Raw genomic sequence first — 288,358 nt, 5'->3', positions numbered from 1 at the left:
TTTCTCAATTGATAAGAACAAGGCGACTCAGTAATGTGCGATCGCACATAAGGTTCCGACCCCGCTCATCCACAATTTTGGCTTGATTGTTTACCAAATGAGGAACATAGAAAAATAGAAAAACCCAAAAACTCAAGTATTTAAAAAAAATTGGTGTATGAACGAAAAGAAAGTCTCCAAAGCAAATAACTGTGGTGGAGTAAAAATGGCGCATTAGATTGATGAGATGTGCAAATATTGAGAAAGCGAGTCAAGATGAACAGCAAAATCAAACAACAGCAACAACAAAAATTAATTACATCAAAAACTTCATGTCCATTTTAAAAATCAAAATTTCATAACAAAGTCAAAATACCCTCAGCTAAAACTGATATTAAACAAAATGAATTGTAATTCAACAGAAAAGATAAGGGAGTACTCAATAAAAAGGCTTATTAACAATTAGGCAATAAAGAACAAAAACAGTAAAGTTGAAAAATTCGCTTATTTTTTTTATAACAATTAATTTTTAAATAATGAAAACCATTAGAAAACAAATAAAATATCCCATAGGTGTACGATTACCAGTGCTTCCATAGAAGGAATTAAGAGCTGCCGGTATTCAATTTTTTACGAGGTTACAAAAAAAACATATAGACAACAAACAAAAAATCAAATAAAACTTGGCAGAAAACTCTTTCGAAACCGTAAAGCCATACTATGGCCATCAAAATGTGTTCAATTGCACTTTCTCTAACCACCGATAGAGTATTATGTGACCTCTCATCAATAAAGCAAGGTAACAAGTAGACAAAAAAGGAAAACAAAATGCAAAAATAGTTAACACTATTTCCAAAGACATGAACGCCATTAATTACAGAACAAAAAAATTAATAAGGTTCGTATATTCTTCCAAAAGAAGCCCATGAGAACTGCAATAATCCAGAATTTGTCTTATGTCTACAAAAAGAACGTCAAACATGAGAAAAATCAAAAATTAATTTACATTTTTTTCGTGTCGAAGCCAGTAAGGTAAATGAATTCTTCCAAAACATTAGATTGTGTGACACTAATCCCCTTTTGAAACCTTCCTTTGACAACAATAATGTCATAATTGGCCTGTAATTAACGAGACTAGATAACAACCAGAAAATAAAAGGAACAAAATTGCGAAGTTAAAAAGAGTTTTTTTTTTAATTTGGAAAACAATTTTCAGAGTCATGAAAGCTATCAGCAACCTACTAAAATCAGAATATCGTCTTATCTATTCTTCCATGAAAAGGCAAATAAACCGGATCATTGCACAGTAAAATTTCATGCGACTTAAAAGAGAAAGTGGAAACGGCAGTTAAAGACAATTTAAAAAAAATCAATTAAATTCTTCGAGAAAGTAGTGTCGAAGCCGATTAAATCAAAATCTATATCTTCAAGCATTTTGATAATATCAATTGTGTCTTATTTTCAAAGCCAATAGTGTGATATATGAACAGTCAATAACGTGATAATGTGACAAAACTAGAAAACGTGAAAAATGGGCAAATACCTAAGAATTAAGATAATTTGAAATCTAGTTGGATCAAAGTCAGTAGCCATAACTTACGGCGTAAAACCGCAATAAAGATTGAATTTGATTTCAATAGAAAGAAGAACAATTCTTTCATTGGGGACAATAAGCTACAAGTTGACCAAAGAAAGAGAAAAATAGAGGCAAAAGTTCAATAAGTCATTATTTATTTGAAAATCAAATACTTTTTAAAGTCAAAACGACCATAAGCTTTCAAGTAATCAACTAGATACAATAATGTGGAGCTAATTAGGAACCCAATTGAAACTATCATTAGTGAGCTTTTTGAAATTTTCTGTAATCTAGTTATTGTAGAAGAGATCGAATTTTTTTTATAAAAAAGATCGACTGTTTACAATCCGAATTATTTGTGGATTATACCAGTCCAAGATTGGTCCAAAAAGAGCCCTGCTAATCCTGTTTGTTCTTTAAGAACACTTAATTATTCGAATGTTATAGATATTGATTTTTTGTTAGTTTAAAAAATTAAAAATAGATGCTGCGTTTTTGATAATCAACGAATAAATTTAGAAAAAAACGGCGAAGTTTTAATTACAGAGCACTCTCAACGAAATTTGTTGTAAAAAAGCCCCCTTTTGAGTCTACAAAAATTTAATGGACTAAAGAAACTTATTTCGTGCTGCTTTTGAAGAAACAGTCTTAATTTTGAAATATTTAGCCAGAATTTTTGACAAAAAATAATAAAAATAGCCTACAATGTTCTTTTGATATTTTTTTGTTTTTACAGATAAAAATCAACAACACTTTCAAAAAAATTAACAAATTTTAGCAAAATTGCAAAATTGGCGAAGTTTTATTCAAAAATTCCTGAAAAAGTGAATAAAATCTCGCCGGAATCCACACTATTTTCTCAAAATTTAAACCTCGATAACTCCCTGTAAAAAAAACGAAAATTAAAAAAGTCTTTTTAATTCCATATTCTACGCTGGACAAGCTTTCTAATGATACCAGTCTCAACTCTCTACGATGAATATATCGATCGGCCAAAATTGACTGAACAAAAAAAAAACCCGTTTGAGTATATAGTTCCTTCCCCCTCAAGAGGGGTCGGAACAATTAAGCTAAGACCGAATAATTGCGTCAAAATACATATTTTGCCAAAAAAGTAACTGTGTAACATTTATTTATTGATGTGCAAGTGTTCAATCTAATGATTAGTTGAGACTATTTTGTCTAGGACCGATTAGAGTAAAATGTTGCCACAAATAGCAAAGAGTGAAGAGAATGTGATAGTTTAAAAAATTCTCTACTGTTATAAAGCACATTTTAATTTGAAAATTTAATCTTCTGAAACTATTATGAACACAGTGAAAATTAGATACCGTGGTTGCTTCTCAGAATTTATTAGTAGTAGATGAGAAGTAGAAACGAAAATCCTATAAGGACAACATAAAAATTTCCTCGTTAAAAATTAAACGAGAAATTAGTTGTTAAATTTATTGAGAAACTTCCATGCTGAGATCATTAGCTTCTTAAGTTTTTGCCTCTAGGTGTTTAAGTACGTTTGATATATTTGAACTTTCTGTAACTTTTTATTTAGTGACAGGTTGTAAATGTGGCTTGCCAATAAATGTTGCAATATTTGAGTGTACGTGCCTGTGTTTTTCTGTTGTTCTCGGGGTGCGGAACACTGATTGGAAATTCTCAACAAGTTCATAGAGCTTGCACGCACAATTTTTCGAAAGAACGAGTTATATTTGAAACAAGGCTGGTCGCACGAGTCTGTGCGTAGCACAGAATGTTCCAATATACCTCTCAGGTTTGCAAAAACAACTTTTAAATTCGGCCGGAGAAACCGTTGGGACGATCCGAAAGCAACTTATATTGTTTGAACCAAACAAACATGCTCACTCTTTTTCAAAAGAACAGACTCTAGAAAGATAAGTGAAGTACACTATGAGAGACACAGAAAAATCATACAAAGACACTCACACACACACACACATCACACATTAACAAACACCAACGCACAAATACAAAGACCACCACCAAAAGAGAAACATTTTTTGTAATTTTGTTTTTGTCAACTGGCCAGTACTCAAGGTTCTTCACTGTTCATTTATGTCTTCTTTGTTTTTTTAGCTAGATGTGGACTTTTTGAGGCAAATGTATCGGTAACTGTAATTTTGACACTAAACGTTGAAAGGTATCTTATAATTGTTGAAACGTATTATTTTGATAATTCATGAGCACAACGAGACATTTAAATTCTCAAAATCTTCCAGCAGATTAAATAGCGAGATTTAAACACAGAGTTTTAGTATTGGAGACATTTGAAGCTGCAATTTGTAGCAAATATTAAGTAGTTTTTATAACTTTTCTTTCTTTCTGACAGATTTTGCACTCTATTTGTGTCTAATATTTGAATGCACCATCTCCCTCCCACTAACTCACCCGTTCTACCTCTCTCATACACACGTACCACACAAACAAAAAATGCGCAACCATAAACACGCCCAAACACAAACAAATACAAACCCACCACCAAAAAAAATCTTTTTTTAATTTACTTTTCGACGTCTAAACATTATTCAAAACTCGTCACCGTTTATATATGGCTTGACCATTTTTTTCTGGAAAACTAGGTTTGAACTTCTTCAGGCAAATGTATCAGTAATAGTAAAGTTGACAGTAAAATCCGAAATGCATTTTTTTAAGGTTTTCGAATTTTTTTGTCAATTTTTGTTTCACGAGCATAAGGTGACAATCAATTTTTCAAACTCTCGAAGACAAGTTATCAGCGAGATTTAAACACACGCATACATGACATTAGAAAATATTGAATTCGCTTTTGTAGCAAATTTTAAGTAATTTTTAAGTAACAAACAAACAAACAAACACACACACATACACACACAAACAAATAAAAACATTGCCACCCAAATAAAAAAGCAAATTTAAAATTTTCTCTTTTTTTGGGCATCCGATACTTAAATAACTTTCGTTCCGTTCATTTGTGTCTTGATTATTGTAATTGTTTCTGAAAAAATAGGTTTGGCCTTCTTGTGGCATTCAAATCGGTAATAGCTTAAACTTACCTTAAATTCGCAAATTAACTTTTTTAATCATTTCGAAATAATTTCTCAATTTTGATGCTTCATGAGCATAAAAAATTACGCAGACGTGATAATAACTAGGTATAATAAACACATTTTTGGTTCAGGTTATTTTTAAAACCACAAGGCTAAGCAAAACTTTTTAACACTGATAGTTTTTTTCTCGGCCGCCAGTGGTTTTTAACATGTAAAGGAACGTTGAAAGGAATGTTCGTAAAGCCTCTTACTTAGTAGCTTCGAGCAACATTGATTATCAGTTGAACTGATATTTTGGCTTTTCCTTCTTCTTAGTAAGGATGTTTTTGAGGAAATAGGAAAACTTAAAAATTTTTATGAGAGCTGAAAAAGAAAACTTTCTTCTTTTTCTTTCGAAAAAATATTTGTTCATCATATGATGAGTTTCACAATCAATGGACAATTCAGTTTTTCAACTCAAAGAAACGCCCAAAGACCGGAAAAGATCAGTTCGAAGAGCAATTTCGAAATACAGAGAAGTGAAAAATAATTCTGATTTCCAAAAAAAAATTGTGAACATGTATTAAATATTTCAACATTACAATACATAAACATTTTTACTTTCAGATTCATCTGTATTTCGTAATACTAGAGACGATTAGAACGATTTATCGGCTGTGACGTTATAAAGAATACAAATAAATGAAGATATGAAAAGATTTCCTTCTTTTCGATAATGACCTTGGTTAATTTGATGTTCGTTTCATGATACTGATTTTTTTCACGTTTCAAAGGTTTCGAAAAAAACCCAGATAGTAAGTTCTTATTAAACGCGAATAATTTATTGCAAAACAACTCTAAAACTCAGAAAACAGTACAATTTTCTGCTTTTAGTTTTACATTTAAAAAATTGATTTTTTCTATTTTGAGAGCTCTATATTGCCTGAAGTCTTCGATTTCCCAATAATCTTTTCGATACAGAGAAAAAAATGCTTTGCACAATAGTTTTTAACCAGCAGAAAACAGAAAGACGGATAAAAATGTTTTTTTTTAATGAAATTTCGAGAAAAAAAATGAAATTATTCATCTTTTTTGGAAATTTTCGGTCGTATAGTTTAGTTTGTTAATTTTTAAGCGTGAAACTGTAAATCAATATTAAAAAGTCTCCATTTAATCTAACTAAATTTACCACCATATTTTGAGTGTGTCTCTTACATTTCAATACGATCTATCATCCTCCCCTTTCTTTTTTCTCTACGATGTGTAAACAAAAAGTGAAAATTTGACTGAAGAAAAAAAGCCAGCCTCGAATATATATTCCCACATTTTTGAAAAATGCTGGAACAATTACAAAATTAAAAAAAATAGGAAACACTTCTTAATTCCGATTCCTCTGATAGAGTAAGCAGCGTCGTAGAGGACAACATAAAATCGCTTAAACGCTCTTCAAGTGTTGCTCATGTTATGATATTGACATCTGTATGTCTAGACATCACCTTGAACAACTTGTGCATAATGTCTAAAGCTTATGCTTAGACGAGAAGTTATTCAATGCGTACGAAATAGGGTCGTTCTTGTTAACATGGTGTATTCATGGAGATACCTAGTCTACGGCGATAACAACCGACGGCGCCAAGACGTTAAGGTTTTATAGACACTGAAGTATTTTGAGAATACAGCGAGTTGTGTGAAGTCAAAACACAGTCGCATATTATGAATTCGACTGCGTATTGCCTGAATTTAAACACCGTACGTCCTATTAGTAAAAGCACAAGTATTTTCACATTTTTTTGCTCTGCATCTTTAAGGGACAAAACTTAGAATTGTGAAACGATCATTCAGAAATTAGAAAGCATCACTTACAATTGTGTCGGCAACAGCAAAAAATTACAAAAAGATGTCGCTTAAAATTAATATTTTCCAAAATTAGCAAAAATAGAACGACAGTGAAACTAGTACTAACTCAGATATTCAACTGGTATATGATGTACACGATAACAGCAAATCGAATAACAAATTACGAGTTACAAAATATTTTCCAATTCAGGAATAGCAAATCTGATAGCGGATTACGGCTGAACACGAAATAATCGTCAAATTATAGCCACAGACCACATCAACAGATAACAACTGTAGCTTATATGGATCGATTGATAAAAGGTAGAGAGTGCGGGTTTTTCAAAAGTTGAAATTAAAAAGCGGGGGAAAATTCAGGAAAAATAAGGAAAAAGAAGCTGAACTGAATTGCACTTAACCGCATCCAACCATGCATGCATATAATCAATGCACGCGTGAACAAATTTGAAGAAAAAAGCGTCCATTAATTCGAAAATTATAGAGCATAACAACACGTTTATTGATAGTTATTGGTTCATTAAAACCAAAAAGGAAATGTTTCGCTTTCCTACCTGTTCATGGATTATAACAGATAGCTACAAGGTAAATTTAAAATTCGTTTTGGCGTTTTTACAATTTATTTTCTCCACGCGCGTGAATAAACAATTTATGCATATTTAACTCGGAGCTGATTCTCAGCTTTGAGTCGAAATAATAAACACAGACAGCAAAATAGCTTTATTTAGATACTATCTCGCGTGGGACGACGCATAACAGCATCATACAGTGTTGTTTTCCCAAATTTAAGAGCGGCTAGAAAATACACATAAAAAGGTGAAATAGTCTGAAAAACATGCAATATAAAAAGCACATGAGTGTAGCTATCCATAGATAGTATGTACATAGATACAGAAGGCAAAATTAAGCCTTTTCCAGACATAAAAGGAGGCGCTTAAAGCTAATGCGGCGGCTTTCCAGATCATGGAAAGGCAATTACGAGCCAGATCACATCACGATCCGTCTAATTCAAATACCTGAAAAGTAGCTCTGGAATTCAATTTTTGACAAACACACGCAACTGCTGAACAAGATATTGTAAACCTAGAAAGCAGCGCATGGGAAAAGTCGGAAGTTTCGACGTTAGCAGAAAAATTGACCACAAATACTGATAAAGGCTTAAAATATATAGAAGACATAAGGAAAAACCCTGACAATGGAAAGGTTGAAAGGGCAATTGGTCTGTTTTAAACGTACAGCCAAAATTACCGTCAGTAATCGACTTTCGAGAGTCAATTTTAACCCTAAAAATATTTCTGAGTCACATTTAAATTACAAACTCAGATCGGTTATCGTACTTTCAGTGCCGGTAAAACAAAAATAACACCTCAACTCTGAACAGCGACTACCATTAATGTTTTCGACCATCTCCCTCTGGATCCAGCTAATTAAAAAAGTTGATCAAAGGTCATACAGATAAAAACTGTTTACACCGACAGTCTCCCACCAGAAATAAATTAAATACTATTTGTTGCCATCCCGTGCCAGTAATTGTCCCCATCAGTCGTTGCAGACACATCCACTAAAACTTGAAGTTTAAACGCAGTCCAAAATTCTTCTATACAAGAACTCAGTAGTAAAAATTTAGCTAGTCTTTCAAAATCTAACGCTCCGAAGACACAGTGAGATGCCCAGCCGAGAGGGTTGTGCATGTTGGTTTGGACATTTTAAGGCTTGGAGACTTTTGATCCGGCGGTTCTGGTTTTCGCGTTTCTCGAGGGAGTTTGATAGATGAATAACAACTATGTCTCTTAGCAATAAGATTCAACTTTAGAAGCTTTTGAATTGAGTTCTGAGATCGGAAGATCAGATTATTTTAGAGAAAAGAGCTACAGATTGACAAAAATCAACCACCATCTCCGAAGAGTTTCAGGCATCAATTGTTCCAGCATTTTCTCAAAATTGGGCAATATATGTACGAAGCAGGCTTTCTATCTTCAGTACAATTTTCACCTTTCATAACCATCCTAGGGGAAAAAAGTGAAAAAAAGATAAAATCATCCGAACAAAAAGATTGAAAAGTGAAAAATCATCAGTCGGGGGGGGGGGGGGGACAAATTTCAAAAAATCATTTCAATTATTTTACCTGCTTTCTCTTCTCTGTTTTCTGCTGATTAAAAACTAAGTAGCTTACAAACCAATCTTTTCGGTATCAATTATTTTTTATTGGGAGACAGAAGAAGGTTTCAGGGAATTAAGAGCTCTCAAAACCACGAATATCGAATTTAAAAATGTAAAGCTGAAAAAAAAATTCGTTTCTAAATTCTAGACTAGTTTTCGAGTTTTCATAGTTCATAAGATGAAAACATTTTAGTAATTTGAAAAACCCGCGGGGACGTAAAAATGAATTTCATGAAATGAACAACACACAAAAATATTGAAAAACAAAAACTTTTATTTTCTATTCCTTATATTGTGAGAGAAGAGAAAAAAATTCGAGTTAATAAGTTTACTGGTCACCAGGTGCGAATACAAATTCGTAATTATTTGAAAATTAGAAAAAAATTTTTTTACTTCTATGTATTTTGATATTGCTCTTCGAATTGATCTTTTCTAGTATTTGAGCGTTTCTGTCACCAAATTTTTTGAAAGAAAATTAGAAAACTCACAATGCAAAGTGAAAAAGAGCCAACACAACAATTTTTATGAAAACCACCGTTGCTCGTCAAAGTCAATAAAGGCCTTTCAGGCCAACAGAATCGTTGACAAATAGCAGCGGACTGCAAAAACTGCCAGAAATCTTTAATATAAATAACAAAATTTGCAACAAAATGCGGCTTTAAATATGTTCAAAACAAAAGTTGTGTTCACTAAATCTACTGATATCCCATCCGCAAAATTTTAAAAACTAATTGGCCCAATATGCTAGTGAAACATAGAAAAATATTCAAAAAACTCCAAAAACTTCATCTCAAAGTCTAATGTCAAAAATAACAATTGCCAGCTCCATTGCTTCAAATATTCCACGCCTCGTTTTCGAAGAAGACAAGGAAGGTATCAATTAACTGCGACGAAACAAAAATTGCAAAAGTTTTTTGGTGTTGGCGTTTGCATTGGTGTGCGTGCGTCTGCATGTAAGAGAGAGAGAGAGAGAGAGAGAGAGAGAGAGAGAGAGAGTTTAATGTTTTGCTAAGAGGATGAAAAGTGTCAGAGCTTTTTCAGTAAACTAATAACACAGACACTCCCTGTCAATTATCCAAACGGTAATTTTCTAAAAACAAATTTAAACAAAATCTTATTCCGGGTAATTTGACTCCCATAACAGTGTGTTCATTGAAAATATGAGAATGGGAACGGTCATCGTATTTGAACTTTCTGAGCTACACCCAGATTTGCTGGAGTCGTCTTGCAGAATTCAATTTATACTTTTCACTGTGGAAGTGTGCATTTCAAATTATAACGTAACATCCAGCCGGTATTTAAGACTAACGAATTACAATCGATATAGAAGTAAATCCAAGCCAATCGAAATTGAGGCAAGTCGTGCTCCCAAAATATTTTTCAATCGGCAATAAAACCTCGGTTTTGAAAACTCAAAATTGAAACAGGCCGATTTCACGAATAAATTTAATCACGCTCTAACCATGAAATATTCTCGGTCAAAAACTAATCAATAATTCAAGCATTAATGGAAGCATGATTTTTAATCTATCTTTACTTATTTACTTTTTGAACAATTTTATCTGCAATCAATGCATAAAGAGACTGGGCAATTTTTTATACAGAAACATATCCGAAGATCAAATGCCGGGACCTAAAGTTTTTTTCCAGAAAAACAATACAAATTGAAGAAATTAGCGATAATACTCATTGCGTAAGTTTATGTTGACTCTTCAAATCTCTGGCTTTTAAGGAACTACTTAGCTTTATGAAGATCATCTTTGACGTTTATTTGAATTTGTTTAACTTTTTGGTCACAAGGATGAAAATAGTCAGAGCTTTAAGAGTAAACTCATAACACTCACACTCCCGGTCGATTATCAAACTAGTACTTTTCTTTAAAAAATGTTGAACAAAATATTATTCTAAGTACTTGGCCTCCCACGATAGAAGTCGTCTTGCCAAATAGTCTTGCTGAATTCAATTTAGACTTTTCATTGCAGAAAGAGTGCATTTCAAATTATAACGTAACATCCAACTGGCATTTAAGACTAACGAATTGCAATTGATATAGAGGTAAATCCCAGCCAGTCGAAGTTGAGGCAAGTCGTGCTTCCACAAAATTTCTCAATCGGCAATAAAAACTCGGTTTCGAAAACTCAAAATTAAAACAAAGGTCGATTTCATGAAGAAATTTAATCACGCTCTAACCGTGAAATATTCTCGGTCAAAAATAATCAATAGTTGAAGCATTAATGGAAGCATGAACTTTAATCTCTCTTTACTTATTTACTTCTTGGAAGACTTTATCTGCAATCAATGCATAAAGAACTTGGACAAATTTTTATACAGAAACAATATCCGAAGATCAAATGCCGGGACTTCTAGTTTCTTTTCCAGAAAAACAATACAAATTGGAGAAATTAGCGTTAATATTCATTGCGTAAGTTTAAGTTGACTCTTCAAATCTCTGGCTTTTAAGGAACTACTTAGCTTTATGAAGATCACCTTTGACGTTTATTTAAATTTGTTTAACTTTTTGGCTACGAGGATGAAAAGAGTCAGAGCTTTAAGAGTAAACTCATAACACCCGCACTCCTTGTCGATTATCTAGTACCTTTCTTTAAAAAACGTTGAACAAAATCTTATTCTAAGTACTTGGCCTCCCACGATAGGAGTCATCTTGCCAAATAGTCTTGCTGAATTCAATTTAGACTTTTCATTGCAGAAAGAGTGCATTTCAAATTATAACGTAACATCCAACTGGCATTTAAGACTAACGAATTGCAATTGATATAGAGGTAAATCCCAGCCAGTCGAAGTTGAGGCAAGTCGTGCTTCCACAAAATTTCTCAATCGGCAATAAAAACTCGGTTTCGAAAACTCAAAATTAAAACAAAGGTCGATTTCATGAAGAAATTTAATCACGCTCTAACCGTGAAATATTCTCGGTCAAAAATAATCAATAGTTGAAGCATTAATGGAAGCATGAACTTTAATCTCTCTTTACTTATTTACTTCTTGGAAGACTTTATCTGCAATCAATGCATAAAGAACTTGGACAAATTTTTATACAGAAACAATATCCGAAGATCAAATGCCGGGACTTCTAGTTTCTTTTCCAGAAAAACAATACAAATTGGAGAAATTAGCGTTAATATTCATTGCGTAAGTTTAAGTTGACTCTTCAAATCTCTGGCTTTTAAGGAACTACTTAGCTTTATGAAGATCACCTTTGACGTTTATTTAAATTTGTTTAACTTTTTGGCTACGAGGATGAAAAGAGTCAGAGCTTTAAGAGTAAACTCATAACACCCGCACTCCTTGTCGATTATCTAGTACCTTTCTTTAAAAAACGTTGAACAAAATCTTATTCTAAGTACTTGGCCTCCCACGATAGGAGTCATCTTGCCAAATAGTCTTGCTGAATTCAATTTATACATTTCACTGTGGAAAGTGGGTATTTCAAATAATAACGTAACATCCAGCTACTTAGTTCTTTTGATTTTTCTACTTAGTTCTTTTGATTTTTTCATAAAACAAGAAAATATTTCTGGTAGATAATTAGGCTTCGGATTTGACTGGAAGAAACAAACAAATTTGACCAAACACGGTTTGACCAGAATCAAATTTTTGAACAAAAACTAAGAGAAAAGGAGGAAAGCGTGAAATATTATTCAAAGGTGTCAGTTGCTCATGTCTCTCTAATCTTTATAAACTACATAGAGAAGTATTCTGGCCATTTAAAAACTCGATTCCTCTCACATTGCGAAAATTGAGAAGCTATTGAGTACTTGTATTAAACAGTCAAAAAATTTTTTCATATATGAAGGAGAAAAGATTGAAATTGCATGCAACTTCATTTTTTTTACTTCTGTAACCGACAGATTGTAATATATAAGCAAAACCGTTTATTGTTTGAAGAAGACAAACACTTTTGACATAATTTCAGATGCATTGTCTGTTGAATTGTTAATAATAACTTTGAAATTATTTTGAAATTGAGAGATTTTATTTTTTTGAGATTAAAACTCCGATCCCATTGAAGCCACAAAACAGTTGATTTGATTTATTAAATACATAAAAAATGAGATTCTTGTTTCTCTGCTGTTTACAGCCATTTCAAATCTTGCGACTACTCTTTTGTATCTTCGAATGATGAGTTTTTCAGAATTTCTTTAAAAAATTGATTAAAATAGATTTGCAATGTTCCGTGACAGTTTCCGTAACAAATGCCAAATTATCAACTTTGTACGGTAAAATATGTTTTGAGAACATTTCCTAAGCACCTAACAGATCTTTTTCAGAAAGGTTTTACTCAGTATAGGCTCAAACTGAGACCATATCTAAATTGATATTGGCGTTCTCTATATGTTGCTATCAGAGCACTACGAAATAATGACAGGACAAATTCTCTTGATGACAAATGATGACAGGACAAATTCTCTTAAGCACAATAAACAGCAATACATATGTTTTACATTTAATATAAATTATTACCAATTTGGTGTCTTTGAAATTGTCATCTGAGTTTAATGTGTTAAAAACGAACTCAAACCTGATCTGGAAAAATAGTTTGAACTTTGTTCAACTTGCATCGATGATCAAAATCACATATCGAAATTATTCTCATGGAAAAAATTAAAGTTTACGACAAACTTAAGACGTGTGTTGGAAATTTCTGTGCCACCAACAGACTCGGGCAAGCCGACTTGTTACTTTATCTTCTAAAAGTAGCTGAAAATAGTTTCAATTTACCATAAGGGCCCCAAATCGGAGCACGCTTGCTAGCTGCGCCATAGAGCAGTAGATCCAATAATTTATCAAACTGCTTTACTAAGAGCAAATTACAAAAAAAACATGAATTCCGTAAACCCAACGCAAAGTCACGTTAACGTCTCTCAACAATGCCAATATAAAGGGCATTAAATCAGGGTTTTCCTGGAAACAGGCAGCTGGGCGATGAAAAGGAATCCGTAATTACTCAGTTGATAGAAAAAAGACGAGCAACCTGATCACCATTTCCTCCAAAAGGAAACAGACAAGATAAGTAATTAGTCTACAACCCGCTGCAAGTAGCCATCTTCCATGTAACGGCTCTGGGTTAACGAACACAAAATATCACATCTAAGAGAACATATATGTGGTAACATAGACAGCTGACTTTTTACATGAGCCTAGAATGGTATGAATGGGGGGAAGGGGTACGGATATTGTGGCAACTATTTTCAGATTAGTTAAGCGGCCTTGCTCAACCTCATTAACGTTCTAATCAGCATGCAATCTATACTACAATTAAGATTTTGATGAGGTTATCAGCATAATCTGTGAATGAATTTATAGAGAAACAGACAAAATTTATACAGACTACTGATCAACAAAGAATATCCGCCGTAGTCTTTTCGACTCGCCAGAATTCGCATCACAGTAAATCGGTTTGTTACAACATCTTGGCCAACAAAACACCCAACACAGGTGAAAACCAAAAATGTAGCCTACACTGCAATCGGCTGCAAACAAATTACATAACCTTCAGTAAAACGTTGTGAAATCAACTTCAAACATGCGCCCGCTAATGTCGGATCAATTTTGCTCTCAAAAGACAGGCGCCGGGCAATTAAACTTAAACAGGTTGAATCCTACGCGCATGAGTGTTGTAAACAACTTTGATTTGAATGTTTTGAAAATCTACTCTCACCAAAAAAACGTTGACTGCCAAAATAAAACTTGAGGCTTTTTTGTGGTCCCAAATTCATTCAGGACACATACGCCCATCAGCACAAAAATAAGTTAGACAGTGAAAAGCGCCATTATCTGTTGTCTGCGGTGTTGAAAACAAAATCTGTTGTCTTAGAGACTTCAAGCCTTGAAAACTTTGGACAAAATGAACAAAAAGGAGCTCACCCTGGGACAGAAAAACAATCAGTAGAAAATACATTTTTGACAGATTGACAGAAAAAAAGAGCAAAAGCTTCAAATGAAAAGAATGAAACATAAAAAACATTTAAGTAAGTTTTCATACAAATTGTGGAGATTCCTGCAATAGACTTTATACTCTGCCCTCAAAAATCTTCACGTAGATTAAGACGGTCGCAATTGACCTCAACTGCATTAATTAGGTTCGCAAATATCAATTCCAAAGAGAAGTCGAGTCATTTTCAGAGTGAGTACGCCAAGTGTGACTAAAAATTATTCAAGTGAAGAACGAAGAACTCGCAACAACCTGGTCGTAACAAAAAACTCTACGAGAAAGTCGGAAGAATTTCGGAAGCAACTCGAAGCGTTGGAACTTCAAAAAATTCATTATTTAAGCAAGCAAAAAAGTTACAAAATCATTTAGAAAACATTTAAGAAAACCAACAGAACTAATAGATCGTGAGACACAATTTTATTCACCTCAGTTCACAAAAAAATCTAACAGCAAAATCTTCTACCCGACGAAATTTTTATTTTAAAAGACACGCCAGATCATCTAGAAAAACAGCCCAATTTTTTCAGATGATGATGATGATGGATGATGGCGAGGGCTTATCCACTCTTTCCAAACCCATGAGTGGTTGTTGATCGTCAGAAGGCTTGACAGAAAAGTTGAGTCTTCAGCAACTTTTTGAATTCTTCCAGAGTTTCTGCCATTCGAATGTACGCAGGCAATTCATTCCATTCCTTGGCTCCTTGGAACCTGAAACATCTGCGAGCAGATTCTGAAGTACAATTCGGTAGCCTAAAAAGCCTCTGTCTGGAAGGGCATGCCAAATTTACATTTCTTTCGAAAAGTTCCTGCAAGTAAATAGGAGCGATGGCTCGGTCAACTTTGAACATAATGCATTATAACTTGAGAGTAATCCGTTGTTTAATGGGAAGCCAGTGTAACTTTTTCAGAGCTGAATTCGAAGACGAGAACTTTGATAAACCGAAAACTAACTTTGCAGCTGAATTTTGGACTTTTTGAAGTTTTTGAATGAACTGCTTATCCAGTCTACTATAGATAATATTGCAATAATCCAAGCATGGTAAACTGAAGCACGATACCAGTTCTTTGCGTTGTTTAATATCAATGAACCTTTTAACAGCATACAATTTACGCAATTGAATATAACACTGTTGGCAGACTTTGTTGATCTGTTTTTCTAAGGTCAGGTTTCTGTCCAAGTGTACTCCCAAAATTTTCACAGAACTTTTTATCAGTAGTTCAGTTCCAAATAGGACAAGCTTTTCAGGAGGTTTGAAACTGGACTTGCGGTTACTGAGAAAAATGATATCAGTTTTATTCTGGTTGTTGACAAGTTTCAACTTTTTCATCATTCCAATGGTACATTGAAGAACATTGTCGATCTCATCTCTTCCTTGTTCATAGTCGAATATCAACTGACAATCATCTGCATAAAAAAGTTATGAAACACTCATTTCATCCAGCAAAGTATACAGCGGTGTCAGATAAAATGAAAACAACAAGGGGCCCAATATAGACCCTTGCGGGACACCAGAAGTGCTGATTAAACTTTCCGATAAACAATTGTCGATGAAGACTTGTGAGTTTCTATGTTTCAAATAACTTTCGAAAAAATTCAGAACTATTCCATCGAAGCCAAACTTGTTTTTGAGGATCATCAATAAAATGTCCAGATTCACTGTATCAAACGCAGAGGTCAAATCAAGCGATATGACAACAGCAGGTTTCTTTTTGTTTGATATTTCAGACACTTTTTCTAGGCAATATAAAATACTTGATTCAGTTGAATGATTCTGGCGATAGGCTGACTGGAAACGTGGCCATAACCCATTCTTATTGAAGTATGATTTCATCTGAGAGAGTACATGACTTTCAATTACTTTAGAAAGTAGTAGTGTGTTAGTAACCGGTCGGTAGTTTCCAAGATCGTTCTCATCATCTTTCTTGTGTAAGATACTATAACTCCCTGCTTCAAGGAAATCGGGAAAACCCCGTGGGATAGTACACAGTTAAAAAGCTCCGTGAAGGTATCAGAGAAACGATTTATTAAAAACTTCAAAAGAACTGCTGGTACAACATCATGTGGCGCTGTAGAATTCGATACACGATTAAGGCTTCTTTCAACTTCCAATTGACTCAGTAACAAAAATTCAGACCAAAGGTGCTGACATGTAGGTTCAAAAAATGGGATGGAGTTGTCAAAACGCTGAATAAGACGCGTAACCTTCTGCTGGAAAAATTCATTGAAGTCCCGGGATAAAACTATGGGATTCTGGTAATTGGAGAGTTTGTTGATTTTTCTTTTGAACAATTCATCAAAAGTGAGGTATCTCAATTTGTTGGACTCATTTTGGAGACGTAGTGAAAGAAACCCATCTAGTTTTTCCTTTAGAAGATCTCTGTAAAAATACAAGTGAGACTCAAGACGAACTTCATTCTCAGTTGATGGATATTTTTTCAAGGTTCTCTCCAACTTTCTTTTTCGGCGCTTGGCTTTGACACATTCAGAATCAAAATAGCGAGGGCGATCGGAGTGCACTGGAAAACGTTTAAAAAGAACAATTTGATCCCTAACGGTGGCGAGCGTAGTATGAACAACATCAAATACTCGATCGATAATTTCTGCAGAAGTATTACCATTAATTCCAGAGAGGGCACTATGAAACACATCATTAAAAATCTCAGCGTATTTATAATCGTTGACAGATTTCCAATGATAACCCATCCTGTACTTTGTCTCTTTTACAGGTCGTTCAATGTCAAAGTCGAATAATAGAGCAAAGTGATCCGAGGGCAGGCTTTTGTCAAGAACTATGTCAACTGAAATTTCTCTGTTCGTTAGAACTAGATCCAGTATGTTGCCATTTACTGACGTTGCTTCACTAGGACCGCAGAATAAACCAAATTCTTCAAGGAGAGAGTTGAATTTCAGCTGAATTGAACCGTTCTTGTTCAACGGGATATTGAAGTCACCTAAGATAAAACAATTAAAATATTGAGGTAGATACTTGGAAACTTGGTCGGAAAACTGCTCGAAAAAAAAGTTATTGATCCAGGAGGAGGTCGATAAACAATGATAAGAAGAAACGTTTTGCGATAGAACGTTATTCCAAGAGATAGAAATTCCAAATGCGGAGAAACCGACGAATTAATAGCTTTCGCTTTGAAATTGTTTTTCAGGAAAAGAGTAATTCCACCACCACGTGAGTTTGTACGGAAGACGTGAAACGAAGAACATTTACGGCCGGCTATCAAATCAATACAGTGCTTTGTTGATTCTGATATCCAGGTTTCAGTGATAGCCAAGAACGCAAAGTTATTCAGCATCAAATATTGGTGTAAAAGCTCAAACTTGTTGCATATGGACCTGGCATTCCAAAGACAGCCCTTGAGCGAGTATTTATTTAGTCAATTTGTAGTTACTTGCTGCCCAGAATTCACAGTCTTCAACCAGGCTCGTGCCTCATCGTTCAAGAAATACCTGCGCAAGATTATATTCTCTGGCCAAGTGTCACTACTCTCCACAAGCTCCGTTTTATCATCAGGGAAAATAATGTGAAAAGACTTCACTTGTTGGTTCCGACTCTGCAGTTCTCTGCAAGCTAATGGATTCAAGTTTTGGTCATTACAGTACTTGAGAAGAGAGTCGGTATCAACTGTTACCGGAACCCGGCTAACGAAGTAATGTTTGCGTGGTGGCAACTTCAGCTTAGGTTGAACTCCTTGGAATGTCGCATTTGTTTTGTTGCCTTGAAATACAGCAACCTCATTCACAGACCTGTTCCGTTTTTTGGATCTGTCACTGGTGACAGAGAAGGCGCTATCTCTTCTGTTTTTGCGAATACCAAGGATGTTTCTTGCGGCAGTAAATAAATGATCAACTGAAAACACTTACATGGCTAATATCCATCACGAAATAGCCAGCATCAAAAACTTAGAACTCCACCAAAACCATTAAACCTGCCACCAAAAAGACACGTTGCGAAAACACAAGGCAGGCAACGACCTTCAAATACAATTTCTAACAGTTTTTTAAAAAAATAAAGATGGAAAAACAAAAAATTTTCAATATTGACGTCCCAGCAATGTAAAAACACTTGACAATTATCATCTCTTCTGGGAGATTTCAAAAAACAACGCCATCTACAGCAATTTAAAATTATTTAAGAAAAAAGACAAAGGAAACATTAAACCTGATACGCAGAAAATTATTAAATAACGAAGTCTAGCCACAGAGCCGCCTTATATTGAATGGAAACAACGGCGAAAATAAGCTAAAATAATGAATATTTCGCGAGGACACTTAGGGCAGAGGTTATGGCAACAACCCATTTACAAGCAATTGCCAGAAGCGAAAAAGTGCCAAAATTTATAATGCGGAAGTTGCGGACGCTGTCATCAACATTGATGCCCAGTGGATTATTTGCCATATGTGCACTATTTACCATCTGTGCCCGATACTGATTCGACATGGTTAAGAAAAGTCATGCAAGTATTCAGCCATAACAACATCAGAAATCGTGAAGAACAGTCAATTTAACAAAAACTAGAAACTGGAAACTGTTTGGTAAGGTTCGGTAAGTATTGGTAAGGTTCGGTAAGGCTTGGTAAAGTTCGGTAGATATTGGTAAGGTTCGGTAAGGCTTGGTAAGGTTCGGTAAGGCTTCGTAAGGTTCGGTAAGGCTTGGTAAGGTTCGGTAAGGCTTGGTAAGGTTTGATCAGACTCGGTAAGGATTGGTAAGGTTCGGTAAGGCTTGGTAAGGTTCGGTAAGGCTTGGTAAGGTTCGGTAAGGCTTGGTAAGGTTCGGTAAGGCTTGGTAAGGTTGATCAGGTTCGGTAAGGTTTGGTAAGATTCGGTAAGTATTGGTAAGGTTCGGTAAGGCTTGGTAAAGTTCGGTAGATATTGGTAAGGTTCGTTAAGGCTTGGTAAGGTTCGGTAAGGCTTGGTAAGGTTTGATCAGACTCGGTAAGGATTGGTAAGGTTCGGTAAGGCTTGGTAAGGTTCGGTAAGGCCTGGTAAGGTTCGGTAAGGCTTGGTAAGGTTCGGTAAGGCTTGGTAAGGTTTGATCAGGTTCGGTAAGGTTCAGTAGTTTTGGTAAAGTACCGTATCAACGTTTTGGCAGGGTTTAGTACACTTTGGTAGGTAATTGTTAACCGGTAGTTAAATAAACAGGTTTTGGCCTTGAGATTTGGTTAACAATGCTACTAAAAGTGGCTAAATTAAATTCAAAGCTCTAGACCCACTCAACAAAACAGAGTTAATGGTTCTTACTCGAACCGGAAAATCAACAAGAGTTAAACATCAGGTAAATTCTACGAGTTCACAAACACCAGCAATGGGTGAAAACGAAGAATCCTCTGTTGATCCTCATTTGAAACACATTAACAACCAAAAACTAATGTTTGAAAGCGAAATTGAATCCTGCATCGAATTTGTTGTTTCAGGAATCGATTCCGGGGAGGACACGGAAACTCTAGCAGAAACATTGAGCGAAATTAAAGAGCTGCAAGAGAAACTCGACAACTCCGTTCAAGAGCTTTTGGACATCTCACCATCAGAAGACGCAGATACGCTCTGTTTTCAAATTAGCAAACTAAAATTCAAGATTCGAAAAACAACCGCTGCCCTCCGCAAACACAAAAAAGAAACTCAAAGCGCAGAAGTAAGCAATGTTTCATCAGGCAACTTAAGGGTAACATTTGATAGTAGCAGCAGTAACCCAACCATTCTTAACACTAACAGGACCTCTACAAATTTCTCAGCATCCGCTGGGAACGAAGTGTCAGGTCAACTTTTTTCGTCGGACTCTGCAGCGCCCGCTAGCTCAGTTCAATCCAATTCAATTTCGCCGCCGGCTAATATGGAATCCAATATTGGTTTCTCAACGGCTACTTCATCTGGAAATCCTGTTCACAGTGCCTTGTCTTCGGAACCGTTTCTTGCTAATTCAAACAGTAGTTCAGTCAACCAGGACACATCATTTCATTTTTCGAACAGCAATCCATCATGGAGATTCCTTTCCAATCAACAATTCTCAGATCCGTCGGCGTCCGCTACACTTGGCTCTGCTTCATATCAGAACCCCATCTCCATGTCCACTTGTTTCCAGAAATCTGTACCCAAGTTGCAGGCAACAAAATTTGATGGCAACCCACTCGACTGGATGAAGTGGTTCAGCATTTTTCAAGCCACAATAGATCGATCGCCTATGTCATTATCAGAAAAGATGATACATCTTCAATCTCTATTAACTGGAGAGGCAAAGCATTTAATAGATGGATACGGCTGCAACGGAAGTCTGTATGTCCCAGCGTTGAATCGTCTCGAGGAACACTTCGGAAACCCAAACCGGATAGTAAATGCCTTTCTTGATAAACTCTCGCAGTTCAAACCACCTAATCTGACTGTCCCTGAAAGTTATACCCAATTTTCAGCCTTTCTCTTGACCCTAGTGGATACATTTCAACAACTTGGATTCAATCACGACATCCATTCTACTACAAATCTCAATCAGGCATTAAATAAACTTCCGACACCAGTCCGCCTGGACTGGAACAAGTATGCCCTCGAAAAGTTTTCACTCCAGCCGTCTCTTAAAGACCTTTCTGATTGGTTATCAATCTACGCAAAGGCTTGCAGAGATTTGCCAGCGCCAATTTCCATAACACGACCCAGCCATGGAAGATCAAACTTTGCCCATAAACCATGGATTCAGAAAACTCAAAGTCCCTTGCCCTCATCTACGAGAACGACAAGCAATGGTCAACAAGGTGGCTCCTTTTAAGACAGTAACAAACAAGGCCCCTCCAGAACTGTTGTTTGCCCCCAGTAATGAGACCTGTCAATATCTCTACAAATGTTCTCATTTCCAAACCCTCTCTCCTTTCGATCGGAGAGAACATGTCAAAAACTTAAAACTTTGCTTCAACTGCTTTGGCAGTCATCATGGTCAACATTGCAATTCAAAAAATGTTTGTCGAACTGGCAATTGTGGCCGAAAGCATCATACTCTGCTCCATGAGAGCTTTGGAGACAATAATCAGAGAGTGAAACCGCCATCGGCCGTTAAATCCGTTCAATTACATGGAACAGGCCAAGTAGCCCTTGTTCCGGTTGAACTTTCCAATGGTGTAAAAACTCTTGATACTTATGCGTATCTAGACAACGGAAGTTGTCAAAGCTTGCTGCTTACATCTGCAGCATCAGAATTGGAGATTGACATGAACACAGTCGCTAAAATGCCTATCAGTGGCTACCATACAACTAGAGAAAGAGACTGTTCTCAAGTTTCTGTCCAATTCAAGCCATACAGATCTCAGAATAGCTCAGTAGTTTCAATCGATGTGCTAGCAGTACCAGATCTCAATATGACACCAGTTAAAACCAGTGAGCAGAACAAACTTTGTAGAAAGTTTGATCACCTTAAACACATCACGTTTCCAAATGTCAAACAAAATCAAGTGTGTATAATCATTGGAATTGATAACCTTGAACTAATACCCTACAATGAGATAGTTAAAGGCCCGAAAAACACACCTTGGGCTGTCAAGACACCATTAGGTTGGACTTGTGCCGGAAAGACCAACATAATTGCAGATGAGCAAAATCCAGTTCTCAAAACCCAAATTTGTTCCCATGGCCAATTGGACAACGAACTTTTCACTAAAGTTCAGGATTGGATGAAGATCGAAAATTATGGCATTGCATCCAAGAAAAAAGCACTGTCCAAGAACGATGAACAGGCTTTGGAAATTTTACAATCCACAACCAGATTCAAGGATGGTCATTACGAAGTTGGTCTCTTGTGGAAAGAGAACGCAAAATTGCCGAATAACAGATGGCTCGCTGAGAAACAGTTGAAGCAGCTAAAAGCAAAGCTTTCCACAAAGCCAGTATTAAGAGAAAAATATGAAGAGACTTTGCAAAAGGACTTGCAAAACGGATATGTTGTAAAAATTGATCTTTGTACCGACAACACAAAGTCAGTTTCTTATCTACGTCATCACCTTGCATTGCATCGTACGCTCTACGTCGCTCTGCAATAGATAATCAGAAACATTTTCCTGAGGTTTCCCATATTGTTGAACGCAATATCTACATGGACGATTTGTATATTTCCACTGACGACGTTGAAAAAGCTGTAAACATAATGAGCAGCACTTAAGCTTGCCTGTCTCTTGGGGGTTTTAACCTCACCAAGTGGAATTCTAATTCGGCTGCGTTTTTGCAACAAGTCAGTAGGGATCAACTTTTAAACACAAACGAAGCTTCACCTCAAATTCAAAAGGTCCTCGGATTACCGTGGAATGCAAAAACAGACACTTATGTAATCGAGAAGAAACTTTTCAAGAAGTTTCCCTTGGATAACACTATGGTAACCCAAAGAAAACTTCTGCGGTTTGTCGCATCCATTTTTGACCCCCTAGGTTTTATTGCACCGCTCACCATCCGAGTTCGTAAAAGTCTACAGGCCGCCTGGAATCATGGACGAAAATGGGACAAACCATTGGACCTCAATGAATTTGCAGATCTAACTCAGCTGCAAAACGAACTACGGGAATTCCGCGAATTTTCAATACCTCGCTGTTTATTCATTAACAAAGCAATAAAAGAAACAGCTCTCCATACATTCTCAGACGCGTCGGAGTATGCACTCTCAGCAGTTTCAAATCTTAGGATTGAATACGTTGATGACACCGTTCAAGTGAAATTCATCATGGGAAAAGCCCGCGTAGCTCCAATCAAAAGAATGACAATTCCAAATCTCGAGTTGCAAGCCGCCGTCTACGCAGCTCTGCTCGCACAATTCGTGACAGAAGAGCACGACATTCACATTAATGAAAAAGTTTTCTGGTCCGATAGTACCACAGTTCTTGGCTCAGAACCCCAGAGATACGTCATCGCATATTTGTTGCTAACAGGTTGGCGAAGATACTTGATGTATCAACAGCACATGACTGGAATTACATCACCTCAGCTGACAATCCAGCCGATGATGGCTCAAGAGGCTATGAAATTAAACAGATGAACTGCAGTTCTCGATGGCTCAACGGTCCTTCCTTTCTACAGTTACCAAAAAGTGACTGGCCAAGTCAGGACATCTTGAAAGCACGAAATTCAAACGTTCTCATCGTTCATGCGTTGCAAACCGATCTGCACTCAGCAATTCAATGTCCCATCGACATTGCACGCTTCAGCAATTGGAATCGTCTGGTTAGAGTTGCAGCATACTGCTTCTTCTTCCTCGATCGCTTGAAAAAACAGAGCAGTAGCTTATCGCTCGCACATCACACACTGGCTTACAAGTACCTCATCGGCGTTGCTCAAAGTCAGAACTTTGGAAGTGAGATTTTGTCTTTACAAAAAGGCAAGGAGATACTTTCGTCGAGCCCTCTAAAGACACTCTGTCCTTTTGTTAACGGAAAAAATGAACTCCGCGCCAAAGGTCGGCTGTCTAAGGCAATGGTCTTAGAAACTGCTCGCCATCCGTTAATTTTAGACGGGGTTAACCCAATCGTTAAGCTCCTCATCAAAAACACTCACGTGGTGAATAGTCACTCTGGTGTTGAACAAACACGTTCCTTTCTAATGGAATACTATTGCATTCTGAAATGCCGAGCTGTCGTTAGACAAACAATACGTCAGTGCATTCCCTGCCGAAGAATGGCTCAAGAAATTAGTCCACCTCAGATGTCAGATCTGCCCAGTGAACGTTTACCGCTACAAAATCACGTTGCGTTTGCCACAACAGGCCTGGACTACATAGGTCCTTTTCCTATAAAACAGTGTGGTAAATTTGCTACCCGTTATATCCTTCTATTTTCATGCTTAGTTGTAAGAGCCGTTCATTTGGAAGTTTCTGAAAGTCTTTCTACAGATTCTACAATGAGTTGCATCCGCAGATTCATTAGCCGCCGCGGAAAACCAAAAATATTTTATTCTGACAACGGAAAATCTTTTGTCGGCTCTTGTTCCGAATTGAGAAAAGGAATAGCTCTCAGATCCTCGCGAGAATTTGCATCTAAGCTCCACATCTTAGACGTAGATATCAATTGGAAATTTAACCCCCCTCTGGCTCCGCATTTTGGCGGCAGCTGGGAAAGATTAGTTCAAGTTTTCAAACTCTCCCTCTACAAAGTCATTGGCTCAAGAACGCTAACAGACGAAACGTTGTCGACATTCACTTGTGAAATTGAGTCCAACACGAATTCGCGACCATTGACGAATGTTTCTAGCGATATAAACGATCCACTCCCTTTAACGCCAAATCATTTCCTTTTGGGTAGACCTTCAATCAATCTCCCTTCAGGAGTCTTCTCTCAAAGCAAAGTAGCAGTTACTAAATCTTGGAAAACATCACAAATTCTAGCCCAACATTTTTGGAACCGATTTATTAGAGAGTATCTCCCTAACCAGCAGAAACGCTCTGAATGGCATAAAGTAAATCAGAATTTAAAAGTTCACGACTTAGTCTGGATTTTGGAAGATTTCACACCTCGTGGTCTCTGGCCTCTAGCAAAGGTAATTGAAGTGTATCCAGGCTCGGATAAAGTAGTTCGGTCAGTCAAAATAAAGACTGCATACGGTGAAAAGATCCGCCCCGTTCTCAAGCTAAGTAAAATTTCTGAAGAGTAAATTACATTCACATTCAACGGACAAATTCACATCATTTTAGCACTCAGCTTCCATAAATTCCTCCTGCAGAAATCTACACTATCGTTAATGTGCAGTCACATCACTTACTTGTCGATCAACATACGATTTAAAAAGTCCAGTACGTTAAAAGGTCCGTCACTCTTGAGTGGTTATAGTTAAGTACAGGTAGGTACAAGCCGCAACAGGTAGAAATCTCGTTTTTTTGCGCTGTGTAGAAAGTTGCTACACCGCAGCAACCTCCGCTTTAGCCTTTTCCCCTTGTGTCGCAATTTTTGGGTATTACAATTTTTTGCCTTTACCCGCTCCGTCAGTTGGAAACGCCGATTTTGAAAATCATTTGCTTTGTTATCTCTTGTAACCATCTTTTTCTTCCCTCAGTTATTTTATCGGAATTATTTATTGGCTACAAAGTTTTTACCTAACAAAGAATCGTCTTTACGGAAGCCGACTATTCTTTGCAACCCTGCAAATGGGGCCGGCGATGTCATCAACATTGATGCCCAGTGGATTATTTGCCATATGTGCGCTATTTACCATCTGTGCCCGATACTGATTCGACATGGTCAAGAAAAGTCATGCAAGTATTCAGCCATAACAACATCAGAAATCGTGAAGAACAGTCAATTTAACAAAAACTAGGAACTGGAAACTGATTAATTTATACTAAACCAAGGTAATCCTTTATTAATTCAAAAATCAAAAAAATCTCACAAAGTTCCTAAGGCGGCCAACGTAACAGACGCATTGCAGAAAGCTATTATAAAAAGACATCTTCATACTTCTGAAAAAGAAAAACCAAAGAATTAAAGTAGAAAAAAATAACTTGCATTATTTAGCCTTGCATCATTAGTTTATTTAATTGCGTGGGCCATCTTTTAATCAAAATGAAACATATCAAACTGATCTCAATAGCTGAACACATGGATTAATTTGGCAAAAAAGTCAAAATATTGTTAGAACTGATGAAAAAAAATTTCCCTGAATTTCAAACAATTAACGCCAAAAAATAATTTAGAATCAATAACAAAAATAAATTGGAGAAAATCACAGAAAAGGTGCTTCGTGTAAACCAAACCAACAACAAAAGCAACAATTTACACCAAATAGGACACAAAAACGCCAAAATTGGTTTGTTATTACAAATTGACAAGGCATTACGTCAACATATGAGGAAAACAATTCATGATTTAATAAGAAGGCGTTAACATATAGACTAATTTAAAAAAGACTCTTCCAAGAACCATAATTTATGAAAAAGTAAAAAAAAAAGTTTTAAAAAATGGACATATGAGCCAATTTTGCGCTTAGAACACATCACGAGACTCTCAAAAATGCATTGAAAACAATTTCAGGCCTCAAAGCAGCTTCGATCTTAAAATATGCTTAAAAGAAGCGTAATGACAAAACGAACTCGGCCAAAAATATACGAAAAAACAAACGGCTAAAAACGGTTCTCAAGATGCAATATTCTCTCAAAAAAATTGTTTCAACATCAAAAGTCATTCACTCAACTCATTGTATGAACAAAAAAATATCAATCGCTTAGCACAAATTAGTTCACATGGCAATTTTACACGGTTTCGCTTTTATTACTCTTTCACTAAAATTGGTGATTTGATAATAATTTCAATGAGTTAAATTTAGACCAGAAAACAATGTTAGCGGAACCTTACAATAATTCCAACCAAAAACCTTTTAATGTGCTTCTATGTAACTCCTCTTGTATTAGCTTTTTAAATCTAAAATCCGTTTCTCTAATTTTCTACATTAACTTATGATCAACGTACAAGAGACAAAAGGTTGTCTGAAGAAAATCGACACCATTAAAAAGACTTGCCATTAATTGCGTGACGAATTTGGAACACAAAATTACAATGTCTTGATAACACCAAATAGTATTAATGAGTATTATCATTGAGCACATTTAGACAAATTCAAAGCAGCAATTGAGTGATCAGAATATAAATTTGCTTAATTCAGAACCACTTTTTAGTTTTTTTTTTTTGAAACATGTAAATTACTCAGACTATAACCCTAAGGTTAGATATCTACATGCTCTAAAATGTTAAATAAATTAATCAGCATTGTCCTTAATATAGTAATTTTCAAATTGTGGCTGTTCGTTTTTATAGGTAAAAATAGGATTTGAAGGCTCCTTGAAATAGGATTTGAAGGCTCTTTGTAAAAATGCTAAAAGGTGTCAAAATGGTGAGAATGAAAAAAAATTCGACAAAAAACTTATCTACAGCCTTGAGTGCTGGAAAAATACTAAAATTTTCATAACAACATTTGCGTCACAGTGAAGTTGAAGAAAACGCTATATCAAATCTCGACAAAATCCCGGCTCGCGATCGCAAGCTGGACAACTACTTTCCCCGCTCAATACCTTTGTGAAGCAAATTTGTGGCGTGATAGCGGACTGATAAGGTGTGATTCACACGCCAATGCTTGAGTGTTGAATTCCCCGCCTCTGTGAAGCTGTCTGCTTTACGATGAGCTCTAACTTTACCATATCTTAGTATGCCACTACACCATTAAGAATTTATCGTGGGAATGATTAGAAATTCGTCTTGACAATGTTTTCAGATATATTGGAAATCAGATGTCAGGGCATATATCATATAATGTTAGTATGGGAAGCGCCAAGCACTGTATCGTCGAACTTTCTAGAAAATTTAGAAAAATGCCCAGCCAGATTTTACTCCCAGGCTTTCAAAAAAGATAACCTTGGCTTTCAAAAAGGCAACCTCGGAATAACGCAATCAACAATAAAGAGAACTTACACCTTTCCCAATAATATCACTTCCACTTGAAGACAAAAGATAATCGTTTCAATTGGACACTTCAAATTCAAACGTAACAACTTACCTTTGCAGCCGTCAAAACAAAGCGGTAAGCTGTAGCCACAATATCGTGTATTCAATCTCTAATCGCGGATGAAAATCAACGAGAATAGAGTGAAAGCCTCAAATTAACCAAACAATAAAAGATAGATGCCTAATACAGACACGTGAACAAAGCAGGAGCTGTAACTCAGGGTGGGTAGAACTAGCAACTCATTAGTGCGAGACAGAATAAAGCTTGCTGATCAACAATTCTGGAAGACTAGGTTTTTGTGAAAGGATAATATGGCTTAAAAAGCTGAGCCCTATCTCCCTAGCAGTGGTGTTAGGGGACTTGATAAAAGCCTTCCTTTGTTGACGCCGTCTCGCGTTGAGTAGGGAAAGGGGAAAAGTGAGTGAAATGAAGGAAACAAAAAGGTATTTGTTCAAAACAAACGCACCGTGAACAAATTTCAAACAACGCACTGCAAGGAGAATCATTTGAGAGCACGTTCACTTCACCGAAAAATGTATTTTGAAAACAATACATTTAGATTACGCGAAGATATAGATAAAAAAGTCAATACGTTGAAATCTTCAAGGATAAGACTTCATGGATAGCAATGGAAGATTTTATTGGGCACATTGCAATTCAATAAACTCAAAAATAGGAACCAACTTTCAAATCTTCTGAAATTTTTGAATTAAAATTATAACGATGAAAATACTATTGGTTCAGATGTTTCGTTAAATTATAAAAATTGGCATCGTAAACAGAGAGTCAATGAAACAGCGAGAAATTTCAATGGAACTCTTGGCGATGGAATGAAAAGGAGGAGAGGCGGGAGGGAATCTGGAGGAGGTTAGAGTTTTTGTCGTGTCGCCGGTGGGGGGGGGACTCTGGGCCTGAAAGTGAACGTGTAAAAAATGGCACGTTCACATACTTTTGGTCAAGATAACGGGAGACTATTGATTTCTCCTGCCATTATTTTTGTTTTCTTCGTCTTTTCGTTCTGTTTTGAGACATTGGCTAGTAATACGTGTGATAAAAATGAGCAAAAAAAGGAAGAGCGTTACTTAACCGTAAACAATACCACTTGGCATAATTACGCACAATTTGCCTACTTAGCAGAGGCGATGCAAGAAAACAAAAGGAAATTCATTCAATGAGGAAAAAGTGTGCATTAAAATTAAATTATCAACTGCAGGAACATGCAAGACCTCACGGTCACCATTACTTGCATCGACAAACTGCAGGTAGCAAATTATATGGTCAAAAAAGACCTCTTAACTTAACTGAATTTATATATTCACCTTTCAGATCTCTTACCATTTGGTCAGCTGTCCAGATCATTTCTCCTCTTCGCCCTTCTCTACTGTGCATTATAATAGTTACTTCTCTAATAGATACTCCTCTACTTATAATTAATTCTCTACTGATCGCATTATGATAACAGTTGGTCTTAAAATTGTGATCTATAGTATTTGAGGAATCTATTACCGGGCTCTTATGTGAAACCTTTCAAAATCTGTGCCACAGTGAGCTACAATCGTTCCCGGGTTAGGGTGACAAAGTGAACCGACAAGAAGATAAAAATCAATTTTGGTTATCAACTCCTTCGCTCTGATTCAAATTTATAATCATGCGGTATTGCGTTCAATAATACAAAAACTAATGGAGAACTTTGAAATAATAATTAATTAAACAAGGCAGTCAAAGCATGATTTCAAAGCTCAAACGGGTATTTTGCAAATCAATTTTTTCTTAACAGATTGGCAGCTTACACGACTTTTGATTTAAAAAGAAAAGATCTGATTTACTGAACAAAAAAATAAGAACTGAGTTACCAACTGCAATTAACTTCTGGAGAAAACAAACTCAATTGTCAAGAAAAAGGTTAGGAGAAAACACATCCATACATAACATATCAGTTTCTGCAATCTATCCACCAATCTGACAAAAAATCTTCAGAAAAAAATGGAGAAGCAATTGTCGAGGGGCCCGGTCATACAAATTGTTGGCTATCTTTTATCCTTGCAAAGAGAAGAGCTAAATATCGGTTACATAAGTACTGGAATAAGTACCATTAAAAGATAAAGGACTGACTTAAGAGAGTATATACAGCATTTATGTATATACTGCTTGCTAAGATGTATAACTAGTTACTTAAAAAAAACCGACTTCATAGTTAAATTATGTACGTCGGAAACAAAATATCAAAACCATGCAGTATCAATTTGAAACACTTCGTGCCCCGCCGTCAACTGATTGTATATTATGTTACTAATGTCGTTCCTATCATCCAATATGGTGCCTTAATTTACTGAGGTCTCAGCTACTCTTCTCTGAAATTCTTATACCTTTCCCAGAAAGCGGAATGACAGAAAGACTGATAGTTGCCAAGACATTTTTAACATCGGTTTACGAAATACATATATCTGAACAGCTTAAATTTGTTTTAAAGGCTATCAAAAAACAGCACATACAAACGTTTTGTAATAACTTATTTGATTTGAAAAATTGTTGGGTGCGTAATATTGTATCTAATCTGCAATTGCTTGTCTCAAAACACAAATACAAAGACGCTGAATCACACTACGTTGTGCTAAATTGTACAATAAACTGGAACAAGGCGGCTCGGTAATGTGCAATGGCACATAAGGTTCCGACCCCGCCCATCCACAATTTTGGCATAATTGTCTACCAAATGAGGAACAGATAGAAAAACCCAAAAATTCTTTTTTGCGAATCCCAAAAAAGCCCAAGTCTTTTTCAAAAAATTCTGTATGAACGATAAGATAACCTCCAAAACAAATAACTCAGTTGAGTAAAAATTAATGCATTAGATTGCTGTAATATGTCAATATTAAGAAAGCGAGTCAAAACGAACAGCAAAATCAAACAACAACAAACATTAATTACATCAAAAAATTTATGTTCCTCTTAAAAACTAAATTTAATAACAAAGTCAACATACCGTCAGATAAACTTGAAACTAAACAAATCCATTAAAAGGTTTGGTAACAATTATACAAAAAAGAACAAAAACAGAAAAGTAAAAAAAATTAACTTATTTTTTTGAAACAATTAACTTCAAAGTAATAAATACCATTAGGAATAAATTAATATTACCACAAATTTGCGATTACCACTGCTTCTATAGAAGGGCATTAGGACCTGACCTTATTCATTTGTTAGAGCGGCTAAAAAGAACAACAAAGAACAAACAAAATTTCAATTGAAACTTGCCAGAAAACGCTGTCAAAACCGTCAAGCCAAATTTTGGCACTCAAAATATATTTGATTGCGCCTTCTTCAAACAGCTATAATATAGTACGTGGCCATTCATTAGTAAGACTAGGTAACAAGTAGACAAAAAAGCGAAGTGGTAAAGTATGTAATACTTTTAATTTTTTTTTCGAAACAAAATTACATTCAATGTCATGAAAGGCATTAATTACAAAAAGAGCTATTTAAATATCGCCGTTTTTCCATGAAAAGGAAACCCTCGAGACCTGTAATTATCCAGAATATTTCTTGCATCTACAAAAAGAACGTCAAATATGACAAAAATCAAATTAATTTAATTTTTTTTTGTGAAAAAGCGGTGTCGAAGCCAGTAAGGTCATAACAAAATCTTTAAAAAAAAAGATTTTGGGACACCAATCCCTTTTATTCCCTTGACACCCATAATGTCATATTTGACCTGTAATCAACTAACGAGATTAGGTAACAAAAAGAAACATAAAAAGAACAAAATTGCGAAAATAAAAAAGTTTTTTTTTTAATTTTGGAAAACGATGGGTTTGAAAGTCATAAAAGCCATCAGCTATCTGCTAATATCAGAATATCGGTTTTTCTATTCTTCCATGAAAAGCCAATGAAAGCTATCACTATACAGGAAATTTCATACGACCGAAACGACAAAGTATAAATGACAGTTAAGACAAAATTAAAAAACTCAATTGATTTCTTCAAGAAAGAGGCGTCGAGCCCATTAAAACGATGATTTATATCTTTCAGGATTTTAATATGTTCAATTGTGCTTTAATTTGAATGCTAATAAGGTGACATGAGAACTGTCAATAATGTGATAATGTGACAAAATTAGAAAACGTGAAAAACTGGCAAATATCAAAACAAACAAAAATCTAAAATCTTGTAGTGTCAAAGCCAGAAAACAATAAATTCAGGCTTAAAACTGCAACCGAGAATAAATTTTAACTCAGTAGAAAGAAGAAGCAGTCTTTTTCTGCTGACACTAAGCTGGAAGTTGACAAATTAAGAAAAAAAATAGAGGAAAATTAATTAAGCCATTATTTATTGAAAAGTCATGTATTTTTAAAAAAGAAACGACCATAAACTTTCAATTAAAAAACTAAATACATTAGCCTGGAGCTGTTTAGCAAGCGAATTGGTTGGACCTATCACTCCTGAGCTTTGATTTGATATGTTCTGTTCTTTATTATTAAAAATAAGTCTTTTTTTTTAAAAAAAAAGACCGACTGATTACAACCCGATTTTTTTTGGATTGTAACAGTCCAAGAATGGCCCAAAACTACCCCTGTTAATACTTATTGTCCGTTAAGAACAACTGATTTTTCGAATGTTGTAGATATAGATAATTTCTGAGTTGAAACTGAGTTAAATTTTGCATTTTTGATAATCAACGAGTAAAGTTAGCAAAAAACGGCAAAGTTTTAACTACAAGGCACTCTCTGCGGACTATGAAGTAGAAATAGACCCCTCTGAGTCTACAAAGATTGTATGAGTGTTGTTTGGGGGTGTACTGTAGGCAAATTTAATCAAAGTGGACTAAAGTAGCTTATTTCGTGCTGTTGTTGATGAAAAAGGCTAAATTTTGAAATGTTTATCCAGATTTTTTGACCAAAAAATTAAATCAAAACGATCAAAAATGCTTGTTCGTCTTCGAAAATAAAATCAACGACACTATTCTTAAAAATTATAACAAATTTTAACAAAATTGACGAAAATTTAGGCAAAAATTCCGGAAAATGTGAATAAAAACAACGTGAATTCACTCTTCTTTTCTCAGAAGTTTAAGCCTCGATAACTCCCTGTAGAAAACGAAAATTAAAAAAATCTTTTGAATTCCATATTCTACGCTGGACGAGCTTTCTAATGATACCAGTCTCAACTCTCTACGATGAATATATCGAGCGGCGAAAATTCACGGAACAAAAAAAAACCCAGTTGAGTATATAGTTCCTCCCCCCTCAAGAGGGTCGGAACAAATAATAAGAACTATTCATTCAGGGCTTGAAAAGGCATCAAAAAATGAAATAAATTCATTCTGCCAATGAGTCAAATCTTATTTGGTAGGTAACGAGCAGCTTCCAAAGTTAATTTCCCATTATCAATTCAAATTGATACTTTCGTTGACACATGTTTTTGCAATAGCACGTTTTTGTTTAAGAGATAGCGAAATAAACTCTTTCTAGAGCCTTTTTTAAAAAGAACGCCACCATTCTCCGAATAACTGGCAGTTTAGTAGCGAAACAGCGACGAATTTAACTCCAGAACCTGTAGCAGGCCTTATACCCAGTTGTGTTCCCACCGTTTTCGGATCTTAGGTACCCAAGGATTTTTCTAACGTTTCAAAATTGAAGTTATCAAATTGTCAACAGCAGATCACATTTTAGCACCCACACACTTCTAACAACAGTTCACGTTTTGAGAGCAATTCCTGAAAATATTTGAAACTTACTTTAGGGTTGAATTCCACAGCGGTCAAACCAGATATGCACAAAAAAATTAAAAACCAAACGTTAAAAAGGAAAATTCCCTTTGTCAAAAATAACATACAGATAAAATTTTCATGACAAAATGCGAATTGTTTTCATTTCTTTTACTCCATGGAATTGGTACGCATCTGCACCTAGGCGCACCTGTACAGACGCAACTGTAAAGCCAAATTTAACGGACTGCAACGAATAACTATTTTTCCTTCTAACATTCAATAAAACTGGTCATTTTAATTTTTAATGCAGATTAAAAATTTTATGAGAAAAGTTCAAATTTTTGATAGAATGAGATGAATTGTACTTCCTGGCCACAAACACATTGCGCCAGCAAGTTATAATATATTTCGACAACCTTTCGAATTTGAGCTGATTTTCCAATAATAACTCTTGAATACTCCTTAAAATACTCTTCTAAGAAGACTTCGACAGCTGACGCCTCCCTCGCTTTTCAAAACATGATTAAATGGAGACATTGACAACAAAAATATGAAAATCCTGTCCGCTGAGTTATTAGAGAAATTTGATTTCAAAGCAGATTATGAGCTCCTCAATGGCAATGTATGCACTGCCAACAACTAAACAAACAGCAACTCGGTATATAGGTAAAAATACAAAACGGAAAACTACACTTTCCAATATCCAAGTATGTTTGATCGAAAGAGCATTGGCTTCTAAAGTTTTTTCATAGACTGCTGTTTATTTATAATAGCTGTAATGTTCACATTTATTGCAAATCTGTATAAAAGATCCACGTTTCATTAGATAAAGATATTTTGTAAATGAACAATTTTAGCGTCTTAATGCATCTCTCCTCGGCTTAACTCATAAAATTAACTTGAACTAAAATTATGATTCCAAGAACTATTTCAACAATTAGATTTTACGCAGACATCTCAAACGATATTCGTGGAGTCATGCAATCCTCATAATTTCTTAAATTGAATCTACAGAACATTTTTCTCAGCAGTCTTTGTCCTCTGTTAATAACGACTGACTACATGCAGAAATCAACATTTTGGGAAAACAAGAATACATCTATTGAGTTCCATAATTTAAAATAATTTTAGAGTGAATTTTTGAAATATAGTCAATTAGTACAATGTGACGTCATCATTCGGGAACATGATTTATTTTCTCTAAGGTGGCCGATACATTTACTATCGACGACAGCTCAGTATCTCCTAAAATCTTCGCTGCCGTCATCAATTTCGCCGCTTCAATTACTGCGCTTTGTGATCAATGCTTCGAAAAGAGTTTATAGTTTTTCATGGATAAAGATTTATTCTAAATTTAATTCCATTTCGAACAAATTCTTGATCAAAGTCAAGAACAGAATCTTGATTTCGAGGAAACCATCTTGTATTCGACTATAACAAGTTGAGTTCAAAGGCCAATTCGGTGTTTCAATTTGCAATTCGGTGTTTCAATTAACTTTGTACTGATAAACATCAAAGTCTTACTTAAATAATTCAATGCACTACTCAACAATGTAAATTGAATTGAAATAGAAAGAGGTCGTCGCAAACATTCCCCACGACCTATTTACATTTCCTTCCTCCCTTTCCGGTTGTTCAACCTGTCCTCAGCCTCGCTATGCACCACTAAGCACCCCTCTCCAATCTTCCCGAATAACCGCACCTATTTCCTGCCGTTTAGAACCGACATCACATATTCCTACTACTATTATTCTTCCTGACCATGGGCCAATTTATAAAACTAACTAAAAAAAGACCAAATTCAAATAAATCAAAGAAGAATAAAATTTCACGTGAAGAGAAATAATTCAACTGTAAATACACAATAAAAGTAAGGCTTAAACTACAAGGAACGTGAACGATTGGCATATTTATTGTGAAAATATCTGAATATCTTAATAATGGTCATGGATTGTTCAGGCGTTCAGAAACTGACACAAAGACTGAAATTCATCAAAAATGTCATTTTTTGGGGGGAAAATTCTCTAGACACGAAACATGCCTATTGAGCTACAGTTTAAAATTATCATTACTGACATCATTATGCGATTTCTGCTAAATGAGATCGGTGTGGTAGTCTCGCATACTAAAATGTTCCCTTTGATTCAAAAGGAGGAAAGACCAGAAATGGTCCAGGAAGATCAGGTGTGACCAAGCTAGCAAGGGTCTAATTTCCTCCATTCTCCCTCCTCCTCAGGCGGTAACCATCGTGTGTGGGAGGCATCAACTGTGTTCATGACCGGGTCAATTTGATTAGGACAGACAGGATAATCACAGTGAGGGACTTAATTGAATAGTGCCACGGGCACATTACCCATCAGCAGGGAGCAACCAGCAAATGGTCCATTCAATTGTCCATTATATTTAGGTTAATGCTTCGTGCCTTAATCTTGTGCAAAGGGAAATTTGACAATAAAACATTGCGGCAAACACTGCGCTAACTTTAACTGACAAAAATTCATACTTTCGACGAAACGAATTTTGCATTTGGATTTTGCTCGAGTTTGAATTTTTGCATACGAAATGCCGACCACCCATAATTCGGAGCCAAAATGATCTAATACGAGGACATACAAATCTTGGGACAAAATTTGCCTTAGACGTCGAATTCGAAAGTGCCGAATTCGAAAGTGCTGAAGGCTTTCAAGGAAATTTTCATGTTCACAAGCAGCTAAGCATTTAAGCGATTCAGTTGTCAGCTAAGCCTCCCTTGCTGGCTGTACGAACTACGCTTGAATGGACTCAATACTTCAACGCCAAAAACTCAGTAAACCACAAGGAACTCAAATTGCAATGCGCTCAACAATGAAAAAGTCTGAAACAATCAATACTCTGAATGTCAAAGGTTTTATTATCTATACTAAATTGACGATAAGATAACAATAACGATAATTAATAACGATAATAGGTTTTTTTTTATCTATATAAATGGACGATAAGATAGCATGATCCTTGAAAAACAATAAACTGTAAACTTGCAAAGAGTCCCTGAGAGCGGAAGGGAAACGAGATAAATTATTCAGAAAACAATTTGAGACGGAAAAAGAAATTCATACTTGTAGCTCAGGAAAATTTGTTTTTCAGTGATGCAAGCGAAACATGATAACGTAAAGAGTGATCCTACCCGATTGAGTGATCCCAAAAAAAACTTCATAGTCCAGTAAGAGAGCAAATAGATATTTAATGTTCAACAAGTTGGTTTGCAACTTACGTACATCAATTTTGCTATAAAAAAGTTTGTAAATTGAGAGATCAACACCAGTGAAAGAAATAACAGCAACAAATGGCCCAACGATGATTTTATTAGATAAACTACTGGGCTCAGTGCTGGTCCTTGCCGAATCCACGCTTTAAGTAAAACTTGAACAATTAGCCCAATTGTTGTAATAACTTAATAAATAGTTTCAGCGATGAGCCAGCGAGGTCATGCTGTCCATTGTTGGAGCTAGGAGCCTTAATGCTGCATTGAAATCGCCATCCGATAATATCAAAAGGAAATCATTTTTTACTACACGTGGATTGAGTCTGAACAGATATGCAAGCAACAAGATGAAAAATCTTAACTAGCTATTCGAAAACGGATATCTGCAAAGGCGGAACGTGGTGTTGCTGCACAACAGTACTGGCAACTCTATATCAGCGCACAAAAGTAGTAATAATTCGCCAATGACATGCCAACAACTTCTGCAGAGAATCTGCAAAAGAACAAGCAGCAGGAAGATAACATCAAAACTGTATTGTCCCAAATTTATAAATAAAGTTTAACATATTTGATAAAATCTGCGCTAAGAGTATACTGATTATTATTGTCAAAATATCATCAAACAGGAAACGCAATTGGTTCACCGAGGAAATCTTAAAAATGCACTCCGCAACCATCTTGCAATAAAATATTCTGTGAAAAATTTAACCCCCGAAAAGAGGGAAATCTAGAAAATGACCATCAAAAAAAGGAAAAAAAAGCAAGGGCAACAAAAAAGTAAAAACAAGATGATTCACACATTGTTTGTTTTGCCGTTTTGTGTGCAGTAATAATGTGTGCTTAATAGCTTTTGAGGCTTTTGTGCCATGGAGCGGTCGATAAATTGTCTGGTGATTGTTGTGCTCAGAAGAAAGAGTAACAGGGGCAAATTACGATTAAGATAAGAGATTGAGTGAACTGATTCAGTTCCAAAAGAAAAACCCCTGCGTTTTGATATCTGGTCGGTAGCTATTTTTGGCTTAAGTTCCTTGGAAGGGCCAATGTTTTTTCTGCCTTGTCGCGATTGCTGCTATAAAAATTGTTTCTCACCTCCCTTCAGTCTTTTAATCGTTGAGGTTTTGCTTATTCTACATTTGTAATCTTTTGTATTAGCAGGCATAAGATGCCAGAAAACGAAAACTTTGTTTCGAGACAACGATTGAGGAGACTGCATATATTGAGCGGAAGGCAGCGATGCCCAACTTACGCTATCATGGGCTCACACTTATAATCCAGCAAAAAACGGATTTTATTGTACTGAGCCGGGTTGAGGAGTCGTTGAATAAATCTGATAAGATCAATTCGAATGAAGATCAAACATTAGAAGATCAATTCAGAGTGCAAACGACCATTGCAAATTAATTAAGGACAATGGATTTGAATAGGCGACCATAGGTCCAACGCGTTTAGGAACATCAAGTTGTTCCTGACATTTACCAACACTTAAAACAATTCTTGTGACAATAATTTAGAACGTCAAAGCTTTACCGACCATTTTCTTGTTCTGTTTAAATGGAAGGTCAGTGTGACTGATAGCCCGAAACCAGAACACTTTATTAGAGACTGTTCGCCTATCAAGGATGCTGCCAAAGAGTTGAGATACTTTGACAAGAACTAATAGTGAAATATTCGAAGACATTTTAAATTATTGCAACGTCAACGAAGAGTTATATCTATTCAACAGAGTTAGACAACGGATAGATTTGCACATGTCACATCATAATTAAACGACCTACAAAATTAAGACGCCTTAATTGTTCACAAGTTTTTAAAAAAAATTGCAAACAAAACCTAACAGCGATCATGGGCTGTGGAAAAATTAAACTGCACTTCTGAAGGTGACTAAAGAAATTCTATAAGTATCAACTTATAGCGTGTATATGGGACTTCCGATGTACTTACAAGATGCTAAACAACTATTGTGGAAAATCTTTGACCGACAATATTCCGACAATTTACTGCCTTGAATTCAAAAAAACTCACCAGGCTCCGAGTTTGCACAGAGGTTAAATCAGTTTTTCACCTCAAAAGGCACTATACTCTTAAACAATACGTCAGAAATTTTCCAAACATGTTTTATGGAGGCCATTCGTTCTTCACTACTGCAAAGTACTCCTATTAGGGAAGTCTGATCAATTACAGACAAATTTGAGAATAAGGTTTCTACAGGTGACAACTACGTAAGTAATATTCTTCCAAAAAAAGTTTCAGAAGTTGCTCCAATCTTGATTAACAGATCCCTTAAAAAGCGAATGTTTCTGAGTGAGCGGAAGAAAGACAAAGTAGTCCCAATACAATATCAAGGATAAAAAAATGAAGAAACTATTTACATGCCAATATCTTTGTTAATAGTTTGGAGTAAGATGATTGAAAGCCATGTTCAATCGACTCTACAATTATTTTAAAAAATTCAAATATTCTCTCCTCTAAACAATACGATATTAGGAGCCAACAGTACAGTAGACGCTTTAGATTATTTCACTGAGAAAAAACAAAAAACAATCCGTATGGTCTTCGATCTGAAAAAAGCATTCGACAACACTGAAAAAAAGCATTGGACAATTGGAAATAATTCGTGCTCAGTTATGCTTCTTCGGTTAATTAATTTATGGGCAAATTTCTAGTAGGTGACTTTTATTAGTCCCCGTTTATTAGTCCTCTCCATGATATTTGTTATGAAATTATAAATATCTATTCTGATTTTGCTTGAAAGATAAACTAATTCTTTCTTTTCTTTTTTGCTTCTTTCGTTACAACGTCGTAATTTCCATAGACCGAGCAAGCCATTTGTATCAAAAAATTTTGAAGCATGAAAGTTAATCAATAATCAAAATTTTCGTATTTAAGTACTGAATACAATTCACATCACTCCTGCCCAAAAACTTCTTCACAACATTTAGTGAACATGATTCGCAAATTAGCAAAAAAAACAACGCAACCCAAAATAAACATTAATTTGCGAAGAAATTCAAAAACACAAGCACAACCCACTGTTAAAAGTCGAAAGGAATTATTTAAATTACAAAGATTACACACGATAACGCGCCTCAGGATTTATCCTATAAACAGGTATATAGTTAGTAGTTAGCCTGCAAAATAAACAAGGGAAATACCTTGAGTTACCTGATCAATATTTATCAATATCACCTCTTTCATCTATTATCATTTTCGACCAAAATGGAGCTTATCCAATAAACGCCCAAGTCCTGCAGCTGCAACCTAACACACACAGATTTCATAACCGCATTTACAGCGATCATTAGCAATTCAATAATTTCTTGTTAACACTTTTCAACAATATTTTCTAGGCGAAGCACTTGTTTCTACGAACTTTTAGTTAGAATTATGCGGGTAAACAGTTTGTGTTTCCGACCAACTGAACCCCCCCTTCCCCACCCGCGAACATTTGGTTTTCTCCCATGCTTTCTGCGAAAAAATAGTTGCTATCAGAACCAGTTATTGATACTATCTAACATATAAGTTACAACTAGCAATCTGACAGCGAAATAACTTAACATTAAAGGTCTTCTGGCGATACAAGGAACTGCCCACGCCCAAATTGAATTGAAACTACGGACAAGAGATTGAATTGAAAATATCAGTAAGGTGTCAACTGCCGCCACTCTGCTTCAAACTTGTTTCCAACTTCATTATCATAGTTCTGATGTAGAAGTTTCTGATATCGTCCGGGAGAGGTTTGAGCTTCCCAATAGCTGAATCCAGACTTTGCATGGATCTTTGACCAGGCATAAGAGCGTGGTTTCCATAGACATCTTTTGGATCATACAGCTGAGGCGGTAGAGATTTCCAGAAGACGTTGACTGATATGCTAAAACAGTTACAAGGTCGGTCTTTGACAAAAATTTCCCTTTTTACTAAGGACTAAATGGGACAAACATATGTGACTCGGGATGAAGTATAAGAGATAAGGTGACTCTGAGGCCACCACGCGAGACATACGTGACCTCATTTTAAAATGCCAAAAGTCTACAGTACCAGAAGTTGCAAAGCCAGAAGTTCCTACTTATTCCCAAATTAACTTCCTCTGACTTTCGTCATTATAAGACGTGCACATTTCGCGTTGTAAGCTTGATTACGGGACTCTGCAGAAGTCACTTCAAAATTGTGAATTAATATCTCGAACCACTTCGCCGTTCTCGATAAACGCCAGAATTTCTGTGACTTCAAGCAGAGTCACGCAACCATTACTTAGAAAATTCCTAAGTTCTGCCGAATGGGCACAAATATCTTTCTGTTATGACAGAAATACTGAAAAGCGCATACTCACTATCAGAAAGCGTGCTACTGGTTTTAATTAACAGAGCTCCAAAAAAGTGTTAACACTGATGAGTATCGAACGAAAGCACAGAAGACAATATTTAAAAATGGGCAATTATTGTTAATTTATCTTAGCGTGATTAAACTAAGTGTTTAGCAAGTACCCACCCTCAGTACCTTTCTTAAAGGTTCTTGACATTAAAACCAGGTTCGGTAGCACCATCAAGGTCGTATAGTACCTCATAATAGATTGAATTCAAGATTTGGTTTGTTGATCGGTCACTAAATTAGTGGCGACAAATGTCTGGCATCACCTTTGATTTTGTTTGCTTTACTTGAATGTTCCTCAAAATAAACAGCTGAACAGGTTCAGTTCCATAAAAGAAAGGGACTCAAGCACGCAGCAAATAAGTAGCTCTTCCGGAGCTTTTCTTGAGTTACATTATTATAGCTTCCAGTTCATTCAAAGCAAAGACCAACGTTACGTTTAAAAAAGATCAATTATAGCTGATCAAATTCTCAGTTTGAAATTCTTTTTGATGTTGAGGACTATCGATGATCATTATCGAGTAATCAGAGTGATAAAAAAACGCTCTTGGCTTTCACTCGAGGCCCGAACATTGTTACGTGTTACGTAAGTAGCAATACGTTACGCACACTGTTACGTAAGGAAGAGTTATATAAAAGATCAGTGTGAATTAAATTCAATTTTATGGCTCATACAATCCAGAAGGATTTCATTTTAATGGGTCTTTTTTAATAATCTACTCACTTTTTTTTGACTTTTTGATGTCAATGAGAAGTCAAAGTCGCGATTTGTACAACACGGAAGTTAGTAAAGGCAGCGAAAAAAAAACAAAAAATGAGTAATTTTAAAGCGCGAAATTTTATAATTTGCTTCTAAATAGGAGTGAGATTTTCGCATTTGAACAAACTTTACGCGATTTTTTTCATGGACTGGAATTTCACTTCTGTGCTTAATCTTTTTTTCTCATCGGTTTACATGAGAGCTTCTAAAAGTGATACATGCGTTCTATCTGTTCTAAAAATGAATAGATGCAATGGTTTGAATCATTTAATTCCATTTTTATGACCATGGCAGTGTTGTTAAAATAAAAGAAAATGTTTGTATCTTGTTCTTTCATTTTATCCCTCAGTCGCATTAGTGACAAGTCACATTAATTGTCTTTCTAATGGGGCATTAAAAAAGCCATTCAATGTTTTCAATTGATAGTTTTTAGTTCGCACAGGCCCACTGATTTTCTGTGGAGACAAAAGGCAACGACTTTCCATGGCAACGACTTTCCATGGAGGCAAAAAAATTATTAACGTTCTCAGCTAACAGATAACGGGTTTCAAAATTATCAGTGGATTTTTTAAAGTTTGCTTAATTGTTCTGACTTGTCACTTAGTCTCGTTAATGACAGGCCCCAGAGACTTTATAATGAAACAAGAATTAATCTGGCAATTGGCTATCCTTTTTCTCAACGGTTTTTAAAACTTAAACTTGGATACTACTTGGTTAAAAAAAGTACGTGCAAATGAATTTCACTCGTCCTGGTAGCTTTTTTTTGTTGTTTCTTAATTTTTCTTAATCTAAAAAATCACGAGCCTCATAGTTTATATGTAAATTAAAGCTTAAAAATTGTTTTTTCAGCATCTCTGAACGCCAAAATGAATAAATATGATAATCCAAAAAACTTCCATCTTTTTATTCACACACTGATTGTTTTGCTGGGTGGACATCATCCCGCCTTTCTAAAATTTTGAGAACATAATTCTCCACGGCAACGATAAGAACGGAAAACACCGCTAACAGTCCCGAGAAAATAGCCAAATTTTGAAAAACGAAATTTTATAAGATCTTCATATTCTAATTTTAGAAAGGCGGGATGATGTCCACCCTAAACAAGACCCTAAACACTATGACGCTAAGAATAGCAGAAGCCCAAATTCAAGGGAAAAGCACTCAAATTCAATATCGGTGAACATTTGGTAAGGCGACATGAGTAAATTTGGGTGTGCAAATAAACTCCAGGCTCTGAATATTTTAAGGAAAATAAATTATTTATAGAGAATTAAACTGATCCAGTGACAAACGACTGATTCAATATAATGTAGTAAAAAACTCACAAGAAGCAATGAGAACTGAAAACACTCAACCATTCATGAGTGCTAGTAGTAGATGCGTTAAAAAAATTTTAATAAAATCCATGGAAACATTCCATGTCAGGTGTATTCTCATCCTACCAAGATAAGTTTCAATCTAATGCGAGCAATATAGATGGAGGGGGTATATGGATTCAAATATCAGCAATGGCATCAACAACTTTTCGAGCTCCTCAGTTTTCCTACATTTCTCCATGCGTTTGAAAAACACATGGAATGAGTACCGCAAGTTTTTGGTAAGCAAAGACCCTTCTCGACCACTTTGTTACTGATTAGTATTCTTTCGATTGCGCATCTCTGAAACAGCAGAGATGCGCAAACAGTCTGAATCTGCATTTAATCTCAGATTGATTTTATAGTTGCTTACCTGAAGTCGAGCGCCTTCACGTTGTGAAACCAAAATGCAGGTATGAACAGAACATCGCCAGGATTCAATATACACTTCCAGATTGTACATTTGTTCAAATTTGGATACGACTCTAACGACACATTATCAAGGTCAAACACTCTTGGTTTATCATCCACCACATATAAATGACTCACATCTTTCGGTGGCATCAGGTATACTCTTTTGTGACCATAAATATGCATCAAGTAGTTGTCCATTGTGTCAAAATGTGTCCAAAGTTCCATGTTAGCAGAAGATACTCGAAACACACTTGAAAAGAATTGCTCTTCATCGAATAATGGCGGAAATTCAACATCGTCTTTGATTTCTGAGAAGTCATTCCTGAAGTCGGCAACTTCATCTCTGGCTGATTTTGCAAGACTTCGGAGGTAGAAAAATTGTCCGGAATTCTCGTCCAGTGCATATTTTAGGAATTCATCGAAACCGTACGTCTCGTATGAAAAATTACGAGGTTGAAACTGCAAAACTGAGCAGTTACTTTTATGCACTGTAACGCTCTTCGAACCCAACTTGTCTATCAAATAGTCCGGAGTCCAATTCATGCAGTTTCCAATGTTACACCCTTCAACAATTGTTGGAGTTTTACATGTTGCAGTATCAAAAAGTTGGACGTTGAGACGAGGAACTTCCAAATAAGGTAAGGTATCCATTATGACGGCATAGTCAAAGCAGCCTGAATCTGAAATCTGTTCAAGCTGAAGCCTGCGTACTTACGGTTGAGTCACACTATTGCTAATTGCATTTGCAGATGTCAGAGACAATAACACAGCACAGACATTTCACTGTTTGCTCGGTGAGGCAATCGACCGTAACTGGACTCTAGAAGTACGGGCCATCAATAAACAAACAGCTTTTTCATAGTTGTTTTTGTGACAATACATAACCCACCTGCCGAGCAGTTAGTTAGTTCAAATCTGACTGTTTAAACATCAATTGAATTTGAGATGCAAGAACTTCTCAGATGCAAGAAATGGCTGGCAATCTTGTCACGAAAATCTAAACAAATCTGAAAACTGTCTACAGAAATTAAATACCTTTTCGTGATACCAGCGATTGAAGAGAGCAAAAAACATTTCTTTAAAAGTCGGTTATTGAAAATCTTTTAATTGATCGGAAACCGAAAACTCGAATTTTGTAAAAATTAGCAATTAACGATGGAAAATGAAAAAAAAATGAAAATCAGAAAACACTTCCTGGCTGACTGAATTCAGTACTATGAAATAAACTGATTCGACCCATTGTTCTACTGGTTCACTTTACATCAATTCGATAGATACAGGCCAATAATATATTAATTAAAATTTAGAAAAAAAAACAGCTGCACATGTTCCACAATATCAGCTTTGCCTTCTAAATTGCAAAAACAACCACCAATTGTCTGATCAAGTTCTCTTAATCATTAATAACTATTATTTAGCTTCCACGAGATAATACTTTCTAACTCAGCCAAAAAAGCGCAAAGTTATATAACTGGGTGGCCAACCGTGGAAACGTTAGATCGCCAGAATCCAAACTGGCTGCAGAGGACAAGTCTCTGAAGGCCATAAACATCGATGCAGTTGCTCTCATCGATGCATCACAAAAATTCCAAAACCAAATCAAAATTAGTCTTTGCTGATACTAACAAAGGAAAGTCGATGACACTAATCAGAGATGCAGTTTGAATTCAAAAACCATTCCACTACTCAAATTTGGCCCGCTTAAAATCTGAGTAAAATCACTCCAAAATGCGATCATTAGACTATTTGCAGCTTATATAACAGTTCACTAAATTACACAAGCGACCCGAATCTGTGACCGTTGTCCAAATTTAGTCAAAAAATGAATATATTTTTTGCATCCATAAAAAAGATACTTCCGTACTCTACTAAACAAGCAGATTCTATATCACTTGCTGGACGAGTGAAACAAGCGCCGATGTTCCCAGCCGAGTCTTGTAGTTCAACATCAAAAACCAATCGACCCGTCGAAATGTGCCTAACTTGAATCTGTTCAAGTTAGGCACATTTCTGTTCAACTGGGTGTTTTTGTTCAGCCAATTTTGACCACTCCATATATTTACCGCTGAGAGTTGTGAGTGGATCTCAATTCAGGAATTGGGTTGGGTCACGCTAGGAAAGAAAGAGAAACAGAAGATTGAGTAGCTTCGAAGCGTCAAAACTGCTTATAAAATAGACAGAAAACTTTTTGGTTGAACAAAAACGAGGACTTTAGAACTCCTTTTTTTTCACTTGGGCAAATTCAAATTCGACTGCTGCTTTTTTCTCTCTGTTTTCTGCAAAAGCAGAAGCAGGTATTATATTGGCGCATAGATGCTAATGTTTCGATCGATATAAGGACAGCGGTTGATTTTTACTGCTTTCACCCGGATTTTTCCGGTTTTCGTACCGTATTTGTGATTTTTTATATTTAATCGTAATTCTTGTAATTTTTATCGACACTTAATATAATTCACTAATTGACTATTGACAGTTTAGAAAGGCATGATTTACCAATATAATGTTTCCTTCGAACAACTTGTTTCCAAAATTTTTGATAATAGGCTCGCGTAATACTTTATTGAACGTTTGTGTTCTGGCTGCATCTGTTAGTTCCTTTTGAGCTCTAATCACCAAAGTTTACAAATGGGAAGGCAATTGGGTTCTTTAAGCAAGCAGAAGTTTAAGTTCTTAGCGTTTTATTGCCAATAGTTATCGGTTTTCAAAGCTTTCCCTGTTGTTTCGTGAACTTCGCCAAATTGTTTAGTTTTGTTCTGTTTTTTATTGTCCTTAAATCTTATTAATTAAAAGAACCATCGAGCTCTAGAAGGAAAATTTAATGACATTACATCAAATTATCAGTCAATAACTTATAGCTTGAGGGCATCGATATCAAAGAGAGGAGCATTACGCGTTCTGCGAAGCCATCAAAGGAATTCCTTCTCTTGTCTTTTGTATCTAAAAAAGCGTCTAATCAGATTTCTAAAGCACTTTTTGTCGTTTAGGGATTTCATTTAGTGGTGGAATTTACTGACAATGACACTATCAATTTCATTACTTCTTAATTACCTAAATATTTTCATTCTTCAATATTTCCGTGTTTCAGTGAGCGATAACATATCTATTATTTGTGCCATTGTGTTTTCAAGAATAAGATTTGAATTTGAATATAAATTTTTTAAGGAGCAATTTTTTTCATGTGCCATCATTTGACTTATGTTTTTGCAGTTTTATCGTTAAGTTCCAGCAAAGTATAGTAATAAAAGATTCTACTGTTTTTATACAGCTTAGGTACGGACCCGAATTGATCTGCGGGCAACAATTACCTTTTCAGACCTCGAGACTGTATTTTCATCAATAGATTGAAATTTTGTGATTTCTTTTACTTTTTTGGTTTATAATTTAATGCGTCCAAAAACTGATAGGTTCTCAATGAAAATCTTATGAGGTTCACATGAACGTTTATAATGTTTTGAAGCCTTTTTTGTTTAGTTTCGACAATTGAAGTTTTTTGCCTGTAGTTTCATCACAGCATCAGTCTTACCAGGGAAAACATCACTACTGTCCTTGATTTTTTGAGTGGATAGCATTTTTTATTACTGTGGCACTTATTTCGAAATAAGAAATTAAAACCGCTATAATTGTTTTAAAAAAAATGAAGAAAATTATATTTCTGACCGCTGTAGCAGTCATTTCTTTTCCTCTGGGCCTTTAACCTAAATATTAGGTCTTCAGAGCTAAAAAAGCAACACGTATAAATACATTTTGAACTCCGGTACAGCGCTAATAGTATTAGTGTAATTAACGGCTTTTGATTTTGTATAACTTAAAATTTTTGAGTTATTATTCTATGTTTTTATAATGAGTTATTAGCTAGGCTTGCCGACAAGTCCTGGACGAGAAATGGTTTTGATAACATCGAGTTAATCACATTTGTCTAGACAATCTTTTGCCAAGTTAAAATTTGGCTAAGAAATTCTCCTTTTGAAGAAAGGCTAACTGCTTCCTTCTGAATTAAGTATGAAAAAAAATTGTTTATGTATCTATTTTGGTAATTTGTTTTCCGTTCAAATGAATGGTGAATTTTTCCTGATCTGCCAGTAACTGTCAGTCGATTTCTCGCTTCGTTTTTTTCAAAACTGACTCCAAAAATTTTCCAAATGATTTTCATTTTGGTCAAACATCCAAATAATTCTCGTTTCAAATCTCAATTGTCCCGTTTTCTAGCAACAATTTTAACTTTTGTAGGACTGTAGTTTGTTTTTACAAGTTTTGGTGCCACAACATTTTGCAGAAATTGGAGTCATTTTTTCAGCTGTTTTTTTAGCATATGTAAGTTGACATGGTTCGAATATCAATTTGTTAGACCAATCATTTGACCAGTTGTAGGGAACCATGATTTTCCTCTTATGACTTACCTCGTGATTATCTCGCTTGGCTGACCTATATTTACATTTGCTGCTTTTTTAATCTCAAATTAGATTTATAATAATGCAGAGATCATTCTATTGATTTAAGACATTATAAATATAAAATGATAATATATAATCTAATAGAAATAAATTAGAGTCCAAGAAAGCTAGATAAAGTAGTTATTTGAAAGAAACTACTCTCTAGGATATAAATTGAAAACTGGATAGTTTGATGTCTCAACCTCAATTATTTTTGGGTGAAAATTGTGTGTTTACTCTAGCAAAGCTTTCCTCTCTTTGGAATAATTGCATCAGTTGATTTCAATTCTGTGTTTCATTTCATCTAAGGTTCATTCCATTGAATTAAAGAATTTTGGAGCTCACTGATAATTAACCTTTTATAAAGCACAACTCTTTCCATTCATGAAATTCTATCAAAATTTAAAACATAGCTGGCAGATTGCCACAAAATAGCCGCGATAGCTTTGTAGATCTGCAGTCTCAAAAAACAGTAAAAAAGACAGACTAAAAAAATCGTCTTTTCATTGAAGGCTGATACGTTATATTTCGATTTAAAATCTGTAAAATTTTGCCGCCTCAATTAGATGCTCTCTAATAACCTTCATTTAGAGTGACACACACCCATTTGACCTTATCTCTTTGAATTAAAATAAATAAAAGTCAATTTCAAAGCGAGGAAGTCATTTTTGTGAGTGATGTGAGTCAAGTGTGACCAAATATTTAATCAAGTAAATGAACAAAAAACTCGCTCAACTAAGTGCGAAAAATAACGTCACGCACGCAATTCAGTTGAAATTGCATGAACGAATGGACAAAAAGCAGGTTTGAAGTAGTTGTGACGTCATTTGGTCGTAACGAAAATTGCGACGACGAAATAAAAAAGCATAGCAGGACAAGTCCTGACGTGCAATTCAAAGAATTTGCATTGATTAAACAAAAAACTAGACCTAGAACGGACAAGCAGTGAATTCGAAATACCACTTCTAAAAAATCAGATAAAAAAAAACAAAAACAGAATATCAATTTCAAAATGCCGCATGTGAACACAAAACCACTAGCGAGAAATCTGAATTTTTGTTCAAACACCGTTTTCTCACTCTACTTTAAATTTAGAGCAAAAAAATCCACGCCGGAAAACCACTCGCTTTTTCGCTCCACTTCCTGTTTCGGCGTGACCAAAATCACTATTCCTATCTGACTTCAAAAAGTGTGGACAGATCTTAAAAAAAGACAGCGCCCCAATACAATTCAAATTCTTTGAATTGTAACAAATTCTTTGAATTGTAAAAAACCAAGAGAAGGCCAATAATAGCCCCAGCCATCGCTGTGCGGCTATTAATAACAAAATTTTAACTTTTTTTATTATGAAAGATGGTTCATGTCTGCTTCAATTGAAAGACATTTTAGCCAAGAATGTGGCTGACCGGCATTTGAACATTATGTGCCAATGCACATTCGCAAGCCTCCTCATAGAATATTCATGCTGCCTAAATTTACACTATTGGTGTAGAATTTAGAATTGTAAGGTATATGTGAAATATCACCTTAATTTCTAAATTTGATAATAATGAATTCAGAAATAGTAAATTAACTCAAATTAGCACAGCATATTAGTCACCTAAATAATAATTTGGTGGCCATTCAGGCACAGCTTTCCACATAATCCAACATTTTTTTTTCTTGCCTATCGGAAAAATGACAGTAAGAAAAACTGAGCAATAAATTCTCCAAAAACTTAAAAGGTTCAATACGATTCTACTTTTAGAACAAGAACATTCAAGAAAAAAGAAATAGACCAAAACAATGACATTCAGAAACTTAATTTATCACCAAAAAAAACGTTTCCAAGACATTTAAAGTCAATTAGACCCCCCACAAACTACAGTACGGACTCCGCGCGAGTTGTGGTTTTCTGCTAACTCCTAGGTAATTCAAAGCATCACCTATTGAATCTTAGCAAAAGTTCAGCCCACTTCGTCAAAATAGAGCACCTAGAAGGTACCCTATGCTGAAATTTTTAACGAATCGTTAAGAGATGTCTAAAAAAGAACCCAAATAAATTAACCACTTTTGAAAAGTATTGTGCTGCTTTCTAGAAGACATTGTTCATTTACTCCACGTAACTTCCTTCTTTATGCCTTACTTTGTTTTCGTGGGGCGGCCATCTACAAGCCTGCTGTCGGCTTTCGGGCCAGTCCTTTGAGAAATTTTATCGATATATACAAGGTTTCCTCAAATCTCTTCTGCAGAAATTGAAAATTGCTTATAACAAAAAATTTTCACAGAAAGATTTCAATTTTTTTGAAAACAAATTTGCAAAAAACAGATGTGTACATCAGTTCAAATCATTAATTAGATTATTTGGAATTATTTAATTTGGGGTAAATCTCTGTAGTCTAAAACCAGGAAAATCGACTCCAACATTTGTTTTCAGTTATCAGTCGATACGGAATTAATAGGAATGGGTTGCAGGTGTGGTAATAGGAATGGGTTGACGATTCTGTTCTTAGAACAAGAACATTCAAGAAAAAAGAAATAGACCAAAACAATGACATTCAGAAACTCAATTTATCACCAAAAAAAACGTTTCCAAGACATTTAAAGTCATTTAGACCCCCCACAAACTACAGTACGGACTCCGCGCGAGTTGTGGTTTTCTGCTAACTCCTAGGTAATTCAAAGCATCACCTATTGAATCTTAGCAAAAGTTCAGCCCACTTCGTCAAAATAGAGCACCTAGAAGGTACCCTATGCTCAAATTTTTAACGAAACGTTTTTCGAGGAGGTATTTTTTAAGAGATGTCTAAAAAAGAACCCAAATAAATTAACCACTTTTGAAAAGTATTGTGCTGCTTTCTAGAAGACATTGTTCATTTACTCCACGTAACTTCCTTCTTTATGCCTTACTTTGTTTTCGTGTGGCGGCCATCTACAAGCCTGCTGTCGGCTTTCGGGCCAGTCCTTTGAGAAATTTTATCGATATATACAAGGTTTCCTCAAATCTCTTCTGCAGAAATTGAAAATTGCTTATAACAAAAAATTTTCACAGAAAGATTTCAATTTTTTTGAAAACAAATTTGCAAAAAACATGTGTACATCAGTTCAAATCATTAGTTAGATTATTTGGAATTATTTAATTTGGGGTAAATCTCTGTAGTCTAAAACCAGGAAAATCGACTCCAACATTTGTTTTCAGTTATCAGTCGATTACGGAATTAATAGGAATGGGTTGCAGGTGTTTCATGAAATCCAGATTATCTCTTATTTCTATCCAATTATGAATGCGATAGCAATGCGTAAGGTCTTCTGGTCCATGCAAAATAGAATCAAAACCCGATCGTTGGTCAACAACTAAGACTTCCAAATCGGTTTGTTGATCTAAAAGTTGCCGCATTACACAAGAAAATTTTTCAAGGGTCATCAATTCCGTATCGCAAAGTCTAACACAAAGTATTTTGAGTCGAAATATGATGTTAGCAAGCTCTTCCGGAGCAAAAGGTTCGAATTCCTGTGGATGATTTGCAATTATGCACAAATTTCTCAATTGTTTCCACTTACCGAAATATGGCAGCAGACTTTTAGTTGTACTCAGTGAAACACAACTGTTATGCAAGTTTAAAAATTAAAACCGTTCAGAACATGTTCTCTCCATTCTGGGGACGGAACAAAATCGAGCGACTTAAGATTCGGGAAGCATTTAACGATAACATCAAGCGCGTTGCAAACATCAGGTTGGTCTTTTATCAGAAGAGAAGAAACAGCATTAAGCCGAACATTATAGGTGTGTTCAAAAGTGGGCAATTGGTACAGCTCTAACTTCCTCATAAATCTGAAGTGTGTGAACGGATTTAAGGACCTCACAGTATGAAGGGACAGATTGGCAATATTCGGAAAGTGTCTACTCAGCATGGTTAGATCTTCATCCCGCATATCAATGTCCGTCGACCAGTCTGAGTGTTCAATTTTCAGCCTGCTAACACAATACTTCAACGACGAAGGCACCAGTTGCCCAATGAAACCATAATCAACGTTAGCAGAGTTGGCACATACTTCGAACTCCAAAATCAATTGCAACTTTGAACTCATCATACAATTGTCCAAAAATAAGTTTAACAGCTCCAATAAGTAGGCATGACGCTCGAACTTGGACATTAGTATTACTCGAAGACTATTTCGAAACATCGCCACATTACCGAGCAAAAATTTTTCAAAATTAATTGGTAATCTCTGTTTAGCAAATCCACAAAATCTGGTCACTCTTAGGAAGTCGCAATTCCAATTAGTTTTATGCGAAATAAATTCAAACAAATTCTTGTGAATCAAACTTGAGCTCTGGTTGTTGTTGTCGAAAAACAACTCCTTCGGTCGGGCATTTAGTCCCAAAAGCAAGCCAAGTCTGAATTTCGTTGGATTCATCAAAACCATTCGGTTGAGACGCGAGCAAGTTGTTCGTAGAGAAAGCAGATCGCGGAAGCTGTAGTTGTTAACATAACCGCTACTATGCTCTACCAATAATTGGCAAATGTTCGAAAACACAAAATCAGGCAGATCTAAGAAACTAGATTGGACTTCTCTGCCCATGTCTGAACTTAACAGATGATGACTTGTGCCTTTGCATCTGAAAATTGTAAATATCCGACCACCAATTACTCAAATATTTTCAATGCTTACCGTCAAAATACTCTATTGCGCAAGGTCACGCAATTCAAAGTTTGCTGCGCTAACTAAGATAGTTTTATGTTTTGCTCTACATTGCAATAATAATACAGAAAGAATGATCAACCAAATACTTTGCTCAAACATTATCGATAAACTAGTAATTCAAAAGGGTTGTAAAGAAGCTTTTACAAGTGTAAATTAGACTACTGATTTTGGAAGCAGAGAGTTATTAATGCTGCCCGCAGAATTGAACAATTCATAACGAGTATCGAAAAGAAAATACAGGCAAAAAATTGTCTGCCCAATATTCAAAGCATTTCATGTTGAATTGTTAAACAAGGAGACTCGGTAAAATGCGGTTGTAAAAATGTTCCGAGCCCACTTAACCACATTTTATTCTTGGCTTAAATATCCATCAAATCAAGCAAAAATAACAATAACAAAGAGATCCTGCTTTTTCATTTTAAAATTGATGCATTCTCAAATGCGAACAGATATAAAAACCTATATCAGGACAACATACTGTTACGCACTGATTTTTAGTAGTGTTCCTCGTGGTGTTATTGAGGTTTATATGAGGAGTAATTAACTTGAATAATTGCCATTTTACAAGGACTTATTTTGGTGTTTCACAGTACGATTTTTAGCAGATATATTTTGAATAAAATTAGCTAGTAATAGCCTTTTATTGAGCGGTTCGGATGCGTGATATATCCACTAGTTTGCCTTGCATTTTAGTGTTTAGTTAGTCGCTATTTCTTCTGTAACTAAGTTTACCAAACTTGGAGGTTTTCAAGAGAATTTCCAGTTCAATCTTTAATTAATTTTAGCAATAATTATTCAATAACTTTAGCAAGAAGTTTCTCAAGTTTATCAAGTTTTATAAGATGATAGGCAACTGATTTTTAGGCTGGTTCTCCGGTGTTCTGGTGATAGTTGGGTCCACAGGACTGTGCCTTGAGTTGTATTGGTCCTTTGCAAATATTTACTGATTTTTAAGTAGGGCGATTTCCGGCTTTTGTACGTCTCTTGGTGTTTGTTCAGTACATATACAATTCCGTATTAGCACCTACTTTATCAGAATAATTACTTCACCAAATACATAATCTCTCATGAAGTTATTTACTGATTATGTGAATTTATCTTCAAGAAACTCAAAAAAGTAAATATTGAGGCTTTTAGGCACTTGAAGTGTTTGCTAGTAAAACTGTCAATCTGCGGTTGTTTCTCATAAACATAAACAAATTAGGGGTTACAGACCTAGATGGAAATACTGGCTATATATGGCCTTGAAACTAACTGAATATTAATTAATATAAAGCACTTAATTATGGATATTTTAAGGAATATCATCACGTAACTATAAGGAACGAAATAGGGGCGTGACACTACCCGACTTTATGAAAATTTTCCATGAAAATTTTAGTGAAAGAACTGGGGTTTTTACAATTTTTCTATAAAACGTATAATCTGCACGAGTATAAGGATATAAACATATTTTTGTTGGAGCCACCCAATTTATGTTTTCTTAGAAAATAGTTTGGAACGAAAGCATTTAAGTTAAAGACAATGAAAGAAGATAAGAGAAATAAAGTGTAAGTTAAGAGAAAGTTAAAATGAAGAAGTTTGAGACAAGGTTAAAGAGTTTAAAGAAACATTTAGGGGAGATAAAATGCGCTAATTCAGGAGAAAAGAGGGAAGACATAAGATAAAGTGACGGTTAAAAGAACAGCGGGAATTAGCACTGGAAATAATCATGGTTATTTCTTTGAATAATGGCTCTAAACTGTTAGAAGCAGGATAAGAAGGATACTGGTTGAATGAATGGTTTAAAGCACTAGTTGTTTTCATGGAAAGAGCACTGGGTTAGGTTGTGAATTGAGGTACTAGTTTGAACTTACGAAGTACTGATTAGTTAAGCTTAATGAATGAAGAGATACTTAATGTGTGAGAGGAATAATACTTGTCAAACTTATATAAGACTATCAAGAACTCAAAGCATACTCTCCTCTCGGGGTTTAGCTTGATGATCTAGTTCGTCATCTGTGTTAAATCGGTCCATGGTATTGAGTGATATGGTAGAAGTTGTAGGCATGGAATTTCGTCGTCGCTTGAGGGTTCCAAGTTCTTCTGGGGAAATGACTGTTGGTGGTTGCTTGAGTTGTTTGGCTAGAGTTGTGACTACATCTGCTTTCAGATGTTTGGGTACGGAAACTACTGGGTTTAGCGGTACATTGGTTCCGTTAAGCTTCATGAAATTTGGTACCATTCGTCGTACAAACGCTACTTTATGGTATAAGAACATGAAGAGAATATGTAACGCTAGATTTCCGATAAAAACAATAATGGTTAATGAAAGGGAAAGTTTGATCGGTACGTAAGATTCAAGTTTATCAATTAGTGCTGGCTTGAATGTCTTCATTTCAGTGGTAATTGGCTTTGCTATGGCATCTAGTGACTCTGTTGATAATTTTCCGTTCGAGTAAATAAATTCCGTTTTAACTTTCTTCAATAAATCGAGATTTGCTTCAGTGGGAGAGTCATATTTCGGAAGTTCATGTATGTTAGGCACTGAATCAATTAAATGGGCAAGTGGGTCTGGTAATTTAACATTAATTCTGGTTGCTGGAAGGTACTGACAACTTTGTAAATCAGCTCGAATCTTAATGTTGTCACTGAACATTGTATGTCCACATTTTAATGTGATTAAACAGATGTTACAACCTTTGTGAGGAACATTGATGTGTCGGCCATTTTCATCCGTACCAATCTCACTAAGGGTATAATCACTTGAAGCTGATGTTAGGAGCCAAATTCCATATCCAAGGTTCTGTGCTCGTTCTGGGTTGGGTAACACAACCTTCTCTGTATCACATACTTTCAATGCTGAGATTGTGTGGTGAAACTTGAGGGTTGCTAGACACGAGGAGAATCCAAGGTGGGTTTCCATTGTCTCATGACAGATTCTGTATCGTGGCGATCCAAGACAGTTGTCATACTGAGCTTTCGTCAGTACTGTGGTTTCCATCTGTCCTTCTGAGATTGCTAAGTACTCTCCCTCTATTACATATCGTAAGGCGTCTACAGAGTCCTTCTGAGGCATAGGGATTACTATTGCACGATAAACTTCGAACACTGTCTGGCTAGAGGCTAGGGGAATGGCTAGTGTCAGTAAAAGTCCGTCTTCAACTGTCGAAATCTCTTGTACTAATTTCGCATCGTAGTACGAAAGTATGTCAGTCATGGGTATTGCCAAAGTTAGACGATCTGGGGCGTTCTTTTGGCTATCATGGACTGAATCAAGGATCTTTATCAAAGATTTACGAGGCACTAAGGAGATTGGAAGACGTTTGTCAAGCAAAGTAGGAATGGCATTTATAACATTAATGCGAAAAGAATATAAGGCTGCTCTGTAACTTTTAATATCTGCATAAAGAGTGAGAAGTAATGAGGCTGCTGTATCAAAGTTAAAATTCAATTGTTGCTGTGATAATTGGATTTCCATGCAGGTTGCTAGTGCGTTCAGATTGTGATCTATAATTGCAAACTGTTCCTCTACTAGTTTCCAGTTTCTGTTCTGGTTTTCTTGCATTTCGTTTTGAACTTTGTAAACCTTTGCAAGTTCGTCAGCAACTAGGAAGAATTTCTCATCGGTTTGTGCGCCGATTTCCATTACATAGTCATTGAGGCTGTTGAAACTGCTGGCTAATCTGTCGATGTTCTCAGCATTTTGGGACGTTCGCTGACAAGATCCGAAAATTCCTGTAATTCCACCGCATCCTCCGCTACTCATTGCAATTCCTGGACCAAAGAGTCCAATTCCAGCGACTGCAGCTGCGATTACAAGCGGGGCGGCTCGTTTTTGTCGATTGTGAGAGTCTTCTTCGACTCTGGTAAGGAGTTTTTCAGTCTCGTTGCGTAATTTAAGGACTTCAATTTCGGCTTCTATTGTTCCATTGAGTATTTTTGCGTAAAGCCAATCAACATTGAAGGAAGCTGTTTGGTTCCGGTAAGTAGTGCTATGGGTAAGGTTGCAAAATTCCGATTGCGTGATCCATTTTTTCGAGAGTTCATTAAGTAGAGTCTCTACTTGTTGTCTGATAGTGAAATTATAGCGAGGAAACGGTACTAAAAATTCCACATTTATGAACTTTTCGGTAATGAGAATCTTTCCTTCTTTATGGAAGATGATGCCTTTGTCCAGAGCTGCTTCTGTGTTAATCGGGGTTTCAAAAGTGGGGCCGAAAAGTAAGAGATTTAACACAATTGTGAGTAACATTTTCATATTTCAATAATATCGACTATGTTTCAGGACAATCTTCTACTGATGTGGTTCTTCTGAGTGTTTCAACTGGCTCTATTTGGTCTTCCGGTGTTTATTTGCTCATTTAGTTACTTTACTCGGGCTTCTAGATCTAGTTTTCTCAATATGGCACTTGTTTATGTGATGTTTATTTATTTCAGGTGTACTTTTCTTTTAGGTGATGTGTGCTGATGTGTGTATTTATTGATATTACTACTGAATATGGTGTTTAAACATGTTGACGTGTGGTTATTTGGTTGAATGATGGGTGTGTGATGATGGGGGTAGTGGTTGGGGGGGGGTCGAATTATGCAGTCTTTACATGTTTTCTCGAGTTTTTCAGATTATTTTGCCCACAATATTGCACCATGTGCTTTAATATCACTGTTTCTTCTTTAATTATTGGATGTTGCACAAATGGGACCAGGTTTGTCGGAAGGAACGCTGTTCACTGGTCGAGGTTGATCCATCCGAAATGTAATATGACAGCAGTAGATAATGTAGTTATTGACAGTGGGAGTGGTGGTGGGACTGAGTGGTGGATTATTATTATATTAGTATTCTTTTTATTATTATCGTTAGTATCTGGATTGTTGGGAGTGTGGGCAAATCGAAGGAGCAGGAGGAGGGAAGTGGGAAGATTAGGGGAGGCTGTTGAGGAGGATTCAGTGTGACTTATTATTTATTTTTATTTGATTTAACTATATTAATAGCTGTAATATTGTGTAATATTAATATTAATATAACTGTGTAAGGACTATTAGGACTGACTTTAATATTGTAGTTTTACATGTAATATTGACTGGTGCTACTAATATACTTCGTACATGGTGCTAGTAATATGGTAGTAATTAATATATCAAGACTTGTTTTGTGGGGGGGGGGGGGGTTGAGGATATAAGTAGGGGACAAAAGGAAGAACTAGAGAGGCGTAGTAAATAAGTGAATGCTAGTGAAGGGTGTAATTGTATGTTCAGAGCGTTGTTGTGTGTTTTGCGGCATGTGTTATTTAACTAGTAGCGGTCGTTATAGCATGGTATTTAAACGTCCTTGGCATTTATTGCATAATTTGTTCTGTTTGTGTGTTTTCATTCCTGTGATTGTTCATTTTTGACTTAACACGTTAACTTTCTGCTTGCTTAATAACTAGTTTGACTCAATTTTGAAACTTTCAGATAGTTATTGTGAATCATGGATGTTGCCCAGTATGAGGATTTTCTGACTTTCTTGCGAAGCAAGTCGTTGACTCAGTCTGAATGGATGTATCCATCATTTGTTCGGTCATCTGAGGAGCGACGAGCTTATCGGGACAAAGCAGAACATATGGCACTGGGGACAAAGAACGTGGGAACATCAGAATTGGCCGTAAACCGGGAGGTGTTGATGTACAAAGTGGAAGTGAAGGTGGGCAGCCAGATGCAGGTTCAGGAGAAGGAAATTCCAACTCAGCAGATGGTGTCTCAGGAGTTGGCTTCGCTTCATGTCGGGTTTAGTGCTTCTGCAAAGCACATTACTCGTGTGAGGTCACAAGTCGATCGCCTGAAAGCTGCTGGGTTCTTCTTTACACGGTCGATGGGGGGATTGCAGGCCGCTGTTGAGAGGTAATTGCATATATTTATAATATTTATTGATATTTTTATTTGTTTTTCTTTAGTTTGTTACATGTATTATTAATTGTGGAGTGGTGTATGCTTATTGTTTAGAGCTAGTCGTGAGTGTGTGCCATGTTTTGTGAAGAAGATGCACGGCAAAGAGGTGCATTGCACTTTTTTCCGTGCGAATCTGCGTGCAAACGTGTGTGCCGAATTGGGGTACGAGTTTTACAATGACATTTATGCTGAGCATGTGGACATAGTGTCATTTAAAACTCCAAAGTTGCTTGGTGCGGCTGGTGTGAGGGCCGAAGTTGGTGGTCTGTGTGCTCTCAGTGCTCTGTACTACACTTTAACTGGTCGGAAGTCAGGTATTTGTTGTGTTTTGTCGCAATTTTCACTAAGTTTTATTACTTTAATTCACATTTGTTTGGTTTGTTGCAGACAAGAAAGTTCCCAAGCATAATGTTCGCGCTCTACGCTTGGCTATTGTGGCCAAGATGCGTTCGCCTGGGTTCTCTGAGCTTGTAAAGGACCAGTTAGGGTACTTTGTGTCGGAGTATGAGATTGCTGAGAGTGAAGATAATGGGTCGTTGGCCGAGTTCTGGGTAAAGTTTTGTCGTAATTACTGTTAATTTTGATATGTGCATGTGTAGGTAGGTACTCTTTGAGGTTTTGTTGTTTAGTTTGTCGGTAAGGCTTCTTTCCTGGGATGCAACGTCAATATTTATTGGCAGTATACTGAGGAAATAGGGGGCGGCTGGGTGTGTTACAGGCATTCTATCAATGCTAAAACCACCGCTCCTGCTGTACTGATCCAGTGCATCGGGAAGTTCATCGACAATGAGTATCGGTACCATTGTGAGCCAATTGTGGACTTTCCAAAGTGGGTATTTTACTGTTTTTGTGAATATTTATCGTGTTTTTCATATAATTTTGAGGCTTTTTGTTTATTATCATGACATTTAAACAGGTTGGACGATGCTGAGCGGTACGTGACTCGTTCTACTAGGACAAGGGGTCAGTCCGGTCAGTGTACTGGTGGTGGTGGTACCGTAGCTGAGGATAGCGCCGATGAGAATTGACTAGTGTCGGTGCAATTATATTCATCATGTAGTTTAGTTTCATCTATAGGTGAGTTTTTACTTATTATTTGTCAATTGTAGCTTTGTTAATTGGATTAGAATGTTGGAACTAGCAGCTGTGAAGTGTGTGAGCATGTGGTAACATTTTAATTGCAGTGTGTGACTTTATAATAACATATTTGTGAAAGTGAAATTTTGGTGACATAACAACTTTTTTGATTTTTGGGCATTAACTTTAATTTACTTGTCAATTATTGATCATAGACTGGTTCTAATGGTTCTAGATACTTAATCTGGTTGTTATCAGCACTTGTGTGTAATTTGAACTGGTTTGGAAGAGTATTTGGTACTAATTTTCACATGTAATTTTTTCGTAATTTTGGTGATTTTTCCGCATCAGGGCTGGTGTGGTAAATATGTGAATTTCTCAATTTTTATTGAACTTTGGGCAAATTTTTTGGCTTGGCCCACTCAGTAGACATCGGTGGGGAATAATTATGCAATAAATTCGGGTTTTTGGACACTTTTTGGTCAACTTTTTTACTGATGTCTGAAAAAACGAAAAATGCGAAAAATTGAGGGCTCCAGCGTCACTCAATTTTTAAATTGCTCCGATTGGGCTCAAATTTGGTAGATCGTTTCAGGGGCTCAAAAAACCCTGCAGCGCAAAAATTTGACGCAATTTAAGCATTTTTCGCAAAGTTATTATTGTTTTCGTGATCTGAACCTGGCTATTTTTGAATCATGAAATTTCGGTCTGAATAAGTCGTCACTGTTCATACATTATCGGTATTGAATGGTTAAAATGGTACTGCCTGTGCTTGGTACTAATGTATGTTACTGAATTATAGGGTTTGAAGCTATTTATCGGGTCAGAACATTGATTTTTGCGTCCAAAATGCTAATTTTCAAGCATGATTTTTCCACTAATTGAGCTTCTTCGAGACATGTGTCAGTCTGGTGATTCTCTAGTGGCCTAAATCAGGTGCTAACTGTTGTTACTGATATCTGTGGCTATCAGAGGTAGCATTTTGGTAGGTTTGGAGTTGATTAACTTAGGTTTTATGCCAGATTTTCTGTGAAATTTACTGAATTTTTACTTGTGATGCGTCATGTTTTGTGCATAAGTTGACATGGATTGAAGATGATTGATTTTTGGCGGTAATTGTGGGTCATACTAGTGAGTACTATGTTGGTGGCAGCTATTGGTGTGGTTTAATGCATTATTTGACTATAGTATATTGAGTTTTTCACTTTAGAATTTCGGAACAAATTTTGTGAAATATCTGCAATTTTCGATTTTTTCACTTTTTTCAACATTTATGAATTTCTATGCGATTGTATGGGTTTATTGGGCTTGGGTAACTACTAGGGAGACTGGATATTGGATATGGGCTCATAATTCGGCTATTTGATACTATTTTTATGTTCTAAATTTGGCTCTGTTTTGACAAATTTGAGAAGAGTTTGGTAGGCTTCAGTTTTTTACTATTATTTCAACATTTTACTTAATAATTTTCAATATTTTTAATATGAGCGTGTAGAGCTTGAGCATGCGGATGTTTTAAGCTAATAATATCGGCTTTTTGATCAATATTTTGGATTTTATGAACATGTGCGTGAATTTTCAAAAAGTCTCCAAAATTGAGGGGCCCAGCGTCACTCAATTTTTAAAATGCTCCGATTGAGCTCAAAATTGGTGAATCTCTTTATCGAATCAAAAAACCCTGCAGCGCAAAAAGTTTGGGCAGTTTCAACTATTTTTTCGCGAGTTATAACGTTTTTGCTGCGGTGAACCTGTGTTTTTTGAAAAGGCCCAGATAGGGGATAGGTTATTGGCTATGCGGTTATGGAAAACTTGTTCAAAATGATTGATATTGCTATGGTTGGACTGCTCATGAGTAGGGCTAACTGAATTAACAATAAAATTGGGCATATTCGGGTATTAAGATGCATTTTTGATCACTTTCTGGAAATTACACTCGATTTTTTGTGATTTTCGTTACTTTGGCAGTCTTTTCTCAGCTTGTATTGACACTAGGGGGCTGGGAGTGCATATTCTGAGAAATATAGATGTGGGAGTGCTGATGGTATGGTTAATTTTTGTCAGAAGTTAATAATTTTGACTCTAGTGGGGAATAACTGGATTTTTCCTGACAAATTTGTGGCAATTTCAGAACTTATTTGGGTTTAAGTCTTCATGGTTGATACTAGGGTGAGCTAGGACTGGTTTTTATGGTACTACAAAGCTAGTGGGGGGTCGCACTAGGGTTGTAGGGGGTATAGGTGGCTTTTATCGGGTCAGGTGGAGAATAAAATAACAAAATTTTTGAAGCGGAGGATTGAAGTAGAAGCGCAATTTTCGTTTTTTCGTCATTTTTCAACATATACTTGGAAATATTGGGTTTTAACGGTTGTTTGAGGTTGTACCATGTGGGTGGCAGCTGGGAGTAGCTGCTGGAGGCATTTGGGACAGTTTTTGGCATATTTTGGGGGTATAATTTACACTACATTTTAATCAATTTTAGCACACTTTGGTAGGGTTCGGTATTTTTGTCATAACTCAACTTTTATTGATTTTTGACGGGATTTTTGGGTACTGTGATGTCAAGCGTGAGCAGTAGGATGGTCTAGGGCTATAAAATAGGTCAATTGGGGGTTTTTTGTGGGAGTTATCATTGAATTCGAGCGGATTCGAAAAGTGTCAAAAATTGAGGGCTCCAGCGTCACTCAATTTTTAAAGTTCTCCAAATCACTTCAAAATTTGCATGTCGGTTCCTCGACTTGAAAAATGCTGCAGCGCAAAAGTTTGGGGTGATCGGGGCATTTTTCACAATTTTATGACTATTTTACTGAGTTGAACCTAGGATTTTCAGAAGGGTCAATTTTAGACTAAGTTTTTGATACTTAGAACGGGTCGAATGGGGTCAATAATAGCTGGAATCGCTTCTACTGGATAAGGGCTTTTCAGAACAATAGGTTAATCCGGGCTCGGACAAGTAGTTTTTGGAGATATAACAAAATAACTAGGATTTGAGGTCAAAATTTTTCGATTTTTTGGTGATTTTTGGACTTTAGGGCTAAGTTGCTCAGGCTTGTTGGGCTTTTGGGGCAAATGAAGGGTACTGCTAGACTGTACTGGGTCTGTACATGCTAATGGATATAGATGGTTATGGGTAGAGGGTCGAAGACTTGTCATATAAGCTCAAAAATGATGTTAAAATCTAATTTATCATAGCCACTGGCGAGTTTTGGAAGACTTAAGTGTGTAATTCCTGCATCTATTACTATTTCTCTCAGTTCATAGAGACTTGCTAATACTGATTCGTAAGTGGGTTTGTGGTAGTATCTGAATTTGGTAACTAAACTGAAGATATAACGTTCAGAAATGGGGTCGAAGTAGATTAAAACTGAGCCAATATCAGGTGGATATCTAAGTCTAATTGCACTTGGGGCTGCTGGGTACCAGCTTTTGACTTGTCGGGCTAATCCCTTTGCCATTGCAAGGTCTGCTGATATACAGTGTGCAAAAGAGTGTGGTGAATATAAGATATCTGTTGGAGAACTTAGATATGTTGCATTTATTTCTTGACTAAAATGGTTTAATTTTTGATTAGATGAGCCTGGTGAAGATTTTTTTGATTGAGATCTAGTAACTGGTTTATTTGCGGAACTGCTGGGCGTTCTCCCTGAATATTTTGCTATACTTGCTCGAACTTGATCTAGTTTTGTCTCTCTGCTTGATGTATTTGACTGTTGTGCTGCTTGTGCAGATGCTTTTATTGCTTCACGTTTTTCTTCTTGTTCCAGTCTGGCACGTGCATTTTTTGGTCTAGGACTGCCTGTTCTTCTAACATGGTTGGTTAGGTAAGGGTTTGTTCTATCTTCTTTATGCAACATTATTTCTCTATCAAATTTAAATCCGCGTACATTTTTTCGCCGTTGGTAGTCTAGTGGTTTGAATGCACTTTTCTCTGGTTTTCGTTTAGGATTATAAGGTCGCGCTCTTATTTTTCTATCAGTTAGAGCATATTGTTCTTCGTGTGTTTCTGGAGGCGATTCAATATCAAGTGGTACTATTGACGGCTGTGGCTGTTGAGCTGGTAAAAACATTTCATCGTCTGATGAGGATGATTCAAGAGGAACGCGAACTTCTGGTTCTTGAGGTCTAATTTCGTCAGCAATTAACGGATTAACTGGTATTCGGGAAATTTGTTCTGCGTCCAGGTTTAGGTCAGCTAAATTTTCATCTGAACTGCTATTTTCATCAAATAAATTTGGGATTGCTTCGTCTGAACTTGAGGAATCAAATACTGGAAGATGGACTGGGGCAGTTCGTGGTCTAACTGCTGGTGCTACTACCCTTGGTGGGGCCGGTGGGGCTGCTGGAGGTGCTGCTACTGCTGGTCCTGCTAATGGTCCACCTAGGGGAACATTTATGGTCACTCTGACTGGATCTTGTTTCACTTTCTTGGATTGTTGTATCTCTGTTTCTTGCTCATTGATTAATTCTGGGATATGTTTATCAAATAGGTCAGGTTCCATGTGTTGTCTTCTCGACGGATCAGGTTGAAAGTTTACTGGGTTGATGACTTCGAGATCTTCAGGAGTTTCGCTTGGTTTAATTGGCTTCAGTCTGATGCGATGAACACATTGGGTGTAGTTCGTATTTACTTTTCGAATGATGTAATTAGAATCAGTAAGGGCTTTTTCCACTTTATATAGCGGGAGCCATTTCTGTACTTGGGAAGCTATTACTGTTGATTGTTCTAGTAGCTTAGGATTCAAAAGTAAACAGAATGATTTCTCCGGAATTGGTTTCGCTGAAGCTTTTTGATCATAATACTTCTTGTACTTCAGGTAAGCAGTCGTTAATTTTTCTTTGTTTTCTCCATACTTTTGCATCATGGCGTCTTGCAGTTCATTAACAAAATCAGAATTTACTGCTGCTGCATCCATTACTTTTCTGGAGAACCGTATGTCAAGGGGTTTTATGGGTTCTCTGCCATGGAATAAAGTTGAAGGACAACAATTTGTTGCTGAATGATATGAAGTATTATGAATAAAGGTTGCAAGAGGAACATATTTATGCCAGTCTTTCCATTGTTCTTCTGTATTAAGTTTCAGAATTCGTTTCAGTGGTCCTTGAGATCGTTCTACTGCTCCAATAGTCTGAGGGTGCTTTAGTGAGGCATGTTTTAACTTTACTTCTAGTAAACTTGCTAATTCTGACATTAATTCAGAAGTAAAGTTGGTTCCTAAGTCACTAAGTATCGTTTGAGGAATGTAGCTGTGTTGGAAGAACACCTTTACTAGTTCTCGAGCTACTGTGTCAGCGTATCCATTTGTTAATGGAACTGCGAATAGGTACTTTGTGAAGACATCTATTGCACTCAAAACATACTTATACTGCGATGACTTTAGGGGGCCTACTAAATCAATTTGTAGCATATCTCCTGGGTATGATTGTAGTGAACTGACTGGTTGCAGTTTCGGTGTGATGTGGCTTTTCGGTACTCTGTTAAGTTGAAGACAAGTGAGGCAGTTTTTGATGAAACTTATGAAATGTTCGGTGAAGCCTGGGTAATAGAATCGCTTTCTGAATTATTGGATTGTTGCTTTAATGCCTAAGTGACCTGCTGTTTGTGAATTATGGAGCCTATATATAGTCTCTTTCCACAAATGCTTAGGTACACAGAATTGTTTATGAAGTCCTTTTCCAGTATCATCATAAAAGTTCCGGTATAAGACATTCCCTTCAAGAATTAATCTATTTAAGTGCTTGTGATACTTCTTTAAGTTTGTTGTAGCATACTTTAAGTCAGGTTGTTGATTATTTTGTTGAATGCAGCTTATTACTGTTCTAATGTCTGCATCTTTTTGCTGCTCATCTGCTAAGTTAAGGCTAATTAAGTTGTCTGTAAGATCTGGGAATTCATCTAATGGATTTGGGTACTCAATTGAATTTATTTCTGTTTTTCTTTTAAGTTTTAATAGCCCTTGTATTTCTGTGATTGGTGAATTACTTTGTTTCTTTTTATAATCTTCATACACTCCAAGTTTTTTAAGGACGTCTAGTTCAGCGTTGTTAGCTTCGTCGTCAAAATTGTCAATATCAAATAATACGTTCAGTTCAACATCAGGATTTTGTGCTTCTGTATCAATTTCTATTTCTCTGACTGGAATTCTATCTGTTAACTTTAAAGACATTGTTGCTGATTTGTCATTCTCCATTCGCGAGAGAAAATCCGCTGCGTAATTAGCGCGTCCAGGAATGTGAGCAATTACTATATTAAAGGCGAGTATTCTGTCTAAACAATTCCAAAGAGATGGCGGTATTACTTTTGACTGAAAGAATTGTGTAAGGCTTTTGTTGTCGGTGAGTATAATTACTTGTTTGGTTGATCCCCAAATGTAGTGTGAAAAGTAGTCCAGTGCATAGTACAAAGCTAGGAACTCTTTGTAATAAATTGAGAACTTTAATTGTGTGGCATTAAACAAATGCGATCCAAACGAAACGGGAGCGTATGTTTTCTTTTCTTTCTTTCCTGTTTCATTTACATAGTCTTCCACCATTAGTACAAAACCTGCACCGTGGTAACTAGCGTCGCAAAGAATTACATACTGTAGACCTGGTTTTGGCAATCGCAATGTTACATTTGTTGCTTCCATTAGATCCTTACTTCTAATGCTTTTACATGTTCTTCTGTGGTTTCTATTACCGCATCCTTCTTCAGGAGCTTGTAAAAGGACATTAGTTTCTCACCTAGATTAGGTATGTAATTACGGAAGAATTGCGTGAAGCCAATTAATCGTTTTACTTGCTTTGTTGTTTTCGGCATTTTAAATTTATCAAGAAATTTCGTGATTTTTGATTTTTCTGGTGATATTCCTTCTGCACTGATGTTATTTCCGAGGAATTTCATTGTGTCAGTTGCTATTTCACACTTTTCGGGTGACAATTTTAATCCAGATTGACGTATACACGTAAAAATTTCTTGTAAAGAGGGTACCAATTGTTCAAAATTTGTTACTGCATTTCCGATATCATCCATAAACTGGGTACAGTTTCCTGATGCTAAACATGGGTCCAAGTAATGTCTAATAAAGGAACTGAATCCTGTTACTGACTTATTCAATCCTTGTGCAAGACATTTATATGCATAGGTTCTCGAAGCAAAGTTAAATGCTAGCAGTTGCACTGATACATCGTCTGCCATTTGCACACAGTGGTATGCTTGAGAACAGTCAAGTTTCGTAAACAATTTTTTTCCGGCAAAGTAGTTTATTGCGTCACTCATGTTTGAAATCGGGAAATTCGTATTCACGTAGTCATTTTTCAACAAGTGGTTTACTTTTCTCAAGTCAATTAATAGCCTAAGTCTTCCTGAATTCTTTCGTTGTGCGAAAAGTGGACTACTATATCTTGATTGAGACAAAGTTGTTATCAGTCCGTAATAATGCATTAGTGCGAGCTCTACTTGTAGCTCATTTCTCAAGTGGACGGGTGTTGGAGGGCCTTGTTCGTAAATTGGTATGCTTCTTTCTGGAGTTAACTTTATTTTTAAATCTGTATTATATCCAACGTCAAATCTGTGTTTCGCAAAAATATCACTGAATTCAACTATTAGTTCACCTACTACTGCTTTTTGCTCATCATTGAGGGCTGATTTTTCCCACGGAAACTTGCTCAAAAATGTTATTTTATCCTGATTATTACCCTTTGGATCTAATTTCTCCATTTCTTGCAGTTTTAGCAGTTGCTCATAGATATCTCTCTGCAAGGGCGACAAGTTTGTCGGATCTGGGCACGTTTCAGGCGTTGGGAACCATAGTTTTTCATTTTCTGGTGCTGGTTTCGCTGGTTGAGCCTTTCTTTTTGGGGTGTCTGTAACTTGAATTAGTTGAGTTATTTCTGTTAAATAATTTTCGCTCATTTTTGCCACATTAATTAATTGAGGATCTACTTCTAACAACTTTTTAGCTTGATCTGATGTTAAGAATGAAAATTTGGCTATTTCTTCGCCTTTATTTATGGTAATTGGGTGATCAGTAATGTTCAGGACATAGATGTAAAGGGTATAATTTTCAGCAACTTTACTTAAAGAAGACGTTAATATTACTTCGCTGTCTTTTTCAAAGATTTCATTTGGAATTATTACCCCACAGAGGTCAGTGAATGATTCTAGTTTATCATAAAGCTTGCATTCTAATACTGCTTGTTGGTTTGGCTGTAAGACTTGCTTTTTCTGTGTATAAACTCCGAATTTTTTTTCGTTTTACAACTCTTCTGGGTTGCTTTTCTGGCTTTATTTCATTTATTTGTAATGTTTGATCAGGGAATTTAATGTAACATTGTCCTGGGCAGATGCTAACTTTATGCTTAACGAAGAATGGGTTGCCTAGGATTAAAAGTGAAATTCATACCTCTCATATTTCTATTTTGAGGGTTACTTGCACGATTAAACTGATTTGGTTGTTGAGTGTTATATCGGTTGTGTACTGGACTATCGTAAACTATACCCTGTCTAAGAAGGTTTTGGGGGGTATTTTTTGTTGGGAACCGATAAACTGGTCTATTAACATAAGCTGGATGAACAAATGGGGGACTATCTGAAGGTTCGGTCCAATAATTACGAGTTTGTGGCTGTTCGTTATAATGAAACGGTCTAGGGGCATTAAATTGTGGTCTAAACTCTCGGTAATTATTAGCACGAGGGGCATACGGTTGCTGGGGCCGATAATTTTGTTGAACTGGACGATAATTAGACTGGTATTGAGGGTAATTTGGTCGATAATTTTGGTATTGAGGGCGGAAATTTTGTCTATAACTTTGTTTATAAACTTGCTGTGGATAATGTGGTGTAAAAATATTTACTGGGCCTTGTTCTGGTGGCTCATTTTTAGGTGCTGTTCTCTGCTCAAGTTTCTGCTGAAGTTCTTTTTGATTATTTGAAATAACAGTTATTGCTTTTAACATTTTATCAGTGTTTGTTTCCGTTATTTCATTAAATCCGTCGTCAAAGTACTCTTCTCTGTTACACATCTCCCTTATTGCAATTTGTTGGCTAGCTAAGGTGCATAATTGATCAATGGTATCTGTATCTGGCCTTTCTAGAAGCTTAGGCTTAAGCCAATTTGGCATAGACTTAATAAAGAAGCGCTTTATTTGCTCATTTTTTCGATTTTCTGACATCTGTAGGGCAGAATCTCTTGCTGCTGTCTCTCTTTCGAATCTACGAGCTTCTGGGTCACCTGCTCCTGCTGGCGCTACTACTATTTCAGGTGCTGGATATGCTTTATTGGCTTCAGTTCTTAACTTTACTAAGAAATTTTTAACAGTGTCTGTTTTTGGATTAAACTTTTGATTCTCTAACTTTATAATTCTGATCTCTCTCAAGTCATCCTGCGTGAATCTATTTCTTAGAGCTGTTATACTGTCTTCGAAGACTAGTCTGGTAGCCTCTGGTAGGGTTAACAAGTATCGTAAAGCGTCTCCTTTTAAATGTAATTGCAGAAAGTTCGCTTGTTGCGCGTTTGCGATTGCTGCGACTCCGATTGCACCTGTTATTAGTTGTTCAAACTCGTTAAAATTGTCCGTTTCTGATCCGGAAAAAGGCGTGATGTTGATCTGCGCGTGTGCCATTTTGCTTTTTACCCGATTAGATTATATACTTTTCGTTCAATCAGTCTTACTTTCGTTCTAAAGTATTAAATAGCACACTTAACTTAACTTAATGGAGAGATTAAGGGGTTTTAAGAGATGAAAACAGTTAAATGAATAGCACAAGAATATCAGAAAAGAAACTACTGAAACCATTCGTTCCGAAAGTAATAAAGAAGGGCTGCTTATAAGCCTATTCCTAAAGCTCCGGTCGAATCGTCAGACTTATATCGTTGAAGCCGTATGGGCCGCCGAAGTCTCACCTCTAAAGAGTGCCCCTTAGTTTAGGGAAATTCGTGGGGACCACGACCGCACAGGCCTTGTGGAAGCTGCACTCAAATAGGCAACAGCATAATTGACCGAAGTCACTGTTTGATTCATTAACCTCCGGAGCTGGGCGGGGAAATAAAATATGATTGTTTTTTATTTTTTGTTTAAACTTTGTTTTGCCCTCTTTTTAGTTAATAATTAAGTGATGGTTGCAGTAATTTATTATTCTGATGTTATCTGATAATCAGTGATGATGTTATCAAGGTTAATATCTCTGTCAGATTGAAGTTTGTTACGAATAAGGCCAAATTTGCGAACTTTTTGATTTAGACTTTTTGCTGTCCAATAAATTGCAACACGTTTATCATCTTTATCTAGCACATAAATTACAATGGACTTATAAAATGAAGAGGAGAAAGCGGTTACTATCTGAGCTTGCGTTTTACTGTTGTTTTGGGTATAATTAATGTGGTTTCCTTCAATATGTTCAACAAAATTGGGGGAAGAGCGACAATTATTAATAGCGGGGAGAATTTGTTCTTTATAAATTGACATAAATAAAGCACCAAAATTAATTATACAAATTCATTTACTCACAATATCCTCGTTTGCAAATACCCTGTGTTGTTTTTGTCCGTTGTGGCGGCTGTGGTTGAGTTTGTTCCAGTTATTGTGCACTCAAACACTTGCATTGCCGTTGCATTTAGTCCACAGAGACACAAACACAGTTTCCACCCATTCTTTCCTTTGTTACTGCTTTTTGTGTTATCATCTTGCTCGGAAAGGAAGTGCTGGATGTGGTTCTGGATGATTGGAGGCTCTTAAGGTAATGAAGAAGAAGAGAAGAAAGAAAACAACAGAATAAAGAACGGAAATATCGAAAATATCAAGGAATTAATCGAATTATTGGTCCGTTAAACTGAAAAACAGTTAATAACTCCTGTCACCATGTCACGCACTGATTTTTAGTAGTGTTCCTCGTGGTGTTATTGAGGTTTATATGAGGAGTAATTAACTTGAATAATTGCCATTTTACAAGGACTTATTTTGGTGTTTCACAGTACAATTTTTAGCAGATATATTTTGAATAAAATTAGCTAGTAATAGCCTTTCATTGAGCGGTTCGGATGCATGATATATCCACTAGTTTGCCTTGCGTTTTAGTGTTTAGTTAGTCGCTATTTCTTCTGTAACTAAGTTTACCAAACTTGGAGGTTTTCAAGAGAATTTCCAGTTCAATCTTTAATTAATTTTAGCAATAATTATTCAATAACTTTAATAAGAAGTTTCTCAAGTTTATCAAGTTTTATAAGATGATAGGCAACTGATTTTTAGGCTGGTTCTCCGGTGTTCTGGTGATAGTTGGGTCCGCAGGACTGTGCCTTGAGTTGCATTGGTCCTTTGCAAATATTTACTGATTTTTAAGTAGGGCGATTTCCGGCTTTTGTATGTCTCTTGGTGTTTGTTCAGTACATATACAATTCCGTATTAGCACCTACTTTATCAGAATAATTACTTCACCAAGTACATAATCTCTCATGAAGTTATTTACTGATTATGTGAATTTATCATCAAGAAACTCAAAAAAGTAAATATTGAGGCTTTTAGGCACTTGAAGTGTTTGCTAGTAAAACTGTCAATCTGCGGTTGTTTCTAATAAACATAAACAAATTAGGGGTTACAGACCTAGATGGAAATACTGGCTATATATGGCCTTGAAACTAACTGAATATTAATTAATATAAAGCACTTAATTATGGATATTTTAAGGAATATCATCACGTAACTATAAGGAACGAAATAGGGGCGTGACACATACCCAATACCAAAATACATAATGCCAAAATACCCAGAGCCCTACAAATAATTCAATTGTTATAATCTTACAAAATAGGTAAAAACTCAAAATTAACGTACCAGTCCACAATTAAGTAAAAATGAAGCATTAAAAAAAGCGGGACGGAAAATCACACACACTGAGTTGTCCAAAATATGTTGAGGAGTCATTCTACTCATTAAACTTGACAAAATATGACAAATCATGAAAAAAATAGCCGTGGTACCTCACAGCAGAATTTAAATCCTTGACAGACATGGATTTTTATAAAATAGGAACAAAGATTACTGTGCATTTGAAATGCTAAAAAGGGAGCAACCATCAATGTAAAGTTACAGTCACTACCAACGGAGGGCAATTACTAGCAGAGAAAAACGAGCACAACGACGAATTGTTCCCACAAAAAGGCAAGTAAAACATTCTCAGCTAAATGAAGATCACAAGAACAGCAGAAAACAGCAAATACTCCCAGAAGCCGATTGCCAATCAGGTGCCAATTTCCAAAACATCTGTCTTTATCAAACACATCGGCAAAACACCGGACACTCAACAGCCAAAAAACCTCTGAAACCAATTCTGAAATGATGATTCTATGCCACAAGATTGGAAAATTCATAACGAGCATCAAAAATGTTACAAAAAATTGTCTGACTGAAAATTAAAGTCTTTCAAGTTGAGTAAAGAGGCTCGGTAGAATGCCGTCGCACAAAAGTTCCCAGCCCGCTCATCCATATTTCTGGCTTTAATATCCTCCAAAGTACGCGTAAATAAGAATTAGGAATATGAAAGAGCAAATGCTTTTTTCATTTTAAAAACAATGAATCCTCAAATGAGGAGAGACATAAATACACATGTCAGGACAAAATAGCTAAAACCAAAATACCTAACGCAAAAACAACCAATGCCGAAATACTCTATAAAAATATATAAAATTTATTGTTATATTCTTACAAATTAGATACAAGCTCACAACTAAAGTACCAGTCTATAATTAAGCGAAAATCAGCTAAACAGAAGCAATTTAATTCAACGGCACGCAAAATTATCACACAATTTTAATGGTTCACAAAAAATTGATGCATCGATTACTCATTAAATTTTACAAAAGAAAGACGCTAAACATTAGCAGAATCACATGTGGTAGCTCACAGAAAGTAACTACTTGACGTACGTGTAACAAACAATAGAAACAAGACTATGCATTGCAAATGCTCAAAATGAACAATCCATAAATAGAAAGAAACAGCCAAAAACCGAAGGAGGGCAACTACGATCAGAGAAAAACGCGCACAAACAAGGAATTATTCTCGGCGAAAGGCAAGAACCTCGGCCCAATGAAGGAGATCACAAGAACATGAAAATAATCCAGTTAATAATACGATAATTGACAGCACCCAATTGCCAATCAGGTCCAAAACTACATTGCAGCTGCGATCGACCACATCTGCAAAATACCGGACGCTCAACCACCAAGAAGCGTCAAAACGTACAAGAGCAACCAATTACAGAGAGACATTTTAAATTGCCCGCCAACTTCCCAGATTTCTGCCTTTATGACACGGAACAAAAGATAGAGCGAATGCATTTTTTGGCACACAAAAACATCTACATAGTCGTTGAAAACCAACAATGCTCTTTAGCTCTATGACGGAATTTTAAAATGTCCTCCATGCTATTTCACTAGCTATACACAGTTGATAATCAATTAGAGGATTTTATCTTTGTTATCTTACGTCCTACTTGACAGTGAAGAGAACTCGTAACGCAAGCTTTTTGTTAGCTTCCATAAACTCACAGCGGGAGTTTAGCTGGACAAAAGCTTCTGGAGTTTAAGAGAAAGCTGCAACCATTGTAATTGCAGAACAAAATCCAACAAGTCAGGTAAAAGGTCGTAGAGTTTTAAAAGGCAGATGAGCGAACTCGGAGTGAAAATTGATGAAAACCGCCTGGAACTAGCATTGAGGTTGCGAAAGATCAAAGCCCTCAGCTTTGGCCACGAATCAACCACCTTCGATATTGTAATTATTGAAAAACAAGATGTCTTGAAATTGTTCAAATAGATAGAATGCTTGACAGATGAAATAACTTCGTACTTTCTCGAAAGAGGTATATCATAGGTGAAAAAATACCCGGATCAGAGGAGAACAAATATATCCTTTGGCACTCATTTCCGATGCTGCAGAAGGGTCATCTAAGAATGCAATGGAAGGTTGACACTTGGGCGTTACGTCTCCAACTCAAGGCAACACCTTTGCATTCGGACTTTTCTGGAGCAGACTCCGCTCGATTCTGCCGACCAAAAGTTCAACACCACAAAAAATGATCATTTTGATTAAATTATTCGCAGGAAGTCAAAATCCTTCAGTGCATAAAATAACCGCCTGCGCCAATTGCACTACGAACGTATTTTATTCAACGTGATATGTATGAGTTATCTTGCATTTGTATGACCAAATTTGACCCCGATGTGACCTAAAACGTTTTAACCTCAAAAAGAGGTTTTACCTAAAAGCGGCAGTTCAATTGTTGAACTCCTTGTTCTCTTTTAAGCGTTTGTGTACAAGTTTTGGAACAGTTGAAGTCTTTTCGTCTTGCTTTGTTCGCACAACTAAGCAATGCCAATCAGCTTCTGACAAAAGAGCAATCCATCATAAAACCTCTGGGTTTACTGGCGTTGAGTATACCGGCGTTGGGTATACTGGCGTTGGGTATACTGGCATTGGGTATATTGGCATACTGGGTACAATGTCATTCATTATTTTGGAAATGTTTTCAATGCAAACTCGTTTGCTGTTATGTAACCATAAATAACGGGGAGATTAAAACAACGGTGAGATAATAAAAATTTACTGAAAAATACATTTGACAAACGAAAACAAAACAAATTCTCGACCAAAAAACAATTGAGACAAAATACCCTACTGTTGTCAAAAAAATGAATTCAGTTCCAAACCAATTAGCAAGCACGGAGTTCCAACATGAAACGAAAATTAAATTATTTAAAATTTCTCGACAAATTTATTAAACAAACGATTAGCCAGAACACCATGTAGCAGGCAGCAACAATGATCTCGAAAACAAATTCTCACGAGAGTTCTCATTCAACGAAGCGTGGTTCTTTCAATCCTTGGAGCGTGCACAGGTAAACATTATTCTTCCTCTTTATCAGCAAGAACTATGAACATTTTATTGTGCGCAAAGCCATGGACAAAGAATATGACAAGGACAAAAAAGCTGGCATTTCAGAAAACCGAAAATTGGTCGAGTCTAAATTAAAGTCCAAATCATTAACAACGTCACAGTATTTGGTAATTAAAAACCTCAAAAATTGTTTCTCAATTGCCGTTAGCATTAAAATGTCAAAACAGTAAACAGCACTATTATGATTCCGATCATCAAAAACGCTTCCAAGGGTGAACAATCGTTGAACTGTAAAGTGAATCCCACTGCTTTGAAAAGCCGCATTAGATTTTAAAAAATTGCAAGCGAACAGTGTGTGCATTTCCCCTTCTATCGTTATAGCTTATTTTCTGACAACAAGCATCAACAACAACCAGCACTCTCTCCGCTCTTCTTTCACCACATGCGGCATTTACTTTATACTGATAGGCTACATCCCCTGAATTAAATTGCCTCGGCTGTCGTTGAGCAATTCTTCCGACATAGTGGGTTTATGTTTTTGTTTGTTTTAGTGCTGTTCAAGAAAATTCTGTCTTTTTAAGTTCTAGAAAGCTTTTTTCTTCAATTTTCAGTGATCTTAGTTCCTCTTGTACCGAGATAAAGCGTTGGAACAAGCAATTGTGCAAAAGAATGAAAATCAAAGACATTGTAGCTGAGTGGTTAAGATGGCAGACTGCCACCCTAGGCAGTCTGCCCCGTGAGAGCGTTTTTTTGCACCTAAATTAAATTGAAGTGACCTGTCTGTCGTCCGACATCAATTCATATGACGTTAGTCGCTTTGTGTTAGTCACAAGAGGAACTAAGATCACTGAAAATTGAAGAAAAAAGCTTTCTAGAACTTAAAAAGACAGAATTTTCTTGAACAGCACTAAAACAAATAAAAACATAAACCCACTATGTCGGAAGAATTGCTCAACGACAGCCGAGGCAATTTAATTCAGGGGATGTAGCCTATATCAATTTTTCTTTAAGGGCGAAAAAACAATTTACCATGCCGGGATTCGAACCATTGACCTCCCGCACACTGACAGTAAGCACTGCCCACTCGGCTTTCGTTCGAGAGCAATTAAAAAAGATCAACTTAACTACTCATCGACCGAAAAGTCAATACCCTCCAACGTCAGCAAAAGATCCCTTTTATATTCATAACATATATTGAGGAGAGGGTACAATGCTAATCCAGCCCGAGAAAGCAACTGACAGCAGATTGTTTCCATTTGCGAGATTGCTGAGCTCTGTGAACGGTGTTTTGAATTTATTTTGCCAAATAATTTTTGGTGACTGAATAATTAAAATTGGAACCACACGCAAGTCTTGCGATTTTGGGTGAGGCAACAGCTGTGCCAACAAAAAATTTTCGGAGGCAGCCTCAACTCGAAGGATGCAAATGCATTTTCCGAGCTTTATGTGCGACCACAATATGAATCACTGGATAAATTTTCTCCAATGCAGCCAAAAAATAAAATGCTCATTTTTGGCATCTTTTCGAAAATTTTTATAGGATTTATAGGCACAAGATGAAAATTCACGATCACCGACTAGCGAACTTGAACTAGTAAAATTGACTGAATTGGTCACTAATTTCTGAAATCAAAATTGACAGAATTGGTCAGTAATTTCTGGGTTGGCTGGTCTCAATGAGAAAGAATTTCAAGTCAAAAATGTTTGAATTTCACATCGAAAGGAATCAGCATCAACGAGAATTGTGAAGTACTCATCGTGTAGCAGCAAACAGAACTGTACTCTCGCGTAGACTTATCATTAACAAAAATTATCACACAGCTGTTATAATCAATTTATCAATTCAATAGTATCCTATGAAACATGCATCATAAAATAGTAGCCGTACTAGTCGTTGACAATTTACGTACGCATGTGACTACTAAGCGCATATTCACACGTGAATCGTACGAGATTGCAATCGATTACAGTTGCCCACAGTCAGCGATGACAACTTTCTGCTTCGTCTTGCCACTCGAACTTCCGTAACTCTCGATCTTCTTCACTACTTCCATGCCACCAACCACCTAGAACACACCATTACAAGGCAATCAGAACGAAAAGAAACTTTTCAACAGTCCAATTTTTTTTAAATCGAAATCGGCTGTCCAAAACGAGGAAAAGATTCTTCTTCCCCTCCGAACTCTACGTCTCACCAGCGCCATATTACAAATTTCTGCACCGCTTACATCAACTTAATGGAAAAAAAAACAGTGGAATGAAGACTGTTTAACCTTTCCAAATACAACGTGTTTGCCATCTAGCCACTCAGTCTTGATGGTGCAGAGGAAGAATTGGGATCCATTGGTGCCTGGTCCAGCATTGGCCATGGAAAGGATTCCAGGTCCACTGTGCTTGAGATTGAAGTTCTCGTCAGCAAACTTCTCTCCGTAGATGCTCTTGCCACCAGTTCCGTCCCCTGCGAACAAAAAGACTTTCAATACAACTACATACAATGCATACCATACACGAATTCACATACTGGTACCTCTCTATTGCTCCTGAGAATTTCGAAAACTTTCGCAGAAGAAATATTCAGTCCTTAGAGCTTTTCCAATATGATCTCAGTTTATATGAAAATGCCCCGCTAAACCCTGGAGGCAGCAACTATCTTTATTTGCAGACGAGGATTTGAATACTGATAAAACGTTAATACGATCAATGCTTAGTAAACCTCATCTCTCAGCGCAAAATAAGTAAACGCCACAAGTCCAGAAAAACAAACGAAATATATTTAATTAAAACATATCCGGCAGATTACCGGAAAATAACCGCTTTTGATTCCCATAACCAGATTGGGATAAAAGAAATCGCAGTCTAAAACCACTTCTAGCAGAATGAGAGAAGAGTAAAACTAGCCATTCAAAATGTTAACAAGCTGCGAACTAAGGTAAAGCGAAAAAATTTAAGTACGACGAAGTAAAAATAAACATAGACGGCAGATTGCCTTAAAATTTGTCGCGATAGAAGCTTGTGGCCTTCCACGAAATACGATACAGATTGACTAGTCCTTTAATAGACGACTGGACTTTTTGGCTAGAATCGGACTGTCACTTATGAGACATACGCTCTTTAAGGAAAAAGCCCTAAAAGAGCGTTTTCAAAATTAATATTTGAAATCAAAACTCAAGACTAAATATTCAAGAATTAGGGCATATACGTTTGGCACTACTTAGATGCACACTATTGATGCACTAGTAAATGTTCATAAAATTTAAAAGTTCAGAAGTCATTTTTTTGAGGTAAGTCACGCAAGAGACCTAAAAGCAAAAACATAGCCGGCAGATAGCCGGAAAATAGCCGCAGTAGACGCTTGCATCCTTACATGAATTGAAAAAAAAACAAGTTTTTATTAGTCAATGAAAATTCTTTGAATTGTATGTCAGGACATGTCCTCTTATGTTTTTTTTTTACTTCGTCTAAGATTTTGTTTTTGTCTTATCCTGACTTTTTCAATGACTTCAGTGACTTTTACTGATTTGCAGTCAAAATTTGTCTGCGTGACGTCATTTCTGGTTTTAGGTCGATTGCGTGACTTACCTCACTCAAAAAATGACTGAACTCATTTATGGAACTTTTTTATGAACATTTACTAGTCACTAGTGTGCATCTAAACAGTGCCAAACTTCCCTAATTCTTGAGTATTAGTCTTGAGTTTTTGATTTCGAAAATCAAATTTGAAGAAGCTTTTTTGGGGCTTTTCCTTATGTTTATCTTAAAAATGACACGTATCTAACCCAAAAAAACCTAGTTGTCTACTAAGGAATGGGTAATCTGCCTTAAGTTTTTTTGGGTTAGATACGCGTCATTTTTAAGATAAACATAAGGAAAAGCCCCAAAAAAGCTTTTTCAAATTTGATTTTCGAAATCAAAAACTCAAGACTAATACTCAAGAATTAGGGAAGTTTGGCACTGTTTAGATGCACACTAGTGACTAGTAAATGTTCATAAAAAAAGTTCCATAAAGGAGTTCAGTCATTTTTTGAGTGAGGTAAGTCACGCAATCGACCTAAAACCAGAAATGACGTCACGCAGACAAATTTTAACTGCAAATCAGTAAAAGTCACTGAAGTCATTAAAAAAGTCAGGGTAAGACAAAAACAAAATCTTAGACGAAGTAAAAAACATAAGGACAAGTCCTGACATACAATTCAAAGAATTTTCATTGACTAATAAAAACTAGACCTAGAACGGACTATGAGTGAATTGGACCAGTTCCAAAATTAGATAAAAATAGAAAATCAATATCAAAATGCCGCTGGCGAGATCAAAATACCAATAGCGAGAAATTAAATTTGATTCCAACAAAAAAACTAGACCTAGAATGAACTATGAATGGATTGCGAAAACCATTTAGAAAAAATCCGATCCAAAAATTTAAAAAAACGAAGTGAAATTGCCGCATGTGAACAAAACTACAAGCGAGAAAGCGAACTTTTGTTCAAACACTTCTCACTTAAAAATTAGGGCGAAAAAATTGCACGCCGCAAAACCACTAGCCTTTTCGCTCCATTTCCAGTTTCGGCAAATCACTTCAAAAATCGTGAAAATGTGTGCATATCTTAAAACATAGGTGGCAGATTGCCAGAAAATAGCCGCAATAGATTCGTAGATCGGCAGTCTAAAAAAAACAGTAAAAAAGACAGACCAAAAAAAATTGTCTTTTCATTGAAAGCTGATCTGGTATATTTTGATTAAAAATCTGTATAAGTTATTGCTGCCTCTATTAGCCGATCTCAGATAACCTTCATTTAGAGTGACACACACCCACTTGACCTTTTCTCTTTGAATTAAAGTAAATAAAAGTCAATTTCAAAGTGAGGAAGTCATTTTTGAGAGTGAGGTAAGTCAAGTGTGACCAAAAATTTAATCACGCGAATGAACAAAACTCGCTCCACTAAGAGCGAAAAATGACGTCACGCATGCAATTCAGTTGAAATTGCATGAACGAATGAACAAAAAGTGGCTGTGACGTCATATGGTCGTAACAAAAATCATGACGACGAATTAAAAAAACATAGCAGGACAAGTCCTGACGTACAATTCAAAGAATTTTCATTGACTAAACAGGAAAACTAGACCTAGAATGGTTTATGAGTGAATTCAGAAAACCATTTTTAAAAAAATGAGATCAAAAAAATAAGAAAAAAAAATGAAAATCAATATCAAAATGCCGAATGTGAACAGAAAAACCCCCAGCGAGAAATGAAAATTTAATTCAAATTAAAAAACTAGGCCTAGAATGAGCTGTGAATGGATTGGGAAAACCAATTAGAAAAAAATCCAATCCAAAAAATCGAAAAAACAGTAAAAATCAGAGTGAAATTGCCGCATGTGAACAAAAAACCACTACCGAGAAACCGAATTTTTGTTCAAACACCGTTTTCTCACTCTACTTTAAAATTAGAGCGAAAAAATTCACGCCGCAAAACCGCTCGCTTTTTCGCTCCATTTCCTGTTTCGGCGTGACCAAAATCACTACTCCAATTTGACTTCAAAAATCATGAAAATGTGTGAACAGATCTTAAAAAAAAGACAGCGCCCCAATACAATTCAAATTCTTTGAATTGTAAAAAAACCAAGGCCAATAATAGCCTCAGCTATCGCTGTGCGGCTATTAAAAAGACAGCGCCCCAATAAAATTCAAATTCTTTGAATTGTAAAAATTAGGAGCGCAATAATAGCCGCCTGGAATTGCTGACGCGGCTATTAACAAATGACGTCACGCACATAAATTTTAACTGACAGTCAATGGTCGCAAGAATCATCGACGGAGACGACGAAAAACTACGATGTCCCCCAATAATAGCCGATATCGGTTTGCAGCTAATAAAAAAATTAGGAGCGCTATAATAGCCGGCTGCGCTGAGGTTGTTATTAACAAGTTTATAAATGTCCCTTGAAGTTAAATTTTTGCGGATTACTCGTACTTACCTCGTGTGAAGTCTCCACCCTGGCACATGAAATTAGGGATGACCCGATGGAATGCAGATCCTTTGTATCCGAATCCCTTCTCTCCAGTGCACAGAGCCCGGAAGTTCTCGGCAGTCTTCGGGACCACATCGTCTCTCAGCTCCATCTCAATTCGACCAACAGCCTGGCCACCAATGGTGATATCGAAGAACGTATGTACGACCATTTTTGTAGTTTACTTTGCACTTTGAAGGTTAAGCACGGAACAGAACAGAAAGTGACAGAGGAGTGTTTGTGTGTTAGTTAGCTGTTAAAAGTACAACAGAAAATCTGAAAAAGCAACACACAATTATTCTAACGAACAACTAAAGAACTGAGTAGACAAGCTGACAGGTTGAGCATTCTTGCACGTAAATCGACCGCTGAAATTTTCAGAGATAAGCTCGTGAATCTTTTAATGAACCAGAATATATATACGTACAATTGGTTTGTGAATCTTTTTCATTTGTAAATACTCAAGTTATAAAATAAGGCTAATATAAGAACTCCTCTATAGAATAGCAATCCGCTTAATGAGTATTACAGCAAAAAAGATTTGCATAGATTCGCCAAATAGCGCTAAAGCAAATATACTGGTAAAACACAAAGAACAATAAATAAATTTATCATCAGGCGTAAAACTGCTGTCCTGTAAACTATTAATTAAAGACTGCACTGAAAACAGGTTGTTCTGAGAGTAGCTAACTAAGATGGCACGAGTGGATGCAGGTCCACAATAGTTGCATGTCTGTTTACCGTGTCTCCATCCTTAAACATTACCGCTTCCACTGTACCGTCTACTGGGGCCTTGATAATGTACTAAAACACAAGAACACCTTCGGTCCCACACGCCAATTAAATTTAACAAAAGCAAAATTTAGACAGCTGAAATTAAGCTGCACAATATCTGGCTCTTTGATAGAAAAGGGATTAGGGAAATTTGACAGAACACCAGAGCATACAATTTCCAGAACAGCTTGCACTGCATAAAAGGCCACAGCTCAAAGTACAGTAGCGCACTCTTTTAAAACCAACAAAGTCAACCATTCCAACAAAGCCGACAGAATATACCCGCGAATGCTTCCAATCACTGGAAACTAAATCCAACAGAACAAAACCAACTATTTCCGGCGCATTGCGCTCGAACAATTGGTGGGGCTCGATTCCATTGTAAGGTTCGAAAAATAAAATTTTATTAAAATTTTATTAGCGGATTGACCAAAAAGCCACAGTAGGATCTGATGACACCGATTGAGATCAAAACAGGAACAGATAAAGAAACATTCTTCTACTGTCAGAAGCGCTGTTTTGATTTAATTTTGGCTGTTTTGATTTCTATCTCATGTTTCGCAATGAGTGGCTACAAGGATTAGTTTTTATACCAGTTAGCATGAGACTTGGTGACAAATACTCATTCGAACTGAATCCACCTTTGATTTCTTCGTTTTTCAATACTGGCGTTCTAAATATTAAAATGTTTTGCTGAGCAACGGCTGTTTTAAAGCAATTTCAGCAGGAAAGAAATTCACGCAAAGTTAAATCGACAAAATTGGGTAAAGCGAAGATTTTGATTGCACTAAAATTCCGAGAAATGAATGAAACATCATTCCATCAGAAGAATCGGCAAACACTGGCCAAACAGACCAAAAAATCACAAATATAGATAATTGTTTTTCGAGGATAAAAGTAAGAAGCAAAACCAACAAAACTAAAACAGCAAAAAATTTAATGACCTCAAAAAGGCGATGGCCTGGAAATCAACATTGTGTTCATCAAATCTGCGAAAAACTCCTGTACCAGGAGGCACGTGCTAAAAGTTGTAACTTTGAAACACCAGGTCATAATGTTGATTATAGAGATGTAATTCAATGGTTAGGAAATGGATGACTTTTTCACGGTAGCACAATAAGATTTCTGAAGCAAATCTCACGAAAGTTTCAACTGTTGCCAAGGAGCAACAGTGGACAAAGAGTAGCCTAGGCATATCGTGCCAAAAGAAATATAACTCAAGGGTCTTTTTTGAAACACAACCAACACTGGCGTCAGTGAAGCAAGCTGATTAGCTTGATTCTCTGACGTCCGGCCGCAGCACCACCAACACCACACATTCATAATTAACTGAAGGCGGAACACCGCAGTTTTTTCTGGTAACCCTCCCAACCAAGCTCGAACGCAAAGGCAAAGGCAAAGACAAACACCACGAATCGACCCCAAAGATCAAGACCCCCACCGGACAATAAAGACCCCCAGCACAGTCAACATTTCAAAACCAAACACAACACAGAATACAAATCTGACAGCAATGTGGAACAGAACCATGCAACCAACCGTTTTGAAAGCAAAAATCAGGATGATGGGGGAGAAAATTGCGAAGAATCTGCAAAACATGAGCGAATTGATTGACAGTGAAAACAAAAGCAGCAAAGAATATTGATAAAAAGGCAGCGGAAACATTTTCTGAGTTCAAGGAAACAAGTTATGGGTTGATTTCACAGCTTAATGAAGATGAACATAAGGAGTACATCAGCAAAATCACTGACACGTGGAACAACATCAACGACATGAAAATTAAAATTCAAGAATTGCTCAAGAAAACTGGGCACATAAGAACCAAAGAGCGTATGATAAAATTAGCAAAATTTATTTAAGTCGCTGAAATTCTCGAAGTTACTAAAACCCTTTTGGTGTTACTAGCATCTACTTACAAAATCATATGCAAGCACTGCAGAAGTCTCCTCAAGCCTTAACAAATAACAAAATAAGAAACAAGAGGAATGAAAACTTTTCAATACATGAACTTCAAAAATAGACAAAAATGTATGACAAGAGAGAAATGATCGCTACCCAAATTCAATGAAGACAAAATTTTTTTTAAAACAACAGAAAAGTGCAAAAAGCATTACTTTGCACTCCACTTTAAAGCGTCTTAGCTTGCAATTAGGCCGCTCCAGCAACTCCAGCACACTGATAATTTAAATCACTACTAGAGCTCGCTAGGGAAACATCAGAGAAAAATGAAAAAAAAACTCATTGGTGTGAAAAACTTTAAGGCCAACTAATTCGATTTCATTTTGTTGTTAGACATACTGCTGTTGTTACTCCAGAGCATACATGGGGTTAGTATCAACACCAATCAACATTCGAGATGGTAACTAAGACTTCATAACTAAGAACAAACTTCAAGTCGCGGGCATCGAAAATTGGGCTTTATCCCTTTTATATTTTTGATTCCATGTTTTCATACTGTTTACGTTTATTTTATACTGGTTTGCTGAGCAACTGCTGTTTAAAAGAACCTTAAAAAGATTGAGTGAACAATGAAACTAGCCCAGTTAAATCCAAAAGATTTAACGCAAATTGTCGAAGAGCGGCGAAATGAGGCAAAGCGAAACATATTTTTAAGTAAAACATAAACCGACTAACGTAGGAAAAATTGCTCTCTAATGACAGACGGGACGTAAATTTTTTTATGGTGCAAAAACATCAGACGAATGTAGGGTTCGAACTCTGATTCCTTCACCTCGACAAAGGCATTCACCACTCGGCTATCAGGGCTGTGTCATCGTATCTCTAACAATCGGTTTACTTTAAACAAAAATTTTATTTCGGAGTGAGAGTAATTGAAATCACTCAAAAACATGCCCAGCAGAGTGCCGGAAACAATCGGCCGTTGATTCCCATAACCAAGATTGGGATTGAAAGAAAAGAAAAATTAGTGAAAAAAAAAGATTTTTGCTTGCAAACAATTTTAACGTGGGAACAAACTATTTTTATGTTATTTTGAAGCTGAACATACTCTTGTTTCGTAGTGAGACAACACGGGGTCTAGTGTCAATACCCATAAGCATTAGAGATGGTAAATCAGAACAAAGTTTGAGTAGGGGGCATCAAAAATTGGGCTTTATGGGTTAATCCCGTTTCTATTTCTTATTTCGTTTTTTTTTCATACTGACTGTGTCCATTTTGAATAGCTTCGCTAACCAACTGTTGTCTAAAAAACCTTTTTAGCAGAATAAGAGAAGAGTAAAACTAGTCAAAAAACATTCCACGCAAAATTTTGACAAGCTGTAAACTAAGGCAAAGCAAAAAAATTAGTATGACGAAGTAAAAGAACATAGCACGTCAAGAATTTTCATTGACTAAACAAAAAACTAGACATAGAATGAACTAAGAGCGAAATGGGAAAACCATTTCTAAAAAAATGAGATAAAAAAAATAACAGAATGTCAAAATGCCGCATGTGATCAAAAAAGCAATAGCGAGAAATGCAAATTTGCTTCATCCAAACGACTGGGCCTAAATTTAACTATGAATGGATCGGGACAACCATTTTAAAAAGAAAATCCTAACTAAAAAATGGAAAAACTGAAAAATCAAAGCGAAATTGCCGCATGTGAACAAAAAAAACTCTTAGGAAGAAAGCAAAATTTTGTTCAAATACCGTTTTCTCACTCTACTTTTATATTAGAGCGAATAAATTTCACGCCGCAAAACCACCCACTCGCTTGTTTGCTTCACTCCCATTTTCGGCGTGACGAAAATCACCACTCCAATCTGACTTCAAACAATCAAAAATGTGTGAACAGATCATGAACAAGAGACAACGCCCCAATACAATTCAAATTCTTTGAATTGTAAAAAATTAGGAGCTCTATAATAGCCAGATGAGAAGCTGACGGCGGCTATTAGTAAACAAAAAAGAAAAAGTCATTTGAGAAGTCAACGATTATTCTAGAAGAAAAGTGCAAAAACGGTCCAGCGAATATTTCGGATAAAAAAGTCACACAGGGGCACAATGATTGCTTCTCATTCGAGAACAATTATTTTTTTTAAAATAGGGGCGCAACAATAGCCCGCTGAGATGATGAGGACAGCTTTTAAAAACTAAACTAAGCCTATTTAGAAAGAAATGCAAATTAATTGTAACCAAAATTTGATGTTAATTTCTCAGCGGCTATTTTTAACCAAAAGCTACACATTAACACTAATGCAAGCCCCTTTAAAATTGTCTGACCACTGAGAGACAAACTTGCACAAAACATTGAACAAAGTCTACTAAATTATGAACAACTTTGAAGTTTTAGTCTTCAAAGACAATCGATTCTATGGCGTCGAGAGAGCAGATCTGAAAACTTCTTACCCTTTCAGAACAAAGTACTGGCAAAAACAAAAAATTCCAAAAGGAAAACCCAAATATTTAGCCCAAATCTACACAAGAGCACATTAAGAAGACAAAAACCAATATAAGTCCATTAAAAGATAATTGCGCGTTCAACCTTAAAATACATGAAATATGACGAAATTGTGAAAAACAAATAGCCTATAGGAATAGTAGTCCCAGTTTTTGAAAATAAAAACCTGACGGATGGCAAAGCCCGCACTTTGAATAGAGAAAGAAGTTCGCAATTAAAAAACTAGACAAGGAGAAAATTTACAGATTTTAAAGAATTTACTGATTCGACAAGTTTTCCATGTTAGAGAGCAGCTTAAAATCACACTGACCTCCATCTTCATGGCAGTCATAACCACCAACGGGTCATTCTTCTTGATAACATCGCCGACCTTCACCATAATCTTGTCAATGATGCCAGTCATGGGAGCCAGAGCAGCCTTCTCCGAGCTCTTTGAAGCATCATCGCTCCCTGCAATCTTCTGGACAGGTTCTAATGTGAACTCGATTATCTCTGAGGATTCATTGGGAAGAATTGACACCAATCCATCAGTGGAGTGATTGAACCCAAACGATGAAATGTGATCACCTATTTTGCATCTGATTGTAAATCTGTTGTCATCAGTGGATTGTGTTTGTGGAAGTATCTCGCATGGTGTACTTACTCCATTGAAGCTGATATCGAAATTTCCATTGCTTTTGAAAGTCACTAACGGACAGACAGTTTCTGAAAAAAAAATTAAAGATGTTATTGCTACAGGATCAAAACAAAGAAAAACTATACTCTTTCTAATTAAAATCCTCTCGCTTACCATTCGGTGATTTTTCAGCAAATCGGATAGTGTAGCAGAAAAAAAAGGTCGGCCTTAAACACCTGAAAAACCTACTTAGCCAACTTAACTAAAATACAAATAACGGTTTAAAGATTGATCCTCGCGGAACAGCACTAATCATAGCAGTGACCAAAAGCGTTGAATTCTATTTTCAAGTAATTTAGTCCAAAGCTTCCTCAAAAAGCAAAAAGCAATTTTTTGATAAGAGCCAAATTTTTAAAAAATGAGCAGGACTTTGTTCAAGGAGTATGATGTGATTAGTTCCAGAGTGACACGAAAAGCAGACATACGCGTGGACAAACACGTATGCACATACATACACACACTTGCACGCACACGCACACACACACATACACACACACACACACACACACACACACACACACACACACACTCAAACGGAACAACAAGAGACGCAGAAATTGACAGAAACTGAATTTGTTCGCGCTCATTATAAAGTTTTGACGCCAAAATCGAAGAACAGTGAAAACCAATGGCCAATATCTATGAACCCCAAAGCAGGTAACAGGTGGTTTAAGAAGGAAATCGCATTGAAAAATAAAACCAACTTAAATTTATATGCTTTCAAATCACAAAATCGAAAGCTATATCTGTAAACTTACAACTGAGCTTCCAAATAAGGGGGAAGCCATCCAACTTCAAAAAAATTTAAAACTGAAATTATCTCTAAACAAAAAAGAAGTCTAGTATGATACCGTAAGTTGCACAGAATGTTCCCACATTCGTATTTACACAATGCATTTTATTCACTGCTCTTGGTACGGTTCAAAAAGCAATATGTTAAATTGTTCAAAATTTTCTGGTTCAGCAGACAGGGAACATACTAATTTTAATTCACCAGAAAGAAAATGCCATCTCTCTTTGCTTCAACTCAGCTACAAGTTGACAAAAATAAGATTAAAAAGTGGCAAAGCTCAAAAATATGTTTTCTAAACAAATATTCTTGAAAGTCAAAAACATAAGTTTCTAACCAAAAAATGAAAACAAAAAGAAACATAACCGACTAAACGTCGGAAGAATTGCTCCCTCGAACGACTAGTGGGAGCTCTAATGAATTGCAGCTTGCTTCAGTCGGGGGGGGGGGGGGAGGGAGGGAGGGAGGGAGGGAGGGAGGGAGGGAGGGAGGGAGGGAGGGAGGGAGGGAGGGAGGGAGGGAGGGAGGGAGGGAGGGAGGGAGGGAGGGAGGGAGGGAGGGAGGGAGGGAGGGAGGCGGAGCCTATATGGGACTAAGAAGTTCTATAGTGGGCTTCAAATAACCACATTAGAGTTTAACATATACCACTATTAAGATTTAAAGTGAAAAATGGCACCAGTTTCGGCGCAATTTTCAGTTGACATTTAGTATTAAATTGCTGCCAATTGAGTTCAGCTGCTTGAAATTGTGATTGAGAGAGAGAGAGAGTTTTAGATCACGCGAAACGCAAAAATTCAAGGACGTAAAAGTCACTCGAAAAATCAAAATTGTCAAGCAAAAATTTTGCATAAAAAAGACACACACGTGTACAATAATTGCTATGGACTTCGTTCCAGAGCAATTAATAACTTGTACTTCTCTACCACGCCAATTGGACTAGTCATGGCATTCTCCCCACTGAATGTATCGCTCAGCTAAAATTAACTGAACGAAAAAACCCTTTGAGCCTATATTTCTTCAGCACTAAGGTAGGTCGGAACAATTTTATCAGAAATGCCGGAAGAAAACTTTTCAAAAAGATCAAGAAGATACAAGTTATGAGAAAATTTGAAACAAAATAATTAAAAAACAGTTATTCCCACGCAAACCACTTCTTAACTGGGGAATGGATTAAATAATGCTAATTCAATACTCACAGCCTAAATTTGGAAGGGGCCAAGATTTTAAATAAAGTATTTTAGGAGTTTAAAATCTCCCTTTGAAGTTCAATGCGGATAGAAAAACCTTTTGTGCCACGCGATCAAACAGATTCTTTTTGCCAGAGGGGATACTAAGTTAACAATAGCATAACTTAGGTTTAGGGCTTAAGAAATAGATTTTTGCAACGTTTCAACTGCAAAAAAACCGGTTACGTGGCAGAATTATACGAATATCAAATCTACATATGTTACCACAACCATTGAAATTAACAGTAGTCGTCTACCAACGCAACAATAAAATGGCGCCAAACTGCTTTCTGGTAAACAATAACAATGCGCCAAACTGTTTTCGGGTATAAGGAATTTTGAGCTTCCAGTCAACTTCTAACATACCTTTCTCTCCTGAGAGACGAAGTTTCAATGTTTCTTCTGTGGCCTCTGCGTTCACCCTGAAGTTCTTCAAAACACTCCATGGTGACCCTGAAATCAGAAGAAATTTTCAGAAATGTTTGTAATAACTGCAAATTGAATTCCATTCTTAACGCTTTGCTCAACAAAACGAAATCAAGGTTCTAATTAGGCTGTAATCAAAGAATATTCCGCCGTTCTTGACATTACGGAAAAATGCCTAAATTTTTTTTAAAAAACACTGAAAAATACAAGTGCTGAAAAATAGTAAACTTACCTCTAGAGGTTAGTCCACTTTCGTCCGTCGTTATTCGTCTAGACTGGATGACAGCCAAACAAGCTTTGCATACACTCTCCTGAAGTACCTGCTGTTGCCCGGAACCGCTTTTTTCCAAAGTATGATCTTTTTGGAAAAGTGAGTCATAATGATCGGGAATGAAATCTGTGTTGACGTCTCCCCTCACAAAAGCGTCATGTGTGGCAAGGGACTTGAGAAAGGCTATGTTCGTTTTCAGGCCCAGAATCTACAATAGCAAATATTGAAAAGAATTACAACTATGCGCTGCTCAATTTGCTATTTTCATGCATAAAATATTCACCGTCTAAATACGCAAGCGCAATTAGCCTAATTTTGATATAGCAGATTTCGACTTTCTTCAAAGAATTACTTCAAAGTTCAGCCTGTGAAAACATTCTACTTAATAATTGATATCTTAGACATGAGATGTTCATTTTTCTTCTGCTTGGGAAAATATTTAAGTGTGTGTTCAATATCGGCGATCTGCATTTTAGGATTTGGGCAATTCGGCTTATAGTAAGTTAGGAAGGTGAAGTGAACTTAATTATGTTGCATGCATGTATGCATAGAAATGAAAGTTGTAAAAATAAAAGTAGGTGAAAAACAAACTCCGCAAAACGAATCTCAGTAAGCCGAAAAAAAAACGAAATTCTCATTTCTGACTGACTTTACAAACAAAAGAAAAAAGAAGTCCATTAAAATCGAAAGAAAACCAGATAATGAACACTGGTCATATTTGTATATTTGTGCAAGCAGTCATTTTCAACTAAATTTTGGGATCTTTTCAACAATTGCCCCCTTTCGCAATTGCGCTTAGACTGATATTCGGCTGATTAGTTAGCTAAACTAAAAGCAAACTGATCAACTAGGCAGATTAGTTTGCTTTTATAAATCTTAACCCAATCACTGCTGTAAAACATGTTATGTGGGTTAACATTACAAGAATATATGATTACTGCCCGCACACTAAGTACATGCCTGTTACCCCTGCAACTGTTGAAAAGATCCCATTTATGCATTGAATTTTTTAGTTTCCCAATGTAGCCCCCCCCCCCCCCCCATTATGGTATATTTATAATAATTGGTGGAGGGGGTAGGAATAGTAGGAAATACGTGAACAGCACGTGCTATATGAAACCCTGAATCCATTAAATTTTGGTAATATTTCTACCCTTTCCTCACTAAGCAACCCCGGGCCACTAATTTAGGGCCGGAAACATGAAAAGAAATTAAAACGAATTTTTGCTTAGTTGCGGCCCGGGTTGAGGGCCGAAACATTATCAAAACATTCAATAGATTCAAGGTTTTACACAGCACATCTTGTTCATGTTTTTTTTAATCAAATAACAAAGTTTTTACCAAATAACTAAGGGTTATTTGCGTTTTTACCAAATACCTAAAGGTCATTTGCGTTTTTAGCAAATAACAAAAGATTATTTGCGTTTTACACAGCACAACTTGTTCACTTGCGTTTTTACCAAATAACTAAAAAATTTACCAAATAACTAAGGGTTATTTGGTTTTATTACCAAATAAATAAAACTCACTCATTTGCGTTTTTACAAAATAACTAAAAGTTATTTGCGTTTTTACTAAATAACAAAAGATTATTTGCGTTTTTGCCCAAAAAAAACTAAACATCAATTCCGTTTTTAAATGACTAAAGGTTGTTTTCGTTTTACCAAATACCTAAAAGTTAATTGCGTTTTTCAATCCATTGACCTTCTAAAACTCAACAGAAGCAATCTACGATAAGCAAGATGACAACTACAACTCCTGCCGCAAAGAGGACCAAGCCAAGCAACGCCGTGATCGAGAGGGCCGTCTCCGCTATCCAAGGCACGAGTCCGGAAACTTTCCCTTCCACCGATCGAAAGATCAGCGCCAAGTATGCCAGGGACCATAGCTTTGTGATCGCTAGAGTAGAGCGGGACATGAACTATGAGAGCGGGATGATCAACAAAACGTACCCTGCAAAGATGAGCCTAGTGCGAATCAGAAGCCGAGCCATGCGAGCGACAACGAAGCTAGTCAGAGCCTTAACAACATTAACAACATGCGAGACCACCAAGATCTTTATCAGCCGCGACCTCATGATTGCACCCACCCATTACAGTTGTGAAGAGTCAAGACCAACCAAGCCCTCTCCTCTTGCCAGACGTGATGCGGTGATCCAATGCTATCAGTGCAAAGGCTTCGGACACAAGGCGAATAAATGTTCCTATGAAGCCCGATGCATCAGACCACAATGACGTCAGATGTTTCAGATCAGTGGGGGTAATCACAAGCTAGCTCACTGCATCGTCCCCAAGTCTGCCCACTGCAATGGAAACCATGCTGCCAGCTACAGGGGCCGCAAAAAACAATGAGTCAACAGCCCTCAACCAGTCCGTAACTGTGAACGACATTGCAGAAATCCTCTGGCAATCAGGCGAATAATTGCAGCTGCTGTCGTCAAAGCAAAGTCCACCAGATCGTCTAAGTTCGAACTCGACAAGTTACACCAAAACAGCAAAGAGAAACAACCAGCACCTTTCATCGATTTGATTCCAAACTCCTAAATCTGACCGTGATACCAACACGCAGAACACTCTAGACACCGACACACACCCACTAAATGGGTGACTATAATACTACTTACACTGATAACAAAAACTGAGACAGAACCAACCACTGTAAAAGAGCGATTTAAGAGGGGAACCTACTTCTCAAGAAGTTGCTGTTCAGACTACACGCAAGTCTGACAACAAAACCTTGATTCGACTAACGACTAAAAGTTATTAGCGTTTTTACCAAAAACTAAAAGTTGATTTAATATGAAGTTGAACCATGGAGTGATTAACTAAGTAAATTATTTCTTGTTTAAAAAACAAAATGAAAGGTTAATTTGATGTCTAGTGCCTGACCAATTTTCCCTGGGTTCTCTAAACACAGATTAAATTCAATCAAGCTGGGACAAAGAGACGAATGAGAATACATAGCTAAAAGAATTTCCAATAAGCCGGCAGGTGGTCGCATTTTGATTCGCCCCGATGAATTGCCCACGTTTTCCAGACTACATCATACAGAGCATGATAGGCATGATCATAAACACCATAGAGTTCTAATAGCTGATCAAAACTACGTGTTAATAAGTAGAGCTAACGGAACCGAGGATGGGAGATTCCTTACAAGGTAGCAAAACGGGGATTGTCAGACAGATCCAGCCAGCCTCGTATAAATATATAGGTAAAGTAGGTTCGGACAATATCAAAGCTTAGAAACTTGAATTTAAATAAACGTAGATGATAAACTCTTTATAATATACTATTCGTTGATTACAAGAGTGCATTAACCATTAATTATAAAACTATTTCAAAGTCCGCTTGACTTACCAAATTAAATGAAAAAATGACCACAGGTTTAAAAAACATACCCGGCAGATTGCCGGAAAATAGCCGCCGTTGATTCTAATAAGCATGATTGGGATTGAAAGAATAGATATTGAAAAAAAATATTTTTGTACAAAAACATTTTTTAAGTCCGATTTATTTTGATGGCATTTCGTAGTTGAACATAACGTACTTCTGTTTCCTAGAGAGAGGCTACAGGGGCTACTATCAATACCAATAAGCATTAGAGATGGTAACTAAGACTTATAGGAACGACGTTCAAATAGCGGGCATCTAAAATTGGGCTTTATGGGTTTATCCCTTTTCTATTTCTGACTTCAATTTTTTATACTGACTCTGTTCATTTTGAATGGCTTTGCTGAGCAACTGATGTTCAAAATCACTTTTAGCAGAATGAGAGAAGAGAGAAACTAGCCTAGAGAAGTCAAAAAGATATCACTCAAAATGTTGAAAAAGCGGCAAAATGAGGTAAAGCGAAACATTTTTTTATTCGACGAAGTAAAAAAACATAGCAGGACAAGTCATGACGTACAATTCAAAGAATTTTCATTGACTAAACAGCAAACTAGACCAAGAACGGACAATGAATGGATTGGGAAAACCATTTAGAAAAAAAATCCGATCCAAGAAATCGAAAAAACTGTAAAAATCAAAGTGAAATTGCCGCATGTGAACAAAAAACCACTAGCGAGAAAGCAAATTTTTGTTCAAACACCGTTTTCTCACAGCACTTTAAAATTAGAGCGAAAAAATTTCACGCCGCAAAACCACTCGCTTTTTCGCTCCACTTCCTGTTTCGGCGTGACCAAAATCACTACTCCAATTTGACTTCGAAAATCATGAAAAAGTGTGAACAGATCTTAAAAAAAAGACAGCGCCCCAATACAATTCAAATTCTTTGAATTGTAAAAAAACAGGAGCGCTATAATAGCCGGCTGAGAAGATGAGGGCGGCTATTAAAAAGGTAACTAACTTTCGTAGTTTATCATTTTAAAATTTAATTTAAAATTAAAGGCAGCTCAGCGGCAACCTCTTCATCAGACGATAATTGTATTGTTGGATGTCAATTTAACTGAAAAATTCGTTCATAGAAATGAGTTGTCATTTAATTTGGATGGACAACCTTCCTATTCTCAACATTTAGCAGCCTTTATTCAGCAACCTTTAAGTACTGAGAATTAACTCAAACATCTGACAACCTCAAAGATCAAATTAAACCTGCTGAGTCAAAAAACATATTTTAGATAAAAGCGGATAATCCGGAGCGGGAGCATTATAAACACCAAGTACCCCCTAAATACTGTTTCCTGGCAGGTTACAAAAACGTACTTTGAAGATTGTCTTGATAAACGTATTAGCATTCTTTGACAAAACTAAAGCATAAAGCCTTTGAAATATTGAAATTAGATAAATCTAATGAAGAGTTATTTAATTGAAACTAAAACTGAGCTGCATTCAACTTTAGGTCGTTTGAAATGGCTGATTAAAAAAACAACATAATCATCTTATATCCGGAGAACTGCTCTCAAGTGATCGCCGAGAGGTTGGCTTCAGAAGCTAACGACTCGCCGGACGCTTGAGAGCAGTTTGCCCGATGTTAGATGATTGTGTTATTTTTTAATCGGCCCATTCAAACGGCAGCCTAAAGTTGAAGGCAACTGTTTTAATTGCATTTATATAACTCCTCATTACAGTTATGGAATTTAATCATTTCAGTAGTAACAAGCTTGAGTGAGGAAAACGAGCATTAGGGAGCGCGTATGGAGAAGTTGGAACGTAGTTGGGTTTGCAGAGGGGTGTCCAAACCTTTAAAAAACTCCTTTGCTCCAAGATTTTACTTCTCAGCAGATTTGATCAAATATACAGAGACTAGAAGAGCTTTAAAAGATCTGATCAGGAACTTAATGTACTCCGGGCTTAACCTGTTTATCGCGTTTTCGAGAAAATTTGATCAAGCGAAAAATCTTAGAACATAGCTGGCAGATTGCCAGAAAAAAGCCGCAATAGCTTCTAGATCTGCAGTCTCAAAAAGAACAGTAAAAAAAGACAGACCAAAAAAAATCAGGCTAATATGTTATATTTTGATTAAAAATCTGTATAAGTTATTGCAGCCTCTATTGGCTGCTCTCAAATAACCTTCATTTAGAGTGACACACATTCATTTGAAATTATCTCTTAAAGTAATAAGAAGTCAATTTCAAAGTCAGGAAGTAATTTTTGAGAGTGAGGTAAGTCACGTGTGACCAAAATTGAAATCACGCGAATGAACAAAAAACTCGCTACACTAAGAGCGAAAAATGACGTCACGCCCGCACTTCAGTTGAAATTGCATGAACAAATGCACAAAAAGCAGATTGTGAGGTCATATGGTCGTAACAAAAATCTTACAAGAAATAAAAAACCAAGAGAAGGTCAATAATAGCCCCAGCTATCGCTGTGCGGCTATTAAAAAAGACCGGACTAATATATATGCTAACCCTATTTTCAGAGCAGCCAAGAACAGAATTTTCTATTAACCCAGATTCCATCAATCAAAAAGCGTTCTAATTTGATTAATGTTTATCACACTTTTCTCAGGGAACATCTAAACTGATTGCCTAAATATCTACCTAAAAGGAAAATTTTTTAAGTAATGAAAATTGAGAGGAGTTGCAGTTTATGCTATCTCAGAGTTACAATGAGGTATCGTCCAAATTATTTTTATTTGCATAAAATGTTAAAAATGCATTTATTAAGGCTGATCTCAATTAAAAATTTCCCCATAATCTAAAGGACAAAGCAAAGATTAAAAAGTTCTCCATAATCAATCAATTGTGATTTTTTCGTGATGAACAGAAAATATAATGTTTAACTTGATTTAAAAGAATACATGATGTTCATAGAATGAGAGAAAGATCTAAACCAAAAGTAATCAATCAAAGATATCTCTGCTTTCTGAGAGCTGACGTAGACAAAAACTAATACGTCTATTTGACAAATTTTGGACTTAACTTTAACTTCAGAACAAAAGCCATGAAATCAGTTCAGGGGCAAAAACTTTGTACTTGATATCTTTCCATCTCATTTCAAATCGTTTCGAGGGGAATTAAATATAAAATCTCTGTAACAAGGATGAAAAAAACTCAAGTAGCGCAAGATTACAGTATCACAATCTAAGCAAAACTTCTAGTTATAGCACATAGACTGCAGTTCAAACACGTATATCCCTTTATGCATTAAAAGCATTAACAAATTGCAGCGATTTGAAGGTAATGTAAGTCCCAATTGAATAATACGTGCTTTTTTTCATAATGCATATATCCTCAAACTATTTTCTTAAAAAACGATAAATCGATAGCATAAATCCATTCAATCTACCACTGATGCCGACAAATTGCAGTTGTCAAATCCCTCCAACTTCGCACCTAATCTAAACAATGCAATTACCGATGGACACGGCCATTGCTCTCATCCGCTGCCAGATGTAATTCAAAAATCGAGGAACGGTTATCGCTGCCATAGCGTGGTTAGATGTACTCTGACTAATTGAGTTTACATATGGTAAGTGGGAGCATTCAATTTTCACTCTTTTCTGATTGCTGAATAATTCTCTCGCTTAAATCATAAGTAGCCTTTTTTTGCAACGCGACAACTGCTAGAGATCCAGCATCTCAGTAAATAACTGAACTTACCTATGATCCCCAGACGGCTAACTTAACTCACCTGATAGGAATCGAGGCAAGATGAAAGCTTCCGGAGTGCCAGGTTTCTGTCTTGCGCCCAGACAACCAACTTGGCAATCAGAGGGTCGTAGTGCACTGTCACCTCATCACCTACAATGGCAACTTTATTTTAACAGCAAGAAAGCTGATCTTAAACCAAAGTTGACATCATTCGAAACACTAAAAACCTCCAAAAGTCGATAAACTAAAGCCCCATAGAACAACATGGTTCAAAGATTTTCCGATCAAGTTAGTTTTCTACATCGAACAAAACAAACAAAAAACACAAATTATTACAGTTTCATTGTCAAAAAACTAATAAAAAACAGCCTTACAAAAAAAACATACCCGGCAGATTGCCGGAAAATAGCCGCCGTTGATTCCAATAAGCATGATTGGGATTGAAAGAATAGCATATATCGAAAAAAAGATTTTTGTACAAAAACATTTTTTAAGTCCGATTTATTTTGATAGCATTTCGTAGTTGAACATACTTCTGTTTCTTAGAGAGAGGCTAAAGGGGCTACTATCAATACCAATAAGCATAAGGGATGGTAACTAAGACTTATAGGAACGACGTTCAAAAAGCGGGCATCTAAAATTGGGCTTTCTGGGTTCATCCCGTTTCTATTTCTGACTTCATTTTTTTTTCTGACTCTGTTCATTTTGAATTGCTTTGCTGAGCAACTGATGTTCAAATTCACTTTTAGCAGAATGAGAGGAGAGAACCTAGCCTAGAGAAGTCAAAAAGATTTCACGCAAAATGCTGAAAAAGCGGCAAAATGGTGAAGCGAAAAACAGTCGGACGAAGTAAAAAATAGGAGCGCTATAGTAGCCGGCTGAGAACATGAGGGCGGCTATTAATAACTAAAAAATAACACAAAAAGCAAAATCCCAGTAGACATAATTTAATAGTTTCGGAGCACTTACAGGTAATATTTCCTTTTCAACGAATAAACAGCTAACCAACATAGATTTGCACAAGAGAGCAATTTAAAAGGGGTAGAACAGTTGGACCACAAATGAGTCCATTTTCAAGTGTTTCGAACAAAAACCGATTAATACCAGGGAATTGCTCTCAAACAACCAGCAAGCGCTTGGCTTCGGAAGTAGCCAGCTGGGACCTCGGGATGCTAGCATTTGGAGGAAGTGGGTGCGCAGCGAGAGGGTCTCGTTGGTTGTGTGGGTGGGGGTTCAATATAGGCATTTGGAGCAAGGGTGGTGAGAGGGAAGGGGTGACTGAGGGAAGGGGTAGGCGTTAATGGTGTGAGAGAAAAAACGTCAACGAGAAAGAGAAGAAAGGAAACCCCAACCAACCGACAGAGAGAGAGAGAAAGAGAGAGCAGTTAATATTTTCCTTGATGAGATTCGACTCTGCAACTTCTAGTCTTCTGGTTTTTGTTAGTAATTTAATCAAATAGAAAAAAAAACAAAACTTAAATTTTGAAAGAAAAGTTTACAGACTTCGCAGTCAGAAATGTTCAAAACCGTTTTGTCTCTGGAGTTCTGTCATTCAACCCATCTGCAAGACTTAAATAGTTTCGTTGCCCACTAATGATGGTTAAACTCAGAAAAAGTCAAAAATATTCAATTTTAAAACAATTGCAATTTTAACAAAATCTTGCTAAAATTATCTTCAAAAACATTAATATCTTCAGAATCATTTCATTTTTTCAAAGGACTATCCCATATCCCTTTTTTGAGCCTTAAATGGTTTCATTGGCACATTAAAATCCATTAACTTGCAATATGATAAGTTTTCGAAAAATTGAGAAAAAAAATTTTGTGAAAGACTTGCTAAAACTCGAGTTACTAAAATCTCTTATAACAAATCCATTAACTCCAGAAACTATGACGCAGCTTATTATCAAACCTTCGAGGATGTCGCTGGGCCCCTGGAGCCGGAAAAAAATTCAAAATCATCCAAAAAACTTGAAAAACGTGCAATTTAACCTTTTTTTCAATTTTTCGGAATATTATTATTATCATGTTGCCAGTTAATGGATCTTTATGTGCCAGTGAAACTATTTCAGGCTTGAAGTAGGGATAATGGATAGTCTCTTGAGCAACGAAAAATTTCTGAAGATATTAATATCACGAAATTTAGCAAGCTTTCGTTAATAAGTAGCTTTTTTTGCCAGGCGACAACTGTTAGAGATCCAGCATCTCAGTAAATAACTGAACTTACCTATAATCCCCAGACGGCTAACTTAACTCACCTGATAGGAATCGAGGTAAGATGAAAGCTTCCAGAGTGCCAGGTTTCTGTCTTGCGCCCAGACAACCAACTGGGCAATCAGAGGGTCGTAGTGCACTGTCACCTCATCACCTACAATGGCAACTTTATTTTAACAGCAAGAAAGCTGATCTTAAACCAAAGTTGACACCATTCGAAACACTAAAAACCTCCAAAAGTCGATAAACTAAAGCCCCATAGAACAACATGGTTCAAGGATTTTCCGATCAAGTTAGTTTTCTACATCGAACAAACAAAAAACACAAATTATTAGAGTTTCATTGTCAAAAAACTAATAAAAAACACCCTTACAAAAAACATACCCGGCAGATTGCCAGAAAATGGCCGCCGTTGACTCTAATAAGCATGATTGGGATTGAAAGAATAGAATACATTGAAAAAAAAAGATTTTTGTACAAAAACATTTTTTAAGTCCGATATATTTTGATGGCATTTCGTAGTTGAACATACTTCTGTTTCTTAGAGAGAGGCTAAAGGGGCTACTATCAATACCAATAAGCATAAGAGATGATAACTAAGACTTATAGGAACGACATTCAAATAGCGGGCATCTGAAATTGCGCTTTATGGGTTTATCCCGTTTCTATTTCTCAAATCAATTTTTTTTCTGACTCTGTTCATTTTGAATTGCTTTGCTGATTTCAAATTCACTTTTAGCAGAATGAGAGAAAAGAGAACCTAGCCTAGAGAGGTCAAAAAGATTTCACGCAAAATGCTGAAAAAGCGGCAAAATGGTACAGCGAAAAAACGTTCGACGATGTAAAAAAAATAGGAGCGCTATAGTAGAAGGCTGAGAACATGAGGGCGGCTATTAATAACTAAATAACACAAAAAGCAAAATCCTAGTAGACATAATCTGATAGTTTCGGAGCACTTACAGGTAATATTTCCGTTTCAACGAATAAACTGCAAACCAACATAGATTTGCACAAGAGAGCAATTTAAAAGGGGTAGAACAATTGGACCACAAAAGTCTATTTTCAAGTGTTTCAAACAAAACCGATTAACATCAGGGAATTGCTCTCAAACAACCAGCAAGCGCTTGGCTTCGGAAGTAGCCAGCTGGGACCTCGGGATGCTAGCATTTGGAGGAAGTGGGTGCGCAGCGAGAGGGTCTCGTTGGTTGGGTGGGTGGGGGGTTCCATATAGCCATTTGGAGCAAGGGTGGTGAGAGGGAAGGGGTGACTGAGGGAAGGGGTAGGCGTTAATGGTGTGAGAGATAAAACGTCAACGAGAAAGAGAAGAAAGGAAACCCCAACCAACCGACAGAGAGAGAGAGAGAAAGAGAGAGCAGTTAATATTTTCCTTGATGAGATTCGACTCTGCAACTTCTAGTCTTCTGGTTTTTGTTAGTAATTTAATCAAATAGAAAAAAAAACAAATTTTAAATTTTAAAAGAAAAGTTTACAGACTTCGCAGTCAGAAATGTTCAAAACCGTTTTGTCTCTGGAGTTCTGTCATTCAACCCATCTGCAAGACTTAAATAGTTTCGTTGCCCAGTAATGATCGTTAAACTCAGAAAAGGACAAAAATATTCAATTTTAAAACAATTGCAATTTTAACACAATCTTGCTAAAATTATCTTCAAAAACATTAATATCTTCAGAATCATTTCATTTTCTCAAAGGACTATCCCATATCCCTTTTTTGAGCCTTAAATGGTTTCATTGGCACATTAAAATCCATTAACTTGCAATATGATAATTTTTCGAAAAATTGAGAAAAAAAATTTTGTGAAAAACTTGCTAAAACTCGAGTTACTAAAATCTCTTATAACAACTCCAGAAACTATGAAGCAGCTTATTATCAAACCTTCGAGGATGTCGCTGTGTCCCTGGAGCCGGAAAAAAATTCGAAATCATTCAAAAAACTTGAAAAACGTGCAATTTAACCTTTTTCAATTTTTCGGAATATTATTATCATGTTGCCAGTTAATCGATCTTTATGTGCCAGTGAAACTATTTTAGGCTTAACATAAGGATAATGGATAGTCTCTTGAGCAACGAAAAATTCCTGAAGATATTGATATCACGAAATTTAGCAAGATTTCGTTAAAATTTGTAATTATTTTAAAATTGTTGAATACTTTTTGTCCTTTTCTGAGCGTAACAATCAATACTGGCCAACAAAACTTTGGGCGCTACCGGTCTTGCAGCTGGTCGATACCTGTTTATCCCGTCTTTAAGAACAAAAAATCAAAACAGTCAGACAAAACATCGGTCAAGTGAAAAATCGCATAAAAAGACCAACTGTACTAATAAATGCTACAAACGTCGTTTGAGAGCAATTAAAAATTCGCTCTACTAACAGTGAAAAAAAATTTCACGCACGAAAAATGATATCGCATAAAAGGATGAATAAAAAACAGATTATGCCCTGACAATATCCAAAAAAACATTGGCCAAACAATAGACTAGACCTAACCTGGACAAAAAATGGATTGGGAATACCACTTTGGGAAAAACCTGATAAAAATTGCAAATTGCTGCATTAAAAAGACAAGAATTGCTGCATTAAAAAAAAACAAGAACTTTTGTTCAAACAACGTTTTCTCACTCTACTTAGAAAATGTGTTGAAAAAATTCCAAGCCGCAAAACCAGTCGCTTTCTCGCACCATTTCTTTTTTCGGCGTAACAAAATCATTTCTCCAATTTGACATCAAAAACCATGAAAATTTGCGAAGAGTTCTTAAAAAAAACATAGCCGAAAGACTCCGGAATCGACTTTCCGGTAAGACATTGTACATATTAGATTGTCAATTATATTTCAATTTCGTTCAACAAATGAAGGAAGGATAAACAACGATACATCTCGAAAAATGAGAAAAACAGATCAAAAAGACTGAGGGACAAGACCAAAATAATCTTTTAAAATTTCTTATAATACTCTCCGAAAATGCAGGGTCTCAATAGCTGTTCTCATCCAACCAATATGGTAACTATAAAACTCTCCAAAAAATGCAAAGTCTCAATAGCAGTTATCATCACACCATTAATTAAGACAAAGTTAATGCCAATTCATTGAAAACCCACACGAAATCCAAATTCATTTGAAAATATAACCGACTAAGCGTCGGAAGAACTGCTCATGAACGACTAGTGCGAGCTCTAATTGATTGCAGCTTCAGTCGGGGGCGGGAGGGAGGGAGTGTGGGGAGCCTAAATGGGACTAAGAAGTTCAATAGAGGGCTTCAAATAACCACATAAGAGGTTAACATATACCACTATTAAGAGTTAAAGTAAACAATGTAAACAGTTTCTGCGCACTTTTCATTTGACTTTTAGTATTAAATTGACGCCAATTGAGTTCAGCTGCTTGAAATTGTGATTGAGAGAGAATTTTAGATCACGCGAAACGCAAAAAGTCAAGGGCAAAAAAAGTCACTCGAAAAGTCAAAATTGTCAAGCAAAAATATTGCATAAAAACAAAGACACACACGTTAACAACAATTGCTATGAACTGCGTTCAAGAGCAATTAAACACCTGATACATCAGCAAGAAGTAAAAACTACATAAAAACCGAAGAGTTGCATAATTTTATTTCATGAAAATATGTGCTATCAAACCATTAATTAAATTCACTTAATAACAACCCAACCAAAAAACCTACAAAAACTTGACTGATAAAATTATTCCGGGAGGCAGAAAAACAAGAATTGGACTCAAACATACCAGATAACCTAAGATAACATACAAAATTGAAAAATGGTTTAAATTGGACTATTATCTATAGCTAAAACAAACTTTAATTGAGATTAATGAAAAGAGAAGGCAACATAATATTTTCCTTCAACAAAAACCTGAGACACTGAAAACAAGAAACAGAGTACAAAAATCGATAAAGGTTCTAAAACAGCAAAATCATAAAAATAGCTCAAGATTTTATAGAAATGATATACGGTTGATATGGTGAAAAATGCTCCATTTAAGAGTCTCTTGTTAATAGGGTTTAAAAACCCCTTTGCCAGACAAAGTAAAGCCACAGCTGGCAGATTGCAAGAAGAAAGCAGCAGTAGCTTCGTAGATCCATTGTCCAAAATGATTGTAAAAAACTGACCAATAACTAAATGTCTTTTCATTCAAAGCTGAAATGATATAATCTGATTAGGAATATGTATAACTTATTGATGCTTACATTAGCTGCTCTCAAAAAACCTTCAATTAGAGTGATACACAGTTAACCTTATCTCTAAGAATTAAAACAAAGAAAAGTTAAATTCAGAGTGAGGAATAACTTATCGCTTGACCAAACACTTATTCAATTAAATGAACAAAAACTCGATTCATTAAGACTAAAAAATGACGTCACGCACGAAACTCAGTTGAAATTGCATGAGCGAAAGAACAAAGAGCAGATTTGAAGTGATTGTGACGTCATATGGTCCTTAAAAAATCTTGACAACAAAATAAAAACATAGCTGGCAGATTGCCAGAAAACAGCCGCAATAACTTCATAGATCTGTAGACTCCAAAACAAAGAAAAAAACAGTCCTAAACAAAAACTTAATCTTTCATTAAAGATTGAAATGTTAAATTTTGATTAAGAATCTGTATAACTTATTGCTGTTTCCATTAGCTGCACTTAAATAACCTTCAATTAAAGTGACAAGCACTCATTTGATCTTATGTCTTTGAATTAAAGCAAAGAAAAGTTAGTTCCAGAGTGAAGAAGTCATTTTTGAGAGTGAGGTAAATCACGTGTGAACGAAAATTTAACCACGCGAATGAACAAAAAACTCGCTCCACTGGGAGTGAAAAATAACGTCACGAATGCAATTCAGTTAAAATTGCATGAACGAATGAACAAAGTGAAGTGGTTGTGACCAAAGAACACTTTAGAAAAATTCTCTGCAAACGCTATATGCAATTCCGAACCATTTATTTGGAAAAATGTTAATTAAATTCTCTCGTAATCGGTCAGCCAACCAAAATTTGCCCGAGAAGCAAAAAACAACAATTAAAATATAAGTGCAAAAACGTTAAAAATTAGGAAATTTGTTTAATTTATTAAAGTGATATGCGCCCTGTTAGCTTCCACAATTCTTCCAAACCATTATTCGGCAAACCATTTTTAAAACCTTTTCTGCCAGATCAGTCACTCATCCAAAACGAGGGAGCGGTTTGAAACTGCTAAGAACAAAAAACTAAAAAAAAAACAGTAATTCACGTTTGAGAAAACAGCCATGACTAGATTTGAAGTGTCAGTTCATAGTACCAACACCTTAAAAGTAACGCTCAACTTAGATTTAACTGCGTAAAATTAGAGCAGGAAACATAAGATCAGAATAAAGTCAAACACCATAAAAACATAATAATTGGCAAAAATTTGCTCATTATTATGTTTTTATGGTTAAAAAAAATGGTTAAAAAAAAGCATGAAGATTGAATCTCAATAAGTAATATTTGGTTCAGAGGGTCAAAAGTGCTTTCAAACAAACTAATAATAGACTTGATATTTGTGAGAGACATACCTTTGATTGAACCGTCGGAATAAAAACTAACCAAAAAAACTTTGAAAAAAATCGCATGTGATCATGAAAATATAATAAAATTGAAATTAAGAAACAAACTTCCCTGGAACTTCAAAGATTAGACGTCAAAAAACAAAACAGATATTAAAAACAGGAAATAAAGCCATTGGCTCTGCTTAAAAAAACTTTTTCTACGTAAAACCAAAAAAAAAAAAATAAAAAAATTGGACAAAAATGCAAAAAACGGATTAGAATGTGTACAATTTGATAAAACAAAAAAGTATTGACGTTCAAAAGAGTTGTTCAATGCACAATTTGCCTATCCAACGTTGCCTTACAGATTGATAATTCAGAAAAAAAGTCCGCTTAAAGATCTAAACAGGAAGAAATTATTGAAAAAATTCCAAAAAATTAACTTTAAGTTTAAGATGAGCCCAATTTACACTTGAAAAAAATTATTAGGCTCTGCACAACTTTGTGGCATCAATTTAATGAATTTATTTATTAATACCAATTCGATTAATTACAATTTCTACAAAAAAACTAAATTACAAGTAAAAAAAATTGAGCCAAATGGACGCAAAACCGGCTAAAAACGGCTATCTATATGCGCCGCTCTCAAGAAAATTTTTCAAAAAGTCAGAAAGTCAATCACTGAACGCAGCGCATGATCAGAAAACTTCTCTCGCTTAGCGAAAATCTGTTCAACATGACAGCTTTTCTCACGTTCGCTTTTAGGCCAAAATGCCGCGTGAACAGATCTACTTCCTGTTAAAAAATGACCGAGAGAAAACCAATACTACTCTTCGAGTCGTAAGAAAAACCGAGAAGGCCAATAATAGCCTCAATTATCGCTTTGAGGCTATTTAAAAAAGTAAAAAAAAATCAAACTGCTCCGAAAAAAGCCGCACGTAATCGAAAACATTTTGCTCGCTGAGCAAAAATTTTTTCACAACTACTTTTCTCGCTCTCTCTCTCAAAAACGCGTCATGAAAAAACTTAATCAATCTCTCTTCTCAGTGCTCCTCAATTCGTTCAGCCGTTTGACCTATACATTTCATTTTCACGTGCGGCATTGACATTTACATCCTGTTTTAAATACACTAAAAAACATAAGCAACTAAACGTCGGAAGAATTGCTCTCGAACGACTAGTGGGAGCTCTAATCAACTGCAGCCAGCATCAGTCGGGGGGGGGGGAGTGAGGGAGAGAGGAAGGGAGGGAGGGATGGAGGGGGAGCCTAAATGGGACTAAGTTCAGTAGTGGGCTTCAAATAACCACATTAGAGGTTAACAGATACCACTATTAAGAAAAAGTAAAAAATGGAACCAGTTTCGACGCACTTTTCATTTGACTTTAAGTATTAAATTGCCGCCAATTGAATTCAGCTGCTTGATATTGTGATTGAAAAAGAATTTTAGATCAAGCGAAACGCAAAAAGTCAAGGGCGTAAAATTCACTCGAAAAAACAAAATTGTCAAGCGAAAATTTTGCATAAAAACAAAAGACACACACGTTTACAATAATTGCTATGAACTTCGTTCGAGAGCAATTAAACACCTGATACATCAGCAAGAAGTAAAAACTACATAACAACCGAAGAGTTGCAAAATTTTGTTTCATGAAAATATGTGCCATCTGTTGATAGAACTGTTCAAATAAAAAATTAAAAAAAAACTTTGAAAAAAATCGCATGTGATCATGAAATAAAAAATTGAATTTAAGAAACAATTTTCCCTGGAATTTCAAAGATTGGACGTCAAAAAACAAAACAGATATTAAAAACAGGAAATAAAGCCACTGGCTCTGCTTAGAAAAACTTTTTCTTCCACGTAAAACCAATAAAAAACAAAAATTAAATTGGACAGCAATGCAAAAAACGGATTAGAATGTGTACAATTTGATAAAACAAAAAAAGTGGTCACGTTCGAAAGAGTTGTTCAATGCACAATTTGCCAATCGAACGTTGCCTTATAGATTGATAATTTAGAAAAAAGTCCGCTCAAAGATCTAAACAGGAAGAACTTATTGAAAAAAATTCCAAAAATTAACTTCAAGTTTGAGAAAGATGAGCCCAATTTACACTTGAAAAATATTATTAGGTTCTGCAAAACTTTGTGGCATCAACTTCAAAAATTTATATTAATACCAATTCGATCAAATACAATTTCTACAAAAAACTAAATTACAAGAATCCCAAAAACAAGCATGATCAAAAAACTTCTCTCGCTTAGCGAAAATCTGTTCAACATGACAGCTTTCCTCACCTTCGCTTTTAAGTCAAAATGCCGCGTGAACAGAACTACTTCCTGTTAAAAAATGACCGAGAGAAAACCAATACTACTCTTCGAGTCGTAAGAAAAACCGAGAAGGCCAGTAATAGCCTCAATTATCGCTTTGAGGCTATTTAAAAAAGTAAAAAAAATCAAACTGCTCCAAAAAAAGCCGCACGTAATCGAAAACGTTTTGCTCGCTGAGCAAAAATTTATTCACAACTACTTTTCTCGCTCTCTCTCTCAAAAACGCGTCATGAAAACTTAATCAATCTCTCTTCTCACTGCTCCTCACACAATTCGTTCAGCCTTTTGACCTATACATTTCATTTTCACGTGCGGCATTGACTTTTACATCCTGTTTTAAATACACTAAAAAAACATAAGCAACTAAACGTCGAAAGAATTGCTCTCGAACGACTAGTGGGAGCTCTAATCAATTGTAACCTGCTTCAGTCGGGGGGAGGGAGGGAGGGAGGGAGGGAAGGGGAGCCTAAATGGGAGTAAGAAGTTCAATAGTGGGCTTCAAATAACCACATTAGAGGTTAACAGATACCACTATTAAGACAAAGTAAAAAATGAAACCAGTTTCGACGCACTTTTCATTTGAATTTTAGTATTAAATTGCCGACAATTGAATTCAGCTGCTTGCAATTGTGATTGAAAAAAAATTTTAGGTAACGCGAAAAGCAAAAAGTCAACGGCGTAAAAGTCAATCGAAAAGTCAAAATTGTCAAGCAAAAATATAGCATAAAAACAAAAGACACACACGTTTACAATGAATGCTATGAACTTCGGTCAAGAGCAATTAAAAACCTGATACATCAGCAAGAAGTAAAAGCTACATAAAAACCGAAGAGTTGCATAATTTTATTTCATATAAATCAGTGCTATCAAATCATTAATTAAATTCACTAAGTAATAACAACCCAAACATTGATTTTTTCGGCGTAACTAAATCACTTCTCAAATTTGACATCAAAAACCATGAAAATTTGTGAAGTTCTTATAAAAACATAGCCCAAAGATTTCGGAATCGACTTTCCTGTAAAACATTGTACATATTAGATTGTCAATTATGATTCAATTTTGTTCAACAAATGATGGAAGGATAAACAACGATACATCTCGAAAAATGAGAACAGATCAAAAAAGACTGAGGGACAAGACCAAAATATTCTTTTAAATTTTCTTATAATACTCTCCGAAAATGCAGGGTCTCAATAGCTGTTCTCATCAAACCGATATGGTTACTATAAAACTCTCCAAAAAATGCAGAGTCTCAATAGCAGTTATAATCACACCATTAAATAAGACAAAGTTAATGCCAATTCACTGAAAACCCACACGACATCCTAATTCATTTTAAAGTATAAGTGCAAAAACGTTAAAAAGTTAGGAAATTTGTTTAATTTATTAAAGTGATATGCGCCCTGTTCGCTTCCACAATTCTTCCAAACCATTATTCGGCAAACCATTTTTAAAACCTTTTCTGCCAGATCAGTCACTCATCCAAAACGAGGGAGCGGTTTGAAACTGCTAAGAAAAAACTTAAAAAAAACAGTAATTCACGTTTGAGAAAACAGCCATGACTAGATTTGAAGTGTCAGTTCATAGTACCAACACCTTAAAAGTAACGCTCAACTTAGATTTAACTGCGTAAAATTAGAGCAGGAAACATAAGATCAGAATAAAGTCAAACACCATAAAAACATAAAAATTGGCAAAAATTTGCTCGAATTTCGCCAAAATTAAAAACCTTTCTATCAAAACAAACACGAACCAAAACTGCTACAACAACTAGTTTGAACGCCACAAATCTGCAAAGATAAAAAAGAACACTAAAAATTCTAGAAACGTTAAAAAAATTGCTCATTATTATGTTTTTATGGTTAAAAAAAATGGTTAAAAAAAAACATGAAGATTGAATCTCAATATGTAATATTTGGTTCAGTGGGTCAAAAGTGCTTTCAAACCAGCTAATAATAGACTTGATATTTTTGAGAGACACCTTTGATAGAACTGTTGAAATAAAAACTAAAAAAAACTTGTGAAAAAATCGGATGAGATCATAAAAATATATTAAAATTGAATTTAAGAAAGAAATTTCTCTGGAATTTCAAAGATTAGACGTCAAAAAAACAAAAACAGATATTAATAACATGAAATAAAGCCACTGGCTCTGCTTAGAAAAACTTTTTCTTCCACGTAAAACCAATAAAAAACAAACTAAATTGGACAGAAATGCAAAAAACGGATTAGTATGTGTACAATTTGATAAAAACAAAAAAGAAGTGACGTTCAAGAGAGTTGTTCAATGCACGATTTGCCAATCGAACGTTGCCTTATAGATTGATATTTCAGGAAAAAATCAGCTGAAAGATCTAAACAGGAAGAAATTATTGAAAAAATTCCAAAAATTAACTTTAGGTTTGAGAAAGATGAGCCCAATTTACACTTGAAAAATATTATAAGGCTCTGCAAAACTTGTGGTACCAATTTCATAAAGTTATGTATTAAAACCGAATCGATCAAAAACAATTTCCACAAAAAACTAAAATACAATTTAAAAAAATTGATCCAAATGGACGAAAAACCGGCTAAAAACGGTTATCTATATGCGCTCTTTCAAGGTCAGAAAGTCATTCCCTGAACGCAACGCATGATCAAAAAACTTCTCTCGCTTAGCGAAAAACTGTTCAACATGACAGCTTTCCTCATCTTCGCTTTTAAGTCAGAAAGCCACTTGAACAGAACTAATTCGTGTTAAAAAAGACCGAGAGAAAACCAATACTACTCTTCGAGTCGTAAAAAACCAAGAGAAGGCCAATAATAAACTCATCTATCGCTTCGCGGCTATTAAAAACCAAGAGAAGGCCAATAATAGCCTCAACTATCGCTTTGGGGCTATTAAAAAAAACAAAGAAAATCCAACTGCTTCGAAAAAGCCGAACGTAATCGAAAACATTTCGCTCGCTGGGCAAAAATTTTTTCACAACTACTTTTCTCACTCTCGCTCAAAAAGCGTCATGAAAACTTAATCACTCTCTCTTCTCACTGCTCCTCAATTCGTTCAGCCGTTTGACCTATAGATTTCATTTTTACCTGCGGCATTGACTTTTACATCCTGTTTTAAATACACTAAAAAAAGTAACCAACTAAACGTCGGAAGAATTGCTTTCGAACGACTAGTGGGAGCTCTAATCAATTGCAGCCTGCTTCAGTCGGGGGAGGGGGAGTCTAAATGGGACTAAGAAACTCAATAGTGGGCTTCAAATAACCACATTAGAGGGTAGCAAATAACACTATTAAGATTTAAAAAGATGGCCAGTTTCGGTGCACTTTTCATTTGACTTTCAGTATTAAATTGCCGCCAATTGAATTCAGCTGCTTGAAACTGTGATTCGCAGAGAATTTTAGATCACGCGAAACGCAAAAAGTCAAGGGCATAAAAGTCACTCGAAAAGTCAAAATTGTCAAGCGAAAATTTTGCATAAAAACAAAAGACACACACGTTTACAATAATTGCTATGAACTTCGTTCAAGAGCAATTAAACACCCGATACATCAGCAAGAAGGAAAAACTACATAAAAACTGAAGAGTTGCATAATTTTATTTCATGAAAATATGTGCTATCAAACCATTAATTAAATTCACTTAGGAATAGCAACCCAACCAAAAAACCTAGAAAAACTTTGCTGGATTGGGAATACTACTTTGTGAAAAATCTGATAAAAATTGCACATTGCTGCATTAAAAAAACTAGAATCGAGAAAGCGAAATTTTAATCAAACGACGTTTACTCACTCTACTTTGAAAATTTATTGAAAAAGTTTCAAGCCGCGTAAATAGAATTCACCAAGGATTCGTGTCTAAATGAAAACCAGCATTGCCTTTTTCTATATCTGAGTGATATTGTTTAATGTGCTATAATACTTGAAATCATTTCGTACCCTCTGTCACTCCCGTTTCAATTCTAACTTCATCGGGAACATGCTGCGGAGCAACCAGTCGTTCCAGAACTCCAGCTCCAGGCATAAAATTATTGTCTGGGTCTTCGGCGTATATTCGAGCTTCAAATGAGTGTCCATTTACTTGAATCTGGTCCTGAGTCATTGGCAATTTTGACCCTTCGGCTACCTAAAGTAAAAACTGCATTTCAATCAAAAATCAATCTCAACTCTTAAGATTACTTCAAAGAACTTTTCCCCCTAGTTCAGGGAAACGGCGCTAGGAGAGTTGTACAGGATAGTGATTTATGCAAAATGCAAACGCAAAAATACAAATGCAAAGCGTGCAATGTGAATAGAATTGCTAGTGAATAAAAGACAAGCCATGAAATTATATTCCTAATAACATTGAAATGGAGACCTTGAATTGCCATTGGACCAAGTCCTGCCCAGTGATCATCTCTGTTATTGGATGTTCCACCTGAAGCCGCGTGTTCATCTCCATGAAGTAGAAGTTAAACGCCTCGTCCATCACAAACTCCACTGTGCCTACAACATGATATCATCAATTTATTGTGGAGCAAAATATAACACAGTGCTATTCAATCTATCTGAAGAATCAATATTTTCTGCTTATGAGTAAAAAAGTTCACTTGTCGCTTTCATGTGGTAACAACCATAAATATGCGATATCAGTAAAAATGAGTACAATCTAAAACCCTAGCCTGTGACAATATTCACGCTGAGAAAATTGTACCTCGTTGAAAAGATTCTCGATACCCAAGATACCTGCTTGAACATCAAAAATCACATGGAAATTGAGACTTATATAACGAAAGCCAAATGGATCCTGTTCAACTTCAAACCTAGTAATCTTAAGCTGACAGCTACTACAGCCATTATACCTTCAAAAAACCACTCGCGCAGTTATCGTCTGATAAGACCGAAATGACAGAGGATTAGAGGAATAGTTTGATTATTCATACCACTAAAAAGCCGCCTCGAAAAAACGCAGCCAAGCACATAAAAGAAAGAATTCAAACTCAGTAACAAAACCATTTCACCAATACACTATTTCGTAGTGAACTGCCGCCACTTGAGTTCAGCTTCTTAAAGAGGGAGAAATTAAGATCACACAAAACGAAAAAGTCAAGGGCGCAAAAGTCACTCAAGAAGTCGAAAAATGTTCTAACGCAAAAGCGTCAAGCAAAAATTTTGCATAAAAAAGACTATCACGTTCACAATAATTATTTCAGACTTCGTTGGAGAGCAAAAAATCACGCAAACAAAAAAATGGAGGCAAAGCTGACTTTCTACGCATTACAAATATCCAGCAATCACAACAGAGAAACTCAAAATAATATCTACAGCTAAATCATTCTAAAGTCTAATCAGCGCGCCACTGTTGTGAAATTCCTGGGATATCCGCAAAATCAAGCTAATATTTGCCGGATAAAGCACACAATATAACTTAATAAAATCAAGGGTGCAAAAAATAATGTGAACAAGGAGGTTCGCATAGCTAGCTCCATTTCACAAAAAAAATTGAGGGCAAAAATTGCCTTCAATATTTTTCTGGTAAACAACAAAAATGCATTTTTAAAAATTCATCTTTTAATAATAGCAAAAAATACCGATAAAAACAAAGAGCAAGTATTCGCCAAACAAACCATCTTTAAATAATAGCATTAAAAGACAAAATGAACTGAGAAAAATTTTGCGGGCGGAACTGCCAAAAGATCAAAATATTACGCCGAAAATAGGGGTATCAAAGTCATCAATATTGAAAAATTTTCAGTGCACTTTTTCTGGATCTCGAACCAAGTTTCATTACATAACGCATAAAATCTAAAAACAGCATGCATAAGGCAAGACCAAATAAGCAAAAGTCAAGGGTTATTTAACTTAAAGAAAACAGTGAAGTCAAATTCAATAAACCCAATAATTGTATATTGAAATCATCAATAAAATTTGTAAAACACGCTCGCCTTTGCTAACTGCACATAACATGACAGTATGAAAAGAATCAAAAAGATAGCTGGCAGATTGCCAGAAAATAGCCGCAATAAGTTCGTAGATCTGCAGTCTCAAAAAACAGTAAAAAAAGACACCAAAAAAAATCGCCTTCATTGAAGGCGGTATGTTATATTTTGATTGATAATCTGTATAAAAACTTGCTGCCTCTATTAGCTGCTCTCTAATAACTTTCATTTAGAGTGGCACACACCCATTTGACCTTATCTCTTTGAATTAAAAAAATAAAAGTCAATTTCAAAGAGAGGAAGTCATTTTTGTGAGTGAGGTAAGTCATATGTGATCAAAAATTTAATCACGCAATTGAACAAAAAAAACTCGCTCCACTAAGATCAAAAAATGACATCAAACACGCACTTCAGATGAAACTACAAGAACGAATGAACAAAAAGCAGATTTGAAGTGGCTGTGACGTCATATGGTCGTAACAAAAATCGCGACGACGAAATAAAAAAACATAGCAGGACAAGTCCTGACGTACAATTTAAAGAAATTTCATTGACTAAACAAACAAACAACCAGACCTAGAACGGACTATGAATGGATTGGTAAAACCATTTGGAAAAAAAAATCCGATCCAAAAAATCGAAAAAACAGTAAAAACCAAAGTGATATTGCCGCATGTGAACAAAAAAACCACTAGCGAGAAAGCGAATTTTTGTTCAAACACCTTTTCTCACTACCTTAAATTTAGAGCGAAAAAATTTCACGCCGCAAAAAACCACTCGCTTTTTTGCTCCATTTACTGTTTCGGCGTGACCGAAATCACCACTCCAATTTGACTTCAAAAATCATGAAAATGCGTGAACAGATCTTTAAAAAAAGACAGCACCCCCATACAATTCAAATTCTTTGAATTGTAAAAAAAACCAAGAGAAGGCCAATACTAGCCCCAGCTATCACTGTTCGACTATATCACTGTTCGACAATACTAGCCCCAGCTATCACTGTTCAGCTATCACTACAAATGTCTATATGAAAGACATTTGCTTGAAAGGTAAATGAACCAATTTTTAATTATATAAATTTTAACGGCTATTAAACAATGCATCAAGAGAAAATACAGACATGTTTATTAATAGCATTCATTAAGAAAGTATCAGAAACGCGAACAAAGCGAAACAACTTGAATTAACTAAAGTTTTTTGAAAACAAGCGTTGTCATACCCTAAAAAAAGTTACCAGAATTTTATTTTGCTTGACAAAAGAATGAATTAAGGGCCGAACTCAAAAGATTGCAATTTTTTTGAAATTAAAAAATTGTTTCAAAGGCGATATGCATGCAGAGAAATTTGATACCTCTCAATGTTACGAATGTGGCATTATAGGGCATGTTCTTTTTCTTCAATAAAAATTATAATTTGAAAAACGAAATTAGAGACCACCAAAAAAATGACCACAAATGGCAAGTTGCACGATCTAAGAATGCCGGCCTAATTTGGAGCTTCATCTACTTGTTAGACGAGTGGAACCCAAGAAACTGCATCTCAACTCAACCCCCTCGGGTTTCAACATCTGTAATGTACCTACAAAAACATTTGACATTTATAATGATATACTATTTTAACCTCTATTAAACAGATTGATGCAACCTTGTAGTAGTAGTAGTAGTAGTAGTAGTAGTAGTAGTAGTAGTAGTAGTAGTAAAAGACTTGAATTTACCATTGAAGGATTTTTGACAGTACTAGAAAAGATCTTTACAGAAGGTAGCAGTAAAAGAAAATATATGAATTAAAGGAAATAATCTAAGATACGTTCAACATCTGCAAACGGCACAGCGACATTTGATTGACCATGTACAGGTTCTTGATATATCGTATTTTAAATCACGTAGACTGACGAAGAAACCCTTTAAGAGCGATTTAATATTTGCAGGGGGAAATAAAATGTTTATATCACTAGAATCGTTAAAATCGTTGACCAAAAGCGTTACTCTGTTAAAAAATGATGTTTCAAAGACCGATTTTCGTGGGTATTTAGAAACCAGTTACTGTTTGTTCTCGCTGCGTAAAGATCTGTTCTTCTTCTTAAGAATGAAAAAATTTTCGAACGTAATACAACTCTTTCCTGTAGCAATGGTAGCAAAAAGTTTCAGATCAATGTTTAGAAGCTGGTATGCAATGGGAATCGTATCAGCAGCCAACAATAAATCACTATAGCTCTTTTTACCAAAACACCAACGCAAACATTTTTCGTTAAACTTCTCGAGTAATCGCAAATGAGTTAGACCGGCATGCCAGGCAGAAGAACCATACAGTAACACAGACAAAACACAAGCCGAATACAGGTTGAATTTCACTTTATTCGGCAAACTGTATGAGACATTGTGTCTGAGGTAATTGAAGTTCTGTTTTGCTTTGTTTAGCTTTGATCGAATTTGAAAGTCCCATCTTAGACAGCTAGTAACTTCAATGCCAAGATCGGTCGTTGATTCAACTTTCCGCAGTTTTTCGTTGTTTAAGAACAAATCAACAGTAGTTTTCTTTGAAATATGGATATAAGAACATTTTGATGCATTGAACTTCAAGCTGCTAGAATTCGACCAATTATACAATCGATTGATGTCCTCCTGACTGTCACCAAAAACATTTGTTGAAGAGCACACCAACTTGGTATCATCCGCAAAGCAGTAACAATTGGAATTTTTGGGAAGAGACAGCATATCGTCTATATAAACCAAAAACAACAGTGGTCCCAAAACACTTCCTTGGGGAACACCACTACCTATAGATACAATGTCAGAAAGGTTTCCATCGATACAAACTCGTTGCGTTCTATCCGCCAAATATGATCTAATTAAGCTTCTAAACTCGAGGTCTAATCCAAAATAGGCCAGTTTACTAATAAGGATTGCATGATTGACAGTATCAAAAGCTTTACTGAAGTCAAGATATAGTACAATTTGCTCCCAATTGTCAAAATTGGCATACAATTCGTCTATGAAGAGAACAAGTTGTGTAATTGTTGAATGACCTTGTTGGAAACCGTGCTGATTAGAATTAATTTTGTGTCGAATCTTCGAATATAAATAATTAAAAATTATTCTCTCAAATACAAGGGAAAGTCGTGGCAGAATAGATATAGGGCGATAATTTTCTATGTCGGACTTTAATCCTTTCTTGTGAATAGGTGTTACATGAGCTCATTTCCAGAATAATGGCCAGCGAGTTGTTTGTAAGATAAAGCTGAAGAGAGAGTGAACATAAGGTGCAAGCAGTTCGGAACAAGAACTGTAAATAAAAGGTGGAATACCGTCACAAGCCGCAATAGTAACTGTCGGAACATCCCTAAGAAACTCGCATAGCTGAAGACTGTCGAAACAAATTTCTGACAGGAAAATATCCGAGGTGGTTTCTTGAACGAAGTCAACAGAACCGTTCGAGAGTTCGGAATAGACTGATTTGAAGAAAGAATTGAAGAGGTTAGCCTTGTCGAGAACTGTTTCAGCTTCAGTATCCTTCCAATATACCTTATTTGGTAGACTAGGTCTACCACTAAGGCGCTTCAATAACTTGAACGCATCATTAGTTGAAAAGAATTTGGCAGAACTCAAACACGAAGCTTTGTCGAGTTCGATAAACTGAGAAACTTCATTTTCAAGTTTTCTGCTGGCTAAGTCACCGGCTTTCCGCCTCCTGGCAGTCTCCAACTTGTTGAGATAATGAACGGTTAAGGATGAATAAAAGAAGGGCAATGAACGCCTCTTTTTTCGCTTCAACGCTAAGGAAGAAGACAATGCATTCTGAAAGTTGGATAACCAGAGAGAAGAAAAGCATTGGTTTGAGTCCCAATTATAGGTGAGTTTGGCAGTCGGCTATCAATGTTAAGAGATTGCAGGAATGCTGTCTCGTCAAAACTGCTCAGCGAATACTCTGATAAAAAGTTATTGCAAGGAATATATTTTGCTGAGTATGTCAAGAGGACGGGTGTATGATCTGAAAGTTTGGAACTTAACAGCTCGTAGTCCCAAGCCTCCGCTTGCGAGACAAATGCTAAGTCTAGCATATTTCCGTGTTTATGAGTTGGATTTCGGATAATTTGATCCATCAGGAAATCTTGAGCCAAAAAATCTATTAATATTTGCTCATCGGATCGAGAAGACTTCACGCAGTCCCAATTCACAGAAGGGAAATTGAAGTCACCCAAAATAATTGTATGCAACTCTCCAGAACAATTGCTCCCTCTCATTTTCTCGAAGTTAGTCATTACAAAACGTAGCTTTTCTGTGGCTTCCGACATAGATACATAAAACTTGGAGCCTTTCGGAGGTAGATAAACAAGCACTAAACCTAGATAAGATGATTCAAATTTAAGCAAGCAACTGATAAAAAGTTCTTCAATTCGGGTATCTGAAACCTCGATTGAATTGGAAAGTGAATTACTGATTGCTAAAAGGAGTCCTCCGTGCTGCCTTTCCGGCCTGTTGAACCGTCCTATTACAGTGTATGGAAGCCCACAGAACACAGCCGGATCCGGTACCGAAACATCAAGCCAGGTCTCAACAATTCAATTAAGTCGGGTTGTTTTGCTATCAGTAGCTCAGTCAAGGTGAGGCGTCTCTCCAACATTACTAAGCTTTGAACGTTGAACATTAGAACTTTTAGATCCAAGCAGTTGCTCGTTTCTTTTCGTAGTCATTTTCGTTCAGTCACTCTTCCGTTTCTGATCACAAAGCTCTTGTTAGTGTATTTCTGCTGTAGGCTGCGTTTTTCGACGCGCAGTTGATATTGTGCTTCTCGTTCAGATTTCGTTAGGTCCGGGTCTACAAATAAATTTGAGTAAGACTTAGAGTCTTTCAAGTTTTTCGCATTTGCTAAAAACTGTTTGCGTTTCAAAACGCTCTTGAACTTTAACAATAAAAGCTGTCGGCTATTTTCAGCGTTCTTCTTTCCGATGCGTAAGGAATCAAAATCGTCAGAATTGAGTTCTACGCCAATTTCTTGGGCAAGATTCTGTACTAAAATGCTATCGTTTGGAGAATTGGAAGGAAGAGCCCTTGATAATCAGGTTAAGCTTTTTGTTATCTTGTTCAATTTGCTCTTGCCGGATTTCGCGAGCTATACAAGAGCGAGCTTTGTTCTCTTTCGTGAGATTATCTATCAACACGTTAGCATAGCTTTTTGGATGGTTCTCTTTCATTGCAGCGCAGAAGCCACAGAAAAAAGGTCTGCTGCAATCATAGGTGCTCGGAACACAGAATTTAGAAAAAACAGGACAGTCCTCGTTACTGCAGCGGATCTCTTTTTCGGTAAAATTCTCCTTAGCAGTTTGAGCGCGTGTAGGCATGGTAATTATTATCGACTAATCGTACACCTAAGAGGCCGTTTACCACTGTAAACGGTAGCTTAGAAAAAAATTGTCTCAATCTAATCGTAAACCTATGAATCCGTTTACCACTGTAAACGGTAGCTTAACCACTCTGACAAATACCAATGAGAGCTGTAGATGATAATCCAAATTTGTTCGTCTGAGGGGAACAACCGAGCTAGATACCAATTTATTATCATAAACCAGATCACTAAAATCCCTTCGTAGACAAGGGCTACCCAAGAATAAAATCTGGTTCGTCGATCAAATTAACTGAAACACTACTTATTAAATAGCAAAGATTGCTATTTAATAAGTTTATCACAACAATTAGACTAAATGTAGTTAAATGTCAAACATACGCCTTTATGATTTGAAGAACGAAAGTGCTTAAACTTAAAACTATTTAATGCTGTATTCATTCCAACATATTTAACCTTTATGTTAAATAAACTAGAGCAAAAACTTTGATAAAGTAAACGTTTGTGATTATAACTTTCTTATATGTCAATGCCAATAATAATTGAAATAGCTAAATTAAACTAGAGAGAGGAGAAATACATATTGAAAGCAGTCGGTTCTTTTAAATAGATCAAGAAAATAAAATTATAGGAACACATTCCGAAGTTCTTAAAACACCCGCTCTGGTCTAAAGAAAAGATAGACTTGGTAAAATAAATTATAAAGAGAACATATATTACAACATCCTTTCAAATTTTAAATGAGACTTTCTTGAAAACGTATGAAAAACATTAAATTCAAAAATAATAATAATAATAAATTGTTTCCAGAGTACTGATAAAAAAGAAAGCAGCCGGCTCTTTTACATTAAAAGTTAATAAAAAGTTTTTACCTAAAAAGTTAATATCAAATTCAGTAATGTATTAAATACTTCGGAAGAACACTTTTAGGCTAAGGTTGCCCTGTTTTCAAGTGTCTCTGATCAACTTTGTTCAATATTTCCTTAATTTCGAAGAGCAAACCTTAATTTTTGAAAACCTCATATCTTCTCAAGAAAAACGAAAAAGATTGCCGGAAAATAGCCGCCGTTGATTCCAATAAGCATGATTGGGATTGAAAGAATAGAAGATGATGAAAAAAAAGATTTTTGTACAAAAATCTTTTTTAAGATTTATTTTGGATGGCATTTCGTAGTTGAACATACTTCTGTTTCTTAGAGAGAGGCCACAGGGGCTACTATCAATACCATTAAGCATAAGAGATGGTAACTAAGACTTATAGGAACCATGTTCAATTAGCGGGCATCTAAAATTGGGCTTTATGGGTTTATCCCGTTTCTATTTCTGACTTCAATTTTTTATACTGACTCAGTTCATTTTGAACTGCTTTGCTGAGCAACTGATGTTCAAATTAACTTTTAGCAGAATGAGAGAAGAGAGAAACTCGCCTAGAGAAGTTAAAAAGATTTCACGCAACATGTCGAAAAAGCGGCAAAATGGTAAAGCGAAAAAAAGTTTGACGAAGTAAAAAAACATAGCAGGACAAGTCCTGACGTACAATTCAAAGAATTTTCATTGACTAAACAGGAAAACTAGACCTAGAATGGACTATGAGTGAATTCAGAAAACCATTTTTAAAAAAACCAGATTAAAAAAAGAAAAAAAACAGAAAATCAATATCAAAATGCCGCATGTGAAAAACCCCCAGCGAAAAATGAAAATTCGATTCAAATAAAAAACTAGGCCTAGAATGACTGAATGGATTGGGAAAACCATTTAGAAAAAAATCCTATCCAAAAAATTAAAAAAAACAGTAAAAATCAGAGTGAAATTGCCGCATGTGAACAAAAAACCACTACCGAGAAACCGAATTTTTGTTCAAACACCGTTTTCTCACTCTACTTAAAAATAAGAGCGAAAAAAAATCACGCCGCAAAACCGGTTTTTCGCTCCATTTCCTGTTTCGGCGTGACCAAAATCACAACTCAATTTGACTTCAAAAATCATGAAAATGTGTGAACAGATCTTAAAAAACATAGCCAGAAGAATTCCGGAAACGACTCGAAGTGAAAATCCATTTAAACGCCATCCAACTACTCACCAAACGAAACGTGCCTTCACTAATTTATGATTATCTTGAAACAAAGTAATGAAACAAAAAAGTAAAAACAATAAAATCAAATCTGTTAAAATAAGATACAAAATCTGAAAAAAATAGCTCTTAAAAACAACTTTCACTGAAAAACTGGAAAAAGTTACTTAATTTTTTTAAAATTTCAAAAACATATAAAACCAAAGAAAAATTCCCTTTAGTCAATAGGGTATGCAGATGCTCTCAAAACAATAGGCAAGTCATAATAGGCAAAGAAACTTAGCTAAAAACAGAAAAAAAAACGAAAAACTGCAAAAAATTAAGAAAAATAGTTCCAATTTTCGCCATTTTTTGTCATATTTCTCAACAAAAAAATGATTCTTACCCACAAAACTGTAGCCAATTATTATCATAAAATTGTTCAAGTAGAAGAGGCTTCTTCAATACCCATTTGAGCCAGTAAAACAAAATAATCGTCAAAAAAAGGCAAAAATTATCCCGAAAATGAGCAAAATACATTAAAAACATCCGACTCATCATAAAATTCATAATATTTTCCAGAAACCTTCAAAACACTACCGAAACCAGCCTAAAATTAAAACAAAAATATAACCAAACCTCTTAACCAAAATAAATGGAAAAAAACTGCTTTAAAATGCCGCACGTGAACAAAAAAATTTTTCTCGCTTAGAGAAAATTTTTCACACATCAATTTCTCGCTCTCTCAAAAGCAGCGGTATGAACAAAAACCACTCTCTTTTCGCTCCGCTCTTCACTTTTGTTCAGCGCCAAAATCACTCCAAATTTTTTCACGCGTTTCATGTCCCGCTTCAAAAATCACTCCAATAAAATTGATTTAAAAAAAAGGACTTCTCCAATACTCCTCTTCGAGTCGTAAAAAGACAGCGCGCCAATACAATTCAAATTCTTTGAATTGTAAAAAAATAGGAGCGCTATAATAGCCGGCTGAGAAGATGAGGGCGGCTATTAATCAAAACGAATAGGTATGAATATTCTACGCCGTACGGGCTTTCCAATGATACTACTCACGTCTTCCTCCAATTAATATTTGAGCCCAAAAAAGACAACAAAGAACCCGGGATAGCATAGAGTTCCGTTATTTCCTGAGAAATATGATAAACAGAATAACAAGTCAGCCAAGGTTCTCCTTCACATATAATATTACCATCTGCAACTATCTTGGACCGAACTAACTCTACCAAACATGGTTTGAGAGCCAATGTAGGGACGTAATCGTAATTTGATATTCAAAATATCATGTTCAAAATGTTACAGCTTACCTGCTCCAACGTAATTGACTGCTTTGGCAGCTCTCACAGCCACTTGACCCAACCTTTCTGCAATTTCTCGTGGTAAACCAGGCTGAAACCGATATCACAGTTGCAAACAAACTTTCATCATTCTATTCTCGCTCACAAACATTTTTCGGAGAACTTACTTACAAGCTTATGATGGTAGACCATTGAATAAGCAATATAGCTGACAAATTGCCAGAAAATAGTATCAATAGCTTCATAGATCTGCACTCTAAAAAAACAGTAAAAAAGACAGTTTCATTGAAGGCTGATGTTATATTTTGATTGAAAATCTGTATAAGTTTTTGCTGCCTCTATTAGCTGATCTCTAATAACCTTCATTTACAGTGACACTCACCCAATTGACCTTATCTCTTTGAATTAAAGTAAATAAAAGTGAGTAAATTTCAAAGTGAGGAAGTCATTTTTGTGAGTGAGGTAAATCAAGTGTGACCAAAAATTTAATCACGCAAATGAACAAAAAAAAACTCGCTCCACTAAGAGCGAAAAAGGACATCACTTACGCACTTCAATTATTGCATGAACTAATGAACAAAAAGCAGATTTGAAGTGGTTGTGACGTCATATGGTCTTAACAAAAATCGCGACGACGAAATAAAAAAACATAGCAAGACAAGTCCTGACGTACAATTCAAAGAAGTTTCATTGACTAAACGAACAAACAAGCAGACCTAGAACGGACTACGAATGAATTGGGAAAACCATTTCTACGAAAAAATCGGATAAAAAAATTAGAAAAAAAACAGAAAATCAATGTCAAAATGCCGCATGTGAACAAAAAGCACTATCGAGAAATGGAGATATGGTTCAAACAAAAAACTAGGCCTAGAGTAGACTAAACAAAAAACTAGGCCTAGAGTGGACTACTAACGGATTGGAAAAACCATTTACAAAAAAATGCAATCCAAAAAATCGAAAAAACAGTGAAAATCAAAGTGAAATTGCCGCATTTGAACAAAAAACCACTAGCGAGAAAGCGAATTTTTGTTCAAACACCGTTTTCTTACTCTGCTTTAAAATTCAAGCAAAAAAAATCACGCCGCAAAGCCGCTCGCTTTATCGCTCCACTTCCTGTTTCGGCGTGAACAAATCACAACTCCATTTTGACTTCAAATATCATGAAAATGTGGGAACAGATCATTAAAACATAGCTGGAAGAATTCCGGAAGCGACTCGAAGCGTCAGAACTTCACAGAAAACCGTAATTGTAGCTGAAGCCATTACCTTTTCTATTAAACACTTAATTCATTACCTCTCCAGGTGTGATCTAAAAACTGGTGAAAATTAATCCACTGTTACCAAGAGAAACAAAATTCTGCAGCATTTTATATTATTGAAAACGTTTGGTAACGTTAAAAAAGTCCGAAATAACTGGGATGATAAAAATTCTGATAGCCTGAAAAAACAGGGCTATCGATTGCCCTCGAATAATTCATGATTCTAATCTCAAGAAATATCGCGAAAGCAAACGGCAGATAATAATCTTAGAAACTAAGTTAAATTTTTCATATGAGAATGCGCAAATTTAAGAATCAGAAAATACTACAATTAGATTGCTAATCACTACAACGAAGACAAAAACGAGAACTACTTTTTCCGTGTTGTATAGATGCTAGACAACATAACTTCATACTGAACGAAAAATTAAATTAATTGTAGATAAGGCATAAGCAAGAGAATAATATTCAAAGGCAAAAAAAATGTTTAAAAACAATGTCAAGGCCGGAAGAAAATTGCAATAATGCGTGATAAGAAGAAATTTTAGAAAACGCTTTCTAGCAAACTCTCAGTACTGCCTTATGTTGAATGAAATCAATTGCAAACCAAATAAAAAATCTAAGAAAAAGCTGAAATCATTCAATTTTTTTACAACTGAAAAAATCATATAACCAATATAAATGTAGTAGCCAGAGCAAAACTAGAATTATTTAAACTAGAATGTGAAGAATATGGACAAAATATAAAGAACACCGTAACAAAGACGGATTCTTGAAAGTTATAAAATCAAATTAAAAAATCAAGAAAAACAAACATATTTCATTGTTCAGCATTTAAGATATAGAAAAGACAACGAGCAAGCCGAGACAAAAATCAGGCCTCCTGAATATAACAAAAAAGAGAAAAAACAGCATTCAAACCTACGAAGCATTTAAACATTTTGCAAAAAAATGTTAAAAAAATTTTTAAGACTGCATTTATGAAAAAAATTCACTGTTTTTCAAACAATTAACGCTAAAAAATGATTGAATTTTTATTGAAACGAAATTGAAGTAACTCATATTGCACAATAAGACTATTTTTAGTAATTAAAACCAAAACACAGACAAAAAACTGATAAAAGTTGGAAAAAAACTACCAAAAACGGATTAGCATATGTACAATTTTATAACATAACCGACTAAACGTCGGAAGAATTGCTCTTGAACGACTAGTGGGAGCTCTAATCAATTGCAGCCTGCTTCAGTCGGGGGGGGGGGAGGGGAGGGGTAGCTTAAATGGGACTAAGAAGTTCTATAGTGGGCTTCAAATAACCATATTAGAGGTTAACATATACCACTATTAAGATTTAAAGTAAAAAAATGACACCAGTTTCGGCGCACTTTTTATTTGACTTTTAGTATTAAATTGCCGCCAATTGAGTTCAGCTGCTTGAAATTGTGATTGAGAGAGAATTTTAGATCACGCGAAATGCAAAAAGTCAAGGGCGTAAAAGTCACTCGAAAAGTCAAAACCGTCAAGCGAAAATTTTGCATAAAAAAAAGACACACACGTTTACAATAATTGCTATGAACTGCGTTCAAGAGCAATTAAAAACAAAATTACATCCAGGTAGAATGACGCGCTGAGTATAAGAATTATCAAAGGGGGGTTGCCAAATCAACTGATTTTAGGCAAAAAAGACTGCTGAAAGATCCAACAATGCAGTGTTTATTAGGAAAAAAGCAAAAAAAATTAACTAAAAATTAAAGAAATAAGCGCCAATTTTGAACTTGAAACGCATTTTCAGGCTCTGGAAAACACTGTGGCATCAAATTCCGAGGTTTACATTTCTTTATAGCATCGAGTAAAAATCATTTTTACAAAAAACCAAATTACAAGCAAAAAACTGGGCCACTAAGACGAAAAACCGGCTAAAAACGGTTATCTATATGCGCCATTCAGTCAAAAACTACTTTTCAAAGTCAAAAAGTCATTCACTAAACGCAGCGCATGATCAAAAAACTTCTCTCGCTCAGAAAAATTTAGTTCACGCCGCACTTTTACTCTTTTTCGCTTTTAGGTCAAAACAGCGTCTGAACGAATAGTACTTCCGGTAAAAAAAAACCTTAAGAAAACCGATACTCCTCTTCGAGTAGAAAAAAATAGCGCCCCAATACAATTCAAATTATTTGAATTTTAAAAAACCAAGAGAAGGCCACTAATTGCCCCAGCTATCGCTGTGCGGCTATTAATAAATGGGGGCAATAATCTCTGTTATGGATATTTTAGCTAATTAACAGGGCAGAGGAATAGATTAAACTTGAACGGTGATCTATGTGGTACCTACAGCGGGTGCCTCTTCGATGATCTTCTGATGTCTCCTCTGGACACTGCAATCTCTCTCAAACAAGTGCACCCCATTCCCATGTCCATCACACAACACCTGCACCTCCACGTGTCTAAAATGGACAAAAGTAAATATATAGTCTCTTAATGGAGACGTTTGAATTGAAGCAACTTGTGTGCAGCAGAATTGAAGCGCACCTTTCAAAATTCCAAAAAGTATAGGGGAAATGACCAGCAATCTAGGATCCATTTTGAGAAAGAAAACATTTACAATCAATCACATCTAATAAGTGTTAGGTGTCACCTCGCGAAAAGCCAGAAACACGGTGAATAAAATCAATTTCAAGGTACTTCGGATCAAATTGATACCTTTAATATATATATGATAGCTTTTCGTATCTCACTGAGTTCGCGCAGTCATTTGCACTGAGATTAAACAGGACAAGTTTGAAAGAGTACGAGTATGAGTGATTACCTTGGCTTGACGACAAACTTTTCGATGAGCATCTCATCATTGTTGAAGGCTTTCTTCGCCTCACTCTTGGCAGATTCCAGCATAGCCTCAAACTCACTCTCACTTTGCACTATTCGCATCCCTTTCCCGCCTCCACCTCTGAAAAAATCGCAAACACACTCTTGGTATAATTAAGGCCTCCAAAAATCTTTTCTCTCGATAGTTAAGCATGTCAATAACCTTCACGGATCAATTTCAAAACTTTAAAATAAATCATCAATACTTTTGCGGGCAGATTAAAAAATGAGACACAAAAATTGCTTCAGATTGACTGAAGGTAAATCACCAATTTTTGTCGGGTTAATCATAAAGACTGTATTACCTTAGAAAATATGCTTTAAACCTCAATTTTTTGCATACGTTTCACCAATTTTATCTAATCTACGCGAAATTGATCTGGTCCAGATTTGTATTACGGTTTCTACCGGGAAAATCATCATACTGTGTTTTAACCATGCCGCTATACGAGTATGTCATATAGATCTTTATATCGTACTGACAGCAGTCGATTGGGTTGAGAGAATTAATTAAAACAGCTCACCTAACTGCTTTCAACATGACAGGGTAGCCGATCTTTTCTGCTTCCTGTTTTAGTCTCTCTGTCGACTGATCTTCCCCATGGTACCCTGGGATTATGGGAACACCTGCAGCTGCCATAATTGACTTGGATATGCTGAAGCATACATCAATAAACATGACATACCTTCTTTCACTTTCAATAGAAACTGAAAGTGGGATGATGGTCTCCTGCTTGAAAGATAGAAAGAATTTATGTTGTTGTACCGCTTAAAAATAATGATTCACCGCCAATAGATGACGACCTTCTCTTTTAAACTGCCCTTATCCAATATAAACTCTTACATGCAGATAAATGTTCTTAACTAAATTATGCCTAATTGGACTGAAAACAAATTTCAATAATTCCCAGCTATATAAAGGAAATGGTTTTAGGTTATGACAAAAATCGATAGCTTGAGCTTTCTGGGCAATTTCTAAAATTGAAAGTTAAATTCCAACAGATTTCAGTTTCGCAAAACCAGATAGCTAATTGAAAAGCTAATTGAAAACAATCAGCTCTGTATCTAATTGAAAACCTTTCCTTTGCACACTGGTTCAGTAAACAAATTTGAGCCATGGCATCTGGTTCTTCTATTTTGCACTCATCGCATACATATCATTACAAAATCGTTGAATGTGCTAATCATTCAATGATCTCAATTCAAATTTCTCAATTTAAAGCTCATATATTTGTAAGTCATACAATGAAAGAATTGAACTTTTAAGAATGGGTCCCTCCCAACCTGCCCTGGGAATTGAAGGATATTATTTTTTTGTAATCAATGAAGTTCTCAAGAACAAAGCTGTAACAGCAATAAAACTACGTACCATATAGAACAATTGGCGTAATATGGTAATCGATTGATTTCTTGGAACATAATGCCTCAATTTAGACACCACACCACACAGCTTTGATATTTTCTTTCCAACATATTCAAAATGAGTTTGCTAAGATAACTTACGATCAAACCTAATAAGATATTTACGAACTGGTTTTACAGTTATTACATCATTATTCCACCGGAAAGCACGGTAAGCCATAGTTTATATATTTAATTGAGTAGTCTTAAAGATTCAAAAACAATTTATGTTTTTAGGCCAAACCCGTTAAATTTTTGCAGCTCATCTTGTAATTCTATATGTTCGCATCCCATTGCTTCAAAAATAGCATCATCAGCAAAGTTCTAACATTCTCACAAACGCTCGGCAGATCATTTATATAAATATGATGAAGCAGCGAGCCCATGATTCTGGGATTACTTTTCGCCACTCCGATAAAACTTCACTTACATTCACTAATCGATAACTGTTACTTAAGTATAAATTCAACCATTACGGGCATTTATTTTATCCCATATCAGCCCGATTTTAATTCAAAATGCTTCAGGGTATCAAAACCTTTATATCTAGAAAAATCTTTTGCGTTGATCAATTTGCGATTTTGCTAGCCTTTTCTTTTCCGTAAATTCAACCAATTCGTCAAAAGTGTACCAATTCGTCAAAAGTGTTGTGCTTAGATCTCAAATTGAATGTCTCTTCATAAAACAGTTGTTGATTGGGAAAAACAATACACCCTGTTGAACATTACTCGTTCGCAAATTTTACTCCGGACAGTAAGTAAAGATAGAGTACTATAACTATTTCAATCAAGCTTTGATCCTTCATTGTTAAATAGGATAAATTTAGCTTTCGACAGTAACTCGAAAATAATCCTGTGAATTATGTACGAGAACGGTTAGAAGGTGTACGGTAATATCTGAAGGCGCCTTCACTATAGATAGCAAAGCTTCAGTTTGATATAAAGCTAACAATTAAGCTAATCAGCTAACTTTACTGTCGTTATTTTTGTTTCGGACAACAGAAAAGTTGTTGCTCTGATCCTTTTTAGATGAAATGTGCCTCTGAAAGAGCACGTCTGAAAATTCTAGTCAATAACTGACTTAACAATCAATTTAAAAATTGACTTTTCTCAGCTTTAATTCGCAGAGATAAGGTCAAGCGAAAGTGTCTGACTCTAATTGAAGGTTATTTGAGAGGACCTGATATAAGTAAAAGTAAGTTAAAGATATTCGTAATCAAAATATAACATCTCACCATTTAACTAAAAATTTTTTTTCGTCTTTTTCTTTTACTATCTTTTTGAGACTGTAGATCTACATAGCCATTACGGCTATTTTCTGGCAATCTGCCAGCTATGTTTCAATTATTCAGATAGCGTTAGCAACTTATCCATTTGAAAGGTTGCGCAATGTTTGTTACAAGCTGATAATTTATGCAAAAGACCTGTAACAAACAATGCGCAACCTATCAAATGGATAAATTGCTAACGCTAGCTGAAAAATAGAAACTTAGCTCGCAGATTGCCAGCAAATAGCCGCAAAAGCTTCATGGATCTGCAGTCTGAAAAGATATTAAAAAAACAGACGAAAAAAATTCTTTTGATGAATGCTGAGATGTTATATTTTGATAAAGAATATCTATTGCTGCTTCTATTAGGTCTTCTCAAATAATCTTCAATTAGAGCAACACATTCACTTGAACTTATTTCTTCGAATTAAAGCTGAGAAAAGTCAATTTCAGAGTAAGATGGTCATTTTTGTGAGAGGTAAGTCGAGTGAGGTAAGACTTGTGACCAAAACTTAAAGACGCGAAGGAACAAAAAAAGTTTGCTACGAGTTCGCAAAAAAACTTTATCCAATAAAATTACAAATTAACATCACGCAAGCAATTCATTTGCAAAAAAGCAGATTTGAAGTGGTTGTGACGTCATATGGTCGTACAAATCTTGACGACGAAATAGAAAACAGCGGGACAAGTCCTGGCCAACTATTCAGAAAACTTCATTGACTAAACAAAAAACTAGACGACGAAAGAACTTCAAATGCATTGGGAAGGCTGTTTAGGAACAAATCCTAACAGAAGATAAAAAACAGTAAATATCAACGTCAAAAGGTCACATGTGAGCAAAAACAAGCAACGAGCGACAAAGCCAATTTCTGTTCAAACGCCTCTTTTTCACTCTATTTTAATTTTAGACTAATAACATTTCACGCCGCAAAACTCCTCGCGTTTTCGCTCCACTTCCTGTTTCGGCGTGACAAAAATCACTGCTCCAATTTGACTTCAAAAATCGTGATAACTTGGGAACAGATCTTAAAAAAAATCATAGCCGGAAGACTCCGGCAATGACTCGGAGTCAAATAACTAACTTAAACCCTAGCCAACAACTAACTGATAGAACCATTAGATCCAATACAGCAATGGATTTTTTAAAAAAATAAAAAGAGGAGACAAATCAGCGTAAAAGCAAAAGGTGAAAACTTTTGCCTCGAAACTTTTCATAAGTTCAACAAACAAAGATCAAGTCAGCGGAGAAGAAAACCAAGGATATATCTCAAAAAACTAAAGGGCGAAATCTAAAAACATGTCAAATTTGTTAATAATAGACTCTAAAAATTAAAGAAATCCGATAACTGTGTTCTCAACACAGCTTACTAAACAGTTCCCGCTTATTCATTTAGCACCCAAATGACACAAACTCACAAGAGAACATCTAGCATGAGGAAAAAAACTACAAAAAAGCAGAACTGACTAATTAATTTTATGAAATACGAGCTATCAATCCCTTCATGGTTTTCACTCAGTAAAAATAATCCTACCACCTACCCTAAATAAACACGACAAAAAATTCTGCAAGGAAGAAAAAACAGATGAATTGGGAAAAAAAATTCAGAACAGAAATTAAGCAAAAAATTTTTAAATTTACCCTATTTCATTTTATTCAAACTAACTTAGGTCATTATTCTTTAAAAAAAAGGGCACAAACACCAACAAAAAATTTATTTCAAACCAAAAAAATTTTCTCAGACAGAAAAGTACGAAAACCGGTTATCAAGGCATTTAAAACGGCGAAATCAAAAAACAGCTTCAGATTGCGTTAAAAACTCTATTATATGATTGAAAGGGTCAGAAATGGGCAAAAACAATTAGTTAGCATTTAAAATCGTAAAAACTAAAGAAATCGCAATTAAAAACAAAAATAATGCTTCGAAAAAGCCGCAAGTGATAAAAAAATTTTACACGCATAATTTTATCGCGTTTTTTCGACTCTCCTTTGCATAATTAGGATTGGTACAGAAAGCAGCAACATTATGGGAACCAATAACAGAAACTAAAAAGCGGGATAAATTAATGAATTTGGAAATTGGCAATTAGTAGAATCTGTCGGTTGCGTCAAGATCAACTGCCCACTGAGGATGTGCAATTGCAAATATCCGCAACTAAAACACACACACACACACACACACACACACACATATATATATATATATATATATATATATCAACTTAAAAAGTACTCAAGAAAAGAAAAACTGAAAACACATGTCCAACTGCCACACGTGAAAAAAAATTTGCTTTCAAAAACCGAAAATTTGTTCAAATACCGATTTCTCACTCAACTCTAAAAGTACTTTAAATAAAATCACACCTAACACCTACTCGCATTTTCGCTTTCTTTGCTATTCCAGCCTCAAAAAAGTAACCACTGCAATTTGACTTTGCACTTTGTTCTTAAGTAAATTATTTTTTTCAAGTCCCACTTCAAGCATCAAAAAAGGCAAAAAATCACTACAATTCGCAAAAAAACAAGCAGGATAGCTGAAAAACCTCCAAGTTAGCCTAAAACAAAATATCAAGTGCCAAATTCCTTCAAACTTCAGTCAAACCAAATCAAAATTAATATACAATCCTAACCAAATCGTTCCCAAAAAACGTTCACAAAATCTTCCGCATGTGAGCAAAACCTTGCTCGCTTGAAAATTTTTTGCACACCTCACTTCTCGCGTTCTCAAAAACAGTGGTATAACAAAAAACACACTCTTTTCGCTTCACTCCTCAATTTTGTTCAGCAACCGAACGACTTCAACATTTTGCACGCTTTTCATAAGTTGCCTTCTTATAACCGTAAAAATGGCGAACGAAGAAACACCTTTTGATCCCCATGTCCCTGATCGCACTGGAAGAGGGTCCAATAAAGATGACACCAGTCTGAGCACAGGCATCCGCAAATTCCACGCTCTCAGACAGAAACCCATATCCCGGATGGATAGCATCAACACCAAGACGACTCGAAACTTCCAGAATCTTCTCGTAATTCAAATAGCTCAATCTGGATGCTGCTGGCCCAATGTGAATGGCCTCGTCAGCCTGGAATACACAGGTACAATTGAGAATAAAATAAAATGCAGTAAAATCTTTAACAGGTTTTGGATACATCTGAGTGGAAGTACTTTGTGACAAATATATTGAGCCGAATTATTAATAACCTGAACGACCTCTGAAATTAATATCCAACACTAATACATGAAACTAAAATCCAAAATCTCAGCCGCAATAAAAGCTCCAAAATTTCCATTAATATTAATAATTGTAATTTAATTCAATATTACTCCAGAAGGGGTATTTTGGCTAATTGACATTCGGTTTATTTCCTTTTTCTTATTTGACAAATCCTTTAAATAAGGCAGCCGCTCTGAGGAAGGATTTAAGGTGAATCAAACCGCTATTTGAACAATGACTCCAGGTCACAAGAAGCAGCAATGCACCCTATTTCATTCAGCTATCTTAGGAAAAACGTTATGATCTTAACTTGATGATCTCTAACAAGAAAAATGAAACGAAAAAGAAATTCAATGAAGGCAACCTAAAGACATATAGTTTTAGTCATACATTTTTGGTTCGAGAAACAATTGACAGAGAGCCCAAAAATAGCCGCGACAGACTTTATTCCAGTAATTTCAAAAGTACAGACGCAAAATTGCGCAAAAATATCATATATTGAGAGAAGAATACAAGTTAACCTTCTAATTGGCACGAATTCAGCAATAGAAAAAAATTAAACTTGGAGACCTCAAAAAACTACAAATCAAAGAATGAGATTAAACGAACAGAAAGGAAGAACAAAAGAACACAATTTGGCTAAAAGATTTCCTTCAAATTTTTTTGGCTAAGTTAAGAGGCCAAAGATCACTTTTATACAGAAAAATTTTTGATTAGCTGATCTCGTAATAATAAAAAACTGTTCACAGATCCAATGTTACTTCCAATATTTAAAATAACACAATTCAGCACTTTAAATGCGTTCCGATAGGACATCATTGACCCTGTGGATCGTTATCAGACGCATAGGTGGGGAAGATAAATAATCTTAGAGCTCATTCTAATGCCGGGAAAAAATTATATATGAGTTGTCGACTTTTTTATGTCTAGAAAACCGACAATATAGTCTTTCAGAAATGCCTGAGCAATTTTTGCTCGTCTACTATTCATTATTAAAACATTAGTTATGAATGTGCAGTTCAAAGCTAAACAGCAGTTGATTAGTTTTGTTAACCTAACTGTGATTTTTTTCAATGGGTTAGGGGAAACGAATGCCTAGATGTCTTTTTCACGCAGTTCCAAATAAATTTCATAAAACCACTCTTGTAGATTTTTTAATCTGCACTCATTTCTGAGTAATTTCATCAGTATTTTGTCGATCCATAGAAGTGTAGTTCTTGACAGTTGAAGATTTCATTCTTGTCGCGTAAGTTTGAAATGGAATCAAATTTTCTAAATCAAATGGAATTCAAAGAAGATGATCTTAAGTAAACTATTTATTTTGTCAACAATAGGTTGTAAAATACTTTTGTTTGGCGCTCCGTTAACTAGGGCACAAAAATGATTTACTGGCTGCAAAAAATATTTCAACTATTAGCGACATTTTTAGCAATTTTTGTCAAGCGGTAGAACATAGCAGTATACCGGCTCTTTTTTTGTAAAAACAAACTATGCTTCTTAGAATTAAGGAGGTGATCAACAGTATCACCCAATTACTAAAGCTCTTAACCTTCGGTACTGTTTCGGAGTTAATTGCGAAACTGCTGATTTGAGAGTCACTCTTTTGTTCCTATGGTCAAAGTTCGCGACCTTTTTAAATTCAGTATTAACTTATTTCGATATCAACAAAGTGTAACAAAATTTAAAGCCAGTTGGTGGTCGTTATTCATTTTTGCTTTTGTACCTTTGGTTTCCATAGTTGTATCATTGGCATAGAGATCTTCATTCAATTCTTGAAGGTTACACGAGATGTCATTTATATACAGAAGCCAACCAAGGATGGAACCTTGAGGTACGACAAAAGATAATTTTTAGTTTGCTTTTGACTTAAGAGTAAGTTTCAATTTATTTTTACAAATTGACTTCTGTTGTCCATTATCAATCGATCAAACTTAACACTTCCCCCTTAAACCGTAATCAGCACAATTCTGCAAAATTATGCAATGGTCAACTGAGTCCAATGCTTTCCTTAGGTCTAAGAAAGTTAATTTGATGTTAGAATCTTTTTCGTTGTTCAGTCTGACGTCTTAAACAGAGTAACAACGGAGGCCGTAGCCTTATGATTCCTTCGGAATGCATTCATTATTTTAGTACCACGTTTTTTGAACAATTTTTTCAATTTCAAAAATTGAGATCCCAAAATTTTTCCAATAATTGGCAGAAGCCATATTGGTCTGTAAACCTCAAAATTCTTTCAATCGCCGACTTTATAAATTGGCCTTATTGACGCAATGTTCAAGACCTCGAAAAATTTCTTCTTGTTAATGAATATTATGTTTTTTCTTTGCCTTTGCAAATGACGCAGTGACGTCCTCCTAAATATTTTTGGAAAACATCGAATTTATTTGCTTAGTCATTTGAGCTCGTTTTGGTGGTTGAAACGACTTTGCCAGTTCAGCGCCTACGGACGCAAAGTAGTTATTAGGATTTTCGATGTTTTGCTCAAAAGATTATTTTTCAGCTGTTTCATTATTTGAGCCACTGTTATCAAAATCTTTAACAAACCTCAAGAACTCACGGTTCTGGTTTCCAGCTTTCGTTTCTTTTTATCACACTTTTTTCTGACTACTCCCCAAAACAAGTTTCGATTGTTTTTTACACGCTTCCCTTATTAAGCTCTCTTAAAAATGCTCATCATTTAGCTTCATTCAGTTTCTTATAAAAGCTGGGATCCTTTAAGCCGTTTTCCTAATGATATCAACGGAGCCCTACTGGATAATGAATACTAATTTTGGATTGTTTGCAACAAAAAATTTGATACGGAGTTTGCGAAGACGTCAGCACGCGATTTGGATGAAATTGTTTCCTGTTTTGGTGTATGATGACCCACAAGAAACGAGCTGTTGATCATTATGTGATTAATTAATGTGCTTTATTTTGAAGTTTGTTTCAAAGTTAATGTTAAAATCACCTTGCACAAAATGCAAGGTGCCAGGCAGTACATTTAAGTTATCTATTTACGGAAAAACTTTTGAAATGTTTCAGCATTTGTTAAGTTTGGCTAGGTTTCAGCATTTGTTAAGTTTTTATCAAGCAAAAACAAATTCTAACTGATGGCTCGTAAACTGTTTCAATAGATGTCGTTTTTTCGAGGCAATTTTTGTGGACAAGGACTCCAACCTTTTTCCTATTGCATGTTTCAATTTAGGTATAGTTTCCTAAGACAAAACATTTTTCAGGCGTGTATTTCAACAAGTTTCTGTACGACAAATACTAATCGGTTCCACTTTTCCTTTATTGAAATTCGAATTTCATCAATTTTTTTGAGAGACTGAAGAAGACAAATATGTTCATTATACAGAACTCGATTTTGATTTTCCCAACTTCTGCAAGATGCGGAGATCGCACAGTAATTGGGAGTCACCAGCGGCGATTACTGGTCGTTTGGTCACACAAAAACTTATCGTCCCTCGAGAAAGTATTTGTTAACATTTCAAAAGTACTCAAGAGAAGAAAAACTAAAAACACAAGACAAACTGCCGCACTCGGTTTCAAAAACCGACAATTTGTTCGAACACCGATTTCTCACTCAACATTAAAAGCAATTTTAATAAAATCACGCCTAACACCTACTCGCATTTTCGCTTTCTTTGCTACTCCAGCCTCAATAAAAAATCACTGAAATATGACTTCTCACTGACGTGACAAAGCCGAAAAAAATGTGAACAGATAAAGAAACATAGCCGGAAACATTTTATAAACGATTCGAAGAATCGTCTCTGCGAACAAAAAAAGTCAGATAACTAGTACATACAAAAACCACTTATGAGAATTTGTGAAATATTTGACACGTCCATCCTGAAAAAGCTCTAAAAACAACTTAAAAATATAGTTTTAACATAAAAATAGAATAATGACGATTCTTTTTTATTATTACATCGGCATACAAAGCCATCGTTGATAAGTTCCTTCAAACAAATATGAGCATAAAAATGCTGGCCAAGACATTGCCACGTCACAAAAGGCTAGGAAAACTGTCAACGATTGCAGAAAACAAAAAAACTACAAAACGTAAGAAAAATCGTTCAAAATCTCTATTTTTTTCGTATATTTCTCAAAAAAAATAGTTCTAAAGAAACTGTAATCACTTGGAAACTAAACACTTCCTAAGTAACAAATTTTTTCAAGCCTCAAATTACTGGCAAAAGTTCAATAAATTCGCAAAAAAATCAGCAGAATAGCTGAAAAACATCCAAGTTAGCATAAAACAAAATATTAAGTACCAAAATCCTTCAAACTTCACCCAAACCAAACCAAAATTATGCAATCCTAATCAAATCTCTTAACCCAAAAAACTTTCAAAAAATCTTCCGTATGTGAGCAAAAACCTGCTCGCTAGAAAATTTTTTGCACACCTCACTTCTCGCGTTCTCCAAAACAGTGGTATAACAATAAACCACACTGTTTCCGCTCCACTCTTCAATTTTGCTCAGCAACCGAACGACTTCAACATTTTTTAGTCTTTTTGTAAGTTGCCTTCTTATAACTGTAAAAATAGCGAACGAAGAAACACCTAAATTAAAATCCAAAATCTAAGCTGCAGTAAAAGCTGCAAAATTTCCATTAAAATTAATTATTGTAAAAACTTATTTTAATATTACTCCCGAATGGGCATTTTGGCTCATCAATATTCGGTTTATTTCGTTTTTATTTGACAAAACCTTCAAACAAAGCAGGCGCTCTGAGGAAGGATTTAAGGTGAATCATACCGCTATTTTGAACAATGATTCCAGGTAACAGGAAGCAGCAAAGCACTGACGATTAGTTGGACGGAGGCAAAAATTAAATAGTCAATGCAGAAGATATCAAGCTGACAACCCTTTCAAGAAAAAACATTATGGATCTACCTAAGGAAAAACGTTATGATCTTAACTTTATGATCTCTAACAAGAAAAAAGAAACGAAAAAGAAACTCAATGAAGGCAACCTAAATATAAGTATTTTTAGTCATAACTCTTTAGTTCGCGAAACAGTTGACATAGAGCCCAAAATAGCTGCTACAGACTTTATTCCAGTAGTCTTAAAAACACACATGCAAAATTGCCAAAATTTTGATGTAGACTTCAGAAAGCTACAAATCAAAAAATGGGTTTAAACGATCAGAAAAGAACAAAAGAACACAATTCGGTTAAAAGAATCGGTTAAACTTTTTTTGGCTAGGTTACGAAACCGAAGATTACTTTTATAACAAAAAAATGTTGATCAGCTAATCTAGTAATAATGATAAATAGTTCACAAATCCGCATATTACAAGAGAATACTTCCAATTTTTAAAATACAATTCACAATTTCGTACTTTAAATGCCTTCCGATAGAACATCAATCACCTCTGTGGATCATTATCAGACGCCTGTGGGGAAGATAAATTATCTTAGAGCTCATTCTTATGCCGGGAAAAAGTTTATATATGAGTTGTCGATACTCAATTACCAAAGACAAAACGAATGTTTTAGATACTATGAAGCTCAGTTAACATAGATGGAATTTTTTATGTCTGGAAAACCGACAATACAGTCTATCAGAAACGCCTGAGCAAATTTTACCCTTCTACTATTCATTGTTTAAACATTTGTTATGAATGTGCAGTTCAAACCTAAAGAACAGTTGAATAATTTCCATAACCTAACTGTGATCGAGTTTTCACTGACTTTAGAGAAACGATTGCTTAGATAGTTGTTTGCATGTCTTTTTCCGACAGTTTTATTTAAAAATTTTCCTAAATGCACTCCTGTAGGTTTTTAATTCTGCGCTCATTTTTCAGTACATTCATCAGAAATTTCGTCAACCCTTAGATGTGTAGTTCTTGACTGTTGTAGATTTCATTCTTATCGCGTAAGTTTGAAACGGAATCAAATATCCTGTCCAAGAAGATGATCCTAAACAAACTATTTATTCTGTCATCAATAGATTATGAAGTAATATTGTTTGGCTCTCCGTAAGCTAGCACAAAATATTGATCTACTGTCTGCACAAATTCTTGAAATAATTCAACTATCAGCAATATTTTTAGCGATTTGTCCAGCGGTAGAACAAAGCAGTATACTGGTTTAGTTTTCTTTGTAAAAATAAACTATGCCCCTTAAAAATTAGCTGGTGACCAATAATAACTCCTATGTATAAAAGCTGTTTACATTCCTTACTGTTTTAGAGTTTAATGCAAAGCTGTTGATTTCATTGTCATTCTTTTGTTCCCATGGTCAAAATACGCGTCCTTTTTAAATTCAATATTAATTTACTTCGATATTAATTTACTTCAAATTGTAACAACACTTAAAGCCATTTGGTAGTTGTTATTCATTGTTGCTTTTGTGACTTTGGTTCCCATAGCTGTATCATCGGGATAGATTTCTTCACGGTTACACAAGATGTAATTTATATACAGAAAGAATAGAAGCAGACCAAGGATGGAACCTTGAGGTACGCCAAAATCTATTTGTCAGTTTGCCCAGGTTTTGATTTATTTTTACAAATTGCCTTCTGTTGTCTAATACGAATCGATCAAACTTAACACTTCCCCCTCTAACCATAATCAGCACATTTCTGCAAAATTATGTAATGGTCAAATGTGTCGAATGAATTCTATGAACCTTACTTTGATGTCGCTAGAACCTTCTTCTTTGTTTTGAAACCGATATCTTCTAAAAGAGTGACTACGAAGTCTAAAAAGCAGCTGAAGAGTTTGCTTAACATAACTGTGATTGAGTTAAAACTGACTTCAGGTAAACGAATGCTAATGTTTGTTTGCCCGCCTTTTTACCTGCAATTTTTTGAAATCAATTTTTAATGCGCTCTGCAGGTGTATACTTCTGCACTCATTTCTGAATACTTTCATCAGTAATTTCGTCAACCCATAGATGTGTAGTTCTTGAATGTTGTAGATTTCATTCTTGTCGCGTGAGATTCAAACGGAATCAAATATTCTTCCAAAAACGCATGATCTTAAGTGATGTATTTATTTTGAATTCAATAAGTTGTAAAATATTTTGGTTTCTCCCTTCGTCAGCTAGGACAACATATTGATTTACTGGCAGCACAAAAGTTTTAAATAATTTTGTTTTAAAAGTTTTAAATAATCTGCGATATTTTAAGAACATTTCTCAAGCAGCAGAACAGCAGTATGCTGGTTTAGTTTTTTTGTTAAAACAAACTACGCTCCTTGTAATTTGGCTGATCAAAAACACCTATGTATTCAAACTGTTTATAATTTTAGAGTTCGTTGAGAAGCCGCTGATTTGCGTGCCACTCTTTTCTTCCTATGGTCAAAGTTCGCGTCCATTCTGCATTCAATATTAACCCATTTTGATATCAACAATTTGGTGAATGGCATTCATTGTTATCTTGGCATTTTCGGTTTTCATAGCTGTATCATCGGCATAGAGATATTCATTCGTTTCTTCTTTTATTTATAAATAGAAGGAATAGCAGCAGGCCAAAGATGGAACCTTGATGTACGCCAAAAGTAATCTTTCACAGTTTAGCTCAATTTTGATTTATTTTTACAAAATGGTTTCTGTTTTTTAGCAGCTAATCGATCAAAACGTTCCCCTTCAATTCATTTCTGTTCAAATAAGCAATGGTAAAATGAGTGCAATGCTTTTTTAGGTCTAATAAAGTTATTTTGATATCATTAGAATCTTCGCTGTTCACTCTGATGTCTTTTAACAGCGTAACACAAGGACCAGAGTGCTATGACTCCATTGGAATTCAAATTAATTTTTTAGTATCATGTTTTTGAATAATTTTTTTAACTTATCAAAATTAAGGACTCAAAAATTTTCCAATAAGTAGCGATACTGGTCTGTATACCGGTCTAGCGGAAGCGATACTGGTCTGTATACTTCAAGATTCTTTAGTTCAACTTTATAAATTAGCTTTATTGACACAAGGTTCGAGATCTTTGGAAATGATCTGACCTTGATACTCTGAATGACTATCAAGGTCAGAAATGGCGAAAACGTTTTTGATACGTAATTAACAAAGACATAATTTAAGCTATAGCAATGAGTGCTGTTTTTTCTTTGCCTTTGCAATTGCAACAATGACGTCCTTCTCACAAACTTTATTAAAAAACATTGAAATTATTTGCTTAGCCCCTTGCGTTTGTTTCGTTGATTGAAACGACTTTGCCAGTGTAGCACCTACCAACGCAAAGTAGTTATTAAGATTTTCAATCGTTTGCTCAAAAGAATAACTTTCGGCTGTTTCATTACTTGAGTTTCTGTTTAAAACATCCTTACAAAACGTCAAAAACTCACGGTTCTCGTTTCCGGCTTCTTGATATTTTCAAACTTTTTTTCTGATTACTCCCTTAACAAGTTTCGATTCTTTTTTACGCGCGTCCCTTACTTAGCTCTTAAAAATGATCAACATTTAGCTTCATCCAGTTTCTTAAAAAAGCAGGGATGTTTTTAGCAGTTTTCCTAATGATATCAGCAGAGCCCTACTGGATAATGATCATTAATTTTAGATTGTTTGCCAAAAAAAGATTTGAAATTTGCGAAGAAGTCAGAGCACGATTAGGATGAAAATTATTTGTGTTTTGGTGTATGATGACCCATAAGAGCCAAGCTGTTGATCTCTATGTGATTAATTAATGTGCTTGCTTTTGACATTTGTCTCAAAGTTTATGTAAGACTCACCTTGCACAATATGCACGGTGACAGGCAGTATATTTAAGTTATCAGTTTACGGAAAAACTTTTTAAATGTTTCAGCATTGGTTAAGTTTGGAGAAAAAAACGCATGTAATAATGCAGTTTTTATCAAGCCAAAACAAATTTAAACTGATGGCTGGTAAACTGTCTCAAGAGATGTCGTTTTTTCGAGACATTTTTTGTGGATAAGAATTCAAACCTTGTTCCTATTGGATGTTTCAATTTGGGCATAGATTTCTAAAACAAAAGACTTAGGAAAGTATTTCAACTAAGTTTCTGTACGACAAATAACAAAAGGTTCTACTTTTGTCTGTTTGTTAAAACTCGAATTTCTTGAATTTTTTGACAAAAAGCGGACGCTTCGAGGTATCCAGTTATTACCGATTGTCCAGCAAATCCTTTATTCTTTTAAGGTTTGCGCGTTTAACCGAATGCCTGATTGACATATTTATATTCTAAGCCTTGGTAGTTATTTTAGAGGATGAAACTACAATTTTAATAAAAAGAAAATGCCATAGTTGCTCCGCGAGAGATCGCAGAAGACAAATAAGTTCGTTTTACAGAACTCGACTTCCCTTTTCCCAACTTCTGCAAGATGCGGAGTTTGTTTTGCAAGATTGCAGAGTAGTTGATTGTATCCAGCGGCGAATATTGGTAGGTTTGTCACAGAAAAACTTATCCTCCGAAAAAATAGTTTTTTAACCCACAAAATAAATAGGGTACAAGGGGAGCAGAGTTAGAACAAAAAAAGTGGAGTTCGTTCCAAGCGAGTGGTGCTTTTTGTTTGTCTTTCAGTGTCTCCCAAAACAATGACGTTTGATTTGAGGCGAATTTCATTTCCGCTACAGCTCGTTAGGTTGTCGTTTTTAAGAGCGTTTAAAATAAATTCGTCTACTTGACATTGACCACGAATTTTAACAATTTTGGTGCTAACGTTTCCATCATGAATTGGTACGGATACATCACAATTGTTGGTACTCGTAATCATGTCTCTTTTCTTTGCCACGTTTCGATTTTCCTGCGAATATTCGGGCAGCGATTCATATATGTACATTCTCAATTTATGAAATTCTTTTTGTTGCCAAATTCCTTCGCGCTTTGTATACTTTGAAGACCAATTTCTAGATAAGCGTATTTTTGGATGGTTCCCAGGCAATAGACAAGACACGCTTTTATCCGATTTTAGTCAATTTTCGTTTACAAATAGTTTTGAAAAATTTAAAAGTATTCCGAGTAACACGTGATCTATTTCGTGCCTCAATAAGGGGACTGGAAATAAGAACACATTTTTCCGGGAATTCCTTTCCTGAGATCGTAATTTGTCATTTGAATTTTTCGATTTTGCAGCAATTTTGATCTTGTTCTTGTTGCGTTTTTGACCGTAAAAATCGAACGTCCTTGCTGAACTCTCTCATCATTTTTGTTAACGTCACTAACGGTACCCTTGTGACTTTGTGAAGATGATGTTACATCCACAATAAAAAAATAATAAAAAAATTGATGGCTAAGAGTAAAAATGAGAACTCTGTGGGCTTGAGTATATAATTGTATATAAATGTTGCAAAGTAGTTGTATATAATTGTTGCAGAGTAATTGTTGCTATAGAATTGTTGTATATAATTGTTGCTGGAAACAATCGATTATTCTAATTCATATAAAAGTTTAAATATATAAAGGTATATATTCAATGAACTGATCTTTTTCAGACTTTGACAAAATAACGCAGTCTTTTTACAGCAAAAGCAAAAGTCAGCCAGAACTAACGATCTGGTTTCAATGTCTTCCACCGTGCAAAAGAAAAAAAAAGATGAAAAGAAAAAAGAAAGCAGAAAAAAATTGAAGTTTGAAAATTGCCATTTACACTCAAATCTTTTAATTTTAAGACAAAAAGATATATTGGTCTCAGAGTTGAATCAGAAGAACTGTTTAAATCAGAATATCACGCTAAATATAAAGAAAGGTGTAAAAATGAACCGAAAAATTTATTTGAAAAACTAATTAGAAACTGAACAAGTTCTAAAGAAAATTTTTAGCAAGGAGCACGTTAAATTAACTAAGGCCGTGAAAATTGCTCTCGAGGGGCGGGGGTCAAACCCCGAAAGCCGTCCCAAAACTTCAATCTCCAATTTCTGTCTCCTTATCTTGCGGCGAATCGCATAGTTAGAGAATAGCAAACAGTAAGACTCTAAGAGACCTTAATGCCCTAAACTTAGTAAGGCAACATAGAGAAACTAAGTTTGCCAAATACGTTGGAAGAACATGCAAAGAAGGCGAAATAAAACAAAAAATATTTGATTTGAGCAGAAAAATTTTTTACACCTACTTCTGGCTTAGCTTCAAAAAACATGCACGAAAAAACTACCGAGCACCTGCATTTTGTTCACCAATTCTTCAATTAATCTCTGAGTTTCCGTGTTTGCTCGCTCATCTATTAACACACAGACAACCAATATGCCTCTTACGGATACAATACATATTTACCGATATGGAACAAACACTAATTTGATTAAAAGAATTCAGAAATGTCCTACTCGATAACTTTTCTCTACTTCTTTTAATCCAATTTTATTTAAACATCTATAATTCAACGCCGTATATATTCAGTGCTCAGTCATTTAACACGGCAAAATATTAACCCCCTGAATCAGTTCAACACCGAAAGTTTTAATCAATTTTGGTGTTCAAATGAACAATTAGAAAAGCTAAAGAACAAAAGCCTCAAATGCAAACAAAACTACCTGCCTTCAAGAGTGCGCCATTAAAGAGCTTGCGATGGCTTGCAATCACAGATTTTTGACAGCACAGTTTTTTAAACTTGACGCCTGTGATTGAAAGTGAACACTTTACAAGTCTGACCTCTATTGTTTGCACTTTGATTTTAATTGGAAAACATGAAAAACGGTTTTGTCTAGAAGACGGACAAACTGTTACTTTCCAGTGAAACAATCTAATATAATGTTATAATCTAATTTAAGAGCATGCACAATTGAGCGAATCGAAACAAAAAATAATCGCGCGTTTAACAGCAAATTCTATGAAATCCAAATTGATAGTTTTGCTAGCAGCTATTCTCTATGTTTCTTATCTAAATATCGCAAATCTGTCTCTCCAATTAAGGTTTCCATCATAAAGTTAACGCCCAGGATCAATTCATGAATGAGTCACGATGTGAGGCTTTATAGTAACTCCAAGAGACTTCGACATAACTCCGTGAGCCTTCGACGTAAATCCGTGAGCCCTCGACCTAACTCCGTTTTTGCAAATTAGCCAAAAAGTGTACGAATTACTGGGAAGGATCCGCTTAACAAGACATGCTTTCGATAATGCCATCCCTCGACGGCATTATTTGATCTTCAAATGTCCTGTTTGGCTTCGTCTCCGACTTTTTCCAGATTTTTGTAGGGAAAGTAGGAAAAGAGTTCTTCAAACGATTTAAACAAAGCTCGTCTACTTTCTCATTAACAATGCTTTCAAAATCCTGTTGTTCTACTATATTTGTTATTTAATTAACAATAAGTTCAGCAGATTTTCCTATTTCCTTTCGTTTATTCCCGAAATGAGAACGGGGACGAACTTAGGAGCCAGGGCATCATGGTTTTCGGACCGCAGATTTTTCAATTAAAGTTTTCTTTTTTTCTGTAAAAAGTTTTGGGCTGACTTTAAGGGGCTTAAAATCTGGAGCTACAGCTTCAAAAGCATCAAGCAATCAGCTGTACGTTTTTCAATTTTCTTTTGAAGGGAAGCGGAAAAAAATTGGGAACAATACCTGGAACATAAACATGAAGGGTGTAAATTTGGTAGAAGCCTGAAGGTCATAATTTCAACATCCCATCCTCAAACCAAATGTCAGAACCTTCGAGAAATTATATCGTATACGGATAACAAAAAACCAAGAAACGTTCCTGGTCTTCTCCGCTGTCGAAAAGCATTGAATCTATCGGGTATATCAAAGTCCGGTCCGCCGCTTCATGTATAAAGACTGTATGTTTATATTTTTAAGCGCCAAGACGATTGTTGTAATTTCGGCTTAGAAATCAACGCATACTGGGTCCGAGAACGTCTGCTACTGGTAGTATTACCGAGGCTACGGAAACTGTGGGACTTAAAATCTCACAAATCTTTGATCTCCTTTATAACATTTCGAGTTGCCGGTTTTAAAAAAAACACCGATTGTGTTTCCCGCTTGAGCAAATGAAATAACCATCTAAAGTAAACGCCAAAGCGCGTGACTTGTAGCCTTGAGAACTCGAGCAATTCCTACCACTTGTACAATTCAATTTTTTACTCTTAACAAAAAAATTCTTGGACTTCTACAACCAATATTTCTTTGCTTTGGAAGAGATGGTAAACTCAAAGCTGCCAGACATCATTAGAATTTCAAGATGCAACAAAACAGCAACTAATCTAAAATTCTATTCACTTCTCAATTACCATAAACTGTCCAAATAGAGAGCAGGTGAAAAAACGAACTCTCTAAGTGTTTTTATTTAGCTTTTAGTAATGGAGTCCTTGGCTTTATTGGCCTGACAATTCTGTGCGAAAAATTACTGAGGTGTCATAAATATTCACACTTCAACCCCATTTTAATCTCTATTAAAAAAGCGCATTAGAATTCAATTAGTCTTAATTATTCTGAATTATATGAAAACTAAAATCAGGGTGAAACAATGTAGGGGTTAAAGTAACATAGGGGCTAAAAATCGGGATATAGGGTGTTAAAATGATAGTGGCGAAAAACACGACACCGCCTATACTAATTGTGGATTCAGAAGACAATTAGCGGTTTTGAAATAAAACATAGCACTGTTCACAAGAACAATTAAGGCTTTGAATTTGGTCTCTAAGTACTAATAAAACTCGGGTAATAAAACTCGGGCAATTTTTGAAAGCTAATTACATGTTCAAAATGGTTTTGTTTCCATAAAACGCAAAATTTATTGAAATTTGCCTTTGCGGGCATTGGCCACCAATGCGGGTACCCACCTTACTTTTTGCGCTAAGGAAGAAACCAAATTCATTACCGATCAAGATGAATGCCAGTTTTCCATAACTAGCACTAAATACACTCAAATGTTGAATCTATCCAACTTCCCCATGCCGTTTCTGAATACACAATGAATTTTGCTTCATATGAAAAGATGATCGAATTGACAGATTTCAAATTCGATCGAATTTATTGCTGCCTATGGAAACCAGGCACTCTTCTCTCTAATTTTCGCTAACTTCGCTGGTCATTTTAGTGGGAAGAGTCATAAAAGTCGTTCATAAGTGTAATAATCGATATTAATTGGACTAATATCCTCACCATTTGAACATGTAATGAGTTGACATCTGGGTCTGAGAAAACTGCAACTGATTTGATGCCTAATTTCTTGGCAGTGCGGATCACTCTACACGCAATCTCACCTCGATTTGCAATCAACACTTTCCCTATCTGCTTTTGCCGTCCTGAACAGAAACGACCAAAATTACCTTGACTTTCAAGAAGTCATTATCAAAAATATTTTTCTACTATTTACCTGTGGAGCAATAGCGAATGCCGACGAACATGGGAAGTCTAGAACAAAAGATTAGCTTACAGAACAATATAAGAGTTCATAAAGTATACAACATATAAGATTTCAGCAGAACTCTTTTTCATTCCAGACACCCCCCCCCCCGCCCACCACAATTTGAGCAAAAGGCGAATTTTCAACAAAAGCAGACATTATAATTACATATTGAACAAAGCAATGGGGAAAAATAATTTTTCGCAAATACCTAATCGGAAAATTCATTGTGTCCTGGTTGTTTATCAAGGATCCGCCAATTTCTTCAACAATCCCATGATTTAACTGAAATAGACAGAACGCATTCTCACCGCACTGTGAGCTTGAATTTTAAAAAGTAACCTCAACTTCTGAACATCGATCACAAATTTTATTATTTCTTCACGCGCACTTCATCCGATTGAACTTAAATTTCAAAATATTTGCTCAACAACTTTTCACAACCTTTTAAATTTCCCAATTGAAATCTTTTTATATTCGTAAACTTGACCATTAATTCACGATTCTTCAATGCAGAAATTCTTGGTATTGCTTAACTTGATGGTTTTCATGCAACGTGGCCAGCTATCTGCCTCGCAAACTACTTCAAGAACCCAAAGTCAATCAAGTGCACAACCAACCTCTGGCACAAGTATCGGAACACAGTAATCTTAGAAATTAAAGCAAGAATTAAGGTGTTAAACTTGTATAATAGTTACCTTGAGCTCAAACTGCAGACTTGTATTCATATCAAACTGGGTTCTGTAACGCCCTAAAAATAACCCAAAAATTGCTTTTGAATACTATTGTTTTGCATCTAACAGAATCCTCAGAAACTTAGAATGTTTTAACCACCGATACTTTCAAGCGAATAAGCAAAGTACTACGACAACACCCCTAAAAACGACAGGTAATAACTCTCGGTATTGTCGAAATTTTTTAAAGGAATTTCCCATTACTTTAATTTCATTTCATAACAGCCACCATTGAATTATGCGGTCCACATCAGAACTTAAAAAGCAACATACTCCGATAAACGATACTGAACAACAAAAGTAAATTAGCATACCTCAGTTTTACAAAGCGAAAATTCAATTTTTGACGCAATACTACTCCAATTTGAAAACTAATTTCGCAACTATTTTTACACCGTTATCCCCTAGTGTGGTTTTGCCTAACTATGAAATTCTAATAGTACGCAATGGTGACTCAACAGATACGCCACAATACAAATAACTCCATTTCATTCTCAAAGGAAAAAGAAAGTTGATAAGATTTCACGTTTGTTCAAATATGATTTATACTGAACGTCAAAAGTAAGATAGCAAACCTGCTTTTACGAAGTAAAATTTCAACTTTTGTCGCAAAATTACTGAATCTTATGATCAATTTTCGACACCGTTGCTAGCTTAAGTTAGTGGTCTTGCCTGCTTATAAAATTTAGATATTACGTAACAGTAACTTAACAGATACGCCCAATTTAAAATTTGTAACTCCAACGGAGTCTCACAGAAAAAAGTAACGAAATCACATTTTATTCAAATCTTTTCTCTCTTAAATGTTCAACGCGAATATCAAACTCAACCATACTTGAACAAATGTGAAAACATATCACAATTTGGGAGCACTTTCGTTAAACAATGAAACTTGGAACAAGTTTGTCAACTTTACATTGCTGTACCTGGTAAGTTATCGTTACGTACAATCTGAATTTTATAAGCAGACAAGATCATTATTAGCCTATAGGACCAATGGAGTAAAATGAATGGTCAAAATATGATTACAAAATTTAAAAATTTTGCGTTGAAACTGAAACTTTAACGACGGTAAACTAGGGGGTGCTAACTTACTTTTAACGTTCAGTCAACGTTAACATTAGCGAGAGAAAACAGATATGAACAAACTGTGACTTCTTAACTTGGTTGGAGTTCGTCAACTTTACATTGATGTATCTGATGAGTACCCATTGCGTATTAGCTGATTTTCATGGGTAGGCACTAGCCAAGGGGATCAATGCTGGAAAAAAATGTTTCCGAAAATTGATTGGAAGTTAGAAAAATAATGCGTCAAAAACATTTTGAATCATGATGTTTTTGATTCAAAATGTCTTACTTTTGAACGTTACATATTTATCAGTTAATTAGTACACTTGTGTTGTTTTACTTCAGGCGGTTCAGATTTGCAGGGTGTTTATGGATACTTCATCACAATAGGTAATATTTTTTACAGCTTTCTCTTTTCATCTACTATGCAAAATATCTGATGAACATACATTGATGAGATGTTTACGATATTTGAACGATTCGTCTATATGTCAACAACGCGCGCAAAAAAAACAGAACGACACAATACAATGGTCATCTTTCACAGGCTAGTTATTGCATGATCTTAGGTTACGGTAAGGGTTGAGAAATCTTCCTAGCACGATTCTACAAATAAAAAACTATTTCAACAACAGTGGTCTTGAAAATGCAAAATACATTTGTCAACAAAAGTAGCAACAGAAGTAGACAACAAAGCAGTAAGTTCACAAGATGCATTCAGATTTTTCAAAAAAATCATATGAATTGAAGCATTATCAGTGGAACTTCAATAAGCTTAGTTCAAGAAAAATGACAAAACAACTAACAGAAATATTCAATATTTAACTTCCTCAAATTGTACTCAATTTCATATGAAGTGCTCAAATTGATTCAGCCTCCTTGAATTCAAGCTGATATTCAGATGAATTCAAAAAATGCTTTCTTCAATACTAGCGTGGGTAAAAGTTTTATCTCCTGGCACTGTTACACACCTCAAGCATACAACTGAAACATTAAAAAACACCTGAATTCCTGAGATAACTCCAGCAAAATTGTCAATGATGAAAATAAACGCACGTGATAGTAACAATGATTTGATTCGGTAGCTAAGCCATGATTGAATAAAATTAATAGTGATCAATTTCTCCAACACGCTACTGAGTTTCCATGACACAGTGAATAACTTACTAATGAAGTGGATGTCAAACATATTTAACATCAAACAGCACACAAAACGAAATTAATCACGTTGATTTTAAAAGTTTCCATTTCGCATTACGAACTGACATACATAATTAGAACCCAAACATCAATAACACCTATTACCGCTTCTGAAGAAAAGAGATAAAGAATCACCAGATAAACATCATCCAACATCGAAAACACCTTCTCTACAAAATTGCATTGAGAAACCAAATTACTTATGACCAAATAGCTTGAAATATGCTTTTAAAAAAGTTCCAGAAGGTACAAGGTTCAATCTTCAGAATGATATGAGCTGCCACAATAATCAACAAACATGTATCATTCACTGCGCTACTGATACGCTATTATTTCAGTTAAGCAAAGCTAGAACAAAGCAAAATACAGCTTCAAATATATGCCAGAAATTGTATTGGTTGCTTTCAGGATTAAAATTTGACTGTCAAATGGACAAAAAAATTTCAAAATCTTTAGCAAGAGCTTCAGAAAATGTCTACTCAAAAACTATAATATTGATGATTCTCTCATCAGAGAAAAATCAGAACTCAAATACCTGAGGTGTGTATTTCCAAAATTTAATTTAAACGAAAGTGGCTGTTGAATGAAGTGTCAGTAATAAGTAATTAAAAAACGTTTTCGGTATTTGTGTGAATGTATACTGTTGGAATTCAAATGATTCTATATGATCGAGTAGATCAGATTTCACAAGATTTGCAGTAAGGCTGCTTAAACGAACCAGGCAAAGTAGTTTTGTTTTTAGTTTTCCTCTCAAGTATGCAGGTCAATTTTCTGATCTGAAAGTGATCAATTATACTGCTGGTCCGTACATTAGATACTTAAAGGACGGGGTTAATCGCGGGACCACATGTATAACTTGAGAGTTCAACCCCTAGTTCTACTCTTGGTATATAGTTAAGTATTAAAGAAAGTTAAAAGCAAATATGAATTAATAAGTTATGTTAAACAGCATCAAATATGAACCGAGCATGAAGGGATAGGATAGTTAAAGTTATTAAGACTGAGATAGTACAAGTTAGCACAGGTTGAAATGTTCTAAGTTAACTTGTAACTTAGATAGAATTTAAGAGATGTTAAATTATAACTTAGAGTAGTTAAGTTGAACTTACCTGATTTCTAAATTTGTGCTAAGTTAATATTTTATGACTTAGAGAGTTCTTAGTTAAGAACAAGTCACAAAATATTCTAAGTTAGAAAAATATCTCAAGTAAGCTGAGATTGAGCAAGGGGGCAATACGGGAGTTTGATCTTAATTCAGAAGTTATCAGGGACCAAAAAGTGCTGGTGGTTGAGCGTGCAAGCTCCTTTTATACTTGCGGACACGTGGTTATCTAGTATCCTATTGGATAGAGATAACAGTGTCGACAGAGTTACCAAGGTTAACTTGGTGTTCTCTGTGTGGCGTGACATTATCACGTCATAGTATTCTCAGTTTTAGTTAGTGATCTTAAAATAGTAGCTTATTCAAAACTACTTAGTAATTTGTTCACACGTTAAAATGGACTTTGTCCAAATCAAGTTTGTGCTTCACGCACTATAACGTAAATTCTCAAAATAGCACTAAGATTATCACATAGTGTTACTGAGTGTAGCACACTTCAGTACATCCCATCCCGGTCCATAGGTATTAAATCAAAACATCAAATTTTACATAATCGAATAACTTATTTAGCCTAATTTTACAATAATTAAGCATTTAAAGTTTGTGAGGTAGATTACTTGGTTAAAGTTCTAAAGTTCATCGTAGCTTCTTGTTTCTGAGTTCTCTCTTGAAGAAGGGTTGACGATGTCCTAAGATACAGGGCTGTACAAAATAATAGATCCAATTTTTTTTTGGCTGGTCGTTATAATAGACCTTTTGAAGTTTTTCTATAAAATTGTGCTGCTAGTACATCTGACCTTGAATAATAGAATAATATAAGTTGAAGAATATACTGGTTAAGGTAATGGTCTGTAATGACAAGCGAGGTAAATGAATAGGGAAATTAAAATGACTGCGCACAACACTATAAGGGCTAGTGTTGTTGAAATAACTCCCCAAATTAAGAATTCCGTTTCGTAATTCATCTTTATTTGAGTCTTGTTGAAGAATAAATCAATTGAAGTAAGCTTTGTAGCTATAGTTTAAGGAATTAATATTTAGGCTTGGTTGATCATTATGAATTAGCTTCATGAAATAATTAATCTTGCCTTTTGTCATTAGTTCAAAATAAATAACAATTTCTTTTTGTTCAAAGTCTTCAAGGAATAAAATAACTTCGCATTGAAATTCAGAATAATATAATTCGGAGATTCTGAAAGTTTTATCGTTAAAAATAATCTGTTTAGAAAAGTTAACCCATGCGGATTCAACATGATCAGAGAATCGACAATAGTCTTTAAACCATTCGATATCAACACCTCCTTCAAAATATGTGTTCATTGTGAATAATATAGTAATTCAATTTTTGTGTCAATGGGGAGAATGGAAGACCATTTAATCTTTGAAAGAAATTGACAGGAAGATCCAAATAGTACTTAAACTATAAATGGCGGATGGCGATGAATGCATACCTGTTAACGAAAGGTTATAACATTTCTATATCCCTGATCACCAAAGTCTTGAAGATTAACATATTAATTGGAATAAGTGAGAGGTCGAAAGTTTAGATTATTGATGTTAAGAATTTCTTCTGTATGAATAAGTTTTAGAATTTCAAATAAATCGTACTCAGGAATTTGATGAAAATAAACTACAATTTCATTAGAATTGTTATCTTGTAAGAATAAGATAATCTCTTGTAACTCAAATGTCCAATGAACTGACAATGGTGTATAGAATTTATTTCCAACTAAGAATGTTTTCGAAGTTTTAATAACTTGCGATTGAATAAACTCAGCGAGATCGCAATATGTTTTGAAATACTTAACGTCTACTGAAAGGTTGTAAGACATCAAATAAATTATGGAATTCGATGGAACAATCGAATGATGTCATAAGAAAGATAAATCGGTAAAGAATAGATTTTATTAGAGAAGCGAGAACAAATCAAATCTGCAATCTAAAGATAAGAACGGACTCCTTGTTCGCCATAAATTGCGCTAAGTGTAATCATTGAAGATAGTTTCAATGCGGAGTACTTTATTTGATGTAAGCAATGGAATCAAAGAGAGTAAGGTAATCAAAATGACTAATAATTAGGCGTTTAAACTAACGAATAATTTTCCTCACCGCGGGAGAAAGAAGAAGAAGTAATGAAGGAAGTACTGAACATCAACAACCACAAATTAATCTATTCCATTCCGTGAGTGCTCAACGTGATGAGCGGAGGATGTGGAGTTGGTGTTTCAGATTTGCGATCTCCAGCTGGAGCTCAGTAATCCGTTGTTCGAGCTGTTGAGAGCGTTGTCTCTCTGTTAGAAAGTTTTGCTGTACCTGATAAGTGAAGGTATCAAGCTGAGGAGTGAGGTTTGCTGTAATATTATCAAACGGGACTTGTATTGTTTGTCCTTGTAGGTTGTGATTAGTTGGTAGATAAGAATTTTTGTTTGACAAATAACCAATGAGATTGAATCTATTGATGTTGGGTTGCAGCTGGTAGATTAAATTCGTATCGTAGTTCGGGTGTCCACTAAAACCGGGGGTTTTAGCTTGTATTTCAGCTTGATGTTGTTTTTGTAGGCGGTCTTGCAGGGGGGTAGTTGTGTAATGATGAAGATTAAGAAAGTTTGGTCGTGACGATTGAGTAGTTGTAGTGTTTGCTAAGACGTTGGGTACCGTACTGTTTGTCTTGGGTATATTTACTTCTAGCGGTGTCGCTGGGTTGAATGTCTCTCTAATGAATTGTTTACGTAGTTGTTTCTTTGCAATTGTATCTGCAGTTTTAGTTCTCTTCTTGGATGATGTAACCGTCGTTGATGAATTTGCACTAGTTGCTTGAGTTTGTACTGCTGAAATCTTGATAGTTGAGAGAAAAGTTGTAGATGAGGTAACGTGAGTTGTACTAGTCTGTCAAGTTGTTTAACTCCAGATTGAGGTTTAGAAGTTGATTGTGTATTGTATTCGGGCCAACCACTTGAAGGTTCCTTCTGAAAGACTGGTATCAGTTCGTTAGGGATTGAAGAAAGTTCCTGAATTATCAAGTATTCTCTACTCTTATTCTATTCTAAGAGTATATTTTTTGAAGTTATTTAGCTAGTATTCTCTTTTTCTTATTTTTTTTTATTCTCTTTTAAAGTAAATCAGTAGTGAATATGAAGTCAGTCTGTATTATATTATCATCACATAGTTTGATGATATTAAGGTAATAGAGGAATTAATCCTATACAGGAGACGTAGGAACGTTGTGATCGTTTCTATTTTCGTCTTTATTATTCTCATCATGTAGGTTTGGGTAACCACTTTTATTCTCAAATCTTGTAAGCTTGTAAGCCTATATTCTCTGCATAAGGTGGAGTTTGAATAACTCGTTCTCTAATATTAATGTTTTCGGTTTTTTGGAACTTGCATTGTCCGTTCTCTATTTTCATCAGTGTTATTATTATCAGAATTTGTTGCTTGATAGATAGAAGTCAGAATTGGAACAGACATTAAATCAAATGTGGCAGCAAAGAGTGCTTTACCAAAATGAATAGATGCATCTGTAATCTTGTTAATTTGCATTGCTCGAATTAAGCATAAGACTATGTCGATGAGTAGCTTAATGAATAAGAAAGCGGCAAAGAATATTCCGCATCGCTCAATTATATATTGTATTTTACCAAAGGTTTCAACAAATTGATTATTAAAGAAGTCCGGTGAAATAAATGAATCTAGATAAATAGTTCTAGAGTTAGAATAATTCGTGCCTGAAATATTTGAAAATGATTCTCTGCTATCTATTAATGACTTAGTAAAGTGTTTGAGAACTCCTTTCATATTGGAGTTGAAAGTTATTGAATTCCAGAATGACATCATTTCTTTATATGTGTAGATAGAAGCATAAATACTTGCAGTAATAACATTCGCAATTTGTTGAATAACTATATGTGGTTTAAAGAGTGCAGGTCCTCTTACTTTTGTGATTTGTGGGGTTAGTTCAACCCATGAATTATCATCGTCAACATCTAGTTGAAATAAGTTTGAATGTTTATCAGAGCACAATTGTTCTTCGGCTTCAGTGAAAGTTTGTCTAGAAATCGGATCAACGAAATGAATTTCATCTTCATAAAGAATTGGTATTCGATTATAGCACTTATTAAGAATCTGTAAGGGTGAATGAAATTCAGGACAATTATATAGCCAAGCAACATTGCCATTTGTTTTGAGAAACATAGATCTGTTTCTTGTTAAGGTATATCCAGCTAAACGCGGATTTTCATGAGAAATCATTAGTGTTAAGAATAGTTGAGCGCTCTAATTCACAGTCATTTCTTAATAGCTCTAGAGTAGAACTTTGAAGTTGCCGAAGATTATTAAAGTGTAAATAAGCAATTTTTGTTCCAAGATGTGCTTCGAAATCAATATTCTCATAAAATTGAGAATATGTTGTATCAACTGTTTTGTTGTCACTGGAATAGAATTTATTTTTCAGAGTTATAGCACCAGTATCGGGTTTAAATTTGTGAATGGGTTCTCCAGTGTTCATATCAAATCCGTCACGAAGACTAATGTATAGAGAATCATATGGCGTAGGATATACTATTCGTGGATGACTACATAAAGACTGTGGTTTATTATAAACTTGGAACATAAAGCTTTGTAAGTCGAAATCTGACTGAGCTGAAGTAAATTTAGGATCCTTTACTATATAGTATTTGTCATTAGCTTTAATCATTTGAGCGTCAAAAGTGCGAATTATAGTGAAAAGACAATTATTGGGTTCATCCCAAAAGTATGCAAATGGATCAGTAGATGTAGAATCGCAGCCTCCGGCTGATGAAGGACAAGGTAGAGGTATATTTTGCCAGTTATTAACTGTGCCATCTCTAAGGTTTACATTCAGGCTAACATTTTGCATATATGTTTCATAAGTGTAGTGTGTAATCCAACCTCGGGAGTTACATTCATTGTCTCCAGTTCCAACATTGCCTGAGTTAAAGTTTGAGAATAAAGATTTGTCAAAATCCAATTCTACTGAATTAGAAGAAGGGGAAAGCTTTATCTTTTTTCTTTCCTTTGCAAGTTTGCATTTCTGAGCATCAAGCTTAACTGAAGTAGTAATAGTATTATGTCTGGCATCTATGCCGCTAGAGTCAAAAGAATCGCAAAACCAACGTAATTGCTGTTGGGTTGCTTTACACATAGTTGCTTCTAGTTTAACTTTATAATTTCTTTGGTAGAGAGTGACTCGTACTTGATTAGTGCTAATCAGGACGAATTTCGCAGGGTGCTACTTTGTTGAGAGAATACATCTGGTTTGAAATCATTTTTGAGCAATCAAAGTGGTTAACATGAAGGTTAGGAGCTGTGTTTTCATATATACTCATCTTTTCAATTGGTCTGGCGTCAGTGAAAGACGTTAAGAGTAATAATACAAGATATATAATAAAGATCAAATATTTTGTATAGCAAGCAGTTAGAACGCAGAGAAGTGCAAGAGGTATTATAGCAATAAGTTTAAGAAACTGAACAGAACGAATTTGGTTTCCTATGTAGGTTAAAAAATATTCTACTTTTGAAAGAAGTGCTTTCTTATCAGTAAAATTTTCTTTAAAGAACTGGTCTTTAATCAGTGATAGTGGCATATGGACGTTGCGTTTTGACCAAATTAATAGCTTTTCAGGATAGTCTAGTAATTTAAGGTACGGAATTTCTTCAGGTAAACAATTGTTTCTATCTTTGACACATTCTAAGAAGTGTGGGTGAGAATCTGCATATTCAAACAATATCTCTATTCTAATTTCGGATTCACTATCAGTTGTTACAGGTAGGAACAGAGTTAAGCAAAGTAATATAAAAATAAGCATTTTGTAACTTACGTTTATTACTTCGTCTATTGCTGGTGATTTCTTGATTTCTCCGTCTTCCATTTAATAAACGAAGACAGTATAAGGTGAGTCTAACAAATTCAAGTTAATATTATCCGTGAAAGTAATCTGATATTTTAGCTCGTGAACGTGAGCGGGATTATAGGGTACCCAAATTATGACAAATTTTGCGTTATTTTCTGATGTTAAGAAGAATGCAACTGTTCTCTGTTGATTAGAAACAAAACACTTGTCAAGTGTTACAGTTTTATTTCCGAATTTCAATATTTTCTGTAGGAGGAATATTCTAATATACGATATCGGGTCGAATGCACGGGCAGTAAGAACTTGTGTTTCAAGGGAAGGTGGTAACATAGATTAAGGGTCTACAGTAAAGGGAGCTTCGATGATATCAAGGTCTATTTCGTCTCTGTTGTTCAATTCGAAATGAAAGCGTTCAATATGTTCTGGTTTGTTAGGTGTCCAACAAACAATTATTTCTAAGTTTACAAACTGGTCTTTAACGAAGAAAATAACAATGTTTTCTTTATATGAAATATATGATCGATCAATTTTTACTGACTTGTTATTATATTTCAGAATTTTATGTGGGATGTTATAAGGACTGTAAGAAGTTGAGAAAGTTGTTCTTGAAGCTATAACCCAATAATCGTTTAGCGGAATATTCATTGATCAGTTGGTGGTTCTAAAACCAAACAAGGGACATTTAAAATGTCTAAGTCAACTAGGCTTGAAGAATGAATTTGAATTAATAAACTGTTAAGTTGTTGAGGGTTATACTTTCCCCAGAAGACAGCAATAGGGTCTTCGTTAGAGTTAGTAGCAAAAAATACTACAGTTCTAACTTCGTTAGAAATTTGACAACTAGTTAAGGTGTTAAGTTCACTGTTGAATTTCAACTTTTGGTTTGCCTTAATAGAAACTTTCACAAGTGTATCAGGGTTGATAGAAAGAGAACAAGAAAACCGTTTTGGTCGAATGAGACTTCAGTCATAAATTAGAATTGATCAGCTTTAAGGGGGTTCTAATTGTGTTATGCAATGTGTTTACTGGTGATGAATGTGTTCAATATGAGTAGTGTTTGTTAGAATTTAGAAACTTTCTAAATTGTCAGTCTTGTACTATGTTCGATCTGAAGGGTTATGTACTCCTTCTATATTAGCTGACTGAGAATTGAATTAAGAATTAATATCGAACTGAGATACCTGATATATGTGTCGTGGAGATGTTTTGTGACAAGTATTTGCAGGTCACAAATTGAGATGCTTGAAAATTTCTAAGTTTTTCTAAGTTTATCAGTTGAAAGGGGCAAATTGTGAAAGATATAATTTGGGACAGAGAGAAGGAGAGTGAGAGAGAGAGAGAGAGAGAGTGTTAGAGCTGAATTTAAGAGCGAAAGAAGTAATTGATTTCAGAAGGTAACTGAGAAAAGTGATTTTGAGTTTGGGTAAGGTTCTTAAATAGTGGTTTTCAGGGCTAAGTTACCAAAATATGTGTGCTCATTTCTGATTGGCCAATCACTAGCCTTGCCTAGTATCATATATCATATTGATATACTGGTCATACGACAAGAACATTACGATAATGCATCAAAATTCAATGATCAGGGTTTTAGTGTTTCATACGTTCTCTATGATCGAATTTTATGTCTTCAAAAGTGTACTTCTAAAGCAAAATGAGAATTGCCACTATCACGGCCATAGTGTGAACATTCATGTTTAAGTTCAATATGAAATAAATATGTTACGTGTTGAGAAGTTCTCTCTACAGATTGTTAATTTGACTTACATTTTTTTCGTCTGTCTGTGCCTTTTAGCTTTCGCCTTTTCCTCAATTTTTATAGTGAATACAGAGATTCTGTTACCACCACGTCAAATTTGTATATTTTAGCAGTCTATTTGCAAAATCTCAGGGCATTTGAACAGTTATTCCAGAAACAGTCAGAGAAACACTTTGAACAGTCAAAATTCGTAATTTGATATTTTATAAATTAATTTTAGTTCGTGTTTTGTAAACTTGTCTTAAGAATTTGAAAATTTCGTTACGGCCATTTTGGAGCTATATGAATTAGCAATCATTTGGCAAATTTTTAGGGCATTCGGACATTTTTTCCAGAAACAGTCAGAAAAATAGTTTGAAAAATCAAAGGTTTTAATACGAATTTTTGTTAAACAAGGCGGCTCGTTAATGTGCGTTCGCACATGATGTTCCGACCCGAGCTCATCTACATTTTTGACTAAAATGTCAACCAAATCAAGAGATAACAAAAATAGATGTTTGAGTTTAAAACAATCGTTACACATTCTATCTACTAATTGAATTACTAATGCCATGCTTCATTACAGCACCAACGTGACCTGACATTGAAGAGACTAGAAAAAAAATAGCACCAACAAAATTTTGGCGGCAAAAAATGAATATCTAAATTTAAAAGCACCTGGTAACAACGTCAAAATGCAGTCAGATAAAACCTTAACTACACAAGTTTACCTTTTACTAACTATACAGCAGATGAAAAGTTTTCTTAACGAGACTAGGTAACAAGCCGACAAAAAGAACGAACAGTGAGGCGAAACTTAAAAATTAATCAACATTTTTTGCACCAAGAAAATTCAAAAATCTTAAAAAACATTGGTTTTTAATAAAAAAATCCTTGATAAATTACTAAAAAGTCATTACAAAACCAAAAGCACCCGTCTGTGGTCAGACTATGCCATAGAAACAAACTAAAGAGAAACTCAAAAAATTACAAACGATTTGCGAAAACACAAACCTTTGCTACCATTAAAATCAATACCTATCATCTGAATATGTATTTTTAATTCAGTTGTTATTTCTGCTATTTCAGTTGAAGGATTTATACTGAAAGATTAAATAAGTTTACTTGGGCCACATTTAAAAACCATTGGGATCTGTTATTACGCGATTGTTCTGAAGGAAGAGAAAAAGAAACGCAAAAAATGGCCATTCAATAAACGTTCAGAAAAACGAAACAACAGTGGCACATAATATCAATATATATGTTATTTCTTGAAATACACGAAATTCGATGGGACATCTGATTGATGAATAGAAGTTAAATTTGACGAAAGGAACCTATTCGCTATATACTGAATGTTTCGAGCAACATCATTCATTCAGTCCTCAATTACAAGCCTATGAGATCTGTGAGCAATTTACGGCTACCTAAAGAACAAAAACAGCGAATTCAGGAAAAAAAATTGAGCGACAAAAGGGTCGAAGGCATTAAAAAAATGAACTTTTCACTAAACACTCTTCAATTTTAAATTAATTTTTCAGGAGCAATGGGAAAACCTTTTTTATCAATATAATTTCAAAAAATCAACAAATATAAACAAATACATTAGACGCACGAAAATTGCGGGAAAACACGTATTATCAACGCCATTAAATTCATTAGCCTTCAACGGAAGCCAGTATATACAATAAATGATGCCTCGAGGGGACAATAAGTTTTTTTGCCAATCGTATTTCATCAATAAGACCTTACAACAAGTTAATGACTATGAAAACAACAACAGAGAGAGGCAAAAACCACAAATTCAGTAGAAAAGTGCCTGAAGAAAATGTCGAAGCAACTCAAATCATAAGCTCTTCCCTGAAAACTTTATTTATGATCCGTTGAACTTCTTCCCTAAACCAATAGGGACTCTCAGCAGTAAGATGATGTGATAAGATTTCAAAAGGATCGAAAAACAAAATAAAGTACCCAAAAAAATATGAATTCTCGTGGCATTGATGTTTTAAAACTAATAGGTAGAAGATAAAACCGCTAACCAGATTAATTTTGGCTATAGTAGAACGGAAATGGATTCTGTTAGAACCAACAATGACCAAGAGTATTCACGAAAAAAAATTAGGAATGGTTGAATTTCAAAAAAGTTTCGAAAAATTATTTTTAAACCCTTAACAGCCAGTAAACTCAATCTTTCATCGGAGCTCAATGACGATGCTCAGATATAACCCATAGGGAGGAAAATGATGTCTGTCATGCATAGATAGTTAAAAAGACATCACAATAAGTCTTATGACAGAAAACAATAACAAAAACAGCAAAAACTAAAATTCAGTAGAAAAATGCGAGAAGAAAGTGTCGAAGACAATTAAACCATTAGCTATTCTCTGAAAACTTTCTCTGTGATCCACTGAACGTCCTCTCTAAGCCAATTGGATTACAATAATCTTTGGATAATGTGATAAAGAGTTCAAAAGTGACCAATAATTCAAAAAATCCAAAAAAAAAATTTAAAAAAATTGAAATCTTTGTCATTGAAGTCATATAACCAATAGCTAGAAGATAAAACAGCTAAACAGAATATTTTTAGTCGCAGTAAAAAGCAAGTGGGTCCAGTCAATACTGAAACTCACTAACAGTTCAAGAAAAATTTAGGAATTGTTATTGTTCAAATAAAATTTTCGAAAAATGATTTTTATTTTAACAGACATTAAATTCAATAGCTTTCAACGGAAGTCAATAAAAACGCTCAAAGATGCCCCGGTGGCAGTACATTTATGTTTGTCATGCATAGGTATTCATTATGAGATCACAGTAAGTATAATGACTATTAAAACAACAAAAAAAAAAACAGGAGAAAACCAAAAAATCAGTAGAAAAGTGCAAGAAGAACGTGTCGAAGCCATTTAAACCATAAATTTTTGTTTAAAATTTTTATTGGTCATCCACAGAACATCGTTTTTAAGCTAATGAGAACTGTCAATATTTGGATAATGTGATAAGATTTCAAAAGTAACCAATAATACGTAAAAATCCAAAAAAAATTTTAAAAAATTGAAATTTTTTGTCATTGAAGTCATATAACCAATAGATAGAAGATAAAACCGCTAACCAGTTTAATTTTGGTTGCAGTAGGAAGGAAGAGGGTGCTCTCACCCCTGGACTGACTTACAATTCACTATAATAAGATTATGATTCTTTAATATTCAAAAAAAAATTCGAAAAATTATTTTTTAAGTCTTAACAGCCATTAGCCGCCCTCAATGAAATAGACATGTTCACTTAATGCTCATTATGGAACATATTGCACTGTTAGTCAATGAATCCCTACCATAGGACTCCAAAAAAAATAGTAAAACTTCAAAAAGAAATTCAAAATTTCATTCAAAATTACGAAAACTCAGAATCGAAGCCAAAAAAAAACATGAGCAATTCCTTGAAAACGACGTTTTTTGTTCATTGCGCTTCATTCGACTATAAAGGAGTTTTGTCATTAATAGAACGTCGATATAAAATGTGACTTGTCTCTAGGTGACTTAAAAAAGCAAAAAAGAGAAAAGTTTTATTAAAAAAAGGGCTCTCAATTAGAGTTCGATTTTTTTTTGATAGTGAACTTCCCTATGAGACCAGAACTAGTCTTTCTATCGCCTTGCATTCAACTTTTACGAACTCAAAATTTATTCTTTTTATAGAAATTTGAATTAATGTTTTCGTAAAAAAGATCTTAGTTTGAAGAAAATTGTACTAAAAGTGAACAATCATGCTAAAGATCCCATTGTTCACACAAAACTTCAATCCTCGATAACTCCTCGAAAAAAAACGAAATTCAAAAAAATCTTTTTACTTTTGAATTCTACGCTGGACCAGCTTTTTAATGATACCACTCACATTTCTCTACGACGAATATATCGATCGGCCAAAATTCACTGAACAAAAAAAAAAACCCATTTGAGTATATAGTTCCTTCCCCCACAAGTGGGGTCGGAACAATTAGCCATAACCTTACTATGAACCTGAGAGAGCTATTATTTAGTCAGTGCATGTGCTAGAGCAAAGTAGATCTGGTGATTTTGCAAATCTATTATGCCAGCTTTCTCTGTGATTGGGGAGTATGAGCTGACATAATTCTCATTTGTTCAACTTATAAGTGCAGTTCCTTATTTACTCGTAGTGCTTTAACGTTTACTTTAACATTGCTTGGGTCCTTAAGCTAGTAAGTTAAGCTCTTTGTTGACTATGTAAAATGCTTAATTGTGCATTCCTGACTAAATGCGATTTAGTGTGTTTAAAAAGTTTGCAAGGGACAAATTTCTTTACTTAAGGTATTCAACTTAGATAAGGTAATTGCTCATGGGGGAATAATTTGTACTTAGTTTTGTTTTGGGTAACATGTGTTTTCAGCGTTAGTTTGCAATAAGAGGTATGCGTAGATATTGAAAGTATATGAGTATTGAACATGTATAGAAGTTATGTGTGTGTAACAGCTTGCAATGGTGATTAATTGCGTACTTTATGTAAGATTTGTGTTGAGTGGGCTATTTGCTTTTTGCCTTAAACGTTCATACTATACAGCTGGTCTCTTACTCAAATCTTTAAACTTTCTCTGATTTCTTTAACCTTCTGATTTTTCAATTCTAACTTTCTTTCTTTAATCCTTAAACTTTTATTCTTTCTTTTTCTTAATCTTAGTTCCTTTTTTAATTTGTTTCTTCTTAATTTTCTTTTCTGTTCATTTCTTATTTCTTCTCATTTCTTTCTTCTTCTTTATTGAATCATGAACTGGTAAACAGTAAATTATTTACGAGAATCGGAGCTGGCGAATGAGCACTTAGGAAATGCTAGGTGGCGGCTGGAGACGGACGGGGTTAGCTTAGAACCTCTCAGCTTACTCCAGAATCGAAAGCGGAGAAGTCAGTATTTAAATTTTAATTATCAAGACACCGCAGGAGTATCTGCGATTCAATTTCTTTTTTTCTTCTCCGGAAGCTATAAGTTCCCTCACCTCGTCTTATCTGATGACGAGATTGACGGAATCATTAGAGCCATAGGGAGCAATCACCCGTGGGACAGGCGAGAAACACAGTGTGTCTCTGAAGAGACCGTTGACATAATCAAGTTCTTTCTGGGGAGAGATGTGAGTAAATTCTTTGCCTATGATAAGGCTTCCAACCGGGGAATAGGATGAAGGACATGAACTTGTATTAAGTGAAATTGACAGGGGGGTGCTGAATAAGGGTTCAATTTCAGCATTGATTATTAAGATGTTTCAGTTCTTCGAGAAACTTTACATGAAACCAGAAGAGAGGACTGAGGAATATTGGAACATGTTAATTGATGTGGAGGATGAGCTCTACAACCTTGGGGAGACTTGGTGGAACCCCAAGAAAGGGCCCATGTTCCAAGAATGCTATTTGCAGCTTCTGGCGTGGAATTATCAGGACTGTCTGATTTTCAAAAAGTCAAGTCTAATGTGCACGGTGATGAGAGGACTAGTGCTGAAGGTAGCTTAACAAAATTGCTTTGTCTTATTTAAGTTAATAGGGGTTCTAATATGTGTATTTTTATTTTGTTTTTCATATTGTATGTAGTTGATTTTATCATTTTTATTGTGTTTTGTGCATGGTTGCGCTTTTATTATAAAGGAATTATTTAAAAGAGATTTTGTGTCTCTATTTCTTTTTGAGTTTCTGTATCAAGTCAGAAGGAATAGGTTCACCAAAGAATGTAGGTGCTTTTCTATTACGTTGAGGTCTGCTTAATACTTCATTTGCGTCAGGTAAATTAGATATATTAGGTGATGCTGTAGGTGTAGGATTATACGGTGATGATGTGGGGCTATTATGCGTTGCTTGGGGGAATAATTTGCGTGTAGCTTTAAATTTACTAGTATTATCAGGTGGTGTAGAAAAATTTTCTTGCTGTGGGCTATTAGGTGAATACATATTTTGCATAGGGTAGGGGGTTGAAATGCGTGGGGGTAGAAAATTAGAAGAGCTTGTGCCTTGAATGTGTGTAGTGTTATCTACTCGTGTTTGTAGCGATTCTAAGCCTGAATCTTTTGTTGGAGTAGCCTCAACGTTAAATGTTGGCTGTAGTGTAGTACTAGGAGTAACAGTATATTGTGTTTCTACTAAGGGCCACTGTGAAATAGCAATATGTTGTGCGCCTCTATAAGCATTAGATTTGGATATATTATGCTTATTATATTGAGTATATTAATCATCCGTATCGTCTGGGACTATATAGTTCTCAACTAACTCTTGTATTTTTTCTTCTTTCGGGTAATAAGGTACTATATGATTTCTATGCACGGTTTTCTTCTCATTTGTTTTATCATGTTGTATCTCATATGTAGTATTAGTTAGCATTCGTTGCACAGTGTAAGGGCCTGAGCGTAGCTCTTGTAGCTTTTTAGACTTTAGTAGTCCTTTAGAGTGATTTTCTAGTAGTACTTTTCTACCTTCAGGTATAGGCTTTTCGAGTTTAAATCTATTTCTATACTTGTGCGCTTTATTCGTAGTTTGTCTACATTTAGGTGTAGGTATTCGAGTATATAGTTTTAAATGTATTCTCTCGTTTTAACATTTCGTTAGATAATCTGTTTTGTAACAATTTCTCTATCTTTTTGTTATTACAAGTTTCTTCACTATGTGAGTGTGGCGGTAGATTATTACAATACTCTGATGTGCATTTCTTTTGATTATCTCGTAGTAGTCCTAACTTTAGTGATAAGGGTATTTGGGGTTTCGTTCCGAATAGTATTTCATAAGGGGTATATCCCGTACTGTAGTTTACTGCAGTGTTGTGTGAAAATGCAAATTTACTAGTGTACTCGGACCAATTAGATTCCACTTTTACTAATAAAATGTCTTAGGTAATTAGTCAAATGTTTATTTTGTACTTCTACTTTGCCGTTAGTCCACGGTGAATATGCAGTTCGGGGGCATAATGTAATTCCCATTTCGTTTGTGTAGTGAACGAAATCGTTACTAATAAAAGCATTGCCGTTATCATGTACTATTTGTTGCGGTATACCAAATGTAGTTATAAATTTCTCTAGTTGATTTACTGTTTCGAGAGCTTCAGCATTCTTGCTAGGGTATACTTGTATAAATCTAGAGAAAGCGTCTACTATTACAAGACAAAATCTATTTCCTTTACTAAGTGGTCGTAGTGGACCTTTATGATCAATATGAAGTGTATGTAGGGGTATAGCTTCTAATTGTCCCCATGGTTCTAAGGGTGCTTCGTTCAAGTCTTTGCGTGCTGACTTATTAGTTTGGCAACTTAAGCAATCTAACATTAACATTTCAATCCATTTAAACATACCGGGCCAATAGAAATATCGCTTAACTCTATTGTAAGTTGTGCTTTCTGCTCTATGACCACTAAGTTCATGCGTATGTGCGACTTCGAATATCTTTATAAATAGCGAAAGTGGTGCACATATCCTAACGTCAAAAGAGCCGTCCTCACAAGGTTCGGAATAACAGAGTAAATCATATTGACTTTCTAAAAACAACAAATTGAAATTATTTCTATAGGTTTGTAGTGCTTTAGATTGTTTAATAATGTAGTCCTTTTCTGGAGCGTTGCCTACTTATAGCCAATCTCTAACTTTATTTATCACGGAGTCGTTTACTTGTTCTTCAAGAATATTATCGGTGTCAAGATAAGCGTTTTTTTGCAAAATCTGTAACTTTAGCTATTAAATCTAATGTATCTGTGTGGACATCCTTTTCTGAGATGTTTTGAAAAGCTTCTGGTTCAATAAGTTTCTTAAATTTTGTCCGTCTGATAAAGTCGGCTTTAGCAGATTCTAATTGTTCAATAAGTGAGTTTTCAATATTACCTTCTACTAAGTCTAACCAATCTTGGTCATCATAACCTTCTCGGTCATCACTTATTTCAGCTATTTCTTCTATCTCCGAATAGTAGTGATTATCATACTCGCTAGTTAGTTCTGAAGTTAATTTCTTTATTTGATTTATTTGTGTGCCGTAGCGAAAACAATCAGAGAAACTGTGTATAGCATTACAGTGTTCATTTATGTAGTCTGGTGCATCATCTACGCTAAAGTCACCTTCATCATTTATATTAATAAGTTTCCTTCTTTCGCCTTTGACTTGAGCAACAATTGGATAACAGTCGTTAACTGATGCGTCCTTATCGTCTTGATGCAATACAGAGTAGTTAACTTCTTTTCCGTTAATATGAAACTTTATATCTTTAGGTATCACTTTGTGTTCTAGTTGATAAAGTTTAGCATCTGCTAAAGAAACGTTTCGGCTAAGAATGTCAGGGAACGCTAAGTTTTTGCCTTCAGTGTATATAATTTGCAAGTTTTGGAACTTAGTTATTACAACTTGATACTTAAAGAAGCGATGTGACATTTGTCCTCGTCGTGACCAAAGAAATAGAATTGGTCTGTGGTCACAATATAGGTAAATTGGAAAAGGGGATCCAATCACATAAAATGCATATGTTTGTAATGCAGATATTATTCCGCATAGTTCTCTATGTTGAGGGGACATCTTTTGTTCAGCTTTATCAAATACTCTCGAGTTTGCTGAAATCATACGTTTTCTATCAGGAAAATCTTGTATAAGAACACAGCCTGTTCCTAAATTAGATGAATCAGCATGTATATGAAAGGGATAGTCATTAGAAGGAAATGCGTTAGAAATATCGTGACAGAATCTTTGTTTAAGGTCTGTGAATACCTTTTCGTGTTCTGGTAACCACTTGAATAGTGTTGTATCTTTAGTTAAGTCATATAGAGGTTTTGCATCTATGTGAAAGTTCAAAATATAGGTGTGATAGAAACCCATCATTCCTAAAACTCTTAAAACTTCTGTTTTCGATTCTGGCATTTTTAGGTTTCTAATATCATCTATGCGCGAAGCAATAGGCGATAGTCCGTTCTTAGATATAACATGTCCTAGAAATCTCACTTTTCGTAAGAAAAACATTGTTTTATCGGGGGCTGCTTTAAGGTTTGCCTTTCGAAGTAAAGAGTGATACTCTTTTACTATTGTGAACATTTCTTGTTTATCTTTAGCTTGTAAAAAAGTATCGTCTATGTATGTTATGGCTTGTTTACGTTTTATAAGGGGTCCAAATGCATAACGCATTAGTTTGCTAAAGAAACTGGGTAATGGTTTAAGACCATAAAATCCTACTTGATAGGTGTACTGTCTGCCTCCTACAATAAAACTTGTAACCTTCTGTGTATCTTCAGTTAGTGGTACTTGATTATAAGCCGATGACAAATCACTACTTGTAAATATAGTTCCGGTTATTCTTGTCATTAGAACGTTTAGTGGTTCGAGTGGCCAACTAGAATTACTTGTATCAGTTATAGAGTTTAGGTATCTAGCATCAATGACTAGTTTTACATAATCCTTCTTAGGTAATATGATAACGGGATTGACAAACCAACTATTCATATCATCGTTCTCATTGAGTTCTCTGATTATCCCTGCTTGAATTAATTCGTCCATTAGTTTTTCTAATTTATCTCTGAGATGAATGGGTATTTTGCTTGGTCGTTGCTTTTTAAAGGTTGCGTCTTTCTTTAGGGGTAAATGGAATTTATGTTTAGTTTTGCCAATATCATACTTATGATGTGAATAGACATCATTATCCTGAAGTATTATTTCTAGCAACTCAAACAATTCATCATCAGTCAAATCACTTTGCGTGAAATCAAAATTATCTAAGAACCTTTCTAGGTACTCTATGTCTTGAACGGTATTTCTATTCTGCTTAATTACAAAATCACTAACTGCCTTATTTATGATTCGGTTGCTTTGTAGTTTATCTCTAAACTTAGGAAACTGTTCGTTGACTTTAGGTCTACATAACTCTTTTGCTTCGATAGAGAAGTCTGTGGCTAGTTCTCTCTCATCTTCCTTGCATTTTTCTATTAACTCACTCTCAATAATTTCGAGCACCTCTTCCTGTTCTAGTGTATTAATTTCTACTTTTTGTAGTTCATCAATATCATCTTTGCTTGTATACAAATAGATAGTTATTCCTGAATTCTTAAATGTTTGTTCAATTAGAGAAGATATCTCTCTCCAATCCATTCCGTCTAAACCACAAGCTATTTTTGGCATCGCTATACAGCGTAAATTTAGTCCTAGTGCATGATCTCTCATAGCAAGTAGTGTTGTTTTGATTGTATCAATTGTTGGCTTTTCATAATGATTAGCCTTAGTGATAAGATTATATACTAAGTTATTATCTGCTCTGAAAGTTATTATGTCACCTAAATCACAGTTTCTACTTTTACAGTAGTCCTTTAATAAAGGTATTCTTTTGGAGATTGTGTTAGCAAAACCTTTTCTCATTTCTGCATCTGAGGATATCGTGTGCGCTATAGGCATATTAGAGTCAAATATAGATTGGGTACGAAAATCTATATATCTAATGCAAGAATTAGTTTGGATTTGCTGTCCTTCTTGTAAATTGTTTACTACTGTGTTCAGTATGAAGCAACTGTTATAGTCCTCACTTTCGTTTAGTATTGTACTTGTAAATTCGGCACAGTTTTTGATATTGTATCTTTGTATAGGTTTGTCAGTTATATCACACATAGCATAACCTATTATTCCTCTATTTATCTGTATTGGGTGATTCTTTTGATTCTCCATGAATATGGGTAGAAATTCTTCAGGTTGTGGACAAAGTGTGTTCACAAAAACTAGGTCAGTTTTTGCAACGTTAATATGGGGCATGAAATATGTTCCTGGTGGAAATAAGGCTTGACTGGGGTGCTTTTGCTTGTGCAATTGTGTACTTTTCTGTTGTAGAAAGATTGGTTGAACTATGTTTAAAGCAGTCATCTCAGTTATGTATGGGTAATCTTTCTCATTGTTGAGTGAGCCGTAGCAAATTAGGTTTCTCTCAGTTTTTAATTCTACTGCGGGGATATCGAAGTGAAGTGCTTTTAAAAACAAATGACAAAAATCAATACCTATTATGTTCTGTCTCTGTTCTTTAGTAACGAATACTTTATGGGGGACTGTATATTTACCGTCAGTTTCGAAGCTAGATTGAATAGTTGTGTAGCCAAGCATTCTGATTGATGAACCGGTATATGTCTTTGAATCACAATTTGTATTTTGTCAATGCAAATTTTGTCCAAGGTTTACTAGTGCAAGGTATGTAGGATGATTGATAATAGTGCAGGTTGATCCTGGGTCAATCATGAATTCCACTTCTAAACCACTATTATTTTTAATGTCTCCGGTGGCAAAGTGATATAAATTGAGATAAATTCTTGACTTAGTACTACTTTCTTTAGTAGCGTTCGGAGACTTCAAAAGTTTAAAGGAAAGAAGTCCGTTATTGCATTTACGTAGTCATCGTCGCCTTCAACGAAACTTATTTGATTTGGTTGTTGCTGAATATTGTTGGGTTTTGGTTGTCTTTGTTGTAGATTGTTATTTCTATTTGGTGTATAGAAGCTAGCACTTTGTTGTGGCTGTTGCTGTTGTTGTGGTGATGGTGATTGTTGTTCAAGATTTGGTTCATTATTTCTATATGTGTTTTGCTGAGGGAAGGTTTGTTCGTATGGTTGAGTGAATCTATTGCCATAACTGCTAAAAGATGTATTTTGTTGTTGATAGTTAGGCTTGTAGAACCTAGGATTATAGTTTGAGTAGCCACCTCTTGGTTGATAGCCTTGATTTCTAGGACCATTGAATCTTGTATTGCCTCGGTTATTCTTTCTGTAATCATTAGAGAATGTTATATTTGGTCTTCTTGGTTCAACAAGTTCCTTTCTCAATTTGTTAACGCTATCATCTATCTGTTTCTTTGTGCATCTAGAGATGGAATGACCATTGCTTCTGCAATAATCACAGAATCTAGTACTGTTAGGTCTGCCTTTTATATTAGGGTCTCTTGGCTTAGAAGTATCTATAGCATTCACTTCGTTGCTTTTGAAAAGACTGGTTAAATCGTTAATTTTGCTCTCGAGTGTTTTAAGTTTATCTATTCCTGTAGCTCCACTAGATTCTGTTGTTACAGAAAATGTTAAGTCTTTTACGACTAAGTGATCAACAAACTGTGTCCAAGTTATTGAGGGATTCTCAATAAGTTTCTCGTGCGCTTTGCGTTTTAAACCTTGTGGCCTTAGTCCTCTTATAGCAAAATCTATGTATTTCTGACTTCGTTGTCTTTGTTGGATTTCCTTCTCCTTTCTTATATTGTCATCACCTTCAATACTTGTTGGTATCTTTTCTGGCCAACCTTTATCAACTCCACTCTTTATTCTATGTAGATAGTTCTTTATTAATTCTCCTTCTTGCCTAAATGTGTTCTCAACCTCAAGTCTAAATCTAAATTGGTCTCTACCGTCAGTGAATCTTTTTATAAATTCATCTTTTAAAGTATTCCAATCTGTAGCATCTGTGACTTCACTTTCAAACCATTCTAGTGCTGTATCAGTTAAAAGTGAGCCGAATAAAGATTGTTGCCTTTTATCATAGCTAGTTTGTGCAGCGGGTGCTGTAGGCCTAGTTCCTAGTGAAAAGAGTATTTTGTTTTCTACAGAGTTCCAAAAAGAAGTGGCATCCTGATTAGGATCATTGCCTGAAAAAGATACAAGTGAAAGATTTGGATGTGTTATGGGAGTTTCAGGTGGGGGAGTAACGGCAGGTGGAGGAGTACTACCACCAGGACTGGTCATTGTTTAAAGGACTGAAGTTATTGTATTAGAATTATTAAGAACAGAGGAATAGTTTAAATCAAAATCAAAAAAGGATTTTAGTGAGAAGCCCTTTGACTAGTTAACTTACACAAGTTAATTTAATGGCTTTTCTACAATGTGAACAAGTTAAATTTAGGCAGGCTTCTCTGATAGTTTAAATGAACAAGTTAAATTGAGAATGCCTTTTCTATATTAAATGAACAAGTTAAATTAAAGTTGCATCTCTATAATAAATGAACAAGTTAAATTGAAGTAGCCTCTCTGGGACCACCATTTATACTGCTGGTCCGTACATTAGATACTTAAACGACGGGGTTAATCGCGGGATCACATGTATAACTTGAGAGTTCAACCCCTAGTTCTACTCTTGGTATATAGTTAAGTATTAAAGAAAGTTAAAAGCAAATATGAATTAATAAGTTATGTTAAACAGCATCAAATATGAACCGAGCTTGAAGGGATAGGATAGTTAAAGTTATTAAGACTGAGATAGTACAAGTTAGCACAGGTTGAAATATTCTAAGTTAACTTGTAACTTAGATAGAATTTAAGAGATGTTAAATTATAACTTAGAGTAGTTAAGTTGAACTTACCTGATTTCTAAATTTGTGCTAAGTTAATATTTTATGACTTAGAGAGTTCTTAGTTAATAACAAGTCACAAAATATTCTAAGTTAGAAAAATATCTCAAGTAAGCTGAGATTGAGCAAGGGGGCAATACGGGAGTTTGATCTTAATTCAGAAGTTATCAGGGACCAAAAAGTGCTGGTGGTTGAGCGTGCAAGCTCCTTTTATACTTGCGGACACGTGGTTATCTAGTATCCGATTGGATAGAGATAACAGTGTCGACAGAGTTACCAAGGTTAACTTGGTGTTCTCTGTGTGGCGTGACAATATCACGTCATAGTATTCTCAGTTTTAGTTAGTGATCTTAAAATAGTAGCTTATTCAAAACTACTTAGTAATTTGTTCACACGTTAAAATCGACTTTGTCCAAATCAAGTTTGTGCTTCACGCACTATGACGTAAATTCTCAAAACAGCACTAAGATTATCAAATAGTGTTACTGAGTGTAGCACACTTCAGTACACAATTAACGAAATTCATAAAACCAGAGGAAACAAAAATGCAAGGATGTTCGAATGTGACCTCATATATTTACCAAGATGAAAAAATTGATTTCAACAAATTACTGGCGTTATTTCTAGAGAGTAAAAAAATTGGATTAAAATTACCTCAAATTACTGATTTCCATGAACTAAATAATTCGAAATTTTGGAAAAATAAATCTCGTCTCTTGATAATATCGGACAATCACTATTAATATGGAGCCATTCAGAGTCAAACAGTAGTTCAAAATTATTTGGAACTGTAAGTTTAAAAGCATCGAACGAAAACAAGCTTTCACTATGTGGCGATTATGATCTGCAAAGTAGGGCCAAAAATTAATACAACAGAATATGTTCCATTCTTCCAATTATAGCAAATTAAGGAATTCGATTGCTACCGCAAAAGAATTTTGATCTAAACATACACCGACTAATGTCCGAAGGATTGCTCTCGGACGACAGGCGAGGCAATTTAATTCAGGGGCTGTAGCCTAGATAAATTTTTCTTTATGGGTACAAAAATAGTTGACCACGCCGGAATTCCAGCCATGCACCTCCCGATCCATCACCAGATACACTGCCCACTCAGCGAACAAGTCCTTCTTGTTGCTATGCTGCAATCGATATTTTAGCAACAAGCTTTACTTCGGAGTGAGAACAATAGAGATCACTCAAAAATGAAGAACGAAAGCGAGAAAAAGTCACTTGAGAAGTCAAAGAATGTTAAGAAAAGCGCAAAAATGGTCAAGCAAAAAATTAAAAAAGACCAACACGTTTTCAATAATTGCTGCGAAATTCATTCGAGAGCAATTAAAACACGTTTGTCTAAAAGATCTTGGTAACATTCGCCTCCAATTTAGGAAATACCTCTTTACTTAACACTATCTGACATTTTTAGTCTAGCGGTCATATCGATTCATATAACAACAATTGATGTCAAAATTATTATAACCGATAGCTACAACTGATCAACAGAATTCTCTGGAATTTTCATCTAAAATCAAACTTTGGTATTGGCAATCCAGAATTGTAACAGCTGTGTTTAATTGCTTTAAAACAAAGTTTGTAGCAATTATATTAGTCCCGCATTCTTTTTATGCAACTTTTCGCTTGATCGATTGTTCGTCTGACCCTTTTGTGTTTCGTCATCAAAAACGGGATAAACCGTTAAAACCAGGAGGACATTAAGTGGTTGACCAGCTTACCTATAGCTTTACTACTCTCTAAAGTGTTAAATTAATTGAATTTGCTTAGAACTCAAACAGTCCCTACTCTTTTTCAACATTCCTTACTCTTTTCTGCTATATATTTTTTTCCTGTTATCAATAATTATTTTTATGCTATTAGTATTTTTCTTGTTGATTAAAACTAAAATTGAATACGCCAAATCGAATACTAAACAAGGAGATTCAGTAATGTGTTTGCACATAATGTTCCGACCCCAATCATTCAAATTTCTGTCCTTGTCAACCAAATGAGGAAGAGATAAAAATCTATAAATTACATATCATTGAAAAATAACTGCTGAATGAGCAAAAACTCCAAACGTATTAATAAATGCCGCATTTGAGGACCGATGAGAACTGCCATTAAAGAAACTACGAGACAAGACAAACATCAAAATCAATAACGAAGACAAACATTAATTACAATCAAAACCAGATTTTTATTTTTTTCTTAAACAAATCATAGTTTAAAAAATCTAGATAGCATCAGACAAAACCTAAATAATAAAAAACTGCTACTTCACTAGAAAAGGTGAAGTATGAAAATTCAAAACAGGTTCTCTTATTGAAAACAATTGATTTTAAAGCTATTAGAACAGACAGCTACAAACTGAAATTAATAACAAGGTTCACTCATGCCAGCAGAGCACGCAAGCAAATGAGCATCATTATCGAGAACATTTCGAAGGATTACATCAAAAACAAATACGAGCAAAAATCTAAAATTCAAAAGAAAATGCAAGAAAACGGCGTCAAAACTGTTAAAACGACAAGCTACTCAAAAACACCAAATTACGCCTTCTTTTCAAGCCAATAAAACCTGTCATTAAATAAAAATGGCCAAAAAAAATTCAAAAATGGGCAGATGAAAAAAACACGCAAATAGCAGAAAAATACAAAACTCCTTATCAACGCCATAATACCGTTAGCTAAAACATAAAAGCGCTATTAAGATTAATGTTAATTCACTAGAAAGGGGATGTGACTTGTATTTACTTAGACTAAGCCACAAAATCACAGAAATAAGCTAAAAAAGGCCAAGCTCAAAAAATTCAAAAGTCACAACAACGAAACCAATTAGTTCTGCCAATAACTGCTATGAAACAAAATTTGTAGCAATTATATTAGCCCTGTGATCGCAATTTTGTGCGATTTTTTTTGCTGTATCAATTTTTCGGCTGACCCCTTAATTTTCGTCCCCAAAAATGGTATAAAAGCACGGTGGGCATCAATTGACTGAGCAGCTCTCCTAACTCTATGCCATAGGGGTCTCTAAGTGTGCATATTTGCCACAATTACTTTTGAGGTGAAATTCATGGCATGAAAGGCGGTTCTTATTCATAAAAGTATGGCCCCAAACAGACACACCCCAAACTCCGTCCCAACTACCCCGTCTACCCTTCTCAACTTGGCAAATTGGACTCCCAATCTCGTCCAGCGCTCCCAACAAAACACCTCCACTGTTCAAAAGGACTATATGAAACCAAAACATAAAAACAACAGATAGATCTATGTTTGGTTGACGAGACCTGTTATTATTAAGACCATGTTTCAAGTTGACAAAAATAAGATCAAAAAGGCAACTTATTTAAATTCACAGGTATTAAAACCACTGACTAAACTGAAATCTATAAACAGGTCCTCACTAGGAAGCCAACCTGTCAATATCCAGAATAAGATATACCAATAGCTGTTCAGCAAGAACATTTTATATTTTCAATTACATCTTCATTCTACAACAATGTGACGTATCATTAATGTGATAATGTGACAAGTTCACAAAAAAAGAACCTCAAAAATGGTCAAATACACAAATTGCAAAAATTTTACAAAAACTCATAGTAACAAAGCCAGAAAACCATTAGCTAAAAATAAACCGCTATAAAACTCAAACTCCAAAAAATTAAAAAGAGGGTGAGACCTGTCTTTTCCTGAGATTAAGCTAGAAGTTGACAGGAGAAAGATGAAAGTCTAATCCAAAAATATACTAATATTTTCTGAAAACAACAATGTTCAAAAATTATAAACCATTAGGTATCAACTGAAAGCATTATACAAGTTCAATTACGCAGCCTAAGGAAGCCAAGCATCTTTGATTAGCGAGACTAAATCTTGCGACCGCAAAAATAACAAATTCAGGAGGAAAAACAACCATTAATTTTAATTGCAATAAAATTGAGTTAAAAATAAGACTATTGTTAACAATTGTAACATTTTTATTTTTGCAAAATTGCAAAACCCGGACAAAAATTATGGAAAATGTGAACAAAAAACGCAAATCAGTCGAATAATCACAAAACTTCGACGACTCCTTGGAGAAAAACGAAATTAAAAAACTTTTAATAACATTAACTGGACGGACTTTCTAATGTTACTCAATACTCTCGACGATGAAGGGAATAATGAGGTGACGGAATTGTTATCCACACTGGGATTGACATTATATCCAGGAGGTCCCCAGAAGAAATGTATGAATTTTAAAAAGGTGATTGTAAAGTTGCTGCTACAACGATAGGAATAAATAGAGCAAATCCACATAGATTGGAAACCAAAACTGATTGATACAGGTGTTAATACATTTTTAGCACAATTTGACGAAAACGTAATCGTGAACAGGCAAATTAACCTCTCACAGGTCATCAACATGACCAACTGGGTGATAATTCCACTTCCACCACAGGACAATGTCTGCACAGTTCTGCTGTGCATTGCGGGCAAGTGGACTCGCCAGGGTTCTTTCGGCACACAAATCGGGCAAGGAGTATGTATAAAATTCAATAATCGGGAAAGAGCATGTTTAGGAGCCTGCCTATAATTTAAGAGTATGTATCTAAGCAGGATACGTCCAGTTTATTTTTTAAAAATAGAACAGAACATTTGATCTTTTCATTTTCATTTCCAATTCACAATTGAGTCAGCTACTATCTTCTCCAAGTCTTCTTATATTTCTACAATACTTTGAATATAACTGTTTTACAAATTAAGATTCTTTTTCTTCCAGAATTTTTGGATCTTTTGATTTACGAAAAAACGTCATTTCTGGGTTTATTTTAGTCACGCGACATAATATACTACTGTGAGCTTGACCTTCAAACGTACACACTCTCAGACGACTACGACTTCCGTTGCACTCTTCCAGGTTAAATTTTTAAAATGTCTTACGACAATACATTCGAATATTGTCGAAAACAAACACAAACAATTTAACTTTACTGATGTGATTATAGTTATCAATTTGTTTCCAGAAAACAAGACAATAGACGTAATGCAAGTTGGCGGCTCATTGGATGGGAAACTTGCAAGTGGTTACGTCATGTCCAAGCATCATCAATTCGTTGAGAATTTCAACAAAACTCCAGAAGTTGTCGTTCTTTACAATGCAAATATCAGCATCCTGGTCTACCGTAAGATAATTAATTGGTCTCAAACGGAGTTTGTAGCAAATAAATTAGTCCTGCGGTTTTTATGCAATTTTTTGCTTGACCGATTTTTCATCTGATCCATTTTACTTTTCGACCTCAAAAACGGGATAAAGGTAGTGCCCAGCATGCATTAAATTTTCATAGAGCCTTTTAGCTCACTATTCTCAAAGTATGGGAGTCACAGCAACTGTTTTGGAGACTTATACTTCTGGTGTGAAGGGCGGTTCTTAGAAGTTGACCCCCCCCCCCCACCCACCGACCCACCCATTGAAAATAACCACTTCCGGAATAGCTGAAGATATTATTACTAATCCCAATCATTTTCATTCAGATATTAATCAGTTCTTGAACTTAAAAAGACTCTTCTTAACTTAAATCCAAACAAATCCTGGGGTTCTTCCTCATCTATTCCTGCTTAGGCATTGAAGGATGCAGCTCTATTTCCATCAGAACCAATATGATTTCTTTTCAATAGTATCAAAAACGAACAAGAATACAAGAATTCCATTCAGAGAAATTATCAAATGAGACACCTTTATTAATTGCTCTCAAACGAAGTTTGTAGCAATTACATTAGTCCTGTCGGTCTATTTTTATGCGATTTTTCGCTTGAGCTCTTAGAGCCTTTCAGCTCAAACTGTTTTGGAGACTCATACTTATGGTGTGAAGGGCGGTTCTTAGAGGTTGAAGACACCCCCACTGTTGACCCCCCCCCCACTATTGTCCCCCACACCCCCACCGCGCTGTTGCCTCCCACCCCACTATTGTCCCAACCCCCCCCCATCAGCCCCCGGTGCAACGCCCCCCCCCCCTCCGTGGCTAGCAACTGACGAACAACCGCTTGCTAAAAACGAAAACTTATACCATTTTCAATTTTTTTCAAGCTTTTTAAAAATTTTTGACATTTTTAAATTATTATCAGCCCTAGGTGTCAAGGCGCCTCCTTTAGGTTTTAATAATAGATTACTGCATAGTTTTTAGTGGTAATGGAATGGTTTCAACATTTTAACATCACAAATTCTATTCAGGTCTTTCCAGTCCCAGGGGCCAGAAAACGTCCCAAAGGGTTTGATAAAAAGGAAATGAAAATTTTTCACCTGACATAGAAAAGTTTTTCAACTTTATAAAGACACAAACTCTATCAATTTTCTGATAAAACTTGCTTTCTTTCAAATTTTTTTTGAAAATTTTTGTCATTTTTTAGGTTTCGCCAGCCTCAAGAGCCAAAGAACCTCCTCTGGGGTTTGAAAATAATTTACTGAACAATTTCTAGATTAAATTCTATATAAAATAGAATGTCTTGCAAGCTTTTAACATCACAAATTTTAGCAATTTTTTTGACAAAATTTGTAATTTTTCAATTTAATGACATTTATTGTCATTATTCAGGTTTTTTTGAGCATAAAGGGTCAGAAAACCTCCATTAGGGTTTGATAATCAGCTACTGGAAAATTTTTGTTGGTCATGGATTAATTCAACTCTTTAATATCACAAGTTTTTGAAACTTTTTGTCAGTTTTTAGGTTCCTCTAGCCTCAAGAGCCACGGAACTTCCTCTATGGTTTGATATTATGTTACTGCATAGTTCATAGATTTAATGGAAAGTTCTTCAAAATTTTAATAAAGAATTTCAGCAATTTTTTAAAATATTTGCAAATTTTTCATGTTTTTGAATTTTTTCCGGCACCATGGTCCCTAGGACCTCCTCCAAGGTTTGATAATAGGCTGCTGCATAGTTTCTAGAGTTAATGGGATGATGATCAACCTTTTTTATGACTCCAATTTTTGTAATTTTTGGATAAAATTTAAAATTTCTCGTTCCCGTTTTATCTCTCTCTCTCTCTCTCCTCTTTGTTGATGCCGCGCTTCGGCTGTTTTTAAGTGGCGTGATGTTATCATCTCTGATCCTCATTAACAATGAGTTATGGTAGAAATGTTTTTTTTATCATAAATGACCTAACAGTCACTTTTTAGGAAATCATTGTTAAATGCTCTCAAAAGCAATTTGTAGCAAATATATTAATTCTGTTTGTCTCTTTTATGCAATTTTTCGCTTGGCCGTTTTTTCGTATGACCCATTTTACTTTCGTCTTCAAAAACAGGCTAAAGAGGTAGCGCCCAGAGGTCACTAAACCGTGGCTGGCTGCTGACGAAGGCAATCGCTCGCCGGTCGTTTGAGAGCAATTTGCCCGACGCTAGTCGGTTATGTTTTAACAAAAGCTCTGCTGAGGATGCAATTAACTACCGGTCAATTGCAATAACATGTCCATATCGAAAACTTTTGCAAGTCTCTTAGCATTGGTACTACTAACGGAAACGGTTCGAAGCTTAATTACATCTCTCAAAAAATTGATTAAATTGGTCATTATTTTTCTCAAAAAACTAAGCCAAAATGGTTTGGATGAGAAATCTAGTCAACTGCTTGCCAGCACCTTCACTGGTCGAACCACAGAGTTCATTTATAAAACATAATTTCAGATTGAAGAACTTATATAGAGGATTTCTTCCCCAGGGTACTATATGGGTTGCATCATTCATTTTATACGTTCGCGATATAAATAATTATCAAAATTGATCAAAATTTTCAGGTAATTAATATGCCAATGAAACTTTATTAATAAATATGCCAATGACCAAGGAGGTAAATAATCGGAAGCTTTCCTAACACCAGGATGTTAAATATGGGAGTTATTCTTGACAAAAAGCTTAACTATCAAGAACGCGCGAAAATGCTAATGAGCAAAGTGGCGTAAGGGAATAAAAACCTTATATGCTTTGTTCCTAAGAAATTGAAAATTCACTGATAGATTGTTTTGTATTAATTCATCTGCAATTCTCAGCTGTACATTTCTGCCAACTATTGATTAAAAAACCTTACCTCAAACTTCATTTAAGCTGCGCTGTTAAAGCTTGTTTTAACAGAAAAAAATGACAACTGAAAGAGCTAACAGCAGAGCTAAAAAATTGCTAAAAAATTTTGAATGACTTTTTGAGGGATAAAAAGAAATACATGGTCAGATTTCTTGGAAAGACATTCGATTCGCAAAAAAAATGATTTTAATGATTAGCATTACTTTACTTTTCTTTTATACATGAATAAGCATTTCTGTTACCATATTGTGTACTACGCAGTAAAATTACACTATGTTTTTTATACTACGATTGTCTGATGTGATGTGGGAAATTCAGTGCTTCTGGTTTAATGACCAAAGTGTGTAAAAAAAACCGCGGCTTATACGCAATATAACAGAAAGGACGCTACAATAAAAGGGCCAAAACTCCAAAATTCCTCAATTGTTCGTGGAAAACAAATGTCAAAGTCATCGAGATCATTCACTAATTACAAAAACGTCTACAACATGAAAACATGCCTTCATAGAAACAAACAAGAGCAATAAATAATTAGTGGCAAGGCAAAAGAGACGAAATTTTAGTGTTGCGATCTGTTTTGTTCATCTGCGTGATTAAATATTAGTCACACAAGATCTCTCTCAAAAATAATGTTCCTCACTAACAAAATTACTTTTTTTAACTTCAATTCATTGAAATCAACTGAGTGTGTCACTCAAATTGAAGGTTCGTTGAGAGCAGCTAATATAAGCAGCAATAAGTTATATAACATCTCATTAATTAATGAAAAGGAGAGAAATTCTTTTTCGGTCTGTTTCTAATATGTTTTTGAAACTGCAGACCTACGAAGCTATCGGGGATGTTTTCAGGCAATCCGCCAGCTTTTTTCATTTTATATACCAATAGTGTCCTCTAGACGTTCGAGCGCAATTCACCTGACAGTAGTCGATTTGTTTGAAAAATATTCCCCTGGCAGAAATTCTACCACACTCCCAAATGGGGCTGGAATGGGGTCTAAAGTCTTCTTCATTCCCAGATGAAATAAATATTTTGTTAATCTCTTGCAGAACCAAATAGCAAATCTTGTGTTTCAGCGAATTACCCAAAATACCTTCTTGTCAGCAATTCAATTCCCGTGTAAGCTTTCTTAGAACAAAATGAGACAAGCGTTTAGGTTTCTATTTCTATTATAAATGTTAATTTCAGATGGGCGTGGACTCTGATCGGAATGGCATTCGGTTCTATCATTGGAGGAACTCTTTTCATTCCAATGCCAAACTGGGGCACCAGTTTGCTCAGAAGGAAGTTACGAGCTAAGAAGTAGTCAGGCACACAATTTGTCAAGTTCTGAACCATTACTGTTACAGTCTGTTTGTTCAAATTACTGATAATCAATTGTACTCTTTATTGTTGAAAGCTTTTTGAAATGACCGAATGTCAAAACAAGTCTTCCCCAGTCATTACTACGTATGCATTGTGCCGAGACAAGTCTGGGACCTTCAAACACTTCAGGACATGGATACTAATTTATTTAATCTCTCCAAACAAGAAACTTCGGCCATAGACCCCTCATCAAAACCGCATAAACGTTGAAGGCAACTTATTTAATTTCTCAAAAAAAAGTTAGAACAAAAAACACAGCGAATTAGGTAATTTTTGATCCCATAAACAACGAAAAATTGTCTAACTCAACCGATTTAACTATCCTCAAATAACCAATCACATGAAAAATCTCATCAACTTTATTTAGTGCCGGCAACAAATGCTTTTAAAGTATAATAAGCGTCCACCACATCCTGGACTGAAAAGAACGCCTAAAACAATATTTTTCCAGTTTTGACGGAACGAAAAGCAACTATTTTAACGAACTCACATAATCCCATAATTCATCAACAACTCGTTTATTATTTGTTCTAAACTGCACTTTTGACAGTCTAACTAATGCTTGTATCGTACGTGGCAGGTTCTTTTCGTCTTTCCGCTTTTTCAACAACTGCTTCATCGTTCCCATATCGTACTTCAATTGATATGACCTCTTCTTCGCTTCCTGTAGTTGCTTTTTGGCGTAGTCGCAACATATGTCATAAAACTCAGAATTTGATAATTCGCTGTCACTTTCTTCGTTTTCATCACCTTCTTTAGCGCTATCGTCATCACGTGAAACGATTTTAGTAGATTCTTTCATTGATGATCCTAACTTACAAGAAACAAAAGGACTCACAGGTTCATTCTTACCAGGACCCAGAGTCGCTCTTACAAATTTTTTGGCACACCTTTGTTGGGCTTCAGTTGATGATTTCTCACCGGTATCCGAGCCCGAAGTTTCTAATTTGGACTTCTCGTCGTTCTTCATTCGTTGGCATTCGATAAAACCAGTCAAGTAAACAGGACCGGATCCCTTTAAAAGGTTAACCGCGATTGGCAAGTTCAACGCCAAATTTAAAACTCTTTGCGGCTGCGATTCACAATTCGATTTTAATAACATTGGACTAAGTCCCGAAGTTTTTGGAAAGAGTAAACAAACTATGTTTACATCATCAGAAGATTCCCCGCTCTGATACGAACATAAATGTGACAAAAAGCAGTTAGTGATCTTAATCTGACCGACAACTTTCCCGGATGGAATTTCCACATTTTTCCGTGCAGACGACAACTCCAATACAAAAGGATTACAGAATGTCCTCATTACAGTTCTAGAAAGCAAAACTTGAGCTCCAAACAAATGTTTGTTGGCAAAGTTTTCAAATTGTCACTTTGTTTATAAAATGGCTACAGCGCCTCTTCTCTGTCCAACAAAGTAAACTAAATGCAAATTGTCTCTAACGAGCCTTCAAAAATCATTTAAAAATTAACTCCATAATAGCGAAAGCACCACAATTGTCAACGCTTTTAAAAAGTTGAACACCATCGAGAGAAAATTCAATGATGTATTGAATTCGATCACCTCATAGACATCCTAATATGAAGCTAAACCAAGCCATAAATTAATCAATAAAGATACAACATTCTCAATATGCAGTTCTAAATTAAAATTATAATTCGACTAACGGCGGGCGAATTGCTCTCAAACGACTAGAGAGTGTTTGCCTTCGTCAGCAGCTAACTGCGGCTTAATCCCAAAGGGGTGGGCATGGAGGAGGGGTGATGAGCGCAGGTGGGAGGCGAGCGTGCTGAGTTAAGGGGAGCGTAATCAAACTCTAAGAACCAACTTTCACACCATCAATTTGTCTCTTAATCAGTTTCGATTAAATGTCTACTTAGAGACCAGTGAGCCGGAAGCCTTTAAGAGAACTTAATATCCTTTGGGCTTTGCCTGTTTATCCCATTTTTGAGGACGAGAACTTTTATCCCACGATAAAAAAAACGAAAGAAGGACAAACAAAACCTGTCCTAAGAAAAATCGCCACAACGAAAAAAAGAACATAGGACGACAGATCCTGACCTATAATTCAAAGAATTTCCATCCATAGACTAAAGAAAATAAATTAGACGTAGAATGGTCTATGATTGGATTAGGAAAATCATACTAACAATCCCATCAAAAATTGTGACAAAAACCGAGAAAAGAACATTTTTTTCGAACACTGTTACTTTAATCTACATTAACAGTAGAATGAAAAATTATTCACGTGGCAAGATCACTTCATTTTGTTTCCTCCACTTTGTTTCAGCGTGACCAAAACAATCAATTCAATTTGACTTAAACAAATACCGACTAACGTTGGACAATTTGCTCTCAACGACAAGGCTAGGCAATTTAATTCAGGGGCTGTAGCCTATATAAGTTTTTTTCAAGAGAGCAAAAAATTTTTTAGAGGGAAAGCCAAACACGGTCACACAAAATTTTTTTGCACGAAAGACAAGTTCACAACTTCGTTCGAGAGCAATTAATCATTAAAATGTGTGAACAAGTCTGAAAGGAAACACAACCGGAAAACTCCGGAATCTACTCAAACTCAAACCGCTCAATCACAAAACTAATTGCATCATACCATTCAATTGGAAACAACAAACGGAAGAAACAATATAGCGCTAAAGGCCATTACGAAAACTTTTCATTAGCTGCGACCACAAAAGCATTAACAATATCAAAAGCGAATAATATCAAAAGATGGGAAAACATAATGTACGAAACATAAAAAAAGCAGAAAAACCGAGCAAGAAAAAAATTGAAAGGCAAAATTTGAAAAACCTTTTAAATCTGAGTGATTATCTCTAAAAATTGAAAAGTCTCAACAACTTTTTACAACAAACCTTACGACGCACAAGTTGCTTCTTTCTTAAATGAGCACCCGCGCGACACCCATACACACCAGACGACACTTAAAATGAGAGCAACAAATGAGGACAAAAACTTCAGAAAACATTCACATATTTAACAAAATGTGTGCCATCAAATCATTTATTGTTTTCACTTAATAACAAAAACCCTACAACTTTAGAAAACAAATTGAGCACAAAAAACTCTGAAAACTAGAAAAAAATACAGCTGAAAATTAGTCATATTCAGCCTATTTTCTTCAGCTAAAAGAAACTTAAATTGATATTAACGAAGTCAAAAGGCCACAACAAACAACTTAACGACTAATTTCAACCAAAAATTACCTTAGACATTAAGAAAACGAAAAACGCTCCTAAATCGGCGAAAAAATAATAGCTCACGATTGTACATAAAAATTTAATATAAAATTGAGATGGTCAAAACTGCTCTCAATCGTAGTTACTTACTTGTTAAAATCATTTAAAAAATAACTAGTAAAGTAAAAATTAAAAAAAACTGCTGCAAAAAAGCCACGCTTAATCAAAATACTTCGCTCGCTGACTAAAAAAATTTTCACACCTACTTGTCGCTGTCTCTAAAAAAAGCGTTATAAACGGAAGATTGCTTTACCTTCTCTGTTCTTCAACTCATTCAGCCTTTTGACCCAAAAAAAATTAGTTTTCGCGTTCGGCAATGTCTTTTAAATGTTTTGCCAGTTTAAACACACTCCAAAAAATATCGATAAAAAAGCCACTAAACCAACTGCTACCAACTTCGTTTTAGAGCAATTAATGATCGCTATGCATGGAGTAGTAGTTGTAATGCATAGGATGAGAAAGCTAAATCAGTACCTCAGACGAACTGAAGTTCAACCCCGAAAATCAACTCCAACCCACATACCTGATTCTAAGAATGCATGCGACATTCTATAACAAGACACCAAAAAACAAGCAGGTTGTGCTTTAGCATAAAATTTCTAGCATTCCTTTCAAATAAACGTAGACGCCACCTCAAGTATTTGTGCATTAAAATGAGTTTATAAAAAAACTTCGAGCCAGTTCGAACTGTATTTTCCCAATCGCATCGCAAACTTGCTCGTTTGCGACTGGAAAGGATCACCTTATGAATAAAGAATTATTGCAAAATCTACATCAAAATTTTTTGATTTAAAAAAACATTTAGAGCAAGCAAAAACTATTCGAATAATTTTATGCACTTCTTCCTTTTGAAAGAAATCATCTTTTTAAAAAAAATGAAACAAAAATCACTTAACCTATAAGGAACGGCTCAATTTTCCCGAATTTGACGGATAAGCTCATCTTTCTAAAATCTATCCAGTCAACATAAGAAAACTCGCACTCTTCATCAATTTTTAGCTGATTCCACACTCAATCAACATTCTCAAATTCGTCTAAAATAAATTGAATTGGGCTTTTCGGGCATAAATTATACCTGACTGTCAAACAACAATTTAATAGAACAACGGACAATAATTTAGTTACTGCTTTTAAGTTTACGCAAAGTAAAGTAAACAAAATTGTGAAAATTTAATATATTGCCGTTCAAGTCCTTTCGAGAAGAAAATAGTGTCTAATATTTAAAAAGACGATTCAAATAAAAAGAACCATTTTGCTACTTATAAGCTAGATGAGGACGAGCTACTTCAAGAACTATTAACACTATGCTAAAACAATATGGGTTAGTTTTTCAAATGTAAGGCCATCAGGGTACCGCGATATTCTTAGTTATTTAGAAATGATTCGGTTTATGATCTTCGAAGTCCCATATTTTAACTTCAGTGAACGCTTATAAGTACACTAAATTCAATATCTGATCGATTTGTTGACTTTAATTTGAAAAAGTTTTAGAGACCCCATGGTACTATTTCATCGTTCACTAAAACTTCGAAGTGGAGATCTTAGTTTGAAAGACTGAAATTTTAAGAAGTGAAAATCTAGTTTTTTGACCAGAAATTAGAGTGCTATAGGACTTTCGCTTCTTTATGTCAAAGTTCAATCTTTCAAACTAAGAAATCTAACTTTTGAATGAAACCGCTTCAAATAATCCGCTGCTTCGCTTTAGAAGACGGAGACATTCGGTTTAATTCAACTCCTGTATATTTTAAAGAAAATTTTTTTTTATTCACTAATCCGTAAATTTTACTTAAATTTCAATTGAAGTTCAGCACTTTCGTACCCTTGGGTTCTTTAAATGAATTAGAACAAAATCTTAGTCCCCTCGGCCTCGTGCGCAACACTCGGTCAACTAAGATTTTGTTCTAACCTATACATAGAGATGGGTAAGTTCATGCTTTAATCTCGAAGTATTCATCTATTTGTTTTAATAGTTCGAATTGCGTTGAGCTCTTAAACTCAAGCAACTGAATTCGACAGTCAAACTTAAAAGCGGGGAATACCTAAACACTAGCAAGTTGTAAAGCTCCAAGAGAGCTGGCTCCGATAAGGAAAAAAGTCAAACCAACACGTCCACGAAAGTAAAGAGAACTAAACAAATATCTAAAAACAAGCTTATTCCGCTTCACTTTTAGAAAAATAGGGTTATCGGAACAACAACGTAAAATTCGAAAGACTTTTACGCAGGGCAAATTTAGGCAGCAAACGCCAACTCTGTAAAAAAACACTAACAAGCTTATAAAAGGACAACAAACATTAGAAAAATCTTTTTACGATTTCATTGAAGATGAAAGTCATCAGAGTATATAACTTATGCAAAGAAACCCTGAGCTCTACAACCTCTGTCCTACTATGTACAGATAGAACGCAACGGAGTAAAAACTGGGGGACCACCTAACAAAAGTAGCAACCAAAAGTGGACAACAAAAAAGTTCACAAATCGTGAGTTCACAACCGAAAGACCAATTTTTAATGACTTTGCAACCGAACAAAAACATCAACGAAAGGCAGGTTAACTCAAAAATGCCTGCAAAAATGGCCCAAAAGATCTATCATCAATGAAATAAAGTGACGAAACACCTCAACAGCAAAGTGGCAAAAAAGAATTTGACCGTAAGTGTGTCAAAGTTGCGAAAACCGTAATATATCAATAAAAACTAACATATTGATCAAATTGTGATTCATAGAGGAGCTACTAAGAGCTGTCCGTGATGAGTCTGATTAATAGAAAAAAAAGTTCGATAAAAGAGAAAACTAAAATCAAAAACTAGTTAATTTTTATTCGGAACAATTGGTATCAAATTAGTTAAAACCGTTTCATTTCTATTCAAATCGGTAACCTAATTTGACTAAACCTCAAAGGAGAGTCATTGAGATCCCTCATTAAGGGCAGTAAATAACAAAGCAACGAAACAGGCAAAATCCAAATATCACTTACATTTTATGAAAACTAATAGCGTCTAAATCTTTAAAACAATAGCCGCCTTTTGTGGGGTTTAAAAACCCAATTATGCATTTATAGAAAAAACTAATCATCTTTAAAAAGAATTCTTAAATAAAAAGGAAAGAAAACAGCAAAGTGCCACGTGAAAAAAATTTTAAACGACTTTACAAGTTGACTTTACAGCAGTTTGAAACAATCACGCCTTATTATCACTTGCTTTTCGCTCTTATTACTACTCCAGCCCGATTAATATTACTAAACCTAAGAACTGCTAACAACTGCTAAGAACTTAAAAAAAACCTAGTCAGAAAACTCCGGAATCGACTCTATGTAGGACCTAACTGTCGCCTTAGCTAATCAATAACTAAAATAGCATACCTATTTACTTCAGTATACCACTCAATTTGCAAAAAACAACTGGAGGAAACAAATTAGAAACGAAAAAAAAATGAGAAAGCATGTTCTTGGCAATTTTTCAAGAATAGTTGCGGTTCCAGCAACAGTTCTAGATAAGAGATTGTCTAATATAGCCGGCAAATTGCTGGAGAAGCCGCCATTGATTACCATAAACACAATTGGCACTGAAAGGATAGACAAAAATCAATTTTTACAAAATAATTTCCAGTGTGAACCAAGTTAATTTCATTCCGTAGTTAGAAATACTCCTGTCTCATGATGAGGGGATAAAGAGACCAGTATCAATAGCAATAAGCATTAGAGACATTAATTTTTACGCAGGGCAAATTTAGGCAGCATACACCAACTCTGTAATAACCACTAACAGGCTTATAAAAGGACAACAAACATCTCTTTTTACGATTTCATTAAAAGTGAATTAGTTTTTGCACAGTCATTAATTTATACACAGAAACCCTGAGTTCTACAACCTCTAATCTTCTATGTATAGATAGAACGCAACGTAGTCGAAAAATTGGGGTACCACGTAACAAAAGTAGCAACCAAAAGTGGACAACAAATAAGAGTTTACAAATCGAGAGCTCACAATCGAAAGAACTATTTTTAATGACTGTGCAACAGAAAAACATCTACGAAAAACGGGCGAAATCCAAGAAATCAAAAGTTTTTTTGAAATAGTCGTGTCAAAGTTGAACGTCAAAGCTGTGAAAAACGAACCGTCAAATATACTCAAGAATTCGGCGGAACAAAGTGACGGAACAAAGAAAACTACCAGAACCCGCAAATTCTAAAAAAAAGTATTAAATAAATTTGGAACACAAGTATTGTGAAATCCATCAACTTTAGTTTTGTATTGAAAGACAGGTTAACTCAAAAAAGCGTGCAAAAATGACCCATAAGATCTATCATCAACGAAATAAAGTGACAAAACACCTCAATAACAAAGTGGCAAAAAAAATTTGACCGTAAGTGTGTCAAAGTTGCGAAAACCGTAAGATATCAATAAAAACCAACATATTGATCAAATTGTGATTCATAGAGGAGCTACTAAGAGCTGTCCGTGATGAGGCTGATTAATAGAAAAAAAGTTCGATAAAAGAGAAAACTAAAATCAAAAACTAGTTAATTTTTATTCGGAACAATTGGTATCAAATTAGTTAAAACCGTTTCATTTCTATTCAAATCGGTAACCTAATTTGACTAAACCTCAAAGGAGAGCCATTGAGATCCCTCATTAATGGCAGTAAATAACAAAGCAACGAAACAGGCAAACTCCAAATATCACTTACATTTTATGAAAACTAATAGCGTCTAAATCCTTAAAACAATAGCCGCCTTTTGTGGGGTTCTAAAACCCAATTATGCATTTATAGAAAAAACTAATCATCTTTAAAAAGAATTCTTAAATAAAAAGGAGAGAAAACAGCAAAGTGCCACGTGAAAAAAATTTTAAACGACTTTACAAGTTGACTTTACAGCAGTTTGAAACAATCACGCCTTATTATCACTTGCTTTTCGCTCTTATTACTACTCCAGCCCGATTAATATTACTAAACCTAAGAACTGCTAACAACTGCTAAGAACTTAAAAAAAACCTAGTCAGAAAACTCCGGAATCGACTCTATGTAGGACCTAACTGTCGCCTTAGCTAATCACTAACTAAAATAGCATACCTATTTACTTCAGTATACCACTCAATTTGCAAAAAACAACTGGAGGAAACAAATTAGAAACGAAAAAAAAATGAGAAAGCATGTTCTTGGCAATTTTTCAAGAATAGTTGCGGTTCCAGCAACAGTTCTAGATAAGAGATTGTCTAATATAGCCGGCAAATTGCTGGAGAACCCGCCATTGATTACCATAAACACAATTGGCACTGAAAGGATAGACAAAAATTAATTTTTACAAAATAATTTCCAGTGTGAACCAAGTTAATTTCATTCCGTAGTTAGAAATACTCCTGTCTCATGATGAGGGGATAAAGAGACCAGTATCAATAGCAATAAGCATTAGAGACATTAATTTTTACGCAGGGCAAATTTAGGCAGCATACACCAACTCTGTAATAACCACTAACAGGCTTATAAAAGGACAACAAACATCTCTTTTTACGATTTCATTAAAAGTGAATTAGTTTTTGCACAGTCATTAATTTATACACAGAAACCCTGAGTTCTACAACCTCTAATCTTCTATGTATAGATAGAACGCAACGTAGTCGAAAAATTGGGGTACCACGTAACAAAAGTAGCAACCAAAAGTGGACAACAAATAAGAGTTTACAAATCGAGAGCTCACAATCGAAAGAACTATTTTTAATGACTGTGCAACAGAAAAACATCTACGAAAAACGGGCGAAATCCAAGAAATCAAAAGTTTTTTTGAAATAGTCGTGTCAAAGTTGAACGTCAAAGCTGTGAAAAACGAACCGTCAAATATACTCAAGAATTCTTAATTAGAGAACCTAAAAACATGTCATTGGTGCCACTAAGTGACGGAACAAAGAAAACTACCAGAACCCGCAAATTCTAAAGAAAAGTATTAAATAAATTTGGAACACAAGTATTGTGAAATCCATCAACTTTAGTTTTGTATTGAAAGACAGGTTAACTCAAAAAAGCGTGCAAAAATGACCCATAAGATCTATCATCAACGAAATAAAGTGACAAAACACCTCAATATCAAAGTGGCAAAAAAAATTTGACCGTAAGTGTGTCAAAGTTGCGAAAACCGTAAGATATCAATAAAAACCAACATATTGATCAAATTGTGATTCATAGAGGAGCTACTAAGAGCTGTCCGTGATGAGGCTGATTAATAGAAAAAAGTTTGATAAAAGAGAAAACTAAAATCAAAAACTAGTTAATTTTTATTCGGAACAATTGGTATCAAATTAGTTAAAACCGTTTCATTTCTATTCAAATCGGTAACCTAATTAACAACTAATGGCAGTAAATAACAAAGCAACGAAACAGGCAAAATCCAAATATCACTTGTATTTTATGAAAACTAATAGCTTCTAAATCTTTAAAACATTAGCCGCCTTTTGTGGGGTTTAAAAACCCAATTATGCATTAATAGAACAAACTAATCATCTTTAAAAAGAATTCTTAATTAAAATGGAGAGAAAACAGCAAATCAGAAGTCAAAATGCCACGTGAAAAAATTTTTAAACAACTTTACAAGTTAACTTCACAGCAGTTTGAAACAATCACGCCTTATTATCACTTGCTTTTCGCTCTTATTACTACTCTACAGTGATTAATATCACTACACCAAGTGCTAAGAATTTAAAAAACCTTAGCCAGAAGACTCCGGAATCGACTCTATGTAGAACTTAACTGTCGCCTTAGCTAACCACTAACTAAATTAGCATAACTATTTACTTCAGTATACCACTCAATTTGCAAAAACAACTGGAGGAAACAAATTAGAAAGGAAAAGAAAAATGAGAAAGCATGTTCTTGGCAATTTTTCAAGAATAGTTGCGGTTCCAACAACAATTCTAGATAAGAGATTGTCTAATATAGCCGGCAAATTGCTGGAAAAGCCGCCATTGATTACCATGAACGCAATTGGCACTGAAAGGTTAGAAAAAAAATTGATTTTTACAAAATATTGTTTTTCAGTGTGAACCATGTTAATGTCCTTCCTTAGCTAGAAAAACTCTTGTCTCATGATGAGGGGATACAGAGACCAGTATCAACAGCAATAATCATTAGAGACATTAACTTGTACGCAGGGCAAGTTTAGGCAGCAAACACCAACTCTGTAAAAAACCGTTAACAGGCTTATAAACGGACAACAAACATCTCTTTTTACGATTTCATTGAAAGTGAATTAGTTTTTGCACAGTCATTAAATTTTGCACAGAAACCCTGAGTTCCTCAACCTCTGTCCTACTATGCATAGATAGAACGCAAAAAAAATTGGGTGACCACAGAAAAAAGTAGCAACAAAATTGGACAACAAAAAAGTTCACGAATCGAGAGTTCACAATCGAAAGACCTATTTTTAATCACTGTGCAACCGAACAACAAAAAACATCCACGAAAAACCGGCGAAATCATAAGTATTTTTGAAACAGTCGTGTCAAAGTTGAAAAAAATGTTAGCTGTGAAACAAGAATCATTAAATAAACTCAAGAATTATTCATTGGGGAGCCTAAAAACATTTCATTGGTGTAACTAAGTAACGGAACAAAGAAAAATACCAGAACACGCAAAATCTAAAAAAAAAGTATTAAACAAATTTGGAATACAAGTATTCTGAAATCCCTCAACTTTAGTTCGGAAATGAAAGACAGGTTAACTCAAAAATGCCTAAAGATGGCCCATATGATCATCAATGAAATAAAGTGACAGAACACCTCAGTTACAAAAGTGGCAAAAAACTTGACCGTAAGTGTGTGAAAGTTACGATAAACGTAAGATATGAATATAAACCAACACATTGATCAATTTGAGATTCGTAGAGGAGCTACTTGGAGCTGTCCATGATGAGGCTGATTAATAGAAAAAAAAGTACCATAAAAGAGGAAAAAATTCACAAAAACTAGTTAATTTTTACTCGGAACAATCAGTATCCAATTAGTTAAAACCGTTTCATGTCTATTCAAATCGGTAACCTAATTTGACTAAACCTCAATAGAGAGCCATTGAGACCCCTCATTATTGTCGTAAAATAACAAAGCAACGAAAAGGGCCACGAAACAGGTAAAATCCAAATATTTGTATTTCATGAAGACCAATAGCGTCTAAATCTTGAAAAACATTAGTCGCCTTTTGTGGTGTTTATAAACTCCAATGAAGCAATATATGAACAAACTTATCGCCTTTCAAAAGTATTCTCATAGAAAAAGGAGAGAGAACAGCAAATCACAAGTCAAATTGCCACTTGAAAAAATACAGTTGGCACCGAAAGGATAAACAAAATTATTTTGTTTATCAAATTATTTTGTACAAAAATTTTGCGCAGATCGAAAATTTCGCTCAAAGGATTTGACGCCTGCTTTTCTTGCTTTCTCACAAACGCAGCAAAACAGAAAAATGGACAGAAAAACACTTTCTCTTCTCTCTAGTCCTCAATTTCTTCAGCCGGTTGACTTAGTCTCTTAGTTTTCACGTGCGGCATTGACTTTGACATCATTCAAAAAATTATTGATAAAAAAGACGCTCCGCCAATACTTTAATAATTTAAAATAATTCGGTTTACGGAACCCATTTTTTAACTTCAGTGAATGCTTTTAAAAACAGTAAATATAACATTTTCAATTTCGTGTCCTGTAATTGAAACAAATTCAGAAAATCGATGGTAAGAATTTCATCGTTCATTAAAACTTAGAGGTAGAGAGCTTAGTTTGAAAGATTGAAAGAAGTGAAAGTCTCATTTCTGTCCAAACTTAGTTTTCTATAGGATTTTCACTTTACGTCTAAGCTCAACCATTCAAACTAAGAAATCTCAATTTTCAATCAAACCGCTATAATTAATCGGCTGCTTCACTATAGGAGACTGAGGCCTCCGGTTTATATCAACTCCAGTATATTTTTAAATCTTTCCTTTCAAAAATCTGCCATATTTACTCGAATTTCAATAGAAGTTCAACAAGTTCGTACCCTTTGGTTCTCTAAAAGCCTTACAACAAAACCTTAGACCACTCGGGCCTCGTGTCCATCACTCGTTCGACTAAGATTAAGTTCTAACCTATACATAAAGATGGGTAAGTTCAAGCTCTAATTTCGAAGGATTCATCTAATTGTTTTCATAGTTCAAATTGCGATGGGCTCTGAAACTTAAGTAACTGAATTCGACAGTATAAGTCGGCCAGAAAATGTCTACAACTTTACGTCAAGAGAACTGGGTCTAAACGTTATCGACTAAGTCGGGCGAATTGTTCAACACACAGACCATCGAGTAGTTGGCTTTGGTAGTAGCCAGCTTGTAGAAACTAGCATTATCGGGGAGACAGAGGGGAGAGGAGGGTCAAATTTAAAGCGGGACATATTAGCAAGTTGTAAGGCTCCAAGAGCGCTGCTGAGCCGCTTAATGTCCTCCGGTCTTTCTATTTATCTCCTTTGAGGATGAAAAGTAAAAAGGGCCACACGAAATCAGTCGTTTTGAGAGCACCACTAGACACCAAAAAAGTTGGACACCAATAAGTCCCCATGACTTCTTGTTTTTAAATTTAAAAAAAACGATAAAAACCGTAGCAGGACCAGTCCTCAATAAAAATTCAAAGAATTGATTAATCAGAAGACAACACTATGAGCGGGCTCCTATAAAAGTCAGAAACCAAAATATCGACGAAAGTAAACATAATAAAAAATCTATAAACAAGCTTGTTCTGCTTCACTTTTAGAAGAACAGGGTTATCGGTACAACAACGCAAACTTCAAAAGACTTTTACGCAGGCGGCTTTTCCGAATTGAGGCGGCAAACGCCAACTTTGTAGAAAATCACCAACAGATAAAACAAACATTAAAAAAAATCTTTTTTACGATCCCATTGAACATAAGTAGCATAGAAGTCATTGAATAATGCAAACAAAACCTGAGCTCTACAACTTCTGTCCTACTATCTTTAGGTAAAAAAATTGGGGGACCAAGTAACAAAAGTAGCAACAAAAAGAGAACAACCGTAAGTTCACGATCGAAAGACCTATTTCTAATGACTGTGCAACCAAACGACAAAAAAACAACTACGAAAAACGGGCGAAATCCAAGAAATCACGAGTATTTTTTGAAAATATATATCACGAGTATATTTTGTCAAACTCGAAAAAATTGTTAGCTGTGAAAAAGGACCCTTAAAAATACTCAAGAATTTTTTAATTAAAGAACCTAAAAACATGTCATTGGTTCCAATAAGTGACGGAACACAGAAAACTGGCAGAACACGCAAAATCTAAAAAAAAACTAACTAATCAATTTGGAAAAAAAGTATGGTCAAATCCATTAATTTCAGCTTTGAATTGAAAGACAGTTTAACTCTAAAATGCCCACAAAAATAGCCCATGAGAACTATCATCAAAGAAATAAATTGACAGAACACCTAGACCACGAATAAAATGGTAAAATAAAAAAGTCAATGATGAGGCTGATTAATAGAAAAAAAAGTGCGATAAAAGAGGAAAAATTCAAAAATTCTTTAAACTTAATTCAAAACAATCGGTGTTAAATTAGTTAAAACCGTTTCAGTTCTAATCAAATCGGTAACTTAATTTGACTAAACGTCAATAGAGAGCCATTGAGACCCCTCAGTAAATGAAAAAGCAAAGAAGTACAAAAACAGGCAAAATCCAAATATGATTTTAATTTAATAAAAAATAATAGCGCCTAAATCTTGAAAAACATTAGTTGCCGTTTGTGGGGTTTAAACAACTGCAACTGCACAATAATAGAACACACGTATTCCCTTTCGAAAGTATTCACACAGACATTAGAGAGAAAGCAGCAAATCAGAACTCAAATTAACACACGTGAAATAAAATGTTCGCTCTCAAAAACCAAACATCTCTTCCGACGCATTTTTCCGAGTTGACTTGACAGCAGTTTGAAACAATATCACGCCTTATGACTTATCTCTCTCTCTCTCTCTCCGCTCTTATTACTACCCCGGCGTGAATAAAATCACTACGCCAAGTGTTGAGAAATTAAAACCTAGCCAGAAAACTCCGGAATCGACACGAAGTAGAACTTAACTTTCGCTTTAGCCTAATCACTACACTAACTAAATTAGCATAATCATTTACTTCATATCATTCAATTAGAAAAAAAAACAACTGGAGAAAACAAATTAGAAAGGAAAAGAAAAATGAGAAAAAGGAAACTTTTCCAGAATAGTTGCAGTTCCATTAACAATTCTAGATAAGAGATTGTCTAATATTCCCGGCAGACTGCTGAAAAACAGCCACCATTGGCACTAAAAAATTACTTTTAAAAAAATTTAAAGTGTAAACTATGTTGATGTCATTCCGTAGTTAGACATACTCGGATGTCATGATTAGGGGATAAAGAGACTAGTATCAATAGCAATAAGCATTAGAGATATTAACTAAAAAAAACAAAGCGCAGGGGAGCAGGCATCTAAAAATTGCGTTTATTGGTTGATCTCGTTTCTATTTTTAATTCGGTTTCCCAATAAAGAGTCTGTTGATTCTAAATTAATTTTCTGATTAACTGCGGCTTAAAAGCACCTCAAGCAGAATGAGAGAAGCCTGAAAATAGCTTAGAGAAGGCCAAAACGTTTAAAGCGAGAAATTGAACAAGCTGTGAACAAAGGTAAAGCGGAAAAAAGTGCCGGTATAATATCGGGCTGATAAGATGAGGGAGCATATTAAAAAAAAAACAAGCGACACATCTCAAAAAAGCAAAAGCAAGCAAAAAAACTAAAGGAAAAAATCTAAGCAACCTGTAAATTTTTTTCCAAAAATTCATCAAGGCTTGTATCAACAGATCTTTTAAGCACTTCAAGAAGCAGTTTCTGCTTATCAGTTGATTAGTACAAATAACACTGCAGCCTATTTAGACTAATGAAATTGAAAAATACTCTGAAATGCAAACAAACGGTGATTAGTAAAAAAAACCTGAAACAAACTTCAAGTGATAATAAAAATAAAAGCGCATGAAAACCCACGTGAACGCTAATTCCAACCATAAAAGGTTACCCCAGACATTAAAAAGTTGAAAAAGTACAAAACCGCTTCAAAAGCGTCCAAACGGCGAGATCATAAAAATAGTTCAAGATTGCGTATAAAACCCAATTCATGATTGAGGTGGTGAAAAAACTCCCAAACTATCATTTACTTGTTAATATGGTTTAGAAAAAATATTAATCCGAAAGAGAGAAAACTAATAAAAAACTGTTGGAACAAGCCACACAAAAACATAAACTTTGCTCGCTTATCTCAAGTTTTTGAACAGCTTGAAAATTTCACTGGCAATTTTTGCACGCCTACTATTCTTGCTTTCTCTCTCTCTCTCTCTCTCTCTCTCTCTCTCTCTCTCTCTCTCCCTCTCAAAAACGCAGCATGGACTGAAAATCCCTCTGCTCTTCAATACGTTTAGACGTTTGACCTAGTCTCTTAGTTTTCACGTGCGGCATTGACTTTTACATACCGTTATAAATACACTCCGAAAAAGTTATCGATAAAAAAGAAGCTCCACCAATTCTCCTCTTCGAGTCGCAAAAACCCAGCTCACCACTTCAGTTTAAATTCATTGAATTGTAAAAACTATCAAGTAAAATTTCACTTTAAAATTTGAAAACCTCTACCTCTCACTGAAAATCTAACAATGTGGAAAAGAACAATATCAGTATTGAAATTCGGCAAGAAGTGAACAAAATTCTTGTAATAATTGACGTTTTTGTAAGTGACTATGAAACACTGTATGATGAAGAAAATGAAATATGACGAAAATGAATTGAAATTCAAGCTTTTAAGCTGTACTTAAACATTTTCAAATATTATTGTCCGTGTTCCCAGTGGGAATTAAAAAATGTTTTTGTGTTTGCTTACGAAAACATGGAAAAGACTTTGAACGGTAGTAAAAAAAACTTGCTACTGCAAATTTCTATAAAACAGTGTTCTTTACTATTAGATTGAAAAAATGTTCCCAGAAGCTCATTGATTCTATTATTTTAAACCACAGTAGCTTACTAATCATTGCACTTTGTCTATTTAGCTTTCAAAGAATAAAAAAACTGGCTGTAGCTAATCAAATTGCAGTTCTGAAAAGAGGTCAAGTAAGCCACAAATTTTGGGGATCGACATATCATTCCGCGCCGCGCGATGACCGACCCGCGATTTCCCGATCACATCAACAGGGAATGAGAGGCATGGCCAGGAAAGCAGTCTGCCGCTGCTCAGAACCGCTAGATCTCTAAAAAGGACGTAATTTGTTTCTTTGTCGCAGTGGAGCATAAATAGTTCACAATTTATATTGTGAACATAATTCACACTATGTTCACAATGTCTCATTTCTGAAGATAACATAACTATTACATAACATTCGGCTTTCTTTGTCTTCACCAACAAAAAAACTTTCTTCACGTTATTATTTGGAGCTCAGCCCGCTGATCTAAAAAGAACCATTCATAGAAATTTGTCTACCGGAATTTGGTCTTGGAAAAAAACTCTTCATCTCTTGTTCACACACCAACATTGGACATTACAAAAAGACAAACACCGCTTTAACGAGAGAAACCAAAATTTACGAACACCAAATAAACTAGCGCCAAAAACAATCGTAATCTTGAAATTTTTCGGTCAATATCTTTCGTCGCGGAGTAAGTTGAGAGTTGTTTAGAAGCGGAGACTAATTGAAACACCTTTGAAGAAGACAAAAAACCGTGAATAATTCTGAGTGAGGATTAACAACCAAATATCAATATTAACACACCAAACATTTTACTTATTGTAGCGTTGGCTAGTTTTGGCTTTTATAGTTACGATTTAAATAGTACATTTATTGGCTTTGAGAGGCCCCGGTCTTTGTGGACATTAATGACAATACTTAGTGTACATTAGTGACAATATTCCGACACATTTTCACTATATATTATTTGTTTCAAAGTTAAAAAGTCGATACGTTTACTGTGGACAACAATGGAAAAAGCGCATAATTATGGTCAATCGTACCCTCAGATAACGCAACAGTCCACAGTTTCAGTATTTAATTCTTCACAAAACTTTGATTAGTCTATAAGTCATTCATTTTCATGAGACCAAATTTAGAGACTTATTTGGTCTTGTGAGCTTTGCAAAACAGTCAATTGTTTAAATTATTTTCCAATAGTTTTGCGAGGAAACGTTCAGAAATTAATAACCGATTTGACTATCATTTCCGACTCGACACGTTTTTTATAATCCGGAAATTAGATACTGTAACGGTGGCAAAGAACTATGACGTGAGCAAGAGCTACGGTGATCGTTGACAACAAAGACAAGATAAGATGTTGACCTTGTTGTCCAAAGTTGCAAACAGGCATTGTGCACATATCTAATTAAATTTCGAATTTTACAGCAACATTCACAAAAATCTATCTTCCGCAATTTTGTCGCGGAAAAAAAACTAGAGTACTTCCGTCTTTAAATTTTCGGTCGATATCTTTAATCGCGGCGTGAAGCTGGGATCCTTGTTTAGAAGCGGAGATTATTATTTCACGTTTGAAAACGAGTGAGGATTAATAAGCAAACGTCACAATTGCTACACAAAACATTTTACTTATTGTAGCGTTCGCTTTTATCACTACGATTTAAATAGCGCCTTTTGTGAGGCCCCTGTCTGTGGACATTACTGACAATACATAAGTGCACATTAGTGACAATACCCCGCCAGACTAACTTTACCTCAGTTGTTTCAAAGTCGATACGTTAACTTTGGATATCAGTTCAAAAACGCAATTTTTACCTGTTACTGCTGTCTACGCATGTTGACAACTTACAACATCATCGCCAATAATACTGGCATTCTAAAGAGAATTTTTAAGAGACTAAATCTAATTTTTGCATCAAAATAATTTTCCAAATGAGATCAATATAACCAATTAAAATCAACTGCATTACATTTTTCCCGTTCATTACCAATGTTTTTCAACATCTCGAGAAATTAAAAATACTATAAAGCGTTCGCTATTACATCTGTTGTCTCCTTTTGAGCTCATTTTTCAAAGCAATTCTCTCAAACTTTTCTCCTGTCATTCGAAACAAAATTAGCTTCTTAGTTCTTAAAATAGTTGTCTGCCAAAATCATCTCTATCATCATTATTTTAAATCTCGCAAACTTAAGAAAATTTTCGCCATATAACCTTTAATTTTCCATTCAAGAAAATACACCAGAACTTTTTATTCATATTCAAATTCATGCTAAGTTGTTGTGTGAGTCATGTGTGAGTTTTCTCTAGTTTTCGCAAATTGCAGTTCTAGGTTACATTATCTAACATCAATTAGGATTTGACTGTCTTCTGATTATCTCACTTAGAATTCGTGTTACTATAATCCGAAAGTGTTGAACTCGCAGTTTAACTATTAGCAAGGCTTTACTCTTTTCTATACGACAATTTTGTAATTATGCTTTTACACATCTAGTGTGTCGGCCAGTAAGTTATTTTTTAGGATGTCAGATTTCAAAAATTCCAAAAAATCTGTTTCTCAAAGATGAGATCACAATAGACAAACACGACAGGAAATACTTTACTTGTAAAGAATTCAATTGTTTTCGAGGAAACAGTTTTTCTCAGACAAACTAAAAAAAACGGCATTGTCATTTTAATAAACAAACACAATAGAAACAAGCACGAAAACCAACAACCGTACCTTTGAAATTTTTTGGTCGATATCTTTAATCGCGAAGTGAAGCTGAGATACTTGTTTAGAAGCGGAAATTATTATTTAACGTTTGAAAAAAAAACGAGTGAAGATTAATAAACAAATGTCACAATTGCTACACAAAACATTTTACTTATTGTAGCGTTCATTTTTACAGCTACGATTTAAATAGTGCCTTTTGTGAGGCCCCTGTCTGTGGACATTACTGACAATACATAAGTGGACATAAGTGAAAATATCCCGCCACACTACGTTTACCCCACTTGTTTCAAAGTTAAAAAGTCGATACGTTAACTTTGGATATCAATTCAAAGAACGCATTTTTTTACCTGTTACTGCTGGGCACGCATGTTGACATCTTACATCATCGTCAATAATACTGACATTTTTAAGAGAATTTTTAAGACAACGAAATGTCATTTTTGCATCGTAATAATTTTCCAAATGAAATCAATATAACCAATTAAAAAGAACTGCATTACATTTTCCCCCTTCGTTACCAATAATTTTCAACATCTCGAGAAATTAAAAATACAATGATGCGTTTGCTATTACATCTGTTTTCTCCTTTTCAGCTCATTGTTCAAAGCAATTCTCTAAAACTTTTCTCCTCCTGTCATTAGAAATAAATTGAGCTTCTTATTTCTTATAATAGTTGTCTGCCACAATCATCTTTATTATCATTATTTTAAATCTCAGAAACTTAAGAACATTTTTGTCATAAAATATTTAATTTTCCATACAAGAAAAAATACCCAAACTTTTTGTCCATAAATTCATGCTTAGTTGTTATGTGAGTCATGCGTGAGTTTTGTCTAGTTTTCACAAATTGCAGTTCTAGGTTACATTATCTGAAACTAATTAGGATTTGACTGCTTTCTGATTAGCTCACTAAATAGGCTCACTAGTTAGCTTTCCAAGAATTCGTGATACTACAATCCGAAAGAGTTGAGCTTACAGTTTAATTTTTAGAAAGGCTTTACTCTTTTCTATGCGTCGATTTTGTAATTGTGCTTTTACAGATCTAGTGTGTCTGCCAGGAAGTTATTTCTCAGGATGTCAGAGTTCAAAAAAATACCAAAAAATCTGTTTCTCAGAGATGAGATCAGAATTGACAAACAGGACAGGAAATACTTTAATTGTACAGAATTCAATTTTTTTTTGAGGAAACAGTTTTTCTCAGATAAACTAAAAAAACGGCATTATGATTGGCTCTGAAGCTCAAACACAAGTTTTTGCTCTGAAAGATAACTTCTTGGCGTCCTTGGCGGGATATCGGCATACTTCAAGAAAACACTCAAGCGGTTGTCTGTGTTAAGTGACAATAGTTCCTTCCAAGCGCAGGGGTTGTCTGTAGCTTTCTGTAAACTAATGCAATCCTTGTCAATCACCGCCATTCGGTGATCAGCGGAAATGTTGCTGGCACGGGCTCCCTAGTAGACTATTTTGCTTTTTGGGTGCTCGACCGCTCGGAGGGGAGATGGTTGATCCAGTACTGTTGCAATCATTGTCGACAGATATGATCAAGGGGTCTGCCTCAATGATTTTGACACGCACACGCTCTTTTTGGCAAGATTTAACCAATTCAGAATAAGAACAGTCCAGATTGGTCCTTTAATGATGAGTCGCCAAAACTATTGCAACAAACGGGAGCCTTATCAATGTGCAGTTCTAGTATTTTTATTCTTACCTGACCAAAGTGGGGAGAATAAAAACATACATTTTACATGTGAAAAATTAAAAAATGCCGATGAAATGAGATTCATAAACTGTTGATCTGTTGTATTGACAACCACCGTTTTGTTAACCAAGTTAATTTAATTATTGTTTTGATTATATATAAAAAAAGATAACTTCTGTCCGGCTAAGTGATTACCTTTTTGACCAGCCTGGAGGATGTTCGAGGATTCTCAACAAGAGTTGAACCAGCCCTTTATTGTGACAATATCACATTTCTTATACAGAACTTGCGCTAACATTTTTTTTCAAGAAGAAAAATTAGGATTTTCATAACATAATTAAATTTCAATCGCATAATTTTTTATATTAGCTGAACAAAGAAAATAGTACAACATATAAGAGTTCAAGATCAACAAAAAGACCATTTTAATGCTTTCAAACGTAAAAATCACAATTGGCGAATAGAAATATATTGAGAAGACATATATTAAAGACAGTATTTATAGACAAATAGTTCAGAACACTTTGAAACAAGTCTTATGTATCAACTCAGCTTTACTTGAATCACATACGCTAATTTAACACGGTTTTTATCAAAAACTGCATAATCAGACCTCCCGATGTTTTGGGATGTCCCATTCTTCCGTCTCAAATCACGAAAGCGAACACCTCCCGGAATAGTTTTCTCAGCAACCTCAAATTTTTCTGTGGCCATATCACTGAAGTACACGCTTTGCACGTTGCTTGGCATCGTGAAATCGTGATAAGATGTCTTTTCAGGCTGCTCGTAAATACGGCCGAGATTTACGTGACATAGCGTTAGATAGACATAATTATTTACCGCCGTCGTTTCTGCCTCTTCGAGAGCTTGAGCTAAATAATCCGTGAATTGAACGCAACTGTTGGCAAACCTGAATGGCTGTTGAGCTATTATTGGCCTGACACCTTCAAACAAAATTGAAACCATATTTTGTGAAGGCATTAGGAGCCAAAGCAAAGAATGATTTTCAAAATCTTGAAAGTTTGAGACGATTTCTTTTCCTGATTCACTTTGAGCAGTAGATAGTCCATTTTTCGCGTGCACTTCAAACATTTTAACACCATTCAAATTAACGGATGTCCTTTTCAAGGATTCGGCAATAAGTTGATGTACTGGGCTAACATCAGAGAGAATCCTTAGATTCACAGGCAGCAACGCTGAGCTCAGAAAAGTTGAAGGTTGAATTGGTTCCAAATTAAATTTTGCTCGATTTGCAAACCAAATTTGCGAATACAAGTGAAAACTTTGAAGTGTGTCCACAATTGAGGCCAAGATTTTTATGCCTTTCTTTGTATAGAAGGGCTGAGTCAAGCAGGCATCGAAGTTCAGAGGCAAGCTGTAGTATATTTCGTTTGAAAGGGTGTTCATTTTGTGGGACGTGATAAGAACTTTACCCCAGTTTGGATTTCGTAGCGACAACTCAAGGTCAACTTCTTCGACCAATGTTTGCATGGACAGTAATTCTGCTTTGAGACGCTCAATCATATCTTTAGATGTGGCGCCTAATATTATTTCACCGTCAGAAAAATTGGAGCCGAATTCTTTTAAGAACTTGAAGCTTGCCGAGGTTTGAGCTAACAAGGAATTGAGAAACTTTGAAACTTCTGCATTAGAATCATTAACGTCGGAAGAAGATTTTGGTAGACAGTACACATCTGATAGCTCGCTTGACACGGCTGGTTTTTTCACTTTTCGACTGTAATCTGTTTTTAACACGGTATATTTCCGAGGTCTAAGCGTGAACTTTCGGTCTCTATGTGACTCCCATGAGTTGTCAGTTTTGGATTTAAATAGCTTCGAGAACTCCCGTTTTGCTTGCTCAAGACTTTGAATTGGCTGGCTCTGGACTTGAGATGGTTCCGGGCTTCCAACTTCTCCTGAATTGATGTGCAAGTAGTATCCGTTCTTGTTCTTAGCATGCACGAGCTGCATTTTGAAATAGTGGAAGGAAACTGAGCGTGGATTCGGAGGTTCTCCGGTCTCGACCCGGACAAGTCTTGCATCCATCGGCGTCTTGTCGTCCATGACAACTTCGGCTTTAGACCCGACACTGTTTCCCACATTCTTGTCAACCTCTGCTACGTAATCAAGTCTCTCTAATGGCAGATTGAACTTTGTAAACAATTCAGCACTTAACGCTTCAACGTCAAAAGTGTTCAACTCAGGTAACTGATCTTCAGGAGCTGTCGGACTAATAGGCAACGTAGGTTCCAGTGGATTAAGATCGTGCATACTAATGCGTGAACAATTTGAGGCCATTTTAGTTGCCAGTTTGTAATATTTATTATCAACAGCCAGCTCGTAGGCACTTTTACCCGCCGCACCGACGTCATCGAATTTTACCTCGTTATTTATTAACATATCAACAATTTCTTCATTTTGTACACCATGATTCACAGCAGCGAACACAGTGTAATGACCTATTGAGTTTCCAGCCTCATCAAGAGTGGACAAATCAATTTTGGAACTTACAGGTTCTTTGGCATCAAATAATTTGGTATCAGGACATAGAAGGCAATCGACTTTATCGGTCTGTCCAGTGCCTATGGCATACATAATTGGCGTCTTTTTGTTTTCATCGCTCTTATTCAGATCAAACAAGCCAGTCGATACAAGGAACCGCAAAATCTCTGCATCTTGAATGCAGTGAATGGCATATATGAGAGGTGTACATTGTATGACATCAGAAGCTGAATTGTAACTCTCGTAGATCGATTCGCTAGTGGGTCGGATTTTGCCAAATCTTATGATTATATCGTTGAGTTTGGGAGTGGAGAATTTTTCAAAACAAAACTTGACTGCCTCCAAATTTCCCGACATTAAAGAGGCTGCAAATACCGTTCTGCAGAAGTCATCCTTGGCAAATGCAACCTTGTCACAGTCTAAAACTTTGTAGAGAACTTTCAACAGAGGCAAGTTTGCTGTATAGGCCGCATAATGGAAACACAAGACGCTATTTGGTTTATCAGGATTCATTGCTTTGACCGATTTTGCATATAGCTGCTCAACTAATCCTGCAGCTTCGATCTCGTCAGACAGCTCAAAGTACGCCAAAGATAGATCATGGAAATGATTCAGGTTGTTCTCAGCAACCGTCAAGGAATCCGGGTGCATGTTGTTTAAGAAGATCGAAGCAGCGCTCATTTGTCCGCTTCTAATTATTTGCGACAGAAAGAATGAGTTTGTTGCTGATGACGCAAAACGCTTCACCGCCAAAAAGAACAATCGCCACATATTAAGATGAGCTATAAGACTGAAAGCCGAAATCTTCCTCGAACCTTCACTGTGATCTTGGAAATCGTCAATTTCTGAATTTCGCACAAATGAAGTCGGAATGTATACGTATAGCTTTGTCAAGTCCAAATTGAGATCACTGTTCAGAATGCCGATTGCGCAGTCTTCCTTTCTGTTGATCAGAGCATGACAGAGGACAGTATTTCCATTTTTATCCGGTGGATGCGAAATATCCAGATCTTTGATCACTTGAGCACAAAGCGAGGCACCCTTGGCAGCTATGTAATGCATAGCTGTACAGCCTTTATCGTCTAGAGGTGCAAAACTTGCGCTGGAGTTCTCCAGAAACAGCAGAAGTAGCTCTAAGGGATCAAATGTAGTGATGGCCGATGATGACTCAATTGATGAATCACGTTTGGATGTGAACAACGAGTGAAGGGCTGTTTGACCTTCACAGTTTTGCAACTTGGCAGATACACCCGCTTTTAGAAGCATTTTACAAGTATCAACAACAACTGCGAGATTCAGCCTCACAGCGTAATGTAATGCAGAATCTCCCATAGAATCAACTGCATCAAGGTTCGACACTTTGCTCAAAATTTTCTCCAGACAGCTCAAACCGTTTACAGAGGTCACATTTTCGACAGTTATGTGCAACAGAGATCTCTTTCGATCATCGATGGAGAGCATCTCTAGATTGACAGAGTTTGACATCAGAAATTGGACAAGGTCTGGTCGCTCGTTTTTACACGCAAGCATGATTGGCGTAAAGCCTTTATAAAGATTGCCACTACCGGAGGTTGATATCAAAGGCACGTTAAACTCAGAGATTTTGGAAGCGATTAATTCCACAATGGGTAATTGGCAGCTATGGAGCAAGGCGACATGCAAAGCGTTGGCACCGTCCAGGGTCTCTTTCGGATCGGAACCTTCATCTAAAAGGGTTCTAACTAGGCCAAGAGCCTGTGCTGGCTCAACTTTGGATGCCATTTTGCATGCTTGATGCAGAGCCTCAATGCCAGCTTTTCCAGACAACAAGTTGCACTTTGAGAAGGTAACTAGCAGTTGAGTTAAAGTTTTCAATCCCTGGTTAAACTTCTCACGGTTGATCACATTTGTCTCCAATGAGCTGAGTAGTTCTGTTAGAGGCGTTTTAGCGCTACTAGGTGCATTTTTAGCAAAATCTTCACTGCAGCACAAGCCAGAAGGAATTTTAAGAAGCAATTCGTCGACATTCGAAACACAAGCATGCTGCAAAATTAGATGGAGAACGTTGATTCCATTATCAAGTTCTCCACCTGACAAGAGTAATCGACTATTATCCAGGATAAATTTAGCCAGAGGAACATTATCAGACTTCAAAGCTGCCAAAAATGGTGGATCAACAGTGCCTAAACACATGTTCAAGTCAGCTCCACAATCAAATAGTATTTTAGCTATTTCGACACTAATTTCCTTCTCTTCGTTACTAAGATTAGCTCTCTCTGCTAAAATGTTGACAACACTCAAATTTTTTGAATCGACAAGCTTACAATTAGGTTTTACGGACAGCTTCACTAAGAAGCTAACTGTATCTTTTATTTGGGAAAATGGACCACTACTTGCAACAACGTGTTGCAATATAGTTCGATGTTGAACAGTGCATCTTGCGTTAATATCAACTTCTTTCGAATAGAGCAACTTGGTCGCCAGTGAAAAATTTCCCTTCATCACAGCACAGAACATAGGACTGAACCCTTGATTGTTCACAGGTAAACTTAGCGATAGCCCGATATCGATCAGCAAGGTAAGACAATGTGACCATCCATAACAAGTGGCATAATGCACCAAACTGTTGCCATTAATGTCAACTTTAGTCGGTACAGCTCCGCTGCATATAAGCAAACTGACAATATTTTGAAATCCATTCAGTATCGCAAAAGTCAATGCAGTGCGTCCATTTACATCCTCAATATTAACATCGCATTTCTTGTTTAGTAGTATTTCGCAGCTCTTGAAATGACCTTTGCTAGCAGATAACATCAAGGCTGTCATATCACCGTGTTTAGTACCAGTTTTTACGTTGACATCAAAGCATAGCGGCAAAATCATGTTCAAAACTTCCACATTTCCGGCCTCTGCTGCTAAATGCAGACAAGTTTTTCCATCAAAATTGGCGGTTTCCAATAATTTTTGCTGCTGGATAGACCCCGCAACGTTCAGCAAAGTTTGGACATTTTTAACCCTGTTCAGCTGGCAGGCAATCATCAATGGTGTCAAGCCAGAATCTGAGGTTACGTAAGAGTTGATGACGTTTCCAATGCGATTACATAAGATATCAATATTAGTAGCGCTTTTGCAGGCAGCCGCGTAATGGAAACAGTACCAACCATAACAGTCACAGACGCTGATCAGCTCCTGATTTCTGTCTAATAATTGTGACAAATATCGGCCGTTTTCAGAAGCAGCAGCAGCATGTATTAGGTACAGACCCAAACTTTGCTGATAGCTGGCTAATTCTAGAATTGATTCCAATTTTGATTCATTAAATTCGTCCAACACATTCAATATATTTTCATTGTTTGTAGAATTCCCGACTTTTAAGACATGCAGGGCCGACTTTTGATTGCCGTTTTTCAAAGCAAGATGAACAAATTTGATCAGGGTTTCGACGTATCCTTTGGAAACTAAGAAATCTATTAGCTTGAACGGCTCAGGTTCCGTTCGCATCAATTCTTCAAAAAAACTGTCATAAGGAAACGATCGACACTTCAAATTGATGTCTTCCGTTAAAAGTTTGTCCTTTAAGAGGCAGGAACTAGTAAAAGCTTTTTTCGCTAGCTCCATATTTTTGTCTAACAGAAGAAGTAGGCTTGTTACATCATCATTTTGAGCAGCAGTTTCAAATGGTCCGTCTAGACAATCTTTGCTTCGTCCGCAACATACAGAATCTAATTTTGGATCGCTCAGCGCCCGTTTAATTAAATCTAGGTCACCAAATGAAACCAACCGAATGATCTGCTTGGCTTTGAAATTGAGATCAGTTTCATCAAAGATATATTTTTCGTCCAAAAACTGATCATTAGGGTCAATTTTAATACGAGAAGTGTAGTTTACGGTCCGCACTGGACTCTTGGTGGGTGATAAAGTTTTATCTGGGTCAAACCCAGAATTTCCTGGGCTGACTGCTTTGGTTGGGGTTATACGGTTACTGCCTCTCGTTTTTCTTTCCACAGAAGGATTGTAATCTTCGTCAAGCTCCAATTGATGACCTCTGGATGGCTGCTTTGCTGATGTTGGACCTGAAGTTTGATTCCTAGTAGTTGTTCGACCAGATCCCTGCCTAGTAACAGTAGCACTGCTTCCACCTCTCGCGCCTCCTCGTCTCCGAGATTGTGGAACAACGTACTCGTCGCTCAAATCTGAAAATTGCTCGCTACTTTCCGTAGAACTAATACTCGGTTCCCGAGTACGTTTCAGAGCAGTCGGAGTTCTTTGCGAAGATTGGACTTTGCCGCCGCCACGTTTATTGGTTGCTTTTTTAGTCTCAGAAACCATCTCAGGCGCCTCCTCTTTCCCTTCTGCCGTTTTGGGTGGTAACTCCAGGGTCACTTTTTCGCCCTTTTCGGACTGAATTGACTTCTTCAATACATAAATTGACCTCATTATTTCACTATTTGGCAATATGATTCTGTCTTTGCCCAAACTTTCAACACTAACGTTTGTCAAAATACAACCTTTGTCAATTTTGTCAGGAAACGACCACTTGTACTGGTTTGGAGTTTTCTCAATCTCAAGCCATCGAATCGGTATCAACGCTTTTGAGTTCTCATAGACATCTTGACAGAGTAAACATAGGTAGAAATTCTCTCCAACCAGGTCAGATCGAACAGTACAGTAGTCTCCCTTATCGAACATTGCTTCTTTTGGCGTCGTTGACGCGGAGCTAGCTTTTTTTCCCTTCACAATTTTTGGAGCACTATTTTTGGTAGACGTTTGAGACGAAGGTAGAGATATTGGTTGCTCGGGCGGCTCTGGTTCCTCGACAACGTCCTCAAACTCAAAATGTCTGACAGGAACTCTTGGACGTTTGGATCTCGAAGAAGCAATGCTATCTGCAGGAGCTGATTTGGGCGCAGTCTTAGAAGCGGAGACCCGGGAAGCCGAATTTCGGGTTGTAACCGATGCAATAGGGTCTTTAGCAGAGATAGAGGTATCTACAGATATTGGCTTCATTACAGGTTCACTATCAATAGGGGTTGTTTTCGTTTCTGGTTCTGGAGTTATGCCTTCATCTATTGTCAGCATATCTTCATTGCCAGAGTTGGACCGGGTGGAAGGGACAGGTTTAGTAACATTAGCTAGGGTCACTCCATTAGCACTGAATTGTTCTATTACAGGAGATTTTTCTGGTGGCAACAGTGGTAATGCAGTTGGTTGAGACAAAATTGGAGGTTCAGAATTTTCGGTTTCTTTTACAGCTTCTGATTTAGCTTCAATGTTTTCAGCAACTACTTCCGCCTCGCTTTTGTCATTTGTCTCGAGTACTGAATCGGACTTCTTTTCTTGTTCTACGTTGTCGTCGTTTGCTTCCACTTCTTCAACTGGTGTCTTCAACTTGCTTTCTGGTTCAGCAACTGCAGCGGACTCAGTGTGTTCGGCGGTACCATTCATATCGCCAGCGTCAGTCATAGCGATCCTTACATCTCAGTCTGAAAAATTGAACCAGATGTTAGAGGATAACTGCGCACATTGTCCGTTGACCCACAGCTCTATAGACCCACAGCTCTCTTTAGTTGACCAGGAAACAAAAAAATATAACCGACTAACGTCGGACGAATTGCTCTCAAGCGACAGGCGAGTGGTTGGCTTCGGTAGTTTCCAGCTGGGGCCTGGGGATGTTAGCATTAGGGGGTGGGTGAGCTGATTGTGGGGGTCAATCGAAGGTAGACATGGTATACTTAGAGACTTGTAAGACGTAAGGCACTAAAAGCGCTAATCGGCCACTTAATGCCCTCCGAGCGCTACTCGTTTTCGAGGACGAAAAATCAAATACGTCAGACGAAATTGCATCAAAGACCGCAGGACTAGACCACAGAAAATTGCATCAAGACCACGGGAATATAATGGCTACAAAACTTTGAGAGCAATTAATTAGCCCTCATATCAGTAAATGAACTTCTGTACTTCCAACCATTTACCCTAATTTTGGCCAAAAAAGAAGGATCAAATAGTCCAGCCACCCTCCACTATCATTGAATATAAAACCATTCACCCTTTCTTTAACATATAGCAAGATTGATATAAGTTTGAGCAAAAAATACGGAAAATGTAAACAAAAGCAACGGAAATAATCAAATTGACCTAAAACTAGAAAAAATTCACTAAGCATATGACCTCCTTGGGAGTGGATGGTGCGTTAGCGTTCAAAGTTCCGCTAAAAAGATCTATAAAAACTTTTTAACTTGCATGGTGGAGTAAAACATAGCCGGTAGATTGCCGGAAAATAGCCGCGATAGACGCTTGTGGCTTTCCATGGAATTGAAACAACTGAAGAAAAACGATAGACAGATTGACCACTCGTCCGTTAAAAACAACTAGACTTCTTGGGCTAGAGTCGTGCTGTCATTTTTATGACACATACGTTCGATAAGGAAAAGGCCTTAATATAGCTTTTTCAAAATAAATATTCGAAATCAAAAACTCATATTAATTCGAAATCAAGACTCTAATTAGGGCATATACGTTTGGCACTACTTAGATGCACACTATTGATCTTTGACTAGTAAATGTTTATAAAAACAAATGTTCATTAAGTGAGTTCAGGAGTCATTTTTTGGTGAGGTAAGTCACTCAATTGACCTAAAAATAGAAAAATGACGTCACGCACACAAATTTTAATTGCAAAGCAGTAGAAGTCACAAATTGAAAAAGTCAAATTGAAAATATACGTCTCCAAAACGGTTTCTGTGATGCGCATACTTGAGACTAGTGAGCTGAAAGGCTCTAAGAGAAGTTAATACCTTCTGGGCTCTACCTGTTTATCCCGTTTTTGAGGACGAAAAGTCAAATGGGTCTGAAGAAAAATCGGTCAAGCTAAAAATCGCATAAAATAGGACTAATATAATTGCTAAACTTCGTTTGAGAGCAATTAAAAATTTGATTTGTTATCAGTGTGCAAAGATATATGTCCTCATTTTACTTTATGCTAGCTGATCTGATCACTATTTCCTGGAAAATCAATTTGCGGTAGAACAAAATTAAATTAAAAATTATATTGGTTGAAAACAATTTTTATCTCGCTAAAATGTGAACAAATTTTTTTATGAGAAATAACTTTTTAATGGGTTAAATGTCTTAGAAAACTACATCTGCAATCTGAGTTTTCTGCCTAGGGTAAATCATCGGATATATTCACTTGAGATCATCACCGTGAACTTCATAATCGTGGCAACTTTCATCCTCTTCTTGATCAGCCTGTCGCATCTCATCATAGATCTCTTTGATACCAGCATGCAGACTAGATGCATCCAAAAAGGATCTTAGGTTACCCAATTTTTGAAATGACTATCCCAAAAGACAATATTTACAAAAACAGTGTTTACAGAAATGGTGGCCAAAAATATTTCTCAATCAGTATAAGCTTTCTAAGAACAAGGACGAATTTAAAAAAAGGAGAGAAGATTGGATATTGGGAAGGGTTTGTTAAAAACCAGCAATCAACTTAGATGAGATGAAAATTATCAAGTCGTAAAACAACCCAAAGGTACATCATACGTTCGCCTCTGCTTAAAATACTTGATACTGAATCTTAGCACGTGCAATGGGTGGGTATAGCCATTACAACAGTAATGAGATCGGCACTAATTAAATTTCAATTTCGAAGTGAGTTAAGTTGACTTTAGATTCAAATTTGATTCTTAGTTTTAGAGAAAATTCAAAACATCCCTGTTGAATGCTCGATTCATAGCTTCAAACTCGCCTTCGTTGAATCCCGTTTGCTGTTCAGGGTTCGATCTGTCTGCCCTACAATTTAGCAACAATAATTGCTCGAAGCTTCACAATCATAAAAAACATACTAAGATCCATATTTAGAAGCCAAATTGAACGCTCCCTCGCTGTGCTGGAGTAAAACTGTCGCAAAATTTACCTAAAATAGCCGGCAGATTGCCGGAAAATAGCCGCGATAAACGCTTGTGACCTTCCATTGAATTGAAACAACTAAAGAAATAAGATAGACAGATTGAAAAACAGTCCTTTAATAGACCACTAGAGTTTTTGGGTTAGAATCGGACTGTCATTTTTATGACACACACACACGCTCGCTCTATAAGGAAAAAGCCATAATAGAGCTTTTCAAAAATTAATATTAAAAATCAAAACCTCAAGACTCTAATACTCGAGAACTAGGGCATACACGTTCGGCTCTACTTAGATACACACTATTGATCTTTAACCATTAAATGTACATAAAATTTAAAGTTCATTAAATGAGTTCACAAGTCATTTTTTGAGGTAAGTAAGTCAGGCAATTGAACTAAAAGCAGAAAAAATGACGTCACGCTCACAAATTTTAACTGCAAAGCAGTAGAAGTCACAAATTCAAAAAGTCAATGCTCGCAAAAATCATCGATGGAGACAACGAATTAAAACACGATGTCCCCAATAAAAGCTGCTATCGCTTCGCGGCTATTAATAAATAATTTTACAAGGGAAAACAAAAGAATAGTAGTAGTAGTGGTGGTAGTAGAGAGTAAAAAATGACGCGTCGCAAAGTTGAGTCGAAATGGCATGAATAAGATAACGAACAGCAGATGTCATAATGTAGTAACAAAAAACTCGGTGACGAAGAACCAGGAAAAGTTCAATAATTGCAACTCAACTATCGCAGCTATTCAAATCAATCTGAAGTCTCCTATAATAAAGCGTAAAGACAACCTACTTTCGTACATTCAACAATGCTCTTGCTCTCTTGACCATACTCAAGGGCTCACAGATAAAACGGAGGTTATAATGAGTTAACTAACTTCTCCGATTTTGAATAAAATGAGGAAACAATTAGAAAATGAAAAAAAACATTCTTCCATTTTTTGGCCATATTCCTCATTAAACAATTGCTTTAAGTAAGGAAAGCTTGAATCAATTTGTAAATTAAAATGACTGCAGGCAATGATCGTCTCGTCAAATCCAAATTGATGTAATAAATCAAAATAAAAGTTAAAAAAGCTAAAATAGCCTAAAATTCAGAAAAACAGTTGAAAACAGTCAGGTTTTCTAATAATCATTATAATTACAAAAACTTAAAAACAGAATAATCGTTTGTTCGTTGTCATTGCCCATTGAAATCGTTTAAATAGAAAAACTAAAACCAGAAAAACTGATAAAAAAGCCAGACGAACAAAAAATTTTGCTCATCTTCCACGCCTCAGTTTCTCACTCTCTCGAAACTTGAGGTATGAACGGATCACCTCCTTCTCCCCGCCCTTAAAATTTGACCAGCAGCGGAACCATCTTTCATAGTTGTTTCTTTTCATGTATCAATTTGCTCCAAACTGTTGAACATAGCCGAAGGATTGCCAAAAAATAGCAGCGAAATAGACGATAGAGGCCCTTAGTAAAAAAAAAATTAATACCCACACAAATAAAAAACAGACGTCAAATTCTCATATTTTCAAACTCAATTTCAAAAAATGTCTTTCAACCAACATAACCTTTTAAGTATCCAATTTGGGTGACATCCAATGAATTCTTTATTTAGGTTAAATCAGAGTGCAGGGGGCATTGTCGAGGAGTTCAATAATCGATAATCAAACAACTTATCAAAAGATGCACCTAGACAATCAGAAACCAAAAGTCACAAAACAAATTAAGCTGATGATTGGTAGAGGTTAACTTTGATTTCCTGGTGCGTGATCAAATGGTGTTGTAACGAAAATATGGGGAAAACTAAAAAAAGCACGGCAAAAACTAAAAACAGCCTCGTTCTTGTTTCGCGCACCTCCGGCTTAGCCATGAGCCATTAACCAGCCGTTAGCCAACTCTCACTAAACAAATACCCTATTTACCAAACAACACTAACCATTTCGAAACAAAAAACGACGGAAAGAGACAAACATAGCTGGCAAGTTGCCATAAAAAAGCCGCAATAGTATCATAGACCTGCAGTCTCAAAAATATAGCAAAAGAAACAGACCAAAAAAACTTTTTAAAAAAATGCTGAGATGTTCTACTTTGATTAGGAATCTGTTTAAATTATTGCTCCTTGTATTAGTTGCCCTCAAATACCCTTCAATTTGAGTGACACGCACATATTTGACCTTATCTATTTGAATTAATGTAAAAAAATTCAATTTCAGAGCGAGGAAGTCAATTTTGATAGTGAGGTAAGTCATGCGTGACCAAAAATTTAATAACGCAAACAACCAAAAAAAAACTCGCTCTGCTAAGAGTGAAAAATGACGTCAAGCACGCAATTCAGTTGAAATTGCATGAACGAATTAGCAAAAAGTAGATTTGAAGTGATTGTGACGTTATATGGGCGTAAAAAAATCTAGATGACAAAAATCAAAAACCAGGAGAAAACCAAAAAAGCCCCAGCTATCGCTGTGCGCAATTAAAAATCAAGAGAAGGCAAATAATAGTCTCAACTATCGCTATAAATAAAAACTGAACAAGTTCGAAAAAGCCGTTTTCACCCCTACTTTTCTCGCTCTCTCTCAAAAACACGTCATGAAAACGAAATCACTCTGTGGAAATCACCGTTTCGTTGGAAATCACCGACCTAAACATTTCGGTTTCACCGTGCAGCATTGACTTTTACATCCTGTTTTAAATACACTAAACAAAATTGTCGATAGAAAAAGACGCTCCACCAATACTCATGTTCGAGTCGTAAAAAGAGCGCCCTCAATACATTTCAAATTCTTTGAATTCTGAACAAACTAAGAGACGGCCAATAATAGTCCCAACAATCGCCTTGCGGCTGTTAATCAAACGACCTACAATAATATTTATGAGGAGTTTTAATCCGCATAAATACGCACTAAACAGCAATAATTTGCCGAAAATTTCATTAAGTTCAGCGAACTAATAATAATGTAGTGTTTCCTCCAATAAACACCCAGAAATGAGTTCTATACAAAATGAACAAGAAACATAAACCGACTAATTTAGGAAGAATTGCCCTTGAAAGACGGGCGAGGCGATTCAATTCAGGGGTTTGGAGCCTAGATCATTTTATCTTTATGCAAAAACAGTTGATCACGCCGGGACTCGAACCAAGATCCTCACGATCCCTCACCTGAAGCACTAGCCCTTAAGCTATCCGTCTCTTCTTCTTGCTATGCTGCAATCGTTTTTATTTTAGCAACAAGCTTCAAATTTCATTAAGTTCAGTTAAAATCATTAATTAATAATAATAATGTAGTGTTTCCTCCAAGAAACACCCAGAAATTAGTTCTTCGGAGTGCGAACAAAAGATCACTCAAAAATAAAGAACGAAAGCGTTCGAAAAATCACGAGAAGCCAAAGAATTTTCTAGAAGAAAAGCTTAAAAACGGTCAAGAAAAAATTTTGCATTAAAAAAGACCGACGCGTTTACAATAATTGTTATGAACTTCGTTCAAGAGCAATTAAAAGCTACTGCGAAAGGTTTAGAAAAAGAGCAAAAGGGGCAAAAAAATTACTTTTGACAAATATTGGCGCAAAATTTGACTAAGTTTAAGCTATTTTCCTCAATATATTCGGGTTAAACTTTTAACAATTATCTTCTAAAAACATCAAAAGCTACTAAAATACCATCTTCAACCATAAACTACTCGAATACAATTAAAATTAGAGGAAAAAAACTTCTGAAACGGTAAATTGAATAACACTCAAAATTGCATTTTAAAGAAGCGGTCTGTGATCAAACAACTTCTCGCGCAATGCAAAAATTCGACAAGTATGAACAAAAACAACACTCTTTATTCTCTCCGCTCTTCGATTTTCTTCAAAACCAAAAAAATCAACTAATTTTTACTTGCTTAATCGCCTTCTGCATTCTGTTTTAGAACCAATCCATCAATTTTTTTTAAAAAAGGAGTTCAACAAACTAACGGCGGGCGAAATGCTCTGAAACGACTGAAGAGCGGGTGGCTTTGTCAATAGCTAGTCGGAGCTTAGGTTGAAAGAGGCGTGAAGTGAGTGGGACAAAATTTTAAAAGCAGCTTTTCACAAAATGAAGTTGTCCTACACAGCTTCCGTGAATTGAATGCTTAGAAAAGGCTTAAAGACTTGATTAGCGACATAAGGACTCCAGGCTTTTTGTTTCTACCATTTTTGAGGATGCGAATTCCAAATGGTCAGACAAAAACAACACTCGCTAACAAACGTAAACAGCAAAATTACATAATCTAAAATTTTCTGTAACATTCCAAAATCCGTAAATTTTATATAAATAAACTGCAAATGGAGGGAATTGTTGCCAACGCTTAGAAAGAAAAGCCACATAAAAATTCGAGTTTTCGGTAAAAAACCTGCAGGTTGATTTCCACATTGAAATCTGTTCAACTTGCTCATGGTAATTCTCCAGTTCACAACGCTCTTCAAAAACAGGCAGATTAGCATCTAAGTTTACTTTTGTTGCAAAATGTCGAAGTACGAAAAATCCCACAAAAAAGACCAGCAGAGCCAAAATAATTGCTAAAAACTTTGTTTAAGAACTATTAATCACATTAGCTCATCTTTGAGTTGTTAAAACGAATTTCTCCAATACTCCTCTTCGAGTCGCAAAAAACGATCAAGCGTCAAAAAAGACCAACCGGGCCCAAATAATTTGTAGAAAAATTTAAGCACATAAAACGTATCAAATTAAAAGAATCATCACGCTTAATGAAATTCAAACCAAACGAACATTCAGTCACTCGGATCAAATAATTTCCTCGAAATTGTCGAACAACATTGTTGTTCACCTAAGCAGGTTTTAAGAAATTAAACTGAATACTTGTCAACCTAAAATGGAGAGCACAGATAGCTTCCTGTTTCCTGCGTAATTTCTCAATTTTTGGCAACTTTGCCGCAAAGTTGCGATTCCGCGGCAGTCCCTGAGGCACAGAACTCCTTAGGGGGTCCAGGGTGGCCTTCAAGCTCTGCACTAGAGGGGCCGAGGAGTTAGTAACTGCGTCCGCTGCAATGTTAGGCAAAGGGGCCAAAGATTGGAAGACGCTGGAGGAGTCACTAATTTTTGTCCTGTTTGAAAAAAGATCAAACTGCAAACTCCCTCCCATGGATAACTTTTGTTAAAGCAACACTTCCGTACATTACTCACTTAGCTAGCAATTACTTTATTTTACATTAGCAGGTGCGAGTGCCACTAATTTATAATATACATTTTCTAATATTCCTAGTCTTCTGTCTCATTTTGATATCAAGTGAAAAAGGCAGTAATTAAATTCTTAACCAGCACCGTTGGAAATTTACCCCCTAACCCTAACTTTAACCCCCCCCCCTGCACCAGAAGAATTTGCCCATATACAATTTTAATTTCGCACCTATTCAATCGCATATAATAATTGTAATAGTCAGCGCTCAACAATCAGCTACACAATAACCCGCAGAGGTCATATACAGCAGATCATGTGCCATTCCCATTAACTAATTACTGATAGTAAAGCAGCAGGTGCGCCGAGGAGAGAAAAAGATTGAGGAAAGTATGGATAGCAGGAGCATGGGTGGACCTGTTGAATCTGACCGTGCGATTGGGTGTCAGAGAGTGACTCTTGTTGGTAGCAACTAATTCCACCCCTCCCTCTTCACGAGAGCCACGCCTCCCTACTGCTCCTCCCTCTCTTCCTTGCTTCACTCCGCTGCCTCTTACTTTTGACGGAAAAACCAGTTTTTAAATCGATTAATGCACATTGCCATTTTGTCCCATTGTAGTCTCCCACAATAACATAGCCATCCTACATTATTATGCACGCCGCACACACAACAATAATTCGGGCCCTTTCCCCTTCGCATATTTGAACGTTTCATGACAAGGTCATGGCTTTGGGGGAGGGGGCATGGTGAATAAACATTGAAGATCTAGTTTTCACTATCACTGCTCACACGCTTTTCAATTGCACATGATTCAGGAGCAAAAAACACGATTCATTTTATTTTCAAGTCGTATCCAGCCTAATTTAACCCAAAACAACCATTTAAAACATAAAACATAATTTTCTATATGGTTTAACAATGGGTAGTAAATAAAATCTAAGCTAAAACTTAAACTCAATTGAAAGTGCATTTACCTCCTTCATAATTGATGGGTACATCTTGACTTTTAGACTTCCTTGCAGAGACGTTGCACTTTTCTGTTCCTCTCTTTCTACCTCGCGACCTTTCCCGTGTCATCTTCAGAGCTCAATTAGTAAACAAAATTTTACTTTAGAACTTGCTGTAATGCAAAGTGGCGTTGTAATCACTGCAGGTACTTCCAAATTCTGCCGGCAATGTATTTGAAACCCCAATTGAAACCAATTCCGCCATTAATTCAACCCCAAAGTACCAGATTTACGTTAACAGTTAGACAACAGCTTTAGCATGTACGGTTTGATTAGTGCAACGGCAATATTAAACGAACCGAGGCAAAATTAAAACGAAGCCGACACTTGAAGCCTATCTAAATTAGCAAAACGACCTGACTTCTCAAGCATCCATTTCCGTAATTTTTGAAGAGTACAAAACTACTACGCCAAAACGCTAACTCTTCAACTTTAATAAGGCATTCTAAAACAAAATTCAATGCATAATTTCTAATTTCATTCGTGATGAAGCGGTATGTTTCTTATGTACAACATTTCTTGCCAAAACAATTCACTGGGGTCGTAAAAGTGATTTTGCTAGCTAAGATTGCGGAGACAGCAAAATGGATCCAATTTCTGTAAACAGTCAATCCCGACGTTTCCACAGTATGTAAGATCAAAATTGACGTTTGGATAAATTTATAGAAATATCAAGTCTACAGAATTACACTGATCAGTTGTGTTTGGGAAAGCAAACTCAACCGCTTCAAACTTAACATAAACGACTAGAGTCGAACGAATTGCTCTCAAAGATTGGCGAGCAGTCGGCTTCCATAATAGCTAGATTCATACTAATGAGTACAGCTTAACCTTAACAGAGGGCGGTTGGATAGTGGTGGAGTGAGGGGCTTAGAAAGGCTTACTCAAGCTTAATGTAGAGAGAGGGGAACAATTCGTGGGGGGGGGGGGGCGGTTTAGTAACGCATGCGGTATTCGGTGTGGAATGAGCGGGGGCGGTGGAGTGAGTTTCCGCCGGGGGTCTAATCTACCGAAGAAACTGCACCTCATAGCAAGATTTCTCCTTCTCAGCAGCTTCAGTGATTTGTACACTTAGTGATTAGTAAAACTCTATGCGAAATGCTCAAGGACTTAACTCCCTCCCGGCATTTCTTGTTTTTGAGGACGAAAAATCATTTGCCAGACAAAAAATGAACTCATACCAAAAGTCGCATAAAAGACCAACAGAACCTAACTTTTAATGCAATATTTACCCAAAACAGACTAGAAGATTTTTGGCATGGGGTATGTTGGGTGGGAGGGACAGCCTTGAGTTGGGGTAAGTAGGTAGGTTGCGCCTGTTTGGATAGGGAGGAGGGAATGTCATGGAATCGAAATTTCTCAAAATGGCCTTTACAACTTGAGTATCACTATTGGTTACTAGCTACTGAGCATGTGCGAAAGGAAAGCGGTCACAATTCGTTATATCAGATATGCTTCAGCTAAAAGAAAACCTGCATGAAAATAATTCTCCTCTTCGATAGTCCTACAAAGACCAACAGGACTAACATAATCGCTATAATTTTTATTTTAATAACTTCACTGTCAGAAGTTCGTTAAGCCCAAAGGATCGGGGGATTCACGGCTGCGGTAGTAGCCAGCCAAGTTTTGACGAAAAATAGTCGATCTCTGATGACTCTTAGAATACTGCTCTTAGAGGGCGGCGAAATTACAAGTGCATCACATCATTAGAGCTTAGTACTAATATCCAGCGATAGGTAAGACCCTTAGCTCAAGGTGCTACCTGTGGAAACAATGGTTTCAATCACAAAAACAAAAGTTGTTCTAACATATGTGCCTTGCATAGCTTTCCGAGTGCATTCGAAATTGCGAATTTTGAAAAACATAAAACATTTTCTATGAAGGATACGCGTCGTATAGTAAAGGTAGTAATCAAACAAAAAGTTCACAGAAATAACGATAATTTGACTGCAAAAGTCCTTCGCCGTCAATTACCTCCACTTTAAATAGAGTGTGACATTTCTGAGATTGATTGATGAAACTTGTTCAAACGTTTCACGCATACAAATTATAAAGATGATATCCAGGGACAATATATGATCGGTATCAATGATACATCCCATCATGATTTACTTCCCTAAATAATTGAAAAACCACGCCCACAACTATTTTAAGCGCGTTTCTGGAGCGATCAGGCCTCAAGTTGACCTCGTAACTGGCCTCAAGTTGGCCTTGAGTGTTTAAAAACATCGAGCATTTAACAAATGATTTTAAAATATCAGCAAAACTTTGTTAGAACCTCAAAAAAGTTAAACTCCAAATATGCGTAAAACTATTATAACTTTAGTCTACAATTCTCTTTTAGACAACCTAAAACAAGAAAGACTACATTTAAAACAAGAAAAAAAACAGCTTGGAAAAGCCAAACGTGAACAGAAAACATTTTTCAGATTTAAGGAAATAGTGAAGATCTAAGCTTATAACCCATGCTTAAAAAATCATTTGCCACTATTGACAATCCGCTTGAACCATGCAAAAAAATTGAAAGTTTAAGTATAAAACAGGATGAAAAGAGGAAACATAGCCGACGGAGATCGATTTTATCAAAAACTCCTTCAGCGAAAGAGGGGTTATGGCAGGCAATAGGTTAACAGAGGTTAGTCCAGCAATATTATTTAAAGTCGAAAATTGGATCAAATTTGGCGTGCTTTTCATTTTACTTTTGCTCGCGACACCATTCTAAAGGAACCAGCTTATGCGGGGGATTGGTAACAGGTGGCTTAAGGGTCAATAAGTTCACTAAGGGGGCTCAAATGACAAATCACAGGTTAGCACAAACAGCCAAAAAAGCATCCAATTTGTATTCTTTCATTAGCTGATTATATTAAACAAGGCAAACTTCCTGATTCAATATTCCACAAGAGTGAAGCAAAAGGTCGCTTCTAATATTTTATTTTTATTATCTCTACTATACCGACACTAACACTGGCTATAAACAAGTAACACTGTGATCAAAGACAGTAACTACGAAATGCAAAATGGGGATGCAATTGGTAAAACACCGAAGTTGCTAAATTTACAGACAAAAAGTTTGATCACTACCTCAAATTCCAATCAATTAATTAACCTCCAATCAAACGAAAAGGCGGTTCTTGCAACACAAAAAAAAATCGAGAAAAGTTTACATAGTGTTCCACTGGTAAATGCAAAATTCGATTTTAAAAATTTTTTAACTGAACTATGAGAAGCTTAAATTAAAGAACATTGCAACAATAATAAGATAGAAAGGAAGAAATATATCAAATTATTTGGACTATCGGTATTTGCTGGTGCTGCGTCCACTTCCAGTCGCAGTATCATTAGTCTCTTGTTGGTGTGGATGGAGGTTCTTAATTGCATCATTTAGTGCTGTGAGTCTGCCAGATAATATATCGAATGGCCTAAACTGGTCATCCAGGGTCTGGGCATCTGTTGACCTGTCTAGGGTCTTCTCCATTTCAAAATGGGCTATACACAAACTCTGTTGGCAATTGCGCACCTGTAAAATTTAACCATTTAGCATATTGAAATTACAAAAATAATGACAACCTACGTCGATACTTATTGTATCACAGAGGTCAACTTACTTGTACCAATTCACTATTCGTTTCTATTCTACTATTTGTTTCTGTATCCGAGGGATAGGAAAAATGTTTATTTTTAACGAAGTTCAAAAAATAGTTTGACGAAGTGGTATTGTCTTAAATCATTTAAGATATGAAATGGACCCAAATAAATATTTCGCTTGAATTAAGTTAACCCATTTGACTTGCATAGCACTGCCATGCATTAAAATTTAACTTAACGGAAATAAGAACGTTTCTGCCTCCAACGCGCATTCGGAAAAACTTAGCAAATCGCAACACAAGACGTTAGCATGTCTACAGTAGCGTAGCAAAAACTTTAAGCACCCCCCCAAGCACTACTTGAGATGCCAGATGATGAACAGATAAATTGTCTGAACCTGTTCCATCTTTTGGAGCATCTGCTGGAACCCGTCCTCCCTATTGGGTGAGTGAAACTCGCCAACCAGTTGGTCCAGCTTCAGTTGAATACTCTTTAGTGATCTCATATCACCAGAGAAAGTATGCCCACTTGTACCATTAGAGGTCGAATGGTGACCCAAATGGTCTCCGCTACTCGCGTTCATCCTTCACCACAATCAATAAATTACTTTTGTGACCAGCTTACTGCAATCCCAACAACGTTCACTTTGTTTGTCGAAGAACACCAATGGCACTGAAGTTAACTTAATCGCCAGAAGGTCAGGATTCCCGTTCACACAGACAGATGGAGCTCGTTATTATTCAGAATGGCTGTCGTATTTGAGTTTAGCAATCACATATTAGATAAAATGAAATAGCCGTAATTTTCCGGACACATAACAAAGAATCTAAAAACAAAATACTTTTAGGTGAGTTTTGTGGTAATTTAAAGAAATTGCAAAAAAAATCGAGTAACAATTGTAAATTGCTTAACTAACTAAAAACAAAATTCAACTGCAAACACTTTCCCTAATGTCTTAATTCTTCTACATGACATTCATAGCAGGACTTGGGTGTAAAGTAGCCTTATCACTAGGTCCACAAACTTGCACACAATCATCTCCACTATCTTCGCATTTCACCTCAAAATTGTTCTTTGCTTCATCTTGACACTTAGGCTGACTCTGTTGGATGTTCTCGAAGGGAACCTTCAGTTTAATCGATCTAATAGTGTCAAATGTTTGTAGCAACTGTGCTTCAAGGGCATCGTTTTCAACATTAACCTTCTTCAGTTTCTCGTTTGACTCCGCAGAACACTTTTCAAGACCAGCAATTTTTAGTTCAAGCACATTTTTCTCTGATGCTGCCTCATGCTTTACATCGTTTAATTCCCGTTCCAGAGCTTTTCTAGAACTTTCTAGCAGTTTCGTCGATTTTACCGCAGCTTTTAGTTCCAACGCCGTTTTCTCTCGCTCCAATTCTGAGTTTTTAGCTACGTCAGATATTCGCTGGTTTGCGTCAGTCAATTCAGATATATTGGTTCTGACCTTTGTGATCGTCTCCTCGTTAATTCTGTTAATTGTCTGCAAATTTTTGATCAACTTTTTAATATTGCCAATTTCCATAATCAAATCATTCCTCTCAACCTTCTGCTGATTTTGTTCAGCTTTCAAAGCGTTGTTCGCGTTCTGCAATTCGAGGATCTTCAAATCGGATTTGTGTAATTTTTTCTTAAACAATTCTATTTCGTCCTCTAAAGCTGTTTTCTGGCTTTCCAAGATATGTTTTTCGCTATTAAGTGTAACCTTTTCTTGATCAATGGCAACTTTAACATTACTCAATTCCGCCTTTCTCTGTTCGACTTTTCTGTGAAGATCAGATATAACTCTATCCTTGTTCTCGCTTTGGGTTCGTTCCATGTTTAAAGAGTGTAGCAATTGAGTTTCCAAAGTTTGATTGCGCTTTTTCAAAAGCTTGTTTTCGGAAACAAGACTCTCAATTCGAGATGTCAGCCCATTAAACGCGTTCCACAGAGGTTGCATTTTCAAAATAGATTTTGAAATTTCTGCTTGTTACGCTGAAAAAATAAGAACAAACTTAACAAATTATTTTGAAGTCCCAAATCAATTTTGAATACCTAAACCACTCAGTATGCTCCAAAACCCGGGGAACATAACGGTCAATTAAACAGGATAGAAAAAACTTCGCAAGCGATTCATTCAATTAAATAGATACAATTTAAATATTAACAATTGATTTCAAAATGAACTTTATCAATATATGAGCACATGTAGAAGTCAAATTCAATTTCCTTAACCATGAACCAGAAGTGTGGACAACAAAGAGACGAGGGGTTACATTGTTTACTGTAGTCACAATCTATGATTGGTAATAGTCTGATCTGATTTAAAAATCTACAAACATTGAACAGTTTCAGCTGTTCGCTCTCCAGATCTCCAGACAAGAAAATCTGACGAAAACAGAAAGTATGCCCTTTATTGTAATGTAACCAGAGAGTGGTAAAAAAATCCAAAATTACTATATCAAAAAGAACCATCAAAAATCTGACTGTTGTCCGCACAAAAACAAAAAAAAACAGAACTTTACTTTGACGTAATTTTACTAATCTATTTCCAGGAATAGAAAAAAAATAATGAAAAACAAGGCGAGCTGTTTTCCAATTAACAAATATGGATGGGCGATGTAATTTGAAATTGATGGCTCATAAGGCTATTTAATTAATTGAGGCTCCTCACAAAAAATATGTTTTAAAAAGATTCAAACCCAGTAAGTAGTTCATTGTTTCTATAATTGGCACAGAAAAGTTAAAAGAAAGATCATTTTACTGCGCCTAGACTTTTGCGGAACTTTGTATTTTGTTGTTATAAGGCTTCAAGCTAGGGACTGATTAGCGCCAAAACTCCACCTGTCGAAAGGTTTGTTGATTTAAAAAAACGGGTTCGCATGACCATTAAACTGAGAGGGTTAACCGTGGTTACTATGACAGCTGATCGCACAAAGATCTTGGAATAAAAACTTATTTCCGGATGCAAAAATAAGATTATAGCCTTCCCTGTACGAGAAACGATACAATAGGTATGTAAGATTAAAAATCAGAGAAAACTCCACTGCCTATGAAAAGATGTAATATTATCCGTTTTATCACCTCACAAACTAGGTTAACACAATACAAACAAAGATCACATAAGCTCAACAAATGGCTGCTTGTTGAGCTTGTCACTTTTGGCAGAACATTAATTAGATTCTCGGATACTGCTTCATTGATTTCTTTGAATCAACTGGATGATCATCTTTCCTGCAACACACTCGAAATGAAATCTGCCGTCTCGCAAGATTGCACAAATCTTCAATTGGTATAGCTGTTGGCTTTCCATCAGTTTTGATTGCAACCAACCAGTCATAGGGATCACAGAAATAAACAGGCGTTTCACATGTTCATTTCTGTGGTAAACAGTTACATTAATTCTTTGTCTGTTCGCTGTCTCTCTAGCAAAACGTGTCCTTCCCATCACTGCGTCAGATGCTGCCGAATCCAGTGGTTCTATCGATGGGAGACTCGAATTTGTGTACGCGCAAATTGCTTTTCGCTCTGAGTTCACAAAGTTTTCTGATGTGTCTTACTTCAAAATAAAATGTTCTTAATCTAGCTGGAGTACCAGTACCTCCTGGACTTGTAAATTACAGAGTGGTTTTTTCGGAGCATCAAAGATCCGGTCCATAAACTTTCTAGTGGATTTAGGCAAAATCTAAAGACACCGTAAAGCGTTGACACAAAGGCGTAATTGTAAGAAGTTTATTTGTCCAGGATTGACTGCAACAACTGCTATGTAACCAGGAAATAACTGTCTAAAATGGTAAAGTCTTCCTTCCCGCTTCCACTACGCGTGCATTCATGGTTAGTTTTTTATAGATTACAATCGATGGACGAGGTTTTCTTTGAGTTATTTGTGATGCCACAAGATTTATGTATTGTTGCAGGTTGGTAATGCTTGTTTCTAGTTGTTTTGTGGTCTTTCTTGCATGCGGTTACTGCACGAAGATGTTGAGTTTAGGATGTTCTCCAGAAGCGTGGATCGACAACCTTCAATCTTCAAGCTAGCTGATAAATTAATATAAAGTGAGTATCTGTTCTTATACCTTTTATTCAATTCTTTCAAGTTTACAGTTACGGTATAATAGCAACTTAACTTTAGCTGATAAATCTGTTCTCTAATTTAGTTGTTTACAATTGGTGAGGTTCAGTGTTTACTTTAAATAAATAGTACGTAGTGTGTCTTTAACGATAGTTTCTTGGAATACAATTTGAAATGTTCAAATGTTGCTTTAGACAACGTCACACTCCCCTCCTTTAGAGAAGCTTCCGGACACATAAAAATTTTATTGTCCAAAATTTTTGTGCCAAAGCAATAAATATTGTCGAGATATAAAACGTAGAGAAGATAATTGAGAATAGCATCATTTGAGATAAGAAATAGTCAAAATTGAAGCCGAGCCATCATGCCAGGAGCCATTGATAGAATACATATTGTAACAGTGATACATGTTGTAGAAAACTAGAAGTCGGTTATGGGAATATCATTGAAGTAAAAGTTGTGGGGATCGAAATTGTCGAGTGTTGTTCATAGAGTTAACTAGTAATTTTGGTGGGTCAAAATTGGTGTGTGTTAGAGCCAAGTCAGAATCGCATATTTGATCGTTGCGTTAATCGACAGCTGCTGGTTGTAGAGAATTGTATCGGAAAAGGTGCAGGTGTTCGTCAGAGAGTATACTACATTTTATTTTACAGCTCACTGCACTAGAGGTTAGATTCGGAGTTTTCACCTGCTGGTGAATGTTGATCAGTTTGGATAGTTAGTTGTTCATTCGGGATGGTTTGTAGGGAGACATGTTGCGAGTGTAGTCGTGAATCATTTTGATGATTAGGATCAATGGAGACAGTTATTGATGAAGCAGACCTTCAGGGTTGTCTGTTGTTTGGGGTGTTCTGATTTATATTGTTTTGGGATGTTTTCAAATGGTAATTTCCGTCTGATTTCAAGTGGATCTGAGATATCAAAAGCGGATTGTTAGGATCCTTGTCTTCATATGGTGGACATAAACGTCCATCAATGCGTGACATCATGACAAAAACATGTGAATCACTGTGTTTTTGTATTATTTCGTTGGGTTGTTTGGGTGTCGTGGGAGGGTAAATGAACATGACTGGTCGAACATTAGGCATGTCGACACCAAACTTGAAAACTGATGGGACATATTTCCGAATTACTTTGCATTTGTGATAAAGATACATGATCAGGTGTAAGATCATACTTCCAATGAAAACAACGATAGTGAGCGATAATGATACCTTTGCGGGTACATACTCATTAAAGTAGGACTTGAAAGATGGGTTGAGAGAACTCATGTCCATTGTAATTGGTTGAGCTATTTTGATCAGGTCGTCACTCGTTGAAATTTTTGGACTTTGTGCTAATTCTGCTCGAACTTTCTTGATGAGTTCAACTCCTGCTGAGGTTTTGGAGTCAAAGAATGGTAGCTCGCTAATATCTGGCACTGTTCCAAGAAGTGCTGACAAAAGGTCAGGTAGCTGAACATCGATGAACGTCGCATTCATGGAGTCACAAACTTCAAGATCCGGACGAATTTTCACGTTTTTCCCGACATTAAGTTGGAATTGGCATTTCACGGTTATAAGACAAATCTTACATCCCTTTAAGATGCGGGTTTCCTCTCTTAAGGCGGGCTCAAGACTCAACTCGTTATGTCGTAATTGTCCGTTGCCGACAACAAAAGCCAAATTCCATAACCAAGGTTAGTTGCTTGAACTTCGGTTGGTAGGTAGAAGACTTCCGTGTCGCAAGTTTCAGTTGCTCGGAGTGTAGATCCGAGACGCAAGGTTGCTAAGCAGGAGGGTCTGTTCCTGTAAGAGGCCATGGTCTGGTTATATCTAGTCGAGCCAATACATGCTTCATACTGTTCCTGCGAGAGCGTCATTGTATCCTCTTTCGATTCAGATATAGCCAAATATGGGGCTTCAACGACCCATCTAATGGCCATCCGAGGACCTGACTGAGGCATTGGTATAACATGGGCTCGGTAGACCGAGAAAGCTGTCGTTCGAGACGCTAATGGTATGGCAAGGGTGAGAATCAACCCTTCTTCCACTGTAATAACGTCACGAAGAAGCTTGGCGTCGTGGTACGACAGTAAATCAGTGTTAGTTGGAATTGCAAGCGAGAGTCTTTCTCCTGATCGATGTAGTTCATCACCGACAGAGTTCACTATCGCGAGCAGCGATTTCTTTGGAATTAAAGAAATTGGCAGATGTTGAAGCATCGTCGGGATCGCGTTTAAGACATTCATCCTGTATGTGTACAAAGCTGATCGGTAAGCTTTTATGTCAGCGAATAGAAGTGATAATAACGAGGCTGCTGTGTCGTAGTTAAAGTTCAATTGCTGATTAGAAAATAACATTTGGTCGCAGTTTCTCAAAATGTGGAAGTTTTGGTCGATTATTTCAAATTGTCGTTCGATTATTTCCCAGTTTTTATTCTGCGTCTCCTCCATCTGTTTTTGATTGTTCTCGATGTCTTCAAGCTTGTTCTTCACTACAAAGAATTTTTCATTATTCACGGTATTCATTCTTGAAACGAAACATGTGAGCATGGATGTGATCGTACCCAGATGTTCTATGTTAGCTGCATAAGTCTGGGCCTTGTCTTGGCATGTTCCGAAAACACCAGCTAGACCGCATCCTCCAGAACTTCCCATGGCAATGCCTGAACCGAAAAGTCCGATGCCTGCCATGGCCAACATTCCAACGTGAGCTCCACGTTTTGATCTTCCGTTTGAAATTGTTGTTTGTAGGAAGGTAGCGGTTTCGTTTCGAATCAATTCGACATCAATCTTTGATTGGTCGACTTCCAATTCTAGTTTGGTTTGCATCCAATTGATGTCAAATGATGATATGTTTGATGCAAAATTAGTTGCGAAGTCGAGTGAACATGATACAGATGGAAATTTCCAACGATCATTAAGATTTTTCAATAAATTTGTGAGTTCAGGCTTCAGCGTGAAATTATATGTTGGAAATGGTACAAGAAACTGAACTGGGACAAATTTCTCGGCAAGTAAAATTTTCGGCTCTTCGTTAAAAAATATTCCCTTGCGTAAAACTGAATCGAACTTATCAATAACTTCCGATGAGTACGTCGCTTCAATAAGAATACAGAATATAAGTAAAACTTTGGACCTCACCGTATTTCTAAACATAGGACTAGGTTTAGGTTAGGTTTTTAGGTGTCAATTCTTCAATGTTTTTTGATGTGTATTAACCAATGTTTTGTGTTTTAGATTTAAATTTCTGTCACTCCTCTTTTTAAGAGTTGAGAGACTTCAGGTAAAACTAAATATTCTGTTTCTTGGTAAGTTATTTTGAATTGTTTTCAGTTTTGCAATCATGTTGAAACTTTGTTTTGTCGCCATTTTGATCAGTCACGCTTTTGCTTGTACTGAGAAAAAATTGCGCACACAAAATCTATTGTTGCGGCAATGGGAGTTTTGTGGAGGTGCCTGATGGCACTCGTATTTGGAGCCAGGAGCTGCCTCCTCTGTGTGTGTCTCCCAGTGGGGAGGAATCTGCTCCAGTGCTTGACATAATTCTTATTATTTCTTCTGTGTTTGGGCTTGCATGGGTGGGCTATGCAATTTACAAGAAATGCTTTAGGCGAGAATGAGCATTAGTTTACTAACTCAAACTAAAGACTAAACTTTTTACCTTGTGTTAGGTATTTGTAGGCTGTAGCCTTTGTTTTAGATTGACTCCTACTTTAATTTACTCGACTTACTAGCTCAGAGAATGTTTTTTCTATTCTTGGGCGTTCAGTCAAAAAATGTCAAAACAATAATGCAAAAACAAAAAAAATTTTCAGATTTAATATGGAAGAAGTAGTGTATAGTAAGATAGTGAGATATTTACAAATGGGGAAACGTTTTAACAAACGCGAAAAGGCTATAACATCCGACAACACACGGTATTGGGACGAAAAATTCTCTAAATTTTCTCTCGAGGAGGAAAAGAATTTAATGTTGGGCTCATTTTACGTTCCCACCTTCAAGCAAGCTGAAGATTGTTTAAAGGCTGTACACGTCAGTAAGTCGGGAAAGCACATTTATCAAGAAAAGCTACTGTATGATGCTTTAATGGAAAAAGAGTTTACACTTCCCAGTTTCACTGACGGACTGTCACTGAGTAAGTATACGAACCATCATATCATCAACTCAACTGTTTGAATCGTTTTTGTGTGCGTTTTGTAATTTACATATCAACATGACAAGCATAATTTTATAGGTATATACGCGGGTGTGACAAGTGTTACAAGGAATTCAAGGCTGTAAAATCAATAACTGTCTCTAGTGTTGGTGAAAGGAGAAAAAGGGAATTGTGCAGTGAACTCGAGCTGCGATGGAAAAATGACCCCTGCGATAAATTTGTAGGATTCTGTACTCTGGGTTTTCCCGATATTACTGGGAACAAAAAACTTGCAGACGAGTATGGCCAGTGCATCTTTTCAAGTCTGTCTTACTTGCTGACCGGCCAAAAATCAAGCACGTGGTCAAATTGATTTTTTTTCTTCCACACATTTAGAATATTACAGATTATTCCGAAGAATTTAAATGTTTTTCCTTTAGAAACCAATGGAACAGCAGAACGTCTGCGCAAAGCAAAATGTAATACCCTACGGTTTCAATGTGGAAATCACATGCTGGGAGAGGAGTTTAAAACGCATTGTGAAACTGTACTCGGGTATACTCCTAATCCGTTTGAAATTGTTCATTACCGCGACAATCCACTTCCCGTAGGCGATTATTGGGTAATAACCACTTTTTATTTTTGCTGTTTTAAGTAATTGACTAACAACCAAAATAACAAACTAAATGTTTAGTTCCTTGGCATGGCCATGCTTCAGAAAACGGATATATGTGTATACTATGAGTATCACACCGATATCAGTGCTTGGGTGCGCTTTCCTTGGGAGATTTACGATCAAGAGCGCAAGCAAGCAGCTTTTCTGCTGGTCTGCGAGCATTTTGAGGAACCTCAGGGTTACCACTGCGAGCCATTGGTTGAATTTCCAGATCAAGAGTTAGTTTATGAATATTTTGTGTGCAAAATAATTGTTTGGAAAAAGAGAAAGTTTCTTAAGATCTAATGAAAGATTAATTTTTATACAATTTAGATCTACTAGCGCATACGATGCTAGTAAAGCCAATGGTATAATCCTTCCTCGCGCTACAAAGCGTTTGAGGAGTGATAGGGACTGTGAGGACGCAGAAAAGTCAAAAAAAGTTAGGAAAACTCAGCAAAAAGAACATTTCATTATTCTATTGTGATCACAAAATGAATAAAATTTTTGTCATACAGATTCATTTTACAATCAAGTAACACGACAATAGGTTTAAACAATTTTAAAAAGGTTTCGCATAACTCATTTTTAACCGAAACATTTATAAACTGTTATTGCGAAAAAATCTTAAATTTTGGAAAAATTTAGTAATTTTCGGACTTTGTAGAAAAAAAGATGAAAAAATTTTTTCCTCCAATCTCATTGAAATGCGTCACAATCGATAGCAATGGTGTTAAATAGAAAATAGATGCAAGGAAAGTTTGTCAGAAGTCATCTTGACCTTGAAAAATGACCTTGAAAAATTTTTAGGTTTTTATATCAAAACTTAAAGAAATGTTAGGAAACTGTGATAGTAATTAGGATATCGATAGGAATAGCCAAAAATACATAAAAGAAGTAATACTAGAGTGAGTTTTCGCTGAAAAACAATTTTTCAACACAATTTTTATGGGGTAAATTTTGCGACTTTCACAAACAAAGTCTAAATTCTGGTTAAATAATAGTAAATACAATGAAATGGTGAATGGGTAAGATATTAGGGTGGTAGATAATAATATTTAGAAAAACTAAACAGCTAAGCTAATGTTTTTGGAATTTCGAATTTTTTAGATTTTTATGATGTTTAAACATAACTATAAAGATTTAGGTTAGAATTTTTGAAAATTTTTAAAATAATTTGACAGACTTTGGGCCAGTGAAGGCCATTCTCAAAGCATTCAAGCTGGGGTAGGGCTAAGCTGGTTATATTGAAATCATCAATCTGCTTTTTGAAACTTTGGAGACATTGTTCAAGACATGAGTAAGATGCTTTGTGAGCGTCTTTAGATTTTGTGACTAAGTTATAAACAAAACGATTGGATTGTGGATCAAAAATAGACACTAGAGATCCTACTTGAAAGTTAGGGTTGATTGATTGGACATCAGGGGGGTTTATAGCATTAAAATCTATAAGATTTTTGATCGGAGACTCTGCTGAGACGGCTTGTGCCACTGAAAATGGACATTTTTTAATGTCTTCTTGTTTAAAGTAAAGATGAAAATTATCTCCAAAAATTGCATTTGATTCGCCACGCGACTTCCGGCGTTCGTTCTCACGCTCGGCATTCATTCGTGATCGTTGACGAGATCCTGGTATCAGATCAAGTAGCGGAGATGGTTGCTTTGGAGATTGAGGCGCGCTAGTAGAAGTCGATGACGTTTGCTGTTGTTGTTCTTTGCGCTCCTCCATTACACGTTGACTCTCTTTTTTGTCAAATTTAGTAGCACGAGATGGCCCTCGGCCAAAGGCAAGTCGTCTTGTTGGATCTTGTGTAGACTTTTAAATCGCTTCGCGCTTTTGTTCTTTCGAAAATCGAGAAAACGGAAGCGGAAAAGGACCATCAATAGTTCTCATGGATTGTTGACTAGGACCAGGTTGTGGTATCGGAGTCTCAATTATCTCAGTACTAGTGGACACAGTAGGGTTAAATGAAACCCTTCGCGGCGTTCGTGGTTGAATTGGACTGGGGGGGTAATTCAAAACGGGGTTGTGGTCTCCGGACTTCATTCGGAGACGGCTGTTGAATAACTGGGGGGTCTGGTTCGGGAAAAAACATGAACGGGTTAGGCGGTTCAGGTTCTCGTTCGAACTCCGGTTGAACTTTCTGTTGAGCTGGTTCTGGTTCCTCCTCTATCACTTCCAATGGCGCTTGCGGCTCCGGTGGTTCTCTTAGATCCAGAAATATTTGATCCTCCTGGTCTTGTTGAGGATGATTTTCATTAATATCTTCTGCTTGTTCTACTGGTTGTACTGGGGGAGCAACCGGTGGAGCGGGTGACGGAAGAACCATCGGAACTGGAGCTGGAGGCGGCATTGGGGGTGGGGGCGGAGCTGGACCATGAATTGGGGCTGGAACATGAGGGGCGGCTAATGGGAACACAAAAGTTGTGGTAGCTGGAGGTTCATCTTCCAGCTGTTGGGGGGTTTGAGATGGTACATCGTCAATGAACGAGTGATCGAACAATTTAGGAAACTCATTATCGAAAAGTTCAGGTTTTTGCCTGAATTTACCCAAGACTGGCTCAGGCACAAATTGGCTTGGATCAATATTGTCAAAGTCTACTGGCGGCTCGCTTGGCTCATATGGCCTCAAGCGAATTCGGTGGACACATTGAGTGAATGGGGTTCCTACTTTTCGTATTAAATAGTTCGAATTAGTAAGAACTTTCTCAACACGATATAGTGGTAGCCAAACTTGCAATGACTTGCTTGCAAAATCATTTTGGTTTGTGAGCTTAGGGTTTAAGACGAGACAAAATTGATGAAGCTTCAGTGGATTGGCTTCTGATTTTTGGTCATAGTACTTGCGGTACTGTTGGTAGCTACTTATTAACCTCGATTTATTGTGAGCAAATTTTTCCTGCATGGCATCTTGCAGTTCAATAACAAAGTCTGATCTTGGATCCATTGTTTTCAATGATCTATTACTCAAACGAACATCAAGAGGTTTGATTGGTTCACTTCCATGAAAAATCGAAGAAGGTGTACGACCAATTGATGAATAAAATGAGGTGTTATGGATATAAGTAGCGAGAGGAACATATTTATACCAATTTGCCCTTTGCTCATTGGTATTCAGCTTGAGAATACGTTTTAGGGCACCGTGGGAGCGTTCAACAACTCCTAATGATTGTGCATGTTTCAAAACATGTTTTTTGGCGAGATAAACTGGAATTTTCTTCAGTTTAGGCAAAAATTGTCGTCTATCAAACTTAGGTTTGATTTCATTCAATTGATAAGTAATATCAGGTAATTTGAGTAATTTAAAAGCGGGACAGATCCACAACTTGTTCTTTTGGAAAAAAGGGTTACCCAGAATAACAGTTCATTTTGGGTAAAACTAATAATTCGTCCAAACATTTGTTTTTTCCAAGACAAAATTCTACTTCCACTGCATATTCAATGTCAACTGGCTGTCCCGGTGCTAGCTTAACTTGTTCAAAACACGGTTTTTTGATTTCAAACTTGACATTTAACTTTTCAAAATTATTTAATAAGGCTTTCGGAATGGCATTGGCACACGATCCAGTATCGATTAATGCACGACGTCGAATTTTTTCATCAAAAACAATTCGGACGTAGTTAAGGACATCACCTTCAAGAGGTATAACGGCACAAAGTTTGTTATCAAGTTCCTCATCAGAAGAACTGTCAAGAGAATTATCATAATTACATGCATTATCAAAACCATTCATTACATTTTGGTTCTAGTGAAAATTATTCTAAAAAAAGATGATTGGCTTCAATAGCATGTGGCTCTTTTAGTTTTTTGGGTTTCTTCTGAATGGAAAACTAACTCCTCCTCTTTTTCGATTAGTGTTGAGGTAGCATTCGGAAGCAAAGTGGTTTGGAAAACCACATAGATGACAGACAATTTTGGTATAGCCTGTCACACCACTTTGGTCAGGGGGTTGTGGATTTTGGGGTGGGGTAACTTGGACTGACCCCTGAGGGGCGGGTGGAGCAGATGAGCTCTGCATTGGAGGGTTAGACGAACTCTGGTTATTGAAATAATCATGATTAACGGGTCCTCGGTATTCATGATTTGTAAATTGTCCTCCTCCTCGATTAAAATTTTGATTACCTCTGCCTCGGTAATTTCTTCGTCCTCGAAAGTTATTTCCTCTATAATTATTGTTTCCTCTGTTGTTATTCCCTCGGTAATTTCCTCTATTATTATTATTTCCGCGATAGTTATTTCCTCTGTAATTATTTCCTCTGTAGTTGTTAAAATTTCTTTCACGACCTCTATCTTGCTGATTCTCTGAACTAACTCTCTGTTCCTCAAATTGTCTACTTAACTCGCTGACCTGATTTTGCATACTTTCTTGAATCTGGGACATTTTTGACAGTGCGTTTACTAAATTCTCATAAATAGTACTTGAGCTGACTTCGTTAAAAGCTGCGTCAGCATAATCGTCCATTTTACACAAACTATGGATGGCAATTTGTTTTCGAGCAAAAAGACAAAGATCATCAATGGTAGCGTTATCCGGTTGTTCCAAAAGTTTTGCTCTAAGCCAACTTGGCATACTTTTAACAAAAAGTCTTCTTATTTGATGATCTCGCTCTGTCTGTGCAAAAAGTAAGTTCTGTGCATTTACGGCGTTAGATGCAGCTATTCTTGCGGCCTCTGCTACTGCATCTAATGCTGGGTCAGCTGCGGGAACAACATGTGGTATTGGGTCAGGATAAGCTCTTACTGCCAAATTTCGGAGCGTTACCAAGAAATTTTCCGGTGAATCAGTTTTTGGATCAAATTTAACACTTTCAAACTTAATTAGGTGTATTTTACGAAGCTGAGGGTTACAAAAATGGTCTCTCAAAGCAGTGAGACTGTTTTCAAAATTAGCTCTGGTTGCCTCAGGCAATAACTGAAAAAATCGTAAGGCTGCATCTTTAAGATGAAGCTGGAGAAAATTTGCATGTTGACCTGGATCAACTCCTCCTACTGCCAAAATACTTCTAAGTAACCTCTCAAATTCACGAAAACTTTCTTTCTCAGTTCCCCCGTAATGTTTCAAGGCAATATTTGGTTGTGCCATTTTACGTTAGAAAATTTGTTTTCAAAATCTTACTTAAAACTGTTTTTAGAAAGTTATAACGCTTATAGTTAAGAGACAAAAAAATTGAAGACAACAACAAAAGACAGTGGAAAGTCAGACTAACGAGACTAAGAATTCAAAAACAAGACTAATTGTTTGAGTTAGGGTCAAAAAAACAGAATTTTAGAGGCTAGATGATATGAAAATAGAGAAAATAGCACCTTTAAATGATTTACCATGATCATCATTCATTTTCAAAAAAATGATTTCAGTTTTGACTGATATTTGACTGAGCGCTCATAAAACATCATAAATTTATTGCACATAGTGGTTTTTGACGAACCTGTTCGCTGCTGGCTGTAGGCCTTTCTTTCTAGCACTTTCAAATTCCATAGGATTGTTCTTCTTTCGCTGTCAAACCACCAGATACTGCTTTTCCATATTTCAGCCGATGAAGAAATGGTGGTTGTCTTCCTTCCTGTCACCATGTGATGCCACAAGATTTATGTATTGTTGCAGGTTGGTAATGCTTGCTTCCAGTTGTTTTGTGGTCTTTCTTGCATGCGGTTACTGCACGAAGATGTTGAGTTTAGGATGTTCTCCAGAAGCGTGGATCGACAACCTTCAATCTTCAAGCTAGCTGATAAATTAATATAAAGTGAGTATCTGTTCTTATACCTTTTATTCAATTCTTTCAAGTTTACAGTTACGATATAATGGCAACTTAACTTTAGCTGATAAATCTGTTCTCTAATTTAGTTGTTTACAATTGGTGAGGTTCAGTGTTTACTTTAAATAAATAGTACGTAGTGTGTCTTTAACGATAGTTTCTTGGAATACTATTCGAAATGTTCAATTGTTGCTTTAGACAACGTCACATTATTATTACTCTTAATAATTACTTAAAGCAAATTATTACACTTAATCAATTTATTCGCTTCTCACAGTACAGTTAGTTTGGATATCACTAAAGAATGATTTCATGTCAGCTAAAGATCGGGCTGCTTATTAATTTATTGCCGTTATTAATTTACTGTAATAATTGTATGTAACTAACTAAGTTTGAGCGTCAATACAGTTTCCGAAAACCTGATGTGATGTGTCCCGGCACCCAAACAAAATAGTAATCGCAAAAGAAACACTTTAGGCCACTTTATAGCTACTTTTAAAGATGGTTAGCTTTGCAATATTTAATTTTTTACTCTTTCAATCAAGGATTTAAGGTAGTCAGTATTTTTTCAGTAGCAGTCCGGGAGTTATTATTTCAACTAAATCAATGTTGACATAGCGTAAAGATGAATAATAACTTCAGACTTTTGTAATAAATGTTAGCTCTTTCGAAATTTCGAAGATGGAAGAAAAAGAATAGACAGCAATTACATAGTTTATCACTTAATATATGATAAAAAATACTTCCAGGACGTCACAGATTCTAACTAGAAGGCTTCTTTCGTGTCCTGGGGTCTGGGTTCTGACTTCAATCCGTCCGGTAAAATCAAGTCCTGTTAGACAACTCTAACATCCAGGAATCCACTCTAGTTTGAGCTGCAGCTCAGATGCAGAGATTCGTTAGATCGGGAGCAAAACAGGTAAATCGAGTCATTGAGGTATTCAACGAATGGTTCTGCTGGAAGTGCTATCACTTGTTGCGCGCATAGCTTCAAAACTGATTTTTGCAGGTCAAAAAATGAAGTTAAAAACTATGCCTATTCTCCACTACTAGAACGGTTTCACAAAGCTTTTGACGACTGCTTCTACTGCAGTGAGTGATATGCTTCTCTGTTAATTCCGTAAAAAGATCTTGTTCCGATATCAGAAGACAAAAAATCCGAGAAAAACGGTTGCGGGTTGACCTCACCATCCTCGATTGGCTGCGCTAGTGACTAACTCGAATCCAGAATAAGTATGATGATTTATTATGGATTCGAGTTAGCCACTCATGCAGCTAATCAAGGTTGGTTTAGGGTCAACCCGCAACCGTTTTTCAGTCAACCCGTTCAACATTTGCCAAAACGTCAGGTGGAACAAGGGTTTAAAGAACATCGTTTAGGATGTGACAATTTTTTCGAAAAATTCAAAAAAAATTGAATTTGAAAGCTGCTGACTCGGAACATATCAACTGCATACTCTTAATGAAGATCATCATTACCAACAGCCACCCACATTTGTCAATATCTCTTGTTGCGGTAGACCGCCATTTAGTACTATGAAAATCTGAAGAATTAATCAGCTCACAAAAAAATTGAATCCTGAAAATTCACATTTGTATTATGGCTGATCAATTTGGGCTCGCCTTCCATTTTATTTAATGAGCCTGGGCAATTAAATTTCCTTGCCCGATTGCAGTGCAAAAATTCGTATTAAAGTTGAGACAAATATAAAAACATAGCTGGCAGATTGCCAGAAAATAGCCGCAATAGATTCGTAGATCGACAGTCTAAAAAAAACAGTAACGACAGACCAAAAAAATTCGTCTTTTCATTGAAGGTTGATGTTATATTTTGATAAAAAATCTGTATAGGTTAGTGCTGCCTCTATTAGCTGATCTCAAATGACCTTCATTTAGATAAGGTCAAATGGGTGTGTGTCACCCATTTGACCTTATCTCTTTGAATTAAAGTAAATAAAAGACAATTTCAAAGCGAGGAAGTCATTTTTGTGAGTGAGGTAAGTAAAGTGTGACCAAAATTTTAATAAAGTAAATGAACAAAAGACTCGCTCAGCTAAGTGCGAAAAATGACGTCACGCACGCAATTCAGTTGAAATTGCATGAACGAATGAACAAAAAGTGGTTGTGACGTCATATGGTCGTAACAAAAATCATGACGACGAAATAAAAAAACATAGCAGGACAAGTCCTGACGTACAATTCAAAGAATTTTCATTAACTAAACAGAAAACCAGACCAAGAACGGACTATGAACGGATTGGGAAAACCATTTAGAAAAAAATCCGATCCAAAAAATCGAAAAAACTGTAAAAATCAAAGTGAAATTGCCGCATGTGAACAAAAAACCACTACCGAGAAACCGAATTTTTGTTCAAACACCGTTTTCGCACTCGACTCGCTCAGCTAAGTCCGAAAAATGACGTCACGCACGCAATTCAGTTGAAATTGCATGAACGAATGGACAAAAAGTGGCTGTGACGTCATATGGTCGTAACAACAATATGACGACGAAATAAAAAAACATAGCAGGACAAGTCCTGAAATACAATCCAAAGAAATTGAATGAAAAACAGACCTAATGTACCTGACCAGCAGATCAATTGAACAATCCCAGCCAAAAAGAAGAAATCTCGAAAGTTGAGAAACTAAAAGAATCAAACTAAACAAAAAAACAGTTATTCCTAAAACTCTTGAAGCTTTTAACCTGAAGGCCATTTATGACACAATGCAATATAGTCATTAACTCACGCAAAACCCTTGAAAGAGATTAATTTGACACTAAAGATAATCTCGAAAAAAATGACAAATGCTTCAAAAAGAAATGTGAAAAAATCTTCAAAAGAAAAGGAAAAATTTAAAGATATTTTTCGAAAATGTGTCTGGAAAAAATGTTCAAATTCATTTTTCTCTGGAGTTCAGTCTTGAATCTTATCTGCAACATTTAGAAAGTTTTCTTGGCCAATAAAGATAGTTAGACTCAAAATATGACAAAAAAACTCAAAAAATTTGAAAACAAAAAAATTTAAATTGCAAGCTTTATTTTAAAAAATCACTTATATTTGCAATTTAAAAAAACAGAAAACTATTTTGTTGCCACTACAAGCTCTGCAATAACATACTAGCAAACTCAATAGCAGCAAGCCCCTGGCCACTGAGGAAAAAGACTAAAATTTCAGGAAGTCAAAGAAAAAATCACAATTTGAAAATCGCTAAAATTTGTAATATTAAAATCTTGAAACACATCACCCATTACCACTAGAAACTATGCAGTAACCTATTATCAAAACCTAAAGGAAATATTTTGGCTATTCAGGTTAGAGAAACCTAAAATTTGACAATTTTCAAAAATTTGAAAAAAATTGGCTTATGCCATGGCCAATAAAAATTTTGCATTAAAATATTAGCAAATCCTAGTCGAGATTTCTTGCCCCCTGGAGCTGGAAAACTTTAATAAAGACAATTAATGTCAGAAAATTGGAAAACTTTAATAAAGACAATTAATGTCAGAAAATTGGAAAAAACTGCTAGTTTTATCAAAAAAAATTGGTAAAATTCGTGAAGTTGAAAACCATTCCATTACCGCTAGAAACTATAAAATAACCTATTATTGTGACACCCAAGAGCTGAAACAACAAAAATATTCAAAAAACTTGAAAAAATTTCAAAAATTAGAAAAAATTACCGTGTTTATGTTTGCTGTAGCAATACATATAGCTCTTAAAATGGCCATAAAAAGTAATTACGTCTTGCAAAAGACCTTTACCAACTTTTACAAACCTCAATTTCAGACTGGTCCAACAAAAAATCCGAAAAAATTGCAACATTTTGGGCTCAAAAACTTCTGAAAATGACCTGTTAACCTTGAATTACGGCCTTCCCAATAGCTTCACCACTCTGAGTACTTGAAGAACTACTAAACGCGGCTAAGGGCCTCTAATGAAACTTGATGCCCGCTGAGCTTTACCTGTTTATCCCGTTTTGAAAGCTCAAAGTCATGAAAAAAGGTGCGAAAACATCTTACAAAAAAAAGACAGAGCACTAATACAATCCAATTCTTGGATTGTAAAAAACCAAGAGAAGGCCAATAACAGCCCCAGCTATCGCTGTGCGGCTATTAAAAACTCAAGCACAAAACTGTTCAAAACTGTCAAAAAGTGTCGCGGAAAACATTGCAATCTAAAAATCAGAAATTTCCTTAGCAATTTGGGTTTTATATTTCAGAATGTGGGCTCTCGGAGATGAGTGCCGCAAAAATACGATTTGAATAAGAACATCTCTATTAAAATTTTTTAGAAGTTTTGGATCGGCGACGAACGATCCCAAAAAAACAAGACAATTTCACAAAGCTCAACGCGGACTTTAACTCTTCTGAGAAATCTTTCCCCACTCCAATGCAATTTATAAAAAATTCTACCCACGCCAAAATATTTGATTTCTGGGGCTTAAAAAGTTTCAAATACAATGAGCTGGATATTATTGACAGATTATTATTGTCATAACCTGACAAAAGCTAAGTGAAATTATACAATTTGCAAAATTTAAACAATATTTCCAGAAGATTAATAAAAAGTAATTATTAACCCCTCGGAAATGCGACACAATCAGCAGAACTATAGATTTTCAACTAAAACAAAAAGAATTCCACATTTAATGAATGGTCAAAATTAAAACAAAACCATCAAAGTAGTTTATAAAACTAAAGTTACCATATTTATACATACATCACTGACAAATTAACCCATGAAGCAACATACAACCTTACCCACATCAGTCGCTGATAATCTCGTTATACCACTCGGAGCGAATATCAGCTAATTTTCTAAAGACATTGATTTTTGTGTCAATTTTACTACATCAGAAGGCTTTGCGCTAGCTATGCAGTTATCTTGACGAACTCAAGTTTCAAAGTAGACGTGTTGTGCGTGGGTTGTAAGTCGTGAACCATTTCTATTAGTTGAATAAAATTCAAAATATTTAGAAGTCAAATAAATAGAAGCATTATGGTAGGTCAAATTGATTTAATTTACAAAAGTTGTGATATGCTTAAATAATCCGCAAAGGTAATACAGCATAGTTGCACATACAATGCAGGAAACAATTACTAAGTGAGATTTTGAAGCTGCCTTATGATACAGTAGTACAAGCATTATTGACTTTCTTGTAGATATTTGTGCTGCGTTAGGTATGTATCACTATTATCAATGATGACAATCTTTGTGGTTAAAGCTGTTGATGGTATCAGTTGTGCAATTTGACCCATTATTTGTCCGTCAATGGTTTCTGCTTTGATCGAACCATCAGCGCAATTCCAGGAACGAAGGCGGTACTGGTTCTGTAACTTTGACTTTAAATTCTTTTATGACTGAGTCTAGTTCTTCTGCATTCCCAGACATGAATGAGGCCATCGCTGCTTCCAACAGACTGAGTTGCCTTGTCATCACTTTCAGCTGGAACAAAATCAAGATGATCCGAAATAATCAAACTTTGTAAACGGATCGGCTTTTTGATTAAGCCAAAGAATCAAAACATAACCGACTAACGTCGGGCGAATTGCTCTCAAACGACCGGCGAGCGGTTAGGCTTCGTCAGTAGCTAGCCACGGGGGGGGGGTGCACTGGGGGCAACACTGGGTTGGGGGGGGGGGGCAACAGCGCGGTGGGGATGGGGGTCAACGGGGGGGGGGGGGGTGCACTGGGGGCTGATGGGGGCAACACTGGGTTGGGGGGGGGGGGGCAACAGCGCGGTGGGGATGGGGGTCAACGGGGGGGGGGTTCTCAACCTCTCAGAACCGCCCTTCACACCATAAGTATAAGTATAAGTCTCCAAAACAGTTTGAGCTGAAACAGAGCTGAAAGGCTCTAAGAGTACTTAATGCCCGCTGGGCGCTACCTGTTTATCCCGTTTTTGAGGACGAAAAGTCAAAAGCGTCAGACGAAAAATCGGTCAAGCGAAAAATCGCATAAAAAAAAGACCAACAGGACTAATATAATTGCTACAAACTTCGTTTGAGAGCAATTAATAACCATATGCAAGAGACACCCATAGCAAAACTGTATCATAAAGAAGCGACTGGTAAATAGCTTATGGCTTTCAATTATATTAAAATTAAATTTAACACTAACAATAACCAACTTAATTCGCTAAATCATCAACCTCCAGGCAGGCAGATGTCCCCAATCAAATTTTTGATCCCTATTTTTTTTAAAAGAGATAAGTAACATCAAGACTGCGAAACATAACAAGAAGCTGATAGCAAGATATGCAACTATAACTATGCCACATTTAAGACTTGGAATAGACAAGAATTTAAGTAACTCTTGTGTACAATAAGATTTGGAATTACGAAGCACTGAATTGCGCCAATAACGCATGCGGAAAAATGGCAAAACAGCCTGCAAATTGGCGGATAATATCCACCGTTATATATCCCCCGTGACGAAAATCAAATAAAGCTGACAGGATGCCAGAACATAGCCGCAATAGCTTCGTAGGTCTGTAGTCTCAAAAAGATAAAAAGAAGCAGACTAAAAAAACTTCTTTTCATTAAATGCTGAGATATTATATTTTGATAAACAATGTAACTAATTGTGTTTAACTTATTGCTCCTTCTATTATCTGCTCTCAAACAAACTTCAATCAGAAGGACACAAACTCCCTTGATTTTATCTCTTTCAACTAAAGTCAATTTCAGAGTGAGGAATTCAATCTTCAGAGTGAGGTAAAGTCACGTGTGACAAAAAAAATTAATCAGCCGAATGAACAAAAAAAAACTTACCACAAACAGTGAAAAATGACGTCACGCACGCAGCTCAAGTCAAATTGCATGAACGAATTGAAAAGTAAGGTTCGAGGTGATTGTGACGTCATATTGTTCAAAAAAATCTCGACGAAAAAATAAAAAACATAGCAGACATAGCAATTCAAAAGAATTTTCGTTCACTAAACAAAAAACTAGGCTAAGAAAAGATGAATGGATTGGGAAAACAATTTAGAAAATAAGGTCATCAAAGTTGAAAAAACAGCAAAAATCAAGTCAAATTGCCGCATGTGAACAAAACGACATCGAGAAAGCAAACTTTTGTTCAAACACCGCTTTCCCCACTCCCTTTTAGAATCACAGTGAACAATTTCACGCCACAAAATCACTCGCTTTTTCGCTCCACTTCCTGTTTCGGCGTGACAAAAACATCACTTCAATTTAACATCAAAAATCATGAAAATGTGTGAACAGTTATCAACATAGCCCGCAGATTGCCAGAAAATAGCCGCTATAGATGCATGTGGCCTTCTGTATAATTGAAACAACTAAAAAAATAAGATAGACGGATTGACCACCAGTCCTTTAATAGACCACTAGACTTTTTGGGTTAGATTCGGACCGTCATTATATGAGACACAAACGCTCTAAATAGAAAAAATCCTCAGAGCTTTTCAAAATTAAAATTTTGAACTAAAATTAAAATTAAATAAAAAAATCAAGACTCTTATACTCAAGAATTAGGGCACATACGTTTGGCACTACTTAGATGCACACTATTGACCTTTAACAAGTAAATGTTCATAAAATTCAAAGTTCTTTAAGTGAGTTCAGAAGTCATTTTTTCTCAAGGAGGTAAGTCACGCAATTGACCTAAAAGAACAAATGACGTCACGCACACAATTTTAACTGCAAAGCAGTACAAGTCACTGAAATTGAAAAAATCAATGGTCGCAAGAATAATCGATGGAGACGACGAATTTAAAAAAACCACGATATCCAAAATAATGACCCTATCGCTTCGCGGCTATTAAAAAAACGACAGCTTCCCAATACAATTGACAGCGTCGCTCTTTGAATTGTATAAAACAAGAAAAGACCAATAACATCCCCGTGCTATCGTTTTTCGGATATTAAAATAATTAAAATCAAAGCACAATTACCACATGCGGCCAAAAAACCACCAGCCTTGAAGCGAATTTATACGACTCGAAGAAGAGTAATAGCGATAAAATTTTTAAGTCGGTGGCTTCTATATTAGAGGCTGCTTTTTCGAGGCAGTAAAATTGCTCACCTTAAGAAAAGTGTTTAGGTCCATCTGATGGACAAAAGTCAAAAATTTAGTTGTTTTTAGGGTTGTTTTCTTTCATTCATTATTCTGAGAGGGAGAGAGAGCGCGAAAAGTAGGTATGAAAGAGCTTTCGCTGAGCGAGCGGATTTCAATTACGTGTGGTCTTTTCAAAGCAGTTTGTTTGTAGTTTTAACTCAACTTTAATAAACAAAGGTGTTTTTTTTCCAACTAAGTAAACCAGTATTAGTGCCTTTGGTGACGTTTTTGATCATCTGACCAAAAATATAAGACTTTTTTTCGGAGCCATTTTGAGCTTTTTTAATATTTTGCCCTTAAAACGCTTTTTCAGCAGTTTTGCAACCCTTCATTATCCCTTGCAACTATCCTTGATAATTTAGAGCTATTTAATGGAACTGCTACAACAGAGGGGGGCAACAATGTTCATGGGTGGGGATTGGGGGTATGAAGAAAGGGGGACGGATGTGACAGAGGGGTGAAGTGTGTGTGGGGTGTGGGGAGGGTTTAACTCCAAGAACCGCCCTTCACAACATGAGTATACGTCTCCAATACAGTTTCTGTGAATCTCATATCTGGGAGACTAGGGAGCTGAAAGTCTCCAAGAGAACTTAATGAGGACGATAGGTCAAATGAGTCAGACGAAATAATAGTCAGATAGGTCAAGGCAGAAAGCGCACAAAAAAGACCAACAGGGCTAATAACATAAGCGACAAACGTCGGGCGAATTGCTCTCAAACGACCGGCGAGCGGTTGGTTTTGTCACTAGCTAGCCAAGGTATAGTGAGGCTAGCTTTAGTTTAATGGAAGGGGCGTGAGGTGAGCGCAGCGGGAGGGGGTGCACCGGGGGGCTCATAAGGGGCAACAGTGGTGTGGGGGCGGTTTTTGGCTGCATGTGGCCCTTATGGTCAGAACGATATACAGGGGTGGAGATTGCGGGATAGGGTGAAGTGAGGGGAGGGCTGATCTGGGTGGGGGGGGGGGATCGATCAAGCGAAAAATTGCATAAAACCGACATGACTAATATAATTGCTACAAACTTCGTTTGAGAGCAATTAATAATTGCTAAACTTTGTTTGAGGGCAATTAAACATGATGGCATTTAAGATTCCAATGAGGAAATTATGCAAATAACAAGACCCCAAACTAAGTTGAGACCACAGTCTAAAGAACCATAATCACACGCTCTCATCTAGACGACCACAAAAATCCTACTGAGCGAAAATCTCACTAATGACTACAGTAACAAAATTGAGCGTGAATTGATACCCAGACGTCATGATACTTCCAGAGAAATACCTCTGCAAGATAGCAACAAAACATTTGAACATTTCTCACTTTGTTCTCATCCAGAAGCTTCAATTTTATGTCAACGTCTCTATGCAGCAACTCAAATCTCGACTTATGTTGTTCCAAATTATTATCCGAGGCCGAGTTCGGAATTGTCCCAGTCGCTGGGGACGAAACGCCAGCACCATTTGGAGTACAGCCCATTGTTGGGCTTTGGAGTGCTTGTTGCTCGTTTTCATTGCGGTATGCATCGAACTGAACCCTGGCTGATTGATACTGCTTGACAGTTAGAACTGTATCTTGGATAGTTTTGTTAACAAGGGTGTCTAGGGAATCGATAAAGAATCGAATTGCACTCAGGAGTTTATCACCGTTCTTGATTAGGGACTTTTGGGTATTGGCACTAGTCGTGAAGGACGTTTGCAGGCCTGGTTGTTTGAATGAGAGCTCAGAGAAGAGCTCGGCCAGCGATCTTTGTGTCTAAACAAGACTCCGGTCAACTACATTCTCCTAATATCGTTGACCCAGGAAACATGCCCCTTTTCGGACTTTCCTATTATACCCCAACCACCAAATTTATATTGCCATAGCTCCATTATAGTGTCCACTAATCTATGGCCAACAAGACACATCTATGTTTGCAATGCATAGGTATTCGCCTAAACAGGCAGAAAATAGTCAATAAGCTCTACTAAGTTAAAACGCAAAGCTAATTGGCAGAGGTCATATATAAATAAGTTGTAACTCTCTTGCCTGCAGGAGATTGTACATGTGTGTGTTGAGTGACTTCGCCAACGTGAGTATTCTGTTATACTTGGACTGTGTGTCCAGCAGTGTCTCAATCTTTTTCTCCATATCTGGATCCACCGTCTTTGTTGTCCGACCTAGCTTCTCGTTCAACACCTACAACAGTTTCGCTTTACACACTAAAGAAATTTCTGCGAATAGATTACAATTTTTATTAAAAGTTGTTGGTAATGCAAAAACTGTGTTCGATATAGAGTACCATGATATTGACTTCTAAACCTAATGGCAGCCACCAAATAGTGTACAGCCAAAAGAGCAAGCACATTATGTGAGACAACTTCTGTGGTGGCTATTGATGCACCTAGCAGGGTGGGGTGGGGTAACGAAAAAAGAATAACAAGACTTTTGATTAGTTGAGGTGACTAGCCTGTTTACTGCATTTATAGGTGTTGATGCTCCAAACTTTGAGGTTGGCAATTTTTTGTTGTACCTCAACCGATCGTACTGGTTTATTTCTGGCACTCGCAGGCGTCATATCTTCCTCTGTCTGGTCTAACACTTGGTCGACTGAGAGCGGCCTGACTTCTGAAAATAATCACACATTAGAAAATTATAAATGAGCAGGCCCTAAAAACACAACATGTTAGAACAAAATCTTAGTCACCCGAGTGACTTTGTGCCCTGACACGAGGGCGCCTGTGCCCGAGTGCTGGGAACGAGACCCGAGGGGACCAAGATTTTGTTCTAACGCATTTAGAAAACCAAAGGGTACGGAAGTAAGGAATTTCATTTGAAATTGAAGCTAAGAAAACAATTCTGCAGATTAGTGAAAGAAAAGTTCTCTTAAAACTGTACATGAGTTGAAATAAACCAAACTTCTCCCTCTGATAGCGAAGCAGCCAAGTTATGTTAGCACATGAATATTAGCGGCCCGAGGGACTTAGTACCCTGACACGAGGTCGCTTGCATGCGAGTACAATTTTGCAGATTAGTGAAAGATTAGTACAATTTTGCAGATTACAATTTTGCAGATTACTGAAAGAAAAGTTCTCTTAAAACTGTACATGAGTTGAAGTAAACCAAACTTCTCCCTCTGATAGCGAAGCAGCCAAGTTATGTTAGCACATGAATATTAGCGGACCGAGGGACTTAGTACCCTGACACGAGGGCGCTTGCGTCCGAGTTCTGGGCACAGGCCCCGAGGGGGGCTAAGATTCATGAGCTAACTTATTTAGAGAACCAAAGGGTACGAAGGGGGTTAAACTTTAATAAAATTGAAATTAAGAGTACAGTTTTGCAAATTATTGAACGAGAAGTTTTCCTCAGTTTTTCTAATTTTTTTTCCTGTTTGTTCAGCTATTTCAATCATTTTCTGCTCCAAATCCTCACCGCTATCGAAATCGTTGCAAAAGGTTTTGATGGGAAATGTCTAAAGTATTAGTGGGTTTGGCCTCACCGCCAAAAATTATGTTTCCTTGCTGCGAGCGGGCCGCTAAGCTAGGGCCGCAGAGCTTAGCATTCCACTTTTGCAAGTGCTAATTGCTAACTGCACGTGCCTCCAAGTTTTAGCGACCAAAAAAATTTGTACCCTGGGTTCTCTAACTATTTATAGCGGTTTGATTTTATAGCGGTTGAAGTGAAAGTCTAATTTTTTGTCCTAAGTGTCCTATAAGACACTAAGTTTAGGACAAAAAATAAGTTGCAGCAGGGGCAGGTGTAGTAGTCTGTCAATAGAGATTTCGTTAGACAACCACTCAGATTTATGAAGTGAGAAATGCCTTGCGTTCAATAAAGAACAAATGTATCACAAGCCGAGGAGGCAGCGCGGAGGCAATGACTCCAGTGGTAGCAGAGCAACAAACAGAAAGGCTTGTTGCTTCAACAGCTTATGCAAACTTTTGACTAGACTAGTTTGGCCCTTATTCAGTAAAAATTGGGAGAAGTTAATAAAAATGGTGTTGTCTGTTCACATGTCTAACAGTAGAGCCATCATTACTCTTAAATTAAATCCCTCAAGCGCACGAAAAAATCGAGAACAAAACGCGTTCACTTCGTGGAAGAGGTTTTACTTCGAGCAAGACCAATTAACGACAACTACGGTTGCTTTTGACTTTTTTCATATTTTAAATTAACAAAAACCAATGCTACAATATGCAGACCTGTCAAGTGGATCTTCAAAAATATGCAGTAATCAAACATGAAGCAATCAAAATATGCTCGAGTATCTATCCAACGTGGAGAATGAGCGAGAATTACTCTTACGCTCAAAATCCAGTGTTGAACATAAAGCAGACAAAATTTGGTTGAAATCGCATTTCAAACCTGAGCAGAAAACCGTTCAGCTGCTCCTCGTGAGCAATGGTAGAGGACGAAACTGAGGTGACAAGTTTCTTTGAAGCTAACGACATCCTCCCAAGCAGTAGAAACAGATTCGCAGAAAAGCAAAGCCAAACCTGGTTTCCATAATAGATGTGACGTATGCGTAAGAATTCTTGTCCATTTTCGCGGATACTAGCGTCGATCACTTCGAGATCATTCAATGCTGTAGGTCCTGAGCTGCGGATTCATGCAGAGACCAAAAGGTTGAATGTGTTGAATTCTAGGTCAATCATGCGCTTTTCGGATTTTTCTAAGACTCGTTGTAATTGCATACGTCTGCTAAGCTTTTGAGACAAAATTTGACAATGGAGTGAAGGTCATAACATCGAACGAACGTTCTGATGAAGGAGTTCTTCTATAGGCCCGTGGCTTTGATCTCGCATCATCTCTAGCATTATCATCATCTTTAGTGGTTGCGTTGACCGTCAAGTTGTGTCACTTTCGAGAGACTGAAGATGGGATTCGATTTGATTGCGATTTCAAAATACAATTATCGCAAAAAATGGATTTTTTCTGATAACATGTAGCAACCCCTGATCGACGACAGAAAGCAGAGTTTTCTTTATGTTTAAGTTTGTTACGACTACAATTTAACTTTTCATTTTCTAAATTAATTTTGGATCTTTTCCGTTTGTGCCCCCCCAGCTTAGTGGGTGCATATTATTTGCAACCCCCAGACGCACGTGCAATATTTTTACATAATGATTTACTATGTAATGACACGTGCTCTGTCACTGGGGGGAGCATAACGTACTGGGGGGGGGCACAAACGGAAAAGATCCTTAATTTTAATGTGATGCTTTGTTTTTCATGAATCCTGGGCAGATCATTGTAGACCACCTAATTTTGTGTTAACCTCTAAAAATTTCTGAGCTCGTTTAAACTTTAAAATTTTCACTAATGCAGGAAGAAATTAATTCTTTCTTTCTCTTTGATTGAAAGGGACAATACTGAAACAATTAATTGGAATCAAACAAAATAATTGCACACTTCCCACATATTCGAAGTTTGACAATTTTTAAGCAACTTATTAGGACTGATACGGCGTCAAGTGTCCTGTGAAATCTAGAACCGATATTCATATAGAAAAGGGAAACGTATTTATAGGAATATTGCTTTTTTAAGTTTGTTAGGCGCGGGTTGAACCTATTTGATCAAGCATCTGCAAAAAAAATTCCGATCACAATATACCCATCCAAGGGAAAAATAAGCCCTTTTATAGCACTAACCGCAAAATCACGTTGGATTTATAGCTGGCTGGAATGGATTTGTGAACATCTGTTACCATTTACTTTTCTCCCAAAAACACTCAGCAGTTGAAGATATAAGATAAGAAAAACTTAGTACTGACCAGATTTCTATAAACTAGCTGTGCTGAAAATATGTTCTGAATTATCAGATCAATTTGCAATCATTGTCATTGGATCAGTTTTTATGAGCTACTTCAGGGGGCAACAATTCTACAAGAAGTAACATTTAGGTATATTTATCTCAGATAATTTGAAATATTGAAATTTCAGATAATTTGAGGTTTTGAGATAATGTAGGACACTTCATATTTCACAAGAAGTGAACTGTTTTGCTTTGCTCACCAATCTATAACGCAACATCCCATATACTGCACTCTTTAGTACAAATTGTTTGTGATCAAGTTTTATGAACTCTCCGCATTGTTTTATGGAAGTGAAGTATGGCTGGCATCCTTCCACAGAAGATGAAATAGAATTATTAAAAACAGATGTATGAAATGAGTTGAAAGTGGCAAATTATAAAAAGCCTTGTAATAAGCTTGATCCCAATTTCCTGATTTTTTCAGTTTAGAGAACTGATTATGCAGAACAAGCTGGTAACAAAAGCGTGTGCTTTTCCTAACTGGGATTGTTAGAGTTGAAACGCCATACGATGCCCGTACGATGTTCGCAAAACTCATGTTTGCTATAAAGAAAACGCAGAAGACGAGCGTTTGTTAGATCAACAACTTTTGTTAGATCTGTGGACTACAGCAACAAACTTTACGCAAAGGACTGATATATCTTGGACGACGTACAAGCTTTTAAACGAAATTTAAGCTCACTGTTTAACAAAATTGCTGACTGGACTAGCGATGAAAGTTACTGTAAAAGTTACTTTTAAGTTGTTATGGATTGCCTTATTAAGCAATAAAGTCTTAGACTTCAACTACTAATACTACTCGTACAAAAGTCAACACATTATAATGTGTATACTGTTCTTATCAAAATAAACAACCAGGAGCAGCACACGGCGCTTTTGACGCTTAGCTTACAACTGAAACTGCCCTTATTGTTAATTAGCTGCAAGTGTTAAATTTTTTGAGAAAAATCGCAAGGCCACTGAGAGCAAGCCAATGTGACTAAGCCACTCATTGGCAGTGCTTCTCTTCAGTTATTACTGAAAATGAGGAAATTTGAGAAAACATTGACTAGGATTCACTAACTAAAGCTTAGACCGAGGATGTTGAAAACAGTTCCAGAACTCTAATATTACCTTAATTTGAGGCCTGCACCTCTCGGAATTTCACAATATGGTCTAGCTGCTCAATGATAATCAAGCCTTGCATTGCTTTAGATCAATTTCAACCAAACCATGAATAATACCCAGGCATCTTGGAGTTTCGAAAAAGTGCTGAAAAAACTGCAGTGATCCTAGAACTTAAGTTGAAGTCCTCAAACTCAGTTACAGTTGCTTTACATCGCAAAAACATGGATCGAATATGTAAGAAGGTCCTTTAACGAAGTTAGAGAAAATTTTCACGATATTGATGTCAGTAAACGTTACTTCTATACGGACGATCGTTAAACATGAATTTTTGAATCTGGTCGTGTAAACATTCAAACTCGAGCCGAAAAAGAAATGACTATTCACAAGAAGTTCCATGCTAGTAACTCAGAACTGCGCAGAACACTTGTCTATCAATTGATTGTTAAAAAATCAAAATTCAATGAATTGATGTTTTCATTTTTGAGCCAATTTAACTGGATTCAACTATTCCAATTCCCTTTTCAAGATCCATCAATCTATATATTAGACCGAAGCCAACTCAAGATAGAAAAGATTTCATTTCATAATTCCTTTCTCAGCACAGCAGTTGCACATTGTTGAGCAAAATGACAAAAAAAATATAGCGTTTTTAATAAATTTGGTAAACTTTGTGGTTAGTTGCATTTCTTTTCAACATATAACGCTATGATATAGTAAGTCCCATTAAGTTGCAACGCAAGCGAACGTTCGAAAAGTTCGGGCTTGCAAATGGATAGGTTTTGCTAGATATCTGTATGTTTTTAATTTGAACTTTAACCTTTGAAACGTTCGATGGCGTTGCAACTTTATGGGACTGACTATAAACTGAAGACTATGATTTGTGGCTTTGAAACAGGTTCGAAATTAAAGACTCCAATTACATTCGTTTTTGTCATTCTCCGAGAAGTTCCCGTTTTCGTTTTCAGTTTACTTTAAGCGCAAATTTGAGCACATAAACGGAAAAAGCTGGAAAACTATACAGCTTTAGAACACTGGCAATACCTCGAAGCGGTGCTCTATGTAAGCTCGGTGCTGCTGTAGGTGGATAATAGCCGGTAGGTGGTGCGCCTCCATCAAATTGTTGATCCATCGCTTCAAGAGAAATGTTGCTTTCCTCCATTTTCTGAAAAAGAAATTATCGCTAAAAACTCAGAACTTACCTCTCACGCCACCTAATTGGCCAACGTCAAGTATAATGTCTCGGCATTATTGATAGAAATATGAGTAGACAGACCAAAGGTAAATTGATGACTCTGGAGTGTAAGTCAACTCCTATATAAAACTGTAAATACTGACAGTAGTTAAAAAGAAGCATCAAAAGCGAGGGATGGAGAGAAAAACAGCAGAATAATGAACAAGAGATATGAAAAATAGCAGTCAATAAGTAGAATATGATTTTGAATCAAAATTTTAAAACTTATAGAGACTTAGAACAACAGCCGCCCTTCCTCTATAATAGTTCCGCTCGACGTTTCCGCAGCAGGGAGCCGAAGCATGGAGCGCGCGCTAAGGAGGCAGTGTATGGAGCTACGCAAAAGGGTGATGTTTATTTATGTCCTGATGTAAGTGATCACAAATAAATACAAATCTTCTTTCAAATCAACGATTCCGTTACCTATTCTCTGTATGATTTTGATGCGGATGGACCGGCTTCTCGTGTACAGTAGATTAACGACTAGAAGAAGGCCGTTTTAACTATCTTTTGCTCGTATTTCAGCTTCTTGATTGTCTCCAGGCATTTATAGGCATTTAAACACTTTCACGCCCAAGAACGATCTGCCGAATCGTGATTCGAACAAGCCATTAGCCTGGATATCTATTCGAACGTCTTCATCAGTAGTGGCACTTTTTTGGAAAGGTTCCAACTTGCGAAGTCTGAAGATAGGGCTCTAGTTCGATATCGCCAAGTTCTTTGAGCAGGTTGGCAAAAGTCAGGAATGCCATTGTCTAATATGCGTATATACGCCTTTTGGACGATGAACAGCGTGCCAGCCACCGTTTAGCCAGCCACCGTTTAGTGAGGATAGATTTAGATTGAAGGGGCGTAAGATGAGCGCAGCAGTGGGTGGGGGGCGGTGGTGCACCGTGTGGCTGATGGGGGTGGCAACAGAGGGGGGAGGGGGGTCAACTCCTAGGCCCTACACTGTTCTGTATATTTATTAACGATCTTCCAGATGTCCTGATGTTTTCTGAGCCCTTTATCTTCGCTGATGATCTTAAAATTTTGGCTGTACAAAGAAGCTACTGGGAAGTCCAAGATGATCTACATGGGATTGAGAACTGGATAATCCAAAATGGAGCTGGCAATAGACAACTGTGCGTATCTGAATTTCGGAGGTAGAGACCAACAGTACAAATTGATGGGAAAAGATTTGGCGAAATCCACGACTGTCAAAGATCTTGGTATTCACGTGGCGGCTGATGTATCGTGGAAACAACATATTGAAGAGAGAAAGAAGAAAGCAAATAAAGTTCTGTAAATGCTTAAGCGAAATGTTGCAACTAAAGCAAACACGTTTGTGAAATTGGGATTATATAAGTCCTTAATTCTGCCGGTATTGCTGTATGGTTTCACGTGCTTGACTGAAGGAAGAACTGAAATTCAAATTCTGGAAAAGTTTCAAAAAAGGTAGTCAAATGGATAACGGGAAATAAAGATACAGAATACAAAAGCCAGCTTCGACTATTAAACATATTGCCATTACCAATGTTTTTCCAACTTAACGATCTATTGCTGGTTTCAAAAGCTTTGACTGAAGAGAATAGCGGCCTCGAGCTACCTGAAGTACATACGAAAGAAACAAGGAACTACGAAATTGTCAAAACAACGAAAACTCGAACAGAGAAAGCGCGCAGCGAATTCACCTTTAAAACCTGTCGAATTGCAGACCCCCCTAGAAAATTTAATAAACTTAAGGGAACCATCTGGACTGAAAAATGTAATATTACGTACAATGTGGAATTTTTTTGAGAACTTTTCTGAGCGAAATGTTTGCCTTTGGCAAATGTTCTGCGATTGTCAAAACTGTAGAAACTATGGGACATTATCTTAATTTGATGACTGGGACATTAGAACCTTCAGCACAGCTGTAAATTGCCAACAACAACAACAACAACAACAACAACAACAAATAACAACCGCCTTTCACATCATAAACCATGAGTATGTCTCTAACAGTTTCTGTTAATCGGATACTTCTAGCCTAGTGGGTTGAACGGCTCCCACAGAACTTAATGAAAACTGGGCGCTACCCCTTTATCCCGTTCCTGAAGACGAAGTTTAAATGGGTCAGACGACAAATCGGCCAAGCAAAAAATTGCACAAACTGGATTATATTTTCTACAATCTGCGTTTGAGAGCAATTAATAATGACTTCCTATAAATAGACTGTTAGGTCATTTATGATGAACACATTTCCACTAAAATTCATTTTAAATGACGATCAGAGATGATGACATGACGCTACATAACTGCAGCTGAAGTGGGGCATCAACAAAGAAAGAGAGAGAGAGAGAGAGAGAGAGAGAGAGAGAGACGGATAGAGTGAAAGAGATAGAGAGAGATCGACAGAGAGAGGGAGAGGGAGAGGGAGAGAAAGATAAAACGTGAACGAGAAGGAAAGAAGCTCTAATCGACAGAGCGAAAGAATGATAAGAAAATTTTCATTGATAGGATTTGACTGTGCAACTTCTATTTTTCCAGCCCTCTTAGTGAGTATAATAATAAAGAAAAAAACTGAAAAAGTCACAAAAATGCAAAAAGTTTAAAACTTTGCAGTAAAGAAAATCAATATCGTTTTTGTCTCGAAAATTCTCTCAGGTAACCCATCTCGATGACTTAAATTGTTTCGTTGGCCAGCAATGGTCCATAAACTCAGAAGAGGACAAATATTGAAAAACATTGGAAACCGTTGCAAAGTTTAACAATTTTCGTTAAAGTTAAGATATTAATATTTTAAAAACCATTTCAAACCATCAAGAGACCATCCAGTATCCCTATTTCAAACATGAAATAATTTTACAAGCTCATATCCATCCATTTGGAACATGATAAGAAAATTCATAAAATTTGAAGACAAAATTTTCACAAAATTAGTTTTATTCAAAAATTTCAAAAACTGGAGTACTGAAATATATTGTTCACCCTTCCATTAACTCAACAAATTATGCAGCAGCTTAATATCAAGCCTTGGAGGATGTTCTAGGGCCCCCCATGGTGCTGGAAAAAATTCAATTCAAAAACATGAAAAAATTTCTAAAAGTTTTAAAACATAGTAGAATTCGTCATATTAAAATTTGAAAAATGATTTCAGTATATGTATCAGATATGCAGTAACAAATTATCAACACATAGGGAAGTTTCGTGGCTCTTGAGGGTAGAGAAACTAAAAAAAAATCCGGAAATTTAAAAAAATACAAGTTTTTTCTTGAAAAGTTGCTAAATCTTGCGATATTAAACAGTTTAAAATTTATCCCTACCAACCAAAATTTGCCCATGGTGCTGGCGAAAATTCAAAAACATAAAAAAAAACAAAAGTACTTTTTAAAAAATGCTTGAATATGCGTTATTAAACTCTTGAAAACATTACATTACATCAAGAATCTATGCAGTAACTGATTATAAAACCCTGGAGGAAAATATGTGGCTCCTGAGGCTGGCAAAACCTAATAAATGACAAAAAAATTCAAAAAGCTAAGAATTGAGGAAACTCAAGAAACAATTAGCAAGTTTTATTTAAAAAAAATTAAAAGTTTTTTTTTAATTAAAAGAAACTAATCAATGATCAAAAAACGTTCCATTAACATATTATCAAGTCCTAATGGACGTTCTTATGCCCCTGGGTCTGGAAAGACTTGAATAAAGAAAAATAGATGAGAAAAAATTGACAAAAAATAGGCACATTTGTCAAAAAAAATGATATAGTTCGAAATGCTAAAAAGCTGAAACCATTCTATTACCACTGAGAAATATGCAATATTTTATTTGCAAGCCCATGAGTAGGTTCCTCAAAACCTACGACAGATAAAATTACCATTTTTTAAAAAGCCTGAAAAAAACGTGAACGTTAGTATAAATTGGCGTGTTTTTAGCGAGCGGTTGCTCTTCAGTAGTGAGCCAGGGGGGGGGGGGTAGGCGGGTGCACCGGGGTGCTGAGGGGGTCATCATTGGGTTGGAGTTACATCGAAGTAGGGGGAGCAATAGTGGGTGGCCTTCAAACTCTAAGAACCGCCCTTTACACGATAAGTATAGTTCTCTAAAACAGTTTGCGCTGGGACAGAGCTGAAAGGCTCTGAATGCAATTAATGCCAGCCGGGCGCTATGTTTGTCTTGGTTTTGCTGTTCTGTATATTTATTAACGATCTTCCAGATGTCCTGATGTTTTCTGAGTCCTTTATCTTCGCTGATGATCTTAAAATTTTGGCTGTACAAAGAAGCTACTGGGAAGTCCAAGATGATCTACATGGGATTGAGAACTGGATAATCCAAAATGGAGCTGGCAATAGACAAGTGTGCGTATCTGAATTTCGGAGGTAGAGACCAACAGTACAAATTGATGGGAAAAGATTTGGCGAAATCCACGACTGTCAAAGATCTTGGTATTCACGTGGCGGCTGATGTATCGTGGAAACAACATATTGAAAGAGAAAGAAGAAAGCAAATAAAGTTCTGTAAATGCTTAAGCGAAATGTTGCAACTAAAGTAAACACGTTTGTGAAATTGGGATTATATAAGTCCTTAATTCTGCCGGTATTGCTGTATGGTTTCACGTGCTTGACTGAAGGAAGAACTGAAATTCAAATTCTGGAAAAGTTTCAAAAAAGGTAGTCAAATGGATAACGGGAAATAAAGATACAGAATACAAAAGCCAGCTTCGACTATTAAACATATTGCCATTACCAATGTTTTTCCAACTTAACGATCTATTGCTGGTTTCAAAAGCTTTGAATGAAGAGAAAAGCGGCCTCGAGCTACCTGAAGTACATACGAAAGAAACAAGGAACAACGAAATTTTCAAAACAACGAAAACTCGAACAGAGAAAGCGCGCAGCGAATTCACCTTTAAAACCTGTCGAATTGCAAACCCCCCTAGAAAATTTAATAAACTTAAGGGAACCATCTGGACTGAAAAATGGAATATTACGTACAATGTGGAATTGGTTTGAGAATTTTTCTGAGCGAAATGTTTGCCTTTGGCAAATGTTCTGCGATTGTCAAAACTGTAGAAACTATTGGACATTATCATAATTTGATGACTGGTACTTTAGAACCTTCAGCACAGCTGTAAATTGCCAACAACAACAACAACAACAACAACAAATAACAACCGCCCTTCACGTCATAAACCATGAGTATGTCTCTAACAGTTTCTGTTAATCGGATACTTCTAGCCTAGTGGGTTGAACGGCTCTCACAGAACTTAATGAAAACTGGGCGCTACCCCTTTATTCCGTTCCTAAAGACGAAGTTCAAATGGGTCAGACGACAAATCGGCCAAGCAAAAAATTGCACAAACTGGATTTTATTTGCTACAATCTGCGTTTGAGAGCAATTAATAATGACTTCCTATAAATAGACTGTTAGGTCATTTATGATGAACACATTTCCACTAAGATTCATTTTTAATGACGATCAGAGATGATGACATGACGCTACATAACTGCAGCTGAAGTGGGGCATCAACAAAGAAAGAGAGAGAGAGAGAGAGAGAGAGAGAGAGAGAGACGGATAGAGTGAAAGAGATAGAGAGAGATCGACAGAGAGAGGGAGAGGGAGAGGGAGAGGGAGAGAAAGATAAAACGTGAACGAGAAGGAAAGAAGCTCTAATCGACAGAGAGAAAGAATGATAAGAAAATTTTCATTGATAGGATTTGACTGTGCAACTTCTATTTTTCCAGCCCTCTTAGTGAGTATAATAATAAAGAAAAAAACTGAAAAAGTCACAAAAATGCAAAAAGTTTAAAACTTTGCAGTAAAGAAAATCAATATCGTTTTTGTCTCGAAAATTCTCTCAGGTAACCCATCTCGATGACTTAAATTGTTTCGTTGGCCAGCAATGGTCCATAAACTCAGAAGAGGACAAATATTGAAAAACATTGGAAACCGTTGCAAAGTTTAACAATTTTCGTTAAAGTTAAGATATTAATATTTTAAAAACCATTTCAAACCATCAAGAGACCATCCAGTATCCCTATTTCAAACATGAAATAATTTTACAAGCTCATATCCATCCATTTGGAACATGATAAGAAAATTCATAAAATTTGAAGACAAAATTTTCACAAAATTAGTTTTATTCAAAAATTTCAAAAACTGGAGTACTGAAATATATTGTTCACCCTTCCATTAACTCAACAAATTATGCAGCAGCTTAATATCAAGCCTTGGAGGATGTTCTAGGGCCCCCCATGGTGCTGGAAAAAATTCAATTCAAAAACATGAAAAAATTTCTAAAAGTTTTAAAACATAGTAGAATTCGTCATATTAAAATTTGAAAAATGATTTCAGTATATGTATCAGATATGCAGTAACAAATTATCAACACATAGGGAAGTTTCGTGGCTCTTGAGGGTAGAGAAACTAAAAAAAAATCCGGAAATTTAAAAAAATACAAGTTTTTTCTTGAAAAGTTGCTAAATCTTGCGATATTAAACAGTTTAAAATTTATCCCTACCAACCAAAATTTGCCCATGGTGCTGGCGAAAATTCAAAAACATAAAAAAAAACAAAAGTACTTTTTAAAAAATGCTTGAATATGCGTTATTAAACTCTTGAAAACATTACATTACATCAAGAATCTATGCAGTAACTGATTATAAAACCCTGGAGGAAAATATGTGGCTCCTGAGGCTGGCAAAACCTAATAAATGACAAAAAAATTCAAAAAGCTAAGAATTGAGGAAACTCAAGAAACAATTAGCAAGTTTTATTTAAAAAAAATTAAAAGTTTTTTTTTAATTAAAAGAAACTAATCAATGATCAAAAAACGTACCATTAACATATTATCAAGTCCTAATGGACATTCTTATGCCCCTGGGTCTGGAAAGACTTGAATAAAGAAAAATAGATGAGAAAAAATTGACAAAAAATAGGCACATTTGTCAAAAAAAATGATATAGTTCGAAATGCTAAAAAGCTGAAACCATTCTATTACCACTGAGAAATATGCAATATTTTATTTGCAAGCCCATGAGTAGGTTCCTCAAAACCTACGACAGATAAAATTACCATTTTTTAAAAAGCCTGAAAAAAACGTGAACGTTAGTATAAATTGGCGTGTTTTTAGCGAGCGGTTGCTCTTCAGTAGTGAGCTAGGGGGGGGGGGGGGGGTAGGCGGGTGCACCGGGGTGCTGAGGGGGTCATCATTGGGTTGGAGTTACATCGCAGTAGGGGGAGCAATAGTGGGTGGCCTTCAAACTCTAAGAACCGCCCTTTACACGATAAGTATATTTCTGTAAAACAGTTTGCGCTGGGACAGAGCTGAAAGGCTCTGAATGCAATTAATGCCAGCCGGGCGCTATGTTTGTCTTGGTATTGCTGTTCTGTATATTTATTAACGATCTTCCAGATGTCCTGATGTTTTCTGAGTCCTTTATCTTCGCTGATGATCTTAAAATTTTGGCTGTACAAAGAAGCTACTGGGAAGTCCAAGATGATCTACATGGGATTGAGAACTGGATAATCCAAAATGGAGCTGGCAATAGACAAGTGTGCGTATCTGAATTTCGGAGGTAGAGACCAACAGTACAAATTGATGGGAAAAGATTTGGCGAAATCCACGACTGTCAAAGATCTTGGTATTCACGTGGCGGCTGATGTATCGTGGAAACAACATATTGAAAGAGAAAGAAGAAAGCAAATAAAGTTCTGTAAATGCTTAAGCGAAATGTTGCAACTAAAGTAAACACGTTTGTGAAATTGGGATTATATAAGTCCTTAATTCTGCCGGTATTGCTGTATGGTTTCACGTGCTTGACTGAAGGAAGAACTGAAATTCAAATTCTGGAAAAGTTTCAAAAAAGGTAGTCAAATGGATAACGGGAAATAAAGATACAGAATACAAAAGCCAGCTTCGACTATTAAACATATTGCCATTACCAATGTTTTTCCAACTTAACGATCTATTGCTGGTTTCAAAAGCTTTGAATGAAGAGAAAAGCGGCCTCGAGCTACCTGAAGTACATACGAAAGAAACAAGGAACAACGAAATTTTCAAAACAACGAAAACTCGAACAGAGAAAGCGCGCAGCGAATTCACCTTTAAAACCTGTCGAATTGCAAACCCCCCTAGAAAATTTAATAAACTTAAGGGAACCATCTGGACTGAAAAATGGAATATTACGTACAATGTGGAATTGGTTTGAGAATTTTTCTGAGCGAAATGTTTGCCTTTGGCAAATGTTCTGCGATTGTCAAAACTGTAGAAACTATTGGACATTATCATAATTTGATGACTGGTACTTTAGAACCTTCAGCACAGCTGTAAATTGCCAACAACAACAACAACAACAACAACAAATAACAACCGCCCTTCACGTCATAAACCATGAGTATGTCTCTAACAGTTTCTGTTAATCGGATACTTCTAGCCTAGTGGGTTGAACGGCTCTCACAGAACTTAATGAAAACTGGGCGCTACCCCTTTATTCCGTTCCTAAAGACGAAGTTCAAATGGGTCAGACGACAAATCGGCCAAGCAAAAAATTGCACAAACTGGATTTTATTTGCTACAATCTGCGTTTGAGAGCAATTAATAATGACTTCCTATAAATAGACTGTTAGGTCATTTATGATGAACACATTTCCACTAAGATTCATTTTTAATGACGATCAGAGATGATGACATGACGCTACATAACTGCAGCTGAAGTGGGGCATCAACAAAGAAAGAGAGAGAGAGAGAGAGAGAGAGAGAGAGAGAGAGAGACGGATAGAGTGAAAGAGATAGAGAGAGATCGACAGAGAGAGGGAGAGGGAGAGGGAGAGGGAGAGAAAGATAAAACGTGAACGAGAAGGAAAGAAGCTCTAATCGACAGAGAGAAAGAATGATAAGAAAATTTTCATTGATAGGATTTGACTGTGCAACTTCTATTTTTCCAGCCCTCTTAGTGAGTATAATAATAAAGAAAAAAACTGAAAAAGTCACAAAAATGCAAAAAGTTTAAAACTTTGCAGTAAAGAAAATCAATATCGTTTTTGTCTCGAAAATTCTCTCAGGTAACCCATCTCGATGACTTAAATTGTTTCGTTGGCCAGCAATGGTCCATAAACTCAGAAGAGGACAAATATTGAAAAACATTGGAAACCGTTGCAAAGTTTAACAATTTTCGTTAAAGTTAAGATATTAATATTTTAAAAACCATTTCAAACCATCAAGAGACCATCCAGTATCCCTATTTCAAACATGAAATAATTTTACAAGCTCATATCCATCCATTTGGAACATGATAAGAAAATTCATAAAATTTGAAGACAAAATTTTCACAAAATTAGTTTTATTCAAAAATTTCAAAAACTGGAGTACTGAAATATATTGTTCACCCTTCCATTAACTCAACAAATTATGCAGCAGCTTATTATCAAACCTTGGAGGATGTTCTAGGGCCCCTCATGGTGCTGGAAAAAGTTCAATTCAAAAACATGAAAAAATTTCTAAAAGTTTTAAAACATAGTAGAATTCGTCATATTAAAATTTTAAAAATGATTTTAGTATATGTATCAGATATGCAGTAACAAATTATCAACACATAGGGAAGTTTCGTGGCTCTTGAGGGTAGAGAAACTAAAAAAAATCCGGAAACTTAAAAAAATACAAGTTTTTTCTTGAAAAGTTGCTAAATCTTGTGATATTAAACAGTTTAAAATTTATCCCTACCAACCAAAATTTGCCCATGGTGCTGGCGAAAATTCAAAAACATAAAAAAAACAAAAGTACTTTTAAAAAAATGCTTGAATATGCGTTATTAAACTCTTGAAAACATTACATTACATCAAGAATCTATGCAGTAACTGATTATAAAACCCTGGAGGAAAATATGTGGCTCCTGAGGCTGGCAAAACCTAATAAATGACAAAACAATTCAAAAAACTAAGGATTGAGGAAACTCAAGAAACAATTAGCAAGTTTTATTTTAAAAAAATTAAAAGTTTTTTATAATTAAAAAAAACTAATCAATGATCAAAAAACGTTCCATTAACATATAATCAAGTCCTAATGGACGTTTTTATGCCCCTGGGTCTGGAAAGACTTGAATAAAGAAAAATAGATGACAAAAAAATTGACAAAATATAGGCACATTTTGTCAAAAAAAAAGATATAGTTCGAAATGCTAAGAAGCTGAAACCATTCTATTACCACTGAGAAATATGCAATATTTTATTTGCAAGCCCATGAGTAGGTTCCTCAAAACCTACGACAGATAAAATTACCATTTTTTAAAAAGCCTGAAAAAAACGTGAACGTTAGTATAAATTGGCGTGTTTTTAGCGAGCGGTTGCTTTTCAGTTGTGAGCCACGGGGGGGGGGGGGTAGGCGGGTGCACCGGGGTGCTGAGGGGGGCATCATTGGTTTGGGGTTACATCGCAGTATGGGGAGCAATAGTGGGTGGCCTTCAAACTCTAAGAACCGCCCTTTACACGATAAGTATAGTTCTCTAAAACAGTTTGCGCTGGGACAGAGCTGAAAGGCTCTGAATGCACTTAATGCCAGCTGGGCGCTATGTTTGTCTTGGTTTTGCGGACTAAAATTTAAATTGCTTGCGCGAAAAAAAGCTCAAAGAAGGCCAACTTGACCAATATAATTGTGACAAGTTCGTTTTAGAGCAATTAAAAAGCAGAAACAAAAAAGACAATGCGATCATTTGAAAAGCATTTTGAAAAAACCGAAAAACTCGAATTAACAAAAATCAGGACAAATAGCAGGATATGCCCTGAATTAGAAATCTCATGTAATAAAATCTCATAAAAGACTAACGTTGTGCAAGTTTCTCTCAAACGATTGGCTAGCTGTTGAAGTTTTCAGTAGCTAACCACGGTTTAGTGAGGCTAGATGTAGTTTGACAAACAATATTGAAAGATTTTGGAAACAATTGCAAATTTCAACAAAACTTAAAATCTATAAATTAAGAATCATTTCGTTGTTCCAAGAGACTATCCAGTATTCCTGTTTTAAGCTTGAAATAGTTTCACCAGCTCATAAAGATCAATAGATTTGAAACACGATTAAAATATCCATAGTCGGTACGTGGGCTTTTGTGTTGGTACAAAGAAACCATCAAATTGAAGAAAGTGCATCCCCAAGAACAGCTTCCCAGTGGTTTGCCGAAATTTCCTGGAAACCAAAAATCAGCTAACAACCTAGCAGATACCTCCATTGTAACTTTCGTTTCCCCGTTACATAGAGGTTTGTATGGCGATAAACGGGATTTGGCAATTCCTATTTCTGTGCAGACGACATCAAACTCCTGCGGCTCTAGTTGTCCTCAACAATCTGTTTGGATAAACCCTGGATTGCTAAATGTAGCAATAAATGCGACAGGCACCTGAAAATAGTTTTTGCTGTATTATCTTTAATTGAGAATGGATATCAATGGATATCCTGTCAAACGGTTTTAGGGCCTTAATATTATAACCAGGCCGGCAGGGATGGTGAAATTTGAGTTTTTATTGCCGTGTGTTGCGATACCTTGCTGAATGGATTATTAACATTCTTTGGTGGGCCAATAATCATTGGTCTAAATACGCTACTGTCAGAATTTGAAGCTAAATTAGAAACCCCTAACTGAGTCTTGTTTCCACCAAAACAAGGTAAGACTGTTTTACGTTGTGAGAGTACATCAAGGTCAACAATGATTGCACTACAGATTAAGTGGCTAACTACAGAGAAGGAAACAGTATAATAAAAACTATTCAAGCTCACTAAAGCACGTCAAACTCCAAGAACTGGAAATTCTTCTCCTTTTGCGAGACAATATTTTGTATTTGTAGGCTGGATTGGTACCAACAACTGCTCACACACATCAGCAGTTATAAACGGATGAATGAAGCCGGGATCAATAAGCGCTCTAACAGGAAGAGAGCGGTCTTTGCAAAAAACCCTATTTTCGTAGATTCCATTGTGAGACCTTGTCACTTCGGCCCTTTTCTTCACACTGTATGATACAGAAGATACTTGTTTGTCGTCATCCGAAGCGAAAATTGCAAAATTAGACAGACACGCTTGTATTTTGTAGCGCTGGGCATTTGGTCCGTGGATGTTTCTCCAGACCTCAAAACCCACACTTACAATTCGAAGCTTTATAAGGTTGTGCTGTTCTCTTTTTGACCGCAGCGATGTTTCCGCCGGCTGCACTAGATGTAGATGGCGGATTGTCTCAGCAGGCATTTAATCTAGTTGCCTCAGCAGCTTTCGCTTTTAACTCACTATCTATGGTTGAATGTTTCAGGTACTACCTCGACCAGTGTTCCCAATTTTTAACTTCTAGAGGAATAAACAGTTTTTATTTTAACCTCCTCGGTTATTTTATCTTTCCTGGAATTGATTGTTCAAGGCTAACCTAAAAAAATAAATTTAGCGCGATTTGATTCAGATTGTTAATGATTGCGGGTTGAATCAATTCATAGATCGAGGTTCACATAAACGTGGTATTAATTTTAATCTGATTTTATCATATGCTGATGAACTTCCAATTTGGCTTATTAATACAACTTTTAGTGATGACAAAGCAATTTGCCTCCAAATAAAGTTCTCTTTTGAAACTGTTACTGAAAAAGTTATAGCGCAAAATTATCCAAAACATTAAAAACTGTTTGACAAAACTTTTTAGATTCCTAACAGTGGAATTGTCTTTTAATTGTTAGTATCATACGACTTAGTACGACTATCTTAACAAAACTTTGTCGAAATCTGCTTGCATAAAACGGAAACAGTGACATAGTTTACCATACTTCTACTCATCGCATACAATGCATCTTCTCAACCGACGTGAAACACTTTTGCAAAGACTTTCAAAAATATAGATCTCCTCGGAAACTGTTACACAAAGTGTTATAACATAAAGTCCTCGTTTTATGTCCGAAATTTTAATAACTGTTTAACAGAAATTTTTGATTCTTAACAGTGGAAACGTCTCTTAATTGTCAGTATTACATGACTTAATACAACTATCTTGAAAAATGTTTTCAAAGTCTATTCACATAAAACCGAGAAATTGGAATTAACAAAAATCGGGACAAATATCAGGATATGCCCTGAATTAGAAATCTCATGTAGTAAAAAATCATAAAAGACTAACAATGTGCAAATTCCTCTCAAACGATTGGCTAGCTGTTGGCTTTTTCAGTAGCTAACGACGGTTTAGTGAGGCTACTTGTAGTTTGAGACAAAATTTTGAAAGATTTTGGAAACAATTGCAAATTTCAACAAAATTCAAAAATCTATAAAATAAGAACCATTTCGTTGTTCCAAGAGACTATCCAGTATCCCTGTTTTAAGCTTGAAATAGTTTCACCAGCTCATAAAGTTCAGTAGATTTGAAACACGATTAAAATATCCACAGTCGGTACGTGGGCTTTTGTGTTGGTACAAAGAAACCATCAAATTGAAGAAAGTGCATCCCCAAGAACAGCGTCCCAGTGTTTTGCCGAAATTTCCTGGAAACCAAAAATCAGCTAACAACCTAGCAGATACCTCCATTGTAACTTTCGTTTCCCCGTTACATAGAGGTTTGTATGGCGATAAACGGGATTTGGCAATTCCTATTTCTGTGCAGACAACATCAAACTCCTGCGGCTCTAGTTTTCCTCAACAATCTGTTTGGATAAACCCTGGATTGCTAAAGGTATAAATAAATGCGACAGGCACCTCAAAATAGTTTTTGCTGTATTATCTTTAATTGAGAAGGAGAGTTAAGTTGACAGAACTCGTCTACAATGGTGAGCAAATAGACGTTTGCTTACTTGAAGGACAGAATCTTTGGACCAACTAGATCAATGGATATCCTGTCAAACGGTTTTAGGGCCTTAATATTATAACCAGGCCGGCAGGTCTTGTGAAATTTGAGTTTTTATTGCCGTTAGGTGTCGTATGTGGCGGTAACTTGCTGAATGACCTCGAGAGTGTGCAGTAAGTTCTTAAAATTGTTGTAGTGCAAAAATCTAGTCACCCCAAGATGTGCTAATTTATCGTGCAGAGAAATTAGGGAAGATTTTTTTAAAGTTTTTACGTGAGCAATCCTCGAGAGAACGTCAGCTCCTATATTTTTGCTTCCAGTTCTGAATTCAAAATTGTAGCGTTATTCAGCAATTTCGATTCGCCAGCGGAAGAGCTGTTTGTTCATCATTTTGTTTTTTGCTGCAAAAAATTAAATGCAATGCTCTTTTGATCGATCTTCAAAATAAACGAAAACGTTCTTAATAAAGTGGGAAACTTTCTGAAAGACTCCATAATGACAAAGACTTCCTTTTCCGCAGCCAAATGATTCCACTCACAGTACAATAATGGGCACTATAAGACTCTATTGTTCTACTTTTTGGGATAAAGTTGAACAAATGGCTTACCCCGAGTAGTTGGTTTCCAGAAGCAAACAATCAGCATTTGCGCGGGGTAAGGTTGAACAAGCATCAGCGATCTGCGATTTGATGTTTTTTATACAAGAAATGACAGTTGAGCTAAACAGAAAAGGTTCATGCTTCTGAGCTTCAAAAGAACAGCTGAATTCTGCTTGAGTATCGCGTGACTCATTTCCCCTTATACGAAAAAAAATTGGAATAAACGTCGCAAAGTCTTCGAATTTCATGGAACCGGATACTTCTAAAGAGCCGTCAGTCTCTCTGGGTCAGGCCGCTTAGATCTTGTTGAGACATTGTGGCCTAGCATAGAAGTTTCTTTTAGATCGAATTGATATTTGCTCATGTTTACTGTGAATCCTTCTCTTTAGGCAGCAAGAAGAAATACTTTAACGATCTTGTCATGCTCTTCTTTGAATTGTTCGCTAAATAATTCATCGTCAGAGTAAAGGTACGTTCTTTGTAGCTTTTTTCGGTCAACAAATTTTCCTATAATTCCCTGAAAAGCAGATAACGTGTTAGTTAATCCAAAAGGAAGGCAATAAAATTCGTAAAATTTCCCAAATTCAAAGGCTGTGAACTGTTTATCTTCTTCTTTCATTAATACCTGATGATCTTTTGTTTGAGTTTCTGGAATTTGTTGCGATGGATTTTGTTGCAAAATTAGACAAACACGCAGGTATTTTGTAGCGCTGGGAATTTGGTCCGTGGGTGTTTCTCCAGACCACAAAACCCACACTTACAATTCGAAGCCTTATAAGGTTGTGCTGTTCTCTTTTTGACCGCAGCGATGTTTCCGCCGGCTGCACTAGATGTATATGGCGGATTGTCTCAGCAGGCATTTAATCTAGTTGCCTCAGCAGCTTTTGCTTTTAACTCACTATCTATGGTTGAATGTTTCAGGTACTACCTCGACCAGTGTTCCCAATTTTTAACTTCTAGAGGAATAAACAATTTTTATTTTAACCTCCTCGGTTATTTTATCTTTCCTGGAATTGATTGTTCAAGGCTAACCTCAAAAAAATCAATTTAGCGCGATTTGATTGAGATTGTTAATGATTGCGGGTTGAATCAATTCATAGATCGAGGTTCACATAAACGTGGTATTAATTTTAATCTGATTTTATCATATGCTGATGAAGTTCCAATTTGGATTATTAATACAACTTTTAGTGATGACAAAGGAATTTGCCTCCAAATAAAGTTCTCTTTTGAAACTGTTACTGAAAAAGTTACAGCGCAAAATTATCCAAAACATTAAAAACTGTTTGACAAAACTTTTTAGATTCCTAACAGTGGAATTGTCTTTTAATTGTTAGTATCATACGACTTAGTACGACTATCTTAACAATACTTTGTCGAAATCTGCTTGCATAAAACGGAAACAGTGACACAGTTTACCATACTTCTACTCATCGCATACAATGCATCTTCTCAACCGACGTGAAACACTTTTGCAAAAACTTTCAAAAATATAGATCTCCTCGGAAACTGTTACACAAAGTGTTATAACATAAAGTCCTCGTTTTATGTCTGAAATTTTCATAACTGTTTAACAGAAATTTTTGATTCTTAACAGTGAAATCGTCTCTTAATTGTCAGTATTACATGACTTAGTACAACTATCTTAAAAAATGTTTTCAAAGACTGTTCACATAAAACGGAGAAACGACCTTGTGTACAATATTTCAGTTCATCGTATACAAGGCATCTTCTCAACCGGCAAAAAACACTTCTGCAAAAAAATTTCCAAACTGGTTTTGGCTCATGCCGCAGCTGCGAAAGCAAAGCTGACCATTGAGTTGGATTCATCAATTGAATTTGATAAATGCTTTTTCGCAGAAATTTTTAATTTGAACAATCAGAGACACAGCTTTCAGTGCCTAAGCTTCCTTAACTTCCCTCAAACCGTATGGCACATAAATCACTTGTTCGTTGTCTTCCAAAGCGAAAGTCGCAAAAGCTGACAAACAAGCTGCTGCCCATTGTTCTGTTAGCTGCATTTTAGACACGTAATTTGTGGTGCTGGGCATTTAGTCCGTGGATGTTCCCCCAGACCACAAAACGCACATTATCGATTCGAAGCCTTATAATGTTGGGTTGTTGTCTCTTTGACAGCAGCCATATTTCCGACTGATGCACTAGATGTAGATCGCAGACATTTTTTAGCGGGCAATGAATGAGCGGGCAAAATTTGCAGCTCATTCGATTGCAATAGAGAATGATATGCGTTTCTCAAGCGTCCGAGTCTGCCAATTCCAAAAGTCGAACACGTATTGTACCAGAACAAAGACCAGATACTAAATCATTGCAAAAAGTATGACCTTTTGTTGCTGCACGGTGAGCTCTGTGCAATCAATGCGCTCAAGAATAATTCGTAGTTGGTGCGAAAACGCCGTAAAGCACTCATTATCTCGTTGCTTGCATAAAACAAATTGAAATCTGGCTTATCCAGAAAACTGAGTGCGTCGCTGAAATTAGTGGCTCCTGAGAAAATCGTAAAGAGTCCCACCCCTTTGTATGATTTGAGAAAGTTCAACTTATGAGAGCCTTTTGTTTTCACTTCAATTGTCAGAACATCAATAAATCGTTGCTTCCAGCGAGACCATTGCTCTTGGGTTGGTTCAAACGGAAGATCAGGAAGTCAAAATTTCATGACAGATATTGAACAAAAATGTTTTGTTGCTCAGATGAAACACCGCTTATTACAAGATTTTACTCAACATCTGAATCACAAACACACATATATAATTCATTATTTGGAACTTGTGATTATGATACAACAGAAGGAACTCTATTATCATCACTGTAAACACCAAAGTTTTTTTATAGAAGTGTTTGTGGTCCTGTCATGAGGTAGCTAAAATACCGAAACTATCAATTGCTTGCAGTTTAAGTGTCAAACAATCAGATTAATTAATCACCGACAACCTGTTCTCAAATTGACCGAATCATCCGAGCCTTTTGTGGCGCTTCCTGAAAAAACTTGTGGCGTTTCCTGAAATTACATAATTCAAAAATCTTTTTAGTGTCAAATTTATAAGTTATTGCAAGAAGCGGCAGAGATTATGGTGAACCCTGTGGTATCTTGATAGATTGAAAGTTTCATTTGTTTTTCAAGTCAATTGATTTAGCCTTGCAGCCATAGCCTCTTGAGCTGCCATTGCGCAATTTAAAGAGATTTGATTAAAATGCAGAAACAAAAAAGACAATGCGATCATTTGAAAAGCATTTTGAAAAAACCGAAAAAATCGAATTAACAAAAATCAGGACAAATAGCAGGATATGCCCTGAATTAGAAATCTCATGTAATAAAATATCATAAAAGACTAACGTTGTGCAAATTTCTCTCAAACGATTGGCTAGCTGTTGAAATTTTCAGTAGCTAACCACGGTTTAGTGAGGCTAGATGTAGTTTGACAAAAAATATTGAAAGATTTTGGAAACAATTGCAAATTTCAACAAAATTTAAAATCTATAAATTAAGAATCATTTCGTTGTTCCAAGAGACTATCCAGTATTCCTGTTTTAAGCTTGAAATAGTTTCACCAGCTCATAAAGATCAATAGATTTGAAACACGATTAAAATATCCATAGTCGGTACGTGGGCTTTTGTGTTGGTACAAAGAAACCATCAAATTGAAGAAAGTGCATCACCAAGAACAGCGTCCCAGTGGTTTGCCGAAATTTCCTGGAAACCAAAAATCAGCTAACAACCTAGCAGATACCTCCATTGTAACTTTCGTTTCCCCGTTACATAGAGGTTTGTATGGCGATAAACGGGATTTGGCAATTTCTATTTCTGTGCAGACGACATCAAACTCCTGCGGCTCTAGTTGTCCTCAACGATCTGTTTGGATAAACCCTGGTTTGCTAAATGTAGCAATAAATGCGACAGGCACCTGAAAATAGTTTTTGCTGTATTATCTTTAATTGAGAATGGATATCAATGGATATCCTGTCAAACGGTTTTAGGGCCTTAATATTATAACCAGGCCGGCAGGGATGGTGAAATTTGAGTTTTTATTGCCGTGTGTTGCAATACCTTGCTGAATGGATTATTAACATTCTTTGGTGGGCCAATAATCATTGGTCTAAATACGCTACTGTCAGAATTTGAAGCTAAATTAGAAACCCCTAACTGAGTCTTGTTTCCACCAAAACAAGGTAAGACTGTTTTACGTTGTGAGAGTACATCAAGGTCAACAATGATTGCACTACAGATTAAGTGGCTAACTACAGAGAAGGAAACAGTATAATAAAAACTATTCAAGCTCACTAAAGCACGTCAAACTCCAAGAACTGGAAATTTTTCTCCTTTTGCGAGACAATATTTTGTATTTGTAGGCTGGATTGGTACAAACAACTGCTGACACACATCAGCAGTTATAAACGGATGAATGAAGCCGGGATCAATAAGCGCTCTAACAGGAAGAGAGCGGTCTTTGCAAACAAACCTATTTTCGTAGATTCCATTGTGAGACCTTGTCACTTCGGCCCTTTTCTTCACACTGTATGATACAGAAGCTACTTGTCTGTCGTCATCCGAAGCGAAAATTGCAAAATTAGACAGACACGCTTGTATTTTGTAGCGCTGGGCATTTGGTCCGGGGATGTTTCTCCAGACCTCAAAACCCACACTTACAATTCGAAGCTTTATAAGGTTGTGCTGTTCTCTTTTTGACCGCAGCGATGTTTCCGCCGGCTGCACTAGATGTAGATGGCGGATTGTCTCAGCAGGCATTTAATCTAGTTGCCTCAGCAGCTTTTGCTTTTAACTCACTATCTATGGTTGAATGTTTCAGGTACTACCTCGACCAGTGTTCCCAATTTTTAACTTCTAGAGGAATAAACAATTTTTATTTTAACCTCCTCGGTTATTTTATCTTTCCTGGAATTGATTGTTCAAGGCTAACCTCAAAAAAATCAATTTAGCGCGATTTGATTGAGATTGTTAATGATTGCGGGTTGAATCAATCCATAGATCAAGGTACACATAAACGTGGTATTAGTTTTAATCTGATTTTATCATATGCTGATGAACTTCCAATTTGGCTTATTAATACAACTTTTAGTGATGACAAAGCAATTTGCCTCCAAATAAAGTTCTCTTTTGAAACTGTTACTGAAAAAGGTATAGCGCAAAATTATCCAAAGCATTAAAAACTGTTTGACAAAACTTTTTAGATTCCTAACAGTGGAATTGTCTTTTAATTGTTAGTATCATACGACTTAGTACGACTATCTTAACAATACTTTGTCGAAATCTGCTTGCATAAAACGGAAACAGTGACATAGTTTACCATACTTCTACTCATCGCATACAATGCATCTTCTCAACCGACGTGAAACACTTTTGCAAAAACTTTCAAAAATATAGATCTCCCCGGAAACTGTTACACAAAGTGTTATAACAAAAAGTCCTCGTTTTATGTCCCAAATTTTAATAACTGTTTAACAGAAATTTTTGATTCAGTGGAAACGTCTCTTAATTGTCAGTATTACATGACTTAATACAACTATCTTGAAAAATGTTTTCAAAGTCTATTCACATAAAACCGAGAAATTGGAATTAACAAAAATCGGGACAAATAGCAGGATATGCCCTGAATTAGAAATCTCATGTAGTAAAATATCATAAAAGACTAACGTTGTGCAAATTTCTCTCAAACGATTGGCTAGCTGTTGGCTGTTTCAGTAGCTAACGACGGTTTAGTGAGGCTACTTGTAGTTTGAGACAAAATTTTGAAAGATTTTGGAAACAATTGCAAATTTCAACAAAATTCAAAAATCTATAAATTAAGAACCATTTCGTTGTTCCAAGAGACTATCCAGTATCCCTGTTTTAAGCTTGAAATAGTTTCACCAGCTCATAAAGTTCAATAGATTTGAAACACGATTAAAATATCCACAGTCGGTACGTGGGCTTTTGTGTTGGTACAAAGAAACCATCAAATTGAAGAAAGTGCATCCCCAAGAACAGCGTCCCAGTGGTTTGCCGAAATTTCCTGGAAACCAAAAATCAGCTAACAACCTAGCAGATACCTCCATTGTAACTTTCGTTTCCCCGTTACATAGAGGTTTGTATGGCGATAAACGGGATTTGGCCATTCCTATTTCTATGCAGACAACATCAAACTCCTGCGGCTCTAGTTTTCCTCAACAATCTGTTTGGATAAACGCTGGATTGCTAAAGGTATAAATAAATGCGACAGGCACCTGAAAATAGTTTTTGCTGTATTATCTTTAATTGAGAAGGAGAGTTAAGTTGACAGAACTCGTCTACAATGGTGAGCAAACAGACGTTAGCTTAGTTGAAGGACAGAATCTTTGGACCAACTAGATCGATGGATATCCTGTCAAACGGTTTTAGGGCCTTAATATTATAACCAGGCCGGCAGGTCTTGTGAAATTTGAGTTTTTATTGCCGTGAGGTGTTGTATGTGGCGGTAACTTGCTGAATGTCCTCGAGAGTGTGCAGTAAGTTCTTAAAATTGTTGTAGTGCAAAAATCTAGTCACCCCAAGATGTGCTAATTTATCGTGCAGAGAAATTAGGGAAGATTTTTTTTTAAGTTTTTACGTGAGCAATCCTCGAGAGAACGTCAGCTCCTATATTTTTGCTTCCAATTCTGAATTCAAAATTGTAGCGTTATTCAGCAATTTCGATTCGCCAGCGGAAAAGCTGTTTTTTCATCATTTTGTTTTTTGCTGCAAAATATTAAATGCGATGCTCTTTTGATCGATCTTCAAAATAAACGAAAACGTTCTTAATAAAGTGGGAAACTTTCTGAAAGACTCAATAATGACAAAGACTTCCTTTTCCGCAGCCAAATGATTCCACTCACAGTACAATAATGGGCACTATAAGGTTCTATTGTTCTACTTTTGGGATAAAGTTGAACAAATGGCTTACCCCGAGTAGTTGGTTTCCAGAAGCAAATGATCAGCATTTGCGCGGGGTAAGGTTGAACAAGCATCAGCGATCTGCGATTTGATGTTTTTGATACAAGAAATGACAGTTGAGCTAAACAGAAAAGGTTCATGCTTCTGAGCTTCAAAAGAACAGCTGAATTCTGCTTGAGTATCGCGTGACTCATTTCCCCTTATACGAAAAAAAAAATTGGAATAAACGTCGCAAAGTCTTCGAATTTCATGGAACCGGATACTCCGTCAGTCTCTCTGGGTCAGGCCGCTTAGATCTTGTTGAGACATTGTGGCCTAGCATAGAAGTTTTTTATAGATCGAATTGATATTTGCTCATGTTTACTGTGAATCCTTCTCTTTAGGCAGCAAGAAGAAATACTTTAACGATCTTGTCATGCTCTTCTTTGAATTGTTCGCTAAATAGTTCATCGTCAGAGTAAAGGTACGTTCTTTGTAGCTTTTTTCGGTCAACAAATTTTTCCAAAATTCCCTGAAAAGCAGATAACGTGTTAGTTAACCCAAAAGGAAGGCAATTAAATTCGTAAAGTTTCCAAAATTCAAAGGCTGTGAACTGTTTATCTTCTTCTTTCATTAATACCTGATGATCATTTGTTTGAGTGTCTGGAATTTGTTGCGATGGATTTTGTTGAAAATTAGACAAACACGCAGGTATTTTGTAGCGCTGGGAATTTGGTCCGTGGGTGTTTCCCCAGACCACAAAACCCACACTTACAATTCGAAGCCTTATAAGGTTGTGCTTTTCTCTTTTTGACCACAGCGATGTTTCCGCCGGGTGCACTAGATGTAGATGGCGGATTGTCTCAGCAGGCATTAAATCCAGTTGCCTCAGCAGCTTTTGCTTTTAACTTACTATCTTTGGTTGAATGTTTCAGGTACTACCTCAAACAGTTTTCCCAATTTTTAACTTCTAGAGGAATAAACAATTTTTATTTTAACCTCCTCGGTTATTTTATCTTTCCAGGAATTGATTGTTCAAGGCTAACCTCAAAAAAAATCAATTTAGCGCGATTTGATTCAGATTGTTAATGATTGCGGGTTGAATCAATTCATAGATCGAGGTTCACATAAACGTGGTATTAATTTTAATCTGATTTTATCATATGCTGATGAACTTCCAATTTGGATTATTAATACAACTTTTAGTGATGACAAAGCAATTCACCTCCAAATAAAGTTCTCTTTTGAAACAGTTACTGAAAAAGTTATAGTGCAAAATTATCCAAATCATTAATAACTGTTTGACAAAACTTTTTTGATTCCTAACAGTGGAATTGTCTTTTAATTGTTAGTATCATACGACTTAGTACGACTATCTTAACAAAACTTTTTCGAAATCTGTTAGCATAAAACGGAAACAGTGACATAGTGTACCATACTTCTACTCATCGCGTACAATGCATCTTCTCAACCGACTTGAAACACTTTTGCGAAAACTTTCAAAAAATATAGCTCTCCTCGGAAACTGTTACAGAAAGTGTTATAACATAAAGTCCTCGTTTTAGGTCTGAAATTTTCATAACTGTTAACAGAAATTTTTGATTCTTAACAGTGGAATCGTCTCTTAATTGTCAGTATTACATGACTTAGTACAACTATCTCAAAAAATGTTTTCAAAGACTGTTCACATAAAACGGAAAAACGACCTTGTGTACAATATTTCAGTTCATCGCATACAAGGCATCTTCTCAACCGGCGAAAAACACTTCTGCAAAAAAATTTCCAAAATGGTTTTGGCTCATGCCTTAGCTGCGAAAGCAAAGCTGACCATTGAGCTGGATTCATCAATTGAATTTGATAAATGCTTTTGCGCAGAAATTTTTAATTTGAACAATCAGAGACACAGCTTTCAGTGCCTAAGCTCCCTTAACTTCCCTCAAACTGTATGGCACATAAATCACTTGTTCGTTGTCTTCCAAAGCGAAAGTCGCAAAAGTTGACAAACAAGCTGCTGCCCAATGTTCTGTTAGCTGCATTTTAGACACGTAATTTGTGGTGCTGGGCATTTAGTCCGTGGATGTTCCCCCAGACCACAAAACGCAAATTAACGATTCGAAGCCTTATAATGTTGGGTTGTTGTCTCTTTGACAGCAGCCATATTTCCGACTGATGCATTAGATGTAGATCGCAGACATTTTTTAGCGGGCATTGAATGAGTGGGCAAAATTTGCAGCTAATTCGATTGCAATAGAGAATGATATGCGTTTCTCAAGCGTCCGAGTCTGCCAATTCCAAAAGTCGAACACGTATTGTATCAGAATTAAGACCAGATACTAAATCATTGCATAAAGTATGACCTTTTGTTGCTGCACGGTGAGCTCAGTGCAATCAATGCGCTCAAGAATAATTCGTAGTTGCTGCGAAAACGCCGTAAAGCACTCATTATCTCGTTGCTTGCATAAAACAAATTGAAATCTGGCTTATATAATTCTCGAAGGTTTCTGCAAATAAGCATCCAGAAAACTGAGTGCGTCGCTGAAATTAGTGGCTCCTGAGAAAATCGTAAAGAGTCCCACCCCTTTGTATGATTTGAGAAAGTTCAACTTATGAGAGCCTTTTGTTTTCACTTCGATTGTCAGAACATCAATAAATCATTGCTTCCAGCGAGACCATTGCTTTTGGGTTGGTTCAAACGGAAGATCAGGAAGTCAAAATTTCATGACAGATATTGAACAAAAATGTTCTGTTGCTCAGATGAAACACCGCTTATTACAAGATTTTACTCAACATCTGAATCACAAACACACATATATAATTCATAATTTGGAACTTGTGATTATGATACAACAAAAGGAACTCTATTATCATCACTGTAAACACCAAAGTTTTTTTTATAGAAGTGTTTGTGGTCCTGTCATGAGGTAGCTAAAATACCGAAACTATCAATTGCTTGCAGTTTAAGTGTGAAACAATCAGATTAATTAATCACCGACAACCTGTTCTCAAATTGACCGAATCATCCGAGCCTTTTGTGGCGTTTCCTGAAAAAACTTGTGGCGTTTCCTGAAATTACATAATTCAAAAATCTTTTCAGTGTCAAATTTATAAGTTATTGCAAGAAGCGACAGAGATTATGGTGAACCCTGTGGTATCTTGATAGATTGAAAGTTTCATTTGTTTTTCAAGTCAATTAATTTAGCCTTGCAGCCATAGCCTCTTGAGCTGCCATTGCGCAATTTAAAGAGATTTGATAATCAATTTATTTGTGAATATCTACAATCCAGTTGTATCACCGGCTACTGCTGTTAACTGACTATCTATGGTTGACTGTTTCAGCAATTACATTGACAAGATTGTTTTTCAAATTTCAACTTCTAGAGGAAAAAACAATTTTATTTTTTACCTTCTTGGTCTTTTTTTTCTAGAATTATTTGGTCAAAGCTAACCTCAAAAAATTCAATCTAGCGCAATTTGATTGAGATTATTAACGATTGCGGCTTGAATCAATTCATAGATCAAGGTACACATAAACGTGGTATGAAAATTAATCTGATTTTATTATGAGCTTATGACCATCCATTTCGGACTGTTAACACAAGTAATAGTGATCACAAAGCAATTTGCCTCCAAATAGAGCTCTCCTCTGAAACTGTTACAGAAAGAGTTATATCAAAAAGTCCTCGTTTTATGTCCAAATCTTTGATAATTGTTTAACAGAAATTCAAGGAAGACCATCAAATTCAATAAATTTTTCCCCAAATTCAAAGGCTGTAAACTGTTTATCTTCTTCTTGCAATAATAAATGATGATAAGCACTCTTTATGTGAATCTTTGAGACAAAATTATTCTCAAAAGCGTTGTTCAGCTGTTTTTCCGTGTTTGGAGACGGGTACGCATCAAGACTGGTAAATAAATTGACTGTCATGGAGTAATCGATTAAAATGCGTCGGTTTTGGCGTTTTACACCAAACAACGTCTGAGGGCGACATGTAGATGTTGAGCAACATACTATTCTTTTCTGTGGCAGATCCCAAATTTCATAATGCAAAAATGAAAAATGTCTTTGTTTGAGTGTCCGAAATTAGTTGCAATGGATTTTTTTTGATAACTTTTGTTGAAAAACATCTTTGGTGGGTCAATAATCATTGGTCTAAATTCGCTACTGTCAGAATTTTGAAGCTAAATTAGAAACCCTTAACTGAGTCTTGTTTCCATCAAAACTAGGTAAGACTGTTTTACGTTGTTAGAGTACATCAAGGTCATCAATGATTGCACTACAGATTAAGTGGCTGACTAAAGAGAAGGAAACAGTATAATAAAAGCTATTCAAGCTCACTAAAGCATTTCAAACTCCAAGAACTGGAAATTCTTCTCCTTTCGCGAGACAATATTTTGTATTTGTAAGTTGGATTGGTAAAAACAACTGCTCACACACATCAGCAGTTATAAACGGATGAATGAAGCCGGGATCAATAAGCGCTCTAACAGGAAGAGAGCGGTCTTTGCCAACAAACCTATTTTCGTAGATTCCATTGTGAGACCTTGTCACTTTGGCCCTTTTTTTCACACTGTATGGTACAGAAGCTACTTGTTTGTCGTCATCCGAAGCGAAAACTGCAAAATTAGACAGACATGCTTGTATTTTGTAGCGCTGGGCATTTGGTCCGTGGATGTTTCTCCAGACCTCAAAACCCACACTTACAATTCGAAGCCTTATAAGGTTGTGCTGTTCTCTTTTTGACCGCAGCGATGTTTCCGCCGGGTGCACTAGATGTAGATGGCGGATTGTCTCAGCAGGCATTAAACCTAGTTGCCTCAGCAGCTTTTGCCCTTAACTCACTATCTATGGTTGAATGTTTCAGGTACTACCTCGACCAGTTTTCCCAATTTTTAACTTCTAGAGGAATAAACAATTTTAATTTTTACCTTCTCGGTTATTTTATCTTTCCTGGAATTGATTATTCAAGGCTAACCTCAAAAAAACCAATTTAGCGCAATTTGATTGAGATTGTTAATGATTGCGGGTTGAATCAATTCATAGATCAAGGTACACATAAACGTGGTATTAAAATTTATCTGATTTTTTAATGTTCTGACAAACGTCCAATTCGGATTATTATTAGCAATTTTAGTGATGACAAAGCAATTGGCCTCCAAATGGAGTTATCTTCTGAAATTGTTTTTGAAAATGTCATAGTGCAAACTTATCCAAAATTTTAATAATTGTTTGACAAAACTTTTTTGATTCTCAACAGTGTCTTTAAATTTTTAGTAGCATACAACTTAATACGACCATGTTAACAAAAACGTTGTCGAAATCTGTTCGGAAAAAACAGAAAAAGTGACATAGTGTACCATACCTCTACTCATTGCATAAAATCAATCGTCTCAACCGAAGGGAAACACTTTTGCGAAAATTTTCCAAAAATTTTTGGCTCATTCCGCAGCTGCGAAAGCAAAGCTGACCTTGACTTGGGTTCATCAAATTGAGGTTGATAAATGCTTGTTCAGGGAAATTTTTAATTTGAACAATCAGTGACACAGCTTTCAGTTCCTACGCTCCCTTAAGTTCCTTCACACCGTGTTGTACAAAAATCGTTTGTCCTCGTCATACAAAGTCGCAAAAATTGACAAACGCAATGCTGCCAATGCCCCTGTTAGCTGCATTTCAGACACGTGATTCAAAATGCTGGGAATTTAGTCTGTGGTTGTTCCTCCAGACCACGTAACCCACATTTACGATTCGAAGCCTTATAACGTTGAGTTCTTTTCTTTTTGTCAGCAGCCAATTTTCCTACTGGTGCACAAGATGTAGATCGTGGATTTTTTTGAGCAGCCGAAAATTTTTGTGCAGCTAATCGGATTGCAGTAGCGATTGATATACTTTTCTCAAGCGTCTGAGTCCGCCATTTCCAAAAATCGAACACGTATTGCATCAGAATTAGGACCAGATACTAAACCATTACAAAAAGTATGTCGTTTTGTTGCTGCATGGTTAGGTCTGTGCGTTCACCGGGCTCAATAGGAATTCCTAGTTGCTGCGATAACGCCGTAAAGCACTCATTATCTCGTTGCTTGCATAAAACGAATTGATGTCTGGCTTATGAAGTTCTCGAAGGCTTCTTCAAATAAGCATCCAGAAAACTGAGTGCGTCGCTGAAATTAGTTGCTCCTGAGAAAATCGTAAAGAGTCCCACCCCTTTGTATGATTTGAGAAAGTTCAACTTATGAGAGCCTTCTGTTTTCACTTCGATTGTCAGAACATCAATAAATCATTGCTTCCAGCGAGACCATTGCTTTTGGGTTGGTTCAAACGGAAGATCAGGAAGTCAAAATTTCATGACAGATATTGAACAAAAATGTTTTGTTGCTCAGATGAAACACCGCCTATTACAAGATTTTACTCAGCTTCTGAATCACAAACACACATATATAATTCAATATGTGGAACTTGTGACTATGATACAACAGAAGCAAATCTATTATCATTACTGTAAACACCAAAGTTTTTTTATAGAAGTCTTTGTGGTCCTGTCAGGAGGTAGCTTTATTACCGAAACTATCAATTAAATGCAGTTTAATTGTCAAACAATCAGATCATGTAATCACCAACAAAATGTTCTCAAATTGACCCAATCATCCGAGTCTTTTGTCAAGTTTCCGGGAAAAACCTGGTTATTAAATGAATTACAAAAATTAAAAATGTTTTCAGTGTCAAATGGACAAGTTATTACAAGAAGCGACAGAGATTATGGTGATCCCTGTGGTATCTTGATAGATTGAAAGTTTAATTTGTTTCTCAGATCAATTGACTTAGCCTTACAGCCATACTTATATGGCCGCCATTGCGCTATTTGAGGAGACAGGATAATCGGTTTATTTGTAAATATCTACAATCCAGTTTTCTTAACGGCTTTTGCTGTTAATTGACCATCTACGGTTGACTGCTTCAGCAATTACATTGACAAGATTGTTTTTCAAATTTTAACTTCTAGAGGAATAAACAATTTTATTTTTTACCTTCTTGGTCTTTTTTTTCTAGAATTATTTGGTCAAAGCTAACCTCAAAAAATTCAATCTGGCGCAATTTGATTGAGATTATTGACGATTGTGGGTTGAATCAACTCATAGATGAAGGTACACATAAACGTGGTATGAAAATAAATCTGATTTTATTATGTGCTGATGACCTTCTATTTCGGAATGTTAACACTAGTATTAATGAACACAAAGAAGTTTGCCTCCAAATATAGTTCTCCTCTGAAACTGTTTTAGAAAGTGTTATAACCTAAAGTCCTCGTTTTATGTCCGAAATTTTAATAATTGTTTAACAGAAGTTTTTGATTCTTAACAGTGCAATCGTCTCTTAATTGTCAGTATTACAAGACTATCTTGAAAAGTACAACTATCTTAAAAAACTATTCGCATAAAACGGAAAAAACGACTTTGTCTACAATATTTCAGTTCATCGCATACAATGCATCTTCTCAACCGGCAAAAAACTTTTTTGCAAAACTTTTCCAAAATTTTTTTTGCTCATGCCGCAGCTGCGAAAGCAAAGCTGAACTTTGACTTGGATTGATCAATTGAGATAGATAAATGATTGTTCGCTGATTTTTTTAACTTGAACAACCAACGACGCTGTTTTCAATTCCTACTTCGCCTTAAGTCGGGTTGCAATTATCCATGCACTATGTTTAACAATGAGCTCAATGGCTCAATATGTTTTTTTTTAAACTGTGTTCAAACCAGATAAGACCCCAAAATTGAATGATATTCCTTTGAGTGATTTCTCTTTCACTGTATCTGACGTTTGCAATGCTTTGAAGCTTTTTAATTATGAATCATTTATGGGCGTTGACTTTAATCTTTCGTTTTTTTATCAGAATGCAATTGCCTACACTCAGTTTTAGCAATTTTTTAATAGAGATTTTGAGTTGTCGTGTGTGGCCTCATCAGTGGAAATTTTCATTTATTACTCCATTGCACAAAAATGGTTCAACTCAAGACATAACTAATTTCCGGCCCAGATAGTCTTACACAAAATATCAATCGTTTTGAAAGGCTCATCTTTGGTTCAATCACGCTCCAGTGGAATATTAAACACAGAAGCAGCGACACGCTTTCATTAGGAATTGTCGCACTGTTAGTCTACATTTATTTTATTTGCAGATCGTTAAGAGCAGCTGATATCAGCATGCAGACTGTTTGGCTGTAATGTTGCCGTCAGAAAAGCATTTAAATCTGTCCGACAACATTTGCTACTAAAAAAGTGAGAATTTATTGGATTTTAGTCTGCTTTTATTGAACTTTTCGAAATTTAATTAAACTGTAGAACTGAGAAACTTAAAAATGATAATGTTTTCTCTGAAGAAGATGATGTTACATCTGGTGCTCCGCAAGGTAGTGTCTTGGGCTCGCTATTCATTTTGTTCAATAATGACGTGTCAGATTTGCTCGAACATTGTAAATATTATTTGATTTGCAATAACTTCACAAAATTTGCGAAGTCTTTCTCAAGTGACCTTCAAAGAGGTACTGACAGACTTTCAATTTGTTTGCAGGTCAATGGAATAGATTTAAACAAAAAAATGCAATCTCGTTTTGTTTGGACAAAATAGCGATGTGGAACTCAATCTCAATGGCTCAGTTTTCCAACACGAAGACTCCGTCGTGGACTTGGAAGTTGTTATATGTAAAAACTTGACAAGAGATATACATATCAATCAGTCTTTTGCGAAAAAGTCAAATTTTTTGAAATCTTTGAAACAAAATGTTCCTAAGGAAGTCACTGTCTCCAGAAGCAAACTTCTATATAAGTCACTTGTTTTATCAATCGTGCAATATGGATCTCCGATATGGCAACCCTCTGTTGTGTCCCTAAGAACTTTTGAAAAACTTCAATTTTTGTTTTCTGAAGTGGATTCTCTACCCCGTTAAGAGCAGTTTTGTTGAATGACTGAAGTGGCTGAACATTTGTTTTTTCCCAGCTAGCACGAAAACATATGATTGTTTTTAAGAATTTTGCTAAAGGAGTTATTGATACAAAGTGACATAGTGCTGCTTTTTGGAAATTTTCTCCTAACAAAACTTGAATTGTTTGACGTTGAAAGATTGTGTTCCTTATATAAAAAAGGCTGTTCTCCTTTTTGCAGTTCTTCTGCGTTTTTTTGCGTTTATTTTTGTAAACTTGTCATTGTGTAATGAAGTATGTGTTCTTTATATCGTCAGCGTTTCATTAAGTGGCTTGTTGTCTTCTATTTCAATTTTCGTGTCCAAAATTGTATCGGTGACGTATATTTGATACTGTAGGTTGCATTGTTTGATGATATCGCCGATTGGGGTTGTGTAGATCGAGAAAATCATTGCTTCTTGAATGTAGCCCTGAGGTACACAGTAGAAAATTTCTGCCTCTGAAGTATCAAGTTTCTGAACTTGAGTCTGTTCTCTTGTTTCGGTAATGTAGTACTTGATCCGCTAATTACAGTTGCCTATGATTTTGAAGAATTCTTTCAAATTTCCTACAAAAAAGTAAAAACCCAGAGTGTCAAATTCTGCACTTAGATCAGGCGCAATTACTAAAACTTATTTTACCTTGCCAAGTTCTACATAGAGGCCATTTCTTGTCTGGAGGCGACAACTTTCTCTGAAGTGGAAACGTTGGTATGCTGATTGCTGTGGGTCAAGCCGGCAAAAATTATTTAGATGTCTCCGTACTTGACCTACTGCAGTTTTTTCAAAAAGTTTGGAGAGGAAGGGGAAGAGTTGGCAATGGGACTATAGCTTTTGGAAGCTTCTGTGTCTAAAAATATCTTTTTTATGTTTCAGCTAATAAAATTTTAGGAATAACGCCATCTCAAAAATTCGTGTTTCTGAAGTAAATAAAAAATTTCCACGATTTTTACAAGTGCTTGCAGAGCACAGTAGGCAGCAAATCTAGTTCACAGTAGCTTTTTGACAATTCAGTAAAAACTTTGTCCAGAGTATTCAAATCAATTGAATCGAAAACACTCATTGAGTTGACATGGTTTGGGTGTATTAAGGAGAATAATATCTCGACCAATGTCGTGTTTGGCCGCGTTTTCAAAAGAACTTTTGATTTGTGCTACCATTTTCCTCAAAAAACGTTCATAATTTTTGTGCAATTTCAGCATTTGTACCGCAACCAACAAGCGGTGCTCCCAAAATTTTTGCAACCATTAAAATAATGATGCTGCCGTACTTTTTTTAATAACATCATTTGGATTATCGTGCGCATCAAAAATTCAGTTTTTGCTCTGTTTGCTAATCTTCCTGCATTGCTTGACTGCCGTCAAAACGTTTCTTTGCTTTGGCTGTCAGGATTTTTCTTGTAATGTTTTCACGCTTTCTTCTGTCTCTCTTTAAAACTTAAAATTTTTTGTCAAAAAAAGGAAAAACATTCAGTTTGGAGCTCCGCCTCCATATTGAATTGGCTTCTTCTGCAGCAAAATCAATTCAATCAACAACGAGTTCCGCAGCAGTGTCTACACATGTAGGTTTCCTTTAAGATCTCAGATCAACTCTGTATCATTCGCGAGCTTAGTTATACCGCTTTTTTCTGCGCTCCGAAAACAAATAGTTTTTACGCGTATTGAGGAAGCTACTTCACGGAAAATACAAAAATTTGATGAAGCTACTATCGTTTGAGCGTTTTGGTTCGATCTCAGAAAAAAATAGGGTTCAATTTTTTCCAACTGATGCAGAATTTTTCCTGCTCAGTGAATTGTTTTCTTCTCAAACTGTGTTAGGGAAGTTTCAAAGATTGGAAAAAATAATTTTGGATAGAACTCTCTTAGGTGTATTGAAATCACCATTTGAGATGAGGTCACTCTCAGTCAATAAGGAACAAGTTTTTTTTGCATTGAAACTCCAGAAACATTTTTGTCCTGCCAAGCGTCGGCCTGTAGAGCCAGCTCAAAGTGAATAATTTTTCGGAAAACAATTAGGGGAATTTTAATCTCCGACGTACTTATATGCGAGAGAAATGTAAGATAGATGTTACGTTTGTAGATAACCGCTAATCGACAATTTGTTGGAGACAAATTTTAATGAATAAATTGCTGCGAAATTTTGCAAAACCGAGATAGCAGCTATTTCTCATGAATGTTGCTCTACAACCATTATTCCGTTATGAAGAAAGTGTCATAACTGTTCTTTAGGGTTCCATCTGAAACTTCGTTTGTTTTATTTCTGAAAGACCTAACATTTACCAGACCACAAGAAAAATGGGTCTTTAGTCAGGTAGATGCATCCTCATCTCACGGTATAGATTTAAGCCGATTCCTAGCCTCCTGGTTTAAATAGTCTCTAACAAGCCAAACATTCTCTGTTCAAAGTTGCTCCTCTCAGGGTTGTCCTAGGAAGATTCTGGGAAAACTAGGTGATAGCTTCTCAGTGTTTTTAATTCTCTGGTTTTTTTTTGAGATGTAGCAACTCAGTTGCAATTTTTGCACTTCAATTCTTGATAAATTTGTCAGTGCTTAACAGTCAAGCATCTCATATAAATTTGCTGTCTGCTTTGTTTTCTTACCACACCGCTAAAATCATTTGAACTTGAGCATGTTTCAAACTTTCCGGTAATTTATTCACGTAATTTAAATTGAGCCATAAATTTGCTTTCAACCATAGTGTCCCAGTCATTTGGTTTGGATGATTTTTTACAAATAACGCTATTAAATCTATCACACCGAAATCGATATTCGTGGTTGAATGTAGCTTTTCTCGCAGGATCTCTCATATAAAGGGTTCTTTTGAATACCCGGTTTTGAGATTGTGAACGATTGTGATACCGTTGAATTTCGGAAAAATTAACTGAACTAGGGCTTCAGTTGTTTCGTTTCTGCCTGTATGTGATTTAGGTTTTCCCGAACTTGATGCAGGTCTTCCCCTTTCTGACTCAATTCTGACAGTTGTTTGGTTATATCAGCAACTGAGGGTAAGCCGCAATTTTCACACTTGGATAATATATCCTATCATGTATGCTTTATTGCCGAAACCTGATTCATGTGCTGCTTTACTGCAGGTTACGCAATGATTGGAGTAATTCCGTTGCACAGTATGATCACAGAGTTAGCTTGAACAATCTTCCATACATAATCTCTTGTTGTCCATAATCATAGCCACGCCTTCTGTTTTAGTTCTGTGCAGTTGTTTCCTCTATAACCAGGTATTTTTCGGGCAATAATTTTCACCCTAACAGTGTATACAAAATTTTGAAGAAAGAAATTTAAAACTTATCCATTATTCGACGAAAAGTTTCTTCAATCGTTGTACCTCATCACTCCATCCAAAACTGTGCCCTGAATTGACTTAAAAAATGTAGGGATTGCCGTTTCTTAAGTATATCACAACAATTGGTAGCAAAAAAGATCTGTTAAGACAAACTGATAATTGAGAAGTAAAAATTTCGAGGATCCTAGTCTTTCGCAATAAATAAGACTCGGTGTTTTCCACTTCTACTCTTTTTTGAAATTTTTCTAAAAGTCTTATGCCAGGATTAAAAATCAAATAACAATTAAATCCATAGGTTGACTTTGGAACAAGCGTAATGTGATATAGATTTAACTCTGTAGCAACCGTCAGATTTGATGTGTTTCTTTGAATTTGATGAAGGAACCTATTAGCTTTACCAGTGCGCAATTCTATGTGTTCCTTTGTTCTTTCCAGGTGTCTTTCATAGTGTTTCCAAAGTCCTCCACAAATCTCGATTTTTTCAGCAGCCATCAACCTACCGCTGGAAATTCTCTCGATTTGATTTTAAGCAAATGTGTTTTGGCATTTCCTTAAATTGAGGCTAGTTTTATTTTCGGAACTCCGACGCAATACTGAATGTAGATTTTGTTCGACTCCGTGTACGTTTCCAAGATTTTCATTGAATAATAATTTGAGATCATCAGCAAAAAGAAAGACTTTAAAGTTGAAAACAATTTGAGATAACTCATTAAGAAAAATTGGAAAAAGTAGGTGCACACGCATTGATCACTCGGGTACACACAAGGTGACGGCCAAACTCTTCAGTTTTATATTTCTGATTCCAATTTTTTGCAGTTTTGTCGAGCGCAATTGCTTAAAAAATTTTCTTGGGAAAAATTCTGCATAAATGTCAATTTTTGTCTTGAGGAGTACATTTCCTTATGGATGGTAATATTGGTATGCTGATTGCATGCAATTTTGGGTCAAAAGCCTGCAATTTTGGTCTATATGTGTCCGTAGTTGACCTACTGCAGTTTTTCAAGGAGTTTAGAGAAGAAGGAGGAAGTTGCAATAGGCCTTCAGTTTTTGGGAGATTTTTTGTCTGAAGATTGTTTTTTAAGTTTCAGCTAATCAAGCAATTTTTTGTAAATTTTAGCAAAAACGCATTTTCAAAGACTCATGTTTGTCATATATGAAAAAAAGCTTTCAAATATTTGAACAAGAGCTGCTTGCCGTGCACGTTAGGCATGGAATCTGGTTTACAAAATCAATTTGTTATTTCAATAAAATTTTTGTTCAGAGCATTCAAATCAACACTCATTGGGTTAACACACCTTGTGTGTATTTTGTTTTAAAGAGAATGAATTCTCAACCAATGTCGCGGGTGGTGGCGTTTTCAATAAAATTTTTGGTTTGTTTTACATTTTTCTTAATTTAAGGTTTTGAATTTTGGAGCAATTTCAGCATTTGTCTGGCAACCAACCGGTGGTGCTCCCAAAATTTTTGCGCGCATAAATATGATGATGCTGCTGCACTTTTTTAGGATAAACATTTCGATTATTGTGGGCATCAAAAAAATTTTTGTTTCTGTTTGATAATTGCCTTACATGTCCTGTTTGCTGCCATCAACTTTTCTTTACTTTGGTTGTCCTGATTTTTCTCATAATTTTCTCAAGTTTTCTTCTGCCTCTCTTAAGAACTTGAAGCTTTCACTGAAAAAAAAGAGATAGCTGGTTTGGAGCTGCGCTTCTAAATTGATATAGCTTGATTTGTAACAAAATCTATTGAATCAAGAAGGAGTTCAGCAGCAATATCTACAAATGTAAGTTGTACACTCAGTTCTTAGGTCAACTCTACATCATTTGCAAGCTTAGTTGTATGGGTTTTTTTCCTCGCTCTGGATACAATTTGCTTTACGCTATTGGGGAAACTAGTTCTCGGAAAAAAAACAACAAAATTTGACCAAGTCAATGTAGATTAGGCGTTGTTGTTCGGTCTCAGAAAAAAATGTGGTTCATTTGTTAGCAATAGCTCCAGAAATTTTCCTGCTCAGTGAATTACTTTCATCATAAACTGTGTTAGGGAAGTTTTTTAGAATGGAAAAAGGAATTCTGGATAGAACTGTGACGCATAATAAAATCACTATCTAATTGAGGTCACTCTCAGTCAATAAGGGTCGAGTTTTTTTGCATTGAAACTCCAGAAACATTTTTGTGCTGCCAAACGTTTGCCTGTAGAGCCAACACAAAGTGAGTCTTTTCTTTGCAAAATAATAAGACGCACTTCAATATCCAACGTACTTATGTGCGAGAGAAGTGTAGGATAGATTTTACGTTTGTAGATAACCGCTAATCCACCCTCCTGAGAGTTTGTTCGATACAATCTAAAAAATTTATATAGCTTTGAATTCTTGTTAGACTGAGTTAGCAAACAGTTTTCATGAAAATTGCTTGGCAACCAAGATTCCGTTACAAAAAGATGTCATAAATTTTGCTTGTTCTATTTCTGAGAGACCTAATATTTAGCAGACCACAAGAAAAAATAAGCAGTATCTCAGAAGCATTTTCATCTGACGGTATGGATTTAAGCCATTCCATAGCTTCCTCGTTTAAGTAGTATATGCCATGCACAACATTCTCAAGCCAAACTTGCTTCTTTCAATGATATTCAAGGAATATTGTTAGAAAACTAAGTGATAGTTTCTCAAATTGATCATTCTCTGAGATGCAATTTTTGCAAACCAGTTTTTGATCAATACGTTAATGCTTTGCGCTCAAACATCCTAAATAATTCTGTTGTCTGCTTTGTTTTCTCATCACACCTTTAAAACTATTTGAACTTGATCATGTTCCATTTTTTCGGGTTTTTTTTGGCCTGTTCGACATAACTGTTAAATTGCATTGAACGATATTGCCCAATCATTTAGTTTGAGTCCTTTAATACAGATAACGATGTTGAATCTGTCACACTGAAATCCAAGTTCCTGGTTGAAGGTATCTTTTCTCTCCGGATCAGTCATATAAGGGGCTCTTCCGAAAATCCTGACATTGAGTTTGTGACCGACTGCGATACAGTTGAATTCCGGAAAAATTAACTGAATTTGGACTTCAGTTGTTTAGTTTCTGCATGTATGTGAATTAGTTTTCCAGAAAATGCTACAGGTCTTCCACTTTCTTTCACAATTCTGACAGTTGTTTGATCTTATCAGCAACTGAGGGCAAGCCACCATATTCTCAATTGCATAGTATCTCTGTCTTTATAGATGTTCTATTACCGAAACCTGATTTATCTGCTGCCTTTTTGCAGGTTACAAAATGATTGGACTCTTTTCGTTGCTCACTGTCATCACAGAAGTAGCATGTTGTTAAATCTATTGCATGATGTTAAATCAGCAACTGAGTTTGTGCCGCAATTTTCACAACTATCTTTATAGGTGATTTAGTGCCAAAACATGATTTATACGCTGCTTTACTGCAGTTAACACATTGACTGAAGGCATTCCGTTGGACACTGTCATCGCACAGTTAGCATGA

At 35.9% G+C, this 288,358-nt stretch overlaps 10 protein-coding genes across 16 annotated transcripts in view; 2 read left to right on the top strand and 8 right to left on the bottom strand.

Moving 5' to 3' along the window:
• LOC142345714 (uncharacterized) overlaps positions 1-28,520 on the bottom strand; it is a 65,097-nt gene extending 36,577 nt beyond the window's left edge. The window contains exon 1 of the mRNA XM_075397983.1: positions 28,040-28,520. The gene's annotated coding sequence lies outside the window, so the exon portion shown is untranslated. The remainder of the gene's footprint in view (positions 1-28,039) is intronic.
• Positions 21,740-22,564, top strand: LOC142346175 (uncharacterized). The gene has a single exon (XM_075398684.1). It carries the CDS (start codon positions 21,740-21,742, stop codon positions 22,562-22,564), a length of 825 nt encoding a protein of 274 aa, XP_075254799.1.
• An 11,896-nt stretch (positions 28,521-40,416) lies between the features above and the next one.
• Positions 40,417-44,872, bottom strand: LOC142345322 (tRNA wybutosine-synthesizing protein 5-like). Its single transcript, XM_075397320.1, has 2 exons — positions 43,794-44,872; positions 40,417-40,808 (listed from the first exon to the last, which is right to left on the bottom strand). Exons 1-2 carry the CDS (start codon positions 44,483-44,485, stop codon positions 40,589-40,591), a joined length of 912 nt encoding a protein of 303 aa, XP_075253435.1. The 5' UTR covers positions 44,486-44,872; the 3' UTR covers positions 40,417-40,588.
• Positions 44,873-76,484: 31,612 nt separating this feature from the next.
• LOC142345719 (peptidyl-prolyl cis-trans isomerase-like) lies at positions 76,485-118,071 on the bottom strand. Its single transcript, XM_075397993.1, has 4 exons — positions 118,046-118,071; positions 80,771-81,081; positions 77,071-77,255; positions 76,485-76,863 (listed from the first exon to the last, which is right to left on the bottom strand). The coding sequence occupies exons 2-4, from the start codon at positions 80,973-80,975 to the stop codon at positions 76,762-76,764; spliced, it is 492 nt and encodes a 163-aa protein (XP_075254108.1). The 5' UTR covers positions 80,976-81,081; positions 118,046-118,071; the 3' UTR covers positions 76,485-76,761.
• Positions 81,391-232,930, bottom strand: LOC142345715 (methylcrotonoyl-CoA carboxylase subunit alpha, mitochondrial-like). 4 transcript variants are annotated; one of them, XM_075397985.1, is made up of 16 exons: positions 232,921-232,930; positions 145,538-145,613; positions 145,297-145,334; positions 145,083-145,225; positions 130,736-130,953; positions 125,729-125,860; positions 125,149-125,286; positions 124,675-124,786; positions 121,092-121,173; positions 110,819-110,946; positions 110,401-110,587; positions 96,446-96,555; positions 89,331-89,577; positions 89,039-89,125; positions 86,291-86,685; positions 81,391-81,607 (listed from the first exon to the last, which is right to left on the bottom strand). In XM_075397985.1, the coding sequence occupies exons 2-16, from the start codon at positions 145,552-145,554 to the stop codon at positions 81,494-81,496; spliced, it is 2,148 nt and encodes a 715-aa protein (XP_075254100.1). In that variant the 5' UTR covers positions 145,555-145,613; positions 232,921-232,930; the 3' UTR covers positions 81,391-81,493. The 4 variants fall into 4 exon arrangements, with proteins under 4 accessions (XP_075254100.1, XP_075254102.1, XP_075254101.1 ...); XM_075397987.1 differs by lacking the exon at positions 232,921-232,930 and adding an exon at positions 149,047-149,070 and having other exon boundaries at positions 145,538-145,611; XM_075397986.1 differs by lacking the exon at positions 232,921-232,930 and adding an exon at positions 148,864-149,027 and having other exon boundaries at positions 145,538-145,611.
• On the top strand, positions 145,633-179,779 carry LOC142345717 (uncharacterized). 2 transcript variants are annotated; one of them, XM_075397988.1, is made up of 8 exons: positions 145,633-145,957; positions 146,174-146,215; positions 147,474-147,518; positions 174,674-174,849; positions 175,143-175,227; positions 175,334-175,492; positions 179,454-179,496; positions 179,566-179,779. In XM_075397988.1, exons 1-8 carry the CDS (start codon positions 145,837-145,839, stop codon positions 179,681-179,683), a joined length of 789 nt encoding a protein of 262 aa, XP_075254103.1. In that variant the 5' UTR covers positions 145,633-145,836; the 3' UTR covers positions 179,684-179,779. The 2 variants fall into 2 exon arrangements, with proteins under 2 accessions (XP_075254103.1, XP_075254105.1); XM_075397990.1 differs by lacking the exon at positions 179,454-179,496 and having other exon boundaries at positions 179,566-179,672.
• Positions 200,727-208,388, bottom strand: LOC142345713 (uncharacterized). Its single transcript, XM_075397981.1, has one exon. It carries the CDS (start codon positions 208,345-208,347, stop codon positions 200,947-200,949), a length of 7,401 nt encoding a protein of 2,466 aa, XP_075254096.1. The 5' UTR covers positions 208,348-208,388; the 3' UTR covers positions 200,727-200,946.
• LOC142345321 (uncharacterized) lies at positions 209,863-218,087 on the bottom strand. 3 transcript variants are annotated; one of them, XM_075397317.1, is made up of 5 exons: positions 216,930-218,087; positions 216,372-216,510; positions 215,647-215,883; positions 210,606-210,681; positions 209,863-210,177 (listed from the first exon to the last, which is right to left on the bottom strand). In XM_075397317.1, the coding sequence occupies exons 1-5, from the start codon at positions 217,030-217,032 to the stop codon at positions 210,070-210,072; spliced, it is 663 nt and encodes a 220-aa protein (XP_075253432.1). In that variant the 5' UTR covers positions 217,033-218,087; the 3' UTR covers positions 209,863-210,069. The 3 variants fall into 3 exon arrangements, with proteins under 3 accessions (XP_075253432.1, XP_075253433.1, XP_075253434.1); XM_075397318.1 differs by lacking the exon at positions 210,606-210,681 and having other exon boundaries at positions 209,863-210,175; XM_075397319.1 differs by lacking the exon at positions 215,647-215,883.
• LOC142345320 (uncharacterized) lies at positions 220,153-221,388 on the bottom strand. The gene is made up of 2 exons (XM_075397316.1): positions 220,945-221,388; positions 220,153-220,479 (listed from the first exon to the last, which is right to left on the bottom strand). The coding sequence occupies exons 1-2, from the start codon at positions 221,128-221,130 to the stop codon at positions 220,255-220,257; spliced, it is 411 nt and encodes a 136-aa protein (XP_075253431.1). The 5' UTR covers positions 221,131-221,388; the 3' UTR covers positions 220,153-220,254.
• A 7,109-nt stretch (positions 232,931-240,039) lies between the features above and the next one.
• Positions 240,040-251,800, bottom strand: LOC142345319 (arfaptin-2-like). Its single transcript, XM_075397315.1, has 6 exons — positions 251,780-251,800; positions 251,167-251,287; positions 245,675-245,832; positions 245,254-245,403; positions 244,549-244,980; positions 240,040-240,594 (listed from the first exon to the last, which is right to left on the bottom strand). The coding sequence occupies exons 2-6, from the start codon at positions 251,282-251,284 to the stop codon at positions 240,445-240,447; spliced, it is 1,008 nt and encodes a 335-aa protein (XP_075253430.1). The 5' UTR covers positions 251,285-251,287; positions 251,780-251,800; the 3' UTR covers positions 240,040-240,444.
• Between the last annotated feature and the right edge of the window lie 36,558 nt (positions 251,801-288,358).

The sequence above is a fragment of the Convolutriloba macropyga genome, chromosome 9 (genome assembly GCF_964194025.1).
Source record: "Convolutriloba macropyga chromosome 9, txConMacr16.3, whole genome shotgun sequence".
NCBI classification, from domain to species: Eukaryota; Metazoa; Xenacoelomorpha; order Acoela; family Convolutidae; genus Convolutriloba; species Convolutriloba macropyga.
This window is presented reverse-complemented; position numbering and strand designations above follow the sequence as displayed.

Excerpts from the sequence above, each read along its gene's own strand:
- LOC142346175 (XM_075398684.1), top strand. The coding sequence starts at position 21,740 with ATGAACACAGTCGCTAAAATGCCTATCAGTGGCTACCATACAACTAGA.
- LOC142345322 (XM_075397320.1), bottom strand. The coding sequence starts at position 44,485 with ATGGATACCTTACCTTATTTGGAAGTTCCTCGTCTCAACGTCCAACTT. Across the intron at positions 40,809-43,793 it reads GTGAAGGCGCTCGACTTCAG|CATATCAGTCAACGTCTTCT; the intron begins GTAAGCAACTAT and ends TAACTGTTTTAG.
- LOC142345719 (XM_075397993.1), bottom strand. The coding sequence starts at position 80,975 with ATGGTCGTACATACGTTCTTCGATATCACCATTGGTGGCCAGGCTGTT. Across the intron at positions 77,256-80,770 it reads GGGTGGAGACTTCACACGAG|GGGACGGAACTGGTGGCAAG; the intron begins GTAAGTACGAGT and ends TTTTGTTCGCAG. Across the intron at positions 76,864-77,070 it reads AACACGTTGTATTTGGAAAG|GTGGTTGGTGGCATGGAAGT; the intron begins GTTAAACAGTCT and ends GGTGTGTTCTAG.
- LOC142345717 (XM_075397988.1), top strand. The coding sequence starts at position 145,837 with ATGCAGAAATTCTTGGTATTGCTTAACTTGATGGTTTTCATGCAACGT. Across the intron at positions 146,216-147,473 it reads AACACCCCTAAAAACGACAG|GCGGTTCAGATTTGCAGGGT; the intron begins GTAATAACTCTC and ends GTTTTACTTCAG. Across the intron at positions 175,493-179,453 it reads TATCAGCATCCTGGTCTACC|CGAATTACCCAAAATACCTT; the intron begins GTAAGATAATTA and ends CTTGTGTTTCAG.
- LOC142345715 (XM_075397984.1), bottom strand. The coding sequence starts at position 146,054 with ATGAATACAAGTCTGCAGTTTGAGCTCAAG. Across the intron at positions 130,954-145,082 it reads ACTCATTACATGTTCAAATG|GCTGACGAGGCCATTCACAT; the intron begins GTGAGGATATTA and ends TGTGTATTCCAG. Across the intron at positions 110,947-121,091 it reads AGTCAATTACGTTGGAGCAG|GCACAGTGGAGTTTGTGATG; the intron begins GTAAGCTGTAAC and ends ATCATGTTGTAG.
- LOC142345713 (XM_075397981.1), bottom strand. The coding sequence starts at position 208,347 with ATGACTGACGCTGGCGATATGAATGGTACCGCCGAACACACTGAGTCC.
- LOC142345321 (XM_075397317.1), bottom strand. The coding sequence starts at position 217,032 with ATGACACGGGAAAGGTCGCGAGGTAGAAAGAGAGGAACAGAAAAGTGC. Across the intron at positions 216,511-216,929 it reads ACCCATCAATTATGAAGGAG|TAAGAGGCAGCGGAGTGAAG; the intron begins GTAAATGCACTT and ends TTCCGTCAAAAG. Across the intron at positions 215,884-216,371 it reads CGCACGGTCAGATTCAACAG|GACAAAAATTAGTGACTCCT; the intron begins GTCCACCCATGC and ends TTTTTCAAACAG.
- LOC142345320 (XM_075397316.1), bottom strand. The coding sequence starts at position 221,130 with ATGAACGCGAGTAGCGGAGACCATTTGGGTCACCATTCGACCTCTAAT. Across the intron at positions 220,480-220,944 it reads TGCTCCAAAAGATGGAACAG|GTGCGCAATTGCCAACAGAG; the intron begins GTTCAGACAATT and ends TAAATTTTACAG.
- LOC142345319 (XM_075397315.1), bottom strand. The coding sequence starts at position 251,284 with ATGGAGGAAAGCAACATTTCTCTTGAAGCGATGGATCAACAATTTGAT. Across the intron at positions 244,981-245,253 it reads ACATGTACAATCTCCTGCAG|ACACAAAGATCGCTGGCCGA; the intron begins GCAAGAGAGTTA and ends AGTCTTGTTTAG. Across the intron at positions 240,595-244,548 it reads AGCTTCTGGATGAGAACAAA|CTGAAAGTGATGACAAGGCA; the intron begins GTGAGAAATGTT and ends ATTTTGTTCCAG.